At 37.6% G+C, this 284542-nt stretch overlaps 28 protein-coding genes, 2 long non-coding RNA genes and 1 pseudogene across 40 annotated transcripts; 12 read left to right on the top strand and 19 right to left on the bottom strand.

The window, feature by feature from the left end:
- Positions 1–9170: 9170 nt before the first annotated feature.
- On the top strand, positions 9171–10366 carry LOC121973615 (putative glucan endo-1,3-beta-glucosidase GVI). Its single transcript, XM_042525009.1, has 2 exons — positions 9171–9248; positions 9338–10366. The coding sequence occupies exons 1-2, from the start codon at positions 9182–9184 to the stop codon at positions 10288–10290; spliced, it is 1020 nt and encodes a 339-aa protein (XP_042380943.1). The 5' UTR covers positions 9171–9181; the 3' UTR covers positions 10291–10366.
- Positions 10367–10537: 171 nt separating this feature from the next.
- On the top strand, positions 10538–13160 carry LOC121973614 (immediate early response 3-interacting protein 1-like). Its single transcript, XM_042525008.1, has 2 exons — positions 10538–10678; positions 12823–13160. Exon 2 carries the CDS (start codon positions 12901–12903, stop codon positions 13135–13137), a length of 237 nt encoding a protein of 78 aa, XP_042380942.1. The 5' UTR covers positions 10538–10678; positions 12823–12900; the 3' UTR covers positions 13138–13160.
- A 335-nt stretch (positions 13161–13495) lies between these two features.
- On the bottom strand, positions 13496–17908 carry LOC121970881 (mitochondrial inner membrane protease subunit 1-like). The gene is made up of 5 exons (XM_042521883.1): positions 17727–17908; positions 15214–15386; positions 14240–14423; positions 13904–14010; positions 13496–13817 (listed from the first exon to the last, which is right to left on the bottom strand). Exons 1-5 carry the CDS (start codon positions 17796–17798, stop codon positions 13736–13738), a joined length of 618 nt encoding a protein of 205 aa, XP_042377817.1. The 5' UTR covers positions 17799–17908; the 3' UTR covers positions 13496–13735.
- Positions 17909–18433: 525 nt separating this feature from the next.
- LOC121972719 lies at positions 18434–19679 on the bottom strand. The gene is made up of 2 exons (XM_042524364.1): positions 19379–19679; positions 18434–19292 (listed from the first exon to the last, which is right to left on the bottom strand). The coding sequence occupies exons 1-2, from the start codon at positions 19677–19679 to the stop codon at positions 18526–18528; spliced, it is 1068 nt and encodes a 355-aa protein (XP_042380298.1). The 3' UTR covers positions 18434–18525.
- A 1748-nt stretch (positions 19680–21427) lies between these two features.
- Positions 21428–24988, top strand: LOC121973613. Its single transcript, XM_042525007.1, has 4 exons — positions 21428–21656; positions 23124–23235; positions 24447–24497; positions 24583–24988. Exons 1-4 carry the CDS (start codon positions 21520–21522, stop codon positions 24670–24672), a joined length of 390 nt encoding a protein of 129 aa, XP_042380941.1. The 5' UTR covers positions 21428–21519; the 3' UTR covers positions 24673–24988.
- Positions 24989–31697: 6709 nt separating this feature from the next.
- Positions 31698–33521, top strand: LOC121970880 (GATA transcription factor 8-like). 2 transcript variants are annotated; one of them, XM_042521882.1, is made up of 3 exons: positions 31698–31955; positions 32076–32288; positions 32392–33521. In XM_042521882.1, the coding sequence occupies exons 2-3, from the start codon at positions 32088–32090 to the stop codon at positions 33226–33228; spliced, it is 1038 nt and encodes a 345-aa protein (XP_042377816.1). In that variant the 5' UTR covers positions 31698–31955; positions 32076–32087; the 3' UTR covers positions 33229–33521. The 2 variants fall into 2 exon arrangements, with proteins under 2 accessions (XP_042377816.1, XP_042377814.1); XM_042521880.1 differs by having other exon boundaries at positions 31699–31959.
- A 13343-nt stretch (positions 33522–46864) lies between these two features.
- Positions 46865–54795, bottom strand: LOC121970879 (clathrin interactor EPSIN 3-like). Of its 2 annotated transcripts, none has more exons than XM_042521878.1 (15): positions 54480–54795; positions 53217–53320; positions 52471–52522; positions 52167–52246; positions 52011–52089; positions 51786–51869; positions 51530–51675; positions 51214–51456; positions 50773–50820; positions 50566–50661; positions 50244–50479; positions 49615–49802; positions 48013–49327; positions 47237–47772; positions 46865–47160 (listed from the first exon to the last, which is right to left on the bottom strand). In XM_042521878.1, exons 2-14 carry the CDS (start codon positions 53249–53251, stop codon positions 47237–47239), a joined length of 3138 nt encoding a protein of 1045 aa, XP_042377812.1. In that variant the 5' UTR covers positions 53252–53320; positions 54480–54795; the 3' UTR covers positions 46865–47160. The 2 variants fall into 2 exon arrangements, with proteins under 2 accessions (XP_042377812.1, XP_042377813.1); XM_042521879.1 differs by having other exon boundaries at positions 53217–53300.
- Positions 54796–56846: 2051 nt separating this feature from the next.
- LOC121970877 (ribonucleoprotein RB97D-like) lies at positions 56847–60237 on the bottom strand. Of its 3 annotated transcripts, none has more exons than XM_042521876.1 (3): positions 59894–60237; positions 57414–57596; positions 56847–57323 (listed from the first exon to the last, which is right to left on the bottom strand). In XM_042521876.1, the coding sequence occupies exons 1-3, from the start codon at positions 60156–60158 to the stop codon at positions 57253–57255; spliced, it is 519 nt and encodes a 172-aa protein (XP_042377810.1). In that variant the 5' UTR covers positions 60159–60237; the 3' UTR covers positions 56847–57252. The 3 variants fall into 3 exon arrangements, with proteins under 3 accessions (XP_042377810.1, XP_042377809.1, XP_042377811.1); XM_042521877.1 differs by having other exon boundaries at positions 57094–57319; XM_042521875.1 differs by having other exon boundaries at positions 56847–57596.
- An 892-nt stretch (positions 60238–61129) lies between these two features.
- On the bottom strand, positions 61130–63206 carry LOC121970876 (auxin-responsive protein IAA10-like). 2 transcript variants are annotated; one of them, XM_042521874.1, is made up of 5 exons: positions 62730–63206; positions 62035–62351; positions 61585–61687; positions 61314–61398; positions 61130–61224 (listed from the first exon to the last, which is right to left on the bottom strand). In XM_042521874.1, the coding sequence occupies exons 1-4, from the start codon at positions 63152–63154 to the stop codon at positions 61329–61331; spliced, it is 915 nt and encodes a 304-aa protein (XP_042377808.1). In that variant the 5' UTR covers positions 63155–63206; the 3' UTR covers positions 61130–61224; positions 61314–61328. The 2 variants fall into 2 exon arrangements, with proteins under 2 accessions (XP_042377808.1, XP_042377807.1); XM_042521873.1 differs by having other exon boundaries at positions 61337–61398.
- Positions 63207–77717: 14511 nt separating this feature from the next.
- LOC121970875 (probable protein S-acyltransferase 15) lies at positions 77718–82739 on the top strand. Its single transcript, XM_042521872.1, has 7 exons — positions 77718–78022; positions 79284–79376; positions 79466–79567; positions 79701–79769; positions 81944–82042; positions 82123–82218; positions 82303–82739. Exons 1-7 carry the CDS (start codon positions 77765–77767, stop codon positions 82420–82422), a joined length of 837 nt encoding a protein of 278 aa, XP_042377806.1. The 5' UTR covers positions 77718–77764; the 3' UTR covers positions 82423–82739.
- Positions 82740–84893: 2154 nt separating this feature from the next.
- On the top strand, positions 84894–85721 carry LOC121973612 (ethylene-responsive transcription factor 1B-like). The gene has a single exon (XM_042525006.1). The coding sequence runs from the start codon at positions 84944–84946 to the stop codon at positions 85556–85558; it is 615 nt and encodes a 204-aa protein (XP_042380940.1). The 5' UTR covers positions 84894–84943; the 3' UTR covers positions 85559–85721.
- A 6832-nt stretch (positions 85722–92553) lies between these two features.
- Positions 92554–95351, bottom strand: LOC121970874. Of its 2 annotated transcripts, none has more exons than XR_006109025.1 (3): positions 94761–95351; positions 93651–93797; positions 92554–92613 (listed from the first exon to the last, which is right to left on the bottom strand). It is a non-coding gene; the product is annotated as an uncharacterized LOC121970874 (long non-coding RNA). The 2 variants fall into 2 exon arrangements; XR_006109026.1 differs by having other exon boundaries at positions 92558–92613; positions 93648–93797.
- Positions 95352–110325: 14974 nt separating this feature from the next.
- On the top strand, positions 110326–113413 carry LOC121970873. The gene is made up of 5 exons (XM_042521871.1): positions 110326–110482; positions 112384–112498; positions 112599–112688; positions 112895–112993; positions 113074–113413. The coding sequence occupies exons 1-5, from the start codon at positions 110415–110417 to the stop codon at positions 113173–113175; spliced, it is 474 nt and encodes a 157-aa protein (XP_042377805.1). The 5' UTR covers positions 110326–110414; the 3' UTR covers positions 113176–113413.
- A 1705-nt stretch (positions 113414–115118) lies between these two features.
- On the bottom strand, positions 115119–128307 carry LOC121970872 (probable E3 ubiquitin-protein ligase RHB1A). 3 transcript variants are annotated; one of them, XM_042521867.1, is made up of 5 exons: positions 128156–128307; positions 126651–126811; positions 117437–117821; positions 116666–116775; positions 115119–115550 (listed from the first exon to the last, which is right to left on the bottom strand). In XM_042521867.1, exons 2-5 carry the CDS (start codon positions 126714–126716, stop codon positions 115509–115511), a joined length of 603 nt encoding a protein of 200 aa, XP_042377801.1. In that variant the 5' UTR covers positions 126717–126811; positions 128156–128307; the 3' UTR covers positions 115119–115508. The 3 variants fall into 3 exon arrangements, with proteins under 3 accessions (XP_042377801.1, XP_042377803.1, XP_042377802.1); XM_042521869.1 differs by having other exon boundaries at positions 126651–126719; positions 128156–128302; XM_042521868.1 differs by lacking the exon at positions 128156–128307 and adding an exon at positions 127548–128147.
- Positions 128308–131516: 3209 nt separating this feature from the next.
- LOC121970870 lies at positions 131517–135362 on the bottom strand. 2 transcript variants are annotated; one of them, XM_042521865.1, is made up of 5 exons: positions 135218–135362; positions 134898–135019; positions 133885–133971; positions 132715–132827; positions 131517–131714 (listed from the first exon to the last, which is right to left on the bottom strand). In XM_042521865.1, exons 2-5 carry the CDS (start codon positions 134935–134937, stop codon positions 131622–131624), a joined length of 333 nt encoding a protein of 110 aa, XP_042377799.1. In that variant the 5' UTR covers positions 134938–135019; positions 135218–135362; the 3' UTR covers positions 131517–131621. The 2 variants fall into 2 exon arrangements, with proteins under 2 accessions (XP_042377799.1, XP_042377800.1); XM_042521866.1 differs by lacking the exon at positions 134898–135019.
- Positions 135363–135553: 191 nt separating this feature from the next.
- LOC121973611 lies at positions 135554–141612 on the top strand. Its single transcript, XM_042525004.1, has 10 exons — positions 135554–135863; positions 136381–136615; positions 137003–137086; positions 137209–137378; positions 138686–138816; positions 138907–139084; positions 139201–139801; positions 140487–140599; positions 140699–140939; positions 141179–141612. Exons 1-10 carry the CDS (start codon positions 135724–135726, stop codon positions 141431–141433), a joined length of 2148 nt encoding a protein of 715 aa, XP_042380938.1. The 5' UTR covers positions 135554–135723; the 3' UTR covers positions 141434–141612.
- Positions 141613–142054: 442 nt separating this feature from the next.
- LOC121970869 lies at positions 142055–145978 on the bottom strand. Its single transcript, XM_042521864.1, has 7 exons — positions 145764–145978; positions 145452–145660; positions 143756–144489; positions 143473–143665; positions 143096–143160; positions 142807–143017; positions 142055–142716 (listed from the first exon to the last, which is right to left on the bottom strand). Exons 1-7 carry the CDS (start codon positions 145954–145956, stop codon positions 142357–142359), a joined length of 1965 nt encoding a protein of 654 aa, XP_042377798.1. The 5' UTR covers positions 145957–145978; the 3' UTR covers positions 142055–142356.
- Positions 145979–171904: 25926 nt separating this feature from the next.
- LOC121973610 lies at positions 171905–173005 on the top strand. The gene is made up of 3 exons (XR_006109682.1): positions 171905–171973; positions 172147–172273; positions 172977–173005. It is a non-coding gene; the product is annotated as an uncharacterized LOC121973610 (long non-coding RNA).
- Positions 173006–176573: 3568 nt separating this feature from the next.
- On the top strand, positions 176574–180653 carry LOC121970868 (transcription factor SRM1-like). The gene is made up of 3 exons (XM_042521863.1): positions 176574–176813; positions 177159–177638; positions 179834–180653. The coding sequence occupies exons 1-3, from the start codon at positions 176761–176763 to the stop codon at positions 180318–180320; spliced, it is 1020 nt and encodes a 339-aa protein (XP_042377797.1). The 5' UTR covers positions 176574–176760; the 3' UTR covers positions 180321–180653.
- Positions 180654–181403: 750 nt separating this feature from the next.
- LOC121970867 lies at positions 181404–191905 on the top strand (annotated as a pseudogene).
- On the bottom strand, positions 191786–192139 carry LOC121972718 (mediator of RNA polymerase II transcription subunit 32-like). Its single transcript, XM_042524363.1, has one exon. The coding sequence runs from the start codon at positions 192137–192139 to the stop codon at positions 191786–191788; it is 354 nt and encodes a 117-aa protein (XP_042380297.1).
- A 1725-nt stretch (positions 192140–193864) lies between these two features.
- Positions 193865–194953, bottom strand: LOC121972717 (gibberellin 2-beta-dioxygenase 8-like). Its single transcript, XM_042524362.1, has 2 exons — positions 194758–194953; positions 193865–194217 (listed from the first exon to the last, which is right to left on the bottom strand). The coding sequence occupies exons 1-2, from the start codon at positions 194951–194953 to the stop codon at positions 193865–193867; spliced, it is 549 nt and encodes a 182-aa protein (XP_042380296.1).
- Positions 194954–201703: 6750 nt separating this feature from the next.
- On the bottom strand, positions 201704–203183 carry LOC121970866 (DNA-binding protein MNB1B-like). The gene is made up of 8 exons (XM_042521862.1): positions 203028–203183; positions 202888–202945; positions 202669–202779; positions 202528–202585; positions 202383–202427; positions 202237–202317; positions 202033–202155; positions 201704–201945 (listed from the first exon to the last, which is right to left on the bottom strand). Exons 2-8 carry the CDS (start codon positions 202935–202937, stop codon positions 201925–201927), a joined length of 489 nt encoding a protein of 162 aa, XP_042377796.1. The 5' UTR covers positions 202938–202945; positions 203028–203183; the 3' UTR covers positions 201704–201924.
- A 2771-nt stretch (positions 203184–205954) lies between these two features.
- Positions 205955–212317, bottom strand: LOC121970865 (phosphatidylinositol transfer protein CSR1-like). Of its 2 annotated transcripts, none has more exons than XM_042521861.1 (6): positions 212090–212317; positions 209195–209347; positions 208204–208350; positions 207448–207600; positions 206288–206410; positions 205955–206187 (listed from the first exon to the last, which is right to left on the bottom strand). In XM_042521861.1, the coding sequence occupies exons 1-6, from the start codon at positions 212222–212224 to the stop codon at positions 206128–206130; spliced, it is 771 nt and encodes a 256-aa protein (XP_042377795.1). In that variant the 5' UTR covers positions 212225–212317; the 3' UTR covers positions 205955–206127. The 2 variants fall into 2 exon arrangements, with proteins under 2 accessions (XP_042377795.1, XP_042377794.1); XM_042521860.1 differs by having other exon boundaries at positions 205955–206212; positions 212090–212315.
- A 2166-nt stretch (positions 212318–214483) lies between these two features.
- Positions 214484–225357, top strand: LOC121970864 (la-related protein 1C-like). Its single transcript, XM_042521858.1, has 6 exons — positions 214484–214984; positions 215087–215645; positions 215731–215878; positions 215977–216067; positions 224385–224456; positions 224746–225357. The coding sequence occupies exons 1-6, from the start codon at positions 214715–214717 to the stop codon at positions 224944–224946; spliced, it is 1341 nt and encodes a 446-aa protein (XP_042377792.1). The 5' UTR covers positions 214484–214714; the 3' UTR covers positions 224947–225357.
- A 470-nt stretch (positions 225358–225827) lies between these two features.
- On the bottom strand, positions 225828–229069 carry LOC121970863 (proteasome subunit alpha type-7-like). Its single transcript, XM_042521857.1, has 3 exons — positions 228830–229069; positions 228317–228731; positions 225828–226189 (listed from the first exon to the last, which is right to left on the bottom strand). The coding sequence occupies exons 1-3, from the start codon at positions 229000–229002 to the stop codon at positions 226022–226024; spliced, it is 756 nt and encodes a 251-aa protein (XP_042377791.1). The 5' UTR covers positions 229003–229069; the 3' UTR covers positions 225828–226021.
- Positions 229070–229495: 426 nt separating this feature from the next.
- Positions 229496–234135, bottom strand: LOC121970862 (ER lumen protein-retaining receptor erd-2.2-like). The gene is made up of 6 exons (XM_042521856.1): positions 233801–234135; positions 233004–233203; positions 232096–232236; positions 231927–232007; positions 229895–230019; positions 229496–229810 (listed from the first exon to the last, which is right to left on the bottom strand). Exons 1-6 carry the CDS (start codon positions 234021–234023, stop codon positions 229762–229764), a joined length of 819 nt encoding a protein of 272 aa, XP_042377790.1. The 5' UTR covers positions 234024–234135; the 3' UTR covers positions 229496–229761.
- Positions 234136–234882: 747 nt separating this feature from the next.
- Positions 234883–244975, bottom strand: LOC121970860 (probable transcriptional regulator SLK2). Its single transcript, XM_042521855.1, has 10 exons — positions 244812–244975; positions 243492–244369; positions 243255–243386; positions 242322–242370; positions 240843–241057; positions 240681–240749; positions 239285–239385; positions 236577–236670; positions 236388–236457; positions 234883–235872 (listed from the first exon to the last, which is right to left on the bottom strand). Exons 2-10 carry the CDS (start codon positions 244206–244208, stop codon positions 235052–235054), a joined length of 2268 nt encoding a protein of 755 aa, XP_042377789.1. The 5' UTR covers positions 244209–244369; positions 244812–244975; the 3' UTR covers positions 234883–235051.
- A 13951-nt stretch (positions 244976–258926) lies between these two features.
- On the bottom strand, positions 258927–259940 carry LOC121970859 (histone H3.3-like). The gene is made up of 2 exons (XM_042521854.1): positions 259515–259940; positions 258927–259421 (listed from the first exon to the last, which is right to left on the bottom strand). Exons 1-2 carry the CDS (start codon positions 259584–259586, stop codon positions 259083–259085), a joined length of 411 nt encoding a protein of 136 aa, XP_042377788.1. The 5' UTR covers positions 259587–259940; the 3' UTR covers positions 258927–259082.
- A 197-nt stretch (positions 259941–260137) lies between these two features.
- Positions 260138–262790, bottom strand: LOC121970858 (arginine decarboxylase-like). Its single transcript, XM_042521853.1, has one exon. It carries the CDS (start codon positions 262464–262466, stop codon positions 260295–260297), a length of 2172 nt encoding a protein of 723 aa, XP_042377787.1. The 5' UTR covers positions 262467–262790; the 3' UTR covers positions 260138–260294.
- Positions 262791–275134: 12344 nt separating this feature from the next.
- LOC121973609 (protein FAR1-RELATED SEQUENCE 1-like) lies at positions 275135–276628 on the bottom strand. The gene is made up of 4 exons (XM_042525003.1): positions 275998–276628; positions 275831–275898; positions 275684–275751; positions 275135–275321 (listed from the first exon to the last, which is right to left on the bottom strand). The coding sequence occupies exons 1-3, from the start codon at positions 276603–276605 to the stop codon at positions 275732–275734; spliced, it is 696 nt and encodes a 231-aa protein (XP_042380937.1). The 5' UTR covers positions 276606–276628; the 3' UTR covers positions 275135–275321; positions 275684–275731.
- Positions 276629–284542: the final 7914 nt, after the last annotated feature.

Here is a 284542-nt window from a genome sequence, read left to right as displayed (position 1 = left end):
TCGCGAGCTTGTAGGGAGGTTTCCACGAGTTGTGTGCATCTAATTTTCTAGCTGAGAGTTCGAATTTACCCGACGATTGCTTGAAGGGAGTTTCCAAGAGCTTCTTTGCGCCTTGGCAGAGAGAAGGGTTTTTGAACAATGATTTGAGTTTGTGGATGTTTTACATTAAGCATTTTGACTCAATTGATAGATCCTAGTTTTAGTTTTGGTTTCTTAATCATAAGAACACTTCCTGAGTTGAATTGTTACCGTTTAGAATGCTGTAATTAGGATTTCCCTTTTGATCTTATGGTAGACTAGCAACCCCATTGTCGAGTAGTTTTAATTTTGCAATTAGGCTTATATTCCTGATCTAGTTGGCTGAGTAGAACACAAATCATAGTTTGGATTCATTAGTAGACTTTTGAATTGCTGAGATAAGTTGCTATCTTTCCGTTGGTAATTAGTGTTGGGGTTGCAAGGTTGCAAACATAGTCCCATATTGAAAACACATGGAAAAGATCATGGGTTTATAAGAGAAAGATATCTCCATTGGCATGAGGCCTTTTGGGGAGAGCCCAAGAGCAAAACCATGAGGGCTTAGGCCCAAAGTGGACAATATCATGCTATTGTGGAGATATCTAAATTCTTTTCGATCCTACAATTGGTATCAGAGCCCGGACTGCCAGAAGATTTAACCGCCGACTGTGCACAAAAGCTATGGTTTGATCGAACCATGTGAGTACATATTGACCTCGAACAAAGAAAGTGGGGGCTCCTATGTTCGGATCAAGAGGACCAGACACCAGGCAGGAAGTCCTAGTAGGTCGGATGGACTGAGGGGCAGGAAGTCCTAGTTGCGACTAGGCAAGGAAGTCCTAGTAGGTCGGGTAGACCGAGGGGCAGGAAGACCTGGTGGGTCAAGGATCGGACGTGGGAAGCCCATGGTCCTTTGTTTGAGGGGGGGATTGTTGGGGTTGCAAGGTTGCAAACATAGTCCCATATTGAAAACACATGGAAAAGATCATGGGTTTATAAGAGAAAGATATCTCCATTGGCATGAGGCCTTTTGGGGAGAGCCCAAGAGCAAAACCATGAGGGCTTATGCCCAAAGTGGACAATATCATGCTATTGTGGAGATATCTAAATTCTTTTCGATCCTACAATTAGCATTAGTTAAGTTTCAAGTAGAAATAATCTCATTCATCTTAAAATCTTTCTTGGTGACTGATTTCCTTTCATATATAGTTGCATTTCATTTTATACTCTAGAACTTTGATTTTAACTTAGGAATTTTCATTCTTTATTAATAAATAACCCAAAAAGAATTTAGCATCTAAATTATAAACACACTAGCTAGTTCACTTGGAAAAATACGACTTGGGACCTATGCTACATTTCTTTCCTTGATTTAATATGGGTTTTCAATATTAATTAATTTGGTGTACCACGTGACATGCAATATGGTCTACATCAAGGCGCCTTCTATGAGGCAGATTAGTCTTTTATTAGCTGATCTTTGTTCGCTTAGGTGATGCTCCGGTTAACCAAAATTGAGCTCACCTAAACCCAACAATGATTTTCTCCTTGAGCAGGCCTCCTCCTCAGCTTTTCATCCCTCGAACATCGTACACGTCCTTCTCATCCACCGGTGTACTCTTCCACAGCTCCTCATCCCTCTGATGCACCAAGCTCATCGACTCCTTTCTCGTGTAATCCTTCTCGTTCGCTGCGTCTTCCGCTCAATTTCTTGTGCTCCTAAGTTCCTGCACACTTAAACACAAGGCATCAAACACAACATGACCTAACTTAACTCGGTTGACTACATCAAAACTACCCCGGGTATTTACAATCTTCCCCTTTATGATGTGCATCAATCTGAGTTAAAAGTTAGGGATAAAAAAAATGCAATATTCTAATTAAGTGAATGAGAATTGAAAATAAACACTAATTATGCAGTGAACCTAATTATTTAGCAAATACAGAAATAAATTTTCAATTATCCCAACTCTCCCTTAACTTATAAATTGAAATAAATTTTCAATTTAACTCACCTAGTGCCTTGTCACATCCTGAAAGTCAATTATTGAAATAAATATTTAATTGATTTACTGTAAAGCATTTAACTAATGCTTTAAATTGCTTGTCAAAATTTCTGTTAGAAAAAATCTGATCATTAAAATTTATTTAAGTTATTTTTTTAACTTTAATCTAAATAATTTTTTGAATTTTATTTTAGAAAATTTTCTATGAACTAGTTATCAAAATGCAAATGTTTTAATTTAGCCTTAAATTCAACTTTTTGTGAACTTTTTTCTGCTCAACCGTTGTTATTTTTTAACCTTTCATATCTTTTGCTTTCCCTTAGACTTTAAATTTAGCTTTTCTAAAGTCATTTTAAAAGTACCCCATTTTTAATGTGAACAAAAGGGGAAGTAGTAAAGATTAAGTTTAGAGGGAGGGTAGTGAGTTAGTACATTTTTTTACTTTTAATAAAGGTTAGGTAGTTAGTACAAATTTTTTACTTGCAAATTTTTACAAGTAAAAATTTTAACTATTATTTTCCTAACTGCTATTTTTGAAATTTATCCTAACTTAACTTGGGTTTGATCACATCAAAAAGGGGGAGATTGTAAGTACCCTGTGATAGTTTTGATGTGATCAACCAAGTTAGGTTAGGTCCTGTTGTGGTTTAACTTTTGTGTCTAAGTGTGCAGAAACTTAGGAGCAAAGGAAGTCGGGCAAAAGATGCAGCTAGTGAGATGGATGGCACGGGAGAGAGCCAACGGGCTCGGTGCGTCCGAGGGGCGAGGTGCTGCGGAAGAGTACTCGGGCGAACGAGAAGGAGGCGCGTGGCGTTTCTGAGGGATGAGAAGCCAGAGCAGAAGTTTGCTCAAGAAGGTTAGAAGTTGGGTTCGGGTGAACTCTATTCCGGATGGCCGAGATCACTTAAGCGAGCGGAGCCAGAGCGGAAGACCTAGACCAATGCGATCTGAAACTGAGCGGAAGACCGAGACCGAAAATCAACAAAAAGTTGATTTTTCGGTCCGGGGCACCCCGACCAAGTCCGGGACGCCTGGACTTGTTCGGGGCGCCCGGACTTGGTCTAGGCGCTCAGACTCCGAGCGCCCGGAACCCTTCCTGACGCCCGGACCGGAAAATTTAGCCAAACTTGGTCTAGGCATTGTGACAAATATAAAGTTTTATCCCTCTAAAGGTGCCTGGAACCCTTCAGGCGCCCCGACCAGGGCTATAAATACAGCCCTAGTTCTAGAAGTTCGGAACAACATTTGTGATTGATTTCTTTTCAGCATGATTCTATAATTGAGTGCTTTAATTGCTGTAAAGAGGCTTCTCCACCTGAAGGAGAGTTTAGTGCGCTTTTATCTTCCTTGGATTAACAACCTCTCCGGTTGTAACCAAGTAAATCCGTTGTGCCTCTTATTTCTAGTTTCTTATATATTTTATGCAAGTGTTGATTCTTATTAAGGTGTAAAGTTCGAGAAAGGTTTGTTTTTCTTTACAGGTCTATTCAACCTTCTCTAGCCGACCGCCAAGGGTCCAACAAGTAGTATTAGAGCCAAGTTCATTTCAGGAGGACTAATCGCTGAATGAAGTACATGATATGATCAGACTAAGCATCAATCCACCTAAGTTCGAGAGTGAATTTACGAGTTGGAAGAAAAAGATGGAGGTATTTTTTAAAACATATTTTGAATTATTAATAATTATGAAATATGGTTTCGTAACTCCAAAAGATAAAGAAGAATATCAATGGATAAAGAAGCAGCAAGTCGACTTCGTGGCAAATGACAAAGCAGAGTTCCATCTGCTGAGTGTCTTACTGCCACAGGAAGTCAACCGGATCGGAGCTTATGAGTCAGCCAAGGAGCTCTGGGAGAAATTCCTGGAACTACACGAAGGGACGTCGGAGGCAAAACTATCGAGATGGGACCTGATCCGAAACCATATCAGCAACCTCTAGTTAGAAGAAGGCAAAATCGTCGCACACCTTCACTCAAGAATCAAGGAGCTCATCACCGGATTCACGAATCTCGGAGAAAAGATAACCAACCGAGATTCACTAAGATACACACTTAATGTATTTCCTAGAACTCCTGAATGGTCGACCTTAGTAGATGCGTATTTCATCTCTAAGGATTTAGAGGTAAGCACTTTGGAAAAACTTTTTTCAACTTTTAAAATTCATGAGTCAAGATGTGCAGGTCTAAAGAAGGAATCAAGGCAAAACATTACCTTAAAAGCTAAAACGGACGAAGCAGATTTTGAGACATCACTTGACGATGATGAAACGACGTTAATGGTAAGAAAATTTAAAAAATTATTTAAATCTAGTAAATTTAATCAAGTGTAGGGTAGAAGAAGGAAAATAAAGGTAAAGTGCTACCACTACAATGAAGAAGGGCACGTGAAAGATAACTGTCCAAAATTGAATAATAACGACATAAGAAAGGACAAGGAAAAGAACAAGAAGCCAGCTCAAACCGACAACAAACATAGAAATCTCAAAGCGGCGTGGGATGAAATGTCGTCCGAATCGGAGATAGAAGCCCTACCGGACTTGTGCTAGTGGCAAGTCATCAAGAAGATGAAAATGAAGCAAGCTCGTCCGAAATGAGCATTAAGAGAAGCGATGAAGGAAGAATGACATCGGAAGAAAGCAGCACTTCAAGGGGAGCTTCAGATTGTGACATCGACAAAGTAAATCAGGTACGATCTCTTTTTCCTGATAAGTTATTGCAGCTTATAAAACTATTATCAAAAAATTATTATAAGTTAGAAAAAGAAAATAAGGAGTTAAAATCAACCTTAGCTGTTTCTTGTCGATTAGAAGATTTCAACAAAATAAAAAAAAAAAAAAATTGAAAAAGGAAATAGAAAATTTGAAAAGTTGTGCATGCTCAACTTTTATTACTTCTAATTTTAGAAATTTTTCAGGACTTAAATGGTATCTTAAATATCATAAGGGTTAAATTATAAAAATATCACAGAAATATATTCCTAAAAAAAATTCTTGATTAATCCTGTAGGAAAGAATTTATTTTGTGTTCCAAAATCATATTTAGATTGATTATTTTTTTAACTAAGGGCTTCAGAGAAAAAATTAAATATTTAATTTCTTTAAACAACTTTGTCTAGAAAGTAGTTATTGTTCTAATAACCAAGAAGATCTAGTGTCTCACCACAGCCTGGAAACAAATTATTGAAATAAATGTTTAATTGACTTATTGTAAAGTATTTAAATAATAATTTAAATTTCTTGTCAAAATTTATGTTAGAAAAAGTCTGATAATTAAAATGTATTTAAGTTATTTTTTTAACTTTAATCTAAATAATATTTTGAAATTTTTTTTAGAAAATTTTCTAGGAACTATTTCTCAAAATGCAAATATTTTAATTTTGCCTAAAATTCAATTTTTTGTAAAAATTTTTCATGTTCAACCCTTGTTATTTTTTAACTTTTCATATTTTTTGTTTTCCCTTAGACTTTAAATTTAGTTTTTCCAAAGTCATTTTAAAAGTATCCCATTTTAATATGAACAAAAGGGGAGTAATAAAGATTAAGTCTAGGGAGAGGGTAGTGTAGTTAGTACAATTTTTTTTTACTTTTAGTAAAGGTTAGGTAGTTAGTACAAATTTTTTACTTGCGAATTTTTTTACAAGCAAAAATTATAACTATTATTTTCCTAACTTCTATTTTTGAAATTTACCCTAACTTAACTTGGGTTTGATCACATCAAAAAGGGAGAGATTATAAGTACCCTGTGATAGTTTTGATGTGATCAACCAAGTCAAGTTAGATCCTGTTGTGGTTTAACCCTTGTGTCTAAGTGTGCAGGAAGGAAGTTGGGCGAAATACGCTGCTAGCGAGAAGGACGACACGGGAGAGAGTTGACGGACTCGGTGCGTCTAAGGGACGAGGTGCTGTAGAAGAGTACGCAGGACGAATGAGAAGGAGACGCGTGACGTTTCTAACGGGCGAGAAGCCGGAGAGGAAGTTTGCTCGAGAAGGCCGGAAGTTGGATTCGAGTGAGCCCTATTCCGGATGGCCGAGATCACCTAAGCGAGCGAAACCGGAGCAGAAGACCCGGACCAATTCGAGCGGAAACGGAGCGGAAGACCGGGACCGAAAATCAACAAAAAGTTGATTTCTTTTTTGTCCAGGGCACTCGGAACCCTTCCGAGTGCTTGGACCGAAAAATTTAGTCAAACTCAATGTGGCGCATTGCGTTGCGATGAGGATAAAGTTTTATCCTCCTAGAGGTGCCTAGAACCCTTCTAAGCGCCCCAACCAGGACTATAAATATAGCCCTGGTCACAGAAGGTCAGAACAACACTTGTGATTGATTTCTTTTCAGTCTGGTTCTGTAATTGAGTATTTTAATTATTGTAAAGAGGCTTTTCGCCTGAAGGAGAGTTTAGTGCACTTTCATCTTCCTTGGATTAACAACCTCCCCGGTTGTAACCAAGTAAATCCGTTGTGCCTCTTATTTCTAGTTTCTTATTTATTTTATGCAAGTGTTGATTCTTATTAAGCTGTAAAGTTTGAGGAATGTTCATTTTTCTTTGCGGGGCTATTCACCCCCCTCTAGCCGGCCGCCAAGGGTCCAACACTGAGTCCGTTGGCTCATTTCCCGTGTCATCCTTTTCGTCTGCCGTGTCTTCCGCTCGACTTCTTGTGCTCCTAAATTTTTGCATGCTTAGACACGAGGTATTAAATACAAACAAGACTTAACTTAACTTAGTTGACCACATCAAAACTACCTCGAGGAACTTACAACAATGCCAAGTAACTCCCTGGTTGTCCCTGTAACCTCTCGTCCTTCATCTTCTCTCCTATACAGGCATCGACGGATCTCCTTGCGGTCTTCTTGTAGCCTAGCAATTGATGGTCAAGTCAACACCGCTACCAACTCATTGGTGATCCACCCATCGGCGTTCCCAGATAGGATCATCAACATACTGAATAAATAAAGAAACTTTCAAAATGGACAAATAAATTTAAAATGTAAAAATTTTAAATAATCAAATAAGCTTGAATTGAGAGTTTGTTAATGATTAACATTTAAAAAATTCAAACTTATGTCAAGCTTGAACCAAGCTTAAGCTTATAAAAAAAAAGGGGTCAAACTTAAATATTCATTTCAACGGATAAGTTCATTTTTATGCTGCTTGGCTTAATTTGTTTACTTTATTAAACAAGTTTGAACACCATAAAATTTAGCTCAACTTTGCTCATTTACAATCTTAATTTCAAAGACCTCTTCTATTGTGTGATCTTAGTTGCAAAACCAAGGTCCTCTCAGGACGGTTTAGTGGTAAGCGCATGAGATGTTGTCAACTTGAGATCTGGGGTTCAAATCTCGGCATAGCCGAGGTAAATATCTCCTTCATGCGCCAGTCACTATTCCAAGGATTATTAGTCACCTATGATTTATCTCCTCCGTATTGACCCTCGGACAGATTAGCGGGGACACTGGAAATAAGCACAGTCACTAGAATATGGCCCAAGAGAATATTAGAGCAACCTTGCTCTTTACAACAAAGAAAAAGAGTAACTAGAACACTAGAAAGATAAAATAAAATAAATATTGCTTCACTCTAGAGAATGTAGATGAACACAATAAAAAAATCCAAGCTCATCTCTAAAGCTTGAGAATTTGAAAGATTTAAAAGTCTTGACGATTCTAATTTTTTAAAGTTGTTTTGTGCACTTGATAGTCAAGTAAAGAATAATTTTTATATAGAAGTGACGAAAGAACTCTAAAGAAGTTCACATACCTAGCTCTAAAGTATGTAATCAAATTCAACATTTCAAATTGCACGGGTTAAATTTTGTATTACCTCTTATTTAATCAAGATTCTCCACTATATAATCATATAATGACCCGAACAAGTCATTAGCTCTACAATCTTGACAAAATCTTGGTAGGAGTCAACGTGTTTGACCCTTTGCATATGACATTTTAACGCGTCAACAAATATGAGAGTAGAAATTTTCAACTGTGAAACTTTCAGGTTTCTCCTTTTATTCAAACAAAAATTACTCACCACTCCATCAAGATTACTAAATTACATTTTGCTCCCCATCATTTTGACTATGCCATATCTTCTTTAAATATCCTTAATATCCTTGAACAATTATAGAGGGTATTAAAAATTAGAGGCGAATTGAATATTTGTCCAAAAAATAAATTGAAGATAATATGATCATGTCCGAAAGTGGGTGAGTGAAAAGTTAGGATATGACGATTTTACTGACCAGATATGGAATCTGCTCCGCTCGACAAAATAAATAACGTCAGTATCGAGCCAGGGAAGGGGTCCCCAGCGTCCTCCGACGCTCAAGTCAGTCACCGGAATATGGAGAAGAAGTGAAATAGTAGAATTATACACAAATAGTAAATCATGCGTACCTCTGTCGGTGATGGACTTCCCTTTATATAGAGCCCTGTTGGGCAATGCACATAATCCTCGAGGCATGGGCACGTTCTCCGATATATTCGTGACCACGTTCTCCAACATGTTCGGGGTCACGCCCTCCACTATGTCCTATGAAAGGATGTCGCGAGGACCACCGTCCTGCTACTTGGCCAAGCACATCAGTCGCTCAGCCAGGACAGCGCTCTGTCCACGGTCAGGTCTCGCTGCTTGGCCGAACGAGTAGCCGCTTAGCCAGAAGTCCTCCGCTCTGTCAACTTCAGTTGTCATTCCGTGTGGTGTCTGTGTAGTAATCTACACTTCCTCCGTTCGGACAAAATATTCAATCTCCCTCAGCGTCTTGTTAATATGACTTGCGCACTTGCCTATGGTATTCTCCCGAGTCGGGAAGATTGTCCGCTTGGACATGTCCCTCGCCGATCGAACTCTACCTGTCCTGACCGACCGTTGTATTTATCCTCAGTTCGATCCTTCGACACTTGAGCGTTGACCATCTTGACTTTGACCTCCACCTTGACAGTTGATCCCATGCCAGGTGGGCCTCCTCCTATCGCCGCATCATAATATATGGTAATTTGCAAAAACAGGCTTACAGTGGAAAATAGTTGAAATCTCCGGAAGTAAAGTGAAATTTTCACATTTTAAAGTTGGCGGGCAGTTGTACTGACTATGCCCTTTGTTTATAAATATCCAGTTCAATTCGGATGAATCCATCGAATCAATCGAAAGGGGCGTGGAAATGGCGAATTTGGTGGTGTTTTTTCTAATGATTTTTACGATTTTGATCAATTTCTGTTGTCGATCAGGTACGATGATTTTATTTTTCTTCTTTCCCCTGTTTTTGATCGCATAATTCGATCGACGAATGCGAAAACAGAGTTCGTGATTGTTGCAGAAGCACAGGCGGCCGCCGTCGGAGTAAACTACGGCTTGCTCGGAGACAATCTCCCCTCTACGGAGCAGGTGGTGGCTCTGTGCGCCTCCAGAGGCATCGGCAGGCTCCGCCTCTTCCACCCGGACGAAGCAGTGCTCGGTGCCCTCCGAGGCTCGGGCATCGAGGTCGTTCTCGGCACCTTCAACGAGGAGCTCCCCGGCCTGGCCTCCGATCCCTCCGCTGCCGAGAATTGGGTCGCGGCCAACGTTGTCCCCTTCGCCGGCTCCGTCCGCTTCCGCTACATCAACGCCGGGAACGAGGTGATCCCCGGTGACAACGCCGGGTACGTCCTCCCGGCCATACGAAACCTCGACGCCGCCCTGCGGGCCGCCGGGTTGCAAATCCCGGTCACCACAGCGGTGGCCACGATGGTGCTCGGCGTGTCGTACCCTCCGTCTCAGGGGGCTTTCTCGGAGGCCGCTGCCGGTGTGATGGCCCCGATTGCGGCGTTTCTCCGGTCGACATCGGCGCCGCTGCTGGTCAACGCGTACCCTTACTTCTCCTACGCCAGGAATGAGGTGGCGTTGGACTATGCGCTGTTCAAGGCGGCAGGTGCGCCGGTGATTGACGGCACACTGGTGTACGACAACCTATTCGACGCGATGGTCGACGCGGTGTACGCAGCACTAGAGAAGGTAGGGGCGCCGGAGGTGGGGGTGGTGGTGTCGGAGACAGGGTGGCCGTCGGGAGGCGAGGGGCTGGGGGCGACGGTGGAGAACGCCGCGGCGTACGTGAACAACGCGGTGGCGCACCTGGAGAAAGGCGGGGGGACGCCGAGGAGGCCGGGGACGGCGACGGAGGCGTACTTGTTCGCCATGTTCAACGAGAATCTGAAGCCGGCGGGAACAGAGCGCTACTTCGGGCTGTTCCAACCGGACATGACCGAGGTCTATCATGTCAATTTCCATCTTTGAAGGGGGAAAAAGAAAAAAAAGTTAATTAAAATTGTTATTATTTTTTACTGCTTTGGTTCCAAGTTGATGGATCTGGCCTAATAGCGTTTTATAGTGAGTTTAAGCAACAATCCATTTAGATTAACATTAAATCTAACGCTTAATGGTCGTTAATCATCTCTTACCCAAACTGGCCCTGACGTTTGACACGTAAGAAGGCCGAAAATGGAAAACAATTCATTATATTTTCAATTCGATAGGATGAGAAGTTCGAAGAAACAAACGACACCCTACCTCCTCTCTCTCTCTCGATCGACCGCAGGAGCGATTGGCGAACACTACAGAGAGGTGTGGATCGGCGAACACGGCTTTGTAATCTGAGAGCAGCAGTATTCGTCGTCGGCTGCGGGTAATAATCCTTCTTCTGTCATCTTCTTCGTCGCCGATTCCTGCTTTTGATCGAAATCTGATTTATACACTTTCAGAAGCCCATATTCGAGTTAATTTTAGCTTTTTATTCTCTTCGATTGCTGACTCTTGCCTGTTGATTATTATTGAAATCTGGTTTACACTGAAGAGATTTCCCAAATATGTTTGATCGGTCCGAAATTGGTATTATCGGCTTTCAAAATCGACCTCAAGAGTGTTCGACTGATAAAGCAATGTTTATTTACAAGAGATTCGTATCGTTCATTTCTCACTGCTTAATTTTGAGATGGAAATTTATCTTCTGCACTAATTAGATCGAGTTAGGTTTAGAGGTGTAAATGGGCTTGATCATCATGAGTTGGCCCAAATTCAAGCAGAGATTGGCCAGATCTGGCACAGTTGGCGGACCAGGTCGAATGTTTTTTATTTGTAAGTTAATTATAATTATCATCAACATTAAATATTTAATAAAAATATGACTTTTAATGTTAATGTCTTGATTAATAAAATTATCTAAAGTTTTTTCCCTGTTTTTTAAATATTTTTTATATAAGTTTCCCTTTTATTTGAATTTTAGTTATTTTATAAATTTAGATTTAAATTATTGAATATTTAAATTAATATATGAGCCTGTGGGGTCGAGCTAGGTTAACACAAGCAAAGTTCATCCCGGGTCTAGATTATTTAGGTGTGGCAAACTGCCCAACAGGCCATGCCGAGCAAGGCTCGTTTCAAGCTAGGTGATGTCAAGTCGAGCATTGAATAGAATAGAAATTGGTTCATTAGGCCTATGTCGTGCCTGATTCAAGCATGGCCCGTTGAGACATCTAGTTAGGTTTGATTGGTGTAGTCTTGACTTAGCAACCCAAAGCATGTTGGCCAACTCATTCGATGCCTCAATTGACTTTATTGGAGCAAAAGGTGAAGTCGTTACCTTAACTGCCCCTCCAGGGCCGCCCCACACTCTTTCGAAGGGGGTAAATTAGGGGGCATTTATCCTAGCACAAGGCCCTTTGCATGGGGAGGTAAGACAACCTCAATTGCCTTTATTGAATCTTCTATCAACACCACTTGCATTGCTTGCATATTTTGTTGATGGCAGACATGTTCAGTCCTTAAAGACACAGTCAGGCACCTTTTGTTGAAACAGTATCAATCTAATGGAATGGACAATTTGGTTCACACTTGAAAAAAAAAAAAAAAGAGAGTATCAGTGTATATCTTACCTTTGTGAATCGTATGTAGACTGCAACAAGTTTCTCTAAAATTGTGACTCTTGAAAAGCATTGCGAAACCCCCTTCTATACCTGTGTTGACACAAGACAAACAAGCAGGGATATGAAACATGAGTCCAATGAGGTAGACTTAGTTGTTTCTATGACTAATCAAAGTCGAAGAACAAAGGAGCAGAAGGGGAAGAAAATGAAAAGAAGTGGAGTATAATTCCCTTTGTTTTTGTGCTCCTAAGGAAGAAGGAAGGCGTAAGAGATCTCCTGATTGTCTATGAAGGTGAGAGCATTGGCTGCTTGGCAATGGAGGATGCCAGAGGTGGCTGGCTTGCAGACAAACAAGGGCTGAGAGAGATTCACAATCTGAATAAGTTCCATGTTAGACGTGATCCATACTCTGTTAGCTAATATCCAAGTTCGATTAACATAGCTCTAGACATTGTTCCTTTTAGTTGTAATTTAGTCCAATTGTCTATGAATTTCTTGGTTCTAGATTCAAACACTCACTTATAGTTGGAGGTACCAACTATCTTTCAGACAACAATTGTTTGCAAACACTCAAGATGATTTCGTTGTAGCCAACTCCAAATAGTTGGAAAGCTCTCCTTTCTGTTGCTAAGATTATTGTGCTATGTAACAATGACAGTTCCATCATATAATTATTCAGAATTATTCTTTTTGTCATAGCGCTAAGTGTGGGAAAAAAATTTAGATGCCATATCAGTGAGAAAAAGTTCGACTTGAATTCATGCTTTCATACTTTATTTTTTTATTCAGTATTATTTAGTGTTGTCCTTTGCTATTTTCAGCATTATTGTCATCCAGTTTGACTGAACCAATATGCGATATTCTAGCATAATCTACAGACTTTCATATGTGCATTCATTTTCAACAGATTTTCAATCCTCGAAGAAGCATTGCATTTGTCAGATAAGCCTTCTTTCTCATTGAGATTGCCCTTCAGTTTGCGGGGATGGGTTTGTGGACATTACTAGAGGGCTTTTTGCTTCTCGTGAATGCGCTGGCGATACTGAACGAGGACCGGTTTCTTGCCCCTAGAGGATGGAGCTTCAACGAGGTTACGGGTGGTGCGAGAGTGAAGTCATTGAGGGGACAACTTATAGGGCTCATATATGCTACACAATATTTGAGAGTTCCACTCATTGTCCTCAATACAATCACTATCCTTGTTAAGTTAGTCTCAGGTTAACATGAAGTAAAAGTTTCATTGCATCTTCTTATTGGAGATAAGTTGATTGTTCTAAAGTTTTAAAGAGTTGTTCTAAAATAAAACATAATATTTGCTTTATTATAAGTGATTTTTTTTATTTAAAAAAATCAGTAAAAGAGGATTTAAGAAAGATATATTTTTTCACACGAAATAATTTTGAAAATGAAATATATTAAATTTTCTCGGGCATTAAAAACTGACTGCGCAATTTTTTAGCTTACCGTTTCCTTGACACCATTCGCATTAAGCTTTTGAGCCAAGTGCTGTCCCTTAGCCTAAATATCATCAGCTTTTGAAGCATGAAATCCCACTACAATTCACTATAAATCCACAACTCTTGCCTTTCTAAATGTTTCACTGCAAAATAATTTAAATAAAAGCTCTTAAGGGTCCACAAATTGAAAGTGAAAATTTCTATTAGGTGCTATTACATCGAAAACAGTTTTCGATGAACAAATCATGAAATATGCATCAATCAACAAAACACCCAGTGACCTTTTATCCTTCTCATTAAAGAGAAGCATCACACTGATAACAATTTGGAAAACTGGGAATTATTTCGGATCTAGAGCATGATCTACGATTTCATCTTCTTCACCAACTCCTCGACGTCGAGCTCCACCGCCAAAACTGATGAATCTTGAGCCATTGCCATTTGACTTGAGTGGCAGAGAAAGTTAGAGATTATATCAGATAAAAATTTAAGAAAATAGCCAACAAATTAGTGCCTGATAAAATGACCAACCTGTTGTATACTGGACCATGATCCACAGCTGATCTTAGGGCATAAATTACTCGACCGGCAATGCAACCCATAGGAACTGGACCAAATAATCTACTGTCTTGAGCTTCCTGAAGGAAAATGCAATTAGTTAATAAGAGGCATCTGAAAAACAGAAGCAGAATCTGTTATTAAAAGTGAAAACAAAGAAATACTTGTGAAAAAAATAATCAGGGACCCAATGCTTGCATATTCTAAGATAATGTCATCTGGTGTGTAGAATATCAATGAATGAAATCAGGCAAGTATAATTACAATGTGAAGGTTTCATTAGTTTACTAGTTAAGATTCAAGAGATACCTTTGCCTTCAAGGATTCATTGTCAGCCAGCACCCAACATTGATCCTTCTTTAAAGTAAATGGTTCTTCTTTCTCGTTATTAGACACCATCTCATCACCTTCTATAGCAGCTACTCTTCTAAAAAAGTAGTCGTCATTCTTCAAAGGGTTCTTCATCATGACAACATCACCTACAAAAACTTGTCTGGATAAAAGATATGGAGAAAATATGTTATTTTACACTTTTGACTCAGTAGAAATATTTAAGCAAAGCTCTTATGAAGAACCAAGAGAACTATAACATGAAAGTTAAAAGATTGATTAGAACCATACAGCATTGCTGTTGAAATGAACCATACAACTTCATTTCAACTTTAACCCCTCTAGTTGATGATTCCGCATGATCTAGGCAGGAAAACCCGATTAGGCGATGCCATCAACTACATTAATTTGGAACAATTGTCTTTTTCGCATGGTTTTGTGTGGGCGGGTGGGAAGAGGTGTGTGCCCCAACCACTTGGCTTTCACAGATTCAATTTGTTTATAATTACTATCATTTATCGTCTACCAAAGTTATACTAAATTGCTTAATGTCACATAGTTGTGTTCTTTTAATGTTTTATAAGTATTTTTCATTAACTATCTGATATTTGAATTCATAAAGCATGATTGATCATACCAGTTTCATATATATTTTATTTCACACAATAATTATTCTTGTAGAAGACTACAAAAGTATCTCCCATTTCACTCACTGACTTTCTCACACTTAATTTAGAATAACATTCATACAATGGATTCACTAAGTTGATCATGAAAAGGCCTAATCAGTAAACAAATAGATTTGTTGAAAACATTAGAAAAAAGATATTTACAAGAAACTACAAACAATTTTTCATCATAGTAGAGATAGCATGCACTGATAAAGATGACTTAAACATAAAAAAAGAAAATGGAATGGACAATAGGATAAAGAGAGAATTTGGTTGAATTACGTTGGCTGTGGAAAAGGGATCTTTCTCACGAGAAGAGTTCCCCCATTTCCTGCCAAGGTAGGTGCCATTTCTTCTCCTTTATTCCAATGACAGAAGGTCAGTTTGCCATAGAGGAAATTTTTCCAAATAGCATTAGAAAATTGCTTTCTGTTTAACTGGCCTACACTGTAATTCTGCATCAACAAAATTATAAACAATTGAGACTATCTCTGTCATAAAATATGGATAACAGAAAGAAAAATAATCTTACTGGGAAGACACGCCAATATTAATAAAAACTAAAAAGGCAGATGGAATTATCAAATACCAACATTATGAATGGAGTACCACTTAATTACATGATGAATTACTAGAAGCTTGCAGAGCCAGGGCATTTCCAGGAGTATGTGTTAACACTTAGATGGTATTGATGATCAAGCTTTTGCTGAATAAACAATAACTTTGAACTGCATATCAACCTTGAGAATCAAGGAGGGCAAAACAGAAGGAACCAGTCTTTTCTCTTATCCTCCTCCCAATGCAGCATTCCTTCATGTTCCCTCATTTATATTACTAATTTTATTACCGTATTATCCTACCTCTATTATCATCTCTATAGGCTAAAATAAATTATACAGTGAAGCAGAAGCTTGTGTTCAGAAGACTAAGACCAAGCTAAGTTACTATGAACAGCCAAATAGCAACATAATTGCCAATCACAAGCAATCAGCTTCCTTCTTTTAGGAAGATTCTTGCAATCATCAAAAGTTAAGACGTTGGAATTCTATCACACAACTAAAAGCTGATGGTGGATTAGATATCTGACATCTTTTCTTTGTTCGTGATAGTATTTGTGCTAAAAGAATTTTATTATTGTTGAATGGAGATTCTAGTTCATCAGTGAAACTTCAAACAACCAAATATAATATATTCACACATGGAAGCAAATTAGTGTGTTAATTATTCTTCTTCTTGGAAAAATGTAATGAATAAGATTAATAACATTAGATTGGAGAAAACTCATCAAATCTGGGACTTTTACCAATATATTAATTAATCCTTGGATTCAAAATATTCCATCAATTGCTAGGATAAATTTTCTTAAGCTTATGAACCAATTTCTAATGATTTTTGTAGCAAAAAGGTGATTATACTCAACTCAAGTGCCCCTCATAGCCCGTCCCTAGGTTGTGTGAAGGGAGGTAAATCATCAAGTTAGCTATAAGCTGACCACCAAGTGGCTAGAGGGTGGGAGGAGATTGACCCCTTGCCCCATTGTAGTAAAGTTGTCACCCTCTAGCCAACTAGGCACCCCGTGGGGACAATTTCTAATGATTCTTGGAATTATGCAGTATTAGATTCATTATTTGGTCATGAACTTTCTCCAATATATATTTGTGTTCCACCTAATGGATATATACAGAAATGGACATGTCAACCTATTGGACATATCTCTTATAAGGGTGCTTATAGATTCAAAAAACACAATGCATTATATTAAATGTTGAATCTTGGAAGAGTTGGAAAATGATTTGGGATTACAGATAGCTGAAAAGATACTTTTCTATGGAAGATGCTCAGACAAAGGCTTCCGCCACTAGTTCTTGGATGCTGGAGGGGAATGATCAAAACAAACAATCTAAAGTAATCTTGTTGGCTGTCATTGTCAGTTACTTCTGGTAACTACGGTTTCATAGAAACAATGCTTTATATAAAAGTGGTCCTTATTCACCTAATCTAATGGAGCAGAGTTTTACCCTTTACTGAAGTCTATTTATGCGTGTGATTGATTCAAAAAATGGTGTTGTTCAATCATCTCCAATCATTCCTAAATTACAGACATCCTTTCATTCCAACCAATTATGGCTGGTTTGTTATGGATTGTTTCTTTCAAGCAACAAAGATACATGTGGTGGATTTATTTAGCCAGATTCAAATGACAAGATACTTGCTGCTGATTGTTCATGTTTGAAACGAATAGTTCTTTGCATGCAGAAACTTTAGCACTGCTAAATGGTTTGATACCAAAAAAAAAAAAGAATAAGGATGGACGAATGTCATTATCTACTTAGTCTGAATGACTTTAATTGAAATTTTGAAGGAAGTCGCTCTAATTCTCGGGAAGCTACTTTATTTGACTACTTAATATAAGTCCCTAGCTGCTATGCTGTCTGTTAAGCAAAATTGTTATGTCAGAAGAGATTGTAACTCAGCTACACAAGGGTTAGTGGCGAAAGCCAGTTTTGGATCATTGAGAAATATGATATTTTGTCCGATAATGTAAGCAATATTGTTCATGAATGAACAGATAGTCTATCCCAAAAACCAAAAAGAAAGCCACCCATGAACGTCAGAAGAGAAAGAAGGTATTTTGATCCCAAAACAAAATGATCCGACAAACACACCGGCGAAGAAGGAGAAGGATTCGATCGAGTAAGAAATTCAGCACCTAGCAAAGGCTGGATCTTGTTTCGAAAATTCAAGGAATCCGACGATCACGAAGAGAACCAGGAGCGACGATTTGGGAATCGTACCTTCCAAGTAAGGTTCACCGAATACTCCAATCTGTTGGCAGCGTAGCGTAACCACGTCGGGAGATAAACCATTCTTCGATCGGAATTTCAGCCAGCGAATGAACTTGCAGCGATCGCTCGTCTACCCCAAAGGAAACCCTAGAAAACCCCGTTCTTGCTTCGCGATCTATGTGGCTACTACTCAATGCCAATGAAAACAGGCAACGTGTCAAGAGGCTGACGTGGCAATAGATACGCCTTCTCTATAAAAATTTAAAACAATAATAAAAGAACAATTTAAAAAAAATAAAATCTTCAAATAAACTTCATTTTATAATATTAATTATATTCCTTTAAATTCATTTATATATTAATATAACTTTTATTCACTTTAAATTTGTTTTTTTCCTCCATTTTCATATTGGAAGCTTTTATCTATTCAAAAGCATTTTTTCTGCCTTATAAATTTTCTTTAAAAAATTTAAAATAAATATATCTTGATTTGAAAAAGTGTACGAATAAGTGAGAGCATACAAGTTTTATGTTTATTTACGAATTTAAAATAATTCAAAATTAAATAACATTTTCAATAACAATTATTATTTTAATTATATAACAATTTTAATGAAAATTAATCTTTTTAAATAATCATAGAAATTTACCATTTAGTTTCTTTTAATAATAAAAAGCTCTGATAAATAAAAAAATACTAAAATACTTTCGTCTTCATTAATTAATTGGAAATTAGCACAAGTTTCATCATGCATAATCATCTTAGGCCAAAATTAAAATTAAACATAATTGCTGGCTAGATTCCTTGCTAAGCCACGTCGACGGCGGGGTTCTCGTCGACGGCGCGGCTGCTGGCGGCGGGGTGGAAGAGGCACTTGGCGCAGCTGGTGGAGAGGAAGGACGGCAGTTGGTACTTGTCCTCTCCGCCCATCAGCGGCATCGCCACCCCCTTCTTCACCGGGCTCACGTAGCCCGGCCGGTACGTCTGCCCCAATACCCCCTCCACCGCCGCCGTCAGCCGCACGAACCGGAACTGCATCTCCAGATGCGCGAACGCGTCGCCAGCCGGCAGCCGGTAGCTGTGCTTCCGGTCGTCCTCCGCCGTTATCGGCACCACCTTCACGTCCACCTCCACCACCCCCGCCGCCGTCACCTTCACGCTGTTCCTCTCCGCCGTCCTCTCCACCACCACCTCCCGCTCCGCTGCTTCCTCCTCAGAGCCCGGCGGTCGGGGGCGCCACTCGTCGTCGCCTTCCTCGGGGACGAGCACCTCCTCGCCGTCCCACCGGACGGCGAGCGCGTCTACGCCGTCGTCCCACTCGCTGACGTGGCGCGCGGCGACGACGAGCCAGTGGGTGTCGAAGACGACGGCGAGGGCCTGCACCCACGTGAAGTCGCGGGCACGCCCCGCCGGCCGCCACCCGATGAAGTGGGCGTTGATCTGGAAATGCTCGTCGGAGACGAGCGCGAAGTCACCGCCCTTGGCGCCGTGGAAGTAGAACATCTGGCCGTCGCCGCCCACGAATCGGGGGTCGTAGCACACCGATCCGTATCCTCTGCAATTAGGAAGACGATCTGCAATCGCAATCCTTACACGATCAAAATTCATTATAAATATACATAAAAAAAATTCGATTTTGAGCTTGCAATCGGAGTGCTACTTCTGCAGGTGGTTTCGCAACGGCTACTGCAGTCGGCGAAGCAGGCCTTGAGGCGGCGGTTGCGGCGGGGCTTGCGGTGGGGGCACTCGTCGGGGCACTCGATGGTGCGGTAGCGGCAGCGGCCGCGGGCGAGGCAGAAGAACCGCTCCTGTCCGCTGTCCTCCCTCGGTTCGAGGACGGTGTAGTGAGTGGAGGCGGGGTCTAGGGCCCCCCGCCGCCCGTAATTGTTGTTCGCCACTGCCGACGAGACGGCGGCCGCCGTCGCGGCACACACGATGGCAATCCACAACCACAACGCCATGCTCTCTCTCTCTCTCTCTGTCTCTCTCTCTCTCTCTACTTCGCGTCAGTAGCTTTAGCTTACATATAGCAAGCGAGGGCGATAATAAAAATTATACAAATTAGCAGATTTCATTTCTGAAACTACAGGAGTCGAATTGTAAAGAACAAACTTCGAGGTACTAAACAAAAAAAAATCCCTACATAGCGAACCTATCGATGAAAGCGTCATGTGGGAACGGTTGACTTGATATTCAAGTCAGATCTTGGCTCGAGATCTAAGCGTTTGTTATTAAATATTTTAGCATTTCCTTGTTCTTTTATCATTTTAATTTCACTACTCTCTAGCTGGCCTTTGTTGGGACTTGCGCCAATGTTCACTCTACTTAAAATTTCGAAGCCCTATCACGTGCCGACCACTTATTATCACGTATCTATATATATAGTTTGCCCCGGGGACATGTTATCATAGATTACGGATTCGAATTTTGATAAAGTCTTAAAAAATAATAATTTCTGGTACTCATCGTCAACGACTTACATCTTTTAAATCGATATTTTTTATATCCTTTTAATATGTGACTTTCAATTCGACTTAATGAAAAAAACTTAGTTATTATTGTTATTATTTTCTTTTAATATAAGACTTTCACAAATAAAAAAAATACCATTACTCTTATAGTCTGAATTTTTATGTAAACATCAAATTATTTTTGACCTACTTTGAGTCTCTCGTTAAATATCCAATTACTTTTGACCTGCTCTGAATCTTTTTGCAAACATTCAGTCCCCCCGACCTGTTCAAGACCTTCCTACAAGAATTTGCATATGGTCACTCTTAACTTGCTCCAAGTGTCCTCGCGAGTATCCGATCACTTTGATCTGTTTGGGATCTTTCTGTAAGCATTCGATCATCCTGATTTACTCCGAACTTCTCTATGAACTTTCAGTAACCTTGACCTGCTCCGAGATTCTGTGTGAACATTCAGTTAACTTGACCTGCTCTGAGATTCTCTGTGAACATTCAGTTAACTTGACCTGCTCTCGATCTTCTCGTGAACATCTGGTCACTCTGACTTATTTCGGACCTCCCCACGAGCATTCAAACATCCTTGACCTACTCCAAGCCTTCCCGTGAGCATCCGATTACCCTGACATGCTCTGAATCTTCCTATGAGTATTCGATCACTCTGACATATTTCAGACCTCTCCACAAGCATCTAATTACCTTAATCTGTTCTGAGTCATCCCGTGAATATTCAGTCATCCTAACCTATTCCGGACCTTCCCGCGAGCATCCGGTCACTCTAATTTATTTTGGACCTTCTCACAAAGATCTAGTCACCCTAATTTATTTTGGACCTTCTCTTAACTTCATTTGAGACCATCTATCGGATTTAATCTGGACCATAATTCTAATATTATTTATTATATTCAAAATATATATATATATATATATATATAAAAGAGAGAGAGATAATACGAAATTATGTCTTATGTCAAGATATTTTATATAATTTTAAATTCATGATATTTTTAGTATCTTTTCACTATAACACTTAAATTGTATTCCAATAAAAATACATATTAAGTAAAGATGTGTGTGTGAGAGAGATAATACGAAATTATGTCTTATGTCAAGATATTTTATATAATTTTAAATTCATGATTTTTTTAGTATCTTTTCACTGTAACACTTAAATTGTATTCCAATAAAAATACATATTAAGTAAAGAAAAAAAATCGGGGAAGGAAAAATAAACAAAATCAAAATCCGGTCGCTTTGTCTATTCTCTGGCCTTCGCTTCTGCTTAAGTCACTCGACGTCGGCGACGTGCCTAAAGAGGCAGATCGAGAGCGTGATGAGGCAGCGCAGGGCGATCCTCGTCGGGTTCGCCGTCGCCCTCTTCTTCGGCGTCTCCGTCTACGCCCGTCTTTGGGCGATTGATCGCCGAGAAGACGATGCTTCTTCCTCCGTTGAAAACCTCGATTCTCTTCGGTAAGGAAACCTACTCCTCACTCGGTAGCTTCTCTTGTTTTTTTCTCTTCACTTGATCTTGATCTTGATCTTGATCTGGATGCCTCGAGCTTCAGGCTTATTTTCGACTTCCTCGCTTCCTTTTCAATTCCTAAGCTGCGGTTGTTAGGGTTCAATCGAATTACTTGTTTCCTGGAAGTGGCTGCATCCAGTTTGAGTCAATTTGTGTTCTCATGTGACAATGTTAACATAAATCATACTACATACATTTGGAGATGGTCATAGTGCAAACTCTTTGAATTTGCATTTCTCCTATCCCATTTCCATCCCTGCTTGCCAATTTAATGTAGGCAAATTTTTGTGTGCGCTTTAGTTCGAATGGCTTCAATAGGCCGGCAATTTATGAAGTGAATTTTAGCTTCGAAATACTGAGGAGCGATCAATTTATGGTTTTTTAAATGCCATCAAATCTGGAGCCTAAAGTTCACGATAAATTATAGGATAGCATTGGATGGATGGATCTTCGTCAATCCCAATTCTCCTCAATATCCATACATGGTTGTTGCTTTGGTATATTTGTTACAGCTGACGATCAATGCGCACTCCCAGAAAAGCAGTGTACATTGATTTTGAAAGGATATCCTACTCAGATCTAATACGAATCCGACACAGATGTGTCTTTGATGTGGTTATTTTTAAAAGTTTTTACTTGTAATCAATTGACATATTAGCAGTCCATGATTAGCTTCCAACATGGGTAGATGAACAATCAAAGTACACATTATATTGAGGTTTGTTTGCTACTTTTTCTACATTAATGGAAACATATCCTATCTCAGTGCCTCTCCCTCACTGTAGAACTGTTGGTGTTTGTTATCTAGGTGTATTCATTTATTTGCATAGTTGGATACTTGTCTTAATCCTCCTTTCAATGATTTCTTCTGAATCCTATCAGAAAGAAGAATGGTGGTAGGCTATTATTCTGTTCATAAATATCATTTTGTTACATGTAATTTACCTCACTATCAGTTCAACCTCCAAGTTGAATGATTGTCTGTCTGGGTATTTCCATTGTTATATATGATCGCTGTGTATTGACATTTTATTTTAATTTTTTTTAGTACTATTGTAGTACACCAACACACCCCTAGGCTTGATTTTCCTTTTTTTTCTTAGAATGTATGACTGAAACTCTTCATCAAGATTGAAATGATTGGGATTCATGAGATACGAATGGTTTGGCTACAAAAATTTGAATTATTATTTATTCTTTAATGTCCTTAAAGATATATTGTTTAATGTAGTTGGTACTCTATAATTTAGAATGTATCAAGACTCCATTGTTAACCAACCCCAAAAGTTGGGACTCATGGCTTATGTTGTTATTGCTATTATGCATTGCTCTTGTTTTGAGATCCTAAGAAAAAATGTGTGCTTAATTGATTCCTATGTTGCTTATTTGTCATTTGGTTTCATGGCCACTCTCAGGAGGCAATTTGAACGTGCTAATCTGGAAGCAATGGATGAATCTGCAGAATGGAGAATGAAATATGATGAAGAGGTTGAGAGGAATAGGCAGATTCAAGATGAGCTTCTAAAGGTATGTCTTATTTGACCTCTGGATCTTTCCTGACATCTTTTGATTTCTGAATTACATGAAATTCTGATAATTACACTACATTGTGCTAGTGAATAAATCATTCCAAGGTCAAATTTTCTTCCTATTGAGATAACATGGAAACAATTGAGAATAGTGTGATTCTAGCCTATTTTTCAAGTGATAACGTAGCTTTAGTTTATATCATAAGAATCCAGTAATTTGATAACCAGTCTAATGTAGAGGCTACAGAAATTTTGTTAAGCTTATCCTGTATTGATATTTGGATGCTAAGGTGGCTTAAGATAAATCACAATTTGGCAAACTTGTTCATCACAGAGTTTGTTAGTTCCTAATCCTACCACTTTGAATATTACTCACAATGAACGGGCCTTTCTTTTGATCATAACACCTAACAACATAAAATTGTAGTGAGTGATATTAACATGTAGAAAAAAATAAGCCAGATAGCCTTTCTTTTCATCATTTTATATACAGAAACTAACAATAAAAATCCTAGTGAGTGATATTAACATGGTGCAAGCTACAAAATGAACTTGGTAAGACCAATGAGTTAGGAATAATAGCCACCATAGGAAAAATGTTATATAAGTCTACCAGTTTTCTAGAATGCCAACATTTATCCATGAAGAGTTTGGAAGATTACAGCCGACTTCCTGTTATTTGCTATATGGGAACATTGGAGATCTTCAGTGCTGAAACCACTATATGACATTGTCATAATTCAGAGAGCTACAAATCTGCTGAAGTTCCATGAATATATTTGTGAAACCTCAAGGAAGCTCAATCCAGCATTGATTGGTTGACCATTTACTTGAACTTCTATGAAGGACCCATTCAATATGGTTATATTTTTAATGATTTTCCCTTCATATGTGAATGTGCATATTGGAGACTCGTCTATACTCCACATGTGGTTTGATGGGATCCCACGTAACATGTTAAAGTTGTTTATTGTTCCAAAAGCTGAGTTGTTTGAAAAGAAATTAATCTTGTTAATGTTTTTAGTAACATTAACTTGAGCTGGAATATTTTCATAATATGTGGATACCGTGTCAGCTAGTACCGCCTTGTTTCGTAGCATAATCATGAAATCAGGCTGTTCATGTTTCCCCTGTGTATGATTTTAAGATGATTATTTTATATTGTTTATACTGGCTTAATTAATAGTCTAACAAACTTATAATTCATAGGTTAAGACATCTCTGTCTGGTGCCATTAGGAGGTCTGAAACACTGCAAAAGGTATTGATGATCAACATAACCCTTTGACCTAGTCTGATCTCTGCTATCTTCTGCGCATATTGCTCAACTCTATGCCTTGTCACAGGAAAAAGTTAGTCTGCAGAAGCAGATCGAGTCAATGAAACAACAGAAGCTGCATTGCAACTGCAATCAATCAACAACCGAGCTCAGGTAAAGATATCTTATGATACACCTTAACTCCCCCAGTCTTGCCCTTGTATCGAATTAACACTTTTTTTTTTGTTTGTTTATGCTATTCCATTTTGCTGGATTATATAATTGATTTTGTCCAATCACACGGCGAACTCAGATAAATTTTATCCATTTCTACTTGCTAACCCAAATACTATTCATATGTTTAAGCTCATTTGTTTATAAAAATATTTATAACTAATGAATAAACTCTTGTCGAAGTTTTACATTTTGTTTCATATTTGTTGATTGTAAAATTTGAAGTTCAATATCAAGCTCCATGGAGAACTGTTATCTCATATGTTGGCCAAAATTTGGTTGAATGAATGAAATTTGTGCTATTTATTATTATTGAAATGTCGTTGGAACTTCAAAATTCCGAAGTACATACAAATTCATTTGTATCGTAATGAATAAACAAATTGCATTATGCTAAGTTTTTGAATGGACAAATTATTTGTTTCGTTTATGAACATATTGGTTAATTTATCTTAATAAGCCAAAAATACAGTAAAAATGCATATTATATTTATTAGAGTTTGCCTTTTTTAACTTTTTGTCATTTTATTTGCGACCACAAACATGAATATTGGACTTTTATCAAATGGCATCGCACTTTTAAGGGAGTAATGGTCTTTTAATATTGGGTGAAGTCCCTTGTGATTTACCTTTTTTTTTTTAGATCGCATGGGACAGTCCTGAAGGGGTCTCAGGATGTAGTTCAAATCTCCTGTCCCCAAATTTCTCTGTCCCCGTGTCTCCTGTCGATCGGACGGATCAGATTATATTTCATGACATCATGACATCTTTAAGATGTGTGCAGTATCTTCATGATGTGCAAGGCATCCTTGAGATGTAATCTGGTCCGTCCGGTCGGCAAGGAGACACAGGGATAAAGAAATTTGGGGACAGAGGATTTGAACTCCTCAGGATGAGGCTTGATAGAACTTAGAGAATTGATTCATGAATAGTGGAGACTTAAAATGACTTGTCCAAGGAATGATGTTGAACTATCACCCTCGAGCTATGATGCAATGGTAAAACACTTCCCGTATTAATTAGGCATTCACGAATTGATTTTCAGCTATGACGCACCGTGAAATTAATTTTCTCTAGTAAGAAGATAATCCTCCTTCTCGATTTATTTAATAGTTAGTGGTAAATTTTTGTGGGGTTAGGTTAATTTCCTTCGGGATTAAAAAAATGAACTATCACATCATCATTTCGGTAACTATCTTAAAGGTTGTAAGAACGTGATAAATTTCTGACTCGAGATGCGATTTGCTAGGATTAACGATAGCTTGGTTAATATATTATGGTGGATTACAATCTTCGAACAGATTTGGTCCTATTATTTTGCTCTTAATTCTCGAAGAAAATTAGGCGATTCTCAATTGGATTGAATCACTATCAGGTTAGTGCTCATTATTGTTTGGCTGATACCCAAATTGCAAATGCTAGCAACAAAGGAATATGATGGAAGGTAGGCAAAAGCCACTACTATAATCTGGCAATTAGTTGAATCACATGTAAATATATATTAAATTTATTTGATAGGCGAATTAGAAGGGAAGTTCGTCTTTCTCCGGAGTTAATCGGGTAAAGTTTGTATATCTGGATCGTTGAGAAGTTCCCACTAGAAAGAGAGATGAATTAAACTCATGGAATCTTCTAAATGTGTTGTTATAACTCGATTGCAACGCATTTATATTAGAACAGGGTTGTAATACTGATGAAAAATTAAAAAAGAATGCCCACACAAAAATGAAATGATATCACCATCTTAACATACCATTAAAAAGACAAAAACATAAGCTCCAAATAAATAGTGCCAAAGAAAGAATATACATATATGTAAGAGTAAGAGGTAATATTATTCATGTCAAATGGCTCAATATCATCATACGCTCATCCCAGTGTTCCTGTCAATCCGTCCTAGGATCAATACGGAGAAAGTAAATCACAGGTGACTATTAATCTTTTGAATAATGACTACCACATAAGGAATATAGTTATCTCAACTTTATCGAAATTCGAATTTCAGATCTCGTGATGATAATATTTCATGTACTAGTTACTGTCTTACGGGGATAGAATATATGTACATATTGTGCAAAAAAGGTGGATCCCGCCGTCCAGCGGCCCCCTAGGCCTGGCCCCACAGGGATCCTAGAGGAGGTAAATCAGCGGTGAATGCTGGCCCGGGTAAAGCGTGGTGTCTCCGGAATTTAACACAGTCGGCCCAGATTATTCATCCAGTGTGCGTCCGTGGACCTTCGACCCTACGACTTATTGTGCAAAGATGTCACGCCTTAACCGGTTGATCCAGCCCGCGGGGGCTGGAATATATGTACATATGCAACCACGTGTGGAGGTGTGCATAAAGTAAAATAAAAAAATAAGAAAGAAAAAAAAAATGTGAGAGAGACTACCCATAAAGCCAGTGGTGCATCTCCATCAGTGTAGTTAGATCTCCATCATTTTCACTGTCAATCAAGCTGCCAACTTAATAAGTTCACTAATTTGTTGGCAACTTGGTGACTAATTCAATTTCAACACCTTCACTAATTTTGTTTCGACCATCCATTTTCCCTCTAAACTTCCACAGTTGCATCGATCGATTCCTATCAATTTTAAACCTTGCTTTTCAACGAGATTCAATTCTTCAACTACATAGAAGAGACTTTGGTTTGAGCTATAAATTATACCATAAATGAGCAAAAAATGAAGGATGAAAATGACTAAATGATTTTCAAACTCAACCTAACTTAGTGTGACTGAGTGAGGTCACAAAATACCTACCTTTGTATTTTTCTTGGAATTATATTTGTTGAATACTATTTAAATCACATGAAAAAAAATGAAAAAGTGTGGGGAGGAATTTGAATAAAAAAACATAATTGGAAAGAAAAAAATAGGTAGAAGTTGTCAGCCTGAAATATTATTATATATACTTGTCAATTATCTAATATTTACCAAATCTTTTGTTTTTTTCAATCTACATGAAAAAAAGATGGACTAAATGAAAAGAAGCAATGATTTTGTTAGAATAACACTAGCATATTTTGATTATTTAAATTTTTACCCTTTAATAATTAATCAAAGGGTTAATTTAAAATTGTGGAATTCTCAGAAGGGTATTTAACTTTTAGATTTTAAAGAATCTATTTATTTTTTTATTTTACCATTTCCGTGAAGACTGTAGTGATTTTTATAATATAAGATTATAATGGTACTATGATAATTAATGGAAAGGATAAATTAAGAAATAAGAATGAACACATTCGAAAGTTAAATGTACTTTTTAAAGAACTCCCTAATGTTAAGTGCTACCTTCCTCGGTCAATTATGTTTAAAACTCTACGGCAAATTGGTAAGCTCGCATTAAAGTAATGCAAGTGTGCTCCCGAGGTATATTATAGAGAATTTTTTTTTTCATGTGGGATGATAATTTTAAGGATATTCTTTATTTAAATGGGTCTTTGTAAATATTTTTAAATTTATTTTGATTAATTAATTAAAAAATTTTATGAAACTAGATCGGATGATTATAAAAAAAAAACACAGCACGTGCTTTACTAATTCATTCCCACTTTACCTCCCCAATACCATTACTACCCCGCAAAATGCAATGTGCAACTGTACCGGGACCTACGGTAGTTAATCGACAACGAAGCGGGTAATGAAAGGCTACACTTTGTAAAATCACGTGGCCCGGGCAAAATAAAAAATGACATCCTTTATTATAATTTTTCATTATTTTTTTTTTAAATATCAAAACTTCGTACTTTTTATTAAAAAAATATATATTTATTCTCGTGTTTGTTGCTATGACCATAATTGATATATCGCGTTAAAATAAATCAATTTTTTTAATCTAATGCAATTGAAATTGCTATCAATATATTAAAAAAATATTATATATATACTTTTCCTCAAAGGGATAGAAAATAAAGGAAACGGAGTGAAATGGAAGGAATGGGGTGGTAGGAGTGGAATCCAAGTTAATTAATTGAATGAGGTGGTGGAGGAACCATTATCATTTCAATTCAAGGAACCCTAAACCACCATCGGTTGTGAAGTCGCTTTACCCCCCTTTTGTTTCTCCCTTTCCACTTCAAAACCCTAACTTATTCATTTTATTTCTTTTAGGTTAAGTTCATTTCAAAGCCATTCCAACTTGAAAATTTGTCTAAATATGACCCTACATAATTCTTAAATTTTCATATATTTTATTGAACTCTTTGTTTTGTCGATCATATTCTAAATCGAGCGAGATAAAAAGTATTAACGAATCATGTCTAACATTATATAGTCTCCTTCACATTGACCTCACACTTCAAAATTATTGAATTTAAATTATAATTCCTTTACTTAATTAAATCAAATTAAAGTAATCATCTTGTTCAAATTAAGCTACTTGATATCTATATTTTTATTTATTTATCTATTGATCAAATTTGCATATAAAGAAATATATTTCCTTTATAAGTCGATAATCTTCCTGATGTGTTTTCGTAACTAATACTTAGACTCTGATATCAATTATTATGATTGAAGAAATTTAGATATTTTTACAATTATATAATATTGTCCACTTTGAATTTAAGTTCTCATTATTTTATTTTTAAATTTTATTTAGAAAGTCTCATACCAATGGAGATATCTTCTTTTATAATCTTTCTCATGTCTTTACATGGACGGTCGAGAAGCTATATTGACTTGATAATTCATAGTCTTAAATTTATGAAAACTTTATTTTATATTTTTGAGGAAAAGAATGACTAAGACATCTAAAGATTATAAGCTAATTATTTCAAAATTTATATTATTCTAAAATTATTATCACTAAATCCAATCCAATGAATATCAAAATGTATACTATTATTTCTTAGTATGGTTTAATTTAATTAAGTTTAATATAAAGAAGTTGTGGAATAATGATCAATGTGAAATGTCTACTGGGCGAATTTTGCCTCTACCGGTATTCGGCACGCATAGGTTGTGCTTACACATGAGTTAACATGGTTTAGTGCAAATCCAAGGTCGCATAAAAATGAGTCTTTCCTCATATATTTGTTCATATCCTTAATGCATGTGAATCAATATAAACCAATCATCATGCCATGAAACTCTCAATATGGAACTAAAGTCTTATTCACAATGGAGTCTCTTTTCTCCATTCACTTATATTCAACAATTAATTCATCTAGACTTTTATTGGTTTCACTAGCTAGAATATTTAGATTTGTTTGGTTTAGTTCGAATTGGTTAGGTTTAATTAATTCATGTCCATCTCTAAGCTCGGTCCATTCTTATTGTTCATCGCCCCCTATCATTGTCATCCAATGCCCCAAAGGAGTTACGCGCCTTAGCCTTGGATCTTACTTTATCTTCCTTCGCCATCCATGCCATCTCAAGGTTCATTGACGAAAACATGCTCCTCAAAATGTAATTTGTTACGAAAGAAGTGAAACTAAAAAGTTTAAGGTTTTCTACTGATCTACCAAGTAAAAATTTAGGAAACTAGATATATTTTTGAGTGCATCCTTTAACTCTTTATTATGGACGATGCCCTCGATATTGTTAAAATACTTTCCTTAGTTATTGTTCTTCACTCACTCTTCAATGATATCGGTCGCTTAGCTTTGCTAGTTGGGCGAAGTGTAGCGTTGCACTTCTCGTAGCACTTGAAGCACTTGCACCCCTAATTTGATGTGTGTTGCCATAGGCCCATAACCACTCTCACAAAGATGAAATTCGATGCTGTTTACCTATGATCAAGACCTATTATTATTTTTATTATCGAACTAATCAACAATCTAAGTTCAATCTTTTACATGAGGAACTAGTGAGCGAGACGACACTATCCTTAGCCATAAAGGGCCAAAGATAAAAGTGTGCGAAGTGTCTTAGAGTTGGCACGAAATTAAGGCTCTTTGCATAGGCAACTCAGAATGGCCAAAATCAATTTTCAACGTTTTCTATTATTGTTCTAGTAGAGAAGAGAGGCGTCGGGCATGGGCATGGCGTGGTAGTAAGAGGCAAGACTCGTTCCCATACAATTTCTTTAAGTTTTAATTAGACAAGATTATTCTTTATTCAGAACGAACAAGAATAATAAAATGAAACCTATCAATTTTAAGTACAAGAAGAGGCGCATATATACCAGAAATCAGTGGCCGGTCACGTTCAGAATTAAATGAAAAATTAAATAGAACTTTTTTAAAAAAAAAATTGGATTGTTTTTTTTTAAAAAAAAAAAAGTGAAAAAAAAGAAGAAATTCACACCGACAGTGTGACTTCATCTGTAAATGAATGCTTTAATTGCCTAAAGATCTGCACAATGCGGCCTGAGTGGTGACCCACTCACCTATCTATCGATTTATTTATTTATTTATTTTTCTTCTTTTTCCTCAAATAAAATTAATTTACTCGATAGCTTCTCCTCCTTTACTTTGCTTTGCTTGGCCTCACGGCAAAGCCCCAAACGATTGAAAATAAAGCAACATCAAATACAAGAAAAGAAAAGAAAAACAAAAAAAAAAAAAAAAAAAAAAAATCTTATTTTCACTTAGAACCATATAGAAGTCCAATCTTATTTGGATGCTTATTAAATTTGATAATATAAACTAATTTATTTATTTTGATTTATTTAATTGGTTGATTAAGAAATATTATTTACAGATTTTGTTTACAAATATTGTTCATGAGCTTTGTATATAAATATAATATTATTCATGAATCAAATTATTTAAATTAATTCATTTAATTAATTTTATGTGTATTGAACGAATATAAAAAACTCTTATTAAATTAAACATCAAACTAATTCACAAAAATTTAATATAGTCAAATACTTGTATTAGAGAGTCCTAAAACAAACATAGCCGCGACTAGATCAAGGGAGGTTAGGGGAGGACAGTTTGGTTGCATTAGGGCTCACCAGCCCTGTGGGCCCCTTCGCAAGTTAGCTTGCGTTCCACCAACAAATAACAATGACTTGCCATGTGAGGTTGAGGTTGGGAGGTGAAGCTCTGCATAGCATAATGGTGGTGGTGGTGGTGGTGGTGGTGGTATAATGGTGGTGGTGTTGTGGAGCCATCACCGCTCTCACGTTTTCCTTCTCTTCCTCCCTTTTTAATCTCCTCTTTCTCCCCGCCGCGACTTTCCATTTCCCGTCTTCTCCGTGATCGAGCTTCTCTGTTTCTTGCTGCGCGCCTCCACTTCGTTTACGGTTCCACTCCGCCGGAAGAAGCTTCTCGGGTCGGTGAGGACGTCGACACTGTTGCACAATTTTATCTTATGCTTTTTTGTCATTTCAAAATTCGATCTTGATCTCTGCCGACGTTAATGGCGGGTGTTGACGGCGTGGTGTGTTTGCAGGGAGGGGAGGAGATGGAGGATGGGGTGGGCCACCTGTTCGACCACATCGAGGACTTGCTTGACTTCCCCGGCGACGAGGACGGGTTTGGGATGGTGCCGGAGCCGATTCTTCTACCTTCGCTGCCGGTTCGCGGCGCCGACGAGGTTTTAGGCGGAGAGGGAGGCAAGAAGGCTGACGGCGAGTTCAGCGTGGAGGAGGGCGAGCTCAATCCGGTAAAGTTTCGGTTTTGGCGGAGTATTTGATTTTATTCGGCGAAATTTGGGCGGAAATTTGTTGGGAATTGGGCTTTGATTTGAGAAATTGTTGTAATGTTAGTGCGATGAGCTTGACATCGAGCAGCTAGAATGGATGTCCAAATTCCTCGAAGATTCTGATTCGTTCTCGATCGGCCTTACGGCCGCCGGGGGAGGGGGCGCCGCCGCCGCCGAGAAAAGTGTCGGTGAGCGTTGTTGCTTTCGTACCTCGAGTCCGGTCTCTGTTCTCGAAGCGAACACAAATGGGGGCGGCGGCGTAAGCAGCGATTCCAGCATCACCACCTCGTCCTCTTCCTCCTCCTCGACCCCTGCTTGCTACTTCCTCGGCTGCAAGAAGGAGGAGAAGGCGGTTCCGCCGCCGCGTCTCAGCCCGCCGGAACCTCCGGCGGTCCCGGCCGTCCCCGGCCGCGCACGTAGCAAGCGCGCGCGCCCGGCCATCTTCTCGCCCCAAATCCTCGTCGTCATCCCCAGCCTCCCTCCGCCCGCCGACGCGGTCAACGCCGCCACATCAGACCCGGAGAGCTTCGGCGAATCCTCGTCCCCCGCGCCGCCACCGCCTCTCGAGAAAAAGAGCAAGAAGAAGAAGATGAACCCCTACGCCGACGAGTCGGACTCGCCGCCGCCGGTGCGGAAGTGCGCGCACTGCCAAATCCAGAAGACCCCCCAGTGGCGAGCGGGGCCGATGGGGCCCAAAACACTCTGCAACGCCTGCGGCGTCCGTTATAAGTCCGGCCGGCTTTTCCCGGAGTACCGCCCCGCCGCCAGCCCCACCTTCGTCCCCTCCGTCCACTCCAACTCCCACAAGAAGGTCGTAGAGATGCGCATCAAGGCCAACCAGAATGCCGCCGAAGTCGACGGGTGCGACCTCCTCGACTACATCCGGCGCCGGCGCGACTGAATACGACCGGCAATCCACCAAGAAACTCTCCCTCTTCCTCGCTCCAAGTTTGCTCTGTTTTCTCAATTCAATTTTTCATAAACCCCCTCCAAGTTTTGTACAGAGGAAGTTTGAATGGTTAACAAGAGGTAGCAGAACCCTAGACGATGACATTATGCATGGAGAGACAACTAGTTGCTATAATTGTTTTAGTTTAGAAGCAAGTAAAAGGAGGGGGAAACTTGTGGTTTGGTGTATTGAATTCTTTTTACAGTTATTTTTGGAGGAGTCATTTTTATTATTATTATTTTGAATTTTCGGAGTTCTTTATGAAAACAATTGCTATTCACTATTGCCATGATCGGAAAGAATCCTCCAAAGTTTGTATCTCTGCCATCAGGGACACATTTCTTGGCTTTATTAAAGTTGATTAATTGATAATTTTATCCTAAAAACATGAACATGTTGGATCGTCAAAGAAGGAGAGGGGTGAATCTTGTAGCTTTAATTTTTTATTATCATTTTTTTAAACACTTAAAGTATGCAACGAAATAAAGTTTTAAGACCTAGACGATTTCTATTTTAAAGTCCGCGATCGTCAATTGCTTTTATTGAACAATTCATTAAATGATAAATTAATATTACAAATAAGAGTACAATGTGCAAGTAAAAGTAAAGTATATCAACAACTATGAATCTAAGAAATAGTGTAGGTTATAGGAAGTCTCTCGGCGTCGTAGTAGTTGCAGCTTGCACGAGTAAAGAAAGAACGTAGTAGTAAATTGAAAAGTAGGAAGTTATGTCTAGATCAGAGCTCGAGGGCTTCTTTTATATGTTTCTTCCCATCGACTGATAAAAGGTTATGTCGACTGAACTGATTTATCGACTGATCACTCTATTTGTTGACTAATCCAAAGTTCCTTCCTTGTTTGCATTAATCTGATCCATTCGATAGTGGAAATCTTATTATTCCATCAACGAATCAAGATTAATCCTGTCCGAGAGTCGAGGCGGTGGGCGCTGGGGACGTGACACTCATGTTGACTAGATGTAGACTTCGAACGTTTGGGACCTACCACCATAAAGCGTCAGTGCCAAGCCAGGGAAGGGTTCTCCGACGTTGACCCTCCGACGCTCAAGTCAAATCTCCGACGGAAGTAGTAATGAAGCGAAGCGAAGAGAAACGAAAGTGGCGAAGAAACAGTAGCTACAGTAGAATAGAACATACCTCCGTCGAAGCTTGGGGTCCCTTATATAGGGCTCCCGGGAATGCGTGTGTACGCTTCTCGAGGTGTGCAAGTATCTCAAAGATTTCCCTGACAAGACATGCCAAGAAAGTGTCCCTGACACCATATCTCAACAGCCCGAGCATATCCTGACAAGACAGTGGAAGCTTCCGTCGTACGATTCTTTGCCTGACCACGCCGCCCACTATGCTGTTTGTCGGTGGCATGAGTCCCTAAGAAGATAGCGGCCGATCCTCATTTTGTCGGTTGCTGGACCGAGCAGGATGGTTGCTCGGCAAGCCTTCATTAGGCTACCTGCCGTTCTGCCCTTCGGTCGAGCGGTGTATTCGCTCGACCCACTCCCACTGTTCGCGCCGAGCGAGCTGCCCGCTTGGCCTATACTCTGCTGGTACATGGGTTCTCTAAGCGTCGGAAGCTCGGTTCGATGACCAAGCTATGATATTATTAGGTCAGGTCTTCCGATCGGGAAAGTGGGTTGCCCCGAGCGAACGATCGAGCAAGTGGGTTGCCCCGAGCCGACGATGGTATGAAGACATTGACTGCTTTGACTTTGACCTTCCATGTGGTCAGGACTTCTTGCGGGGCGGGGGCCCCACCTTATCACCGGATCACGTGTCTTCGCCGCAAGTCTAGTTGAAAGAGGCTACAAGTCCGACTGACTAGACAGTTGGGTCTGGAGATCGGCAGGCCGATCAACCATAATATTAATTAGCTTCAAGTGTCGGCCGACCCGAGAGCTGATCCTTGAGGTCGATCGGCGCTTCACGTGTTTGCACTTGGAGAATTCTTCATCCGCACCCCTAGGTCAAGAGCAGTTAAAGCTGGCGTCATCCAAATCTCCTCAGAATTCATGCAAATCACCTCATTAAAGCCGAGCACGCGCCCACGCATGATAATGATGCCCCTTAAATGCCGCCCTATGGGAGCGTGCCACGTGTCGCTGTCGCAGTCGACGCACGTTCGAGGTGACAACTACTGATGTGACGCTTGGCGGTTTGAATTCAATGGTCGGATTTGTGCTTCGGTCGCCAAGACCTAGATCCGATGGCTCCGGTCGGCCGAGTCCTATCTTTATAAAGTCGCGGCACCGCCTCCTTTTCACTTTGCGTCTTCTTCCTCGAGAGTTGCCGACAACTCTATGCCCAGTGCTCCGGCGACTCCCCGTCTTCTCCCGCGGTGACTCCTCCTTTCTGTAAGCCTCCTCGAACTTCCCTGTTGGTCTTTTGCAGTCCCATCCTTCTTGTCCCACGCCTCGGTTTGGCGTCTGCTGTGTTTTTCCGTCAACTCTTTTTTGTCGACGTCTCTGTCCTTCCCTCTTTTCCGACAATGGCCAGTTCGCCACCGGCGGACCCTGCTCACGGACTCTGGTATACCACAATGGAGACCAGGTTCAATGTCGGTGACGCTGCGAGCCTCGTAATGCCTTTGACATTCCTTTCGACCATGAAATAATTTTGGCCTCTCCATCCGATTGATTGAACGACCCGCCGGATGGCACAATCTGTCTGTTCAGAGACCCGTTTATAGTCGGCCTCCAGTTTCCCATCCACCCATTTATACTCGAAGTTTGCGATTACTTCCGTGTCCCCCTCCCACAGCTTGTCCCTAACTCCTTTTACCTTCTATGCGGTGTTGTCGTGCTGTTCCGGCTGCACGACATCCCCCTAACTCCTCGAGTCTTCCATTATTTTTATTATCCCAAGCAGTTCAAGCCTGGGACCTTCCTCTTTCAGTCTTGGATTGGCCTAGTATTTTTCTACAAAATGACTACTTCCAACAAACATTGGAAGGATCAGTATTTCTTCTATATGAGACTTCCCGAGCGGCCGGGCTTCTGGACAAAATGGCAGGTTAGACTACCCCCTCAGCCAGATCTGAAGAGATACAAGAGCAGACCGGATTATCTTCATGCCGTGAACATGCTATCTGGCCAAAGATATGAAATCCACAAGCTGCTATTGGAGGGTGTTTTGTATATCTTCGGGCTCAGTCTGATCGGCACGAGACTCCCGAGCAGCTTAGGTATGGCATTCCTCAGCTCTTTTCCTTTTTATCTAACTGATTTCATTTTTTCTTTTGCAGTTGACATCATGATGCGGGCACGAGCTACCGGTATGATGTAGCTTAAGGACATTGAGATTGAGGCAGTCGTTGTGAAAGAAATGGCGAGCTTTCGCCATCGGCTCGCACGAAGGTACGCTAGAGAGCGAGAGCGCGCTAGTTGTAGGTGAAGGCGCTGTTGATCGGACTACCTGCTTAGAATGGGCGAGTGACCTACGTCCTGGCGTGCCGCCCGCCGCTCGGACCGAAGGCTCGGATTCTGAGGGTGATAGCCTACCACTCAATAGGAGTAAGCTACGTCGAACAACCACACCGTCCCGTTCTGCCACTTCAGCAGTGTGGGTCCGGAGGAGGGGGTACCTCATCTCCCGTGGTCGTCTGTGAAACAGTAGAGGCCATTTCCTCCAACCAGACGCCCTCGCTTTCCGATCTGCCACCCAAGCCCATTGCGACAGAGCCGATCGCGTCCTTGCCTCTTTGTTGGAAGATTTTGCGGTCTGACATCCTCCTGGCTTCAGCCAGTCAGTCCTCTGGTCCCGCGGTGTCTGCTCAATCGAGCCCGAGCGGCCGCCGATCCGTGATGGCCATTCTTCACCTCCCAACGGAGGAGTACTTGGTGGCCGGTGATCAACCGCGAACTCCAGAACATCAGATACTCATCCGTGAGTCGCTCGCTAAGGTTTGGGAGGAGGCCAGAGCACGTGTCGCAACAATGCCTCCAGGGCTGCTCACCAATAGCCACTTGCAAATGTCCACCGAGGTATGTATACAATGATCAATTCATGGTTTTACCTCCGTTCGACATTTACATTCTTCAGTTCGACGGTAGTACTGGGTGGAGAGCGTGGCGATGTGCCAACGCCTGGCGCTTGTGGAGGATGAACTCAAGAAGCTCAAGATTTTTGGTGGAGCATCCTCATCCCAGGGGCCCTCGATTGCCGAACTGCAGGCCGAACTGGCCAATACCAATAAACTTCTGGAGGTTGAGCGGAAGACATCCACTAATCAGGCAATTATGCTGAGCCAGCTCGAGGCAAAGGTGAAGTTCTACGACCAGAAGATTGGGCTGGTCACAACAAGGAAGAACCGAGCCGTAGCTGACCTAGAGCTGAAGAATCAAGAGGCTCGGAATCTGGCCCAGAAGCTCAAGGATCTTGAGGAATGTATGGTTGCCGAATGGGAGAGCCGCTCGACTGAGGTAACTTCTCTTCGAGGGCAGCTGAAGCCACTTGAAGAAGCTTTGGACACCTCCCGCGCTGCTTTAAAGAAATATCAGGACAACGAGCCGAGCCGCTTTGAGGCAATGAAGTAGGAGTACCTCCGCTCAGAAAAATTCACGGACAAAGTTGTCCATCGTGTCGTTCAGTCTTTCGAACTAGTTGTTACCGGGACGGTCAATCAGTTGAAGGCGAACGGGCATCTCCCCGAGGCTCTAACGGACAGCGTCATCAACCGGCAGCAGTTGAACGACTCGATGCCCGACGAGGTTTTTGACTATCTTGAGTGAGGAGGGCTTTGTAAAAAATTATTTTGAAGTATGCATGTATACCCGCTGTTCGGCGGGGCTATCCTTTTGTGCAATGAACATTTACCTGTTCGGCGAAATTTTCCTATTCATGCCACTCCTTTTCTTTCGTCGGCTTTTGACCTTCCTAATTTGTGGTGATCATCCGTTTGTCTGGTCCCCTTTCGCTTCCAACGAAAGGTTTGGCTCTTGGGCTTTGGGTCACTGCTCGACCGTAGGTGGAGACCTGGTTTAACGTTGTCGCTCGACGATTTGATGAAGACTCAGGTTAAAGGTCGTCGTTCGATCGTCGGTGGAGACCTGGGTTTAACATCGCCACTCGACGATTTGATGAAGACTTGGGTTTAAGGTCGCCGCTCGACCGTCGGTGGAGACTTGGGTTTAACGTTGCCGCTCAACAATTTGATGAAGACTCGGGTTTACAGTCGCCGCTTGACCGTCGGTGGAGACCTGAGTTTAACATCGCCGCTCGACAATTTGATGAAGGATCGGGTTTAAGGTCACCGCTCAACCATCGGTGGAGATGTGGATTTAATGTCGTCGCTCGACGATTTGATGAAGGCTCGGGTTTAAGGTCGCCACTCGACCGTCGATGGAGACCTGGGTTTAATGTCGTCGTTCAACGATTTGATGAAGACTCACCATTCGACATGAATTTCGAGAATCTTTTGATTTCAGTCCTGTATTCACAGGGTGTAGGGGTATATAAAATACATTGATTACATCGACGCACTTCTCATCCGGATCGATATGGCTGGAGATGGTTCGCGCTCCATGGACATTTGAGTCATCGCCCGTCCTCATCCTCCAAGTAATAGGCGCCCGAGCTGAGCTTCTCCACGATCTTGAAGGGTACGACCCACGAAGCTTCCATCTTAGTGGCATCGTCGACCGACTTCACCTTCTTCTACACAAAGTCACCGACCTGGAATGACCTTGGGATCACTCTTCGATTGTAGGTCTGCTTCATCCTCTGCTGGTAGGCCATCAGCCGAGCGACGGCTTTAACACGTGCCTTGTCCACCAAATCTAGCTCCAGGAGCCTTCGCTCGACGTTGTTCTCGCTGTAGTGCTGTATCCGATCGGACTCGACTCCGACCTTTACAGGGATGACCGCTTCGCCGTCGTACACCAAGTGAAAGGGGGTTGCTCCCGTTCCTTCTTTGGGAGTCGTGTAGATTGCCCATAGCACGCTGGGGAGTTCGTCCACCCAGCTACCTCCTATATGGTCGAGCCGCGTGCATAGGATCCACAAGATCTCCCGATTGACGACTTCGGCCTGCCCATTACTATGAGGATATGCCACCGAGGTGAAGGCCTGCTTAATGTCATACCCTTCGCACCATGCTCTGAGCCCTTTACCCACGAATTGTCTTCCATTGTCCGAGACGAGCCGACGCAGGATGCCGAACCGACAGATGATATGCTGTCAGATAAACTTCTTGACCATCTATTTAGTTATTCTGGCTAGCGGCTCGGCTTCAACACATTTGGAGAAATAATTGACCGCGACAAGCAGAAACCTCCACTATCCTGTCGCCATTGGGAAGAGCCCCACGATGTCCATGCCCCACTGATCGAACGGGCAAGACACCGTAGACGCCTTCATCTCCTTGGCCGATCGATGCGAGAGGGTATGATTCTTATGGCAGGACAGGTAGGTGGCGACTGTCCGAGCGACCGCCCGGGTGTCCTTCGTATGATTTTTGATGTACCTCTTGCAATATATAGTTGGCGTCCTCTGCTCCGACGCAGTTAAGCAGAGGTCTGGAGAAAGCTTTTTTGTAGAGCTGATATCCGATGAAGGTGAACCGACCGACCCTCTTCTTTAGCAAACGGGCCTCCTCCCAATCGGATGGTGTGGTTCCCGATCGTAAAAATTTTATTATCGCCGTTCTCCAATCATTCGGGAAGGTGAGTCCCTCCATCCAATTGATGTGAGCCACCAGAGATACCTGCTCGATCGGTTGTGCGATGACAATCGACGAGAGCAAGCTGACCAATTTGGCCAATTCATCTGCAGCTTGATTCTCCGATCGGGGGATCTTTTGTATGATGACCTTCCGGAACTCGACCCTTAGCTTTTCGAAAGCTTCTGCATAGAGCTTGAGTCGCGTGTTACTTATCTCAAATGGCCCGGCCAGCTGCTGAGTGGCTAGTTGTGAATCCGAATGAATTTGGACTTTAATGGCTCCGACGTGCCGAGCGGCCTGTAGTCCGGCTATAAGCGCCTCGTACTCGTTTCGTTGTTGGTAGCCCGATAATTCAGCCGAACGGACAGCTGAATCCGCTTTTCCTGAGGGGGAGATCAGCAATATGTCGATCCCGCTTTCCTGCCGAGTGGATGGCCCATCTACATATATTAATTTTCTCCAAACAACCTCTAGTTGAGGATTTTGTACTTCTGTGACAAAATCCGTCAAGGACTGCGCTTTGATCGCTATTCGGGGCTAATACTGGATGTCGAACTCGCTGAGCTCTATTGTCCATTTGATCAACCGTCCGAAAGCCTCAGGATTGTTGAGGACCCTCCTCAGGGGGCTGTTGGTCATAACGATAATTGAGTGTACGAGTAAGTAAGGCCAGAGCCTCCGAGCGGCGAGTACCAATATGTAGGCCAACTTCTAAAGACCGGTGTAACGAGACTTAGCATCCTTCAATACATGGCTCAGAAAGTACATCGACTGCTCATCGCCGTTCTGCTTGACTAGTGTCGAGCCGACCGCATACTCAGTCGAAGACAAATAAATTTGAAGTGGCTCACCGACAATGGGTTTAGCAAGTACCGACAACGAGTTTAGGCATGCTTTAAGTTCCTCGAACGTCCGGTTGCACTCCTCGTCCCACTAAAACTTGGTAGCTCGGCGTAGGATCTTGAAGAAGGGCAAGCTTCAGTCGGACGACTTAGAAATGAACTGTGACAGGGTGGTTATCCGACCGGTGAGCCTTTGTGCTTCCTTCAAATTTTTTGGTGGTGACATATCATGTAGGGCTTTTACTTTATTGGGGTTCGCCTCAATGTCGTGCTCGATGATGATGTAGCCCTGGAAACACCCACTTGTTGCGCTGAACAGACACTTGTTGGGATTCAGCTTGATTCCGTGTGAACTGAGTGTCTGACAGGTCTCCTTGATATCTACACAGAGGTCAGTAGCTCGGAGGGACTTGATCAATATGTCATCGGCATATACCTCCATGTTGTGGCTGATCTGCCCCTAGAACACTTTATTCATCAGTCTCTGGTAGGTGTCTCCCACGTTCTTCAATCCGAATGGCATAACATTATAGCAGTAGGTTCCGTCGGTCGTGATGAAGCTGACCTTCTCTTGATCTTCTTGAGCGAGCGACACTTGATGGTACCCTTGGTATGCGTCCAACATGCATATCAGCTCGCACCCGGCAGTGGAGTCTACCATCTGATCGATCTTGGGCAGGGGATAAAAGTCTTTTGGGCACGCCTTGTTGAGGTCCCGGAAGTTGATGTAGAATCGCTACTTATTGTCCGGCTTGGAGACCAGCACCACGTTTGCGAGCCAGCTCGAGAACTAAACCTCCCGTATGTGACCGGCCTCCAGGAGCTTCTCTATTTCCGCCCGGATGATGAGATTTTATTTGGTGTTGAAATGTCTCTTTCTCTGCTTCACCAGCCGAGCGTCCGGTCGGACGTGGAGTTTGTGCTGCGCAACTCTTGGAGAGATCCCCGGAAGCTCGTGTGTCGACCACGTGAAGATATCATGGTTCTGCTGGAGACACGCGATCAGCTTGGCTTTTGGCTCGGCATCCAGATCGGCAGCTATGAAAGTAGTAGCTTTCGCTCGGCTTGAGTGGATCTGTACCTCTTCCTTCTCTTCATACACCAAAATAGGGGGCTTTTCAGTTATGATGCTTACCTCTAGCCGGGGTGTTTTCCGAGCGGACTTCGTCTCGATCTTGACCATCTCGACATAGCAACGCCGAGCGGCCAATTGATCACCCTTAACTTCTCCCACCCGGTCTTCCACCGGAAACTTGATCTTCTAGCAGTAGGTGGAGACTACTGCTCGGAACTCATTGAGGGTCGGTCGGCCCATGATGACGTTGTATGCCGAGGGAGCGTCCACCACGATAAAATTGGTGGTTATCCTCCTTCTGAGTGACTCATCTCCGAGCGATATGGCTAACCTCGTCTGGCCGATCAGTAGAACTTTGTTGCTAGTGAATCCATACAGCGGGGTTGTCATTGGCAGCAACTCGCCCCAATTTATTTGGAGCTGGTCAAACATCTTCTTGAAAATTATATTCATCGAGCTGCCTGTGTCAATGAAGATTTAGTGAATAGTATAATTAGCGATTACCGCTTAGATGATGAGAGTGTCGTCGTGAGGAACTTCAACTCCCTCTAGATCTCTAGGTCCGAAGCTGATCTCGGGCCCATTCACTTGCTCTCGGCTGTAGCCTACCGCGTGGATCTCCAGCCGTCGGGCGTATGATTTCCTGTCTCGGTTGGAATCTCCACTGGTCGGACTGCCGACGATGATGTTGATTTCGCCTCGCATAACGTATGTTCTCCTCCTCCCGAGAGGACGGTTTGCTTCGCTCGCGTGCGGCTCAGGTGGGGTCGACGCTTCTCCTATGGGGTTGTTGGGGGTGATCCCCTTGCGTCCTCTCGCCGCCCGACGTTTTGCTGCCCGTGTCGTTGGTCAGGGGAGGGAGACCGACGACGATAACTTCTGGGCGCCGGTTGGGCGACCGAATTGAATCCGTGACAATTGTTGGTGTTGTGAGTTGTTGACTGGTGTAAGGAATAGAACATAGGGGTCCATAACTTTTCTTTTGGTTTTGGACGCCCGGAGGCCACGTGCTGAACGACGTGTAGCCTTGCTTCTTGGTATGGTCGTGTCCCTTCAGCTCGGGGTCCTCGTGGCGGCTGATGGCTGACCAGCGGCCTTCGTTCAGTCGGCGCTGATGGTTCAGAAGGTGTTTCCTTTCTTCTTGCCGCCTGGGCCTCTTCCACATTTATGTATTCATTGGCCTTCTTCAGCATGTGGTCGTAGTCCCGAGGTGGCTTTCGGATGAGAGACCGGAAGAAATCTCCGTCCACGAGCCCTTGAGTGAATGCATTCATCATGGTCTCTGACGAGACCGATGGGATATCCATGGTTACCTGATTGAAGCGATGGATGTACGCTCGGAGGGACTCTCTGGAACCTTGCTTCATGGAGAACAAGCTGATGCTCGTCTTCTGGTAGCGTCTGCTGCTCGTGAAATGGTGTAAGAATGTCGCTCGGAACTCTTTGAAGCTCCTTATTGATCCATCCGGTAGCCTTTTGAACCACCGCTGAGTCGAATCGGAGAGTGTTGTGAGAAAGACTCGACACTTCACTCCATCTGTATATTGGTGAAAGGTGGCGACATTGTCAAACTTTCCCAAGTGGTCGTCCGGGTCGGTTGACCCGTTGTATTCCCCGATCGCCAAGGGAGTGTAGTGCCTTGGTAGCGGGTCTTGCAGTATCGCCTTGGAGAACTTCCGATTGATCCGCTCGGGAGACAAATCAGATCGGGGCACTTTTCCATTCCTTGCATCCCGAACGGGCGCTTCATCTGAAGAAGAGCCCCTCTCTTGATTGGCCTGAGCAATCTCTGAGAGCGTTTAAACAATGCCCGGTGGAATGGAATAGACGCGGGTGGGGCCTCTCCGTGAGTACTGGTCGGCATTTTATTTTGCCCCGATATGGAGTATTCCTCCGGTCGGTCTTCGTGTGCCGCTCGACCTCCCGAAGTTGAGGTCGCTTGTTGTGCTTGCCGATCGGCAAGCGCTTTCTGCTGCTGTTGTTGCTCGACTATCTTCGTAGCTCATGCCTGTATGAGCAGATCAAGCTCCTCCTGGGTGAGCGTCACAATATGCAATCGTCCAGCTTCTTCCATCTCCTCGGTCCGGATGCAAGTACGTTCCCACAGACGACGCCAAATTTGATCATGTCCGAGAGTCAAGGCGTTGGACGCTGGGGACGTGGCGCTCACGTTGACTGGATGTAGACTTCGAACGACTAGGACCTGCAACCACAAAACGTCAGTGTCAAGCCAGGGAGGGGTTTCCCGGCGTTGGCCCTCCGACGCTCAAGTCAGATCTCCAGCGGAAGAAGTAAAAAAGTGAAGCGAAGATAAACGAAAGTGGCGAAGAAACAGTAGCTAGAGTAGAACAGAACATACCTCCGTCGAATCTTGGGATCCCTTATATAGGGCTCCTGGGAATGCGTGTGCATGCTTCTCGAGACATGCACGTATCTCAAAGATTTCCCTGACAAGACGTGCCAGGAAAGTGTCCCTGACACCATACCTCAACAACCCGAGCATATCCTGACAAGACAGTGAAAACTTCCGTCGTACGATTCTTTGCTTGACCACGTCGCCCACTATGATGTCTGTCGGTGGCACGAGTCCCTAAGAAGATAGCGGTCGATCCTCGTTTTGTCGGTTGCTGGACCGAGTGGGATGGTCGCTCGACCAGCCTTCATTAGGCTACCTGCCGCTCTGCCCTTCGGCCGAGCGGTGTATTCGCTCGACCCACTCCCACTGTTCGCGCCGAGCGAGCTGCCCACTTGGCCTATGCTCTACTAGTACATGGGTTCTCTAAGCGCCGGAAGCTCGGTTCGATAACCGAGCTATGATATTATTAGGTCAGGTCTTTAGATCAGGCAAGTGGGTTGCCCCGAGCAGACGATCGGGCAAGTGGGTTGCCCCGAGCGGACGATGGTATGAGGGTGTTGACTGCCTTGACTTTGACCTTCCACGTGGTCAGGACTCCCTGTGGGGCGAGGGCCCCACCTTACCACCGGATTAAGGATCTTTCGGTCGACTGAACGTCGTTTTGCTATTTGTACTCTGATTCAAATCATATTTAATTCTGGAAATAAATTGATCATCGACTAATTACCTTTATCCGTCAACTGAACCTAAAATTCTTTTTGTATTCTAAATCAAATTTCACTGTTATGATTTTCCATGGATCCGTTGATTAAACACTTTGTTCTGTCGATGGAACAACTTTTTCTGTAAAACAGTGTTAGTAAATAAAAATAATATTTTCCCTGTAAAATAGAGTTAGAATATAAATTTACAAAGCAAGATTAATATAAATATAGTATGCATGAATGAAACAACAATGACTGTCTTGATCTCAACTTAGAAATCTCCGTCGATTTCTTCAGTCAGATCAGTACTTAAGGTTTGTTCCTAATAAGGCACAACCTCACTTCACTTCTTCCAGTAGTTTATCTCAACTTATCTATCAAATATCGGGTCCTCCAGACCTGTTATAACTTTTTCTACTTAGTGTCTAATCGCCCAATCTACTAAGACTTTTCTTGCAATACTAAATTAGCACAACGACAATAATAGTAATGCAAAATAATATTGGTAAAACTATACTTAAATTTATCAAAATCCACTGGTTCGATCAACTGCGTACGGTTTACTAGAAACCATTCGGTAACACATGCTTAGAATTCACTCCTTCAAAGCTTCTCATTACCTAAGGCTACCTCCTCCTACGATTTTCCATTGCTTGACTTCACTTACTAGGATTTTCACCACCTAACCTCACTCACTAGAGCCTAACTCCACTTAGACTTTTACTTAAAGTTCACTCCTCCAAAATCTAAGGTTATCAACCCATAGAAATTTTCTATTGCCAAGCATAGCGATGAATTTTAAATCTTACAAGGTTTTGATAACTTTGTCACCAATTCGTTATAAGCCCAAGTACAATTATATTTAGTAACCAATACAATCAATAGGTACTTAGGACTCCAGTTTGAAATATATTACACTTTTAAATTTTCGGATAATATAGGTTTATGTTTCGTCCGAAATGGATCTAGAGAATTCCAAACTACCTAAAATCAAAATCAAATATACTTTTGCAAGTCTCTTTAATATATCCATATCTTTATATTTAAATTTCATAATATAAATTGAGAATAATGAATTTTTAAATTTATAAATACTTGATAAAATTTATTATAAACTAGCCTAGGATAATATATTTACTGACTAATATATCCCTTGGTTTGAAAATATCAAATTTTTAAATTTCAAATAGTGCAGGTCTATATTGACTGGATTAGAAAATTTTGATTCACTTCGAACCAAAATCAATATATTCTTACGAGCCTCCTTAATATATCTATTCCTTCATATCAGAAATAGCTGGTGTAAAATAAAAAATTTGTAAATGAGTAAAAGGAGGGGTATAAAATGCGGATTATATTCTTGACGCAAACGAGTAGATTGCTGACATTGTCATCAAAGTTCACTTAGGCCATCTACAAACCCTACCATCATTGTTTGAAGAATCAAACCGATCGCCCAATCGTGTGTCCAAAAGAAGAAATAAAAAAGAAATGAAGAATCGAATCGGTTGTTAGGTAGAGCTTTAAAAACATTGTTCCATGTAGCAGCAACGACACGCAGCATTCTCGATTGTAGAAATTCACGAGTCACAATGAATTTATGTTTTAATATCGAGAAAGTCGGTTATCTAATTTAAGCATCTATGATCATGAATCTTCCTTTTTGACTTTAAAATTTTTAATGGTTAACGTTTTCAGAAGCCTAATTTCTGTTCCTCCATTATGGTGACTTCGACAATCATTATCAAACTGTGCAATTACAATTAAAGTGAGGACTTAATGGTTTAGTCTTAAATCGCGAACAAAAATTCTATGGAACGTTCATCCTCCATGAAGTAGTGTTCATTGTTCGTTCTGCCTTATTTTTCATCTTGTTCATCACATCCATACACATAAGGATGAAGCAAATTACTCAAGGAGAAATATGCAGTGAATAAATTCTCGGACACCAAATTCAAGAGTATGAAATCAGTATGGTTATACAAAAAAAACTTTTGGAGATGAGAAAGTATATGAATCTTTGTTTATTTTTCTTTCTATTTCAGCATGAATGCTGAAACAAATCTTTGGACAAAATGGGAAACAAATACACCTACAAATTGATGTAACAACCCAATTTATCACCGGATAGCTATAGGGAGAACCAACACTCCTAAAGGAAGATCGTTATAGAAATGTTGGCAAGAACACAACCATTGTCACATAGAAGCAGATTTGAAATATGATATACCTGAATCGACAAAAAAAAAATGCTTAAGCATTTGATATGCTGAACTGATGAAAAGCGTTTTGGAATGCGAACTTACTCATCTGTATGCACCCCCGTATGGTTGCTGAGAACCATAGTTGCCCATGCCGCCATTTATCGGGTTGTAGCCAAACCCAGGGGTACCACCTTGACCTGGAGGAAGGGTTCCCATCAGTGGTGGTCGTGCGGGCATACCTTGATTCATTCCAGGGTTCATTCCCATGCCCATAGGTTGACCCATGTTGCCTCCATATCCACCCATTCCCATTCGCATTCCCATGCCGGCACCACCACCCATTGGACTGATTCCCATGCCAAGACCACCACCCATCGGGCCAATTCCCATGCCAGGACCACCACCCATTGGGCCAATTCCCACGCCAGCACCACCCATCATGCCCATGCCCATCATGATATTTGGAGGGCCCGACATGACACCAGCACCGGCACGGCCAATGCCAGAGCCAGTGCCCATTGCCTTTCCCATGGTAATGGTAGATACTGGTGCTGCAGTAAGCTTCTTCTCTTCTCGTTTCTCTTTCCGATTCATAGAGTCGAAGTCAATACCAATGTCCGCATGAGGATTAGTTTTAGCTGAAAAAGATGTCATGAAATCAAAATTGAACCCAAAAATTCATACATCATGAGTTTATAGCTTTCTAACTCTTTAACATGTGAGATGGCAATTTTTAGCTGCACTGTATTAATTATTACATAAATTGTGCATTCATCAAATCTTATGCATTCTTAAAACCATATTATTCCACCAATCCTAAGAGAATTTCAGTAAAAAAAAAAGGCAAAAAAATAATAAAAGAAAAATTAGATACTTACGTCCAGATATGTCCAGATTAACTAAACCGCGACTCAGTGTGTCAGCCCAGACTCTCGATTTGGCCTCAAATTTCTCCTTGGATGGAGCATCTTTTACAGGGGGTACAACCAGTGCAAGGGCAAGATCCATGGTTGGTTGTGTCTGTTGGCCAGGCTGCAAAAATGTATTCTGTTGATTGGTCAGGTTATTTACTGGAGTAGTTGTCTGTGACGCAAACTGAGAGGGTATGCTTGAGTGAGACATTAGATTTCCCTGTGCATTTGTTGGGGCTGTGGGTGGACATTGTGAAAATATATTCAATTGGGTAGATTGATTGTTTACTGGAGTTATAAGGTGAGGTTCCAATGTGGTAAATGGGGTTGATTGTAATGCAAATGGAGCTGGCACTGACTGAGGTCGAGGATTTAGATTTTCTGTCCCATATGTTGGTGCAGCTGGTGGAATCTGTTGGCCATACTGTGAAAAGGTTTCCATCTGGGTAGTCTGATTGTTTACTGGAGTAATAGTATGAGCATCCAGTGTGGTAGATGGAGTCAACTGTGAGGCAAACGGAGCTGACTGAGGTTGAGAATCTGAATTTTGTTGTAGATGTGGTGTTACAGCAGGCGTAATCTGTAGGCCAAGTTGTGAAAGGTTATCCATCTGAGCAATGTGGTTATTTGATGGAGTACCAGGGTGAGCATTGAATGTGGGATATTGGGTTGCTTGTGATGCAGATGGAGCTGGTGTACCTGACTGAGGTTGAGGATTTACTTGTACATGCGTTAGCGGTACAGGTTGAAATCCCTGGGTAGGAACAGAGGCCTGCAAGCCTGTCAGCATAGCTGAAAAATCATTGCTTTGTTGGCTGACAGGAGCTTCTGGAGTGAAATTTGCTGGGCTAGCAAAAGAACCCAGTTGACCATCCAATGCAGGATTGTAAGAAAAGCCAAAGGAGTTTCCAGACTGATGTTGAAAATTTCCTTGTACATTTGTTGGTGCCACAGATCGAGATTCATGAATAGAAAGAGCAGCATCCTTGCCTGTCAGCGTAGCTGAAATATCATGGTTCAGTTGTGTTACAGAAGGGATCAAGATTCCAGCATTTGTGTGGGAACTTTGTTGACCATCTAATACAGGATTGTAAGAAATGCCAAAGGACAGATCAAAGTCAAAGCCTGTGGTTTCAGTTTTGGGAACTAAAGGGAGAGGATATTCAGAGCCCCCAGTGGAACTGGAAGAGTGGAAGTGTGTGCCTGTTGCAGTGTTCTGTTCTGGGTCGAAAGAATGTTGGGAAGCTACAAAGGGAGGATCCTCGAAAGGATTAGAACCAGGCTGCAGAAAATGTCAAAATGCAAGAAACATTAAGCGCAAAGCACAAAGCACAAAGCACAGATAAGATAATTAATGTACTAATAAGCAAAGCCAACAAAACACTTCAACAGAAGTTTTTACTGATAAGCTAATGGCTTTAGAAGTTCTAACTTGATGAGAAAGTTCTATTCAAAAAAACTTTGTATGATCATGTACACAATAATCCAAATAAACATTGCTCGTCACAGCATTTTTATACATTTAAAAGTATTAGTGGAATTATGCTACCAAATAGATATAAAACTAACCTGAGCAAACACATCAGCTGCTGATGACATCATTCCAAAATCAGGCCCAACACCTGAATTTGCAGGACAATCAACTTCAGCACCATTGTGAGTAGCACTTGATGAAGTCAAAGCTAGTGAATAAATATCTGATGCAGAGGAAGGTCCAAAAATGCCCATCTCCAGACTATCAGCAACAGGTGGATCAGCTTATTGAGAGACAACGCCAGGATCATCAGTCATTGTAAAATACAGTGATTTATAGAAATAAAAAAAACAGTAGAAACAGCATGAAGAGAAATCATTATCACTAGCTGAGATAGTCAATAATGGATTAATATCAATATGCTAAAATAACAATTTAGCATCATCGTGTCACTGTAATAACCCTTCCATATATGATGGTTGTACCAAGTATTAGAAGTAGCACTTGGGCAGTAGTGCCTGTACTAGTGGTGATTGAGGTGGATGATGTTCGAAACTCTCAAGGAAATGGAATTCAAGATGTAGGACAGGGGAAGTGGTGCTTGTGCTAGTGGTGATTGAGGTGGATGATGTTCCGGAAAAATAGAATACAATAAAAATAGTTGACTATAGAGATATGAATCTATATAGTGTGTGTCTGCAATAGAATTGCAATTTAGTGTTACCTGATACTGACGAATCACGAGGATCAAACTCATCAAAACCATTGTTCTCATCTTGGTTTGTTGAAAAAAATACATCATCTGGAGGATGGTCTAAACCTTGGTTCGTGCTTGCAGGAAATCTATCTATTGTAGCAAAAGGTACCGATACTTGGTCTGTACTTTCTGACAGGGAGTTTGATTTAGGTGCAGAAGGTGAAGAAACCTTTGGAGCAGCTGTTACAAGATCATCTCCATTTCTACAAATTAAACTTGTTTTTATCAAGGTTGGCTCATGCAGGTAACACTAAAGATATTATAATTGAATAATAGTATGCAAGTGAACCTGTCATCATGCACATAGATTTCAACATCTCTTGTGGCTTCTTCATAGCTTGGTGGTGCACCAACACTCGCATCAGAAAGCCTTTGGCCCAACTGCCTGATGATGTAACAGTAGTCAGGCAACAGCTTGTGCCAGTCCAGCAGATCTTAAAGACAAGAACGACACAACTATAATAGGTATTGACCCAGTAAACTTCCAATCACTCACCCTTGTTCCCGAGGATAATTATCGGCTCCACCACCACCACCACCACCACTAGTGTCAAAGAAATCATAATCAGCCATTATACCAAACATTTTTTAGACTCTCAAGGAATTTTATTTAATTAAAGGAAGGTGAATCAACTTTAAGTGATCAAGCTCGAAGTCCAGCAATAAGATTACTTCAGTGAACAAACAAGCAAAACAGGGTCTTACAACAGGAGTAACCATATAATAGCATCAAGGTTTGCATACCAGTAAATATATCACCAAATTATTGAGAATAAAATTTAACCAAAGAACATTCATGTAGAAATATTTTATATCGGTATCACCTCAATAAACTACAAAAATGACTAAAACCTCACAATCACTAGAAGAATCAGCAATGATACCTTTCCAAGGAAAATGAACCCAGTTATTAAATATGGTAGGGGAAGTGGCTTACCCAGATGAATATCGCTCAGCATTATCGTTATCATGTTCATCAGCGTACCCACTATTTCTCTCTCCTTCTCGACCATATTGGACCCCAGCTCCATTACCTCTATCATCACCTCTGTCTCTGTGTCCAACTTCTCTTTTGTTTCTGTTACCATATGGATCTTCATCTCTACTAGCATAGCGATTCTCATAGTAATCATCATTATTGTCACTGTATCTTCCAGGCCTACCAGCTGAACCTCGGTGCCTATGCAACAAAAGCAAGTGATTTTAGTAGGCAGCCAGGACATATCAAGAGGGTTACAAAAGAAGAATCATACATGTCCCGATTTGCAGAATTCTTTTGCCTAAATTCCTGGATTTTTTCCCTGTCATTGACTAGAGCTACAAGAATTTGTGATTTCCTTCTGATATTGCTTCCCTGATCTCGTCCGCTTGAGTCAATATATTGGAAATTCGATAAAGCCTAAAATACAAGTCAACACCAATTTAAAAAAAATTGAAAGTAATTTTAAGGATACAAGTAAAAGAAGGCACATTTTCACCAAACACAAAAGATGAAGGATAAATATTTACTGATATGTGATATGAATGCTCCTTAATATTGTCAATCACGTGTTCTGATCCATTTGCTACTAGGTACTCCAGAACCATCAATGCCTAAAGATCAATTAATGGAATAGAACATTAGCTAAACCCTTGTAAACATGATGCAGAGCTTGAAAGAATAAACTGAACACACAACAAATTGCAATGACATGTTTTTTTTACTTCAAACATGTTAACTAAAGGCTACAAAACCTTGTAAACATGACGCCAGTTTTTTCCGGTATCATTGATCCTCTTCCATATCACATTCATAATCCTTTGGTATTCATGGCTGTATAATATTGCTAAATAAATTAGATTCCAGAATGGAAATAGCTGGAAGAAAGGTTGTCAATGGTATGAGCTTACTAGTTTCTGGTTGCCTGAGCAATATCAGCAAGAAGAGATCCATGTGGTCCCCAGGATTCATTACTCGTTGCATCAAGAACCTGAAGCCAAGAAAACAAAGGAAAAAAACTTGAGCACGTATAAATCTTCAAGAACCAAAGAGCATATGAAGGTAAATATATATTTTATGGTGCATAGGAAGTTCATATATGAATTAGTATTACCTAAAATAATATAACATTGGTGCATATAATTTGAGTTACCAAAATGGATACAGACAATTAACGACCAAATATGAAATGTTGCGGGGTGTAGAATAATTTACCTTCTGCTCTATACCTGGAACCTTTCGAACTTTCTTGTTCACCTCTCTTTTCCTGTTAAAACATGAAAAGGGGTAACATCATATCCTGATGGGCAACCATAAAGTTTCTACAATGCCTTGCTACCAGTCATGTGTCTACCCTACACAAACCTAGGAAGTTAAATAAACAGGACTACATAGAGGTCCTTTATGGTACGACTATTGTTTTATCAAAAAGCCAATCCAATAGAATTTGCTATGCAAACCAATTTAAGGGGGAAGGTGGGTGTCTAAGGATCATCAAACAAGCCTTTCACCTAGTGTGCTATGGCTCTACATTCCATAAGAACAAAGCCCCTCTTGCACGAATTGAGTTGGTGCTCATGTATTTCAACTTTCAAGCATTCAATGTGGTGTGAAGCAGTACTTAATCAACACTTGTCACTAATGCTGAGATCTATTTATTTAATCAACGGCCTAATTAATACTCAATAATACATGACCCATAGTTTATCGCTTTAAGTGGCTATGGATCTACATTCTAAAAGAAGAATGTATCCCTTAAGGAGCATTTAGTTGATGCCATGTATTTCAACTGCTCAATGTGAAAGTACCTAATCAACACTAGACACTCCTAGTGAGGTCTATATCTCGGTCTCTAGTGGGTTGTTTGTTCACATACCTCTTTTTTTTTAACATAACATGACATACAAAAAAAAATCAATCCCAAAGTGAATATATGCTAATTCAAGAATAAGATAACTCACAAGTCACGAACAGTTTGATCAAAAGCTTTCTTCATGATCCTCACTAGGATGACCTTCTGGGAAGCACTTTGTGCAAGTGATGTTCTGAAATTCTAATAGTTATCCTAATGTTGCAACAACAAAAAATAACATGATCAAATAGAAGATTGAATAATACAAGACACAATGTTTGTAATTCACAGAATTCATCTGTATACAGGATCGTTCACAAGATTGTACACACTCAAAAAAAAAAAAAAAGATAAACAGTGAAGTTGGAGAAGCATTCTATTACCTTACTAAAGATCCAAACACATGCCTAAGAGATGCCATTTAATAAAGCAAACAAACATTATAGAAAGCAACTTTAACACTAACAAGCAACACATAATGATTGATTAACGATGAATCAAATTGACTAACTTAAGAAAAAAAGAAAGATATAATTCCCCCAAAAGCATTTATTTTCAAATAAAGCGGAAAACACAATTAATATTTACAAACTAAATTTGGTATCCAGCTCTTCAAACTGACTAAACCTGGAGGTGACTGGACTAGCCCCACAAAAGTTTTCCATCGGCCACTACAGTAAATCCGGAAACCTCTAAGTGGCCCGAAAAATTGCAGCCGGATTTTTTTGAATTAATCACGCTGGGAAAATGGAATTGACCCAGATGCTCCTGGTGCCACTATTGCCTTGCCACTTTTGATGTGCCCCGAGTGACATCTTCAATGCTAAATTGCTAATACATTTGACCATTTATCCAAAAAAAGCAGAGCACCAAGAAAAATTAGCACAAAAATAATCCATCCTTCAACTTATTTTTTAAGGAAACAAGCCCTTAATAACCCCTATAACAGAGGAAGGACATTTAGAGTAACCTATCAAGAACAGCCACAGTGGAAATTAAGAAGGCCGAGTTAGAAATTTAAGACTATCAAGATATTCCATAAGAATAAAAACAGTAAAAAAACTACATTCGATTCAAATAAACTATAGTAAATACTTGTAAAGTAAAATTCAGCATCGAAAGCTCCCGAACCCCGACAAATTGCTGATGAAGATGGAACCCACAGGATTACATTTGGAGGATACGGGAGATATTTTACAATCCACCGAATCAAGAATGGAAATCGAGATCAGGTGGTTCCAGATCCAACAACTAAATCCAACATCCAATCTTCAAATACGACGAACTCAATGCCGAAACAGAAATCGAAAAACACTACAGAATTTTCCTTTAAGAAAAACGTATAGTGGGAGAGAAAGGAAATTGAACGAACCCTAGGAAGCAAGGATCTGGGCGAGCCAGATCCAGCCGAGAGGCGAACGCAGCGTTCAAAGCGAAGGAGAGAACGCAGAATCGTATCCCCTGGAGAGTCCGCCGACGAGGTCGAACGCTTCTTCTCTCTATCTCACTTCCTCATCAATGGCGAATGCGATGAGGAGGAGGAGGACGAGGAGGAGGAGGCGGAGGCCCTGGTGGTGGCGGTGGCGAGGAATGAGAAAAAAAAATGAAAGAATAAGAAAGGAAGAGGCGACTACGTCGAAGGACAGACTGGAGAAGCGGAGGAGAAATTTGACCGACGCGTGCCAGCTGCCTCGTGTTTCGGGAGGGCTAAATGCTATTAGCGTCTCGCAGATTTTTCAGGGAAAAAAAAGACAATTTGATTCCGTGGGCCCCACCGTCCGGGTTTTGGATCTCCTGTGAAACATACGTCAAGGCACTGGAGTATCGGCGAACCAAATTTTATGTTCTTTTTTTAACAAAAATTTTGGTCCAAAATAACTAATTTAATAATGAACTAAGCCTGAATGCTATTTTATTTGAACAGGCGATCATCCACAAGCGTTAAGCTTTAGTGATTTCATATGATAATCCTTGGCCACCGGATGATATGGTTTCCTGAAATTACGTAAATGCCAGTGCGTCGGTTTAATTTCAACCGGTTTTCTGTTTGACAACCGAGAATGTAAAATATGACCATCAATTATATATATATTAGAAAAATATTTTCCTCTAAAAATTAATTATTTTGGGTGAAAAAAAATATTATTTGATGGTAATTAAATCGAATCCCAATTCCCACCGACGAAGCCCATGGGATATCACTAATTTAATAACGATCAGAAGTAATTAAATAATAGCACATTATTAGTAAAATTACTATTTCGACAATTTAAGTGCCACCTACCGATGGATGGTCACCTCGCAACGGCAAACGCAAGAGGGATGCCTCACCGTACACGTGTCCCCACACAAGAGAGCTGCTCCCCAACCATCGAGCAGCTCCCCGCCGTACACGTTTCCCCACACAATTGGCTCGAGTGATTTTTTTATGAATGGAAAATGAATTCAGATATAAGGGAGCGTTTGCTTTAGGGGAATGAAGTGGGGAATAAGAATGAGAATCATTGATTGTCATTGTTAATGTTTGGATTATTGGAATAGGAATATAAATAAGGGAATGAATCCTTGAAATTGGGTAATGACTCATTCCCATGTACCTCTCCTTCAATGAGTCATTATCCTATTTTCATCAATCAAAATATTTTCTTATTCCAAAAATACTCTTAACCTAAAACTAAAATTTTCTCCCTTAATATCAAATATCAAAATATATTTATTTATTTTTTCTTTCATATCACTTCTCTCTCCTTGTTCTCTCTCATCATATTTTCTCTCTCATCATTTTATCACACACTTTTTTCCTCCTTAATCTCTCCTATCACACTCTCTTTCTTCTTTTTTCTCATTACACTTTCTCTCTCATTATACTTTCTCTCTCCTCAATCTCTTCCATCACACTTTCTTCCTTTTTTTTTCTCATCATAAATTCTTTCTCTTCAATATCTCGCATCATACTCTTTTTTTTTTCTCATCACACTTTCACTCTTATCACACTTTCTCTCTCCTCAATCTCTCTTGTCACACTCCCTCATTTTTTTTCCCTCAGCACACTTTCTCTTTCATCATACTTTCTCTCTCCTCAATCTCTCCCATCACACTCACTGTTTTCTTTTTTTCATAATACTTTCTCTCTCATCATACTTTCTCTCTCACTATACTTTCACTCTCCTCAATCTCTCTCATCACACTCTCTCTCCTCTTTTTTCATTATATTTTCTCTTTTCATCCTCTCCCATCATACTTTCTCTCGCATCATATTTTCTCTCTCATCTTCTCTCATCATGCTCTCTCCTATCACACTCTCTTTTCTCATTTTCTCTCATCATACTTTCTTTCTCTTCATTCTTTCTCATCACACTTTCTCTCTCATCATACTTCCTCTCTCATCATTCTCTTTCATCATATTTTTCTCTCACATTCATCTTTCTCTCACATTTAATTTTTCTTTTATTTTCCTTTAAAGGTAAAAAAGGAAATTTTGATTTATTCCGATAGAAAATATGCAAGTAACCAAACATTGCTTTTAAGAGTGATATTCATACTCATATCCATTCTCATTCCACAATACAATGATTCCCATTCCGATTCCTATTCCTAGGAAAGAACCAAACACCCCCTAAATAATTTTGCATTTTTGTTTATTTTGGCTCTTCGCCATTGATACGAGTGAAATGTGAGCATAGTACATAAAAAAATGCGAGTTGAGTGATCTTATCGTCGTTACGAAAACACATATAACTCAGTAGAAAGAAATGCAATTAAATAAATCCTCAGTCATTACATCTTAAACAATAGTCGCAAGAATCTAAAAAATTTACATTCATAACATGCCTTGTCTACACAACCGAGATTAGATTAGTAGCCGATCAAACTCTAAAAATTTTCATAAATGCATTAAACAATGACAGATTACTTAAGAAAGTTAATAGAAGATGCTCAATCGTCGTCATCGTTGATGGTTTCTTTTAAAGAAGTTGCAAGGAATTCACTGAGGCTGGAATTGGAATCCAACTTATAGTTGTTCTTCCTCGATGTTGATTCTGGATGCCGATATCCTGGGCCAGAAATTGGCTCCAATATATCTCCGACAACCAGTTCTGTGTCTCGCCATGGGTCTTCGAGCATAGACTTCATGAAGTAACTCGCTATATCATCTCGTGTAAAGGCTGTGCCTCCACTTCGATTGAGCCACCACCATATCGTCCAGCCCTACTACCTAGTCCCAAATTGGAATGTGGTCTATTAGTTCGGTGGTTGCTTAATTGGCTTCCTCCTGGTCTGAAATGAGGACTCGAGGAAAAACTACCTGAAGGGCGTGCCGCGAAGCTGTGCCCAGAAGAATCACCAGATGCATTCCATGAACCTGGGCCAGTAATAGGGGGACTGTTGTGAGAAACTTGTGACGGCGTTCCATATGAGCCAGAATCGGATTGGTGAGGCATCTGATAGAAAGCAGGGCAACTGCTAGCCTCATATGTATTCTTTGTTCCTATAAGAACAAGCAAACATAAGAATGATTAACTTAATACAAAAGAAAAACTAAATTCAACCCTTTACGCAGAAGGAATGGAATGATATCAAAAGTCATTAAGAATAACAATGCAAGCAAACAGCGGATCTGAGTATTAAACAACTCAGTGGACACACATAGTAGGTGATTAGGTGTGCTCAACCGAAACAATCTGTTAGGCAGGGGACAAACTCTTCTGACTTACTTTCATTTTTTCACGAGGAGCGAACAAAATAGCTTTCATAGTTTACGCTTGAAAGTAAGAATGTGATCAAATCGATAAGATCTTAATGGATAGTAAGTAGAGTATAACTAAATTTTTTAATTAGAAATAACGGAATGACCAACCAACCTCTCAATTTGTGCTGTTTAATTAAACATTCAAAAAACATAACTAAATTAACTACGAAATTACAAGAAAGCTAGAGTAAGAAATTCAGAACACAGAAATTCTGTTAATAACACTTAAAGGGGGGAAAAAGAACTCTTGTACCAAATTCATCTGAACAACATATTGAGATCCTAGCTTTTACTTACTGAAAAAAGGGTTATTGTTATTTTTATTTTCAAAAACACAAAAAAAAAACCCATTAAAGCAATGTGTCAACTCCTGAACATAAAACAAGTACATTTCCAACAAATGCTCCTAGATAAGATGCCAAGGTGCCAGTTTCCTAGAGGGAAAGACTTGTTCATAAAATAAGACGTAATATGAGAACTTGATCATAATACAAGTAGTCCATTACCCATCAACTCATGTTTGGTCAAGATACTAAAATGCTAGAGTTTACTCCAAAAGTGGAGAAAAACAGTCATGCTAATCCTGATATAAGGAGCTCACTATTGTACCAAATGCATCTGGTCAAGATACTGAATTGCTAGACTTTTACTCATAGGAAGAGGACATGATTTCACCATCATCATCATCAAACTGTGTTAACACAGCTATTTGGGGTCAGATGCATTAATCTTATCCCTCCATTGCTATACAAGGTTATATTGTTAGTATATACAAACCAACTAAATCACTTTTATTACATTGAATAATATTTTCTTTACACTACTTACACTTTTCACTCTAATAGATTTCTAGACTTTTAAGTTTTAACTATAAAGATGTATATTCACTTTCAATCTATTTTCTCTCTTTTTTTATTTTCTATTGAAGCTACACCTAATTGCTCTAAAGAAATAGAAAGGAACCAACACAATTTGTGCAAGAGAAATTCTCCCTATACAAGTGTTTTTAAAAGGTACCATGCTTTAAAAGGCAGCCTAGGCATTTGCATAGGAGTTTTTGCTAATGGGTTACTTTGCCCTGTAGCTTGGAGGCAAAACTTTCAAAAATCAGCTTACATAGATCACCTACTTAGCAACCTAGGTGGCTCAAGTGTTCTACACGAGCAGTCCAGCAGGACTAAGGAAAAAAGTTTTTTTTTTTTTACAAGTTGTTAGTTTATTTATCATATTTCAATATTGTAGCATGATACTATATATATATATATATATATATATATACATACCTGAAGGTATTCTAATAGCAACCACTTAAAAGCACCCATCTAAATGCTCCCATATGGCCCCCTATATGAGTGTTGTTAAAATGCACCAAGGAACTGGACTAGGCATGCAGGTAAGAGGTCAGTCCTGCACAGCTAATGAACTTGTCATGGCAACCGTCTTACGTGAAAAGGGACCTAAGCGCCATAGAGCATCTTGTGCGTTTAACAACACCAACCTCTGCAATGTGGAAGACTAAGTTAAGGACAAAAGATGGTTCCAGTCTAAGGAGGAAGAAATTTGAGTAGAGAAGAAGAGACGAAGAAGGTTCTTTTTCAATACGGAAGCTATGAAACATGGACTCAAACATGATGTGTCCAAAACTAGAGAATAAAAGATGAGATGACAGGAGTACAGAAACGTCAAATGCTTGATGCACAATGGCGAACAGAATATGCAATTGCAAAATATTGTCTAATCGTGCATGGGACTGTGGTTCGAACGTCTACAGAATAAGAAGGAAGAAAGCATTCCTGAATTATGTCAAAAACACCTAGACAATTGGTCCAATTCATGTGTTGTGCGGAAGTTAATCTGAAGTTGGCATCTTTCCACCCCAAACAAACAAACAACAGCATAGTTATCCTTGCACTAGATTTCCCGGAATGGATCAACTCCACAGATTCAGAATATGAACCAAAAAAAAAAAAAATCTGATTTACATCCCATAAAAGAAGAGAGGAACACAAAGAAGAGGAATGGGATTAGGGATTTACCATAAGGAAAAGACGGCGGCAGTGGAGTTGGGCGTTGAGGGCAAAAGGGACCGAATCCTCCTGACGCGTCGGAGAATCTCATCCGCTTGGAGGCCGAGAAGGCCGACGTCGGGTCGGTGTAGAAGTTGAACCTGGAGGCCGGCGGCGAGGTCTGGAGCGGTGGATGATCGGCGAGCCGAGGCAGCGACGACAGATACTGCATCTGCCCGATCGAGGAGTGGGAAGGTTGTGTGGAATCGACTGCCCGAGAGGCCTCCAAGCGCATAGTCTGAAGCAAGTCCGATGAGCCCGGATGCCATCCAGCGCCGGGGGATGGATGGGCTTAAAAAAGCAGGTCCAGATTTTTGCTCGATCCGTTGCTACAAATTTGTACTTTTTATATGTGAATTTACTTTTTCTGTTTTAACCCCGCCAGTTTTATTTCGGTCTTTAATCTTTCTAAAATGAAGAACTACTTTCTAATTAGGTCCTCAATTTTTTCATACAACCCGAAAATTTTGAAATCGCTCAGAATTAGAAATTGGTGTGATTTGGATTTCACCGAATCAATGTGATTCGGTTTAAGTTGATCTGGCCACAAATCCCCCTAATCGATGAAGAGCAAATCCAAAATAGGATCCATAAAAAGAAAATAATCTACAAAAAAAAAAAAAAAAAAAAAAACTAGAATAGACCATCTATAATTACAATCGAATTGTGACCACAATCCAACCATATTTGATTACGATCACTCTCTGAATTCATCATCATTCTAAGTTATAATTTGAATCGGGATAGATAGTCAGAGGCCGCTCGGCGCCTCCAAAAACTGTGGATACCGCTCAGCGCCTCCAAAAACTGTGGATAAAGAGAGAGATCTGTTCTCAATTTTTTTCTAATCTCCATCATCCATCCACTTAAGTTTCTATGGAAGTAAACAAACAGATCGTTGATAAGAAAATCTATCCTCTCAGATAAACAAGATCCAAAGGAAGAAAAAAAGACCCGAGAACAAATGAGCAGGGCATGTAGTTATCATCCCCAAAATATGGAAATATTTACGTGCAATATGTAAATCGATAATACACTGATCATCCACAACAAAACTACACAGAATTCACAAAACACATAGTAATCTACCGAATCAACTACCTAGCAAAAGGGGCATTTTTTCGCTATCTGATTCTGAAGCGATAAAACAATGCCAATGATCCAAACTCGAGCAAACTTGGGTCAGTTGACTCTTCTGTTCTTTTCCCTCTATATGCTCCAGGGTCTACATTTCCTTCCTCTTCACAAAATGCCTCCATATGGTTTCAGGGCACACGAAGGATTTCTTCCTGTTGATCGTGCTGCAACAAGTTCGCCAGACAAATATTTGATTCAGGTCAAAACCGTTCTATAAACTTTTGGGAGAAAGACAACTATTCTTTCAACTGACCTATCGAATAAGAATTCACTTACAAAGGCCAGTTGCATCAGAGATCTTCATGATTCTAAGCCTCTTGGCAGTTTCGACAAACATTCTGTATTTCATGAAGTTAAACTGATGAGTGCAAGAAACGAATAAGGAAGAGTTAGTAGTAAAACTAAAGCTATGTATCAGAAACATAAGCTAAGAAATTTAGACTAATGGTCCTAAATACAAAGCAGAGCTAGGATAGCTAAACCGCAATCGATAGATGTAGGAATCATCAGGAAGGAAAGCCTACCCCCATGGAACATCTCCAACCAGCATCCAGTCCCCGTCTTTGTCTTCATAAGTGAGAGCAAACTCAGAAGAGATATCCATTAACTTCAAAGCCTTGGCCCCATCTAAATCAACACCAGCAACCAAATGAAAATTTCAACAAACACCCCAAACATTATTAGTAATCAGTAAAGATTGAAATGAAATTTAAAATGATAAACCACAGGTTATTGAAATAAAAGTATCAACTCTGGGTTCCTCTGCGATCTCAATTGAACAAGGCTTATTTCTATATGACATTAGCCTTTTATAAGCTATGAACTTGACAAAGAAAAACTATAGTTCAAAACACTGGAACTGATCCTTGCAATCAGAGTCAGGCGTGCTACTGGCTGGCTTCAACTCAATTGAACAGAGGGAAATATGTGAATAACTATGCAACACTATGCAACAACAACAATTCTACGCTTACCAAGTGCAGGTGGAAGGTTTGTAGTCATGGCGGGCTTCTGAAACATAAGTTCAAGTGAAACTGCAAGAGCTTCATAAGAATGATGGACATTGAGATCAACCTTCCTACCAATAGGATCACCATCCATTTTAACTTTAACAAACATTGAGCTTCTCATTCCCATTCTTCTCCTTCCTTGATCCTTTTGGCTCTGGTCCTTACTGGCGCTCATCTTGTTGCTAGCAACAGCAGTAGTTTCAGGGGTGTTGTCTTTGGATTGGCTAAAGAAGCTGTTCATCCTAAATGCCCTGATAGGTGGCCATCCCACCACCATCTGACTGCTCCAACATCAATTCATCGAATATCAGTGTCAGGTCGAAGAAAAGCAAACTCTTTGACAGGTTATCAATAACAACATAAGCTGAAAAGACGAGATAAAGATAGAATGCGTAGCTTTCATCGTTATTTCACTACGAAGTCCTTTACAAATAGTACACATTTCAAAAATCCAATTCTAACATTACTTTGTTAGTGACCAAGGTGTATTTTAACCGCCATTTAATGCATTATGCAATGAAGAACAAAAAAAGAACTACTTTTATGACCGAGACAGTGGAGTGATAATGGGAATAAAAAGGCGAAAGAATCTCGAGGAAGCAACAGACCTAAAGTGAAGAAAAATCAACTAAAAAGTGAGGAGAGAGCATGAGACTAACCTAGGAGGCTGAGGAGAACCACCGACAAGCGGCGAAGCTGACTCAGCCGCTCGCTTCGTTCCGGTTCCTCCGCTGCTCAGATTGGTGACGGATGACGATGAGACGGAGGAGGCGGAGGGGGACCTCGGGGGCGCAAGCGACGCCAGGGAAGGAAGGTCCTTCGCCGTCAGGATACGCAAACACGGCCCCCACGGCACCGGAGGCAGACTCGACTTCCTCGCCGCTCCCAGCGTCAACCCTAGCTCCAAACCCTCCTCGTCATCTCGATCATTCTCCACTTCCTCCCCGTCGGTCACTCCCGCCACGACCCCGTCCTCCACCGACAAATCCCGCTCGGCCGCCGCCGAAGCCGCCTTCGACGCCGAGGAACCCGACGCAAGCAACGCCACGCCTCCGCCGTAACGGCGACGACCCCCTTCCATCATCTCTGTCCCTCGTCGAAGACGGGAATGGTCGCTGCGACTTGCGGGGAGTTAACCGGACTCCATTTATGCAGAGGCGGGATACAACAACGGGTACACCCATCGATCCCCACCTCCACTTTTGTGGACCCCGCACACTTCCCACCGTGGTGCGACGTCGGGTCCAAAATCAAACCGTGCCAATGCGGCACCACACTGACCACTTTTTGTTATCTTTTCCTGACTCTGTAAACGATCCCACATCCTCATTCAACCACGAAACACCCTTATGAAACCACATTCCAGTGACTCTGCATGGAACACAACATAAATATCATGCTGACACCACAGCAAAACCTGTTTGGAACCATACAACCGACAGCAAAATCAGACGGCCTCATTGAATCGTTTCGTTGGACCACCTGAGCAATAGCAGAGCGGAAGGCTGCCCACTTTTGATTTATGATTAATTAGAAGGGGATTAGGAGCAGGTTTACGGGTTCATTAAGATTTAAGTGAATGTGAAAGGTTGTTGAGGGGGCCCTCTTGTGAATTAGAGGAGACAAGATTTGTGAAGAGGGAGATGCTGTCTGTGGTGTGAAGGAAAATCATGGCAGCGTTGCTGCCTCTGGCTAACTCGTTTGTTTGATTTGAATTCGGCAGTCCTGCAAATCCACGTCGTTTTTTTCACTTAAGTAGGCTTTTGGCAAATCAGTGATCTATCCGTTATTGAAGAATCGTATTCTTACGCGGAAGCGTCGCCTCCGAAATTACTCGCTGACGTGTCGCCATCGTTCCGGCGGAAGCTTCCACGTGTGCCCACGTGCGCGTGCGAGAGTTCGGTCGCGGGATGTGGGTGCGCGGGAAGACAAAAAACCAAAAAAAAAATACGTGGAGCCGGTCCTCCCTCCTACAGCAGTAACACGTGAGTCACTGGTGACCACGTGGGCAGACACTGCTCAACACCTGCATTCGCTGTCGGGGATAGATTTAGTATTGGGACCACTGTTTCGGGTCCCACAGTTGGGCGTACGTGCGCCCGGGCGAATTGTTGCGTGAAAATTATTATGCGACTGCATCCTCGAGCGTGGAAGGATTAAGGATCGTGAGAATTGTGGAAGGCTCGACCGGCTCGTGCCTGCGCTGATAACTGCACATGTGGAAAAATGTTCATCCTGCCCCGCTAAGGTAGGGATCGGAGGCATCATATTTGGATCCTAACATTTTATATGATAATAATATTTATATCAATTTTTTTTATCAAAAATATATAATTTAAAATAAATAATTATTTTATTAAATTTAGATATTTATTTTTCAATACGTCATATAATTTATCTATTTCTTTTCTTCTTATAATATCATTTTTTAAATTTAGAAAAATATTATTCATAAATATATAATTTAAACAATAAATAAAATAGATAAATATTTTTTTAACTATTCTATCTAATGTATAGTAAAATTTTTAATAGGATATATATAAGTAAGCAGGTGTTGATTAGTAATAAAAAATGATAAACAGCAATATTGAATGTGGATCCATATAAATTTTTTAATTATCATTTGGATAAATCAGGAAGCGTTTATTGCATGTGCCCTAGAAGCAGGGGTGAATCCATCGGGGGTGACATCGACAGTCGCCCCCCTTACCGACGGTACAATCCATAATATTATGAAATTTTATTGGTAGAGATAGAGGATACCGTCCCTTGTTCCGTGTAAAAATTGGTCGCACAGCTCAGATCACGATCGCCCCTCTATACTTAAATTTCTGGATCCGTCACTACCCAGAAGACAAGTATCCTCTCAATATGCACTCATTTAAAAGAAAAATCTATGTAAAGAAAAAAAATAGTAAAGAAAAAAAAATAACTTCAGTTAATCTCGTTGACTATATTTGAGGATGATTAATCAATGAAATTTTTCATCAGTTATTAGGATAAATCGAAAAATAGACATGATGACTAATTTGTAAGTCCAGTATTCCTTTTTCATATACATCGTATCTAAATTGTGAATATACTATTATGATACCATAGCCTGGGAAAAAAATCTATGTAAAGAGATCCAACTACGGGTGATGATCAGTAATAAATAGGTAACATGAAATCGGGAACGCCTCATTTAAAAAAAAAAATAAATCTACCGATGGTAATCAGTAATAAATATTAAATAATAATTAAGTAACACGAAATCTAAAATGACTGGTCTGACTTATGAACGTTCCCATCAACTAAAATGTTAAATAGATGATATTGAATTACTAGGAGTTCAAATTTTCTGTCCCTATATTTCTTTATCTCTGTATTTTTTTTATCGATCGGACGAATCAAATTATATTTTAAGGATATTTTACACATCACGAGGATATTGTATACATCTTAAGGATATCATGATGTCTTAAAATGTAATCTAATCTGTCTCATCGGTAGGGGACGTGGAGACAGAAAAATTTGAGAACAGAAGATTTGAACGGTTGAGCTCGAGACGACCGGTCAAAATAATGAACACAGAATGTAATAAAAAATATACTATGGTAAATTTTGTTCATTTAATTTAGTTAGTAATGGGGGAATAGCAAGCAATAAAAGGGCAAACGTTCGCGGAAAGGAGAAACCCTAGATCGGTTATCCACCCCTCTGCCTTCCTCGGTTAGATTTCAATCGGCATCTCTTCTTACTAGATCCTGTAAGTCGAGAGCCTGTGGATTTGTTGGGACGCGGCGGCGGCGGCAGCGAGGAGGGGAGGGAAGTCTGCCACCACGTCGTCGAAGGCATCTGTGGAAATGGAGAACGGGGCAGCGGCGGACAAACTTGCTGATGGAGTCCGATCGCTCCAGATTTCGGATCAGACCTCTCAAGAGATATCCATGTGAGTTATTCCATTGTACTTTCCTCCTTTGTTTGAAAAAGGCGATAGTTTTGTTTCATGAGGTATTAGGAAGTAGGCACGCTTGGGTTTTAACCAGGATCATTAGTCTTGTACTATCAAATCAATTCGAGCTTAGCTTTTCTATTCAGAAGTGGCAATGAGGAATTTCTATTCTTTATACAAAAAGGGATCTAGATGTCAAGGACTTTTCATATGGATTGTTAGGAACAGTTTTCTTATTAGTTATTAGGTAAAAGTTGTATATAATCGTGTAATTGCTTCTGGGCTCAGGTGTCGTCCTAGTTCTCCATCTACTGAAATGGAAGCCTTAATAAAAGAAAATCAAGAATTGAGATATCGGATCGCTGTATTAGAGTTCATAGAGCAGCAAATGCAAGAATTTACATCTCGACAGAGTCCACATTTTTCAACGCCGCATGGTTTTGACTCACAGGAAACTCAAAACCCAAACGCTACTGGTAAGTACCTCATAATAATAATAATAGTTCTTCTAAGGTGCGTTGACATTCAACTTAGTTTTTCTGTTTATCACTCGTAAAACATGAACACTAGTTTTGTTAATTTCGATACTATATGCATCTCTAATTGTATGAACAATGTAGTTATATTTTTCACCCATCAACATATATCCAAACTCTCATGAAGGTATATTTTTTTAAACATGTTAATTTGTGTTTATCAGTTTGTGCATTTTTCTGATAAATAGTTTTGGCTTTGTATATATATATATCTAGCTTAACTTTAGATTCATATATGAGCAAGATTATTTCAAAATAGAAAATATAGTGAAGTTTGAACCATATGTTTGTTTTTTATAATAACCTATCATATTGTACTTGTTGTAGGATAAGATGTGATGGTGATGAATGTACCAGTTTTTGAATATGATGGGATGTATTGGGTTTGAACTATGTGTGCTTGTTTTGTGATGGTAGTGATCTATGTTTTTGAACCATGTACGATGCTTTAGATATTACTTTATGATGGAAACATAAATGTTGTTTTGTTAATATAGTGAATGTTGAATGTAATGCGAATTATTTGTAACTGTTGAATGTTAATGTTTAATGTTGTTATTGAATGTATCGTTGAATATTTTATTGTAAACAAGATTGAAATCCCTCAATTAGGGGAGGTGCTGTAAAAATTTTAATTAAAATTAGCAATGGAGCTTTATGGAAAATTTATTTCCATCGCTAAATTCTAATTTAGCAGTGGAAATTTTTTTTTTTTTAATTTCGTCGCTAATATTAGCGACGGAATTTATTAGTGACAGAAATTAAATTTCGTTGCTATATTTAGCAACAGACTTTTAATGTCATCGCTAAATGATGATGGCGACCAAAAAGCTTGTGATCGAAATTTTCAATCGTTAATCGATCACTAAGTGCATTTAGTGACTGAAATTTTGGTCGCTAATTGCTATTTTCCTCGTAGTGTTAGAAATAAAAGTCTTTCGAAAAGTTTTTATAGTTATGAAAGTTGCAATTTGGTTGTTTTGCTGTTTGTTTATGTTTTGTAATTGTCATATAACTTTAATCTGAAGTTCTTAAGACATTTATAAATCATTTGGACCCTGAGCTGTATTCTTTGATGAGATGATATAATGTTAACCGTGGAGGTTTACACTCATGACTAACCGATAGTAGCTGCCAAAATTACTTCAAGGTTTTGACCACCTGTAAAAGGGGTTGTTGAGTCACCAGCCACTCACCTCCTTACATCTGTTCTTGTGTTTAGGCTCCAGCCCCATGGGCATAGCTAAATAAGTGGATAGAGGTTTGCCCTTTGAGGTTGAGGGGTTAAAGCTCAAGCTGGTGGAGTATAAATTTCTGTATTCTGTATAACTCACTCTCCCTCTCCACATGTCTTCTCAGTCACTGGGATTATCTCATTCATGTTGGTCTTGGGGTGAACTGACGGGGGCGCTGAAAGTGAGGGCTTTACCTTTTTGCCACTTGTGTCTGGGCTCCTGTCACTTAGGTTATCAAACAGGCCTCCCACATCAAAAGAAAAGTAATTGAGCTATTGGATGATTAGCACGGGGTTGAGGTGCAATGGAATGGGTATGTAAGGTGCGCTCCTTTTACATCTGCATGCAAGACTTCTGAATAGATTTGTAAAACGAGGATGGCACATTTCCCATTCCAAATTTACTTATGGTCTTGATGAGATACAACCACAAGTTGCTTAAGAAAAAAAAATAGCCCGGAGCAGGGTTGAGTTAGTGCAGGATAGAATTGCTACCATTAGGTAAGGATTTGAATTTTGGCAAAGCCGAGAAAAAAAATCCTCTTGGTACTGGCTAACTATAGTTTATCAATTTATCTCTTTACAGATGGCCATGGAATTGACCATGTGGAGTTGCTGGATGGCAGATTTCACTTTTTTTTCTACCATTGTTTACCATAAATAATAACTCTATTTTTGGTATTCATGTACGCTCTTCTGACTCTCCTAGCTAATTTCTACAAGATAAAGGTGGAGATCTGTAAATGCCATTTGGTTGTGTTGCACTTCTTCAGTAGGTAATTAGGACGTATGATTACTGTCACTGTGCATCATTTCTCATTGTGTTGTAGGATTCTGATTCTGATGCAGTCCAATATATGAAAAGGTTTTCATTTATGGTTGTTGTTTGTTTCCAGTTTCATGATTGGTTCTTTATTTAACTTTTTTGTTTTTTTTTTTCAGATATAAGTTTTATCTCTCATTTAGCTGTTCAATATGATGTTTAGCTAAATACCCTAACCATAGAAGTTGTAAATTTAATATCTATTTGAAGAGCAGATAAAAGCTTTTTATTTAATGTTTATGGAAGGAAAAATTCCTTAGTGGTCTGAGCAAGAGTAACATGATGCTGTGGATGTTTATAATATTCTGTGGAAAAACTCCTTAAACAGACAAAATTTGAAGATGCGTAAAATTCATGTGAATATGTAATATTTTTTGTCTTTGAAAATAAAAAAAATAATAATTAAGCTAAGAAAGTGGAATAATATCCATTGACCATAAATACAAAAAAAATCATTTATATTCCGGGGACTTTTGAACTGATCTGATCATTTTGCATCTCTAGAACATCTAGAGGCATGCAAAACCCTAGTTAAGGTCTAAGGAATTTAGATCTTAAATAATAGGGATTACTAATACTACTACACTAAATTCGTCAAAATCCCACCTAATTAAACCCCTTAATAATTAAAGGGCGCCAACAATATTCTTATAGAAGCTAAAGAATTAGTTAATTAGCTAAACTTATGCATACTCGATCGATACCAGCTAGCGAAACATGTAGTACTAGTCATGTGTTTGCCGATGCATCATCATCAAGATTCTCATGCATCAAATCACTAGATGATGACCGCAAAAATCCATGTGAATCTTGATGATGCAACTCCCACAAACACCAACTCGTGGCTCTTGAATCTAACATACTCATCCATGTCTTGCACAAGATTGAAACCCTAAATCTCATTGAAAGATGGGAAATTTTAAAATATATATGAAAAATACAAAATCCGGAGATAAATATGGGAAGGACATTGCTTAATTAGTTTTTCTTTCTTTCAAGGCACGAAAAGATAAAACATATGCACTTCATCATGACGATTAAAATGGGAGCAGGGTAGTCGTTCGGTTGGAAATCCGCTCCATCCATAATCAGGTCTTCTATGACATCCTGCCACTCCGTATCGAGCGTCGACTGTCTTATATATTGATCCCGTCCGGAAGCTGAGTCGGATGAAGGCGGATCTCAATGTACTGAACGTTGACGGAAAGTCGCTGCGGCATCCGATCTATCTGGCACTCTCCAGAAGGGTTCACACGGGCGGATGACAAAGGGTGATGACCAGGATGATGACACTAGGGCTTTGCGCACACTCAGACGAGCCCACGAGTCGTTAGAGACCGGAAATCAGGGGAAAAAATCCCCGGGTCAGACCATCCGATGCTCAAGTCAGGTACTTTTTCCTCAGAAGCACAGAGAAAGGACGAAAAGTAAAGACGAGTAAGAAATGACGAGTGAGCGTGCCTGCATAAGGGACAAAACATCCCTTTTTATACTGCAACGCATATTTCTGGGGTCTGGCGGGTGTCAGGGAATGTCGGCTGTTAGGCTTTATCTGACGGAGAATGACACGCAAGATCTTCTCATAGGCCGGCGACAGAACTAAAGGAGTAATGAGCCCTGACTGTTAGCATATTTCCTGACACTCTGATTATTCTCTAACAGACAGTTACGATTCCCTTGTTTGCTTGTCCTGTTGTGTCTGGCATCCTCCGCTTGTGATTGCTACGCTGGGTCTTTACACTTGCTAACCCGGTTCTGATATCTTGCTAACCCCGATCTGATATCTCCTCCAGATCTGTGCTTCTAACCTTGTCCTACGCATCTCCTATTGCAGACCCCCGACCGGTCTTGCCTCTTATTGGCATTACGTGTCGCGCCCTGTATACCTTTGTTCGGTTCTATTTATCTCTACTCCCAAGCTGTACGTCTGACTTCATCTAACCTGACCTGTATGCCTGCCTCCAACTTTGCTTATCTTGGACCATGAGGATATAAATCCTGACCCGTATCCTTGGCTAACACATCCCGACCTGTACGTTTTATCGATCCAAGTATCCTGAGCCATAAGATTATAAATCCTGACCTGTGTGCATCGGTATGCTTCCTCTAATCTTGAGTTCTGACCTATACTCTTTGATCCCTTTATCCCATGTCGTGAGGATGTAAGTCCCGACCTGTATCTTCAGTAAGCATACGCCAGGTCTATATACCGACCTGCTTCAGTCCTCTGTAATCCATGATTTGTACCTCCCGACCTGTAAGTCAGGTCTGTTAACCGACCTGCTTCTGTCTTCCATAATCCATTATTTGTACCTTCCGACCTGTAAGCCAAGTCTGTAAGCCTACCTGCTTCTGTCCTCCGTACTCCATGGTTTGTACATCCCGACATGTACGTCAGGTCTGTATTCCGACCTGCTTTTGTCTGCTGCTATCCATGGCTCGTACGTCCCGACTTGTACGTCAAATCTGTATTCCGACATGTTGTCTGTCTGCTGTTATCCATGACTTGTACATCCCGACCTGTATGCCAGGTCTATATTCAAACCTGCTTCTGTCTGCTGTTATCCATAACTTGTACGTTCTGACCTGTACGCCAGGTCTGTATTCCAACCTGCTTCTGTCTGCTGTTATCCATGGCTTGTACGTCCCGACCTGTACGCCAGGTCTGTATTCCGACCTGCTTCTGTCTGTTGTTATCCATGGCTCATACGTCCCGACCTATACGCCAGGTCTGTATTCCAACCTGCTTCTGTCTTCTGTTATCCATGGCTCGTATGTCCCGACCTGTACGACAGGTCTATATTGCGCCGGAGGCCCTTCCTTCCGCGTCTTTGCCTGACCTGTGAACCTAGTCCTTAGCTGTACCTGACCTGTGGGCCTTGCCCTTGACTGCTATCGAGGTTGGATCTTGTCCAACTTGCAATCCTATCCTTTGACTGCCCCGTCAGCTAAGACTCTGACCATGGCCACGCAAGCTTGACTTCTGACCATGGTCATGCAAGCTTGACTTCTGACCTCCACAGGGGCTAGACTTCTGACCATTCCATGGGCTTAACTTTTGGCCACGTCATCCGCCTGACCCCCTTCTCATGCACCGTATCATATATCATCCCGAATTTGAGTGGGGGTCAGCTCGGACCCATCTCCTGTCGGTTGGGACCTGACCGTCTGACTAGCCATTGTAATTGTCCTCCGTTCGGCCCTTTGACATTCAAACGTTGATTATCCTAACTTTGACCTCTATCTTGATAATTGATATCATGCCAAATAGACTTCCCTCCATCGCCGCCGCATCAGGAGGGAAGAGAGCTATTTAGACTTCGTATTCAACGAACAAATATTTGATTCGATATTCTTAGCTAACACTTACAAATATTCCTCAAAACGTACAAATATAGATTTGGTCACTATTTAGCTCGTGCTTTAAGTTGTGAGTTCTGACTACACTTAACACATCACCACGTAAATAATCTCTTAGGTATATATCATTACTTTGTCTATTTTTTATAAAATTAGTTTAAAATAATAAAATGTCTTCAAATATTTTTATTAATTTTTGTTATTAAAGAATCATTTTTTTATTAATTACTAAACAAAGCTCTCATGATCAGAAACATAAGAAATATTGTAGTGCTTTATTGTGCTTATAGATAGTGTTTTCAAAATCGGATTAAATCAATTGGTTCAACTAGTTAACTGAAAAGAAAAAGGCTATGTCGATCGAGTTAGATTAGCAAAAAAAAAAATCTTAACTAATTCAAAATCTGTAATTAGCAAAAATAAACTGTGAATTGACATTACATTACTAGAAAATTACGATTTAAGGGCCTACGGATCTCATAGTCCACCTTGAAACGACCATGTGTTTTTTTTCCTCCTATGTGTATTTTTTAAACACACATATATACATATACACCAAATTTTTACCTTGCACACCAATGTGAGCACCCCGCACGGGTATCCCTCACATGTTCGAGATGCCTCAATTCCCTCGGATGATCTGAGACGCTTCGATCAATTTATTTATTTATTTTTTTGAGTTCTCAGTTACGTCAATAAGATTTTATCTATAGGGTTTAAGAGTTGGGTTATAGTATTAAGTATAAAAAAAATTATCGAAATTTTTTTTTAGATGTGCAAGGTAAGGTGTGCAGAATATTATATATATATATATATATATGTCACGTTCGATGAATTGTCAGATCTGTAAGAAGAATCATGGTAGCATTCACGTGCTCACTTGTGTATCATCTCTCACTCTCTTTGTGACGCATGCTGGCTGCCTACTCGTCCTCCATATGAGGAACCGAAGCTGAGGTAACAATTAACATCACCTATGATCTCTATCCATACTGCTCATGTCTCAATATCATCATTGTCAATGCTCTGTCTTGAAGCCTCTATCAGCGAGCGTCTTCTCACCCTCCATGTTGTGTGTCTCTATCATGTGTCTGTAAGCCATCGATGACTCTAAATAATCTTTGTCAACCTCCTCCTGTGTCATGAGTCTAGGGTTGCTCGGTGCCATCTCCAAGTTCCATGAAGTCACTTTTAACAAGTGATCAGCTATCAATAGATTTGATATGTCTTTACCGCGAGCAATTTACTACGCATTAGATAGGTCTTTGTGGTAGACCTATGCACTTTATGGGCTTTTTGGCAAAGTTTCAGTTATAAACATATTTGATGTTGCTCATACCGTGAGCCATTTACTGTGAACTAGATAGACATTTATGGTTGGTCTATTCACCCTCTTGGCTTTTTGACAAAACTCCAACCATAAACAAATTTGATGTGTCTTTATCGCTAGCCATTTGCTACGTATTTGATAAATCATTCTAAGGTGGATATGTTCACCTAGATATCAAAACTATATATGTATATACACAGAGCTGATATGTTGCAAAACTCTATGTTTATGTTTATGCTTATGCTTATGCGCGACTTTTACTTAGTAGTGCCTCGTCATTTTTTTTTTATTAATTTTCTACCGTAGCACCACCTTGTTAAAAATTAAAAAAATCCTAAACCCTTCATCTCCCCTTTCCCTCTCATAAACCCAAACATTTCAAACCCCTTTGTCTCTTCTTTCCCTCTCGAAAACCTAAACGCTATGAATCCTCCTTCTAGCTCCCTCGCGTCGCCCTTCACTGCCTTCGCCGATAAACCCTTGGTACCGACTCGCCTCGCTTGCCTACGATTGTCATCTGCATGTACATGCCTATATTCTACTATCTACCTTTTAACTCTCTACACTTGCCTCGTCTTAGAATTTATTGTTTAGTACGTTGCAGTATCTACGGTTTGGTAGCTGCTACAATGTGGAAACCCTAAAATAAAAATGTTGTAGCTGTTACAACGTGCTTGTCAAACCACATTATAGCAGCTATGATTTAATAGCTGCTACAATATTTTGGTCACACTGCATTGTAATAACTATGATTTAGTAGCTCCTATAATGTGTTAGTCACACCGTGTTGTAATAGTTACGATTTGATAGCTGCTACAACATATTGGACACACCTCATTATGACAACTACGATTTGGTAGAATGTTGTAGCAACTACCAAATCATAGCAACTACAATTTTTGGATATTTGAAATAATATTTTAAAATTATTAAAGATAATTACATCATTTTATTTTATGGGAATTTATGAATTCAAATTAATTTCTTTTCTTTAGTTTAGTTAAATTTTTTTCTTAAGCACTATATTTAAAACCTAACTTAGTTAGTGTGTTTTCTACCAGAAAAACAAATACAAAAAAGAAAGTTAAAGAATAATTTTATCTGATATTTATGTTCTTCCATTTATTTGAAAAGGAATACAAAAAATAAAGTTAAAGTATGAAAATCTTTTTATTAACTAATCTAAATTTATTTTCACTTAATTTGAATAAATAAAACTTAAGTAAAAGATAAATAAATTTTTATTTCTGATTAGTCAAGTTACATACTTGTTGGTTAATTTAAATTTGATTCTAATTCTAATTGAATATTAATTTATCAAAATATGAATTTACCTTCCTATTGATCCGTGGGATTGGTACTAAGTAACAGATCTAATTTTGTTCTTAATTATAAAACATTATCTCCATAGATTGCATTAATTAGAGGATGATATATTTATTATAATGAGATAAGAATCAATTCCTGATAGACATATGTACTTGAAAAAAGAAATTCTTTAATTCTTAAGAACGCTAGTCGCTTGTATTCTTATTGTCAATAGAAAAAATTTTATTCGATTAGATCGATTATCTCATAGTTAATTGATTTGAAAAATTATATATCTTGACCATAAAAAAAATCCAATAGTTTACCTCTATTTTATATTGATTTGTATACAATAGTTTACATCTATTTTATATTGATTTGGATGGCCATAAGCACACCTTTAACTTATTGATTTTGAGCATTATGCTTTTAAACAATCTAACTCGTCCATATTATATCCAAAAAATTATTTTATTGAATAATTTGTAGACTAGCTTATGCCTTCCTCTGGTGAAATAAATCTCAGGTCAATCAGTTCCTGAGAATCGACTCCTGTCTATAACGCCAAAGATGACATGCGTCCACTGTCTACGCTATGCCTTAAGGGCGTAAACTAATTTACAAAAGATTTAGCAAAATGTTGAACTCCTACCAAGGGTTGGTTCCATAGTCGTATATTTGTAAGAGTAGCTCCTAGATATTTTTAAAATTAAAATTTTTGATCATTTTGATACCTGAAGCATAATACTGGTGGTATTCTTTTTTTGTATGATCTTGTCTGAATCAAGGAAGTTGGAAAATCGGGAATGGGGTGACCGCTGATGGGATGAAGACCTCGATCCTGTAAAACAAAATCAAAATTAGGGAAGGGATGCTTAGCATTGACCCTCTGACGTTTAAGTCAAAATCAGGAAAAGAATGAGCAATCCAAAAATAGAAAATCTTGTCTTCCTCATAACATACCCTTTTATACCTTTTTATATGATCATTCATCTTCCTTTTTTTAATGATATTAATTGTCAGAGGAAGACTTATTTATCTTGACTTCCATGCATTGATGATAAATATAGTGTTCGGTGTGTTCTCTTTTGCTTTCTTGTCTCCTCCTGTGTAATATCATTCTTTGCGTCGAACGAGTGGCCCGAGAGGCTCGTTTCCCTGCCGATCGGCCTATGATGCCCCGACCGACTGGGTGATGTCCGCTCGGCCACTCCTCTGTTGACCTGGATAATTGTAAGTCCAACGTTGACCGTCTTGACTTTGATCGTGATAACTGTAAGTTCGACGTTGACTGCTTTAACTTTGATTAATACCGTGTCAATTGACCTGTGACAGATGAGCCCTTCCTTATTACCACATCTAAGAAAGAAAACCCAAAATCATTTTATAAAACAACTTACACCTCGTAGGTAAGCATTATACGAAGAGGTGCACTTTATACTAAGATGCATTTTGATAAATTATTTAAAAAAACTTATTGTAAGAGATTAAAAGATAAATGATTGTACCTCATAGAAATAAAATTGAAAAAATACTTAATTTCAAGGATGGACCTAGAAGTTAGAGGTGGACTGAGTTTGGGATGTGGAAGGGTGAGTTAAGCATCAAATAAAATAACAAAGAGAAAAAGGAAAAAAAATAAGGAATATATCAATTCTTCTTGGCGTCAAATTGTAGGCTATAAAATGTTAGGAGTAAACCCGTTACAATTGGTCTCAGGAACTCTTTTTCACACTTCTGAATGTGTACCAGAGTCACAAGGACTTACAATCAAGTAGGTTTGAGTAGATAATCTCAAACTGTCGACTCTAGCGAGCTGAGCCACGTGTCGAGTAGGTGAGTCGCGGATACCGTGAGTTGTCGAGCGACGCCACGTTGCTGCTGAGCGTTGCTAACAGGATGTCGAGAGCTGCAATACGAACTCAAAGTGGATGCTGAGTCCAGCAGAGCGCTGTGTCCTTGAAATAGATTCGGTCCCTCCGCGGTGCTCGGAGGATTCAATGGACGTCTGTTTCCAGGATAAAATGACAGGATCACAAGCACAATCGAACACAACATAAAATATATAAGTTTTTTTAATTGGGCTAGAGTGAAGGACAACCCTCTTTAAATTCCTAGTTCATTAGAAATCAAGCAACCCTCATATTTTAACAATCTTTCATGAAAGTAGTGGAATTTGGCATCTATTTTTACTTGAATATTTTCATATTGCTTGTGTATGATTTTTATTGTTTTCCAAAAAAAAAATTATATTTGGGCTATTTAAACTCAATAGCAAATTTTCAAATAAATATTATATCAATCTTCATATTCTTGGAAAAAAAATTTACTGCATCTCAGTTTTATTTTATTTTTCCCTTAAAATAATCTTGATAACTATTACCTTTGATAGGGCTTACAATTCCTTACTAATTGGAGTTCTTTTGTTCTAACATTTGAATTTGTCATGTAGTTGATTGGTAGTATATCCATAAATCACATGGAATATCAATACTAAAAAGGATGCATGTTTCTATTTATGATTGTCGAGCTAAAATTATCATATCATATAGGCCAAAAGATGTTCAACTAAAAAGAGAGCGATCAATGGTTAACCTTTTTTTTCTATTAAATTAGCTCCAATAATTGTACTTTCTTTAGATGAGAGAAACAATGATAGTGAAAATAAGAGCATAAAGTTCAAAAATAAATCATTCTAAAAAGGCAAAAATTTCTAAAAAACCATAGAATTCTTCCATATAAATGGGGACAAAAGCAAAGTATGAAATTTATATCGCAAAAAGTCTACTATGCTTGTAAACTTTTAACTCTAGAAGTTCACTCTTCTGGTTAATTAACTCGATGATGATGTCATCGACATCTCATTTGAACTCGATTGTTAAGTATAATTATATTTTACTTAAATGGATGTAGGTTCCTAACCATCCCTATTAACATTCATGCTGGGCCTTATCCAGGCCCAAGCCCACTAACAGAGGATCAAAATGTTTTAAATGGATTGGACTCGACACGAGCCCAATCCATGACAGCCTAGTTCCAGTCATCTTTTCGGCCGTCCGTTCTGCATCAATAATCGTGCAGCTGAACAGTGCGGGAGAAAAGGGGACCTGATCTCTTCCATGCTCGTCATTCCTTTCCTCCTCTCTGTCAGATCCGGGAGAGGGCGATGGGGGGAGGAAAGGGAAAATTGGCCTCGTCGCCGGTTATCGCCGCGATCTCGCTCATCGGAGTCGTGTACTACATAACGGTGTTCGTCTTCGTTGACGATCTGCTCGGCCTCAGCACCTCGCCCGGTCGCCTCAACGCTTGCATCTTTAGTTGGCTCGCCTTCATGTGCCTGTTCTCCTTCTTCGTGGCCGTGCTCACCGATCCGGGAAGCGTTCCTCCTTCTTTCGCCCCCGAAACTGAAGACCCTCTGAAGTTTGTGAGTTATTATTCACCTTAATTCTTGTTTCTTTTATTTATTTATTTATTTGTTTATTTATTTATGAGGTAGAACTTGGACTCAGGACTCAGTCTCATGGTGTTTTAGCTGAGAGTTTGATGAAAACGATATGGTTGTGTTCGGAAGCCCTACTATATGTCTGTGGATGGCTTGATTATGACTAACGAGGCCATATGCATACTATTTGTCATATTGATTAGATTTGAGATTCACTGGATCCATTTGTTGTTTGGAGTGACTTTCTCGGATCTCTCTCTAGTAGCATTGCCACATTTGAATAACTTCTCCTTTGGGTTCTTCTACATCCTAAAGTATTTGTGGCGTATGCGCTGCTCAAGCTAGTAATGATGATCGTTAGAATCCTCGAGTTTAGAAATAAATGTATATTTGGTGTCGTTTTATTCTTCTGATTCAGTTTGTGATGAGGTGGACTGAAACAGATTGATTCTTGACTGCACTATATGAAGCCATTAATGCTACTGAATCTTTCAAACACCAATTTCATATACTAATTTATGGAGAACACCTGTCGGAAGCTTTTGTTTTCCTTATACTCAATTATCCATGATTCAATAGACATAAAATCTCATAACTCTTTTCTTGTTACATGGATCAGGAAATGTAAAGAATCATCTATTGCATTGCCCTTTTAGCTTTTATGCTTAACCGAACTAAAATAGGTTTCGCTGCCTAGTTAGTTTCAAATTAGTCACCCATGTTGAACTAACTAAAGTTGGAGGTTCACAGTTTACAAAGCAACCGAAATATTATAATTAATTGTAAGGCCTAAAGTATATAAGTATTATTGATGATTGATATGGCCTTACATGGGCTTAAAATCCATGTAGCTGACTACAAACGTTTGGAAACACAATTTGTTGTTCTTGTAATAGATGGTTTCTGAACTTACCATCAATGTATTTACTCTATTTTAAGATCTTTATATGTTAAAGTTTTCTCTTATTTTTCTTTTATGTATCCTTGCTACTGTTGTAAGCTACTCTAGGCAAGATATATGTAAATGAAATTAGAACTAGTTGCATGTATAGATGTTGATCCTCTACTTGAAATATCTTTTGCTATTAACCTATTTATTTCCCTTCTTAGATGGTATACTGTCATCCCTTATTTGCTTTGACATAGGAGCATGCTATTTTTGCAAGTCCATATCTATGTAGTTTTGATCATTGTGTTCTCGCTTCTCAGTTTTAAATATTTGTATTTGAATGGTTGTCAACAGGGGGAACCCTTGAAATATTGTGACAAATGTAGCACTTATAAACCACCACGAGCACATCACTGTCGAGTCTGCAGAAGGTGTGTGTTGAAAATGGTAGGTATGATACACCTTATGCTCATTAACAATGTTGAACTTTGTTTATTCTATACAAGCTACATTGTAACAATCTAAATTTGCTGCAGGATCATCATTGTGCATGGATAAGTAATTGTGTAGGATATGCAAACTATAAAGCCTTCATTTTATGTGTCTTTCACGCAGCCATGGCATCTATCTATTCCATGGTATTTTTTCTGCATTTACCCACCATATATAACTAACTCTGGCATGTGTCCTTATTCTTGTGCATTTTGACCTTTTGTATTTTATCTTTGTTCATGATCAAAAAGTAATAAACTGATTGATTTGATGTCTCAGGTGGTGTTTTTTATCAATACTCTTGAAGAGCATCACAATTTTGAGGGAGTCTATAATAAGATTTTCTATGTAAGTGCACAATTTAGTGCATTAGGTTTATTTCATGAAATGGGCTCTTGTTGATTTTATATCTTGTTTGGTAGGTATATTTTAAAGTGATTTAACCTGGCTTATGTGATACAACATGTTGTATCTGTTGATATCTGATATTGTTAATTTTTTTACAAGCCTAATGATTATTTTGTTAACATATTTAGATCATTTAACTTTCAGGATTGCTCCAAATGTGATTTTATTTATTATGTATCCAAGATCACTTCATTTTTCTCTGCATTATGGAATACCCTAAAGGTGCTACATCATCCTTTCTAATATTAGAATATCCATGTCTCTAGCCTACTGTTCATGAGCATTCATGTCAACTTTTCAAGATCAATTTGTCCCAAACTACTCCATAAAATACAGCGTGAAGGCATGAGAACAATGTAGTGTAGCCCATAAAATAGTTCCTCTTGTGGTATCTAGAAATTCGTAGTTTTCTTTTGCTGCTTTGTCAGTGAGCTAGGGAGCCTAAGTATACGTAGATATAGCCTGGCCTGAATGGATAATAAAATGAGATAGATTAAGATGGCATTATCATGCCGAAGGATGACCAATATTTTCCTTACCTAGACAATTAAGCTGATTATAATTGAAGGAATAAGAGATAGAAGGTGACCAAGACAACTATATTTGAGCTAATTAAAACGTTGCTATTGATTTATTGTAACCCATCCCAAATAGTTGAGAGCAACACTGCTTATGCTATAACAAAGTGAGCTTGAGCCACATGACTTCTTGTACAATTTTATTAGAATATATATCAGTCAAGTTACAACAACTGCTCTTTACCCATTAGAAGGACTCAAACCTTGACATTCTTAAAAGTAGGTGGTTCCAGAACAAGATGATTACTAATTCCCTAATAAATGTTAGGTGAGTGAAGATCAAATAATATAATAAAATCCATATGCAATTTTGGTCCATGAATGATACCTTGTAGTCATATTGCATGTAGGGGTGTCAAAATGAATTCGACCTGACGATCCAATCCGAGTCGATCCAAAAAAAATTAGGTTCGGATTGAGGGTTTTCTTGTTCAGGTCAAGCTTGGGTTGGAGGGTTTTCGGGTTGGAATTTTCAGGCCGGGTTCAGGTTGACCCGAGTTGATCCGAATTTAAGTTTTAGTGGAGTTTTTGGGATTAAATTAAATTTTATTTTAAAAATTAAGATGCTTTTATGTATATCAATATCAATGTTAGTATAATAATGATGAAATATTGAGATAAATGTGAAGAATTATAAGGAAAATAGCCACACAAAAAAGCCGTTTTAAATCGGGTTATTCGGGTTGGTCGGATTCGGATTTAGGGGTTTCGGGTTGTATTCGGATTTAGGTTGAGTTTGGGTTGAGAATTTTTATAATATTTTTTTCTAATCCGACATGAATCCGACTTGATCCATCTGAATTGACCCCCCTAATTTCATGGAAGATATATGTTATTGTCAAATAAAATAGGTAGTGAAATCTGCTAGGATTTTGTTCCCAACTCAGACTTCTGATTTTGGATTGTGGGCTAGAGGAGGTTAAGTTGGTAGGAGTTTGGTCGGGTTAGTGGAATTAATTCAGACAAGCTGTAGGTAATGTGTCTGAGGTGAACTAGGTTAGGTGCGGTTGATGTCTTTAGAATGAGGTGAGTCGGAATGGCCCACTGAGGCAAAGTGAGCTTCAAGGAAGTTGGTGGGGTTGAAACGGAAGGTGTTTGTGAACTGACCGAATGAGGTTGGAAGATATCTAATGTGGGAAGTTTATCATTTTGCTTAGAGAATTGTAGTCCTCCCCTGTTGGCAAGTCCCCTTTGATGGCTCCAACTCTTCTGGTGAGTCCACAACTGATGGTGGACGTAGCTTATCTTGATAATGACCTCAATTGACTTGGACACATGTCAAGCTCCTATTGGTCAGAACCAACGATCACAAATTGATCCCTATTCCTACTCTCAAAACAAATGTGGCACCATCCTGACCATGCATGTTTAATGCCCTATCAATAATCTTACCCATGCTAATACACAACATTGATTGGTCATTACACAGATAAAAATTCGAACTTGGTTTACCACAGCAAAGTGTACGAATTGTTCTCTCCTCCATTTCTAGCTCTTTCTTTTCATATTAATATTACTGACCAAAACAGATGACAGGTCCTCTTTGGTTCTCTTGTATCTTTGTTGAGCTTGGCTTTGAGCACCCTACTGGGCTGGCACATTTATCTGCTGACTCATAACATTACGACCATAGAGGTCAGTTGTACGTTTCAGCCTTCAGCGTCATGTATTCACTTTATGAAAATGACATATCCACCTATTTGGTTTTCAACCAGTACCGAATTGCGGTAAGAGCAATGTGGCTGGCTAAGAAAAGTGGCCAGAAGCATCATCATCGGTTCGATCTTGGTGTATATAAGAATCTTTCCATGGTACTACATCCCTTTCTTAACTTTGCGGATTATGTCATGAGTTTTCTCATTCAGTTGACTTTATTGATCGTAATTGTCTGGCAGATTCTTGGTCCAAATGTTCTGAAATGGCTTTGGCCTACGGCAACAGGCCATCTCAGAGACGGCACACAGTTTGCGATATCAAAAGCTGATGACCGACCTCCTGTTTCTCCCAACAGTTAAATCTAAACTGCTAGCAAGCAGCACCATCAATGGCCTTCATTCGCGTTGATAAAAGACGACAGAGGTCAGATATAAATTTCGATTGTATGTGCAGCAACAGCGGGTAGGGGTTTTCTCTATTGAAAATGTATTCTTTGTTTCAGAGAGAAAATATGGTGACATTAGTTTTAGATACCATTTGTTCCATGATGAACACGCTTTTGTAAATCATAGGAGAGTGAATACTTGAAGTTGTAATACACAAATCCTCCTGTTTCAGAGTAGCTCTGAACTTTTCCACACCTTAAAGAAATCTATTAATACTATGGAGTATTTAATTAGTGAAACTTAATTTCTAGTTAGTTGCTGAGCTACCCTCTTCTCTTCTTGCATTCTCTCATCCTACTCCTTTTTAATATTTCATTTCAGTGTGACTCTAATCCTCATCACCTTAGCACCTCTTAAACATGGTCATACTCCACCCTTGACCTTATTTTAGGTTTTTATTTTTTTTTATATTTCTTGTCGACGTGCTTCCCAAAAAAATTGTAGACAGGAGCTATTGGGAATGTAAATTTTGTATCTTGTGATGTTATATTTTGCGAATTGTTAAATATTGTGACTGTCCTGGATTTTGTTTGAATGTGAATTTGTTTTATTATACTTTGTATTTAAGTGTTTAGGTATCCCCTCGAGATAATTTTATATGCAAATAGGAAATGTTTTTGGGGTACTTTGATGGCTTTATTAATTAAGTGTAGTTTTATTGTATGCATCAGATGCTTACACTCTTTGTCAGTTCCCTATTGCCTGCTTTCAGACAACAGAAAAATCCAAATAGAATGACACATTCAAATTGCATGCAAATATATAACTTAATTAACTTAATCAATCACATGTAAACCTAAAAAAGGTAAATAATCACATGCACCTCCATAATTTTCTATTAATTATATTATCTCCTCCTAGTAAAGGAAGAACAACACGAAGAGATCCAAACAGAATGATATCAGACAGCAATAGCATTTTCCAATTAGTTTAAATAATTAATTACATACATATCCAACTTATTAACTTAAAAAACTTGCGTTAATCTAACATCATTTTTCAAAAGAGAATTAATGATTGTTACTCGTAATTAATAATTTAGGAGGAATTATTTTCTAGCTGATATTTTTTAGGGCGCAATCAATCTTATTCTGCTATTCAGCAGCCATGCATCACAAGTAATTAAGACGCAGTGTCCCTTAAATTTGGTCAGGTCTTCAATGCAAATATCATATATCTAACATTAATATGTATGTTATCAAACATATTAATAATATTGATGGATAGTTTCTTTGTTAATATATTAATGCAAATATCATAAATCAAATTCTATCAATTTTTCAGTTGACACAACTTACTAATTATGAGGGTGATTGATTCAATCTCATAAAAATTTATTCGTTAATTTATCGAAATAGAAATTCAATCCTTATATCTCAAAAACTAAGAAAGTATCCAATCATTGCACCACATCATTCATTGTTCCATATGTTATACGATTTATTTATTGATTTATCTTCATTATCGTCCTTTGTCTTTGTTGGTTTTCCTTACCTCTTTAGTTTTCTTTTCTTCCTTGGTAATAACTCGACATAACATTTTTTTTTTTTCATTTGATGATCTTTCTAACATCACCCGATCTCATGGAATTGTTTCACATTCTAATTACAAGATCATTACGTGCATCTCTCCTTCCTAGCTATGCTTTCGTCTACTTGACATTCTTTTAACATTTCTTTTGGCATCCATTATTAATACTTTCTTTTAAGATCGTTAAACCAACTAATTCACATACATTTCATTTTAGAATTTTTATAAAAACTAAGACACTTTACTTTTTTATACCCATCTTATTTATTTTTTATTTTATATTCTATCTTGCTCCTATTAGTGTTTTTACTAGTTTTATTCATTAAATCCTTACCATCAAAAATTAAAATTTTAAAATTAACTTGAAAGATATTTTGTGGGCGTATTTTTTTAAAAAAAAATATAATTCTATCAGCATCATAGTGTCGGTCCCATGAATATAAAAGAAAATATATGTAAATATACAGACGTAAAACGTATGATAAAATAAATTTTAGATTGTTGGTTTCTAAAAATCAATCTCTATACTAGAGATATCATACTCATAGTGGGATAATTTTTTCTTTTTTTTTTAAAGTTTCTCTGTCGCATGCCTTACCTCCAAGGGCAAGTCGGCCATCCAAATATCCAATACATCCCGACAGCATCCAACCCCTCCTGGAAAACTTTTCACGCGTGACGTCATCGTATATTGTCGTATCTAGCCGCCGTACGTCACGCAATCCAGATTGAGAGTCCGGTGGGTCCCTTTCTGTTTTTGTCGTTCATTCCAACTTCCACCCGTTTACTTTTCGAGTGGCTTGAGATTTTGATTCCCTCCCTGCTATAAACATTCTCCCCTCCTCCCATTTTCGTCGACCCAATCGAAGCCGCTCCCATAAATTACCTATAAATAGATCGACCGATGAACGTCGAGTTCTTGTCCGGATCCTCCGGATCTTTCTCCTGCGGCGCCGCCTCCCAGCTCCCCTTCGACTCCAACGACTCCGGCGGCACGGCCCTCCTCGACGCGCTCCCCGAGGCCGCGTCGGCCGTCGTAGAGGCGGAGTCGGGGCGGCACCGCCCGCCCTCCGCCGGCGGGTACCGGGGAGTGCGGCGGCGGCCGTGGGGGAAGTTCGCGGCGGAGATCCGGGACTCGTCGCGGAACGGCGCGCGGGTGTGGCTGGGGACGTTCGACACCGCGGAGGCGGCCGCGATGGCCTACGACCAGGCGGCGCTGTCGATGCGGGGGCGGCTGGCGGTGCTCAACTTCCCCATGGAGCGGGTGCAGGAGTCGCTCAGGCAGCTGGACTGCTGGCGCAGGAGCGCCGCCGCATCCGTCGACGATGGCTCCTTCGTCATGGCCCTGAAGAAGAAGCACCTAATCAGGCGGCGGAGGCCGTCGCCGGCGATCCGGAAGAGCAAGGCCTCGACCGCCCAGAGCGCCATCCAGCACGTGCTGGAGCTCGAGGATCTCGGAGCCGATTACTTGGAAGAGCTACTTAGGGTTTCAGAGCTCCCAAACCTTCTTAGTAACTAATAAAAATCATCTTTCTTCTTTCTTATTTCTTCTTTCTTCTTCATTTAGTTGGAAATATCATTAACAGAGAAGTTAATTTTTTCTTCTCTGGACACAAAAAGGCATCGATCGATCTAACTATATGATGTGGGGTCTGAAAACGATATATTTTGCATTATTTTAATTTTTTTTGTCCCACTTATATATATATATATATATTATCATATTCATTTGCTAGTCAATAATTAGTGTAGGGTTGCATCTGATGCCCTAATTAAGGCTGCCTGCGGTCTCTGCTCGTATGTAATGTATGTGTTTGACCTAGCTAACAACTCTAAATTAATTAAGATTATTTTCAATCATCAGATGTGATTGGAAATAACTGGTCGTTACGCCTCGTCGATCGTCTCATAATGAACCGTGGGTCCGTGGGTGCTTACCTTGTTGAATGCGCTTTTGTCACTGCATTGTGCCCTGCCCTCAAGGGGTATCTCAATGATTAACTGATTCATTAGTGACAATGAGGAGTAGCATAGGGGATGGGAGGGCGTGACCGCCGCGAGATTTTTTTTTTAAAAATTAATATCATACCTCGCTATCACTTTAACCTACTGATTCATTATCGTGGTTTGTCATCGCGAAATTGAAATTGATCCTATATTTGAAAAGTCTTAGATCTAAGTTATCTATTAATATTATTTTTATGAGAATGGGTACGTTGGTTTAAATCAGAATTGATTTAGAATTATTTTGGTCAAGTTATAATCAAATTAAATTTAAAATTTAAACTGATTTAATCGATTTAAAATGAATTAAAATATTTTTGAAAAATCTTTTATGTATTTTTCCCCCTCCCTATGAACAACCACACGTGCTTTTTCCTATTCATCTTTTTTATTTTTTACCTTTCTCTTTCTTACCATTTTCTTCATTTCCTTCGCTCCTCCATTGATAGTGAGTAAATCTGAAACTTTTTCCTCTCATTTTTTCAAGCGTAAGAGTTCTTTTTCGTTTTTTTTTCTCTAACAATCAAGAAATATAATATCAGTTGTTGTCCTCTTCCAGCAATAAAATTAAAACAATCGTAGGTTTTATCATTTTTTTCTTTTTGTATTTTCTAGTGTGGCACCGCAAATAGTCTTGTTTTATCCTATCTTACTCTCTTTGTGTCGTTGTTGAGCTATTAAAAACTAGCCAAAGTTAATTATTAATGAATAAGGTAAAGTTCTTTTGTTCCTTCCTATATTCTATTCTATATTTTTATCAGAAGTAACGGTTTTCATTTTAATTTTTTTAGCAACTTTACAAGTAGCACTTTTTTTCCCTTTGTCAAACAACAATAAGAACAAAAAGAGGCGTAATATTTCTTTTTTTTTTTCATGTTTCATTAATTGAAATATATATAGTTGTAAAATATAAATTTTATTAGGTGACTAATTAGTATGATTATTTAGATTAGAATGAATGTCTCATATATATATATATATATATATATAAATACTAAATATTATGAAGAAGTAAGATTATATATAATTTGTTAATTTTAAATCATAGATAAACTTAGAGAATTGGTGAATCATTATTTCAACTAGAACTAATGAGTAAATATTTTATGTTATATTATTTTTTTAAATTTATTGAGTTCGTCGCCTAGGTTGTACTCGTGATAATCATCATTAAAAGATTAAACTCAAACGGGTGTGGCAACTGGCAACTAATTTGAAAGGGTGCATTGACTAGACCCGATGAATGCATCAAATAACTCAAGGAATGTGTCAACTCGTCTAATATCAAGTTACTACTTAACTGATAATATTTAGGAGAAAAGTTTGTCCTCTAATCAAAGTTTCTAAATTATTATTTTCCTTATATATTGTTCAATCTATCATTAAAATATACTCGGTCAATTAAATCCTTAATCATCTGCTATCTTTTCATTATCTTCCATCTAGGCCTCCATCTCCATTTCTATTTAATTAGGAAATCTATATTCCTGGTCCCGTGGAGATTAAATCCCATCTCCACTTTCTATTATCGAAAATAAATTTAGAATGATTGTCATCCTCGCTTCTCATTTAATACTTATCAAATTAATAAGGGAATCCTCGTCCCCGTCCCTATTCCTATCTCCCATCGGTGTCGTTTCAAGGCAAATTCAGAGATAAAGATAGTATCCTTATTTACATCCCCGTTCAAATACGGGGTGATCCTGTCCGAAAGTCGAAAAGACAGAAAACTAGGAATGTGACGCTCACGTTGATCTCCTGTGGACTCCGCGCGGATCTGTAACACAGACTATGTCAGTATCGAATCAGGGAAGATCGAGGTTCCCGACATTAGCCCTCTGACACTCAAGTCAGTCACCCACGATGAGGAATGAAGCGGGGTAACAAGAAAACTGTAGCGCAAACAGTGAATATCGCATACCTTCGCTGATGCTTGGACCTCCCCTTTATATAGAGTTTCGATAGCGCGTGTGCATGCTTTCCAAGGCAAGCACGCTTCTCAAAACTTTTCCTGAAAAGATTTGCTAGTAAAATGTCCCTGAAGCAATATCTTAACGGGCCAAGAATATTTCTGAAGTGACAGTAGAAGTTTCCGTCGTACGATTTTCTGGCAGCTCATGCTCAGTGTCGGCGGCACCAACTCCCAAAAGGATATCACTGGATATCAGAAGTGTACTGCTAGGCCGAGCGAGTTGGCCGTTCGGCCGGAATTTTGCCACACTGGTACCCCGTCTGGTCGGCCAGACCCTTGTTGCCCCTTCGTGTGTGTCTGCTTGGTTGCAAGTCTACTTTGTTATTGTAGAAGTTGATATCGGGTCGAGCGAGGTATCCATTCTGCATATTGAACTCTACTGTTTGGTCGAGCGGGGTAGCTGCTCAACTCAGCTTCTGCACATTGTCTCCGAACGTCGATTGTTTCCTGTTGCCAGGCCGAGCAGGGTAGTCGCTCGGCTAGGCTTCTGCACATTGTCTCCCTTGAGCGTCGGCTATTTGATTGCTTCCCGTGTCGAAAGCAATGTCGGGTCGGAACCTTCCCCCGGTCGGGACAAACTTCGCTCAACCGGCCGATGTCATCTACGCGTTGACCACCTTAACTTTAATCTCTACTATAACAACATGATGAGACCTTTCATCATCATCACATCACGGGGATTTAAAAAATCTCTAAACCTGAATCGATATCCGAAAATAGTCCTGGAACTAGTCCCCATTCTAAGTTTTCCTTAAGGAGCTCTAAATTTATGGGTGAAATTGATGTTCCTATTTTCTAGGCATACATTTGCCCTTCAAAAATTTATTTTTTAAAAATAATTTTTTATTTATATTTGTATTAATATTAGGAATAAAAAATTATTATATCTGAAAATTTGACCATAAATAGATTCGCAAATCACATGGCATCATCCGGTGCCATAAAAAGTTGACTTTTGATTTTAAATTAACAAGCTGAAATCAACAGAGACGATCATCCGGTGCCATATATAATCTTTGGTGGAAAATATATATTTGGAGGAATTATTTACAAAAGTCCTCCTTCAACAAAATGTTTATTGATCAACAAGGTCAACATTTTGAAATGTCAAGGGGTAATTAATTTAAGAATGTTCCAGTCTATCTTCGTAGTTTTAAGTGGACTTTCGGATCAAGTCAACTCAGAGAGTAATTAGTTAAAATTATAGATATGTAATTAACTGGCAAACAAATAAGTATCTAATTTTGACTTTAAAAAGGCAAATGTTTGATTTTAGAAAGTCAAATGTTTGACTCAAGAATGGAAAATGGAATTCAAATCCATTTTTAAATTGTCTTCATCTTCCATGAACAGACTTTGACTTTGTTGAGATGATCCTTTTCTTTAAAATATCTGAATCAAAAGGTAAATGTCATGAAGACTTAAAAACAAATGAAGTAGAAGAATAGTTGGATTGACAAAAAAAAAAAACATTTTTTTTATCATAATGTGGAATTATTTATTTGTTTATTTTTAAAAAATAATAAACACCAAATTCAATTAAATGAGTGTCATGTTTTTTACAATATTATTATAATGTCCTAGGAGATGCTAATAGGTTATATAACTATTTTATAATTAGATGACACAGAGGAAGTAAATCATCAATCATGGATGACTATTAACCATTAGTGTAAATGGTCAAGGAATGAGGAAGAACATACTTGGACATGCTAAGTATTAACCCTAAAACCTCATATGACAATACTTCATACCTTAATCATCGCACCATCTAAGGGTACATGATATTAAGATTTATTATTTAACTAAAAGTGTGTAATAGCTACCTATGATGTGAAAAATCATCAATTTTATTTTAATTAAACTAAACCATAGATTGTGCACTCTAAGGTGGCGTTTGATTTAGGGGTTTAGGAATGAGGGAATGAATTTATTTCCAGACCTTGTGTTTGGTTGATGGGAATGAAATTAAGATTTTGGAATGAAACCTAAAAACTTGAGTATAGATGTAACCCACCCCCTCCCTTGGATTTTGATGGAATAGGAATGTGAATTCAGTTTTAGATAAAAATATCTTTACTATATTTGTTCAATTTTTCTTTCATTTCACATTCTCTGTCCTTGTTCTCTCTCATCATATTTTCTCTCTCCTTATTATATCATCACACTCTCTCTCTCAACATACTTCCTCTCTCCTCATTTTCTCTCATCACACATTCTCTACTATTTTATCTCTATATTCTCTCCCATCACACATTCTCTCTCCTTATTTTTCTCTATTCATTCTCTTCCATCACACTTTCTTTCATTATACACTTTCTCCTCATTTTTTCATCACACTTTCTCTCTCCTCAATTTCTCTTTAGCATTCTCTCCTCATTTTCTCTCATCACACTATCTCTCTCTTTAGTCTACATTCTCCCTCCTCATTTTCTTTAATCACACTTTCTCTCTCATCATACTTTCACTCTCCTCAATCTCTCATTTTCTCTCATCACACTTCCTCTCTCTTCATTTTTCCCATCACTCTTTCTCTCTCATCACACTTTTTCTCTTCTCAATTTTTTATTTTCTCTCATCATACTTTCTCTCTTTATTTTTTCCCAGCACTTTTTCTCTCTCATCACACTTTCTCTCTCATCATTCTCTCTCATCATATGTTTCTCTTATATTCAACTTTCTCTCTCATCTAATTTTTTCTCTTATTTTCCTATAAGGGCAAAAAAGAAAATTTAGGTTCATTCCGATTGAAAATATTCAACTAACCAAACATTATTTTTAAGAATGATACCCAAGTATATTTTTATTCTTATTCCATAATATTATAATACTCATTCTCATTCCGATTTCTAGAAGAGAACTAAACAACACCTAATTAATCTTAAATAAATTATAGCAACTATAGAATAATTTATATACATTATCGTATCTATTAGTAGTTATTATAATAATATTGGAATAGGTATTCTTGGAATAAAATATCTGATAGGATGTCATTTTTATTTTTTAGTTTTATATTTTTTTCAAAACAAATGTTGTCCTTTTGACAATTTATATAAGTCAGGATGCTCTTTTCATTTTTGCTAAAAAAATATTTATTTTATTTTCCATCCACGTATGTTTGAGAAAGTGGTCAATTCACTTAAAACAGTTTGTTATGTTAAGAAATAAAAGTTCAACTTCTGTATTAGAATATATTCCCATTTCTTTCACTTTGACTTTACATCAAATTTATAAGAAAAGAAATGAAATGTCTTTTGAATATAAATGGAGGAGGTTGGAAGCTAGTTAGATTTAAATTAATTTCATTCAAAAGGTTGACTAATAAATAGAGTTATACTCAAATTAGCCGGTTGATTTAATTAATCAACTTTTTCGTTTTTTAAGATATTAATGTTGGGTCACAACAATGCAAATAAAATCTCAAGTTTAAAATAATAGAAAAAAATCATAGACTTATGAAAGAAAAGATAATTTCATTAGTATTAGATTTTTTTTGATAAAGTTAAAAAAAAAATTGTAAATCTAAAATGGATAATATCATATCATTATAGATATATATGTGAATTCTTTTTTGATATAAGAATTGATATAAGAATTTGAATCATGTCTGCATCCAGACAATAGACGGAGAAATCCAAATTATTGGACTGATGGATAAGAAAGACCTAATAAATTGATTGGATTAAGGGGCAAGAAAATTATAGTGGATCATGGATCAGATAATATTTAAAATGGTAGAATTTAAAAATAAAATTATGATGATTTAAATCTAGAATGGATAATATCATATCATATATATTGATTCTAATAATTAAATAAGTTATAAATACTAATTCTATACTTAACATTTTTTTTCCTATAGTGAGAGGGAGAAAAATGATGATTAGGAGAAAAATTAATATTTTATGTGTACAAGAGACAAAATGGACAGGTGAGAAGACAAAGATGATAGAGACACTACAAGAAAAAACTAATAGACAACGCTTTTAAAGCGTTGTCTTTGTGCCTGAAAAAGCGTTGTTAAAGGCACTGTTGTTAAAAGTCTGCTCAATGACAACGCTTTTAAAGCGTTGTCGTTTGTAGCAAAGACAACGCTTTTACAACGCTTTAAAAGCGTTGTGTATTTTTTTACAAAAACATCATTATTACAACGCTTTAAAAGCGTTGTTGTTTTTGGCAAAGACAACACTTACGCAACGCTTTAAAAGCGTTGTCTTTTTTTAAAAAAAATTAAAAAAATCTATTTACAAAATCATTTTTTTATATTTACAAAACTATTAATTTTCTTTTACCATGTCCAAATTCGAATTTGACATATAAAATAACATTAATTAGCTCAACTAATGATTTCAAACTCGTACCAAACAATAGAATTCAACTACAAAGTATTAGTATTTACAGGAGAATTCAACTATACACAAAGACTGAATATTTCTGTTTCAAAGTAGATAGTGACATTCAAATTTAAAACAAAAAAAGCACAAAATAGCTAGCTGGCCTCGAAGACAACGATCTGCATGCTTACTTCTACTAGATATATTGATCAAAATGGATTGACGGCTTGAGACTGGGACAAAACACCTACCACTGTGTATCTGTCACAGAAAACAATACCATCAGTATTATGCAAAAGAAATTTTGGGTGGTAATAGCTGAAAATAAAGGTCACAGTTCACATCATACAATAATTTTTAAGAAAAAAGAATTAATTAGCATAAAATAACGGGGAATAGAGCAAATGAAAAATACATGTGCTACTTTGTTTCCGCCATGGAAATATAGCAAAAAGAATAGCATAATTGGAGATGCTAGGGAAACCACTGTGAGACGTAAATACATAATTAGAGATGCAGTGCAAAAAGAACAGCATATATTTCATTTAAGTTCTTACACATGAACTAAAGTCGAAATCAACATATGTTCTGATTTCTTTGGTTTGCAGAACTTATAGCTTTATCAAACACAATTTGACTTAAAATTTTCCAATAGCAAATGCAGTTTTCCGATGTACTAAACTATACATATAAAATATAGCTTTGATTCTAGAGTGCAAAGAAAGGATTTAAAAATTCAACATGTCAACATGAAGGTAGCAAAAAACCATTTTTGAACCAATAAATATGGTATTTTCTACAAGATATTATCATGTTTACTGCTACAGCCAATAGTTAGATATGGTTGGTAAGATTTTGACTCTGTATCATAGCCATCCAAAATATAAAAGCAGTGTCGTTAATTTTCATCATGATTATGGTATTGTCTATGGTTAATAAGTAAAGTTATGAATGTAGTACTAATATTTGGATTCGTATTTCATTGAAAACCATTTCTTATCCAACTCACTATCTCCTTTTCCATCAAATCACTAGAAGGAAGTTGATTAACATGCAATTCGGACCGCAGCCCTGAACAAATCGAAAATCTTAATTATTACTTGAAACTCATGATTCTTTTGCACAAAACAACATCCATATGCTTGATAAGATGTCGTTCTTCCTTCTTTACACATCAGTACAACAACCATTTTTGAACCAGTAAACATGGTATTTTTGAACCAGTAAACATGTTAACCATAGTAAATCATATGAAATATGATATTATTACCACCTAGATACTATTAAATACTCACAACCTTCAGAATTGCCATAGTAGCCCTTTTCAATCTTCAAAATATAAGGTCACCAATGGCGGAAATGACTTGTGCCGATCCTAAGCCATCTGCGGATGCGTGGTTGAACCTTAGACCAATGAGGAACCCACCACATGTGAACTTAGTAACCTGTTGTTTTAATGCAAGCACCAAAGTTACTTAGGAGCAGATAACCGCAACATTGCAACATCCAATTGATCCTATTATTCTCTATGATGACGCAGAAGTCATGCTTAAAGCTAAGAGAGCTAGTTACACAAATGGTAATCTCCATGATTGAGGCATAAATAAATTAATGTAAGCATGGTCTGATTTCTTTTCTAGCATCAATGTGGATTCTTGTTGAAGAAGATAAGCATAAATTGGAGACAAGAACAAGACATGAGTTTCAACTACTCGAGTCTGCAATGCTAGTTGGAAATACTCTAGCTCTTGTTCTGGCAAAGAGAATGTCTGAATTTGAATGCAGAAACTAAGTTGATTTAGAGCTAACGTTATTTTTTTCTCTTTTCTAAAAATAAAATTCCAAAACAGGATATATTTACGAGTAAATCTTGATGATATATTAGAGAAGTTGGATGATTTGGATAATCTCTCAATTAAGACTACAAGGTTGAACTTAGATGGTTCGTTCAACAAAACTAATGGTTCATTGAGGAAGAAAAGAACAAGCTAGTCATCAAACCAGCTGGGTTCCACTGTTCTTGTCATTTCTTCAAAAACCTTACTGTTGCAGTTTCAATGTTTCAGCGGTGGATAACCACTGTTTCAGCAGATTATCATTAAGGATAAACAATGTAACTTAGATTGAAATTTAGGATGAGTTATGAACTTTGACCCGATCGAAGTCCTTCTTGCTTCCAGATCTAGAACTAAAGATCCAGGGGTTTGAATCTTTCTAGCAATATATCGATTTGAGAAGCAAACTAGTAACAGATCTGGAGCATTCAAGTGAATCAAACAAAGATTTCAGGTTATTCAATTTCTATTCCGCTTGATCTAGCAAGAATGAAGCCGCGGGTTTGTACAGTCCTAAATTGCGTTGGCTCTCTGTTTTTTTTTTTCAATTCTAAATATAGTAAAATTGCTTACCTGAATCATCATCAAGGTATTGGCAGGATTGGTCTCGAGTTCGGTGAAGGGTAGGATGTCGTTTTGCTCGAGCATCATGGGGCGCTCCAGATAGTTGACGTCGGCGAGGCTGCAGTTGGCGAAGGTGGCCACGAACCAGACGCCCTCCCCGGTGCACTCGATCCGGGGCTCGCAGCCTTCCATCTACACGATCCGGCCGCCGATCGGGTAGTACAGGACTAGTGCCCGGGCCAGCGCCTCGCAGATGACCTCGGCGGGGTTCTGGCCGTGCTTGTAAATGTGGAGGGAGTCGACGAGGCCGCGGTGGGTCGGGTATAGTCCGATCCAGTCGAGCGTCAGCGATCCCGGAGGCGTCGGCTCCGTCGGCCGGACGTAGCCCTCAGAAGTACCTTCGTGACGGTGAAGGTCATGTGCTCCGCCGTGGGCTCTCCGACCTCGGCCTTCCCCACGACCGTGATGGAGAAAGCCCCCTCGCAACCTCCTCCCTTAGCATCGAGAAGAATCCTTGCTTCTTCTCCCCGCGACCGTGATTAGGGCATGCGTGAGAGGGGTTCGGGAAGATAGGCATGAGATGAGGAGTTGTGAGAGGGGTTAGGGAAGATAAGGAGGAGTTGTGAGAGTAAAACCTAAGAGTACTTGATCCAACGGTTTGTATTATCCCAGATTTAGATGAGGGTTTAACAATACACAACGCTTTTTAAAAATCGTTGCCGTAGACACTAAAAAAATACTAATAGACAACGCTTTTCAAAAAGCGTTGTGTTTGACCCATAAAAATCACTAATAGACAACAGTTTTTAAAAAAGCGTTGTCTATTAGTAATAAAATAAAAAGATAGACAATGCTTTTCACTAAAAACGTTGTTAAAAAGAAAAAGACAACACTTTTTTAAAAAAACGTTGTCTTTTAAGTGTTGTAAAATCCCAATTTTCTTGTAGTGAGAACTCGGGTTTTAAGTTATGGTACACAGGAAAGAGTAAAACAAGAAATGGAGTGGGTATTATTGTAGATAGTTTGTTAAAGGATGAAGTTGTAGGAGTAATTAGAAAAGGGGATAGAATTATAACCCTTAAGATAATAGTGGCGAAAGAAACTATGAACATAATTAGCGTATATGCACCACAAGTAGGATTAGATGAAGCTACCAAATTAAGGTTTTGGGAGGACTTAGATGAAATATTACAAAATATTCCACCAAATGAAAGGATTTTAATAGGAGGTGATCTAAATGGGCATGTCGGAGTAAAAAATGAGGAATATGAGAGAGTACATGGGAGTTATGGGTTTGGAACGAGGAATGAGGAAGGGAAAACTATATTAGATTTTCTAATAGCATATGACCTTATATTAGCTAATACGTTTTTTAAGAAAAGAGAAGAACACTTAGTCACATTCAAAAGCGGGAATAATAGATCGCAAATTGACTTTCTTATGGTTAGGAAGAAGGATAGAAAGATTTGTAAAGATTGCAAAGTCATCCCTGGAGAAAGCTTAACTACCCAACATAGGGTAGTAGTGTTGGATATACGCCTCAAACATAGTATCAATAGAAAGAAAATATATACAATTCCTAGAATTAAGTGGTGGAAGTTAAAGGATGAGAAACAACATATATTTAAAGATAAGGTAGAAGTACAAGCATTAGGTGAAATATACGATGACTCTAATACAACATGAGATAAGATGGTATCAAAGTTGAAAATAGTAGCTAAGAGTGTCCTCGGTGAGTCAAAGGGGCATGCACCGCTAAGTAAAGAATCTTGGTGGTGGAATGAGAAAGTACAAGAGAAAGTGAAAGAAAAATGAATAGCTTATAAGGAATTATATATTTGTAAGAACGAGGAAAATTTAAAAAAATATACAATAGCCAAGAAAGAAGCTAAGAAAGTAGTGAGTGAAGCAAAAAATGAAACTTTTGAACGGTTATATCAAAAATTGGATACAAAAGAAGGGGAAAAAGACATCTATAGAATAGCTAAAGGGAGAGAAAGAAAAACAAGAGATCTTAGTCAAATAAAATGTATTAAAGATGAATGTAATAGGGTATTAGTAAGCGATGGAGAAATAAAAGAGCGGTGGAAGAGGTATTTTCATCAACTTTTTAATGAAGGTTTAGGAGACCAACTTAACTTAGGTAATTTAATTAGGTCAAATGAGCATCAAAATTTTAATTTTTATCGTAGAATTCAAACTTTAGAAGTAAAACAAGCTTTAAATGAGATGCACAATGGAAAATCCGTTGGACCAGATGATATTCCGATAGAGGTATGGAAGTGCTTAGGGAAACAAGGTATTGAATGACTTACAAAATTATTTAACATGATATTGAAAACGAAAAAAATGCCTGATCAATGGAGGATAAGTACTCTAGTTCCCTTATATAAGAATAAGGGAGACGTACAAAATTGTGCAAACAATAGGGGTATTAAACTAATGAGTCATACTATGAAACTTTGGGAAAAAGTAATAGAAAAAAGATTAAGGAAGGAGACCATAGTGACAGAAAATCAATTTGGGTTCATGCCTGGAAGGTCGACAAGAGAAGCTATACATCTTCTTAGACAATTAATTGAAAAATATCGGGAGCAAAAACAAGATCTACACATGGTATTCATTGACTTAGAAAAGACATATGATAGAGTCCCAAGAGAAATTATATGGAGAATTTTAGAAAAGAGAGGTGTTAGCGTAACATATATTGAACTAATTAAGGATATGTATGAGGATGTAACGACCAGAGTAAAGACTTCAGGTGGAGTAATTGAATCATTTTCAATAAAGATAGGGTTACATCAAGGATCAGCTCTAAGTCCCTATCTTTTTACATTAATTATGGATGAACTCATTGCACACATTCAAGACACAGTACCGTGGTGCATGTTGTTTGCAGATGATATTATTTTGGTAGATGAGACACGTGAAGGAGTAAATGCTAAGCTAGAATCTTGGAGGGAAACACTAGAAGGGAAAAGTTTTAAGCTTAGTAGATTAAAGACGGAATATATGGAATTTAAGTTTAGCAATATTAGAAGTAATGAAACAATTGTTAAGATAGGAGAGGACGAGTTGCCTGGAACCGAGAGATTTAAATATTTAGGATCATTTTTACAAAATGATGGAGGGATTGAGAGAGATGTCTTACATAGAATACAAGCAGGATGGGTGAAATGGAGGGGAGCGTCGAGTGTTTTATGTGACCGTAAAGTACCTCTTAAACTTAAAGGTAAGTTCTATAAAACCGCAGTTAGACCTGCTATGTTATATGGAGTTGAATGTATGACTCGAGCACATGAGCAGAAGATGAGAGTTGCAGAGATGAGGATGTTAAGGTGGATGTGTGGACATACGAGGATGGACAAAATAAGAAATGAGAGCATTAGAGAGAAAGTAGGAGTTGCATCTATTGAGGAAAAACTCAGAGAGACACGTTTAAGATGGTATGGACATGTACTTAGACGACCAATAAATGCTCCAGTCAGGCGATGTGAAACTATGATAAACATGCATATAAAACGAGGAAGAGGAAGACCAAAAAAGACTTGGTTAGCAACAATAAAATAAGATAAAATTTATTTAAATATAGATGATGATATAATAGGAGATAAGCTCAATGACGTAAAAGGATTCATACAGCCGACCCCACCTAGTGGGAAAAGGCTTAGTTGTTGTTGTTGTTGTTGTATAGTGAGAGGGAGGTCCTTCTCGTTTATATATATATATATATATATATATATATATATATATATTAAATAGTGAAGAGATATATAAGGATTTTAACTTGTTGGAAATATGAATGAAATAAAGAGGTGGAGACGAAGAGACTTTATTGTGTATGAGTTTAGTCCTATATTAGAAGTCTCATGACTTTATTGTTGGTTTGAATTATGACACATGTATTGATGTTGTAAATATATGCATGGGAGAGACTCTCTCGCGTGAGTGCGCAGAGGTGGGCAAAAATCTAGGGTTCGGATTGTACTGAACCAAGGTTGACTCGTGTGTGAGCACGACCTGCGCATGTCAAATGCTGGACCGGTCGAGATAAAATTTATCCAAAAGAATGAACCAACATATTGCCACTTGAATCTCTTTTTGCTACATGCTCAAGAGTGTAACGGAAGCATTAATGTGAAATTAATGATGATTCTGTAACATATCGATATTAATGGCAGCATTAAACTCATTAATGGTGAGTTTATAATGTCTCAGTATTAATGACGACATTAAACACATTAATAATGATTTCATAATGTCTCGGCATTAATGAAGACATTAAACTCATTAATGACGACATTAAACACAACATTAAATGATCATAATTTGATCATTTATTGCAGGCAAGGTGAGAGCTCCTATATAAGGAGGCTGGATCTTGAGCAAAGAGAGACGCGTAAGAGAAGCGAAAGTGAAACCAAGAGAATTTCTCCACCTTCGTTCCCCGACTCTTCTCTCAGTCATGCATCCGCTTAGCTGAATTACTCGTGATAGCACTCAAGTGCATTCTCAGTTAACCATGAACGCAACCAAGCACTGGTTGTTCGAAGCACAGCCGGTGCTTGGTTGCGTTCATGGTTTTACCGTTGTATCCTGGGAAAGAGACGGCCCAAGGAAACCTCGAAGCACAACCGGAGGTGGAGCGAATCTGTTTTAAGGAAACTGCGATCATCGCAGGCCTCGATCCCTTCGCGCGTTTGGCCGCTTCACCTGTCGACTGCTTCGCCCGCTCAGACTTTGCTGCTCGAACTCGGTGCTCTGTCTGCACTCAACAATTAGCAGAAACCAGCCCCTGCTGGGAGACTAAGATTATCAGCTCAGGTCATCTCGACATATAAGTTAGAATTGATTTTGTGTAATTTCAATTCAGTTAATTTCCCAATATCTCCGGTAACAGATTGTCCAACAATCTTGAAACAAACTCGATTATGTTGAGATGGTCACAGAATAGAATGTTGAGGTGTAACAGACTTAACATATGCAACCCCCTGCGTCTCGATTGGAACTGTGCCAATCAGTCATGGGGAAAAACCAAAAAAGTTTAGTGGACTGAACTTCAAGAGGTGGTAGCAGAAGATGCTCTTTTACCTGACCACGCTTAATCTGATTCGGTTCTTGAACGAGGACCCTCCCAAGCGTGCTGAGGATGTTGATGCGCAAACCATCAGTGTAGTGGAGGCATGGACTCATTCTGAGTTCCTTTGCCAAAACTACATCCTCAACTACCTTGTCGACTCATTGTACGTTGTGTAGAGCATGAAGAGAACGCTAAGGAACTGTAGGAGTCCTTGGTAGGGCTGCAAACAAATCGAGCTGGCTCGCGAGCTTTTCGAGCCGGCTCGAAAAATATTCGATTCGTATTCAAATTTATCGAATTCGAGCCGAACTCGAACATGTTCGAACTTTTTTTCGAGCCGAACTCGAGCCCAAATTATATTATTCGAACTGTTCGCGAGCCGCTCGCGAGTCTTAATATTTATTAATATAAGTTAAATATATATTAAATAAATAAATTTTGAGTCTTTCGAACCTATTTTCGAGCAATAATTTGAATAGTTCGCGAGCATATTCGAATATTTTGAGCCGAACTCGAATCCGAGCTCTAATTCGAACTGAACTCGAATCAGATATTTTAAATTTTTCGAGCTTCGAATCGAGCTCAAACTCGAATATACCTATTTCGAGCCGAATTCGAGCTTTACATTTTTCTATATATTCGGCTCGATTCGATTCGTTTGCACCCCTAGTCCCTGGACAAGAAGTACAAGACGAAGGATGCAGGGGTCAAGAAGTTCATCGTGGGCCGATTCTTGGATTACAAGATGATTGACTCCAAGATGATGATCATCAAAGTCTAGGAGCTTCAGGTGATCTTGCACGAGATCCACTCATAAGGGATAGTTCTGAGTGAAACTTTCCAGGTGGCTGCTATCATTGAGAAGTTGTCTCTCGGCTGAAAGGACTTTAAGAGCTACCTGAAGCATAAGTGGAAGAAGACGAATGTGGAGGAACTCATTGTTAGACTTCGTATCGAAGAAGACAACAAGAGTTCAGAGAGAAAACTGTTCTCTCAGGCTACTGTGAAAGCCAATGTGGTCGAGCATGGTCAAAGCTTGAAACGGAAGAACCCTAAGTCTTCCAAGATGGGACCCAGAGGAGGCATCAGCAAGAAGAAGTTCTCTGGGAAGTGCTTCAATTGTGACAAAGTAAGTCCTAAATCTTTGGAGTGCAGGAAGCCGAAGAAAAAGCAAGAGGCCAACCTGAACGAGGGACCAGAAATGGACGACCTCTGTGCAGTGGTCTTAGAACTGAACCTAGTCGGTTCAAACCTGCAGTAATGGTGGATCGATACTGGAGCCACTATACATGTGTGCTACAACAATAAGCAGCTCCACAACTTCGAAGAAGTCACTGGAGACAAACTGTTCATGAAAAACTCAACAACCTCAGACATCATGGGCCAAGGAAAGGTGGTGATGAAGATGACCTCGGGCAATGACCTTACTCTGAACAATGTGTTGTATATTCCGAAGATTTGGAAGAATCTAGTGTTCGGATTACTGTTAAGCAAGCATTTCTTTCGCATTATTTTTGAGTCGGATAGAGTTATATTGTCTAAGAATGGAATGTTTGTAGGAAGGAGTTATGTATCTGATGGGCTATTCAAGCTCAATGTAATGGTCATTAGGCCCAAGATAAATAAAAATAAAAGCTCTTCTACTTATATGCTTGAGTCTTCGTGTTTGTGGCATGGTAGACTATGACATGTTAACTACGATGTGTTGTGTAGATTAATAAATATGCAAAGCATACCTACATTCCACCTTGACCTAAAATACAAGTGTGAGATTTGTGTTGAAGCAAAAATGACAAGATTATCCTTTCAACATATTGAAAGAAGTAACGAACCATTCGGGCTAATCCACACTGGCGTATGCGACCTCAAAGGTACACACCAACATGCGGTGGGAATAAGTACTTCATCACTTTTATAAATGATAACACAAAATACTGTTATGTGTATCTTCTCAAAAGTAAGGATGAAGGTATAGGAAAATTTGCTTTCTATAAAAATGAGGTTGAAATTAAAACCAGCTTAATAGAAAGATTAAGGTGGTTCGAAGTGATCGAGGAGGTGAATATGTATCACCGTTTGCTGAGTTATGTGCTGAACATGGGATCAGACATGAAACAACAAATCCTTATACTCCTCAGCAAAATGATGTTGCTAAGCGGAAGAATCGAACTCTAAAGAAGATGATGAATGATCTTCTATTGAATTCTGGATTGCCAGAGTTCATGTGGGGGGGGCAGCTGTGTTAACAGCTAATTACCTTTTAAATAAGGTGTCCCATAAGAAAATAAATAAGAGTCATTACGAGTTGTGAAATGGAAGACAACCGTCTTATAAATATTTATGAATATGAGAGTGTCTTGCCAAAGTTTTGGTGTCTGATCCAAAATGGAGTAAGATAGGACCTAAGATTGTCGATTGTGTATTTATTGGATATGCACAGAATAGCAGTGCTTATCGATTTGTTGTGTATGAATTACAAATATCGGAGATACACAAGAACTCGATAATAGAATCGAGAAATGTCACATTCTTCGAACATGTGTTTCTGTATAAGACTCGAGAGGATGCTAGCTCCTCAAAGCAGACATATGAAACATAAGGCGAAGATGATGATGAGGAACCAGTGGAGGTTGAGCTTAGACGCAGCAAAAGAGCTCCGGTAGAAAAATCCTATTGATCAGATTTTATCACTTTCATATTGGAAAGTGAGCCCTGAAGTTACTCAGAAGCTGTAGGCTCTTCTGATGGACCTCACTAGCGAGAGACAATTGCATCTGAGCTAGACTCTATATTGCAAAATCACATTTGGGAACTTGTGGATCTTCCTCCGGGAAGTAAACCACTAGGTTGCAAGTGGATCTTCAAGAATAAAATGAAATCAGATGACACAATTGATAAGTATAAAGCCAGATTGATAATCAAATGATACCGACAACAAGAAGACCTTGATTATTTTGGTACATATTCTCCGGTATTGAGAATAACTTCCATTAGAGTATTGTTGGCTATTGCCACTCTATGGAATCTTGAAATACATCAGATGGATGTAAATACTGTCTTTCTAAATGGGGATTTAGAAAAAAGAAATCTACATGGAGTAACCTGAGGGGTTTTCTATGCCAGGATAGAAAAACTGTTAGGATATATACTAAAAGCCTAGCTTTTGTATAAACATTTATAAGAATCACATTGGTCAAATGTCTATATTTATGCTAAGTGTAGTTGCCCATTTAATTTATATTGTAGATAATATGGTGAGAGGAGACACACAGAAGATCATGTTATCATTTCCTTATAAATTATAAACAGTTGCTCACGACCAAGATGGAATGGGACAAACCATTAGAGTGGTTGTAGTGTAATTAGATATTAGTTTATCTTGACTAATAAATTACACTAGTACACTATAAGTGTATTGAGCATGACCAATTGAAGTAGTATATTTTTATACTGACTATATAAAAGAACAATACCTCTGTTATTATGGAAGTGTGTACTCTTAATCATGGTATAATAACAAGCACATATACACGACGTCTGAGATAAGAAGAAGAATACAATAGAAGATCAAGAGGTCTATAAGCTACGAAAGGAATAACTAGTTATAAGTTTCCGCATCATAACTAGTGCATCCTTTTTGTATAGATCTTGTAAAACCAAACACAAGAGGTTATCGGTTTTAATTATCATTTTTGTTATCGATTTTATTTTTCGATTTCATGTTTCGATAATGTGTTTCTATTGAGGTCTCTATAGTTAAACCTAGTTTACTGTGAGAAGTTTAAATATTCGATTTCTTCGAAAGGCTTTGTCTATGCAGTGGTAAATGATTCCATACCCAAGAAGGCCTAGTACCTCGCCACGTTTGACCTGGAAGCCAATCCTTGAAATAGATATTTGATCAACTTCTGGAATATGATTTAACTTAGGAAGATCACATCGGTTGAACTTGAAGTAAGAATGTTAAGTTTCGTTCCTAATTCAAGTTTAACTTCTAAAGGGAAAACTTGGATTAATAATGTTAAGCATCGTTTGCAATCTAAATTTAACTTTAGTAGAACACATGGGTAGCTAGGATAGTTCTATGCTTGTACAAATTTTTGTACAGGGGAACTAGGACGGTATTCCCAGTAGCAACCAACAAAAACAAGGTATGCAGATTGGTAAAGTCATTATATGGTTTGAAACAAACACCAAAATAGTGACATAAAAAATTTGATAATGCCATAAAGGAATGTGGATTCAAGATTAATGAATGTGATAAATGTGTCTACATGAAAGTCACAGAAAGTGACTATGTCATCTTGTGCCTATATATAGATGACATATTTATCTTTGGGAGTAATGATAAGATAATCAAATCCACTAAAGATATGTTGAACTAAGATTTGACATGAAAGACATGAGCCTAGCTGATGTGATTCTAGGAATCAAAATTTTTTAGAATAACAGAAGGGTTTGTTCTTAGTCAGTACCATTATATGGATAAAATTTTGAGAAATTTACTAAGGGTGATACTGTGTTGGCACGAACGCTAATAGATACGAGTCAACATCTATCAAAAAATCGAGGTGACAGGATCTCTCAGCTAGAGTACTCTCGAGTGATTGGAAGTCTGATGTACCTGATGAGTTGTACGCGGCCAGACTTGGCCTACGCAGTAAGTAAATTGAGTAGATACACGAGTAATCCCAGTGTTGAGCACTGGAAAGGGATAACAAGAGTACTGAGGTACTTAAGGTATACTTGTGAATATGGTCTGCACTATATGAGATATCCTGCTATGATCAAAGGATACAACGATGCAAGTTGGATATCTGACATAAAAGACTCTAAGTCTCTAAGTATTCACTCTGGGAGGTGCAACCATTTCTTAGAAATCTTCTAAGCAAACTTTAATAACCAGATCCACGATGGAATATGAGTTTGTAGCTCTTGACAAATGTGGTGAAGATGTTGAATGACTATGACAATTCTTAGAAGATATTTCATGATGGTCGAAACTTATGCCAGCAATTTGCATACACTACAACAGTCAATCAGTAATTGGTCGGGCATAGAGCCATCTATATAATAGTAAATCTAGACATATACGTCGTAGACATAATATCATTAGATAACTACTTTCAACGGGAGTTATCACTGTTGACTATGTGAGGTTAAAGGATAACCTAACGGATCCGCTAACTAAAGGGTTAAATCGAGAGTTAGTTGCAAGCTCATCACGAGGAATGAGCTTGATGCCGTTGTCAGCGATCAGTATAAAGGACACCCAACCTATGTTGATTGGAGATCCCAAAAACTAGATTCAAAGGGACAACTAATCTGCACTGACTAGACACACTGTGGGGGATAACCCAATGAATCAGTGAAGGATGGAGGTTAAACACACGCCTTTTAATGATCCAAGAAGAGTAATATGTAACACCCCACCCTCCTCACTACTAGTCTGCGAGGGCGGAGAGCTACTAGACTACTAACTTTACTAAACTATCCTTGTTCACATATTGATAGTAATTCCTAAAACTCTCGGAGAACTCAAAACATACAATTAACTAGCAGCGGAAGACTAAATGACTCATCTAATACATTCTTAATAAATGACAATCTTAATAAATTCTTATGCTAGGTCCCAAGGCTTCTATAGTCCAGGCATCACACATCCATCCGCACCTTCTTGTCGCCTTCCTTTGCTATAACTTTTCCTTTCCTTTATCTACAGTAAGAGGAAATGTAACTATAAGCAAAATTACTTAGTAAGCGCTATCTAACTCACAAAACTCGAATATGCATGTGAATAAAATAAATCTAAAACTGATTTGTGAAGTTTTGAAAACTATTTTCATAATAGATAAAAATAATAATCAAACTGCTGATGGACCCGGCAACTGTACTTGCTATGCGCGCATCCCTAACTAGACCCGAGATAGCTGGTCCTGAATCTAGTAGGGTTTACTAGGTTATCTAAACCTAGGGACGACTATGGGAGCCCAACCCAAGGACAACTAAGAGTCTAGCATAGTGTCACTGATAAAAGTAAAATACTTGTTATCTTTTAATACTTCTAATATATATGCCTCGACATTTTAACAAGCACCTTGTGTGACAAAATCCTTAAAGTCTTGACTTTGGGATCTATTTAAGGCCTTGGCCTTTTTCTTTTTTTTCTTTATCTTTCTTATACTTGTTAATACCTCTAATAAAAGAATGCTTCTTTAAAAACTGAAATATTTAAACAAATTCTAACTTTGAAATGCATAAACAAAAATCTGCATACTATGCTAATCAAAATTCTGCATACTATGCTAATCAAGATTCTATATTCTATGCTACACTATTTCTACATACTATGCAAACATAAATTTTGCACTATAATACTTAACCAAACTGCACTATAATCTTTTTCTTTAAAAACTGCACTATAAGTTTTACCAAAAATCTGCACTACAAGTTCCACAAAAAATCTGCACTATAAATTCCACCAAAAATCTGCACTACAAGTTTCACCAAAAATCTGCGCTATAAATTCCACCAAAAATCTGCACTACAAATTCCACAAAAAATTTGCACTATAAACTTAATTAAAAATCTGCACTATAAGCTTAATTAAAATCTGCACTATAAGCTTACATAAAAATCTGCACTATAAGCTTAATTAAAATCTGCACTATAGGTTTAATTAAAATCTGCACTATAAGCTTAAATAAAAATCTGCACTATAAGCTTAATTAAAATCTGCACTATAGGCTTAATAAAATCTGCACTATAAGCTTAAATAAAAATCTGCACTATAGGTTTAATTAAAATCTGCACTATAAGCTTAATTAAAATCTGCTCTATAAGCTTAATTAAAATCTGCGCTATAAGCTTACATAAAAAATCTGCATATGAGCTTAATTAAAATCTGCACTATAAGCTTAATTAAAATATTCACTATAAGCTTAAGTAAAAATCTGCACCTATAAACTTAATTAAAATCTGCACTATAGGCTTAATTAAAATCTGCACCTATAAGCTTAATTAAAATATGCACTATAATCTTAATTAAAATCTGCACTATAGGCTTAATTAAAATCTGCACTATAAGCTTACATAAAAATCTGCATATGAGCTTAATTAAAAATCTGTACTATAAGCGCTCCTCATGCTTCGAATTCAAGAAGAACAAAGGTCCGAAACTACTCCTACTGCAGGTGAAAAGCACTTACCTTTGCGTTCTTGGGCTTACAACCAGAAAGAAAACTTCTAGGGTTTGCGGGAATTGCAAGCTTTGACCCCCCCTTCGTGCTCACGGTTTCCCCTTGAGAGGATCACAACCATGTGAAGATCTCGCGGAAATCTCCCTTGGCCGGCCGCCGGAGTGGAATCCTAGATCCCCCCTTTTTTTTTCCTTCGCCCAAACAGGAGAAGTTGTGCCATCGAGAGAGAAAAGGAGAGGAGAGGTTTAGGTTTTGGAAAATAATCCCTAAGTTCTCCCTTTTTATAACTTAATATTTCTGTTAACTATCTTAAATAAATTCGCTATCTTTTCTAACAGACAAATCCGACATCAATTTATTCCTTTTATAATCCAATATTCTGTTAACTATCTTAAATAAATTCGCTACCTTTTCTAAATGGAAAAATCTGTTTACACACCTGGTCAGTCGGGTTTTGACCGAGTCAAAGGTCATGGGTTCAATTCTCGACTTGGACATTTTTTTTCGAAACTTCCTTCGTTTAGTAAAAATACCAAATGACCTCCAAAAATTACATAAAAATACTCTAAAAATCCCTAGAATATTTCTATAGCATTTTTAAATATTTTTAAATTACTTTTAGGACTCTAATTGAGGAAATTTGGGGCATTACATAATATGGAATACTCTTGAGAGATCACTTGTGTGAGGAAGAAGTGAGGCCGCTTCGAAGAGAATTGGAGGCACAATTCTTATAACTTCTCACAGAACCAGGTGTGTTCATGGCCAAGAACGAAAACACTCATGAGAACTAAGTTGTATCAAGGAGAGTCTTGGGTGAGATATGTCAATGCTTACACAGACGACAGAACAGTTCAAGGGCATCACGTCTACTGTCAGTCAGTAAACAAACAGATCTTCACAAAGGAAGGTTCAAAAGGCAAAACCGACCTATCTTATATTTGACTCAACTGTTGAATGCTATCATATATCCTGTTTTCCATTCATGTGGGCAATTGTTGGAAATGTGAATGGAATAAACAGATGGAAACAAAGAGACTCTATTGTGCATGAGTTTAGTCCTACATTAGAAGTCTCTTACTTTATTATTGATTTAAATTATGACACATGCATTAATGTTGTAAATATATGCATGGGGAGAGAATCTCTTACGCGTGAGTGCGCAGGGGTGGGTGCAAATTCAGGGTCCGGATTGTACTGAACCAAGGTTGACTCGTGTGCGAGCACGACCTGCGCATATCAAATGCCAGACCGATCGAGACAAAATTTATCCAAAAGAATGAACTAACATATTACCACTTGAATATCTTTTTGCTACATACTCAAGAGTGTAACGGAAGTATTAATGTGAAGTTAATGATGATTCTGTAACGTCTCGACATTAATGGCAGCATTAAACTCATTAATGGTGATTTCGTAACATCTCAGGATTAATGGCGACATTAAGCCCATTAATAATGATTTCGTAACGTCTCGACATTAATGAAGATATTAAACCCATTAATGACGACATTAAATCCAATATTAAATGATCATAATTTGATCATTTATTGCAGGTAAGGTGAGAGCTTCTATATAAGAAGGTTGGATCTTGAGCAAAAAGAGACGCGTAAGAGAAGCAAAAGCGAAAGTCAAAGCAAGAGAATTCCTCCAAATTCGTTCCCCGATTCTTCTCTCAGTTGTGCATCTGCTCGGCTGAACTACTCGTGATAGCCCTCAAGTGACATTCTCAGTTCGTCACAAACAATCAATGTTTGGTTGCGTTCATGATTTTACTGTTGTATCCTGGTAAACAGACGATCCGAGTAAATCACGAAGCACAATCGGAGGTTGAGCTTGACATCAGTTGTTATTAGAGGTGTGAATGTCAATTCAGATATATAAGATAAGTTTGGATTAGATTTAAATAAGGGTATTATAAAAAATTATCAATCGAATCCGAGTCAAATTCGAAACCAACCTAAAAATTATAAAATAATCAGCCCTGATACTATTTGATTTTTTACTATACAATATTACTCTTTTATTCTTTAATAAAATAATTAATTAAAAATTTTAAACATGTAATAATAATATTTTAATTTAAACACATAATGATAAACGTACCTAGTCTAAATTATATGATGATTATATTTTATAAATTCAAATATTTAAATTTAAGAGTTTAATTATATAAAGTATACGCTAAAACTCTAATCCTAAATAATCCAAGTCAACTCGAACTCAATCCGTGTCCAAAAAAAATTCTGAGTCTATTTCAAATTCAACCTGATTTGATCCTAATCTAAAAATTTTCAATCCAAATCTATCTTTTTTATATCTATTCAGATCGGATTAATAATTCGGGATTATTTTTTGACACCTCTACTTCTCAAAGTTCAGATATATGTAATGCAAGTACAAGGTGCTTGACCTAAGCCAAGTTGGCTTATGCCTAATTGGCTAAGCGTATATGGCACTAAATATATATAAAAAAATAAAAATATGAATAAAACATATTTAGTTGAGTAAAAAGAATATTTTTTTTAATCTATTACTAAAAATTATTAAGCATGGGTAGCTTAATGATGCTTTCACTGAGAGAATTCCAATCGATCTAATATGAGAGAAATAATATAATGAAAATCAAATAAATCTTTGTGTACATCTTTATACAAGAAACTCATTTTTTTTTATATAAATTACAATTTTAAATGCATCTTTAAGACTTCCAAAACACACTCTGATAGATAAAAGATTAGAAAAATAATTTACAGAGGAAAATTTTTTTTAAAAAAATCAAGAATAAATATATAAAATGATGGACCTATATAAAAATGAAAATGATATATCATGAATTTATGTATTTATCCTTAGTTTCTTCTTAAGATTTTTTTCCTCTATCATTTTACTCACATGATTATTAAATATTACCATACAAAATTATACTTAAAATTATTTTAACAAATCTTAAAAGATTGATTTGACTATAGGCCCGTTATCGGTTATTGGGCTTTAGAACGGATTTATTTCATCCATTGGATAGTGGGATTGATATTAACGGGGCGGATCCACCAAGTAATGCCTGAATCCATAAGCGTGTATTGACGCCGGCGCCGTGCCGGCATCTACTGGCCGTTAGATCGTGGGATCACGTGTGGGGACTACCGGAACCGTATCCGACGGCTGGCTTCCTGCTACTTTAACTAAACGGCAATATGGACCATTGGATGGGTCCAGTGGCAATACTGTGATTCTGTTCCATTGCTCGTGGCACCCTCGTCCTCCTGCTGTGAATAAAGCCGAACCGAGAAGAGGTGGATCTTTCTCTCTCGTCGGCCATCTTCTCCTCCATCTCCGAGCCGGCGATCCGATCTCTGAGACGCCGACGCCGCCGCCGCCGCTATGGGGTTCGTTTCTTTTGCGGGGAGAGTCCTCTTTGCATCAGTCTTCCTCCTCTCCGTCTACCAGGAGTAAGCCTCATCCTCGCATCTCCCTGCCCTCTTTTTCGACTTCAGATCTGCTCGTTTTTGTTGCTTAGGGTACTCCTTATCCTGTCCGGAGATTTAGGTTTCGCTGTATTTCATGCTAAATCACGATTCTTTTCGTCTGGGTAAGAGTTCCGTCGTGAGGTTTCCCCCCAACTTCGTTACGATCTGTTAAACAAGGAAGTTCGTTAGCCCCGGATCCGGTTTTAGTCGTCTTTGGAAACAAGTTCCCCCTTTTATGCTAATCACATGCCTCCTTGTTTTTTAGAAGAACTTTGGTGCTGTTCGATCGTACATTAGGCAGTATAAATTTTGCATCTTTAAGCACGTCGTCACTCACCATCAAATATGTTTCAGGGGAGAAAGAAAGTGACACATTGCGCTTCACATAATGTATTTGGGCAGAATCATATCTATGCGTATAGTTTTTTCTTGTTTGAGATTGTAGTTGTATATCTAGATGTTGTTATCTTTGATCTTCGAATCAGTTGAGGTAACTGGGGGAATATTTTCAGCCTTTATATGTGAGTCAGACGGTGATTGATATTAAAAATTTTGTGTGATATGCAACTGATTTTCTGTGTGCCATTTATTTATTCATATGCAAAGTTAAACATTAAAATTGTGATTGCGGCCATTGCAAGTGGTGTTTAGGTTTGCTAATGCTGCATTGCAACAAATGGCATGGAGCTCATTTACATCTAGAAGTCATTGCGACCTCTTAGTTTTAGGGAATCTGAACCTTTGGGAAATAAAACATTTTTTTTCTAAAGCAATTTCTCTCCATCAAGTTTGTTTTTACTGTTCAAGTGATGATTAGGAAATTGAACCTCTTAAGGTTATTTTAATGATTATATGTTCGGTGTTAGAGCATTGTAATGTTGTACTTGTATGCTAACAACTTTATTTTTTAAAGTTATTTTAGAAATCGGGCAAGTGCTTGCTGTTTTGGCAGTGTGTGTTACCTTTCATATATTTGCTCCTTCCAGTTTGGTACATGTTTAAAAAGAGATCAACAAACATATCCATGAAACTAGTGTTTGATCCGCAAAAAGAGAATCACTTGATTGTCAAATCTATGCTAGTTTGTGAACCTATATAGCTAGAACTAGGAGTCCAGTAGATTATTTGTATTTGGCGTTTTGATGTATGCTGGATGGAATTAATATCTAATTCTTATATACATCAAGGAAATATTTTGTTCTTTGTATAATTACATAGGAATAAAGCTCAGATATGTTGCCATGTGACGGGCGTGCCGTAGGTACTTGCACTTGTGTAGCAATGTTCACTCCAAGTTTCTACATGACCTACCTACAGATATTTTTCTATTATCTTGTTGGAAGGGTGCTGTTTTATTTGTAGTGGATAACTTTAGAGATGATTTTCTCCGTTGGTTCTTTTACATGCCACTCTGTTGAAAAATGGTAATTAAACTTCTATAGAAGGCTTTCAAGCAAATAATTACTGTTAATACTTCGAGTGTTGGTTTCGTCATATTTATAGTATGTAGTATTTCATCATAATAAGATTTAGTATTGGTCTATTAGGAGCATAATAAAATGGTTTATTCTGGCATTGAATATGTATACAATAACACCTGCTGAACTGTTAAACTAAAATGTCAAAAACATGTGTTTGAAATGCTTAGATATCATCTCTGTCTGTCCACATCTTGGTTTGAAAAGCAACTTGACAAAATGAAAATAGAAACTTAGCTCTAGGCATCAGCCCATCCACAAAAGTGTAATTTAGTTGGTGTACCTTCTGCTAAGTCTAATGTTTTTATGGTAAGAAGTTAAAATTTCTGTTGTAGTATATGGTATTTTTTGAGATAGCAGGACACCGAAATAAGGTATGTGCTGATATTAGCTTTCTGTTTTCAGGTTTATTGAGTTTGGAGTTGATGGTGGACCAGCAGCAAAGCTTCTTGCTCCAAAGTACAATACTTTTGTAAATCATATCACCTCACACCTAGGATTAAAAGTCCCTGAAGTTGATGTGAGAATACTCTCTTTTTTTCGCCATGCTGACTCTGTATTTTAGCAATCAAACCATAATAAATACTAGTTAAATTGATTTTTTTTTCTCTCACTTTCAGATGAAGCATATAGTTTCTGCAGCCATAGCCCTGAAAGGGCTAGGTGGGCTTCTATTCATCTTTAGCAGTTCCTTTGGAGCGTATCTTCTGGTAAGTGATATTGTTCTCGGTTCGTATTTCCCGTTAGACTTCAGTTCTTGTTCCTCAATGCAAGCATAAAGGCTAAACTGCTAGTGAGGGTTCTTACTTTAGTTCTTGGATTGGCTTCGTGCACTTCATTAACTGCCCAGAGCAATTAGCTTTAATTGGATTTGAGATGATGTCACTTAAAAATGGTCCCGCTTTCTTCCTTGCAGCTGCTTTACTTGACTTTTGCGACACCCATCTTGTTCGATTTCTACAACTATGATATTCAAAGGCCAGAATTCGTAGAACTTTTTTCCAAGTTCACACAGGTTGTTTACTAGTCTCTCTCCCGCCAACTTTGTCAATCAGTTTGGTCTCACGTTTACTAAAATTACATCTTTTACTGCAGAATTTAGCCCTATTTGGTGCGTTGCTCTTCTTCCTAGGTATGAAGAACTCGATTACAAAGAGGCATTCCAAGAGGAAGGCTCCAAAAACAAAGGCAGCTTAAAGGTGGAGAAAACCAGATGGGTGTGGCAAAATAGTAGTGCATTAGGAATTTGAATGCCTTTGTAAAAGATTTTTCCTAGATTCATTCCAAGAACATCATTTTGTAGTTCTAAAAACTCTTTGTTGCCTTTTGTTTTCTTGAATTCAGTCATCTGAGTTGTCTAATTTGATATCATGGATTGTTTTATTATACACTATTTATTTGATCTCGATCAAGATATTGCAAGTTTAAGTTGGAATTTGCTTATTTTTGATTACTCATCAAAACTTTTGGAGTGAGGTGATATCGTATATCTTAAATGGTTCAATAGCGTCGGTCCTATAGTAAGATATAGGTAGATAAATATCAGTCCTATAGTAAGATATAGGTAAATAAATTATGAAGATATGTTATTCTAGTCCAGCGGGTATATGGAGGTCAATCACTCCATTAGGTTAGGTATTTTGCATTAGTTAAAAATTAATCTCAAGATTTATTACAGTAATTATCTATACAGATATTAATTGTGCCAGGCCCCCGTAGGGTTACTCATCAAAACGTTTGATGCTTCATTGATTGTTCTAAATGATTTAGAGGCTTCTGTGTATTTTGGATATTGTGGTTAGTGTTAAAAATTCGTCTGAATTTCAATTCTGCTGCATTGGTGGGATTTTAAATCCTATTTGACATTATTAAAAACCGATAATTTTTTTTAAGATTTTAAATCCTATTTAGTATATTTAAAAATGGATAATTATTTTTATCGGGATAAGCTAAATCTTTATTATTCAAAGAATAAACAGTGTTATTAGTATATAAAAAGAGGTTAAAATTTTATGTCAAACAGTTTGGAATCAATAATAAAAAAAGTTTTCCCAAATCTTAAATTGATTTTGCTTATAGTATTAAAATTACCAATAAGAAGTCTTAATTTTATTTATTTATCTATTGTAAAGTTTATATCGATTCATTATTGTTGCTGTTTCTTACTGCTCTGTCAATTACCCAAAACGGGTTTAGTCATATTTCAGACAGTATGTGACGAACCTGGAAATAAGCACAGTAGTATTTGTGTAAAAAAAATTGCTACCAAATAGAGATTGCCAATTTGAATAAATCGAATTGAAAAAAAAATTATAAAAAATTTCAACCCAAATACGATCTAAAATCCCTAAATCTGACTCAAATAACTCGATTAAAAATAATTATTTAATTATATTTTTTATAATTCTTCATTTTTATCTCACTACTCCATTATTATCATACTGATATTGAAATACATAACATATCTTAATTTTTTTAAAATAAAATTTAATTTAATTTCAAAAAATTTACTAAAACCTAAATTCAAATCAATCTGGGTCAACAAATCTTCTACTTGAAAAACCTCTAACTTGAATCTAAAAACCCCCCATCCGAACCTAATTTTTTTTCGGATAGTTAGCGTCAAGTCGTCGGATTCATTTTTGACACTCCTACTACCAAATACCCCAATTAATTGACGGGGTAAAAGATGGGAGGTGATGTTCCAATAGTAGCTGAAGTATGGATTATTTAGCCTAATAAATCAATGAGTAAGTTCTGTCTAGAGTACTGAATCTTTATAATATCCTTTATAACTATGCCCATGGTGATTGAGTTTTAAAACTTACCACAGGCAGTGACGAGAAGCAGAAGCCATCCACTGGAAGTTGGTTGCTTGCCGGGAGTATTCAGCGAAGTAAACTGCGTGTCAAGGATTTGAAGGCTTTCAGTCTCAGATCCTTTCAGATGCATAGTAATTTCTATCCAATGTTCTTTTCAAAATATGGCATTCACAGTCGAGACACTTTGAGCAGGCATTGACCTTTTTTGATAAACAAGTCAGCACCAGCTAGACTCTGATACATTCAACTGCTATAAGAAATGTTTTTTTTAAGTACAATTGAGACAACATCAGATACCAACAATGAGACGACATGACAAGTACAAATGCAATGACTGATATCAGATATTTATAGGGGGGTATCTAGAGAGTATATAGATACAGACTATGAGACTCAAGATAAAGGGGAATTGCAGGTCACAAACCAACATGGAACTATCCTGGTTTAACTCAAATTTACATCGACTGACAGAAAAAAACATTTGAGGGAACGAACAGGATTTACATGATAATAGATTGAAAGAGATTTCATTACCTTGTGTGTGTGTGTGTTTAAATTTTTCTTTTTTTTTTTTTTGAATTTCAGTGTCTATTCGATACTCCATCAGGCGATTTCAGATGAATTTGGCAATATCATGTGCATTTTTTGACCCGAAACTCGAAATTCTTTCAGTTGCTTGAGAATTTACTCAACTGGTTAAAAGTTCTGCTAGGGAGATACCATACCGTACACGTTGTCAATAATCATTATCTGCAAAGAAACAATAGAGTTAGAATCAATTTCTTGATCCATATGCATGTGAAAGAATAACATAGGCATCAAACTTAGAAGATAGCTTGTAGGAGGAAATGAGGATCGAATGAAATAATAACTTAAAAACGATTCATTTCATTCTTTTTTAGCTAGCATTAATGGAATAGTTTGATAATGAGATGATTCAAACGATGTTTGGCTATCCATAATGGTTGTTCCTGCTAAGTCTGTCTGATTCTAAGAATCGAACAGGCTCATCTAGTTTGCTTGGTTCACCCAGTATACCCAGTTCTCACATTCTCACTAGATCCATCTGGCCCACTTCATCCGCGTTGTCTATTTAGCCTTCTTGCACAATGCAACTCTCTCAGATTGTCAGAGTAAGATAGTTTACACAATCCATTTGGCTCACTTGGCACTCACAATTTGTCTAGCTTATACAATTTGATTAGCTTGTCTAGCCAGTCCAATCCACCAAGCTCGTATGATTAATCTGGTGTGTTATGCTTGTCTAACCCATAGCCCATCCCCATCCCATATGTTTGGCAAGTTCAACTCATCTAATCCACTGGGCTTGCATAACCTATCTGGTTTCTTGGCTTATTAGGCCTGTGCCACTCTTATGGTTTGCCTGATTCACTTTATCCATTCAGCTCATCCAATCACTCAATGCAACTGAACTTTCCAACCAGCCTAATTCTTACAGCTTCACCACCTGTTAGGTCTGCCAACCCATTTGACTTGCCCAGTTCATACATACAGTGAATTTGCTTAACTTGTTTGGTTCAATGAGCCTGTCCAATTCAGCAAATCTTGTTGAGTCCTCCATCCACCTATTAAATTATCCAATGGATGGAATGATAAATTTCATTATATTTAGTAAAAGCGGAATGGATTACTATAGAATAGAAGGAATTGAATGGATCACATTCTTTAAATGATCATTCCACATTAAGTTGTCCATCTAGAAATTGGAACGAAAATATGTAGCATTCCTATTTTATATTATTTCACCCTACCAAACATGGCCTTGAAAACAGTTGGTGACAATACCAGACATAAACAAATTCCTCTGGCTTATTAGGCATAATTGAATCATTTCAACTGAGTACCTGGTCACAAATTGCACAGGTATCACTTCTCTCCATCCACTCCAGGATACAGGACAGATGGAAATGGTGCTCGCATTTAGTTAGAATACGAGGATTCTCTGTATCATAATCTATCAAAGAAAAAAAAAAGATTAAGAATTAATCAGACTGCGAAATCCAAGTGTCATAGAAAGCATAGGCGTGCTTTATAGAAGGAATATTTTCAGGTTAGAGACAAACTGAACGTTTAAAGGATCAAATATGATTTCTTCATCCTAGGAAACTTGCATAAGCGTTCAAATAAATCAACGTAATAGCTATGTCAAAATAAATTTATTCTCAAAATAAACACATGCGGGAAATCTTGAATAACACAACACTATCAAGAATAGTGGACAAAGCAATATATAGTAAACAAACAGATCTAGAGCAAATCAACACCTGAGTTTTGGTGAGAGATTGCAAATGTCATGAACCAGGCAGGATACCAAGGGAATGGGTATTGATCATGCTATGATTATGAAATTATACTCTTGTACCATTTTTCTCTAATGGAGAAGGATCGAAGCGGAAAAGTGAGGATGCAAGATAGCTTATATTCGTGTTGCTCAAGAAGTAGAATAACAAGAAGTGTTAGCAAACTAACCCAAGTATGATGCTAAAACAGATTCACTGATTGTTGTCAGAATTAAAAGTAGTAAAATTGTACAAAACAGTCAATGCCCTAATCTCATGAGACACTATATGCATATAATGGAAAAATTAGTTCACTTCAACCAAGGACAACACTACCTTCGAGACAAATAGGACAAGCATCCTCCTCTTCTGGAGAGGTGATAAGCTTACTGATCTCGTCTTCACTAATTTTAGGAGACTTCTGCTCACAGTCGGGTTTATTATTGCAGCCTGAAGTTACAAAATTATCATTTTTCTCTACTGTTGTCTGAGAACTCAGTGTTTCATTTTCATCTACTTTAGTGCCACAATTTGCAACATCTCCAGGCAATGTTGGTAAGTTCTCTAAACCCACATCATAGGGCAAAGGTGCAGGTGGTGCTTGGTAAGTGTCAGGTGTTGATGTGGCCAGATTATCATTGAGTACTCTGGAAGGGACTAAAGGCAATGCACCGTGGTTGGTCACTGACAGTGGTTCATTCTCTTCCAAGTTTCGAGGATGCTGTAATGTGTGCCAAGAAGATTTAATATATAATTTTACTGAAATGCAACTTTTCTGATAAAAGATATTGTGGGAGGAACTATGAAGCATATTACACTGGGGATATACACAAGTAAATAACAAACCTGAGTTGAAAACATTAAAAAAGACCAGTTGCTTAAAGCAATATAGAACAAAAGAAAGTACTTAAAATGCATAAATTAAAAATAACTAAGAAAGAAAGGAGCCTAGTGGACAACTTTAACTTACGAAACAATTAATGCAGCAAAGGTTTAAGGAGCAAGGATTCCCCCAATCACCACAATATAAAAAATAAGATTAAGGAAGAAGATAGGTTGGGATCTACCAAGCTGATGCAGTCACAATTACTCAAAGGCTCAAAGGCTGACAAATCTAATCGCCCTGTGCATGCTATATCTTTCATGAAGAGAAAATGGTTAAGTATGAGTCATTTTGAAGTTCAATACAGAGTTGCACTAGATTGGGAGCTTATGTTTTTGACACTTGGTTGCCAAAAGTCACTACCTTGTCTTAGAAGTTGTTTGAGTAGAAGTTACATTTGGATCCATCTTATACCACTAGTAGTCGATATCGTACGAGGAATAAAGCTTCATATGAACATAAGCTATACAAGATGGATGTCACTATCCCCAAGATATTTTTCTAGCCATCAAGAATTGTAATCATCAGATGCTATTTGTTGGTGCAATATCCCTCAGGTCAAGGTTGACCTGGGTAACCAAGCTGAGTCTTGGTTTGGGTTTAGATGTTTGACAATAAGATATTGATTGAAGAAGAGTCAAGTAGGTCAAGGTTGACTGGATACTTGACTGGGAAGTCCTAACTGGGATGTTAGGCAAAATGAAAGTCCTGGTGAGTAAAGCCAGGCAGAAGAAAAGTCCTGGTGAGTGAAGCCAGGCAGAAGGAAGTCCTAGTGAGTGAAGCTAGGCAGATGGAAATCCTGGTGAGTGAAGCCAGGTGAAAGTCCTAGTGAGTGAAGCTAGGCAGATGGAAAACCCTGGTGAGTGAAGCCAGGTGAAAGTCCTAGTGAGTGAAGCTAGGTGAAAGTCCTGGTGAGTGAAGCCAGGCAAGGGAAAATCCAGATGGATCAAGGATGATCGGACATCTGGTGTTGGGAAGTCCAAGTAGGTCAAAGGATTGACTGGATACTTGGCATGAAAGAAAAGTCCAAGTAGGTCAAAGGGATTGACCGGATACTTGGCACAGAGAAAAGTCCAAGTGGGTCAAAGGGATTGACCGGACACTTGGTAAGGGAGTCCTAGCAGGTCAAGGAGTGACTAGATGCTAGGCATGACATACCAACAGTCGAGGTTGACCGGATGTTGGTTGGAGGTTTAGGACTTGGTTTTGGACAAAACCAGCTTTGGATCGATCGATGGATCGATCCAGCTCGGATCGATCGGTGGATCGATCCGCACCGCCCCAATGACGAGCCCGGATCGATCCGTGGATCGATCCGAGGTCCCAATCGATCGATGGATCGATTGGGACGCTGTTTATTTGATCGATCCGTGGATCGATCGGCAGCGTGTTCAGAAACTCGGATCGATCCATGGATCGATCCAAAGCCTCCCGATCGATGGGAACATTCGAATCGATCGGGATCCGACCGTTGGCGTCGTTTATAGCTGTTGGCGTTTGCTTCGTGAAGAACTTCTCCGATTCACTCCAGCTCTCGCCAACTCCTCCACAAAGCTCGGATCGCGATTCTTGAAGGATCTTGGAAGCTCTCCAAGTCAAGAGGCGGATCAAAGCCAAGAAGAGAAGCTAGGGTTAGGGTTTTGTACTCATTGTAAGCTTGTAAGCTTGTATTTCTTGTATCCTTTCCCTCTCTTCTTGTATTGAGTATTGTAGGGCTTCTCCGCCCTTGGTAGTTACCACAAAGGAGAGTTTTATTTAGTGGAGGGTGTGTGTGTTGGTGTGGATCCTTGGATTAGTCACCTCTTGTGAGGTGGATACCAAGTAAAACCAACCGTGTTAGCGTTGTGTGTTTGTTTCTGTATTTTCCGCTGCACATCTTTGAAGGAACAAGCAACGCCGAGCACCGAGCGAACGCGACGAGCTATTCACCCCCCCCCCTCTAGCTACTTTTGGTCCTAACAAGTGGTATCAGAGCGAGGCCGCTCTTCACCGGAATCATCGCCGGAAGGGTCAAGCATAACAAGAAAAGCTAGAGGGTGAAGAAGTTGGAGCAAATTCTTCAAGTTCAAGATTTTATCAAGCTCAACTTCAAGATGCAATTCCAAGATGGACTTGGATTTGACACAAGGGTGGCTCCACCATATTCATCTACAAGCTTCGATTCTTGGAAATCAAGAATCGAAAATTTTCTTATGATGGAGATAGAGCAATGGTTTGCTCTCATGGAAGGTTTTGAAGCTCCCACAAATTCCAAGGGCAAAGTACTCAAAAGGAGCAAGTGGAGCAAAGACCAAATCCAAAGATGTGAGGCCAATGACAAAGTGACCAAGCTTTTGGTCAATTTATTGCCAAGCAACATCTTGGAACAAATTGGAGAGTTTGAAGATGCCAAGGAGCTCTGGAGCAAATTGGCAAGAATTCATGAGATCCCCTCCACTGTATCAAATCAAGGAGAATCCAAAGAGGGCGACTCATTGGATCAAGACCAAGAAGAGGAAATCCAAGAAGCTTCATCATCAAAGGAATGCACCGAAAGGAACAAGGAGGGAGCATACTCCTTGTTTCACATTCAAAATGATGAAGCCTCCACCTCTAGGATTGAGGGGGAGCAATTCGTGGTGACGCCGGATCAAGAAGAAGGAGAAGCTTCTACATCCGGGTCAAGTGAAGAAGAAGAAGATTGTGCCACCTCCGAAATTCAAGAAATATCAAATGGAGGAGCAAGTGCCATCCCTATACAAGAAGGTATAAATGTTTCAATTAAAAATAAAAATCATATAATATGTTTTGAGTGTAGGGAAAGTGGGCACTACAAGAGCAAATGCCCTAAATTGGCCAAGAAGAAGGGCTAAGTGGCACAAAAGGGCAAGGAGAAGCTCAAGGAGACCATCCCCGGAACAAAGAAGAGCAAGGAGCACATCGTGTGCTTCTCTTGCAATCTAAAGGGGCATTACCGAAGTCAATGCCCTAAGGGGAAGAAGGTGGTCAAGGCTCAAGGGGGCACTAGTCAAGGGGGAGCCTCCAAGGTAAAAAGGAAGGTAACTTTCATTGAGCCTATTCCCTTGCAAAATGGTAAAAAGCATGCTAGGTCAAATTTTTATCATTTTAATGCGATTTACCATAAGAATAGGAAGCATGAGGGCTTTAAGGAAAAGCATGTGGCCCTACATGCCAAAACTACTATCCCTAAGGCTAGGAATGTAGGTAAAAACCTAGGCGATAACTCTAAGGATGTAAGATACAAGCCTAGAAACAAAAATGCTCATGGATCAAATGAAAAACCAAAAACTAAGGACTTAGTGATAGAAAATCAAGTCTTGAGATCAAGGCTTGATAAAATGAAAAAGACCCTAAAAAGGATGGAAAATATCCTATTAGGGCAAAATGAGCATAACCTAGGTTTAGGGGTACAAAAGCCATCCAATGGCCATAAAGGTTTGGGATACAAACCAAAGGCTAAGAAGGATGTGCCCTCTTACCATAGAGTTCCATATAGTTATGGAACAAACCCTAGGTCTAGTGGTCAAGCCAAAAATACTAGGGAAGTCATCCCTAAGAGTATTTTTGCAATAAATGTGACTAAGACTTCTAAGAAGTCTAAGAAAGTCACAAACAAGGTCACAAGGGAGGTTATCCCTAGAGTTGACCTAGAAAATGTGACCAAGGCCTCTAAGAAGCCCAACAAGGTCACTAAGAAGGTATCTAGGGAAGTTATCCCTAGTGAATACCTAGAGCATCCAAGGAGCACCAATAGGTGTTGGGTTCCTAGGAGCATCTTCTCTATTCCATAGATGGGTTAGAGAGTGTCAACTCCGATTAGAAGGGTAGTTAACCCAACTTTGAGGAAATTGACACTCAAGGAGCATTTTCAAGGTTTTAGTTAACCTTTGAAAATGAAATGGACCTTTTGATTACTCCTTGAAAGAGTAAATGTGCCAAATTGGAGAAGTATTGATTTTATTTTAAAGTGGCACAAATTTGAGAAAACACAAGAACTACCAAGTTGGGATTTTGGTATATTCTTAGGAAATTAAAGGCAAACTAAGCCTTAATTTAAAAGTGCTACTCTTGAGGAAATTAGAAATGCCAATCTAGGTTTTGGCATTCTCTTGAAGCACTTTAGGGCAATCTAGGTTTAAGGTGTAAGTTTAGCTAAGACTTTAAGGATACTTAGATAGTTAATCTAGGTATATTTTATTTATGCTAAATCTTGCCATGATTGTTTGCCCATCATATGCCATGACATCATGTCTAGTTTTTGCATTCATGTTTTATTATGGAAAATCCAAAAATACCATGTCATGACATTCATACATCATGTAGTAATAGGATATTTTTTTTAAAGTTATTTTATTTTGATGTATGCCATAACATAATCATGCATTAAGTTTAATTCCTTGTAATTAAGGACAAATGGCATTTAACGACACTTATTGACAAGTGACATCCTAGGTGGATGTCTAACATTTCTAAAATGCCTAGATAAATATGCATGATCCCTAGATTAGGGCAAAAACCAAAATCTACATCTCACAAAGACTATAAGGTGACTTGTATGTGTTTTAGTGCATATTATATACAAGTGAGATGTTAGGATGATGAACAAAGCTCAAGATGTTGATTTAGTGCATTCCTTTGAGTTTTAAATTCATCAAAACACATAGTTATGTGTTTTCCCATCATTGGGAAAGCTAATGTACAAGTCATGTGCATTATGCCCAAGGAACATGATGGGATATTGGTTTTGAAAATGTTTTAAAATGTTTTGGAAAACCTTGGTGAAGGCTATCTTTTGATAGTAATCACCATTGAATAGTTAGACACAAACTTGAAGAAAACACTAAAGTTTTTGCAAGTTTTCAAGTTTGTGTCAATCTTTGAAAATATGATGTATTTTCATAGAAAGCTATTTTTCCATGATTAAGTATGCCTAAATTATGTCTACACGAAATTTCATAATTTTTGGATTTTTGTAGAATTTTCTAGGGGTTTCAAGTTGACTGAAATGGAATTTCAGCAGCTATCGAGCTCCGATCGATCCATGGATCGATTGAGTTCCATGAATCGATCCATGGATCGATTCAAACGGCAATTCCCGCGAGCAGAAGCTCGATCAGCCGATCGATCCAGGGAGTCTGAATCGATCCGTGGATCGATTCAGAAAGGTTCAATCGATTGGAACCCAACTCCAATCGATCCAAGTTGCTGATTTTGGCTGGGAAGGCCTGATTTCAGCATCTTTGAACCTCTTTGAGTCTAGGTAACCATTCCAAACCCTTAAATACATTTGTATACATATGAAAGGGTGTTTTCATGTTGAAAACAAGGATGGATTGGTTAACGAAGACTAAGTAGAAGTTTAGGTTGAGGTTGTTTCAAATTTTGAATATTTGAACCTCAAAATTTCTAAATTTGGGTTTCCTAATGGTTTAGGGATTCCAAGTCATTGTTGGTGCAATGACAGAAGTTACCACCATGTCTTTAGGGGGAGGGACTCTTTAAAGACATGAAAATTATTTTTCATGAACCTTGGAAGGTGGTTAACCTTCTGTTGTGAACTTGCTCAAGGTTGAGCATTTAAACTTGAAATGGGGAGAAATGGGGAGTGGATATCCTCATTATTTCAAGTGGACACTCATGTGGTAGATAATGCTCAAGGTTGGGTAGTTGTCTACATTGAGGGAGAAGTTAAGGATAAATGAAGGGTATGGGACCTTCATTATCGTGTTGATCACAACGAGTGATGTTGTGAACAACGATGAGCAACTCTTCGGGAGAGTCTTCAACAAATGGATTTGTTGAAGTGTGCCCAGAATTGAAGCATAGGTTGATGTGTGTCCAACGATGGGTTGATGTGTGCCAAAGGGGAGAATGTATGGTTAAGCTTAGTCTTTCATTACCTATGGGAAGGTCATGGGGAGAATGAAAGGACTCGTGAAAGGGAGTAAGTTAGGCTTTCATTACCTAGAGGAGTTTGCCCTCTTGGGGAGAATGAAGAGCTTAATTTATGCTTCATTACCTAGTGGCATGAAGAAGGAGGCTATGGGATTAGCCTAACTTACATATGGGATTGTAAGTGTTATTGTGGTATTGTCAAACATCAAAATGGGAGATTGTTGGTGCAACCTCAGGTCAAGGTTGACTGGGTAACCAAGTCGAGTCTTGGTTTGAGTTTAGATGTTCGACAATAAGATATTGATTGAAGAAGAGTCAAGTAGGTCGAGGTTGATTGGATACTTGATGGGAAGTCCTAACGGGATGTTAGGCAAAATGAAAGTCCCGGTGAGTGAAGCCAGGAAGAAAAGTCCCGTGAGTGAAGCCGAGCAGTGGGAAAATGGAAATCCGGTGAGTGAAGCCGGTGAAAGTCCCAGTGAGTGAAGCTAGGCGGATGGAAAACCCGGTGAGTGAAGCCGGTGAAAGTCCCAGTGAGTGAAGCTAGGTGAAAGTCCCGTGAGTGAAGCCGGGCAAAATCCAGATGGATCGAGGATGATCGGACATCCGGTGTTGGGAAGTCCAAGTAGGTCAAGGATTGCTGGATACTTGGCGTGAAAGAAAAGTCCAAGTAGGTCAAGGATTGACCGGATACTCACGGAAAGAAAAGTCCAGTGGGTCAAAGGATTGACCGGACACTTGGTAAGGAGTCCTAGCAGGTCGAGGGAGTGACTAGATGCTAGGCATGATACCAACAGTCAAGGTTGACCGGATGTTGGTTCGAGGTTTAGGACTTGGTTTCGGACAAAACCAGCAGCTGGATCAGCCCTGGATCGATCAGCTCTGATCGATCCAGGAATCCGCACTGTCCGCAAGGAAGAGCTTGGATCGATCCGTGGATCGATCCGAGGTCCCAATCGATCGATGGATCGATTGGGACGCGCCTGCTGATAAGCGCCGGATCGATCCGTGGATCGATCCAGCGTGTTTCTAGCAGAGCTCGGATCGATCCATGGATCGATCCAAAGCCTCCCGATCGATTGGGAACATTCGAATCGATCGGGATCCGACCGCTGGCGCTTATAGCTGTTGGCGTGCGATTCCTTCGAAGAACTTCTCCGATTCACTCCAGCTCTCGCCAACTCCTCCACAGCTCTCATCGCCGGTTCTTGAAGGATCTTGGAAGCTCTCCAAGTCAAGAGGCGGATCAAAGCCAAGAAGAGAAGCTAGGGTTAGGGTTTTGTACTCATTGTAAGCTTGTAAGCTTGTATTTCTTGTATCCTTTCCCTCTCTTCTTGTATTGAGTATTGTAGGGCTTCTCCGCCCTTGGTAGTTACCACAAAGGAGAGTTTTATTCAGTGGAGGGTGTGTGTGTTGGTGTGGATCCTTGGATTAGTCACCTCTTGTGAGGTGGATACCAAGTAAAACCAACCGTGTTAGCGTTGTGTGTTTGTTTCTGTATTTTCCGCTGCACATCTTTGAAGGAACAAGCAACGCCGAGCCCCGAGCGAACGCGACGAGCTATTCCCCCCCCCCCCCCCCCCCTCTAGCTACTTTTTGTCCTAACACTATTTACATTTGCATTGCTTTATAGTTTCTAGTTCAAGTCTCCTCAAATATTCTCAGCCACCTCATTTCTATCCCTCATAAAATTTTTGTTCACATGTTCCCATGTTACGATCAGATGCACCTATACTTGTGAAAGAAGAAAAAAAACACACAGAAAAGACGTAAAGCTGAACAAGCATCTGATAATGGGCCCACTCCATGAATTAGAGCAAAACTTGTCCATGGTTCATGCAATAGAAAAATGCTTCCCTTTGTGGATTAAGAAGAGCCCTTAGTATGCGCCCCCATGGGTTGGCGCAGATGGTTCATAAAGTGGTGTTGCCCAGATAAGTCTAAGGTAAATTCCTAATGAGTGCGGAAGCTCTGCGGGCTACCTCACCCCCGCAAGCACTACTTTTGCTCGGGGAAGCCCCCGTGATTTACCTGCCTGTATCTAGCCGAGGGTCGATGATACTGGGCCACTTGGGGTGAGCGTTATCACCTTTTTCCACATAAGAAGAGCCCTTAGGATGGGAATTGGAATTCACCAATTTCCAATTTTCAATGTCAAGATCAAAGATCTAAAAAAGAACATTAGCAACACAAGGATGCGATTAGAAAAAAAACAAAATGGTGAAAACCAGATTAAGTTACAAATTTCAAAAATCTTAGGTCTGAGTTGTGTGGTTTTTTTTGGGGAAACTATTTTGTGCATCCTTTAATTAGGATATGGAGGAAAAGTGGCTAGCCTTCCAAGAGAATTCTAACTTAGAAGCTCTAGTAGCAACCCACATCCCAACTCCTAGATGACCAACCTATATAGAAAATCAAGCTTTTTGTGCTTAGTTATCTTACAACAAAAAGCCACGGTGGCCTCTTTGTGTGGTATCCAAGGCTGTTGGAACCAAACTGATGTTTGTATTAAAAATTGCTAACAGCTCATGAAGATCAAAGTGAAGAAACTTATGGTTGACGTTAGATAAGGAAAATAAAAAAGAAATCCAACAAAATCAATCAAACATCGTTGATAAAATTTGATAAGAAAATGTACAAAATACAGATCATCAAAATGCAAACATATACAGATATCAATATGCAAAAGACCCATTCAATATGTAATGGACAAAATAAACTTTTCTTCCATAAATATTGAAAATAAAAACAATCCAAAAGAAAAATTCTACTCACATAGTAGTACGCAGGTGAGCTATCTGATTCAGCACTTCTTGATGAACAGCAACAGCAACCACCCATTACCTATTTAATTGTTTGTCTAAATCAAAACTCAAAAGTAGAGTCCAACTCAAAGTTACAGAACATTGATACATAATATCCTTTGAAGCTTGAATCTGAAACAAGAAGCATAAAGTGCTGTTAGATTGCAGGTGAATACAGATACAATTTAGTAATATGTATTCCTAAAATTAAAGTTTTTCATCAAACATACATCCAGGAGGAGGTTAGGTCAACTAAATTAACAATAGGAATCAGTCCATGTAGTTATGTACACAATAAATAATAAAGCGATTGAACTGCTTCATTGCAGATGCAATTGCTCTACCGGCTCCATAAATAACCAAATGAGTCTTGATGGTTCTCTTCCAGGTCTCAACTAGAAGTTCCACAAACCTCCTTAGGGCAATGCTGAGCAAACAAAAATTCTAAGGTATTGATGCAAATTAATATTTGGCTTTTGTGAAATTGGCTTTTGTGCTACATTAGGTACCAGTGCTGAGTGTATAACAACAAGGTGATAGCTCAATGGTCTACTAAATCCAAAAGAAATTACCATGTCAACCAATATAGAAAGACAAGAAACAAACAACCAGGCATCAAACAGTTTTAAGAGAATCTTCTTTCCATTAGCTAACAAACTAAGGACTATAACAAACAAACCTCAAATAGGTCCCATCATTGTCCTAGCTCAAATGCATGGAAGCAAAGATATATTTGCATTATTATATACTTCTTCCTTTGAGCTTGATTCTTCAAATAATATGTATTCTCTACATGTGCTATATTTCTAGCACAGTAGAGTATTACAAATACTAGCCATAAAATTTTAAAAGTAGAATATATCCATACCTTAGATGATCCAATTCTATTTATCTTTTGATGCAACAGCACAACTTCCCTCAAGGGTCAAGATGTTGGAGATGTTTGGAAACCTAGCAACTAAATCATGAGACTGAAATCTCAGGCCTTCTCAATTGAAACCAAGATTATGAACCGCATCCCAAACTACGATCAATAACCACAACCAAACCTCACGGGACTTTCCTAAGACACTGCATAAACATCATAGACTACATGCTCCAGCTGACTCAGTCTCAGTTTATTCTGCAGGCGATACATCCACAAAGATTTTATCTCACTGAATTCCTCACTCGCGCATGATTGTGATGGATATTAATTTTACGCCAACCCACTCAAACATCAGCCAGCTCCAAAACTCCAACTTAAAAAAAAAAAAAAAAAAACTAAGGCAAGTCGAAGTCACGAGCTCCTCTCCGAATCATGGACAAGGAGAAAGACAACCGAAGAGATATAAACTCCGAATCAAAGCAACCCTCGAAACGCCCAAATCCGACCAGAACATGCAACCACCCGTATCGATCGCGAACACCGAACCACGGCCAGGTAGTATACGAAACGGCGGTAGGAGCGGAATTCAAATTCAGGGGGTGATTTACCGAGAAGTGCTTGAGGAATCCCAATCTTTATCAGTGGAGAAATCCGGCGAGGGTTTCTCAGGCCACCGACAGCGGCCGCAGCGAAGCGAGAGGGACAAAAACAGAGGGAGAAGGCAGCGGAGGTCTTTATTATTCCTTTTAATATACTACTGTCCATCAATAGCTGGGCAAATCATTAACGAGACAATTATTCGCTAGTGCCGTAAAAAACTCACCCTTCGTCCGGTGGTTATTATGCTAAAGGATATTTAGATATTCACTGTTCAAGTCAGAATTTGTAAGAAATTTTTTTCAATTGGGACCTACAATTAAAGGGTGTTGGGTTTTTGAATTATCTGTTATGAGTGCTTCTCAATTTACCTTGATAACTAATGAGAAAAACTTTCATTAGGCTGATCGGTCACGCAACTTTTATGAGGCAGGTCGATCATTCCAAACTCGACGTTATACATTTCGTAAAAAACTCACCCTTCCTTTCACTAGGCTAGATTTACTATCCAAGGTTGAATCATCTCATTCATAAATAAAATTTCATGGACCCATCTGTTATACATATAGGGCCCATGCCCTTTCACAACCCGTCCTAAAGTTTATAAAAAAGCACTAAATATTTTGAATTTTAAATTCTAAATTTTAAAATTTTAAATCCTAAATCTTAAATCCTTTATTTATCCTAGTATACCCACTAAATAATTAGTCAAGCGCTTTTTATTATGGGATGAGTATTTTGAAAATGCAAATTTTAGACCGTTATCCAACTCGAAGTATATAAAAGTTTTTAGGCAAAAACTCAAAGGAGCGTTTTTTCTTAATCATCAAGTGGCGTTTATTTTTTTTTTTTAAATGAAAAGAGTATCTCACGAGTCACGATCGGTTTTGATTTGTTTGATAGACCAATTTTAAATTTAAACCCTGAATTAATTGGGGTGGACTAGATCAGTTTAACAGCATTAATATTATTGTAACAATAATTTTATAGCTGTTAAAATTTACATTGTCATAATAACATATTTAATATGTTCATCTAATATTCACTTTTATAACTGTTAATGTTTCGTAGTTGCTATAATTTTTGGTTCATTAAAAAATTATAACTATTATAACTACGAAAATAATTATAAAATCATAATTACTATAATATTTATGAACAACTATGGATAATACTGATTTGTCCTATTCACGCAACTACATTGAATAATTTAGAATTTAATACATGTATAAGAGATAATTATATTGAATAATATATTTGAGGATAATTATATCATTTTATAGGAGGAGAAGAAAGTGGAACCTACTTTTGATAAAAATAAAAATAAAAATAAAAAAAGAAATTATTTTTTATTTTTACCCAAAGTTTTTCTAATATTTAATTTATTTGAAATATAAATTTTATTTTATTTTTCATCTAAATGTTTTTAATATTTCAAGTGTCCAAACCTACCTTTCTCCTACTTCACCTACCAAGTAAATTTAAAATAACCATTAAAATATTCATCTTTATTGGATTCCAATTCTCCTTTTTATTTTCCCCCTTAAGCAACGGTCAGGGTAATATAACCAATATATTAAATTTATAATATAATATAGTGTAATTAATATTATATTATTATGTTGTATAAAAAAGTTGTATATAGAACCGTTAGACAGGTAAACTCATGGTAGATAGGTCGACCCATGACGGATCAATTATTTCACGAGATGGAGAGGAGAGTCGGGAGTTGGTCTATCATCCAAGATGATTTATGGGTTAGGCGGACTAACCCATCGGCTCATCAAAAATTTAAAAACAAATTAATAAAAATTTAATATATTCAACATTTTACTTCGAAAATATTCCATCAATTAAATATATCCAAAAATAAATATTTTAAATGTAGATGGATATTGTTTGATAAAAAAAATACTATTTTTATTTTAAAATTATAACAAAAAAAGGATAATAAATTGATATAAAACTTAGTTACATATGTTACTTAACCCATGGGTCAACCCAAGCCCGTCACAAGCCGACCCGCATGGGTCGCGGGTCTAGCGGATTGGCCCATGGTGGCCGGTTTGAGTTGATAAAATTATAACTCAATCTGTTTAAATTATTTGACGGGGCTGACTAATCCGATCGGCCCAATCCAAATTGACGACTCTAGTTATATACTATGCATGCAATATTTGACTTATATTCTTTTATTTGGTATCCATTATTATTTATAAGAAATGTAATTCATATTATTATAAAATGATAAAAAATATCTTGTGACCTTTGTTGACGATGACAATTGACATTGGCCACCGGCGAGAGCCATTGACAATAACGTCATTGGCGACCAGTTGGTACCGAAAATAGATTAAGGATATATTTAATATTTAAATTTTAATTAAATATTGAACTTATAATTGGATTACATATTATTGATTTATAACTCATATTATAAAATTTTATTATTTTTTATAATTCAAATTACATTATATTTTTAAAACGGTACCAAACAAACTTAATAATATTATAATATCATTTTAATGAGAAGGTTGATTACTCCTCATCAAACATATCTTACTGCGGCACGACGCCCATAGGCACAAAGGAGCATAAAAGTCTTAGAGGTTGATTTAGTGGTCAAATTAGTGGATTTAATCGATTAAATAGTTGATAATTAACTATTGCAAATTCACAAGCTTAATCCATAAGCTTCAATACAATCGCGTGTGAATGTGGGAGAGACAAATTAGACAAACTAATGGATACGTGGACTTGACTGTGACTTCTTGTTTTATTACTCAGCCACTCAGGTTTCTTGTTAGATGGGATTTGGCTGAAAATTGTACTGGCAATCCTGTGACTAATTGTTTTAGAATTTCCATGAGATGATTCATTGTTGTCTCTTTCAATCATTTTCAGATGGAAACTTGGAAAGGAACCGGAGGACCTTCTCAGCAGAGTGTGCCAACTTCTGCTGATGACATGGAGAGAACCTCAATCTTCAGTGGTAGATTGCAGTCATACTAAAAGTTGTTCAGATGCAAAGGAAGAAGAATATGGCTGCTTTGGCAGTTGAAGATTCATCGTCGTGCACTGAACAGAGCCCGAGTGAAAATGATTGAAGTCGTTAATGGCAGTGGCAAAGAAAAGCTAAAGCAGCAGTGGAAATGACTCAATCCAGATTGGCAAATGAAGTGTGTTGTTGTTCCCAGGGAAGTTAACTCGATCATTGATTAACAAGCGTAAGGAGGGGCAAGAACTAGATATAACAGGATATTTATGTAAATTTTTGAGCAATCACTGTTTTTTTAGTACCAGATCACTTTTTTTCCAACGCAAAGTTTAATCTTTGTATGTTAAAAAAAAAAAAAAAGACTCGGAACACACTCACCGAACAGGGTATCTATAATACAAGCTGTAATCTTGTAGGTTCATAATGTTTCAAAAATTAACTGAAAATAAGACCAGTCATCAACTAGTTGAGACAAAATCTTATAACCCTTTCTTTCGACGCTTGGTAGGTTTTGTCGTCCGCTTGCTCTGGCCAACCTCCGGGGGAGTTTTTCTTTTGATAAATTGCTGCTCCTAAAGAAATCAGCGATGAAATAAAATGCAAAAGATTATTCACCTTCGGGTTCATGGAATCATTTGTTTCAAACAATTGATAGGAAAAAAAAGGATAAAGAGTTAGTATTTAATGCATGGAAGTGGTTCAATTTCTAATCTTGTAAAAAATCTATCAAAGACAGTAATTCTCAACCAGACATTTTTTTCCTCAAATATTTTTGATGCACCGGCAAGTATCACTATTTATTATTGCGATGTTGAATGTTAGTGCACAAAGCTCTTTCCATGCGGGGTTCCAGGAAAGGATCCATTGTACGCAGCCTTACCCTACTTTTTGCAAGAGACTGTTTTCAAAATTTGAACCCGTGATCTTTTAGGTCACAAAGCAACAACTTTAGCGTTGCGCCAAGCCTCCATTTCAAGGTTATGCAAGAGAATGAAAGAATAATAACAAATAAGAACAGGGGAAAGAAAAACCTGACAACTAACCAAAGCACTAGATTCAGCCAGGAATCTAAGGTGTGGGCATATATCCCAGACTAAAGTAGAGACTAAGAAGAAACACTAACAAGTCATGAGAGAGCCATCCATTTGAAAGTGAAATTTACAACTATGCAATAAATCTTTTAAGGAATTGAAATAATGGAATGTGCCAAATAATTAGTCATCAATTCAACAGAAGTCAAAATATTCGCGTGTGTAAGCATAGAATGTTTCAGCAAAGATGATAGTTCACATGGAGTTGATTCTATGTTTTTTATGTTCTCAAATACCGTATATTCTGAGAGGTGTTCCGCTTCTAAAGGACTTTGTAAGAAAGTAGCTTAATCTACAGGCAACTTGCAAAAATTATTGGCATTAGAACTAGACTCAACCAAGATTGTCAATGAAGTCATTCCTATGATGTATGACATAGTAATTACAATTATTACAAATCCAATTATAAATTCATTTATTAAAGTCTTAATAAACATGAATAGCACACAGTTCAATGGAGAGTTCAAGTAAAAGTACAGACCTCTTCCCATCTTCTTTGATGCTGTTGAAGTTTCTGACAGTAGGCCAAACATTCCGAGTGGTAAGCAGCAGCCAGTTCTTTTATCAAAGCCTTCCTTTTGATGATGCCAATCACTGTAAAAAAAAATGTAAAATCATAAAGATTGATTTTCGGTTTCTTAAGGCAATCAATTACTATGAGAAAAGCATGGTCGAAAATGGTTATGGTAGAGTAATAGTTCTTTCGCAACAGATGAAGAATGCTAAAAGCAGTGTGTAGCACATACAGTTGAAGAAAGCATTATTCCCATTTAAGACCAACCAATTGGTTCGACCTTTATAGGAATAGGAACAACAACCATTTATGCCTACCAATTATTCCATAATCAGGGGATGCTTTTCTGCAACACAAAAGTTTCCTTATATAAACTTGAAATATGAGATGGCACCAAACCGAAATTCATAGAATAACATCAAAAGCTCTTCCAAAGTTTCAGAATATGTTGATAAATAGACAAGCAGATAAGTGGGTTCTCTAGTTATTTATTGCAATGTTAACAATTTAAATAATCTTAAATCAGAAGTAACTCACTGTGCCTCTTAAATGAAAAAAGAGGTTGTTTCAATCAATGGATGTAGAGACCTATAAATGCTATCTGAACAACCTCAGATTCCCTTAATCTCTAAATATTTCTATGCAAAGTATTTGCAGCATACATGCTCATTTAATCCAAATTTTGCATTCTAGTTTCAACCCAAATAAGATGAAAACCATGAAAGATGATTGTTGAGATTTGGATCACTTCCTTTAAGAAGAATTACAAAGATAAATTGACATTCCAGTAGACATATTACTTGGAACTCCCAGTTCCTCTAAGCCTACATAAGAAACAAAATCATAAAAAAGTGACACCATAAATAAGAACCACTAGGTCATACATAAACTTTCAAAGGACGATATTAAACCAATGCCCATAACTAACACTTGATAGCTACTATAGAAAGTTCAATCATCAGCTGTTTGGTCCAGTGGTAAGCAAGTTAGATCAGAAGCACTTTTTGCCAAAAGTCAAAGTTCAAATCCATAAAATTATACACTATTGGAAGGGTTTAACTTATAATAATACCATATAGAAAAGCAAGAAATTGCTAGAGATCTGATTCAAAACTGATGGACATAAAAATAACTTACTTTTGCTGGGGTCAAAGTCAGGTTCATCTTTCAATGGGGAAGGCTGCTCAGCTTGGTCTGTCACATCCATTAGCAATGTTGTAAAGACTGCATGCAACAACAGAAACTTATGAGGATGCATACTAATACTATATCCATATTGCAATTTGAATAGGTGAACTTAAGCACTCTGATAATCACTTATAAATTCATGAACCTAATTTGTATTGTCTACCGAACAAAAGCATAGATGATTGGAAACATGTTTTCCATTGCTAATCAAGTGTAATTACAACATTACTATTTACACATCGAAGAACATTGATTGAGAAACTATCATATAAAACATTTCAATAAATATTTACATATAAAGGCACCTATACACACACCCACACACAATAAGGAGGAAAAATAAAAATAATATAAATATTTAAAAAAACAAAAGCATACTGATTCAAGAATGAAAAATCTAAGAGTGGAAATAAGTGCTGCTCCATTAACAAAGAAGGCAGACAATAAATGTGAGGTGTCACAATAGGTCCTATAGGTCAAGAAGCCAAAATGCAATGGAATTATAAAGTTTTCTCTAAGCTGAATAGGGATTTAGGATATTTTCAAAGAATAAGATAATGGCAATCCTGTAAGTGAACTCGGTTGTGTGAAGCAAGATTAGATTATTTTAACTTTTTAGCTAGTATATTTAAGCTTTTGACTGGATATGTTTGTAATGTCAAACATAAAACTTTAATCGAATTATGTATTTCTTTGAGCTGTGTAATACATTGCTTATAAATCATCCCACAGTGCGTTACTTAGTTCATCAAAAAACAATAGTATAAGACTGAAACAATTATTACATGACCCCATGAAACATGAAAATATGTCAGATTTCTGCTTAATAAAATTCTTGTTTGTGGACTCCAAATTCAACTTATACATAAGTTGGCCTGAAACTATTGCAGTTTTTCAAGGCAAATCAATAAACCTAATGTCTGAAGCTTAAACTTTGAACCCATCCTAAACTCAGTTATTACCTATGAAACTCCACCCAAACAGACTGAATACCGTCAGCATCCGACCAATAAAAAGAGGTCAGGCAGATAAAGACATCTTGAGACACATGGCTGTCCTATTCCCAAGTGTTAGATCTGCAAACCTGCGCAGACCAATTTGTTACACAACTCTCTTAATCAAACTACGCAATAGTTTGCAAATGTATTTGATATTCCCCACTTAATTGCCACACAACTGTTCTACAAGCTACCTAAGTGAAACTATCGACATTGAATCTTCACTTCAAAATGATCGGCATAAATAAGCAATTTAGCGATTGCAACATAGTGTTTGCAAATACCTCGTTTGATCACTGCGGTTCGTCCCTGCCTAGGCTGGAACAGACGGACGGTGGCTGAAGCCGCGGCGTCGGATCAGAGAGGAGGGATGGGCGTCGTCTAGGTTTCCAGTGGAAGAAGCCCACGAACGCCGATGGGGCTAGAAAGAAAGTAAGGTATTTCTGAAGAAAATAAATTAATTTTATAAAATAAATTAAATGCATTTTTGGATAAATAAAAAAAAAAGCAAAGCGAGAAATATTGTAGTTTGCTAATTTAGAAAGTCGAGGGTTCCCTTTGGGTATTTCCGAAATTAATTTAGTATTTATTATTTATTTCCCGTCGGCGAAGATGGCGGTTGCCCGCTCATTTCAATTCTTCGCCGTGAACGGAATGAACGTGTATCAACAATTCGCGGAGGAACACAGGATTGGATTGCATTGGATCGGCCTTTCTTTGCTTCGATTTCCACCGCCGGAGCGAGACGGCGACGAAGAAGGAGACGACGATAGGCGCGACCACCCCCCAAATGGGTTTTCTCGAGGAAAACTTCCTCGGAGGCGACGAGAAGAAGGCTGCCGAGATGGGGAGCCAGAACCACCCCGCAGTTCCCTGTCCCATACCCAACGTCTCCCTCATCGCTGATTCCGTCGTCCGTCGTTGCTCTAGGTTATTCCATTTCCCTTTTTTTCCCCCTTCTTTTCTCTGGGTGAAAAGGGTTTTGTCAAACTGCCGATTGAAGTTGTGTTAGCTATTTGACGCGATGTTGTAGTTCATAGGCTCTTTGATTGCAAGATTGTTCGTTGACCTTTCTCGATAGCAAAATGGTTCCCTTTTTCTTTGATTCTCGTACATAATATTATCCAAGGATGTAAACTCGGATTTCTAAAGATATCTTTTTTCTGAAGAACAATGTACTTGTATTGTTGTTCCAAACAATGATTGGCCAATAAAGCCTATAATTAGCCCCCATCCTTTTACCAATGTGCATATTTGTTGGCCTGAGGTCTTTCTGTAGGGAGAACCATATTTTTATCTGCTAAGACTTCAGCAATGTTAACTTTAATGAATCTCGAATGATATTAAACTTTTTCTTATACACAGCTTGCTCCTTCTGCTACTGTCCAATGTGAACCCTCACTCTTTTATACTTCAATCAACCATGTAAGCCTTTGAATTGATCCAGGATTCTTATGCTATCAATGGAGCAACTGCACCAATCTTTTGAGGCTGAGCTACCAGAAAATTTGAGGTTACCAGCAGATTATGCTAGGAACCTTGTGGAGTACTGCTCATACAAAGCTCTTCGTAGGCAAACTCAGCGCCAGGACTATTTGGCTGATAAGGAGTTTTCACTTTTAACATTTGATATGATGCTTGCTTGGGAAGTACCTGATAAGGATACTGAGTCCTTACTAAAAGTGAGACACTCAACAACTTTCTATAACAGGAATTTGCAGGAATTTTTCAAATTTATTTTATGTGGTTTTTCTGCTTCTATATGTTATTGTGTAGTTTTCATATATGTATCTCTTTTTTGACTTGGATTTTAAATCATCACGTGTACTCTAAAATTTATCTAGTGAACTTCTACTCCATAGCTCTTATGCTGATAATTGTCAAAAGAAATCTCTTTCTTTTTTCCCCAACTATCTTTACACCACTTTTGTCTGCGGTCTAATTTTCTTCAATACAGAATTTTCCCAAATGTTACCCTTATTCATGTCTGAGTTGTGACATAAAGTCATGGCAATTGAGATCTACTTTTTTTCTTTTTTTTTGAAGAGTATTTCCTTTCATTGTAACAGGAAAAAGTTCTCTCAAATAATTCAGAATCTGATGATGATGATGGATCATTATTTTATGCAAGTAGAACGAGAATAGCTAGCCAGGTTGTCATTCTTACTAGCTACCCACCCTTTTCTATCCTTCAACATTCAACGACGACTTCAGATCATTTTTGACAGAATACTTTGTGTGCATGAAACTAATCATTATTTCATGCCTCTGTTAGATTAATAGTAAGAAGACTGTTGGACTAGAAGCTTTTGCCCGAATTGCTCCTGCTTGTGCTGCTGTTGCAGATCCAATGACTGTTCACAATCTCTTTGATGCACTTACTAGCTGCTCAGGTGGTCAACTCCATTTTCTTATATATGACAAGTACCTCAAGAGTCTATACAAGTATGGAATTTGATATCTTTTTTGAACTTGCTAATTTTGTTGATTAGTGTGTTTTTCATAAGAACTTATCTAGGGTTTTGTTCATCATGTTTTACTAGTGTTAGTTTTGATTTATGAAATTCCATTATCTTAGTCTTCCAATCTAAATTTAAGAGCATTATTTTTACAAGGTTATCTAAATTTAAAATATCTATATCATCATTTTAAATCTAGCTTGGTTTTTCTTATTGTTGGACAAAAAACAATCTGTCAAAGTTACTATTAATGGTATTGAGAACTTTGATATGTGAACATTGAACTTTATCTAAAAAATATAGTATACTTAAGAAAGCCTTATATCCGTGAATAGTTTGGCCTAGTTCTAATTGATGATTAAAATGAGAAATGAACTTTCAGGTGTTTTATGCATGCCCAAAATAGATCAGTCATATGACCTATAAGGGATGGAGCAATTATGGTTTAATAAGGTGACGATAACTGCTTCATCCCTTATTTGGTGAACTGCGAATTATGTAATTTGTGCCTAAGCATTACCACAGAAGCATTGTTGGGAGAAGGAAGAAGCAAGGAGGATTGGAAGCTGGAGATAGAGCAGAGAAAAGGTTGTGGATTGCTGTTGGATAATACACTTCCTTGTGGATGAACCACAATTTATAGGTGCAAAATCCTGGTAGCTCATTAACTCTGTAATTAAATTGAATAATGGCCATTAACTTGATTTAATGGCTAATGACCATTAATCATTAATCGTCTTTCAGGATAAAAAATGGCAATACATAGGTTAGACTACATAAGCATTTTTTGCCTCGACCATATTCAACGCGCGCAAGTCACACTTACACATGAGTCACTTGGTTTTAGTACAAATTGGGCTTTGGATTTACACCCCCATGCGCGATAGACACCATCTTATCCGATAATAATCACAATGGTGTGATTCAATATAAGCCAGCTTTGTTGCCATAAATTTTCCAATGTGAGACTATTCCTCATATACATTAGACCCAATTTCATCCATTTTCATTCACATTTCCTTTGTTCCATATTTCCAAACTTAATCGTGCTATATTTCCTACATGATGATTGTTTTATAGGTGGACCCCTCCTACAAACTATATTGTTTTTTTCTATTAACTATTTCTGGAAAAAATGCTGAAACTACATTAAAAAAATCTGGTGTTGACTGCTTTTGTTCATGCACTACTGCATTGGCTTTTGGAACAAATCAAAATATTGAAAACTAATCAGGATAGAATTTCATGTCTTTGGTTTCATGATATTACATTTTTGTCATCTGTATATTGCAGACTACTCCAATCGACAAAGAGGAAGTCACATCAGCCTCAGAAATACAAGTTCAATCTTATTGATGGGGAAATCATATTAGATACTGATGCTAAATCTGTTGTGCAACAAAATGGGACTTCCAAAAAGCCTGGTTAAGCACCTTTTTCATGGTATTTTTTTTTTCATTTAGACATTGAGTATTTATCAACGTAAAAGCCTCAGAAGGATATTTCCATGGCAGGACGGCTGACACTCACCAGCCATGCTCTATATTTTGAAGCTTCAGGGGTTGCTTCATATGACAAAGCTGTCATTTATGACCTGTCCAAGGACTTAAGTCAGGTAGTCAAGTGCGAGTTATCTGGACCATGGGGTGCTCGCCTCTTTGATAAGGCCATTATGTACAAGTCCGATTCTGTGTAAGCAAACAATTATCAAACCTAGTTTTGGCTTCATCATCCTTCATTGGTAGGAAATTATAGTGTTCTTCATAATTGCTTGAAATTGTTTTGCACTATTGTTCTTTCTTTTGCAGTGCACAGCCCATTTTTTTAGAGTTCTCTCGGTTCAGTGACCACTCCTACAGAGACTACTGGTTTGTAGTCATTCAGGAAGTTCTTAATGCTCACAAATTTATAAGGAAGTATAAACTCAAAAGGTTTCAAACGGCAGAAGCTCTTGCTAAGGCTGTTTTAGGTATCTTTAGATATCGTGCTGTGAAAAAAGCTTTTCAGTGCACACCCTCACACTTTAAGAGTATACTTGCTTTTAACTTGGCTGAAAAACTTCCAAAAGGTGACAAGATTTTGGAAGCCTTGCATAGTCACTTGGAACTCATGCAGATGGAATTTCAGAACCATGCTGGGATCCTGACTATATCAGAGGAGATGCCATTAGTTGGTCCATTATCTGATTCATTATATGCACTTACCAGGATGGGTTTTTTGTTACTGAAGAAGGACGATAATCCAGACGAAAATGACATTTTGGTTGGTAATGTCCATGTTGGTCAGACATGTCCACTCCAAACTGCTGTTAAAAAATCATTTTGTTACTCCTATAGGGCTGAGGCAGCAGATGCGACATTCGATCAGGTCAAAGTGGTAGACATTAATACAAATTTAGCTGTGATTCAGGTATGATTGTGTAATTCCTTGCTCTCTATTTTGTTTTAGGGAAACCAGTAGCAGAAAATGACTCCTCGATTTCCTTTTTTATGTATAGCATAAAGAATTCTGCTATGGAGTCTGAGAAAGTGTGTTACTTCAGTTTTTACTTCTTGTCAGTTGGAGTTTCTTAGTGAGAGTTTATTCCTTTTTTTTTTTCTTTTTTTTTTTGAATTCGGAAACTGAAAAATAAAAACATCTGAAACTTTGACTGTTTCCGATAAAGGAATCATGCAGAACATATTGTGAATACTGATTGTCGACTTGACTATGTCGTCTTTTTACTGCTCAACCTCCAGTGCATATATCTTTGATACTCACTTAGAGCACACCCTGTTAAAACTTTTTGGGATGTTGTCATGTTTAATTAATTTAATAGTTTATGGTTTTAAATAAGTTGCGACCAAGTGTTAGGAATCTCTTCTAGTTCTTTTGTGCAAAATGGTTTTCCATGTTTCCTCCAGGGTAGCTGACGATGTTAATGTTGCCATATTGGACAACTATTTAACATTTCCATGTGTCTTTCAGAAAAACTCACCAATAACAAAAGTTGAATCCTTTAACATTCTTGAACTTTTTATGATGAAGTTATTTATGATCTATGGAAATAGGTTTTGGAAAGTTGAAAAATCAACGATATCTTTATGTATCACAGGCTATGCTTTTTCCTTTATCTGAGATGGGCAAGCTACTCAGGTTTTTGGCTTCATGGGAGGAACCTTTCAAATCAAGAATGTTTTTGTTTTCTATCTTATATCTCCTTTACAGGTAGTCTTTATAGTCCTTAATCAAGAGTGTTCATTTAGCTTTCCCTTGTTTCACATGACTATGATTCTTGATTGATGATTCTAGTTTGTGGTCTCCTAGGGGTTGGATCCGGTATATCATACCGTGCATTTTCTTCTCCATCTCGGTTTGCATGTTCTGGCATAAGCATCATAACAATGGAAAGCCCGTCGAAGTGTTCCAAGTTTCACTTCCTCCAAGTAGGGGCACAGTTGAGCTGCTGTCGATGTTGCAAGATGGTGTTTCTCAACTTCAAACAAATGTCCAAATAGGAACAATTTCTCTTCTCAAACTTAGAGCTCTTTTTTTAGCAATTCCACAGGTTTGTTTCTTACCTTGTATCAGTCTTCTGCTTGCACTTTTCATTTTATTCTCTAGAGAACATGTTCAAAATTTTTACCTGTGTTTAACTTCTCTTACATTTAGATTAGTTTGTGGATCTGTTTAATCCCTTATTTGATCTCGTTTATATGGTAATTTTGCACTGTTAAACTTTACAAATCGTCAAAAAGCACAATCTAGGGAATTTAGTCTTTGTCTGATTCAGCATTTTGATTTCAGACAACCACCAAATTTGCTTCTACCTTGATGATCATGGCAGTAGCATTCTCCCTGGTGCCTTTCAGACACCTACTGCTACTGGTGCTGCTTGAGGTTTACACAAGAAACATGCCACTGAGGAAAGCCAGCAGCGAGAAGCTGGTAAGGAGGATTAAGGAATGGTGGAATCGCATTCCTGCTGCTCCTATTCGGATCACAAACCCGCCTGGTAGAGCACGGTATTTCAACATTTTATCGCGAACCATTCAACCTTAAAAGTTCTCATGTAAATGCTCACTTCAGTGGTGCTTTCTTTACTCTGGAGCCTATACTTTTTGACCGTTTTCTTATGTCTGTTAACATTTTTTTTTTATAATTGTGTAAAGCTAAGAGAAATGTCAATACCTATTCTGAGAAAATGTTTCAAGAACTGAATGAAAAATTAGTCCCTTGTTTTTGCCATTCCCAAATTGTTATCTTTATTGGTATCCTCAGAATTAGTAAATCCTTCTTCCATCATGCTGCCAATTAGAATACCTAATGTATCGACCATTCCCATTAATCTAGAGAATTGTTTAGAAGTTCCTTGTAAGATCATCTTGCATTTGCTCTTTATGTTACTCCAGAGACACATAAATCACAAAGATTAAAAAATATATATAAAGTTAAATAATTTATCTGTTGTTGAACTAAAAATTATGGGACCATTCAAGCGTAACCAACAACAAAGAAAATAACATCTGTCCAAAAATATTGTCCAAGTAAAACAGACAATATTCAAACACTTTGCATTGTGGATAATAACTAATAAGCAACCCAGCAATGGCACAGGCAAGCAAAGCAAACTGAGAGGGCATATATATATATATATATATAAAATAAAAGATATAATGATAATAACAATGACTAAAAGCAGAATGCAGTCAAATTTATGTCGTGTGCAGTTTTTTTAACATATACATCTGTGGAGTTTTTCAGTGTTTTGGAGAGGTGATTGGAAATGCTGCACACTAGTGATACAATCCATGATAAAGCCAAATGAATCACAAAGAATAAGTGAAAACCTGATCTTCAAACCCTTCACTAACCTAAATAGCACCTGGCATTTCCAAGAGATACTAAAAACAAAAAACATTGTGAACTTCAATCCTTTCAAATCGATTCTGCCTCAGTTTTGATCTGGTTTCATGTGCAACTACCTAGAACCTCCTCCTCTCAGACCAAGCATTTTGCTGCCACATGATCGCTTGCCTGACTGCATCGGCTTTCTTGTCATTCAGCTGTTGGAGCTCCCCTGGAGCGAAAGATGGAGGTAATTTGCATGGCTCTAAAACATGCGTTGATTTCTCCATCGACTCCAACATGAATTTCTTGACATTTTCATGTGCAGGGCAGGCCATGGATTCCAAGCATATCTCTGTGGCTTTCTCTGGTATGGTAGGCTTGTACTTTAAAAGCTTGGCATATTCAGTCAGCACATGCAACATGTAATCATAAACATAATCCATCGTCACTTCTTCTTCAAAGAATTTGAAGCTTGCATTTCCCAAAGCTTGTGCCTATTAATGCCAATGACAGTTAGGAACCCATATTGGCAAGCGATTTATTAAATTCATTTGTGTGCCAGACATTGGGTATTTTGTTCATACCTCCTTATGGTGCTTATTGCCCCAGTCAACTGCGAATTTGATAGATCTACACATATCGTTCACTGGTGTAGGCCAGTAATGATGTCCTGGCATGAGACCTCTTTGGAAAACCTCATACCATGGAGTGTCGATAAACAGTGTGGGTGAATCACATGCCATTACGTACTTCTGGCTCACTGACCATGCAAGACCATCTACATAAATCCTATATCTGCTCACCAAAATGATTCCCAAGTAAGATATTTGGTTTTCAAGATTGAATATACATTAGAAATCAGAAGCAATTTACCTATAGTTGCATTGTTTAGCAAGATTTGAGCTCTGGTACCCTTGCTTTTCCTCACGACTCCAATCCTTAGAAATAGTAACATGTTTTTCAGAGATGAAAGACAAGGATCACATAACATGAAATTTAGACTATGACAAATATATTTTCCAATGCATGCCTGCTGCACCAAATATCTGTTTCTCTCTAGTGTAAAGGATTTCTGATAGAAGCCCTGCAAATGCTTAATCTACTTACTAAGATAAAGTAGATTTGCACATATTTTCTTTCAATGCAATACATTTCTGGAGGTGTGAATCTAAAGGGATTGTAGCAATGTAAGAACATGCAACAACTTAGTAGTCAAACTCAAATCCGAAATGAGCTAATTCAAGCCATACCTGAGTATAGATCCGAGCATTCCAGTCCCGCTCCTCAGTAACATTACACTTCAGAAGTTCCTGCCTATTGGAACCCATTGTTGGATTACCCTTCCAAAAGGCGTATGGCTCCCTATCTACCCACTTCATCTCTTCATTTGCTTGTTTCATCTCCTCCATCAGAGGCGCCCATGGCTTTATATTGGTCTCAGGCCTTCCAACATTGACATAACCACTTAGACATTGGAAACTAAACAATAACTGGCAATGCAACAAAATACCAAGAGGAGAATCAAGTCATTACCAACCCCAGAAGGACCAGTCGGGGAAGAGAATATCAGATGTCTGATCATCTTTGCAATAGTGGAAGACTGGTGGCAGAGTAGAAGGGCTATACTGGGCAGACCTGACAGATGGTTGGTCCACACAATTGAACATGAGATCCAGATCAGGTACGCGCCCAGGATATCGGTTAATAAGCTGGATGATACCCCAGAGGGTGAACACATTCCGAGTCATTGAATGTCCAAAGTATTCCTCAACATAAACTCGGCCATCAAGCACCACCAAACGGAAGGTTGCTAAACTTTTGGCACTTTCAACCAATTCCTTTGTTATTCCATCAGATTTCCAAGGACGCAGGTCCTCATGAATCCATCGGAAGTATTCAGGACAAGTCGGGGATTCTTGGGAAGTTGTAAGGGAGAGAGCAGAAGCTAGACCAGAAGATCTTTGGCAGATGGGTGCTTCTTGGGTTGGGCAGTTCAATGTAATGGGGATTGCTTGTGCTTTGGAAGGTTGTGTCGTACTAGTAGGAATCGATTCTCCTTCAAATGGTTGTGTAGTAGCAGGATTTGATTCTACTTCGGAGGGTTTTGTAACAATGGCAGCTGATTGTGTTTCAGATGTTTGTGTCGTAGTAGAAGGATTTGATTGTGCTTCGAAGGTTTCCTTAATAGTCATTGGAACTGATTGTGCTTCAGAGCTCTGTGCTGTAAGAGTTTGTGAATCAACTTGTTGTTCACTCCAACTGAAGTTCTGCAAAGTTGGGGAGAAATTTAATCTATTTATGTACCAAATATGTCTTGATTTACAGACACAATAATAAAAAGGCAGTGCGATAGTCATTACAAATACATTGGCACACATCAGAAAAAAAAAAAACCTGAAAACAAAATATGTTTAGCTGCAAAATCATTTTATGGAATGTTTCATCTATATGGCATACTATGATTATTTTCATTCTCTAGAATCCAGATTGTGTTGGATTTTCTTTTCCATGTTTACTTAAAGGGATGAAAGGAAAGTTCTATGAAAACCATGTCATCACCAGTAAACACAGAAAGTAGTTTGCCACGGCCTTAATGACTTCAACCTACTGTGACGCTGACATATAAAATGTGATAAAGATGAGGCCAAATTTGTTCATGTAATCCTTTCAATCCTTTTCAAATGAATACAGGCATTGTTTAGCAGGTCAAAGGGGTAAAAATTAGGCAGGATGTCCATATTCAAATAGTGCAATCTTCTTTTGCAGTTGCGTAAATGGATTCCATAAATGTTATAAGCTATGAGAAGTGAAGTAAGGCGATCAAGTTGTTCATTTTCTCTAAAAATTAATGTATAGTTGAATTTGGCATGAAAAGCCACACACAAAATGGAGTAAATTATGCTACAATGAACGCCAACGATAAGAGTGTCAAGCTCTAGCTAAAATTGAATAAACAAAGATCCACTCGGTTATCCTTTGCCAAATATAGCATTTTCAGGATGCTCGACTCAATTCACTGTAAGCGATTGCAATCAAATGAAATCGTTCTCGTTAAGAAAAGTTGAAGATTTATGTAATGGAACTGAAAATTAGCTTAGAAACAAGTGAAGGATTAAAAAGGGGCGGCGTTTTCGCTACATAGAGAAAACTACAACAGAAACAAGTAAATCCTCGAAAGAATCCAAACAAAGAAGCTTCAGATCGAGATCCAAGGCGGGGGGAGGCTCACCGTGCCGTTGGAGTAGAAGAAGACGAGCACAAATAGCGCAACCAAGACGGCGACGATCATCCTGATGGGGGAATGTTTCGAGCCGGTGCTGCCGCTCTTCCCCCTAGTCTCCGACGAATCATTTCGCCTCTCCTCGGATCTGTTCCACAGCCGCCCCAATCTCGCCCTCGTCGCCATTTTTCGCCGCGACCCGACCCGACCTTTAGCAACTAAAGCAGAATAGCAAGGAAAGCGCGGTTTTGCAGAATCAGTAAGGAGGAATCGATCGCGGAGGTGGATGTGGAGAAGAGGACGAGGTTACGGCGCTACTACCGTATTGTGCTCCTTCGATTCGTGCGTGGGTTGGACATTGAGACTGTAGTTGAATCGAGAGATCGAGAGAGAAGAAAGGAAGGAAGGAAGGGAGGAAGGAGTCGTCGCAGTAGCAGATGGTCGAAGTCAATATCGAGGCTTTCAAGTGGGCAATATAATTCCTTGTGTTTGGCATCAAACTGACCAACTCCATGTTCTTTCCAAGGAAACGCAGATCGGTCGGACATGGCTTCGTAACATGTTCTTAGTGTAGTTTTTTTTTTTAAAAAAAATTATTATTATTTTTAATCGACAGATATTCAGTTGACCGGTCCGGTCTGTTAATAGTTTTATTTGAGGATTAAATACTCTCAGGCCGCTCTCGATGTATAATTTACCTTCTTTTATGTTGTTACGGGCGGATGAAGAACACTCGCTGAACGAAATCATCTATTGCATTATTGATATATTGTCTGTTTCGTCTCTTCGTAGGTGTGTGGTTCTGTTTAATTAATCTCTTTTAAATTCTTCGCTCAAATATGAACTTTGTATGATTATCAATTTTTTTAGTTAAAAGTTATCAATAAATTTAGACTTATTTGAAATTAGAATAAATGTATATGTTTGGCATCCTCATTCTCATGAGTATAACCAAACATTTATTTCATATGATTTTTTTTTAAAAAATAATTTTAAAAATATAGTTTGGAAATATATCCTTAAAATGGTTTTTTATTATTATTACTAAGCATTCCATTCCGCTGCGTGTAATATAATAATTAAACAACCTTATTCAATACTGATCCGGCGGTAAGAATAAGGGACCCACAGATGAGGTCCCGTCCGAGCGGAACCAGAGATTACCCAGCCAAAGGTTTGAGTTTCCGACGCCAAAGCAGGAGAACCGGAGCCGAGTGGCCGAGCGGAGGTGCCCGCTCGGCCGAAGACAGAATGGCCGAGCGGAGGTCTCCGCTCGGCCGGAATCGTGGCGAGGGAACAGTGGTTAGCCGAGCGGCCTATTCGCTCGGCTCGGGATATGGTATGTCAGCAAAGGCATGATGATTAGACTGTACGCAAGATGGCACTATTAAAGGCCCCACCATCACGTCACGGAAAGGTTGATACAGTAGCAGTATGGTCTTATGGATGCCCTTCTGACAGGATAGACAATTTGCAACGGTCCGGGCGGCATCCTTTTGAAGTGTTGGCCAAAAATACCCAGCTAGCAAAATCTTCCTGGTTAACGACCGTCCGCCTGGATGCCCACCGCACGAACCTTGGTGCACTTCTCGAAGGATGTACTCGGCATCTTTCCAGCTGACGCATTTTAGGAGCGGACGGGAGAAGACCTTCTTGTAGAGTTGATCTCCTACGAGGGTGAACCGACTAGCCCTTCTCTTCAGCAAATGAGCTTCTTCCCGGTCGGAGGGGGTAGCTCCCGAGCGCAAAAACTCCACAATAGTTGTCCTCCAGTCGCTCGGGTATGTGATGCCCTCCATCCGATCGACATGTGCTACTAAAGATACTTGCTCGAGCGGCTTCTGATAGCCGACCGGGGATAACGCGCTTGCCAGCTTGGCCAATTCATCCGCCACTTGATTCTCCGCCCGGAGGATCTTCTGAATAATCACCTCCCTAAAGTTGAGCTTAAGTTTTTCAATAGCCTCCACGTAGAGCTTGAGCCTTGTACTATTTATCTCGAACATCCCCGAGATTTGCTGAGCAGCCAACTGGGAATCTGAATAGAGGATGACCCGGACGGCTCCAACATGCCGAGCGGCCTGCAATCCAGCAATAAGGGCTTCATATTCTGCATCGTTGTTGGTCGCTCGGTAATCTAGCCGGACGGAGAGCTGCATCCGCTCTCCTTGTGGGGACAACAAAACTATGCCAATTCCGCTCCCGTGTCTAGTGGACGATCCATCCACGAACACTTTCCACACAGCTTCGGGTTCCGGGTCCTGCACCTCTGTCACAAAATCGGCTAAGGCTTGTGCCTTGATAGCCGAGCGGGGCTGATATTGGATATCAAATTCGCTTAGCTCGGTTGTCCATTTGATGAGCCGTCCGGAAGCTTCTGGATTTAAAAGCACTCGTCCCAACGGGCTATTGGTCTTGACGATAATCGTGTGCGCCAGGAAATAAGGACGAAGTCTCCGAGCGGCAAGGATCAGAGCAAAGGCCAACTTCTCGAGTCCGGTGTAGCGGGTTTCAACATTTTTCAAGATATGACTAAGGAAATATACAGGTTGCTCCTCACCTCCCGACCGGACTAACGCTGATCCCACAGCCTGCTTGGTCGAGGATAAATAAATGTGTAACGGTTCGCCGACAGCTGGCTTGGCCAGCACAGGTAGCGAATTTAAGTACGTCTTCAGTTCTTCAAAGGCCCGATCGCAGTCTTCATTCCATTGGAACTTTGCAGCTTTACGGAGGATTTTGAAGAACGGAAGGCTCCGGTCGGCAGTCTTGGAGATGAAGCGTGATAGCGCTGTAATCCGACCGGTCAGCCTCTGTACTTCCCTTGTGTTTCTGGGCGGTGGCATGTCCTGAAGAGCCTTCACCTTGCTAGGATTAGCTTCAATACCCCGTTCGGTCACAATATAGCCCAAGAAACGTCCTCCTTTGGCGCCGAACAAACACTTATGAGGATTTAGCTTGACCCTATATTTTCTGAGTGTACGGAAGGTTTCTTCCATATCTTTGCATAAAGTGGCCGTTCGGAAGGATTTGATGAGGATGTCATCTACATAGACCTCCAGGTTGTGTCCGATTTGCTCGCGGAAGACCCTATTCATCAATCTTTGATATGTTGCTCCGGCATTCTTCAGCCCGAACGGCATCACCGTATAGCAATACGTCCCGTCCGGTGTAACGAAGCTAACTTTTTCCTGATCCTCCGGGGCTAGCGGCACTTGATGATAGCCTTGGTAGGCGTCCAGCATACATATAAGCTTGCATCCGACTGTAGAATCTACGAGCTGGTCAATTCGGGGCAGAGGGTAGAAATCCTTCGGGCAAGCTTTGTTCAGGTCTCTGAAGTCGATACACACCCTCCATTTGTTGCCCGGCTTGGAGACGAGCACCACATTTGCTAACCAGCTTGGGAATTGAACCTGCCGTATGTGGCCGGCCTCTAAGAGTCTTTCTACCTCCGCTCGAATGATAATATTCTGCTCGACGCTGAAATCTCTTCTCCTTTGTTTTACTGGCCGAGCGTCCGGCCGGACGTGAAGCTTATGTTGGGCTATGCTGGGGGAGACACCGGGCAGCTCATGCGTCGACCAAGCGAAGACGTCATGATTCATCTGGAGGCATTTGACCACTTCTTCTTTCTGTCCGTCCTCCAGGTCGGCGGCAATAAAGGTTGTAGCCTTCGATCGGCTCGGATGGATCTGAACCTCCTCCTTTTCATCATAAATTAAAGCAGGAGGTTTCTCGGTTATGGCGTGTACCTCGATCCGTGGAGCCTTTCGCGCGGCGCTGGATTCGGCTCGGACCATTTCTACATAGCATTTCCGAGCGGCCAACTGATCTCCTCGTACTTCACCGATTTTGTCCTCGACCGGGAATTTGATCTTCTGGTAGAACGTCGACACAACAGCTCGGAATTCGCTTAACGCCGGTTGCCCCAGTATCACGTTGTAGGATGAAGGGGAGTCGACCACCACAAAGTATGTTGTCCTCGTTCTCCGGAGCGGTTCTTCCCCTAGGGAGATAGCCAGTCTTACCTGTCCGACCGGGAGAACCTCGTTGCCCGTAAACCCGTAGAGGGGGGTTGTCATAGGCAGCAGCTCAGCTTGATCGATTTGTAGTTGATCAAAGGTCTTTCTGAAGATGATGTTGACCGAGCTGCCAGTATCAATGAAGATACGGTGGATGGTGTAGTTGGCTATCACCGCTTTGATGATAAGGGCATCATCATGCGGCACTTCAACTCCCTCAAGATCCTTGGGCCCGAAACTGATCTCGGGCCCGCTCGCCTTTTCTTGGCTGCAACCCACCTCATGGATTCTGAGCTGCCGGGCGCTTGCCTTTCTTGCCCTGTGTGAATCTCCTCCGGTCGGCCCACCCGCAATAATATTGATTTCTCCCCGGGAGGTGTTGTTTCTGTTCTCCTCTTCCCGAGCGGACTGCCTAGGTCGCTCATTGGACCGAGAACGATCTTCATGCCTTGGAGGGAAGCGCTGTTCGGGAGATCTCCTATATGTTCGCCGACCGACTCTTGATGCCGCTGCTGGCGGTCGGGCGAAGGCGGTCGACGCGGGCCACCCCGTCGTACAGGATGGGTGATAGAAGGCAGGCCCCGATAGTCGCGGGTGTTGTGGGAGTCAGTATTATGGAAAGAGCAAAACATTGGGGTCCATACCCTCTTTTTCTTCATCTTTGACCGCTCGGCCGCTACCTCTTGGACCACCGGGGACTTCGCATGATGTGCCCGGGATGCCTCAACTCTTGGTCCTCTTGGTGGCTGATGGGCAGCGGGCTGCTTCCGTTCGGCATGGGCCGGACGTTCGGCATGAGTTCCCTTCCGTCGGGCAGCCTCCGCCTCTTCCACGTTTATATACTCATTCGCCCGGTGTAGCATGTGGTCGTAGTCTCTGGGCGGTTTGCGAATGAGCGCGCGGAAGAAGTCCCCTTCCACGAGGCCTTGCGTGAAGGCGTTTACCATTGTCTCCGAGGTGGCTGTGGGGATGTCCACCGCTACCTGATTAAATCGTTGTATATACGCCCGGAGAGATTCTCTTGGTTCTTGTTTGATGGTGAACAGGCTGACGCTTGTCCTTTGATAACGTCGGCTGCTCGCAAAGTGATGAAGAAATGCCGTTCGGAACTCCTGGAAACTAGTGATAGAGCCGTCCGGCAACCTCCGAAACCACCTATGTGCAGATTCCGATAGAGTGGTGAGAAATACCCGGCACTTTACGCCATCGGAGTACTGATGCAAGGTGGCGATGCTGTCGAACTTCCCCAAGTGGTCGTCGGGGTCGGTCGTCCCATTGTAAGCTCCGATCGGCGGTGGTGTATAGTATTTTGGTAACGGATCCCGATGTATGGCTTCAGAGAACTGTCGGTGAACCTGCTCGGGTGGTGCGTTCGCTCGGGGAGCTTTGCCCTTCCTATGATCCCGAACGGGAGGCTCATCAGATGAAGATCCTTGCTCCCCGTGAGCGGGCGCGATTTCTGGGGGAGTACGGAAGAGTGCCTGAGGGAACCCTCCTGTTGAAACATATTCCGGGCGGTCTGCTTGCGCCGCCCGGCCTGCTGAAGCCGAGGTTTGCTGTTGCGCTCGCTCAGCCTGTGCTTTCTCCTTTCGCCGCGCCACTATCTTGGCTGCCCTCGCCTCGACTATAGCGTCCAACTCTTCTTGTGAGAGTACCACGGTATGTAGTCTTCCAGCCTCGTCCATTGCCTCTGCTCGGATGCAGGTGCGTTCCCACAGACGGCGCCAAATTGATCCTGTCCGAACCAGGAGTCAACGGACGCTGGGGATGTGGCGCTCCCTGCTGGATCCTCGAATGCTCTGGCGAACCTGCAACAAAACCGAGCCGGAGGGGGTTCCCCGGCGACGACCCTCCGACGCTCAAGTCAGGCGAAGGAATAAGAAAGTGGCTTCGAAAATGTAGACTTGCGTACCTCCGGTTGAAGAAGTGGAGGCCTTATATAGACCTCTCGAAGGAGCCTGGGCACACCAATCGAAGCAATCACCTGCTTTCGACCATGCCTAGGTGTGGGCCTGTCAGAAGGGCTTCCATAAGACCATACTGCTACTGTATCAACCTTTCCGTGACGTGATGGTGGGGCCTTTAATAGTGCCATCTTGCGTACAGTCTAATCATCATGCCTTTGCTGACATACCATATCCCGAGCCGAGCGAATAGGCCGCTCGGCTAACCACTGTTCCCTCGCCACGATTCCGGCCGAGCGGAGACCTCCGCTCGGCCATTCTGTCCTCGGCCGAGCGGGCACCTCCGCTTGGCCACTCGGCTCCGGTTCTCCTGCTTTGGCGTCGGAAACCCAAACCTTTGGCTGGGTAATCTCTGGTTCCGCTCGGACGGGACCCCATCTGTGGATCCCCCATTCTTACCGCCGGATCACTGCAAATTGTCTATCCTGTCAGAAGTATCACAGCATGTCCCACCGACCGACAGAGGAGATGAAAGCATCAACTGTGGCCTGCCCGTTCGACCAATGGGGGATGGACATCGTGGGACCCTTCCCCATGGCTACCGGGCAGCGGAAGTTCTTATTGGTGGCGGTCGACTACTTCTCAAAATGGGTAGAAGCTGAGCCACTTGCAAAAATATCCGAGCAGATGGTTAAAAAGTTCATATGGCAAAATATCATCTGCCGCTTTGGCATCCCAAGACGACTCGTCTCCGACAACGGACGTCAATTCACTGGGAAGCTACTCGGGAAGTGGTGCGAAAGTTATGACATCGAGCAGCACTTCACATCGGTGGCATACCCTCAAAGTAACGGTCAAGCCGAAGTAACCAACCGAGAGATTCTCAGAATTTTACGGGCTCGGCTCGACCATGAAGGAGGCAGCTGGGTAGACGAGCTGCCGGGCGTCCTATGGGCTCTCCGCACGACACCAAAGGAGGGAACGAGCGTCACTCCATTTCACTTGGTATATGGAGGCGAAGCAGTCATCCCGATTGAAGTTGGGGTGGAGTCCGTTCGGGTACAAAATTATGATGAAAATAACGCCGAACGGAGGAACATGGAGCTAGACTTCGTCGAAGAGGAAAGAGCTAAAGCGTCCGTCTGGCTGATGGCGCATCGCAACATATGAAACAGAACTACAACCGTGTGATCCCGAGCCTTTCAAGTAGGCGACCTAGTTTGGAAGAAAGTCAAGCGATGTCGGCAAGTTGGAAGCTCCTGGGCAGGACCCTTTGAAGTGGTCGAGAAGCTCTCGGGCGCTTATTACCTCAAGGATGTGGAAGGTCGGATCTGGATCGGCCATGGAGTGCAAATCACCTTCACCATATAGAGTCGGTGAGAGGTGCACTTTGCTCTATTTTGTGTAAATTCAAAATAGTTGTCCTTTTATCGCAAGAAACAAATTATTCCCAAGGCATTCTGTGTTCATAGCCGAATGGTTAGTTCTCCGAAGGCCTCGTGCCGCTCGGCCGGAGGTAAATTATCGGAGCCAAGCGCTCGACGACGAAGGCCCCGAGCTGCTCAGCCGGGGGTATATTGTACGAGCCAAAGGCTCAATTCCGAAGACCCTGTGCCGTTCGGCCAGGTAAACGTTGTACAAATTAGGCTTAAAAGCCCGACGAGCTCCGTCGTTAAAGATCGAGAGCCGCGCCGACCGGCTATAAATATCCGCGCCGACGAGCTCTGTCGTTAAAGATCGAGAGCCGCGCCGACCGGCTATAAATATCCGCGCCGACGAGCTCCGTCGTTAAAGATCGAGAGCCGCGCCGACCGGCTATAAATATCCGCGCCGACGAGCTCCGTCGTTAAAGATCGAGAGCCGCGCCGACCGGCTATAAATACCGACGAGCTCCGTCGTTAAAGATCGAGAGCCGCGCCGACCGGCTATAAATATCCGCGCCGTCGAGCTCCGACGTTAAAGATCGAGAGACGGTCCGGCGTCTATAAACCCTCCGGCCGGGAAACCGGGAGACGAAGAAGACCGACGAGCTCCGTCGTTAAAGATCGAGAGCCGCGCCGACCGGCTATAAATATCCGCGCCGACGAGCTCCGTCGTTAAAGATCGAGAGCCGCGCCGACCGGCTATAAATATCCGCGCCGACGAGCTCCGTCGTTAAAGATCGAGAGCCGCGCCGACCGGCTATAAATATCCGCGCCGACGAGCTCCGTCGTTAAAGATCGAGAGCCGCGCCGACCGGCTATAAATATCCGCGCCGACGAGCTCCGTCGTTAAAAATTGAGTCGGTCCGGCGACTATAAATACCCCGGGCGGACAAACGAATATCAGAGGATTAAGTATTAAAACATTTAGGCCCGCTCGGGCGTTGGTCCTTCGATACTTGGCGTTTGTTGACTTCACACAGGCTAGATATGTGCAGACCGAGTAGGACCTCCCGCTCGGACTTTGATTAATGGGTTAAGCCGATCGGCCGCGTAACGGAGAACACTTAAAGCATGACTTACTCTGAGCATAAACGTTAAGCAAACAGAAGAATATTATGGATAATGATCAGGAAGACGCAAGCAGAGACATAATTGCATTAAAGGGAAAGCATGCCGAACGGCAAGTACAAAAGGTTGCGCTGGGCGTAAGAAACGTAAAAACAAGATAGAGACGAGGAACACTCTTCACTCGGGGTCTTCGAAGTTGAAGAAACCGTCCGGAATGTCGTCTATCATGGCCGCCAGATCGGAGGCAGGAATGTGCATTCCCGCAGGGAGGTGGCCACCCTTCTTCAAGTAGGCCATAGTGACCTTAACGGCCTCGGCAAAGGTTGAAGAGACGCTGCCGCCAAATTTCGTGCCAAACCTCTCCGAGCGGAGGTAATCTTGATGTGCAGCGGCCAGACGACTCGGCTCCCCTTCCTTGTACTTTCTGAGCGCCGCCCGGGAGGCAATTAGTGAATCTTGGAGAACTTTCTGGTCCACCTCCGCTTTAGTGCGTTCAGCTGAGCGCCCATCCCGTTCGGCAGTTAATTGGGCTTCCAGGTCCTTAGATTGCTGATCTAGGGCTCGGACTTCAACTTTCATCTTGTCCAGATCAGTGATCACCCGCCTCTTCCGGCTACTGGCGCGCTTCACGTCTGCGTCGCGTTTCTTCACCAAGCCTTCAAGTCGAGCCACCTCTGTAGCCAGGTCGGCGGCCTTCTTCTGTTCGGCCTCGCGGGCTTGTTTCTCCCGCTCGGCCGATGGACCCCCCGAGACTTGGAGTTTTTCCATGAGATCCTCCAGCTCGGCCAGCCGATGGCTAGTGGCGATTTGCTCCGCCCAATGCTGTAAGTGAAATAATAAAATCAGGAACCAAACAATAGCATGACGCAGGAAGAAAAATGAACCTACCTGAGTGGCCTGCTGCATGTGGTTATCGCCGAGCTGCTTGGGCGTCATGAGGGCTACCCGAATCTGGGCGTCCTCGAAAAGTTTGGCGAGCGGACCCGTCAAGGTTATTTCATGAACAGGGCTTGATGGCCGATCGACAGACAATAAATATTCCTCCGATGGGAATCGAAGGGTAGTCTTGATGGTCGGGTGGCCGGCCGGTACTTCCTCAGCCGCAGTCGCCAGGCCCGACGACTCCCCTATGGTTGAAGTTTCGCCCAACCGTCGTAAGTGATGACGAGTCCGTGGAGGAGAGCCAGAGGGCTGGGCGGTGGGCGAGGCCACGGGGGTCCCGATCTGCGACGGCGTGCGATCTGGAGAAGCGATCTCAATCGGCGCCTGTGGTTCGCCCTCTGGGGTCGGCGGAAGGCTGGAGTCCCTTCGACGTTTCCGCCGAACTTCCAGTAGTGAATCCCCGGCCTGGGGGACTCCCAGCTCGGCTGGAGCAGAGGAAATAGGATCCGCCTCAACCTCCATTGAAGCGGATTGGGTAACTTCTATTTCAGGGGCGGACTGCGTCCCCCCCTCTCCTGCATCTGCCGGGCGACTGGGGATGAGACCCCGTTCGGCGAGTTCTTTTTTGGTAGCCGCCTCAATTTCCACGGCCTTCAATTTCAGATGATCGGTATCCTTGGAGCGCCACATGACTTCAGCTGCAGTGGAAGAAATTAAAATCAGTTAGACAAAAAAGGCGAAGGGAGTAAGGAGTCCTTACCCATGCGGTAGGGGAGATTGGCCCGAACGGGAGATAATCCAAAAATGTACAACACCCCCTTGAGAAGCAACTGGTCGATTTTGTACCGCTGACCGGACAAGCAATTTGCCGCAAGAAGGTAGGCCGGATTGCTTCTGAATTTGCCGAGCTCCGGCTGGGTCGGCACAGCGGTCTGCCATTTGGTTCGGAATGCGGGCCGCTCGGGAAGACGTATATAGAAGAAGAACTCCTTCCAGTGCTTGTTGGAGGTCGGCATGTTCTCAAAAAATTTGAAGCCTATTCTACTTTGGAAAATAAAAGTACCCAACTCGGATTGTTTGGGGTAGAAGAAGTAGTGAAATATTTTGGGGTCAAGTGGGATACTGTGCAGCCTAAAGAGGACGACCATCCCGCTCAGTAGCCTAAAGGAATTCGGCACAAGTTGGCCGAGCGGGATGCGGAAATAATTACAAACTTCCAAAATAAATGGATGGGTAGGAAATCTAAGGCCGCCCTGGAATTGGTCCAGAAAAAAAACAAATAGTACTGATCGGCAGGTTATGGGGCCGATCGGTCGGGCCGGCTACAACTATTTCATGGTCGTTCGGGATCCCATAGGTCCTAACAATGCGCCGGGCGCGCTCCTCATCGAACCTACTCTCCATATTCATATACCACGGACCGTGAACCTCAGTAGCGGGTGCAGAAGTGCTCGCCATGACTAAAGAAGGGAGGGAAGCCTAGCAATACTCGGAAACAAGGGGACGAGAGAAGAGAAGAAGCTTACTGAGGGAAGATCAAAGGAAAGAATCCCCAGGAACTCGAAAACCGTCGGAAAGCAAGCACTGGGAGTCGTCGGAGTAAGCTAGAGGCAGGCAGCTTCGACAGGGGACGCGCGATGAGCCAGAGAGTGCGGCGTGAAGGCCAGAACGAGGCTCGTCGGTCGGATGCAGGGCACAAGAGACGAGGTCATCATCTAGCCGCCCATTTCAAAACAAAGGGCGTCCCATCGTACGGAGCGCCACCGCCACTAGAGACGAGCCACGTGGCGCTCGTCACCAAGCGCAATTAACGCGCCCATACCGCGCATGCTTCGGAAAAAGACTTGGCGATTTTCAAGAGGATTTAGACAAGCAAACATCCACGTTGAGGCCAAGACATACAGAGCCGAGCTAACATGGCATAAGGAAGCTCAAGGGCTATAACCAGAAGATATCGCAATGAGCTTTCATATTATTGATGTGGCATTTTAGGACTTGAAGGGAACTTGATCCGGTGGTAAGAATGGGGACCCACAGATGGGGTCCCGTCCGAGCGGAACCAGAGATTACCCAGCCGAAGCCAAAGCAGAAGAACCGGAGCCGAGTGGCGAGCGGCCGAGCGGAGGTGCCCGCTCGGACAGAATGGCCGAGCGGAGGTCTCCGCTCGGCCGGAATCGTGGCGAGGGAACAGTTAGTAATTCGCTCGGCTCGGGATATGGTATGTCAGCAAAGGCATGATGATTAGACTGTACGCAAGATGACACTATTAAAGGCCCCACCATCACGTCACGGAAAGGTTGATACAGTAGCAGTATGGTCTTATGGATGCCCTTCTGACAGGCCCACACCTAGGCATGGTCGAAAGCAGGTGATTGCTTCGATTGGTGTGCCCAGGCTCCTTCGAGAGGTCTATATAAGGCCTCCACTTCTTCAACCGGAGGTACGCAACTCTACATTTTCGAAGCCACTTTCTTATTCCTTCGCCTGACTTGAGCGTCGGAGGGCCGTCGCCGGGGAACCCCCTCCGGCTCGGTTTTGTTGCAGGTTCGCCGGAGCATTCGAGGATCCAGCAGGGAGCGCCACATCCCCAGCGTCCGTTGACTCCTGGTTCGGACAGGATCAAATACTAATATCATTTATTTTATAAAAATTTTAATATGAAAATAATATAAAAATCAGGTTATTAATTATACCTAAGTTATATACTTATATGTAGCGACAATATATCACCTAAAAAACTAATGAGATGTCGAGATAGATAGATGCGACAATAATTTTTCTCGAAGAATCGATGAAATATAGATGGATTGATATGTTATGATATAAAAATGATAACAAACAAAAAACTATAGCAAAAATTAGAGAGGAAGAGAGAATGATGAAGAACTGATGAGAATTGAGGAGGAAAGAAGATGAGATGTAGATAGTAAAAATTAGGCTTCTATGATTTGAGAAGTATAAGAAGTTTAAATTACTAATAAATCTTGAAATTATTTTCAGTATAAAAAAAATATTAACATAAATAATTTTTGACTTCATCAAATCAATTAAGAGTTGTTATTAAATGATCCAGATTCTTAATAATTAGGGGTGTAAATGAGCCAAGCCGCTCGTGAGCTATTCGAAGCTCGATTCGATAAAAGCTCGTTTGAGCTCGTTTAATGAGGCTCGTTAAGATAAACAAACCAAGCTCAAGTTTCACAATATTCGGCTCGTTAGCTCGTGAATATGTTCATTAAGCTCATAAATCAACATTTAAATAAAAAAATAATAGTTTTGATATTGAATTTATAGATTTTACACTATATTTATGAAAAACATAGACAAATATATTAAATTTATTTATTAGAATAAAATTATAAATTTTAACAAGAATATTATAATTTTTTAAAATATATAATTTAGTTTTTAATGAATATTTAAATTTATAATTTATATTTATTAAGCTCATTTAGGCTCGATAAAAAGCTCGAATAAGCTCGTGAGTCATGAATATATTCGTTAAATAAAACTCGAGCTCGGCTCGATTATAAACGAGTTAAACTCAAACATCCAAGAGTTCAGCTCGGCTCGACTCGATTACACCCCTATTTAATAGTAAGATTAGTCCATTTGGGGCATAGATTATGTATAATATTAATTTAACTAATCTTTTTTAAAATCTTCACTCTTAATCATTTAAAAAAAATACTATGTATAGTTTTAGCACAAAGGCACAGATAGGGCTGTAAATAAGTCTAGTCGTGTCGAACTAAGATTTAGGATGTTCAAATTTATTTAATAAGATAATCAAGCCGAGCCGAGCTTAAAATGAACTAAACTTTTGAAATGATTGTTCAAACTCGACTTACTTTATTTTTTTATAAGTTTGATCTTATTTGAAACTTGACTTGAGCTTGGTTCGTTTAGATGTTATCAAACTCTCAATTCAAAAAAAAATAATAATAATCCCAGTTAGCCTATCAAACTCTTAATTCAAGCTTGATTCGTTTAGATATTATTGAACTCTCAATTTAAGTTTATTTGATTATTTGAAATGTTTACTTGTTTGATTAGTTATTAATCTTAATAATTCAAACTTATTTATTTAATTTATTTTATTATTTATTTAGCATATTGATAAGAATTTTATTAATAAATATTAGTAAAATATTATTCACGAATGGTTCATAAATATTAATAAGCTGAACATTAATAAGCTCTTACCAATAAACATAAATAAACACATATATATTCATAAATATTATTTACATGGTCCATAAACATTATTTACTAATGTTTTTCATGAACATTAATAAGCTGAACACATATGTATTCAAAATTTTTTATTTAGTTTAATGAGCTGTTCAAATTTATATATTTAATAAATATAAATAAGCTTCTACCAAATCGAATACTAAATTTATTCATAAATATTTGATTCATTTATAACCCTAGGGCACTGTTATATATATGTTTACCATATTAGCATAATAACATCACTTATGAATTTTTGAAACTCTTTCACTTTGATAATATTCAATTTTTTTACAAATTTAAATTTTATATAATCATAATTGAGTATCAAAATTCATTAATAAACTTAATAATCTAAACTTTTTTAAAAATAATAATAATTTAATAAACAAAAAGTATGAAATAATGTGGGGCATTAAACACAAGAATTCCGGCTAGTTTAATACGGCTAGAAAAATAGATTTTTGAGACAAAAATTTCAAGACGGTAATAAAATTAATCTCAAATACTAAGTTTACTTAAGATAGTAATAATAGATGTCTTAAGATTTTACATGGAAACATTAAATTTAAGATAGCATTAAGATTTTGTCTCAAATTCAACTAAATAAGATATCTAATAAAGATGGTTAAAAATATAATTATATAAAACATTCAAATAAGAGGGTAAAAAAAATTGTTAAAAATTATCTTGAATATGGTTCGTCAGAACGGTTGTGATAATTGTCACGGACTCTATTGTTCCAGTTCCAATATCATTTTATAGAATGGCCGTGGCACGGGGATTGTATTATATATATATATATATATATATATATATATATATATATATATATATATATATATATATATATATATATATATATAACATAGGAAAATACATTTACAAATTTAACCTAATGAAAATTTTTAATTTATAATTTAAGAATTATAAAAATAAAATTTATTAAAATGCATAAGTTCTTCATTTTTTTACCATTTTTGCTCTATTATTAATCATATCATATGACCGATATGATTAAGCAATGTTTCTAACCTAGTTATAATAATTATGTTTATAAATTTTTTTGTAACAAACTGTTCATATATCTCCTATAAATTATATTGGAGAATATTAATGTCCCTCTAACATATAAGTCTATATATCTTAAATCTGTTGGCGACAAATGGAAAAAGTGGAATAATCGAATTAAAATTGATAATTTTAATGGAAAGATGCATGACTCATTGTTAACCAATGTTCCTAATCGTGTTGAACTTGAGCAATAGAGGATTCTCATCAAGTACTAGAGTACATCAAGTAATTTCTTGTCTCAAATAACATTGTTTATGATTTTTTTATTATTGGCATTATAACCTATTCAAAAAATCTCTATTTTTGTGTTTTAAGGAAATTTTAAAGAAAAATGCACTCAATAGAGAACTTACGAAGTCAATACATAGGACCGGAAGGACTTCGATGCATAACTTCAAAATAAAAGTATGTATAATTATAATATACTATATTTTTCTAGTAACATATGTATAAGGATTTGTCATTTTTATATAGTTGGCAATTCATGAAAAGTCAACTGATCCCTTAACAACATAAATTGAGGCTCATTACAAAAATAGAATTCCAACTGATACCGAAGCTGCAAATTTAATAGTAAATACATTCATTTACAATTCTTAGATTGTTAAGACATTATCATTCTGTTTACTTGTGAAGGATCTATATTTATTGATGTTAATAAATATCTAGGTCAAATGCAAGAAAAGTTATCAACGGTACTTGTTGAGGATCAAACACCTAAGTTGAGATATAAGGTTTTCAATAGTTTCATAGGAAATGAAAGTCATGATTATGTTCGTACTATGGGTTTAGGTCCTAGTCCTTTCGACATGCATACTCACCCCTTGTTATTCAATGAACATTCAAATGAGTTAATAAAAATGGTTATGGAGAAAGTTGTAGCAGAGTGTATGAAAGTAATGACACCTAGTCTAAATCAAATAAAATTCCAAATAGATGCACTTCAATCAAAGTTAGAGAAGCATGAATCCCCATTGACTCATCTTCATATGGAATCTAGTGAATTTAGTAATCAAAAGGTATCTTTACTTTATTTAAATAACTGATTTTTATAATGAATTTTGATATTTTTATGATACGTACACTATTTTTTATTTAGGTTACAGATAATATTATTTCACATGTACAAGAATTGGGTAACCAACAGGTACATTGATAGTTGTTTCATAAGATTTTTTTTTGCTTTATTAACAAATTTTGGTGACATAGTAGTGTACATATTTTTTTAAGTTGTAAATAAATCTATTTTACAGGTACAACAACTTGAAAGACATAAAGATATTGAGAAACACATGAATCATCATTTTTTATTATGAGATGAAAAGGTTTGTTTAACTTGGGGTTGTTTATGTTATATATGTTGAGTTTTAATTCAAAATATTCCCATTGTTTTTAGTCCCACATTGCTAAGCCAAGAAACTTAGAAGGCTTTATATATGGAAGTCTTCCATGCTAGCTTAGTCAAGTTAAGGAGGACCTACACACATGCGCGGGCCAAGCCCAAATCAGGTGGTTTCAGGGGGTTCGAGCTAGAAATCCATAAATCGAGCGCGACGCACGCGATTATCGCGCGCAGGGGGTGCAAATCCCCAGCTCGTGGGCCTCGGGCGGCCCCGTTTGTTTTTGCCAGTCCGGTTTAGTTTTGTCCGCGCGAGGAAAGCAAAGCAGCGCGTGAGGAAGCGAAGCATCGCGATTCTGTCCACGAGAAAACGACGCACCCGCGCGTGAGAAAGCAAAGCGACGTACGCTTTGGTTCGTACACTGCTTCGAAGTGTATAAATACACTTCCTCTGCTCCTTCTCAATTCACTCCAAAAAAGCAAAGCATTCCTCTGCTCTCTGCTTTCTTCTTCTTCTTCTTCTTCTTCTTCTTCTTCTTCTTCTTTCCAAGTTCTGAGGCTTGATTCTGCGATTTGAGGTTGAGTCCAAGTGCGGCGTTCGTCTTGGAGTGCACCTACGAACGGCGTGAGCGGTTGTCGGATCTTGGGAGAATTTTGCCAGAGAGCCTCTGCACCGTGGGCGAAAATCAATTCTCTAAAGACAGTCGGCACGCCCGACGCTTCGACCGGAGATACACAAATTCCTAACCTTACTCTATTACTGTTTATTGCATGCTCGTCATTTATTGGTGCAATTATTACTGTATTAGTGTAATCAATTTTACTACAATTTTAGAGAATTGATTGTAGCATCAATAAACATGATGAACGATAGGATGACTGGGTCTGATGAGGCTAGCGCCCGACCCAAACGATTTTTCGGGCAAAACTTCAGATGTTGGCAACAACGGATGAAATTTTGGCTTACTACGTTAGGGCTATTCTCCATTATAGAAACATACCCTCCTTCGCCTAATGAAGAGGAACCTGCCCGTAGTGCTACCTTAGAGAGGTTTAAGTAGACCTGTTCAACCGGTCGGTTAACCGGTTTACCGGTTTATCGGTTCCGGTTAATTCCGGTTTATCATGGTTTATGTAAAACCGGTTAACCGACCGGTATTCTTACCGGTTCTACCGATTTCGGTTGAATCGGTTGTGGTCGGTTAACCGGTTCCAACCGAAAACCGGTAAAGATTATTGAGTTTGATAAGTTGCGAAACAAGACCGCACGCAGAATGCGAGTGCGAGGTGGCCGACGTGGCTAGAAGGATCCAAAAAACCAGAGTGCTGCGGTTGGGAGTGCCTGATTTTGATCCTGATAAATCAACGATTACCAAATTGTGAAGAATACGAACATTTTGGTATCCCCGCGAAAGCAATTAATTAAGTAGAAGGTCAACTTTGCAAATCAGCACTCACAAGTCACGACTGTGTTTCAATAATAAATATGGATGTTCTGAAAATAAAATAAAAAATTTAAAAATAAATCTATAGTTTCTGTCTCTTTCTATATTTATATGAAAGGGCTTTATTTTTGAGCTTGGCTTGCGGTCTTGTTTCACCGAAATATGTGATCATAAATGACAGTGGTTCATTTTGTGCGACTTTAACTAAAATTTAATTAAATTTTCTTATAAAAAAAATTAGTCGGTTGCCGGTTTTACCGGTTTATCGGTTAAACCGATAAAAAAAATCTCAAACCGGAAACCGACCGGTTAACCGGTTAAAACCGGTTAACCGGTTAACCGGTAAACCGGAACTGGTAAGCTACCGGTTCTGGTCCGATTTTCGGTTTCTCGGTTTTTTTGCACAGCCCTAGGTTTAAGCAAAGGGATTATCTCTGCCATGGGAGAATCTTGCCTGCTCTCTCAGACGCACTATTTGATATGTACTGCTCAACCTCTTCAGCTAAAGAGCTGTGGAAATCTTTCGATAAAAAATACAACTCCGAAGATTCTGGTTTAGAAAAGTACACTGTGGCAAAATTCCTAAACTTCAAAATGGTTGAAGACAAATATGTGATTGAGCAGACACATGAATTCAAGTCCAAATTCATGGTCTTGCTGAAGGAGATATGTCATTACCTGAAAAATTTCAGGTCTTGTCTATCATCGAAAAATTACCTCCGAGTTGGGAAGATTTTGGCATGACTCTTAAACATCGGAGAGGTAAAATCTCTCTAGAAGATTTGATGATTGCCTTAAATATCGAAGAAGAACATCGGAAGCAACATAAAAATGATGATACAAGAATGCCTATGGATTTTATTCCAAAGGCAAATGTAGTAGTCTCATCTGACAAAAAGAAATTCAAAAATCAGAAAATGAAGAACAAGTTGAAACCCAACTCAAAGGTTCAAAAGAAAATTGGAACCAAACCTAAGCCTTGTTGGGCATGTGGACAGGTTGGACATTATGCCAAATTCTGCCATAAGCGAAAGGACAAGGAGAAAAACCAAAGCAATACGTCCAACATCAAGGCACAAGCAAATGTCATGACTGCTAGTGACGACACCAGCAATAAGTTTGTTACCTTCAAACCCGAACTAAACTTGATCTATCAACCCAATGAATGGTTAGTTGATACAGGTGCTAATGTGCACTGTTGTGCTGATCGCTCTGCCTTCCTTACTTATCAGGTAATTGAAGGCACTTCCGTGACCATGGGAAACCATTCTGCAGCCAGCGTGTTCGGGATATGACAAGTTGACATGAGGTTCACCTCTGGAAAAGTCCTGTCACTGCATGAGGTGCATCATGTTCCAGCGGTCCGTCGGAATTTGACTAGCGGATCAAAGTTAGTCCGTGCTGGTTATGAGTTGAACTTTAAATGTAATAAAGTTGTAATATTACATTTAGGAACCTTTATTGGAAAATGTTACCTTAATGAAGGTTTATTTAAACTCAATGTAGAAAATGCTACTTTAAATAAATCTACTGATATTGCTTATAACATTGAGTCTTATGATATATGGCATGACAGATTAGGACATGTCAATTTTAATACCGTTAAAAGGATGATGAACCTTGACATGATTCCTAAGTATGCTATAAATGATAAGAAAAAATGTGAAGTTTGTGTGCAATATAAACAAACCCGAAAACCCTTCAAATCAGTTGATAGAAATTCTGATATTTTAGAATTGATCCATACTGATTGTTGTGAGTTTAACGGTGTAATAACGAGAGATCATAAAAGGTATTTCATCACCTTCATTGATGATCACTCTCGTTATTGTTATGTTTATTTGCTGAAAATTAAGGATGAAGCTTTAGATAAATTTATGGTTTTTAAATCTGAAGCTGAGAATCAAAAAAACAAATCTATTAAGAGGTTAAGGTCTGATAGGGGTGGAGAGTTTACTTCGAACCTGTTTCAAAAATTTTGTCAAGATACAGGTATAATTCACGAGGTAACTGCTCCATATAGTCCTCAATCCAACGGTATAGCAGAACGGAAAAATTGAACCCTTGAAGATATGATTAATTCCATGTTAGGCAGTTCCGGGTTACCCAACTTCATGTGGGGGGAGGCTTTATACACTGCATGTCATGTGTTAAATAGAGTCCCCATGAAGTCAAGGGAGAAAACCCCATACAAGCTTTGGAAAGGCCGGAAGACAAGTTTGAAATACCTTAAAGTGTGGGGGTGCCTTGCAAAGGTACTAGTACCTGAACACAGAAGGAAAAAGCTTGGTCCAAAGACCGTAGATGGTATCTTCTTGGGTTATGCTCAAAATAGTATTGCATATATGTTTCTGATTATTAAATCTGGAATAGATGCAAATACTATTGTAGAACTTTGTGATGTTACATTTTTTGAGGATATATTTCCTATGAAGACGAGAACACCTCAATCTATATCTGGTAACCCAACTAGAGATATATCTGCTTCCGTAGAGACCCCATTATCCGTAGAAAGTACACCCTCCTCAAGTCACTCTAGACTAGATGAATCTAGAGAGTGTACAGAATTGAGAAGGAGCAAGAGACAACGTGTGTCTACGGATTTAGGCCAGGACTTTATCACCTATAATATAGAAGGTGACCCTGTGACATATCGAGATGCTATGGCTTCTCCTGAAGCTAAGCACTGGAAAGAGGCCATTAAAAGTGAAATGGACTCTATTATCTCTAATGCCACTTAGGAGTTGGTAGATTTACCTCCTGGGTGTAACACTATAGGATGTAAATGGGTGTTTAAAAGAAAACTAAAACCTGATGGGTCAGTAGATAAATTCAAAGCCCGCCTAGTTGCTAAGGGATTTAAACAGAAAGAAACGATTGACTATTTTAACACTTATTCTCCTATTACTAAAATTACTACAATCCGAGTGTTGATAGCATTGGCATCCATATATCATCTTGAGGTTCATCAAATGGATGTCAAAACGGCATTCCTTAATGGAGATCTTGAAGAAGAGATATATATGGATCAGCCTAAGGGACATGTAGTTTCTGGAAATGAGAATAAAGTCTGTAGGTTAGTTAAATCTCTTTATGGTTTGAAGCAAGCCCCAAAGCAGTGGCACGAAAAATTTGATAGAGCTATGCTATCGTTTGGCTTTGAAATGAATGACTCTGATAAATGTGTGTATGCTAAAATGAAAGGTGATAATTGTATTATCTTATGTTTATATGTAGATGATATTCTGCTGTTTGGATCTAACCTTTCTATTATTAATAAGACTAAGACCCTCTTAAGTGGTAAGTTTGATATGAAGGATATGGGTTGTGCTGACATGATTTTAGGGCTGAAGTTGACTCGATCAACTGATGGAATAACAATTTCTCAGTCACTCTACATTGAGAGAGTATTAGAGAAATATGGCTATAGCCAAGTTAAATCTGTAGTCACACCATATGATCCTTCAAAAACTCTCCACAAGAATAAGAGTGGTGTGGCAGTATCTCAATTAAGATATTCACAAATAATAGGTAGTCTAATGTATTTAGCAAATTGTTCTAGACCTGATATTTCTTTTGCTATATTGAAATTGAGCAGGTTTACTAGCTGTCCGGACAGAACGCATTGGGATGCATTAGACAGAGTACTCAGATATCTAAAAGGCACTATATCCTTGGGCTTGTGGTATGGGAGATTCCCTGTAGTCCTGGAGGGATATAGTGATGCTAGTCGGATAGCGGATACTGCTGAGTGTAAAGGCGTTACTGGTTATGTCTTTACACTTGGAGACGGTGCAGTTGCTTGGAGGTCTGTTAAACAGACGATTATAATCCGTTCTACATCTGAGGCAGAATTGTGTGCTTTGGATACCACAGTAACTGAAGCTGATTGGCTGAAGGGTCTTCTTTCTGAAATTCCCTTGATGATGAAGCCAATACCTTCTATTTCAGTACACTGTGATAATCAAACAACAATAGCTCAGATTAGAAGCTCCAAGTATAACCAGAAACAGAAGAGACATGTACGAATACGATTAAAGTCTATTCGTGAGTTAGTGTCTCTTGGAGTGGTGTCATTGGACTTTGTAAGTTCAAAGGACAATATTACTGATCCACTCACTAAAGGGTTTGATTCTGAGAAAATCAAGAGATCCAATAAAGGAATGGGACTAAGGCCTGTCCTGGATTCATCTATAGCAGCAACCCAACATATCTGATTGGAGATCCCAAGAAGTAGGTTCAATGTGGTATAAACAAGCTATAAGGATGAATCGTAAGGATCAAATTGATTGAGATGTAATCTCATAGTCTCTTCCCTGGATAGATGTTTGACTGCTAGTAAGGATGAGCTTAGGAGCTCTTAATGAGTTCAAGGTCTTAATGACAGGATGCTTGCAGTACATCCTTGGAGAACTCACCTATGTAAGTATAACTGTGGGGCCGCAGTGTGGGGGGTCTAGGCAACTCTCCTTAGCACTTATGAAACAAGATTCGGTGGCATGGCCGTAATGCACCAACCCAGAAGGATTCAACCGTCGTCAGTGATGAGTTGTTACCAATTGATCTTCACATATAAAAGGTTTAAGATCAAAACTCAGTTCTCTTCAAACCTATGTGAATAAGATTGGTATACTTAGGTGAAAATTCAAACCGGAAGGTATTTTCACTGAAAGCTCATTGCAACCAAGTCTCAGAACATATCTTTATTTTTCGATCAAAATAATTTGAATTAGTGGGGGATTGTTGAGTTTTAATTCAAAATATTCCCATTGTTTTTAGTCCCACATTGCTAAGCTAAGAAGCTTAGAAGGCTTTATATATGGAAGTCTTCCATGCTAGATTAGTCAAGTTAAGGAGGACATACACGCATACGCGGGCCAAGCCCAAATCAGGTGGTTTCAGGGGGTTCGAGCCGGAAATCCATAAACCGGGCACGACGCACGCGATTATCGCGCGCAGGGGGGGTGCAAATCCCCAGCTCGTGGGCCTCGCGCTTACGAGCGGCCCGGTTCGTTTTTGCCAGTCCGGTTTAGTTCACCCGATTCGTTTGTGCCTCTAGTCCGGTTTGGTTCTATCCGCGTGAGAAAGCAAAGCGATGTACGCTTTGGTGCGTACATCGCTTCGAAGTGTATAAATACACTTCCTCTGCTCCTTCTCAATTCACTCCAAAAAAGCAAAGCATTCCTCTGCTCTCTGCTTTCTTCTTCTTCTTCTTCTTCTACTTCTTTCCAAGTTCTAAGGCTTGGTTCTGCGATCTGAGGTTGAGTCCGAGTGCGGCGTTCGTCTTGGAGTGCACCTACGAACAGCGCGAGCGGTTGTCGGATCTTGGGAGGATTTTGCCAGAGAGCCTCTGCACCGTGGGCGACAATCAATTCTCTAAAGACAGTCGGCACACCCGACGCTTCGACCTGAGATACACAAATTCCTAACCTTACTCTATTACTGTTTATTGCATGCTCGTCATTTATTGGTGCAATTATTACTGTATTAGTGTAATCAATTTTACTACAATATATACATATAGTTGTAAGATAGAGGATTATATGTTGGATGATGAGACTTCTTATTGAAAAGTTATATTTATTGATTTTTTTGAACTATATATATTATAAATTATCTTTACATCTAATTAGAGTTTTTTTTTTAATGTTCAGGATTTTGATGAAAAAGGATTATAGAACTTATCTTTAAATCATGAGGAGTTGCTTAGACTTTCTTGTGTAACTTTTACGGGAATAGTATTTTTTTTCTTATCAAATTAATGATGCATATGTAGATATTTCTATTATTGGATGAATGTTTAATGATTGTAGAATTTTATATTATGTATATCACTTTTAATTATAAAAAGATTTTTCCTTTTATTTTGAAATGACAATTCAATAAATCTTATCTAGATTAATTTGTATAGTAAATATTTTTTAAGATTATTAATTTTTGTCATAATTATTATATCTAACAAGTTAAAACATTGGGAACTGTAATTTACTGTCTTCACTTCTATTTGAGACAGTATATTACCATTTCAATTTAGTTTCTCTAGTTTTTTCATAGGATAAGACACACTACAAGAAAAATGTCATTCAACAACACTCAAACAACAACAGTTTTATACCAAACCGTTGTCTTTTTATCTTTTAACAACGGTTTTAACAAAAACTGTTGTCTTTTAGTAATTTTTTTGGCCTATGACAACGGTTTTTAAAAACTGTTGTCAATTTATGTTTTTTTGAGGATACGACAACGGTTTTTAAAGGGAACGACAACAGTTTTTAAAAACTGTTGTCTATGTGCACTTTTTTGGGATTACGACAACAGTTTTTAAAAACCGTTGTCTATTAAGTGTTGTTGAATGTGATTATTTTTTCTTTCGCCACTTTTTCTCCTTCGTCATTTGTCTGTTTTACGCTTTGTTTTTTTTCTGTCTCTTTCCCAAAACCCTACTCTCGCCGCCTCCTCCTCACCGCCCTCTTCGCCGCCTCCCTCTTCGCCGCCTCCCTCCTCACCGCCTTCTTCGCCGCCTCCCTCCTCACCGCCCTCTTCGTCGCCTCAACTTTCGGCCTCGCCACCTCCTCCTCGCGGCCTCTACTTTCAGCCATCTTCACCGCCTCCTCCTCGTCGCCTCGACTTTCAGCCAGTTCCAACACAAGAAGGAAGAAGAAGGAAGGAGGAGGAGGAAGATGGAAATCCCTCTCCTGATTGTCTCACTGATCTTTCTCTGCTTCTTTTCCTCTGCTCTCTCATCTTCTGTGGTCACCTATTTACCTGGATTCCAAGGCCCCCTTCCCTACATGACCAAGGGAAGCTTGGTCTACGATCGGCGGCGGTGAATCATGTTTCGGCGTCTCCTGTTGCAGCATCCCCGCCGTGGCGTCGCCACTGGCTTCCTCTCTCTCACTGCCTTCACTCTCGGTTCCTCCGACGGCCCCTCCCTCCCCACAAGTAACCCTCCTTTCTTCCTTTTCCCTTCACCTCCTTTCTCAATATTTTCTCTTCTTTCTCACGCATGTGCTCCCCTTCGTAAAAGATGTTGCCATTTCGATATGCGATCCGTTTCGGCAATTTCTGTCTTCTACTTCGTCGATTTTCTCGCAAGATTTCACGCTTCCATTCTCAGTCTTTTCTCCAGGTTTAAACCTAACCTATCGTCCTTAAAGTTTTCTTTCATCGATTTGGAGTTGCATAATCTTTTAATCTGATTCGTAGAGTTTTTTGCACGGCATTTTCCAACCGCGTGCCCTCTTCCACCTCCGGATTCAAGTAAGGACGTGGCATGCTGCAGTGGATGCCTCAAAAGGAACTCTATTGTCAAAGCGGCCACGGCAGCTGGTCCTGCCGTGGTGAATATATGTCTTACTGAAGGTGAAAGGACTTTATTGTGTCTTCAGATTTCCTCAATATGTGGATTTTTTTAGGTGTATTCGTTTGAACGATGAGCTTTTTCCAATACTTCTTTTCAGATGTATATGGTCCTATGCCTATAATGGGTATAGGGTCTGGCACTATCATTGATCCTGATGGGACGATCTTGACCTGTGCACATTGCATAGCAGACTTTTCTAGTAGGCAAGTGATCTCAAAAGGCAAAGTGAGTATGCAAACCTACAACTTAGTTATTCATCTTGATGAAGAAATGCGCTTAGAACTGGATGAGGACTGAGAATTTGAATTTGCAAGTTATATCCAGTTGGACTTGGTTACAAATACTATCTGGGTGAAGTTACAAGCAATTAGATTTCATCATGTAGACTAATAAAGATTGTGACTCATGTCTTAGTCCACCTTTGTAGGGCGGAAATTGTAGAAGATTGCAAGATGCATATCGGTCTTTTTGAAGTTTCCTTGGTTAGCTTGCTGTCATACAAGTTTGAAAGATGTTCTCCTAACTCAGTCTGGTTCATATCTGACTATGCTAAGTTTGCTTGAGATGATGAGATGTAATAGTCCTGGACCATATCTTTAAGTTTCCTGGACCATATAAGGGAAGCTTGGTCTACCATCCTTATTCCTGGACCAAGGTAACTTCTTCTTCTTGATCAGTAATTGAGGAAGCAATATGATACATGCTTTTTTCCTGTCTGCGTGAAAACATTCGTGCAGGTAGCCAACATTATCTTTGTAGATTCCCCGTTGGGTTCTGGATTCTCATACTCAAGAAAATATGAAGGGTATGATGCCAACGATACTTTTTGGTCCGAACAGGCTTCTAAGTTTCTTTTACAGGTGGGAAAGATCATATATATTCCTGATGTAATTACTGTAAGTGCCTTAAATATGAAATCTTTCACTTTTGCAGTGGCTTGTTGAGCACCCACAGTTCATCTCCAATCCCCTCTACATTGCTGGGGATTCATATGCTGAAAAAATTGTATCAAACACTTAATCATTCGCTAGACTTTTTGAATTGTTTTTTTGCAATCACCTTGAGAACAATAAGTTAACTGGTGATCTATCATTTTTGGATGGCCTATCAAATTTACAAGAACTGTATGTCCTTTCTTGCCATTATATTGTCATTTAACGAACATCAATGTTTGCCCAAATTTGTTCTCTTTTAACGTTTGGCTTTGTCTAGCACCAACTCCAGCATGAAGTAACTATTGAGCTTGCAGGTACGTGCAGAACAATATGCTGTCCGGAACAGTACATGGTCATCTTCTTGGCAAAAATATAGTTTTCACGTGGGTATTTCTTATTAGATTGTGTTGAATATCTCTTTAAGTCCTACTTTCCAATGAAATTACAATTATCAAACTTGGGTATGCTATTTTGAGGCGTATCCCCAAGAAACTTAGACTATTTTCAAGAGAAGGTAGGTACGACTCAATACAACTGACTAACTTTTGTCTGAAACATGTATATGAATTAAAGATATTGTTTTTTCATTTGCAGATGATCTTCCACCTCCCCAACCATTCCAAGAGTTAAGTGCTTCTTTTAGAGGATTTGGCATTGAAACAACACATAGATATTGGTTATCTGAAATCAACGATGCCACATAAAACTTTGCTAAAAAAGTTGGTTCTGGGGGCTATGGGACTATGTATTATGGAAAGTTGAAAAACGGAAAAGAAATTGCCGTCAAAGTTCAAACCAATGATTCTTGTCAGGGAAACAGACAGTTCTCAAGTGAGGTAGCCGTTTACATAGCTTTGGGTAAAAGGGTTACTCTTAATTACTTAGATGATTGCTTAGCCAAACCAAAAAGATATGCTTAAGGTTCTTCATAAAGTGTGTTTATGGTAGCTTGCTGAAGGATTACACTAAGTTATTATTGCACCAGTTTGACCAATAAAATTTGTTCCAGGTTTCTCTACTTTCAAGAATACATCACAGAAATCTGGTTGAATTTCTCGGTTACTGCCAGCAAGAAGGCAAAAGCATTCTTGTATATGAGTTTATGCATAATGGAGCACTGAAAGAGCATCTTCATGGTAAGCATCATTTTGTTATGTTTCATATTTATCTAAGTTAAGAGTAATTAGTTGGTTCTGGGTATTCGCAGGCTCCTTGTCTCAGGAAAGTCCCATCAGTTGGATAAACAAATTTAACTCTTTGTATAAATCCTTTCACACTTGATACGCATATTGGTGTAATAAGCAAACTTAACGCTTTGTATAAACATGTCAAAGGTCCAGTAGCTCTTGACATATTACAACCTCTAATGTTGGTGATAAAAATATATACTGGAGACTAGCTAGACTTGTTGTTTAATTGGATTAAAATCATGTGATTTTTATTTTCACAGGAAGTAAAAGGGTGTTATATACTTAGCCAGTTTTGGTACTTTAATCACAGGAATTGCACAAGTAGAGAAGATTTGATCCAACAAAACAATATACTTTGGCATATATATGTGTGATATATTGTTATGAGTACTATTTAGTTTTGTAAAGTTTGGTGATGTTTGGATGTTGATGTTTGGTACTTTAATGATGTTTGGATTGTAGGTTCTTGATCAATGATATTTTGTAGATAACTTGAACTGAAAGTGAATTATGCAGTAATTTTAATTTGTGCCTAGAAAGAAGTATTGTTATCATATTCAATTGTGTACAGCGTCTTTGTCATTATCATCTTTATGCCATTTACTCCTGGGAAATGACTTAACTTGCAATCATATGCTATTTACCTCAGGGAAAAGATAATGATCCCGTACCCAGAAAGGAGAAGAAAAGAGAAGCTAGGAGGGAGGAGAAACCAGAAAAGGCTGCAGTTATTGATATGGTGTTTAGAAGATGCACAGGCTGTTTAGAAGATGCACAGGTAGAGAAGACTTGATCCAACAAAATAAGATATTTTGGATTTTATATATATGTGTGATATATTGTTATGGGTACTATTTTGTTTTGTAAACTTTTGTGATGTTTGAATGTTGATGTTTTGTACTTTAATGATGTTTGGATGATGATGTTTGGTACTTTAATGAAATTTGCATTGTAAATATTGATTATGTTTGGATTGTAGGTTTTTTATCAATGAAATTTGCACTAGATGATTTGCACTGGATGAAATTTGCACTGGATGATGATGTTTTTTATAAACTGTTGAGTAGGAAAAGATTAATAAATTTTTTATTTATTGTCAACATGTTGTATATTGTACCCAAAGACATCAGTTTAAATATGTCAAACTGTTGTCAATGGCGTTAAAAGACAACAGTGAAAAATCATTGTCAAACTGATGTTAATTAACATTGTTCGCTAAAAAGACAACGGTTTTTAACCGTTGTCAAACCGATGTCATTGGCAAAAAAGACAACGGTTTTTAGCCGTTGTCGTAGACAGTTCAAAACTGTTGTTGAAGAGCCTAGGCATACGCTCAAAGACAACGGTGAAAAACTGTTGTCTTTGAAGGAAAAGACAACAGTTTTTCACCGTTGTAAAAAATGTTGTCTTTGCCTTCAAAAACAACGGTTAAAAACTGTTGTCGTTGGCCACCCCTTTTAACAACACAGCCTTTAACAACAGTTCAAAATGGCCTACGACAACGGTTTAAAACCGTTGTTGTTTGTCTTTTTTCTTGTAGTGACATAACATTTGAGACAAAAAAAATAACTGTCTTAAATACTTTTGAGACGATTGAACAACCGTCTCATCATAGTCTTAAATAGCATTTGAGACAGTACAACTATCTCAATATTTTTTTGAGACCCTTGCATTGGAGACGAGTGCATTACTGTCTCAAAGACATTTTGAGACATTAATTTTATAATTTAAGACATATTTTGTTGTGTCTCAAAAGTCTAGTTTTCTAATAGTGAATGCGAATGAATTTACTGATTTAGATATGGAGTTGGCATTTTTATCAATTCTAAATTATTATTTTATTGGGATTAACTAAATAAGCGTTATATAAGACATCAAAAATTGGTATAATACATTAAGGAACCATTTAATCAAATGAATTGCTAGAGGTAATTATCACGGTACAATTTAAGTGTAGGCAAAATGATATATTAAAATCGAGACTGATTTGTCCATCGTAAACTCAACAATCCAGATCGCATTTTATTTGAGCTTTCGTCAGGGGAACCTGATCCATCTATTTTGAATTCAAAAATCTATAATGTCTCCCCTGCTATGCAACGGCAGAGCTCTCATATGATCTCTTCTGTATTCATAGTACAATTTTTTATTTGGACTTACTTTGAGATATTTTTCAACTATGAGATAACAAACATTAAATATTGGATCTAAATTTAATTTGATGATCAATAGAAAATTTTTAAGAAATCAAATCAATCATTTTTGGTATTAATCAATCCGAAGGATTGAATATATGATATTAAAAAAAATTGATCCGTCCACCTAAGATCCAACAAACTAGATTATGTTCTTTCCCATGTGCACTAATTGAATTATGTCATATCACTTATAAAGAGGTTTCTCAAGCTCTTTACAAGGTTTGTTCGATCTGGCCCCTAGGTACTATCCTGACTCTTTTTTATTTATACGGGTATATCACATAAGGTTTTATCTTAATATTTAAGAGTTAGGTTATGATATGAACTATAAAAATAATTTAGATGCTCATGAGATGTATAAGATAAGAGATCTGGCAAAATTATATTGTTGCCTAATTTTTTTTATTTTATACTATAATTCTAAATACTAAGACAAAATCTTAAATGGTATACTCATAACAATTTTTTTTTTAAAAAAAAAAAGACATACAAAAGAGGATTGGGGCAGTGACTGTAGGTGCAAAATCGAATGAACCCTTTACAACAACACAAGCAACTTTTAAAATTTTTAAAATAAATAAATAAATTTATATTATAAAATCCAATAACTAACCAAACTATTTTAAATATAAAAATTTAAAACAATCAAAACATAAAAGTTTAAAATAATCAAATAAATCTAAATTGAGAATTTGGTATTATTTAAACAAATCAAGATCAAACTAAGTTTGAATCCTGCTTATAAAAAGCATACCAAGTTAAACTTACATTTCAACAACCTAATTTATTTTAGGTTTAACTTGATTTAACTTCATTTTTTTTATCAAATAAACTTGAACTCCATAAAACTTAGCACACCTTGATTCACTTACGCCCTAGTCAGTGCTACACATCTCCCTATACCTCACTCTTTAGATAATCTCATTTAGTTTTATTGACTTTCTCTGGGATAATCGGTCTGGTCCCATGAAAATTTTTCACCGATCATCAGGATAAATCGGGAAGTACACGTGACAGCCAGCCCAGAATCCCAGCATCTTTTGATCACACCTCTTATTTGGAATAAAAATTCCTATAACTACGTCGTAGCTAAGGTTTGAACCGTGAATATTCAGATGACAATTTAGATATTCTACCACGACATCATACCTCGAGACACTACACATCTCCCTCGTAGGATATGAACATGAGTTAAATTGAATCGATTAAACTATAACAACATAAAAGATTCATGCTCTTTCCTTTCTAAGATAATTTTATATTCTTTCAGTTTCTATTCTAAGTGTTTTATTATCTATAAATTATTTTTAAAAATCAATATTCTAAAATTATTTATTAAAAATATAAATTTTAATTTTTTTCCCAATCATTTTCCAATTTTATTGTATAGAACTTACTCGAATTATTTTCCAAAGTTTTATTGATGTCAAAAATTTTCCAACGTTACAACTTCTGTGCCAACGAAGTTAAATTTTATTATCCTAAAAAATTATATTTAAGTTAATTAGGAATCAAATAACATAATCCATATAAATCTAAAAAGTATTCAATAATGTTAATAAATTAACAAGAGCAATATTTACTATCTAGAATTGCACACTGTTTAAATAAGGAATTATATAAAATTTAATTAAATACTTTCTAATTAATTTAGTTTATTAAATACATTTTATTAATTGATTAACTTTTTAGGGGGAAAAAACGTATTTTGATGATTTCCCTTTTTTGATTCATAAAAATACTTGTTTTATTTTTAGTTTAAAATGATTTAACTAATCTAAATTAAAACCTTTCTTTATTTGTTATATTTTACATGTTGTCCCGTGTGTGTTGACTTTGAAATATGGTCAACGAACAGAGAACACGAAAATCGATAATAAGGAGCCCGCCTGAATTCTTATGGCTAAGATGGCAAAGAATCATTTTCGTGATCTTTCAAGATTTTCCATTTTTACTGCGGTAAAATGTCAACGGTAAGATTTACTCCCGTACAATTTTCTTTTTCTTTTTCTTTTTCTTCCTTGGATTGTGCTGGAAAGTCCTTATCCACTGGGAGAGGCCACACCGGAGCTGTTGGACGTGTGACATTGTCCCTCCCTTGATGGGTGGATGCTCGGGTGGACCTTCCTTTTCCTCCATTGGCGACATTGTTGCATTCATTTCTTACCGGTTGATGTCGAGCTGCTTGGACTCTTTTGCTTGGGAGCTTCCGATTCAGAAAGCAACAAGTACTGAATGATTGGAGTAACAATCTCTGTAAAGATTTCCGCTCCCGATTGGATCAGTAGGTAAAAGTTTCGATTTTTACTGCAAAGTTCGCTCCTTGGATCGATCCCTAGGGTTTCGGCGACCGCGAGCATAAAAGAAATAGGTTTTCGAGCCCATTGACGTCGTCCACAAGGTTGCATCGACCTGGTCGTTACTCTGGTTTCTCCACTTCGTTTCGTTCTCCAAAACCCCAATTTTTTTTTTCTTGATTGCAGAAAACCCTAATTTGTTGCCTAGTGCTGGTTGTTTTCTTCCTGGTCTTGTTTTAACCTAGTTCCACCTACCTTTGATTCCTCCCCGTAAATACTCCATCCCTGCAGTTTACTCAGATATCTATAAACCCTAGGTCTTTGTTTGCTGTTCAGAAAGCCGTCAGATCTGAAATCGAAGCAAAAAATCCCACCTTGTTCGCCGGAGTCGAACGATTCGAGGGCACCCCCCTTTCTTCCCCATTTGGTTTCCCGATTTAGCTCCATGGTGATGGAAGTGGAAAGTTGTGGCTCGTCCTGGACTAGAGAGCAGGAGAAGGCATTCGAGAATGCGTTAGCAACCCATCCAGAGGATTGCAGTGATCGGTGGGAGAAAATCGCAGCTGATGTGCCTGGGAAAACTGTTGAAGATGTAAAGAGCCACTATGACCTTCTAGTAGAGGATGTCAATAGCATCGAGTCCGGCAGAGTCCCTCTACCTTCCTACCCGTCTTCATCGGACTGCGGTGACCATGCCACTGACACTGGCGGCAGCGGCAAGAAGGGTGGGAACGGCGATGGCAGTCACAGCGGGAAAGCATCTCGGGCAGAACAAGAGCGCAGAAAGGGAATAGCTTGGACTGAAGATGAGCACAGGTTAACTCACTCAATTCGTTCCGTCTTTGTACTTGTCCAGTTAATTTTTTCTGATTCTCAATTGAATACCACTCGACTATTAAGCTCTGACTTCTCTGCAAATTTAACTTGCGACATACTCTGAGGATATCTGAATTGTGTTAGTTTGCTACCTGAAATCTCTAGTTATTTGGTGTTCTTGGGCTACAATGGAATTTTCGATTGCTTCTGCATCATAACCAACTGTGACTTATCAGTGTCACTTAGATCTGTCTGGTTCACTTAAGACTTACGGTAAGACGGTGCTACGACACTTCTTAGTTATTGTTTGGTACGATAAAGATAAGGGTAAGCATTAGAAAATCTTGCTTTCCTGAGTGCTTACAAGGTGGATTGTTGGTTTTTTAAATGTCCGTGTTGAAATGAAACCTTAGGTGTAGATCCTTATTGTCTTGGTTGTAATAGTCCTACGGAGCCTAAGTTTTGAAATGTTTCCTTGTTTATTTCTTTCGAAAATTTCAAGTTAAATTATTCTTTTTCCATATCAAAATCCTACTTAGAAATTAGTGGTGCGAGCGAAAATAGTTGAGGGATAGTAGATGGTTGCCTCTTATTTAGTTGGTACTGCTGCAAACTTCCTTGTTTACTATTTTGAGCAATCTTTCACTTTATCAAATATCGTATCTGCTATGAGTTTCATTGGTGTAATGTGAACCAGTTTAAAACCCACACTGTCGGTCATTTCTTAGTGTTTAGATTGTCTTGCTTGACTTGCAATAATTTAATTTACAACACATATTTATAAAATTTCTTCACACCAAGAAATAGGGCTATAAATGAACTGAACATTCATGAACAAGCCTGGCGTTCGGCCTGGTAAGAGTTTGTTTATGTTCGTTCAATATACAGAAGATCAATTAAATAAACAAGTTCAAACAACTCGTTTAACTAAACGAACAAGCTTGAACACATATGTGTTCAGCTCGTTAACGTTCGTGAACCATGTTCGTGAATATGTTCGTGGGCAATGTTCGTGAATAATGTTCGTGAATAACATTCGTGAACAATATTCATGAACCATTCATGTTCATCAATAATTTTTTTTTCAACTTGCTAAATAAATTTTAAAAAAAATCAAAATGAACAAATAGATTTGTATTATCAAGTTCAATAACTAATCAAACAAGCTTAAAATTTAAAAGTTTTAAACAATCAAACAAGCTTGAATTTAGAGTTCGATAACATCTAAACGAACCAAGCTTAAGCTAAGCTCAAATCAAGCTCAAGCTCATAAAAAATAAACCAAGTCAAGCTTAAACATTTATTTTAACAGTTTGATTCATTTTAGGCTCAGCTTGGCTTGGTTACCTTATCAAACAAGTTTGAACAGCGCAAAGCTTGGCTCGGCTTAGCTTGTTTATAGCCCTACCAAGAAACTTGGGATCTTATTGCTTTATCCGGTCATCCGCGGCTGAGTTCATATCTGAAACATAACTTGTTACAATTATCAACTTTACGTCACTAGAAGTGCTAGCCAAGTACTTTGCAAATATGATGATGATTACGTACATCCTGTATTATGTTCATTTATCGACTTTATCTTAGCTAGAAATGCTAGCCAAGTACTTTGCGAACATGATCAAACACACAAATGCTGCATATCGTCTTGGTAATTTAACTGTGTGTTTATATCTTCAAAATTCTACAAACTTCTGTAACATGAATCTGCAGTTATGACTGACCATTACGAGTGGAACTGTGTTTTGTTTAACCATTTCACGGGAATTGTTCATGAATATCTATCGATCTTGGGGATTGGTTATCAAGATGTAAACGAATAGTTTACTACTTGTCAAATTAGATCAGAATAAAAGAATGAACCATAGTAGGCCACATTCTTGTAACTTGTGATATTAACTCACAGAATATGAGTTATGTCCCAGAGGCTGGTACGATATCGAACTGTTTTTGTGATAACGCAATTAAGAGGTTATAGTGAAAGTATCGATTTTCATACACGGTATTTACATGGCAAATGCACAACCATCACGAAGGTAGGTTTTTTGTAGATATCAAACTACTAACTCCTTGTACAGGTTTTTTTTTCTGATATTCTTGTAATGTACGGTTGATTAGTTGCTTTCGTGCTCGTCGTTAGATGTTTCACTGTTTCATTGCCCGTTCTTTTCGAGTTCTAACTTTTGAATCAACTACAGATTATTTCTCCTCGGACTTGAAAAATACGGGAAAGGTGATTGGAGGAGCATTTCTCGCAACTTTGTGATATCAAGAACACCAACACAAGTTGCAAGCCATGCGCAGAAATACTTTATTCGGCTCAACTCAATGAACAAAGAGCGTAGAAGGACCAGCATTCATGACATTACGAATGTCGGCGGCGATGGAGATGTATCAGCTCCTCAAGGTCCGATCACCGGTCAGGTTAGCGGGTCGGTTACAAGTACAACGAAGCCCATCAAACAATCTTCTCAGCCATCAGGTGTGAATATGTTTGGAGCAACGATCGGGCAGCCAGTGGCCGGCCCTCTTGGTCCAGCAGTAGGCACTCCAGTTAGTCTTCCTGGAGCACCTCACTTTGCATACGGCGTTCGAGCCCCAGTTTCTGGAGGCGCAGCGCCCGGTGGCCCGGTGAACAGGCCCCCGATGAAAAATCCAATGCCTCCAACATCGGCTAATAGATAGTAGTTGTAGCTTGCCAGGTTGCTTGCAATGCATCTCCATCGATTGTTTCAAAAATAAGTGGATAGACTGCAACGGCATCGTTTCTGAATTTCTAGTAGTTGCCGGAGAGTCCAAAGGTGCTTAATTACTGATTGCTTCTTCTCGCCGGCATTGAAACATAAGCATCGATCCATGTAGTCGATGTATCCAAAGCTTGTAACTCTTGTATTCTTCTTGTTACTTGTATGGTGACCCTCTCTCATCTGTTGTAGAACACAAGTGCAAAATTGAGATGTTAATGTTATTGCAGCACTTCACATGCAGTTTCTCAAGTAAGCATCAGAGTTTGAATCACAATGATGATGAATATTTTGAAAGTCGGCCTTTTAATGTGCATAAGTTTTGTTTTAGATTTCCTGGATAGACAAATTAGGAGAAAACATCTTCTAACTTCATGATTAGTCGGATGATTAGTCGGATTAAATGTGGGGTCCTAATGAAGGATTCATTGTATGCAGTCTTATTTATTTTTTTACAAGAAATTATTTTCAGGATTTAAATCCGTGATCTTTTGGTCATATGATAATAATTTTATCGTTGAGCCAAACTCTCATTCAAAACTAGGATAAAAGATAAGAAAATGAATTTAAATCATTTATAAAAGAGAATTCTTGGTAAATGAAAGAAAATACTAATATCATGTATAAATTACTTACATATTTTTTTTAAAAAAAAATAATATATTGCCCTAGAATTAATTTGAAAAGCTGTTATTGAAAATTTTAAAAAAAATTAAGCTCGCGGAGAACATAACACTTTTAAGAAAAAAAATATCCTATATTAAAAAAAATCTATTTTCCTTCAAATTATCATTGATTTAGCACTCGATTACTATAATAAATATTTTTAGTCAAAACTACTTCATTTCAACTGAATTAATCAAAATTAATAGCAATTTAGTTAAAATTAATTAGATTTTTTCGCCTTATAGTAATGTTAGAAAAGTTTTGATAGGCAATTTTAATAAGTTAAACTAGTGTTAACCAGCAATATTTAGTTAATGTTGGGACAGTTTTATCAGCATTAAAATAATTTAATTGGGCGGTAACCATTTTTTTTTTTAATGAGGCGTCGACGCGGAGCTCTTTTTCCGACGGCGGCTCTTCACTTCCTCGGCTACCGCCGCCTCTTACGATCCCGAATCGTCCTCCTCTTCCTCCTCCGAACTCGTCTCCTCTGTAAACTCCGCCATTCGATCGAGTCCGAGCCCGAGCGGCTCGTTTCCCTATTCGAATCCGCCGCTTACCATCCCTCCTTCTCGGCGGCCGCCAAATCTGCAGATTCTCGATCCAGAACTCGTTCGTTGCCGCCGCCGCCGCCTTGACCTCATCGAGCACATCCTCGAGGGCGCCAAGTTCGACTCCAACATCCCCAAGTCGAAGGCTTATTGATCCGGCTTCTCAACCTATCCTCCGGTGCCGGAATGATCGATCACACCGTGCGCATTTTCGAGGCGATGCCCAGCCTCGGCTGCCGGCGATCTGAGCCTTCGATCTGCACTCTCTTGTCATCTTTTCTGAAGAACGGTCACGTCGACCGCTCTGTCGAAGAGTACAGCAGTGCCCCAGGCATTACAATATCCTCCTCAAAGTTCAATGTTCTAGCAACACGGTGGGCGAAGCATTTACTTCGCTTGATGAAATGCCTGAAAAAGGACTTGAGCCCGACATTATCTGATATAACATTGTTTTGGATGGCTATTTTAAGAAGGGAGGCGATTCTGGATTGGATAAATTTGTCAAGGAGATTGCAGGAAGAAATTTAGCCCAAATGTGGGCACTTATAATTGTAGGATTGTAACTCTTGGAGCAACAGGCAAGAGTTTCCAGGATCAAGCATTGTTGAATGTGATGCAACCAAATGGAGTCTATCCAAACAGATTCAGCTTCAATACCTTGATTGTTGGGTTTTGCAAAGAACGATATGTAGATTCTACTATGGAGGTATAGGAGAACATGAAGGGTATCAAAGCCTGCTAGTAGTGGCAAGCCACCTGATTTCAACACATACGCCACTCTACTGAAGTGTTTGATCGAGAAAGAAGAGTTTCAGAAGGCTGTGGGGATTTGCAACCAGTGCTTGAACAAGAAATGGGCACCTCCATTTGATACTGTAAAAGGATTGATTGATGGATTGGTGAAGAGTTCTCAGTTAGATGAGGCAAAGGAAATTATTGCAAGTGTGAGAAGAGGGATAATCAAAGGTGATGCTAAAGATGCTCGGAAGAAATTTGAAGAAGGATTTGCCTCATGCATGATGTGTGTTGAGTTTATGGATGTTTGCAAGTAATATAATATTCATTGTAGCAAGTAATATAATATTCATGAAGTTAGTGATAGTAGATAGTGGAGCACCCAAATAATATGGTTGTTTCAAAGTCCCCTCATTTGGTTGCTGCACTTGTTTGTGGTGCCTGAAATGATATCAAGAATAGTGTTACATGTTATATAACTCATGTTGCAGAGTGTTTTACACTCTGGATACTGCATGAAATAGCTACAAATCTTCAGGTGTAACTGCTTGTAGTTTATGTATTTGCAGGTTCACTGTAGATTCAATGTGGTTCCTGATTTGAGGATGATTGCATGGAACAAGATCGCTTCCTGAACACAAAATGCTGCACGCTTATCATTTTGGTAGTACACTCCAGTTTTGTTGCTGCTTTAGTTTGTTTTTATTTTACTTATCATAAGCTTTTCCGTGATTTATCAATTTTAATATGTTGCTAATACTGAGTATACTGAACAGAACCATTCGAATCCATGATTTTTTTTGGGGGGTTATGACATCTAATATATTAGATTAGATTAGATTGTGCAACCTGTTGTCAAATGCTGCGAAATAGGCATCTAATTTATTGCTAATAGTGTGACACATTATTGTTTCAATGTAATTCTACAAATGCTAAACCTTTACATTTTGTGTAACATGACTGTCTCTTCCAATTAGGATTCTGCAACCTGTTGTCACATAATTTTGAAAAACATCCAACATTTCTCAAAGTTAGAACTTTATTTACTTGAGGCTTGAGTTATGGCAATGATGTATTGGTTGAAGTAGCACTAGGGAATCAACGCCATCTTTTTCAGTACCATATTTTAAGTTTAGGCAAGGTATTAATTTATGTTGGGCGTTACACTTGGGAGACGAAAGGGTTCGTCCCTTTCGCTGCTGCAAATGCATGTGTGCTGCAAACGCCAAGGAGACGAAGGGGCGTCCTTTCCCCTTTGTCTTCCTCAACCTTCCTATAAAAGGAGCGTCCAAGTGGAGATCAAAGGAGAGGTGAGCAGAAGCTTCACGAAGGTGATCAGAGAGCAATCGTGATTAGAGGTGTGCGAGCAAAGGGAGAGCATCTAGAGGCTGGGATTTGGCTCGTGAACCTTGAAGCGCTTTCCGGCAGCTCCATGATCGTGCTTCCGACAACGGTAATCTCGACCGGCGTCTTCGACTGCGGTTCTTCGGGAGATCACTGTGAGTGATTATGTTTTACTTCGTTTTAGTTTTCATGCTCTCAAATTACCAACAATGGTATCAGAGCATGCATGGTTTTGAAAGCATGGAAATCAACGCGAAAAAGCTCGCGTTTTTCTTCTTCTGTCATGAAGAAGAAGATGAATAGTACATACTATTCATCAATTGAATCGATTCAATTGAATTGAATCGATTGAATTTTCGTTTCAATAGATTCAAAAATCGCGAACAGTGCTTTTTGACGAAGCACAATGAAAAAAAAACGCGCACTCATTGAATCGATTCTTCAATTGATTGAAGAGAAAATAAATGGAATGAACAGTGTCGTTTTGACGAAGCTATATTTTTATTGATTGATTTCTGAATCGATTAATCAATCAATTCGATTCAATTGAATCGATTCAATGAAGTTTTTAATCGATTCAGAAAAGCTGTGGTGAACAGTGCTTTTACGAAAAAAGAAAACTTGTTTGTTGCATGCATGAACAATAGTTTAAAGATTAATAAATCGATTAAAAAAAAAAGGAAGGCACAGTGCATGCCTTCACGTATATAAATTTAATTAAATATTTTTATTAATTAATTAAATACATATAGAAATGTATTATTAATTAATAAATAAATATTTAATTAATTTATGGTTCAATCTATTGAAAATGGAACCATACCAACTTGTCCGATCAAACCCAGGTCTGGTTTAAATTATTAATTGATTTAAGCAGACCAATTTGATTCAATGATATCTAAAGCTGGTTCAAATTATTTGTTGGTTTAACCAGTTCGATTTATTATTGAATCAATTGGGGTGAGTTTGATTACAGAAGTTGGGCCGATTAAATATGACCAGATTAGTTCTGTTGTGTCAGATTTAATTAAAAATATTAGATTTGTTCTAATGGGTCAGACTTAATCCAATGGGCAATTGGACAAATCAAACGGACCTAAGTTTGATCAATAAGTCTGAGGTTGACTCAAATGGGCTTAAATAATAACAGAACATAGGTCCAATTAGATTAGTTGTAATGTGGACAATAGACTAAGTTTAACATCCGGACGCCTGATTGACCGGTCTAATGGGCCAGTCGACTTAAACTCCTGAAAATCGAGAAGATTTATTTTTCTTGATTTATAATGATGATATGTCTGTATAAATTGAATTAAACTGGTTTTGTACTGGTTAGTCGGTTTTGTACTGACTTATTTAAATTCAATTTTTCAGATGGCACGGACGATTACCACATTGACTCGTCGCGAAGTGCGGCGAAACCAACTCCGAGAGGAGATTCAGGAGATAGAGTATAAATCTGCTTATGGAGTCGACGGACATGTTAGACGGGTGGATAGACTATTTTGGAAACTTAAGCAAGAAGAGTTTCCAATCCTGGACAGTTATAGGATCTGGGCATTGATGCATTCATTGCCAGAATATCTTAGGATAATAGCAGACTATGTATGGGGGCGTCATGAAGGACGAGTCACATATTCAGTACTATGTGAGGAACTACTTCACCATATGGGTGAAGAAGAGCCTGAAGAGTCTGAAGAGGACCAGGAAATGCTCGAGGAAGATTCAGAAATGGATCTGATGGAGAATCCTGAAGTTGCCCCATCTGAAATTATCCCAAATGAGTCCACGTTAATAGGGATAATGTTGGCTGCCATCCTAGTGTTTGTCCTAGTGGGAGCAGTGCTGGCTTATCTAGTTTACTAGTGTTCTGTTTACTGTTGTTATGTACGTACAGTGTTAGCTCATCTAGTTTTTGAGTCATGTAATAATTTCTGTCGTTTTGTATAAACAGAATTATATAATGAAAAGTTATGTTATACGTTAACAAACTTGGAAATGATTAGTTCATTTCATGACATGATTAGTTCATGTGAATATGATTTGTTCATATATCCATATGATTAGTTCATATGAAAACTGATTAGTTCATTTTAATAATGATTCGTTCATTAGATAGGATATGTGTAATATGATTGATCAGTGTTGATTAGATTAGAACATACAAATGATGAGTGGAACCAATGTTATCGCTTGATTTTGTAAACTAACTTTAATTTACACTAAGTCAATAAATAATTACAGATATATGAATTGCACTAAAATAATAAATAATGTGTTTATTTATGTAGATCATGGCAACTAAAAACATCATAGCTGAACTCAATAAGGGTGAGAAATTATATGGGGATAACTACAAAATCTGGCACCTCAAGATACAATACGTTATTGAGGAATAAGAAGTTCTAGAGTCTGTAAATCAAATCATGGAGGAACCGATTGATGGTTCTACAGCACAACACAAACGTAACCTTAATGCTTATAAGGCATGGAAAAGGAAGGACTCCATTGCTAAGGGTATATTGATTAGTTCAATGATGGATGACCTAGTATTTGAGTACGAGCCATTACCATCTGCTCATGCTATCTGGGTAGCCCTTAGAGAGAAGTACAGTGGAGTCAGTCTGAGTAAGCTCCGTCAGCTAACTATCAAGTTTGATAGCTATAAAAAGCGCTCAAATGTTACCATGACCCAACATATCAGGGAGATGGATAACATGATTCGAGAGCTTAAGACTGTTGGTTATGTGTTGACCGATGAATAACAGGTTCAGACAGTTATTTGTTCCCTTCCTGATTCTTGGAAAACGATAAAACAGAATCTGACCCATAGTGAGAGTATCAAGACTTTCACTGTCTCACACCATGTGGAACTTGAGGCGGAGAGGATTGAATCTGCAAGGATTTCTGGTCAAGCTTTTGTAGCTGAAGGTTCTGGTTCCAAGAATAAGAACAAATGGTTCAGGAAAGGAAAGGGAAAAGGAAAGGAGGCTAGTGCTGTTGCTGTTAAAAACCAAATCAAGAAGAAAGGAAAGAGATATGGACAAAAACCTAGGAGCAAGTTGACTTGCTTCAATTGTGGCAAAAAGGGTCATTTTACTCGGGAGTGTGCTGAGCCTAAAATGGTAGATCCATTTTTGTCTTCTTTCCACGAGCAATATGTTGCAAGTACAGTGTTGTTAGCTCATTCGTATCCTTTGTGGATTGTAGATTCAGGAGCAACGAACCACGTAGCACGTGATCGAGCTACATATGTGGAGTACCGTCGGATACCAGCTGGCAACAAATGGATATATGTAGGAAACAATGCAAGAATTGAAGTCAAAGGAATTGACACTTGCAAGCTCAACCTATGTGGTGGTCTGGTGGAGGCACCTTGTTTCTACATGATGTCTTGTACGCTCCTGAGATTTGACGGAATCTGGTTTTCGTTATTTAGTCTTCTTGATTTAGGTTACAATGTAAATTTTTATAGCCGTTGTGTGGAACTTCGAATTAACTCTGTGTTAATTGGGCATGGTTTTGTAACAAATGGTTTTATGGTTCTTGATGTAGAACCAAATAATAATGATGGTTGTTTTTCAAACATTGCTCTTACTAGTAATGCTGATGTTAGTGATGAAATTTGGCATGCTAGATTAGGACATATAGGACAAGAACGAATGAATAGATTAGCTAAGGAGGGTCTCTTAGGCACTCATGCTAAGATTAATTTGTCTATATATGAGCATTGTCTTGCTGGAAAGACGACTAAGAAACCATTTGGTAAGGCTATTAAGGCTGAATCACCATTGCAATTAATTCATTCGGATATTTGTGGTCCGATGAATATGAAGGCTAGAAATGGGAGTTCTTATTTCATTACATTTATTGATGACTTCACACGTTTTGGTCATGTGTATTTGATTTCTCACAAATCTGAAGCATTGGATTGCTTTATTCGTTACTTGAACGAAGTTGAGAATCAATTGGAACGTAAGGTTAAAACCTTGCACACTGACCGTGGAGGTGAATATTTGTCTGATCAGTTCAAGACAATGTGTAATGAGAAAGGGATTATTAGATAGCTAGCTATCCCTGGAACTCCATAACAAAATGGGGTCGCTGAAAGAAGAAATAGGACTCTTCTTGAAATGGTTGGGTCTATAATAGCGCAGGCTAATTTGCCAATCTCCTATTGGGGAGATGCATTATTAGTTGCGGCCTATATACTTGACAAAGTGCCTTCAAAGTCAGTTCCATCTACCCCACATGAACGTTGGACAGGCAGAAAGCCGAATTTAAGTAATCTGAGACCTTGGGGGTCAGTTGCCTATGTTCATGATAAGACTCACGAATATGGAAAATTATGACCCAGAGGTAAGAAGTATATCTTTATAAGGTACTCTGAGACTTCTAAGGGTTATGTTTTTATTGGTGAGCGACAAGATGGAATCATCTTTGAAATAGAGTCAAGAGATGCTACTTTTCTAGAAACTGTGTTCCCAACACGAGATGAAGTTGATAAGACAATTCCTCTATATGAGATAGAGGAGGAGGATAATGGAGATGCCTGAATCTAGTCAACTGAGTGGGAGTAATTTGTCACTGAATGAGTCAGTTTCTCAACAGTCTAACCTTCGAATAAGTAGTCGTCAGATTATTCCTCGGAGAAGGTTTGATATTGAGAATGATGCATTGATGGTTCTCCCAGTTGATGATGAGGAACCTCGAACAGTTGAGGAAGCTTTGAGAAGCTCAGTTAAAAAAGAATAGAAAGTTGCAATGGATGAAGAAATGGAGTCAATGGAAAAAAATCAAGTTTGGAATTTAGTCGATCTTCCTCTGGGCCGAAGGGCTATTGGGAATAAGTGGATTCTCAAAATAAAGAGGAAAACAGATGGATCGATTAATCGATACAAAGCTCGATTGGTTGCAAAAGGATATACCCAAAATGGAGGATATTAACTTTGAAGAGACATTCTCCCCAGTTGTGAAGTTTGTGTCAATATGTGTCATCCTAGCTATAGTAGCACAATATGACATGGAATTACATCAGATGGATGTAAAAACGGCTTTCCTTAATGGTAATCTTGACGAAGAAATCTATATGGTACAACCAGAAGGTTATGTTACTGAAGGCCAAGAGAAAAGAGTATGTAGACTTCGGAAGTCTATATATGGGCTAAAGCAAGCGTCAAGACAATGGAACATAAGATTTAATGAAGTAATATTGTCTTATGGTTTCGAAATTGTCAATGAGGATCATTGTGTTTACCTAAGAAAGGAAAAAGGAAAGTTTGTCATTTTATCATTATTTGTTGATGATATGCTAATAGCGGGAAGCGACATAAAGTGTGTGATAGAAGTCAAAAGTTAGCTTTCATCACAATTTGACATAATAGATATGGGAGAAGCAGAGTACATCTTAAGAGTGAAGATCGTTAGAGACCGATCAAAGAGGCTTTTGGGTTTATCTCAAGAAGTTTATATCACTAAGATGCTGCAACACTTCAATATGTCAGATTGCAACGTTGAACAGACGCCTATAGCGAAAGGTACTGTCTTGAGCAAAAGTATGTATTCCAAGACTCCTGAGGAAATAGCCGAAATGAAAAAGAAACCATATGCTAGTGCTATTGGTAGTTTGATGTACATTATTTTATGTACTCGTCCCGATATAAGTTATGCTGTTGGCTTAGTTAGTCATTTCCAGTCAAACCTAGGATCGAGACACTGGAAAGCGGTGAAGAGTATATTCAAATATCTTAAAGGAACAACTGATTATTGCCTCTGTTTCCAAGGATCAGATATGAGCTTAAGTGGCTACTCAGATGCAGATTGGGCAGTGGACCTTGATGACAGAAAATCCACATCTGCCTATGTCTTCTTGCTGAATGATGGCGCCATCTCATGGAACAACAAGAAGCAGGCTTGTGTAGCCTTGTCGACAATGGAAGCTGAGTATGTGACTTGTGCAGCGGCTGTGCAAGAGGTTGTCTGGCTAAGAAGGTTCCTAAAGTATCTGAGAATTGCTGAGGACAGTGGGAGTCCTGTTACAGTCAAGCTGCAATAGCTTTTTTCAAGGATCCCAAATATCACAACAAAGGCAAGCATATAGAAATTAAATATAATTTTGTAAGGGATATTGTTGACAAGAAAAAGGTGATTCTTGAGTACATCCCTACACGAAATATGCTTGCTGATCCTTTTACTAAGTCATTGACTAAAGAGTCATTTCATGGGCATATGAAGTCTTTGGGACTTCGAAGAATGTAACAATTGTAAAAATATTTTGATAAATGAAAAATGTCATGATCTATTCAGTGTATATGTCTTGGTTACATTCGAATAAAAGTCTCGATAAACATGTTGGCAGATTGGGATTGGTCCACTCACATGGACAATCATCTCTATTTGTTAAGTATAAATAGAGGTAAGACCGTTGCTTATAGGACAGCTTATGTAGCTGTGAATAGAGACATACCCATAAGTTAAGGCCGCCTTGATATTTGTGTCAAGATGAGATCATTTGTGTAATGATTGGAGTAAATGCACCCACCATTTACCGAATCTGCTTGAGGCCAGATAAGAATTCATATGTTGAATTCAGGATTAGACTTTGGGAATGTCTAGATCGAAATCTGTATGATGTTAAATTTTGGAAAAAACATGCGCTCTTTTTGGTAAAGAGAATAACATCGTAGCATGTGATTCATACCACATGTGCTATGGCGACAAGAAGGGTAGTAGGAGAATGGATCCCTGCTTTTCTACTATGTGAGACCCTTGAGATTATAAGTTAATCTCAATTTTACCCTAAGTGACTATTTAGCTGTTTACTTGAAATTCTGATCAGTGTCTGCTACTTTAGCATGTTCCCTATTGGTTATGGATTATTCGGTCTATGGAACATAACTAGAAAAGCAACTGATTAGAATGAATAGATTCTAGTTAAAAAGGAAGATTAAGATTGATTTACATCTGTGACATTTATTCACTGATACCGGTGTTCGGTACATAAAATGTAATTGTGAATAATTTGTTTGATTGGAGATATTGAACATGCTCTTGAGATATGGTCAATATAAGGGATTAGAGATGTTCATAATGATGTAAATAATTTAATCTGGGGTAAAAGCAAGTCATTTATGTCTTTGATTCGTTTTATGGACATTTATGTCTTTGATTCGTTCTATGGAACAGCTAAGTAAGGTGTGACAATTTTCTTAGCAATTGAATGCTCATTGTGTTTGCTGTCGCACGAACCATTTTCCCTAATGTATGGAATGGATGTTCTTATTTGGTCTTTGTGACTAAATTTTGCTCTGGTCTTCGTGACTTGATCCTCATAAAGTCCATGTGACTTATTTTGTCTTTGTGACTAATTTGCTTTAGTCTTCGTGACTTGATCCTCATAAAGTCTATGTGACTTATTTGGTCTGTGTGACTAATTTGCTTTGGTCTTTGTGACATGATCACCTTGTAGTCTATGTGACTGACATGGTCTATGTGACCATATAACCTTATGGATTGACTTGGACGAGTGGGAGATGTTGGGCGTTACACTTGGGAGACGAAAGGGTTCATCCCTTTCGCTGCTGCAAACGCATGTGTGCTGCAAACGCCAAGGAGACAAAGGGGCGTCCTTTCCCCTTCGTCTTCCTCAGCCTTCCTATAAAAGGAGCGTCCAAGTGGAGATCAAAGTAGAGGTGAGCAGAAGTTTCACGAAGGTGATCAGAGAGCAATCATGATTAGAGGTGTGCGAGCAAAGGGAGAGCATCCAGAGGCTGGGATTTGGCTTGTAAACCTTGAAGCGCTTTCCGGCAGCTCCGTGATCGTACTTCCGACAACGGCAATCTCTTCATCAACCGGCGTCTTCGGTTGCGGTTCTTCGGGAGATCATTGTGAGTGATTATGTTTTACTTCGTTTTAATTATCATGCTCTTAAATTACCAACAATTTATACTTCTTAAAGTTCTGTAAAGGTAAACCAAGTGCGTAGTTTCAGTATTAAGATTTTTTAACGATCAAGTTGCTGTTCATAGCAAATCCCACATACATACTTTATTTGGCACCTAGCATAGCTTCTCATGTAATTGCCCAACTGATCAGTGGAAGCAGGTGTAGCTCAATCCACCTTGTGAACCGGCAGCGGTCCCTGTTGGAGATTCCCAGTGAGAGAGCTAACAGTGTGGATCACCTGTTCCAAGCGGGGAATGCTAATGTGTGGTAACGGCAGTTCCACCGGTCCCCCTGGTGCCATCCCGGAGGCCATGTCCATCACATGATCGGCTGTGATTCTCCTCCTTGCCAACTCCACCTTGCCCTCTGCCTTGTCACATGAGGCCATGAACATCTGCCATCTCTGCTTGAATTTCTCAAGTGCTGTCCCTGACCGACCGCCAGACTGCTCAACCACCTCCATAGCTGCTGCTACAAGCTCCTCGTACTCCCTGCTCATTGCTTCAATGGTGGTGTCCATGACACAAGTGTAGCAGGTGGCTTCCTTGATATATTCTCTTTATAGGAGTGGGTATGCATTACAAACTGTATCTTCAATGATTCTTTAGAAGCTCACGCAACTTTCTCAGGTTAACTTGCGCAATGGAAGAAAAGTTTACTGAAGTCTACTCAATAACTGCATTGGCTTCGATTGGTGGAGGCCAGTGAGATTGTTTCAGGTAGGCTTGTGAACTTGTGATCGACTTAGCCAAGGATTGAACAGTGTTTCTAAAACCAAACTGGATCATCCAGTTGAATTGGGACCGACGATCAAGTTGATCGTAGAAATGACAAAGCAATCGTGGTTCAACTGGAGTTACCAAATGGTCCAATCCCCCTGCCCAGATTTGGAATATCTGGCTCTGCTGATTGCCTTCCATGGGATGTTTATTTGCCAAGTGTTGCTTTCGTGCAACAAACAACACGTTAGGTTGAAAGGGAGAAGCTTTTATCTATCTATGGAAACGTAGGAAAGTGAAGCTGTTTTATGCTTCTTATGGAGGCACACTTATTAATATTAATTATTAAAATATTTTCGGAACCAAAACTAAGAGTGACTCAACTTGAGTTTGGTTGATTCTGGAGTTTTAGATCACCATCAAAATATTGACATTAATAAAAAACTGCTTATTGTAACCAAAGTAAGTTAGTATATAATAAATCAGAAATTCATAATTAAAATATTACAATACCTATCCTACTCAATACAATTTAATTTTAAACCCAAAGATATAAAATATAATTCAGTAGAGACTGCAAAATTAGAACCATATGATTTTTAACTTTTTAATGATACTCTTTCAGTACTTCAATACTATTAACAAGTTGCATAATTCATGTGTTGTATGAGAAATATGTAAAAATAAAATTAAAAATAATTAATATTTGTAAAATTTTCAAAATTTTAAATATTTACTGATTGCAAAGAAGCTACTAGTGAGGTTAAAATCAACAGTTTGTCTCTGCATTCCACTAATATTTAACAAAAAATAATAGGATGAGTTTGTCTCTGCCGTTTGTTTTACTTAGTGATTACTGTGCATTTAAGAAAGATTCAACATTGTTTGCTTCCATTTCACTTCAACTTTATACAAAGCTATGCATCAATGCACTATTAGATGTTTGCTAAATGGAAAAGCACTTCTCAGATGCCTGCAATGAAACCTGAACATTTTATGAAGCACTTTTATTCTTGTCAGTATTTGGCATCATCTCAGATTTCTTCCAACATCTAAAGGCTACTCGAGATACAAACTATAAGCAGAACACCGGAAGACCCACTTTATTTCCAGTTCTGTTTATGTCCTCCTTCACCTGTTTCATGAAGTCTCAAGTGAACTGCTTGTAGAAGGAAGGCTCACTGCAGCTCTCTATGATGGAATCCATTGGCGGGCAAAGGAAATAGGCAAGTGAGTATCTATCCGCCTCTGCATTGCTCATTACCTTGTGCTCTACACTCTTGTAGAAATCATTGCTTCATGCCTGGAACAAAACAGATTAATAATCTACATAAAGCTAAAGGGTCGATTCTCATCAATATCAGTTAGGGAAAAGAAAGGCTTTTGTTCTGTGGGTTAAATTATATGCATTCGTGGATGAAACTACTACTTAATTCATGTCATGGCCATGGCTTGCAGAGCCCTGCAGCAATTATGGACTGTGCAGTTCCCCATCACTTCAGAAAAGTCACCTCAAAGATTGTCAATCAGTGAAGTGATTTGAAAGTTGAAAGTGCTACCTGAAAGAGATCGCCAATGTTGACTATAAGAGCATCTTGGTTAGGCTTGACAGCATTCCAAGTGGAATCCTTCCTCAATTCGAGGCCTCCAACCTGATCTTGACTGAGGATGGTGAGAAAGGCACTGTCTGTATGAAGCATTAGACCAAAGGTACCTTGTGAATGGGGGCACAAAAGATAATGGTTTAGGCTAAAATAGCTTGTGCTCATACTGCATTTCTCGGTGATAAAATCCCCTGAAAACTCCAAGTGCTCAGCTCTAACTCTTGCAAGCAGGTGAGCAAGCTCTGTCATTGCACTTCCTAACTTTTTCATTCTCCCTGAAATAAGTTATTTGCTGTTACTTTAACTGTATTTAAGTATTATGATTTGTCATTGTTTGATCATATTGATCATAAACAGTTTGTTTGCCGTTTATTTTATTGACAATTACTCTAACTTCCTAAGAAGAAGTCTTGCAAGTAATTGTTACCATGACTCAGATTATGTTGTCTCATATATCAAAGAAACCATGAAAATGTCTAACATAGACAATGGACAAGGAAATGAAAAGATGAAAATAATGTTTCTGGTTGCATAGGTTGTTGATGTGCATTTTAGACAGTTATATGGATGCAAATTGAGAGGGAAAGAATACCCAAGAGACCTGAACTTCAAGCTGCACCAGTCTTGCTCTTTAATAATCTTGCGAGAGGCACATGAAAGTTTTCCATCCGTGACAGTTGAGTGAGAGATGTTGCTCTGGGGTTTCCCCAACTGTAGGTGCCTTGTAGAATCTTGGAGCTCTTCTCATGGGAGCCAGGCGAACAGCTGTCGCTGCGCTTCCCTCATCACCTCAAGTAGCTCGGAGCTGATCCCACAGCTCACCACCATAAAGAAGCCCCATTGAGTTGCTGCCCTTGTGACGGCTGAAGCACAATGCTGCAGTGCTTTTTCATCAGTTGTCATCCTCAGCGTGCTTATGTCAATCAACGGCAGCTCACACTCTTCCGTGACTTGCAAGCATTGCAGGTTGGAGGTGTTGAGAATCATACAAGGCTTTGGGGTATGGATCATGGTTAATTTTCCTAGTTTCAAACTAACACTATATTCACTTAGTGATGAAGGTTAGAAATGATTAGAGCCGTCAATTTAGGTTGAGCCCATCAGATTAGCCCGTCCCTCCAAACAACTTAAACGGATTAGATCGAAATTTATCAACCCATTTAAAGGTGGGTCCAAGCGGGCCGATCCACCTGGGTTCGCGACCCACACAGGTCGGCCCGCAGCGGGCTTGGGTTAGCCCGTGAGTTGAGGAAACAAAAAAATTATAGACAAGTTACCTTGAAATTGTAATTTATGAGGCATAACAAATTAAATTGTCTATGAATTAGGGAAAATCATGGAAAAAAAGTTCAAGTTGGTAACTAATTTAACAAATATGAATTATAGAATGAGTGAACATTTAGAATAGAAAGTTAAAATAATTTTTCATCTTCTAGAACCAACTCGCCTATAAAATTGGATAATCAGTATAACTAGATTTCCAAATCTAGTGGTAGAGATTCAAGAGTAACTTAAAAAAAAATGCAAGGGAAAATAAATTTCTCAATTCAACATATTTGGTTAGATTTAGATTAACTAAATTTTAATTTTTTTCTATATATATATTTTTTTTGCAGGCTCGTGGGTTGACTCGCCTGACGACAACCTACCTTGAGTTGGGTTGGGGATTTTCCAACCTGCCAAGATGACGGGTTAGCCTGCCTCATCACGGGCCAGCCTGCCTCGCCACGAGTCCCCCGTCTGATAACTCTAGAAATGAAGATGGATGTTCTTCTTCAAGATGATAACCCTCCTTCCCAGACCCCCGCAAGCTGGCCCCACGACCAACACGAAGGAGATAAATCACGGTAACTGTTGAGGCAAGTGGATGGCGGGGCCGAATGTTTCCACCATAGGTGCAGGGGTATTATTCCTTGCTAGCCCTGTGAATCTTCTTCAAGAGAGAGACATCTGAGGGAGGATAGAGAGATGCAAAGAAAATTGATATGCCAAATTGGGATATCAAAATATGCTTCATTTGCTTTAGTATGGTTGTAGGAATTGGGATTGTGACAATTTAAAAGGGTGGATGAATTTGGATTGCCATTATCGATATGAGATGAATTGGGATAACGTGTGGAGGATGAAATATCTTTTTATTACAAGTCTTGTGTGATTGTTAAGCAAGTAATTTATTGGAGAAATGGCCTCAAAAACTTGAGTCATATCTATTTGGAAAGATGGAGGAAAAAGGCGAGTTAATGGGGATTTGGAATTTGAGGGGAGGTATTTGCTTTCTCACCAATGCACCAAATTCTGCACTTTCCCTAAAACATAAGGCAGTGTATCTAAGCATATTTTGTTAAAGGGTACAGTTCGATTTGATTTAATTGAAAAGATGTATTTGTGAAGAGTTTGGGATTAGTATGAGACTTCTTAAGAAATCTAATCTGGGAGTAGAAGTTTATTAGAACTGCTTTGCAAATGGTCTACACATTTTGGCAAGAAACATGTGTCATTGCTTTGGCAGCTTCTAAGATTTTGAGTTGTGTGGAACCATTGTTAAACTAGTAATGGCTATAATAACTCCATAAGCTAATACTTACAAAAAAAAAAATACTTGCATAATGTTTATTTAGGTAGAAAAGTGAAATGGGATTAAGGATCAAACTGCTCAACCTTAGTCGAGTCATCCACAAATAAGGAAAGTGTGTGGCTGCTTCTTTGCAATTTCATGTTTTTTCGTGATACAGCTCTAGTTAATGATGAGTAATACCTTAGATTTCTGGCTCTCCTAACTCTTATTTGACAGCTTCTTTCATTGTCAAATACTTTTCTGTCAACCTGCCTAAGTTCTAATACGTTTGTTATGCTCATATCATTCTTCTAGGGATGTCATTCTCTGTTTTTCGTTGTAGTTTTTTGTATGTACTCTTTACAAATATGGTTGTATGCTTCGATCCTGCTTTGTATGTTTTCAATCTTGTAGTTCTCTTTACAAGATGGTTGTACGTGGCCCACTGATTGAATTTTTCTGCAAACAGTTGGCACTATCTTCTTCTGGCGCTTGCGAGGTATGTTTGCCATTTCGGATGTTGAGTCTTCGAGTTTTGTTTCCTATTCAAGTCTTTGGCCCTTTCTTTTCATTGTTTGCCTTCCCCTTAATATTGTTGGTGGGGCAAATACTCAAATTCCTCATAATAGATTCGTGTGAGATTGTGAATCTGATTTTGAAAAGGAGTCCTAAAGCTGCACGACATTAATCTTTGTTGAGGTCTTATCTCTCATTTCATTTAGGTAAAATTGAAAGTTTTTTGGATTGTTCGTCTCGCTGGCCATTAACTTTCAGTAACATTGAGGACCTTTCAGAATACGCTTGATGGTTTACTGTGCAGTTAAAAATTTATATAGGCACTGGGCTCATGGTTCACTTGATCTTGTTGTTCCAGCTGATATGTTGAATAAATATTGAAATAACCTGATAATTTCTTTTCAATTGTTTACGTGGTTAATCCACCTAAAAATGCTTTCATGATGCTCTCACTTCTCTAGACTTTGTTTATCCATATAGACAGAGACATTTCATCAAGCAGCATGCGATCCCAAAGTTTATCCATAGAGACATTTCATCGAACACCCGCAGGTCGCGACCCGGATTGAGCGAAGCAGTTCCCTTTTTCTTCTTCGTCGTCAAGGGTGGGAGGGAGGCGGGCGCCTGGAGCGGAGGTAATCTTCTAGCGCCTCGATCTGCTCCCTCGAAGGCGGCTGGTCGTTGTTCTTGATGGATCTGTGCACGTCGTATGTGGTGGCTCCCAACACCAGCAGACTGCAACGAGTACAAATCAAACGAAGGGAGGAGAAGAAGAAAAATTGATTTGGTGAATTTGAGGCTGACCTGCAAGCAAACATCACCAACTGCCTCGGGAAGATGTGTCTTCCAAACAGCTTCATCGGTTTGTTTGTTTGTTTCTGGTGGCGCCGCTTCAGTGGTAGCTAACTTTTAAATTGTCTTGAAATTTAATTTCAGGTTCGCACCGGCTCAGTTGATAATGTAATAATCAGGAAGTCAAAATTCGGTAAAGGATTTCATTATTTCTATGGTCCCGTCTACGTACTTACCAATTTAGATTTCTGTTCAACTCCTTTGCCGGCGTCACGATTTGAAATTTAATTTCTAGAAGAAAAAAATTAAGAAAAGGAGAAAAAGATGCCCAACTTATATAAATGCATTCTTTTTCAAAAGAAAAATCAAAATTATCCACTATTAAATATTATATTTTTAAAATATCTCTTATTTTAACATTATTATAATAATTACAGTCAGTTGATACGTTTAATGTGCTAGTGGTGCAACCGTCTCAAGTTGCTCTTGAACGACTCGTCCTCGGGATCATGCTACGATGGTAAAATATTTAAATTATCATCCAAATATTTATGAATCGAGTTTTAGATATGACGTATTTATAAAAATTTTCTTTTCCAATGAAGAACGCAACTAAAAGATACTGGACTCTTGGACTGTTCACCGCGAACGCTTCTCGATTTATTCTAATGATTGGTGAGAAACTTCCGTAGGACTGGACCGATCACCCCAGACTCGACGTTACCTAACCTGATCCGTGGTTTGAAGTCAGTCAAACTTAAACCGGCTTCATTTGAAGTCGAATCGAGTTTGAGCTTAATTATTATTAGTTCAATGATTTATTGAGCCAAACAAATCAATAATAATATATATTTTTATAATAAATAATATATAATATATAAATTTATTTACTAAAAATATTTTAATAAAATGAGATATCTATAATTAAAAATCAAACTCAAGCTTAACTCTACAAGATTGAACGAATTCGAACTTGAGTTGGTATAAATCGAACTGAGCTTGGGGCATAGGCTCATTTACAGCTTGGAACATAGATGTAATATTTACCATTTAAAGTTTACAATTTAATTTTACTAAAGAAAAATACACTTTTTTTTAATGTTATAATAACTACCGATAGGTGATTGCAAATAAATCTAAAATTTTAAAATCTTATATTTTAAATTTTGAACATTAAGTTAATTAAAATTATTTTAAAATAATTATAAAACTACTTAAATAACAAGTATAGTTACTATAATAGCACAGTAAAAAAAATAATACTTAAGGGTTATTTGGTTAAATGATGGGAATGACTATAGGTATGAGTTTAATAATAAGGTGAAATGAGAATAGGAATTAAAATGAAATTCATCAAGTTATATGGGTTTGGTGATTCTCATAAATCTAGTAATCATTCTCAAACCCACTATTCAAATACTATTTTTTACTATCATTCCATTCTCTCATTCCCAAACCCATCAACCAAACATCCCCTTAGTAATTAATGTCAATAGTAATTAGTAATAATTACAAGGGTAGTATTAAATGGCCAGAATCTGACCAACTAGAATGCATATATGCATGTATATACATGGATATTTTAGTAATATTAGATGTGTATATTAATTACATGCATACACATATATGTATTATCATTGAGGGATACATATTTAGAGTTTAGGGATACATATTTCTAGTTAGTCAGATTTTAACCAATAAAATTTACTGTAATTACAAATAGCTACTTTAATTCCGTCGAAATAAGAAATATTACGATAAAACATTTAAAGAGGTGACCTTTGACTCTCTCTTTTAATAACGTCTTTTACTTTTTGTAAAACATAAAAATTAAACATCTAAGTCTTTTGATTTAATTTTTTCATATCTTTAAGATTTTTACCTTATGAAATGTTTATTTTACTCTTTTATAATTTATAAAAAAACTTTAGAAAAATATTGGCTGATAAAGTAGAGTGTATTATATTTATAATAAATATTATGAATTTCATTTTATAGATAAAATATAAAGCTGGACTGTCCAAATTTGTAAAATACAATATAAAAATCTATTAAAAGGACGTGTCGTGCAGCATTTATAAATTTCTTTACAAAAAAAAACAGAATTATTAGATAATCTAAATATTAATTTCCCTATTACTTGAATTCAAATAGTGATTTTATTTTAAAACTTTTTTTAAGAAAAAAACTCAAAACAAGAGAAATTAGCATTTGATAATTTTTCGGAAAAGAAATAATTGAAAAATATTTTACGAACCAAAAATCAAATTACATGGAATGAAATTAGGGAATAATTATTTTTGTGAAGTAATGTATATTTCATCTCTATTTAATTATTTTGTGAAGTAACGTAATATTTAAGTACGTATACAAACGCCACCATGTTTCGGCTAAAGCTGCCCATATACCTAACAAGTCACGATTCGACCTAAGTACCGCTAAAAATTTTTTTAGGTCACGCTGCCAGAATTACATTTCAATAATTCTAAATTTTAATCAAAATAGCTTCTATATTTAATTTTATAAAGAGCCCTCTCCTATGCCATATCTTTGGTTATGCCCTATCTATTTGGAGAGAACAGATTAAAACATTTTCAAAATATTTTTCATTCATTCAAAAATCTAGCCGAATAAATTTTACCGAATCTCACAAATTGGGATAAATGACAAGAATCATTTCCCTGACAAAACAACCCTTCGTCCAGAAGGTCAAACCCACTGAATCATTTTCTCACCGAATTTTAGGTGAGAATTTCAAATTGCCTTTTGCGTGATCACGAGAGAATCAGTTACGCTGGCAGCACAAAACGAACGTCTTCATTTAAACACTGGTTGCATGTGAGTGAGTTCAAGGAGTGAGATAAACTCTTTTTCTTTTTTTTTTTTTTGGCCTGGGAAAACTACCCACCTGAACTTGGTTTTATGAAGTTCGGCAGGTTTCTGATCAACCAAGAATTCAACAAATGTCATGCCTTAAAATAAGCCCTAGCAGATCACTCACATAAATGGAGGTAAATCAGAACCAACTCATTCAAATTATAAAACTAACTGGTTAGCTCAACAAGTTTCATGGAGGTGGAGTAGCACTGCTGATGGAAGAAGTTGGGTGAACTATGTGGCACTGCTGGTGGAAGAATTGGGATGTGAACTCTGTGACAACCAGTTGGTGTACTGCAAATAGAAAGTTAAGGGAAATCAAGGCATGGAATCTTTCTGTACTAAAGTCTCTAAATCTTGATGAAGATGCCATTACTTGGTTCAGACCTCTTCAATTCAGTAAGTTTCTTCGCTTGTCACAGCAACAGAAAGACTTAGTAAATGTCGAAGGTATGAATCATTGGATCGTCAAGTTTAGACTAGACTACGACCACAGCAAGACCGTTAACAGAATTAATTGGCGTGCCCTTATCAACATTCTCAAATTCCATGGCTAGACAGAATCCATTGTGTTTACATGCTCTATTGTAGATATAATCAGTGACCCTCTGGGAAACGGAATCCATTGTCACCATTGCTCTTTTATTATAATTCCTTGCCTCGAAGGAATTTCATTTAAAGTTGGCACAGCTCTGCCACTGAGGGCATCTTTATGGGCATGGACAGAAGCTTATGACAATGCAATTTTGTAAAAGCTAAACAATCAGAGAGAGATGCTCAATAACAAAGTCATTCTAGCTACAATCTCACAGTCGCATGACTGGATTTAGACTACCTGGAGAACATGGAATGATAAACTTTTTGATAATTAGAGTTCAGGGAGCCTGAACCAATCTGTGAATAGAGAACTCTTGCAGAAGGTTAGGCAAAGCCATGGGCATGAAACACCACATGGATGTAACAATCTAATAGAGCAATAGATGAGAAATGAAACACACTATCATAGAAGACCACACAGATGATAACAGACAAGAGCAAAGATCAAGTTGGCACTACATTAGATCAAGTTAGACAAAAGTTAAGTACATTATGTTAGTTGAGAAAAGCCGTGACATGGCCTTTCCCATTAGAAAAGAGAATGATAGTTTCTTCTGGTCACCAAATAGAAACTCCAACAAAGTAGAGGGGAAACAGAAAGAAGAAATAGAGATACCGAGATTCAAGAGTTTTTGCTGCAACTCCCTCATTCATCATCATCCTCATCCTGTTCATCATTGTTTAACAAGAATTAGTAACAAAATTAATATGCAAAATACAATTTTTTTGTGTGATAGCTTAATACGTTTCTGACCTCATCTTCTTCATCGTCCTCATCATCATCATCATCATTCACCTCAGATTTGGACTTGTCGGACTCCTCGTCATCTTCTGCCGCTGCTGCTGCAGCAGCAGCAGAACGACTTCCTCCTCCGGCCTATGAATCAATCAAAGGCAAAGGATTAAATGATTCGATAATGGAATTTTTCAACGAAAAATGAAGACTTTCGATCAATACCTGACCCTTATTGTAGGCAGCCATAGTTTTGGTGTAATCGGCTTTGAGCTTTGCTGCCTTGGCTACATATGGGGCTTTCTCCTGCAAAGACAGTTTGTAAAAGGGCATTCTATCGAACTGGTAAAGCAAGCGTAGCGATAAATTACTTCTTCCGACAAGGATTTCCACTTATCTCCTCCAGCTTTCCCAACCTATTTGGATGAGATTGATGCGTTTATACGGTGGTGAAAAACCAAAAAGGTAATACTTTTTTAGAGCAGAAGAATCTGTGTGAGAGGAAAAGAATCTAACCGCTGCGACCGATTTGTTATTAGGGTTCTTTTCCTTGAATATCTTCCGGAATTCCTCCCTGCCAAACCGATCAACGAGTAAATAACTACGCGCAAAGAATAGCAAAACAAACCGATCAAACGAGAAAAAAAAAAACCTTACATGAAGACGAAGAACGCACTCTGGGGCCTCTTAGGTTTGTTAGGATCCTTGTCGGCCTTCGACTTCCTCGGCTTTTTAGCCACCCTTTCAGATCCCTTTTTCACCGAAAGCCTTCAGGGCAAAAAAATAGTGTTACATAACCCAAAATCCAACCTTTCCAACACCGATCGATCTATTAAAAACACACATAAAATGAAAAAAAAAAAAATCAGTTCTTACTTGGCATCAGCCTTCTTGGGAGCGTCGGTCTTGGATTTCCCCCTCTTCATGGCGAGATCTGCAGCAAAAACAATCGGATCTGCCCAGGAAAAAAAACTACAAAACTACACAGATCCTGAAAACAAAAAACAAAATCTTACCACGAGATTAGGCTCCTGCGACGTTGGAGAGAAGGAGACGAGCCGATTGATGGGAGGCGAGGGCGGAAGCGAAGGGGATAAGAAGAGGAGGCGTGGAAGAAGAGGCAAAAATTGGAATCCGACGGCTCGAGATCGGGAGGCGCGAAGAGAAGGGGTTGCAGCCGAAGATTTTGTAGTTCGACACGTCAGCGATCCGTGGGATCGTTGCTCATTGGCTATCCGCTTGTGCTTTTCCCCATCTCCTGTTCCCCGGATTCGCTGCACCGCTCTGGCTTCGCAATATTTTAAACAGCCAATTGGAAAGCTGCTTTCCCGCTCCACTGACCTGGTCCTCAAAATTGATTTTAAATTTATTTATTCTTGTCAAGTTTATTTAGTAAATTTTTTATTAGACTTATCTAAGTTTATGTCTTTTTTTTATTTTGTATCAATAATTTAATTAAAATGTAAAATTTATAAATAAAATATACATTGTATTATATATTTTTAATATATTATTATTATTATAGATCTTCTGAAATTATAAAAAATATAGGCATTTTTAAATAAAAATAAAAATTCAATGTTAAAAGTGTTAAATATGTATGAATAATATAAATAGGATAAATGGTTAGAATCTTGTCAGTCGAAATCTAAATATAAAATTTTTATTATTACATATAATTTTAATTAATATATGTCAATAAAAAATGAATGTAAAAGGATTTCTTGACTATTTAGCATTGTCATGTAAATATATGAAATTACGTGTCTTATTTTAATTAATCGAGTTGGAAATTATAGTGTTAATACTAAGTTAATCCAAACAAAGTATTCTTGTGTATTGGAGTTGCCTTGAGTATCCTAATGAAAATATTTAGAGAAAAATATTTCTCAAAACATCTCTCCTCGTAATTAATCTTTAATATAATAGGATATTTAAAAGATATTAAAAGTCACCTGACATAAATTTATATTCAATATTTTCTCTCTTGCAAAATTAGATTTTATATTCAATATTTTCATTTTTAGTGGTATGCGATCGCCCACTATAAAGTGGGCAACGATTTTTTTATTTTTGTTTTTTAAATAATTATTTGGAAAAAAATAAAAAATGAACGCTGCCATATTTTTGTTATTTTAAAAAAAATAAATCAGTTTTTATTTTTAAAAAAAATCAATTAGGAAAATACAATGAACATTGGAAAAATGAAGGTGGTCAACTTTCATTTTTGGAACAGGCAATTTCATTTTTTTTTCATATATATATATATATATATATATATATATAAAATATCTATTCTCCATTTTTCGCATTAAACTCACCATTTATTTTAAAATATTCTCGAATATAAAAAATATTCTTGAAGACAAGTTATACAATATCAGATCCCGATGAAATATTATTTATAATGATAATATATAATCAACTTAGAGTGATTGAATTCGTACAAGATTTAGGATCGCAGAGAATATGATACTATCACAACTAACCATGATTCAACCACTAAATTTATTGAATACATTCGAAAAATTTGAAATTATGTGATATTTAGATGCATCATCAATTTCGTCATGATTTGATTCAACAGATTTGAAAAATATGTCATCTAATTAATTTATCTATGAAATATTTAGTTATTTTAATTTTGAATTTGTGAAATATTTGTATTCATAAATGGTATTATTTTTTTAAAATTTGTACTTCTATATTGTAATATTTCTGTTTAAATAAAAAATAATATTAAAATAATTATATTAAATCATTATTAAAAATATATAGATAAATATTAAATAAAAATATTTATGGATAAATGACAGATGAAACATATTAAATTGAAGAATTAAAAAAATATAATTAATTTTATTTAAATATATAATTAAATGTAAATTAATAAAATGATCATGGTACCATAAATATTTTGTTGATGAGATATTTGATTGTAGAATTTGAGATATTTAAGTGATGTTTGATAGATATCTATAAATATTTGTGGAGATTACATATATTTTAAAAAAATATTTAGTATTATTATGAATGCTTTAATTACAATCAATCTAAATTTTCCACTTATTTTGCATTTTGTACTCTTTTAACATTTGCTCGAATATTTTCTCTTTGTTTGTATTTCATCTGTTCACATTGAAGCTTCATCTTTAACATTTGCTCGAATATTTTCTCTTTATTTGTATTTCATCTTTTCACATTGAAGCTTCATCGATTGAATTGGTCATTCATAAATTTCTTCGGATACTCCAACTCTATCAGTTGTTTGATGCAACTCCATCCTGGGGTTATAATTCCGTGATAAAATATTTCAAATTGTTATCCAAATATTCATAATTCAATCCTCAAGTATGATTTATTTATAGAAATTTTATCTTAAAATAGATCGTGTAATTAAAAGATACTTGACTTCTGTATTATCCGTTACATGCTTCCAAATTTACCTTGATAGTAGATGAAAAAATTTCATGAGATCAATAGAAAAATTTCATGAGACCGACATCCTAGGACTACACTAACTGAATTTATCTTTTGTTTTTTTCTTTGATACAACTACAGAACAACAAGATCACAACGACCCAACTCGCAACTTCGAAACAAAGACCCTAACCGCCAGACAAGAAATTCAATTACCACGGGATGCGTCTGGCTTCGAGTCATGCCCGATACGCGTATGATCTATTAGCACAAAAGTGAAAGTACTTTTGACCTTGAAATGAGAAGGAGATCTAGCAACTGATAAACTAGGCAGAGATTACCTTGAAACCATGATGGATTAAAAACTCTGAAAAACATTTCGACAATCTAGTTCAATAGATGAATTCAATAATAATTCGGGATGTTCTCCTAATTTTCAATTTGAATTGGGAATTGATCTTGTTTTCAACTTGGATAATACTTTACCTTGTGGACCGCATGAACCGCATTAAGTCGTACTTCATGGAAATAAAGGACATAATGATTTGAATAGTCTGATCTCCAATAACACAAATATGACTTGACGATAATCAAGAATCGTGACAGATTCAAAGAAACAGCTGAAGGTTTCGAGGTTGGAAGATGTCGACCAAAAATTTCCCGGGTCTTTGGAATGCAATAGAACTCAACCTTTCATCATAATTCAATCAAGGAAGTCGGGTGGAACTGTTGATTCTGTGAAGTACTCCTTTCTGACTGTCTCCATGTCGCAGAACCGAGCCTTGCAGAAGTTAAACAAGGATATACATGTAAAACAATGCGTAGAAGAACAGGAAATAGTGCCCTTATTACTCACCAATGAGGCATATGACTTCAATAAAGGTTTCATGAGCTGCCAAACAGGTCGAAACACCAAAGGAGCATTAACGAAGAGAACCTGCCCTAGCCGTTTCGGATAGTAATAATAGAACACATCAATCTGTTGAAAAAGATAACGAGTGAAAACATCGATCTTGTTGCATATGTTATAACCAGGACAAAGTTCTAAGCTTTCGTAAACAATTTGGAAAATTTTCAATCTTTAGACAATTCTCCATCTGCGAGCTGGATAATGCAAGAAAGCATGTGTAGACTAAGTTGATGGCTGCAACAACTGTAGCTATAATTAATAGTTTGCTAATGGAAAAAGTTCAATATGTTTAAGAAAAATCATATTGGTGTTGTCATAACTAAGAACAAGAAAATGAGTGAATTAACTTATTAACAATTTGCCTTGCAATATTGTCGAAGCAAAATTCCTGACAATAGCTTCTCATCAATTGCCATTGCAGGTATGGATGCCAATGTGGAGTAGAGCTGACAATGTTGAAAACACTTCACTTGTCTAATTGACATGCAAGAATCTTTAAGATTTATCTAAAGTATATATGTGATATGTCTTTTAGCGAAAAGAAACAAAATTCTTTAATTCATGCATAAGCTCTGAAGACTTTCTAACAAGCTTCCGAGAAAGAAAATCATCTCCTTACTGTAACTTTATAAGGATTCTATTAATGTAGATCTTGATTACATAGATGGAAAGAAATGAGGAAAAATAATGGATCCAATTTGCATCCTCTGGTGACACTCCACCCATAACCACATAGTCCACAATTACATCATGTTTTAACTGAATTGAATCTCCATCCTTTTGGTCTTCCTCACAAGTAAACAAAGAAAGAAACACTTCAAAATAATTTTATATCCTTTATGGTGGAAAAATTTAACCACATCCATCCTCAATACTACCATCTTTTTTGTAGCTTCTATTCGTCCTGTTTTGTATTTCACAAGTAAACAAGGACTTAAAGTAGCAAAAGCGTGGTGCAAAAGTCACGTAGATTTTGCAGTTTTTCTGAATCATAGAAAAATATGTTCTTAATGAAAGTAGTACTCCTAAATGTGCCAATAAAACAATTAGTCAAATGCTCAGAACTTGCAATGGGAGAAGTGCTACTGGTAGCTAGCAGAAAGTACCAGAAACTTCAAAAATTTGATATCTGTGTTTTCTATTCGAAAGCCTCTTAGATCAATAATGCCCAGAATTTGTTCAACTCCAGGAGGAAGTTTGCTTAATGCATTCTCAATCATATGGACACAGAGTCTCTCATCCTCAATGAATTCCTGTTTCTGTTCACAAATTATATGGTGCATCAGAAATAATACTAACAGAAAACGAAGCTCTTAATAGAAAGAAAGGAACCAACACCACAGAGCTGTTATAGTAACTGATTCACATCAAGAGTTCAAAATAAAATCAATAACAAAGTTATCATTGTGTGCATTCTTAGTGAAGTTGAGAATCTTCTGCAAAAGAAAAGAAACAGATTAACAAAGGGAAGCCATCAATAGAAGAGAATCAGACTACCAACAACTAGAAAATTTCTTTAACACTATGATTTCAACATAGAACCAGATAATTCAGTAAGGGAATTCATCCTCTCGCTTCTTACAGTCTAGTAGACAAGCAAAATCAAGCAGCATGGTAAAAAAAAAAAAGGAAATTTGTTAATTTTAATTCAGGCGATATGAAAGGTCAGATTCACCCAATTTTAACTTAAAAACTGGTCCATTATTTTGTATAATAAAAAGAATGATTATAGCATCAACAAAAAAACTACAAGGGCACAAGTAGTTCATCAAACGTAATATTATGAGTTTATGACAATGAGAATACAGCTTGTTGTTCCTGAAAAAAAGAAGATAGAAATCATAGTTTACACTATTACCTACCCCAGGAAAATGTTTCCGTGCAACTACCACAAATACGGGTCTGCCCTTATTGTCAGGGAAGTCATGCACATAAGCCTTGTCAGTTGCATATAACTCCTGAACCGATTCCTGACACAAATTCGATACACCAAAATCCTCACGCCATTTCTGGATCAAGAGAGAAAATTTCAATGCATGTCAAAGCATGAAATAGCTTCAACATATAAAAGACAATTTAGAACTTAAGTAAAACTTGTAGTGATATGAAATAGCTACACAAGTATATATGTTGCGGACAGAAGGCAACTTGATGTAAAGAGGATCCAATATATTTCTAAGCCATAAAGACCTTTAAACAAATACAGACAAACCTTCACCGTAGCATGATTAAAGTGAATTGTTATTCTTTTCGACATCAGAACATGCAAAGGTGCTACATATTTTACTCAAGCACATACCATTCTAAAATTTAACTTAATAGTTTATAAACTGAGAAGTTAGGAATTTGAAGGATAAAAGGAATCAATCTACTTACAACATCAAGGTTCTAAATTATGCAAGAGCTCATTTATGTTTTCTAAATGATAAGCAAATAAGCTGGGTATATTGTACAGATTAAGTAAATGACAAGCTCGAAGAGAAGATGGGTAAGATTGTCCTGTGAGACAAGTTGTGAAGAGTTCATAAATGGGAAGCTGCAATACATATATAAGCTCATTTTAATACAATCTATACACATGTCATTGTTAAGGACCCATTTGTAAAGCAAAACCTAGAATATATATTATAGATATTCGTTATACTGTGTGATTGTCCAATTGCATGTCTTGCATAACTGCATTGCCCTCTTTTAACAAGCTCTTGAACATGATCGCAAATGAACTTTTAACAAATAGTATAAGTACTGGTCTCCATATAGATGCATCACTGGAGAGATACCAATTAAACATGCCATAAAAGATACAGAGAACATTAATGTTTAAAAGAAGAATTAGAGGTGACTGAAGATTACAATAGCCTTAGACAATTTCATGGCAGCCTCTTCAACAGAAAACCTTCGATCCTTCAAAAACCAAAGGAGCATTTCTTCATCGTCTCTACCATTCTTTCCAATTGGGAGATTAGCATGCTCTCTTTGAAGTTTTTCCTTGACTTCCAACACAAGCTGAAGATTCAGAATATATAGAAAAACATAGGTTTATAAGCACAAGCTGAAGATTCAGGATATATAAAATAACATGGGTTTATAGGAATGTTCAGATCTAAAATAAAATACGAAATGGAGGACAAAAAACATAGTAAATTAACCGCCTCATGCAATTATCACTTCTCAGGAAACAACATTGTATTATTTGCAGAATTACTTTAACTTATGACTAAAGTTATAAACATAATATTCACAAATATTGTGCCATGGAAAACACCAGATGCAGTTTCTTTCAAGACTGCAACTTTCCATCAATCCTACATGTCAAGCAATTTTTATCTCAGAAAAATTACCCTGTTTCATCTCTATTCTCTTCTAACCAATTTTACTAGTTGTCGAGGTTATTAGGATAGAATAGTAAAAGAATCTGCCATTTTCATCAGATTGCTAGGATTTGCAAAATCAGAATGAGCATGAAAATAAAAAATAAGAGATATAATGAAATTAGTTCATATGTGAGATTACAACATATGTTCTAAAATATTAAGAATCTAACATACAAATAATGTCATATTTATCAATATAAATTAGTAAATAATAAAATAAAATTATAATATTAAATATTCAATGTTATAGGTTTAATTAGGTCTCCTACTATGTTTGAATTAGTTTTTAGTTGAAGGAAAGGACAACTTTAGGAACGTTGTTGATTGAAAAAATATCAGTGCATCCTCTCTTATCCACAATAACCTCAACAATGAACGAGAGAAAGATGTGTGAGTTATAAAGTTCCAATGAGTGAAGGCAAGGAGCTTCAATGAGTGGTCCTTGATCTCTTGGTAAATCTTGAAGTTTCGCAAGGATAAGTAATTTAAAATAGGGTTGGCAATTTAGGTTGGCAGGTTGACAGGTTGGAACATCGAAACCCGAACTTGACCAAATTAATATTTCGAATCAAATTGTTCAACCCGAACTTGACCAATTTATCTATATTTGACCTGAACCTGACCTGAAATGACCCATAACCCAAATCCAACCCAAACTCGACCTGACCCGAAATTACCCATTTATAAAACATGTTCATCTTAATTTGAACTCAACCCGAACCCGACGTGAAAAGATCCATCTTATAAAAATATGCTTATTTTAACCTGAACTCAACCAGAATCTGACTCAACCCTGACCGAAAATATTTATAAACGAGTTCGTGAGTTGTAATTGGGTCATTTCAGGTTGACCCAAACCCGACCCGTTTATTAATCATGTCATTCAGGTTGACCCGAACCCGACCTGTTTATTAATCGTGTCATTCAGGTCGATCCGAATCCGACCTGAATCCAATAAGACCTGACCCTAATATGATTTTTTCATGTCCGGGTAATATTTTCGTGTCGGATCAGAAATTCTCACCCCTAATTTAATAGAACTATGAATGATGTTTGAGTTCTCTAAGAATTAAGGGGACGATTAAATTGGTCAAGTTTTTTAAACACATAACAATTTGACCAAATTCTAACTTGATTTCATTGATTTCGAAACTCAATTTGACCAAATTCCAATAGATTTCATCAATTCTCTCATATAAAGCTCTGAACTCGTGTATAAATACAGACGGCATTCTAGTACACAAGATCATATGATTTGATGGTTTGTTCAATTACAATTCCAGGCCTTCAATCTCAAATGAGGAAATAAAAGACAACCATGCCGTGAATTTCAATGCCTAGAATCATTGAACTCGAGTCATCTACACAATTTCAAATAAACTGTTCAGAGGCACTCAAAACTCTATCAGCGTATCCACGTACTGGTATGCATACCAAAACATCTGGCAAAAGGAAGCTGTGTTTATTGGCACCAACATGAACCAATCCTTGTGAAAATAGAACTAAGAATGGTAGAAAGAAGAATGCTAAAGTAGAATCATCTGTGCCCTTTTATTTAACTATCACAATGCTAGCATTCTAAACAAAACAGTCTTCGGGTCCAAAACAATCCCTCAAAACTCCAGGAAAAAACACTATTTAATGCTGCAAGCACCTACAATGTAAGTAGCTCTAAGTTTAGCATCTACACAATGAATCATCAAAACTCCAGATCATTTTAAGTGCAATGCAACCAAAAGGCAATCAAATAACTTCTCTTCCTATGATGGACCAGTTATCTTCTACCTAGCTCATCTGTAGTAGTGATTTGTGTTCAGTGTTCTATGCCAGACCGATCCAAGAAGATAGAAGGTAGCATGCTATGAAATCAACTCTAGATAATGCTGGAGCATAGTTTCTAATGTACAAGAATTCATGCCCCCGAGGCAATGGTGTAATGGTTAGACTCTCCAACAGATAACCAAGAGATCTATGGTCCGAGTCTTAGCTGCAGCGCACTAAAAGGGATTTTCCCAATTTAGATACCAAGTGCCAACTAAATAAAATAATGTACAAGAATTCACAAACAATAAAAATAGCTGGATGACGACTTCCAAGCTTAAAGGCCAAAATTTCTAGATGGATCTTGATTTCTTGAAGCGAAAGAGCAAGAGGAAGGATAGACTATAACATGTCTGATAGGAGAAGGGAACCCAGATGCGGAAGATCGAAGACCGGGAAGGATAGCCAATAGAACTACTTCCACGAAGATGAGCAGAAGAATCAATAGAAATTCGAGAAAGCAACTGGCAGTGCAGAAGCGAAGGAACTCACTTCGTGAGAAATAATGTTAGGGAAGCCATGCTGCTTGGAACTAGAGCATAAAGTAGAATACCTTGTTGGTATCGAGGGCAGCGGGAGCCTGGTTGTCGCCGGAGCACCTCAAGCGCCTACTGCCAGGCGAGGAAGAGGATGAGTAAGAAGGAAAGGGAAGGCGAAAAGTGCAGCGGAAAGGATGAAGAGCCATCATCCGCCACACTTCTCGCGAATCACAGCTCCTTTTTTCCTCCTTCCTCCGAGAAAAAACAATCCAAGATAACCCGACATGAAGATGGTTGATTAAAATCAAAGCTCGTACTTTTCTTCGTTATCTAGTCAAATCTGGCGTTTGTGACGGAGATAGAAAGGGCCCATCAAGCTTGACTCGCGCAGGACGCAACCACCAAGCTGCTGCAGCGTCCCTTTCGTTCGCGAACCGCACCGCCCTCTGCGAGATATCTCCGGGCAAAATCAAGCCCTCCGCCGTCCCCATCGCCGATCTCGACCGCCGTCACGGCGACGGCTAGTTTGGCGGACAAGGCAAACCGAGGATCATGTTTTCAAAATCCGGCCAAACGAATCGGTCATCAAAACGGCTAAACCGAGAATTAGATCAGTATTTGGCTTAGTACTTGCCAGTATGTAGGAGTCTAACTTAATCACTTATTCATATAAAATCATCTCTTTGATAATTCAGTTATTCGAGCTGTTCGACTAATTTAAAAGGGCGACAGTCTTTAGATAGTCTAAGTAAACTTAACTTAAGTATTATTTATTAAGATTAGTCATGACACACCTGTTATAAGACCCCGAGTTAAGGGTTAAGGTTGAGTCCATTAGTATGGAATAAAATTATTATCATAAGTAAAGATTTAAATTTAAAGTCAAAGATAAAATATTTTCTCTGTATCGATCAATTATAATTTTTTAATTTACTTCCTCACATATAATTGTGAAATCACTGAATAACGAATTCTAACTTTTACTATCATATACTTATAAAAATAAATATTACACTAACATACTACACTTGATTAGTCAAAAGGCTGTCAAGGACATGTCTTCTAATGTTACTAACTTAAAATATTTATAGAATTTTCTCTCAATCTTAAAATATGAGAATAAAGAAATTGATGATAATATATATTTTTTATATAAAAAATGAAAAAACATATTAATAAGTCATAGAATTTTGTTATGTGAAAAGAAAAAAAAAATATCAACAATTTATTTTAAAGTTCATAAAAATAGTTAGTAAATGTCCATATTCATTTTATTATTTAAATATATTTATGTTTTTTATAAACTCAATTATCTTATACTCTTAGATTTAGTTAATTATATTAGTCTAAAAACCTTCATCATCGGTTCACATCATCAATCAAATGTCTTCATCTATTTTCTAAAATTTATGATTTAGAAATATTTTGATAAATATTCTCTCTAAAATTTTCAATTAATCTTGGACTATTTTTTATGATCATTTTTTAATTTATCTGATAGATAATAGAAAATTTTTATAGAATAAAATCCATTGTTATTTTGTTTAATATTTTTTTATAAAGAAAATTGATTGTTTTTCTTTGTTGGGTTAATCTATTTTGTCCGACTTCCCAAATTAATTAAATAAAGAGAATTTCTTTAAAAAAAACTAAATCAAAAGACATCTCATCAATTTTTTTTTATCCTAATATACTAGGATGAGATGCTAGACCATAAGAACATGTAAAAGTTATTAGATAAGCGTCTAAAAATTATTAATAACTTTTACAAATTACAGTAACTATTTAATATTTATATAAAATAATTGTTTTTCAAATGATCTTAATAGATTTAAAAATGTTTAGATGAAGTTTAAAATATTTTGATTAAATTGGTAAAATATATTTTGATATTTTAGGTTTATGATTTAAAATCTTAGTAAAATTATAATAGGTTTCAAATAGTTGTATTGCTTAAGATGATAATAGATCAAATTTAGGATAGATTTTATATCTTCTATTTTTATACCCAACTAAGAATTAACTATCTATCCATATACTTATACCCATTATAAAATTAAATATCTTCTATACTAATATTTGTTCATCTCAAAACATATTAAAATTAACATTTTATATATATATATATATATATATAATTAAAAATAGATTAATCATCTATAGCTTTAGTTCGGATCCTCTGTCCCGAAGCTTGTTTCTAATATTAACAAAAATAATTAATATTTTTTTTTAAAAAATAATATATATATTATTTAATTAGATATTCAGTAGAATATTAGATATGACTAGTACTTCCATACTAGTATGGAGATATCAGATTCTTGAGGAAATTATATATATTAAAGAGTCAAATTAGAATAAATGAAATTCTTAGGGCTTTAAAATAAGAACCCGAAAAATTGAAAATAGCAAAAGGGTGAAAACAAAAAAGAGGTTACCTTTAAATACTGTCGGGTGCGAATTTTCTCCAGGCGTGCCCTAAACCAGGGGAGGAGAAGGGCAGGGAAGAGCGCACGCGGCGGAGTTCTTTCCGCCGCTTCGTCTCTCGTCCAACATTCCAAATCTTTGGAAATTTCCTCATTTTGACCATTTTTGTGACTTGTAGATCTTTTATTCTTTGTAGATTCAAATTTTCCGCTCTCCTATTCTTGGAGATCCCCGATTCTCGCAGAGGCGGCACAACCCTGAGTGACTCGGTTATGTCTCCCATTGACTCCTCGTCGTCCCCGGCCTCCCGCCAGTTCGCAGCTCAACCGCCGCTGCAGGATGGCGAAGATCGCGCTTGCGGTGCAAATTTGACCGGAAAGAAGCCGGCCTGGAATGTCCAGATGAATGGGGCGAGGAATGGTGCAAGCGTGATCAGTGACGGTTCCTGGCCTGCTCTATCCCAGTCCGCTACAGGGATCTTCAAATCTTCGCTATCGGACGCCACCAAGCCGATCCAGGATCAATTGATCTCTGCGCCCTTAGTAAGTCTTTTGAAAATTTCGTTGTTAGTTTATTCTATTACGTAAAATGTGTCATCTTGATGTTTCCTGCGCGTTGATTTCTTTGTCTACGTGTGATTTTAGGGTTCTGTTATGACGGCATCTCAGCCAGTACCATATTTTCCCCTCCATGAGCCTAGTTCTAGCCCAAGCTTGCTGAAGCCCGATGCAAAACTTAACTCGGTGAATACGGGTGATTGTGTCTGTAGCACTGGTGTGCCAGCCATTGTTACACCTGAGCCACCTCAACTGGCTGCTTTGGAGCAGAGGACTAAAATTTGTTTAGATGTAGTTTCAGACTCTTCTCCCAAGAACCCCCCTAAGGGGAAAAACAACTGGGATAGGAATCTGGGCGGCAGCTTTGCACCACAGAACCGTAACACTACTGATCACTACGGTAGGTATAATGGAATCAGGAGGACACAAAATGGTGGTCGGGTTTCCCACCAGGGAGGCTATGGGAAACGACAGGACCACAAATTGGGACGTTATGAAAGGAATTTACCCCCACATGCAAATGTGCTACTACCTCCACCGCCTGGTTACTTCAGACATTTCATTCGGGCACCTCAACCTGCCATGGCACCTTTTTTTCACATGCCAGTGCAGGTTCGCCCTCTTGTAGATCCCATGGGCTACCCCGGTAAGTAAAACTTGTGGACAAATATTATGACTTCCAGTGGATCACATAAGTTTCTAGATTTTGATCCTTGCGGTTTTCTTTTCAGAAGCTCCTATGTATTTTTTCCCACCACCTCCACCGCCTGAGAAACTGAGAAATGTCCCTTTCGTCCGTCATCAAGCACCATCTACAATAGTCAGGCCGGTGGATAACTTGCAACTTATGATACTGAAACAAATCGAGTACTATTTCAGGTGATTGTGTTATTCTCAAGGCTTTAAACTTGCCATATAAGTCCTAATAAAAGTTTCCTTTTAGTAGTTCATTCCATATGCCTGTGTTGTTTGTGCAGTACTGAAAATTTATGCAAAGACTTTTTTCTGAAAACTAGCATGGATAACCAGGGATGGGTTCCTGTCTCCTTGATAGCAGGCTTTAATCGAGTGAGTATCATTTTTTTGTTATCTTGTTCTTGCTTGCTCACTTAGCGCAGTACAATATGTTTCCATGTGCTTCAGAATAATTTTGATCTAATCCAGGTTAACATGCCGTAAAAATTGTTTGTGCTTTTCTCTGTAATTTTTTTTCTTGCAGTATGTTTATCTTTAATTATGTTTGTGTTATAGTTTTATGGCTCTATTTGATGAAAGTTAGGTTTTAGTGTTGATTGGCTTATCCTGATACTATACCATATCTATTTTTAATGCCAGTATATGAAATTTGGTATTTTTTATGGACTTCTTTTCGTAGTTGTTATATGATCTTTATCCCTCACAATGGCACATGCATTGTTGAATCAGAACTAGCATCTAAGGCCCAAACCTGATTCATATATTAACTAGTATGAGGTTTTGCAAGAAGTGTCGGAATGATTTTTTGTTATGGTTAGCCTGGTAAATCTCAAATTCTTTCTGTTATGCTTTCTTATTAGTTAGCGTTTCTCCTGAATCTTAGCGTTATGGGCTATAAGCTTCGTTCAGCATTTTCGTTATTCACACAGCTATTGTATTTGTTTTAATCCATTTTTTTATTGATCTAACCCTCATGGTGTTGTGGAATATAAATTATAACTTCATTTTGGATTGACCCAAATTTTCAAATCAGATTAGAGAGGGTAGAATTGGTAGTATGACAAAGTTCAGTTTGTTTTTCCAATCTCAAGGTTAGTTTTCAACATACAATTGATTGCACTGGTGATGATGTGAAACCAACAAACTCAGCTGGATGCATCTTCCATTTTTATTTCAGTGTATAACCTTGTATACTTTGTCTTCCTTAACTGGTACTAATTAAACATCCACAACAAGTTTATCTTTTACGTTGATCATTATGAAGCTGTGATTACCTTCCTTGTAGGCTTTATCTTCCTTAATTGTTAACATTAACTCAGTTGCAAATCAAATAATTTAACTTTCCCCTTTAACCATCATTGTCTATCAACCTGTGTTAGTTCCAACTAATAGGAATTAGGTCCTTGGGTCTTATCCTTTTTATTAAACTCTTATGCCTATTCAATTGTAATATCCAAATCAATTATTCCTGAGCAGTGAAGGCTCCTCATATCACTTGCAGGTGACAATCTATCCTTGTAACATATAAAATTATGATCAATGCTCATAGATATAGACACTTTTAATGCTAGTTGTCAAGGTTTAATGCAACCGTCAACCTTTTCGTTTGTGTTGAGACCAACATTGGTGATTTTATCTTTCCTTTGATTATGAATCTTAAATCTGGAAGACTTTGAGATCCGAACATGTCTTTGCCTCATGTTTCTCATTTAGTTATGTCAAAATCTCCATATCAATATTTTCCAATTTCAAGTCTTTTGCCCATGCTAAAACGTTTTGTATACTCTCTGGATCTTCTAATTGTGTGTGTGTGGGTTTTTTTATTTTTTTTTTATTTTTGAGAATATAGGTTCTATTTCTCATTCTTGAAAATCTTTCTTTATCAAAGAGGAGATTTTCCCCGTTTGAAATTCATTGATAATGAAATGGTAAAGTGCAGATAACTGTATACCTTAATCAAGACATACTAACGGATTAGTGATTTGCAAAGCATGCAATCAAGTTTCAGTTATAAGATACATTGTTATGGGACTAATATATATTTTTTGGAGAACCAAATGCACCAAAATCATACGATAGCAATATTGGTATTATACTTTCAATCTATCATGTTCTCTTCTTATCATCAACATAGCTTTTTGATTTTCAAGTATTAGACATCTTCTAGCTAATTAGCACATTACCTTTGGTCTGAAGTGTAATAATAGAAAACACTGGGGAGGGGAGTGAATACTATCTAACGTAACCTTTTGGTTTTTATCTTCTGTGTGGTAGAAAGGGCCAGGAAATATAAACTACACTTCATTTTGGATTGACCAAAATTTCCAAATTCGATTAGAGGGTAGACTTGTTAGCATGACAAAGTTGAACTTTTCCAATCATAAGGTTAATTTTCAACATACAATTGATTGAACCTAGATGTTCTAAAACCAACAAGCTTGATTCGATAAATCTTCCATTGTTTACTTAGAAGTGTATAATTTTGTGGATTTTGTCTTCACTGTTAATAACTATACATCTGCAACAACTTTATCTTTCACCTTGATCATCGTAAGGCTATTGTTGTCTTCTTTTTAGGCCTTATCTTCCTTTATTGTTAACAATTGCTCAATTCTAACTAGCTTAACTTTCGTTTTAGATCATCATCATCTATCAACCTGTGTTTGTTCCAACTATTTGTAATTTAGTCTCTGGGTCTTATCCTTTTATCAAATTCTGTCTATATCAACAGTAATATCTATCCTTACAGGCAGTGACCTATCCTTATAACAAATACAGTTAAGATTCATTATCATAGATTCGACACTTATACTGCTGGCTGTCAAGGTCTAATGCAACTGTCAACTTTTTTCATTTGTACTTGAGACTAACATTGGTGATTTCATCTTTCCGTTGATTATGAATCTTAAATCTGGAGGAGCCTGGAGATCCAAGAATGTCGGTGCTCTAACATTTTCATTTTGTTCTATCAAAAATTCTTCATACTAATATTTTCCAGTTTCAATTCTTTTTATCCTTGTAAAGTTTTCTATTCTCTCTTGATCTTCTAACTTGTGCTCTTGTTTTTGAGTATAGAGGGTAGATTTTTTGTCCTTTTATCTTTATTTTATCAAAGATGAGAGTTTCCCTGCTTGAAATTTGTTGAGGATGGAATGGTAAAATACAGAGAACCATATACCTTTATCTGGACATTATAGAGGATTATTGATTTGGAAAATGATCAATCAAGTTTCAGGTATAAGGTACAGCATTATGATGCTATTATATCATTTATGGAGAACCAAATGAACCAAGATCATAGGATACCAATCTACTTTCGATGTGTGAGGGATGACAATGAAGTGGGTAGATTATGGATAGAATTCTTAATCTCCATCCGTGCCTCACTTCTCTGTGGGTCAAATTTGGGTGGGGCAACAAATATAAGATAAAATATATATCATTATCATAAAATTTATATATTATAAGCTATATTTTATACCTGGTGAGGCGGATTACAAAAATCCAATCCCGGGCTCGCCCCATCCCACATAATCACCTATCCCCTTCCAATTTATTTATTCGGGTAGTGTGTACAAATGTCATCGTGAGACATGTTGTGTTCTCTTCTTACCAACATCTCTCTTTAATTTTCAAGTTCCAGACATCTTCTAGTCGATAGTCCTTTATCTTTGGTATGTGGTATAATACTAAAAAGCATGGGGGAGGATAGTGAAGGCTATCAAATGTAACCATTTGGATTAGTCTTATTTGTAGGAGAAAGCACTGGGGTGGAGAGTGAAGTTGATCTAATATAACCATTTGGCTTGAAATTTGTCCCATCCATCCATAACAAGTCTAATTCTGCACTCTCATCACACCCTTGCCGCTGCCACTGAAGACACGCACCCGCATGATCTGCAATCATTTGAGATCCCTAAGCAAATCAGTGGCCTGTGTTTCTGATTTTGAACTGTTAGGGCGCGTTTGGTTTAGGGTGATTGTTGATAACCTTGTTTGGTTTAGGTTATGATCAATTCCCGAGTAATGCAGCTTATCGCTACATCAACAAAACGTTATCGAATGGGCTATAACCCTGGAATCCGATTACCTTGGCAACCTAAGGTTTTCGGTGATTCTGGAGGTTAATGATTTTTTTTTTTTGGTCAAAATTATCCTTTATTTTGTTTTTGATGCCGATGACTCATGGGTTATTCTCCAACGGCTCGTAAGGCGAGCAACGACAAGTGGCAAGCAGCAAGCAACGGGGTGAGGCGAAGCGAGCGGCAACGGCAAGACGAAGTGTGGGTGAGAGGGAGAAGATGACACAATAATCGGATGAGTGATCTTAGGTTTTTTAATTAAAATTTTTCTTAATTGATTCAATCAAATCCTAACTTAAATAGGTAGTTTAAATAGACTTTCTCAAACCTTAATTGAATTATCCTATTAAAATATATATAAATTTATTTTAAAATTTAAAATTTTAAAAATTATAAATAAATTATATTTATTTATTATATATATTATCAATTTATTATTATCATTAATATTATTAATTTAATTTATTCTAAAAAAATAATTAAATATAAAAAATATTTAGGATTGAACCAAAGGTAATACCGTAAATGTTAAACTATATTATACACTAAAACTTCCAAACAAACAAGTTTTTATTGCATTACCTAAGATTGAACCAAACAATATTCGGTTATGTTTTATTCTCCATAATCTTAGGTGGTGTTTGGTTAAATGATGGGAATGATTATGGGCATGACTTTGATAGTAAGGTGTAATGGGAATGAGAATGGAAATAAAACCCATCTAGTTATATGGGTTTGGTTGATTCCCATAAATCTAGAAATCATTCACAAATTATCATTCCCAACCCCACAATCCAAACCCAATCTTTTACTATCATTCCATTCCCTCATTCCCAAACCCATCAACCAAACACCCTCTTAGTTATGTGTAGAGCTGTGCAAAAAAACCGGAAAACCGAAAACCGGACCGGAACCGGTAGCTTACCGGTTCCGGTTTAACGGCTTACCGGTTTTAACCGGTTCTGGTTAACCGGTTTTTACCGGTTTATCAGTTGGTTCCCGGTTTAGAATTTTTTTTTATTGGTAAACCAGTAAAATCGGGAACCGATCAGTTTTCTTTGGAGAGCCCAATAACCCACTTGAATGCTTCGGCCTACTTTCATGTAAAGATGAACAAAGCAAAAGCATTTGGAATAAACCTTAAAGCTCCCAGTTGAAGATGAGTTCTATTATATTGCTCTGATAGTGTCTCCACCAGCTTGCATATGCCACTACTTCATGGTTACCTGGTTAGCTTTTTTAATGAAAAATGTTAAACTTTGTAGATTAATACTCCAACCTCTTTTAAGGAAGAAAATTGTTAAATTTAATTAATACATGTACTCCGCCAAACGTAACAAACTAGTGGTAGATGGCTAACTTTCCTGTGCTACCATTAACATAACAGTGCTATTGAAAAGTAAATCCAGGGAGCGACGATATCTTTATATGATCTTCCGTTTGTCTATAGCATATAATACAACAGAGTGTTTGTGGCAAATTCATGAAAGATTTCTATGATGACAGGAAGGAGAAATTAAGTTAACAAAACAAAGATATGAAGAAGTTAACTCTTATCTTCTTCCCTGATGGCTATTGAAGCGTCATACACAGTTCACGAGAAGAATTTCTAGCTTCTGAATCTAAATTCTTTGCTAGTGCAACAAAATAACCAATTACCACAGCAGCTGGAACCGGTTCTCGGTTGGAACTGGTTAACCGGCCGGAACCGGTTCAACCGGAACCGGTAGAACCGGAAAGGATACCGGTTGGTTAACCGGTTCTACATAAAATGTGGTAAACTGAACCGATAAACCGGTAAATCCGTTAACCGACCGGTTGAACATGCCTAGTTATGTGATTACCTGATAATCACATAACTAAGGTTATGCATGATAACTTGAACCAAACGCACCCTTAAAATTTTCACAGTGGCTAGTATGAATTCCAGGTCATGATTAGGAAGTTTCTCAGTTACTTGTACTTAAAAATAGCTCTCTAAAGTATACCTTATTTTTTATTGATCATTACTAAAATAGAAAAAACATGTATGATCATAAATCGATGAATTCCGAACAAGTGTCATATTAATCTTGGTTGGAACAACTAGATTTGGAATACGGTGAAACTGGAACAGCGCTGCTCTCTTTGCTTGTGTTAATTACTAGGGCTGAGCTTTCGGGTGAAAGAACTGACCGAACCGAACAAACCGAAACCACATAAATAAAAAAATTTCAAACAAACCAAACTGACCAAATTTTTCAACAAAACCTGAAAAAGTTGAACCTATATAACATCGGTTAATTCAGTTTTCGACTGAATTAACCGAACTTCAACAATCAAACAAAAAAAAAATCGGTATTACTTGCTTGCAAGAGGCCAATCGCCGTTCTCGCATAGCTCCTCAGCTGTCATCAATTCTTGAACTCTAGAAATCAAGCCAGCTAACACAATTCCAGCAATTCTAGAACCTTAGATGAAGAAATAAAACAAATGCTTCAATCGAGGAATAGTGAAGTGCGGAGAAAACGAAAATTGAAGTAATCCGCATGAGCTACCTTCAGATCTCGACAAACGGGGAGATCAATCCGCAAAGCAAGGGATATCAAGAGTTAATTCGGAGAAGTGTGCTTGGAGGAAGGAAGGGGAAGAGATCGGGAGACATCAGTGAGGTAGCAATCCTCCACATAGACGGTGGTAATGGTGAATCGAAGAGAGACTGTTGTTGCTGGTCGCTCGCTTGTTGCAGCCTGCGTGAGGACAAGAGGACTCAGAGGCGATGGTCTCATTTGCGGCAAGAGCTACAAGAGGGGAGGGAGGGCTTCATAGTGTTGTCGGTCAGTTGCTCGCTCGTTGGTTACGGCCTGCATGAGGACAAGGGGACTTAGAGAGTTGCTGGCGATGGTCTCATCAGTGGCGAGACCCACAAGAAGGGAGGAGGTAAGAGTGTTGGGAGGAGAGGCGAGAGTGGGAGTCATGAGAGGAGGTTGACAAGATGAGTGGGATTCCCACAAGGGAGGAGGTAAGAGTGTTGGGAGGAGAGGTGAGAGTGGGAGTCACGAGGGGAGGTTGACAAGACGAGTGGGATTGGAAATTAAGGATTTTAATTTTTAAACTCCCATCTTGATTTGGTTTAATCAATTTTAGATTTTTAAAACCAAAATCGAAGCGATATTTTATTTTAAAAAAAAAGAACTTCTGAATTAACTGTACCAAATTTTTAGTTTCGGTCAGTTTGGTCGGTTAATTCAGTTTAACTGATCTTTTACTCACCCCTAATTATTACTATGGAATTAACTGCACCATTTTACCATTTTTTTTATATTTGTCTGAAATAGGTTTATTGAGGTAATATATTAGAATCATATTTCATTGAAGTCTAAAGGTTCTTATGAGTCCTGCATCACCATTTCTCAAGTTTGCTGCTAGTTAAAGCTGGTACAGTTTTGTTATAACTACTTTGCTGAGAGGTGGACCATGCTAAAGCCATGCTGGATGACATCCGCTGGTGGTACCAATCAATTAGAGCAAATCGATATGTCTGAGTTGTATATTGTTCCCAATGAAGTATGAAAAGTCTCATGGTTTGCATTGCCCTTGCTTTATGCCTCATCTCATGTAAGAAATCTCACCTTTAGGAAATCATTCTAGCATATGTGTCACAACTCCACGTCTTAATCTGTACCATGCATTGTTGCCCCACCCGCTGCAAAAATATGTTTCATCTGTGGCTCTGTGCTAACCACTACAGAACCTTGTTTTTAAGCGTGAATAAAGTCTTATTGCAAACTTGAAATACAATAATCTTCTAGTTCTTTAATGCTGCATGTAATTGGAAACTCCTTTGTTGTTTGTTGCATCTATAGATTTCAAGCCAATTAATGGAAGTGTTCTCATATTAATTTGGCTAGTTTTACAGTTCTATGTAGAGAATTAAGGTGGGAAACCACTTTTACAGAATCATCTCAATAACACATTTTAGATGTTACAAAGAAGCAACATAATGGATTTTACTGTAAAAATAAATCATTTTAGTTAATTTCATATGATAGTGTTGATACATTCGTTCGAGCTGTATATCTCATTTTCATATGGCAAGGTTTTTCAGGGACATGATTTTGATTCTTGACATATGTATATATTCTAACCATATTGGGTAAGGTTCAAGGCTGTCACTTCATGCAGTAGTCATGTGTATCTACATTTCTGTTATTGAAATTCTATTCCCTAGTAATATCTTCCTGATCTTCTTTTGCGGCAATTTCCAGATTTCCGATCTATTATATGGACATTTTGGACATGTCAACTGTTATGTTGACCCTGCTATCGCCACATAGAAAATAATATTCTGTGTCTTTCTCTATGTAGCTGCATCTTTTGTATCTTAGAATTAAGTGTATCCTTTTCTCAACTTGATAAGAATGATAGAGGTAGCATAGTAGTGCTCTATATTGTCTGGAGGATTGATCCAGCTTATGCATTAACATGGTAGATCAGGCCTTGCTAATGTTTGATTACACTATTCTCTTTGTTTTATCTTGGCAAAAACTTCCGATTATGTCATCTTTTTTAAGCTTTACATTCCATTTCTAATTGTTGGGTTTTTTTTGTTCTTTCATCGCTTGCAGGTTAAGAAATTAACCAATAACATCTCATATATATTGGATGCACTCCGAAATTCAACCATTTTGGAAGTACAGGTATTAATTGTGCTCTGTGCATTGGCTTTTAGCTTCCGTTGGATACGTTGACATTCATAGCTTACATTAATCACAACGAATATGAAAATAGTTTACAGTTATGGATTAGTTTCTTACTCTTCATTTGTAAAAGGTTTCACCTACTACTTTACTGTTTTTTTTATGTTGCTTTGCACCTGATGAATGATCATCAAGTTGACTCTGTCCCAACTATTTAAAGTCACTTAATTTGAATGAATTTATAAGATAATTAAACACTGAGTCTCTTTCTTGTCATCTTCTTGTTCAGGGTGATAAAATAAGACGACGCAAGGATTGGATGAACTGGATTCTTCCTTCAATATCCAAGCGATATGGCATTGTTCCAGGGCCCCAGTCTTTAGCCACGTCGGATGATGGTTCTCTTGATACTCTTGTCCAAAATCTTGGCTTGGAGGATGGTGCTGCAAGCCAAACCATATATAATGGGACACTTGAAAAAGTCCATTAGTCCCCAGACCAGAGTTCCTTGGAACGTGTTGCATCACACTACTGGATCAAAGCACAGAGACAATTTTAAGATTTCCAAAATACAAATAATGAAATCATGAGGTGGCTAAGTTGCCACGCCCCTATCATGTTCCTTATTTTGGCTTGGTTTTGCTAATGATTTTGTTGAGCGATACTCTATCTCGATTTGCTGGTGGACTGACAAATTATCCACATCCTTGTTGGTGAATACCTTCATGGCAATAATGACTCGTGTGGTAAGCCACTCACCCCTGGATGAGTGTGGCAATGTCATCTGCCACAACTGTTATCATTTTCTGTTGCCCGGTAACTCGGTTTATTGCTAGTTGCTGTTTGATGATTGTTAAATAATTTAAACTATTTTTGACTATCTATTTTAAACTTTGTTTCATACGTGGGTGAAAAGTTAGTTCAACGTGTGATCCAGGCATTGAGTAGTGAATTTGTTTTGCTGATTTTGATATCTAATTTTTTTTTGTATTTGTTAAATTTTTAATTCAAGTTTGTCTTTGATACAGAATAGATCAAACACCAGATTTTGGTACCAAAATCTCCCGAATGGTTTGTCCTATAGTACGCGTAGACAGCAAATTTACGTAGGTCTTGAAGATAATTTAGCAAGAAATCAGAAAAAAAAACCAAAACTCTCCAAGTAATGATTTATACTAGATCCAGATTTGAAAAAAAAAAATTTATTTTGTATGCAAGCATTTTAAAAAAATAAAAAATAAAAAAATCTCGTCCTTGAGTTAATTGAACCAAAGAACGATCAGCTGCATTGGGCAACCGAAGCATAGTACAAACTTTTAATAAATAACAAACTCTATAAATTAGTGTTACTACTTTACTAGAAGATTCAACTAAGAACAACGTGGACTAACTCTGCTTGTAATTCTCTGTAACTAACAACCCACAAACATGCGATTAGAGGTTCACTTAGAATTATAGAAAAGTAAAATGAGCTCCTGCAGAACATAGCAGCCCATAAATAAACAGTTTCAGGTCAAGGTATTAAATTAAGAGAAGCAACTGACTAAAGCAGAAGCTGGCGTAAACTAGACTAGGCTATCTTTAGAAGGGGGCTTCTTTGCAGCCTCCGCTGCCGCTTTCTCGGCCTCAATCTCAGCGACGATAGCATCAATCTCGGCTTCTTCAAGTTGACGAAGACCCTGTTCTTTTGTCATCACTGCAATCTCGATGTTCTTTCCTCCACTCTCAACAACCTGATTAATACAAAGGAATTCATGCTTCAATCAGATTGTGTTGATGAGTATGGTTGCAAGAGTGAAGGGAATGAAAAGTTGTTCAACAGATATAAATGAAATGTAGAGATGACACAACCAATCATCGATAGATGACAAAAAAAAGATGCAAATAAACTCTGGAAACCAAACTGTTTAGTGAATCTGTGAAAGATCTCACTTTTCTAGGTTAAGTTTCACCAATAATAAGTACAATTACAGTCATACACACTTTAAGGAGGATAGATGGAGTTACGTTTTTGAGCAAATAATGAGAACATGGAAGATGTTGTTTGTTCAAGATCACAATGTATAACATCCAAAGCCTACCCTATATATATATATATATATATATTAAAAAAACCTACTGGTATATAGAGAGGCAAACCTGGTGAAGATGGAGAGATGTATTACCAACAGTGGCAACATAGAAAAGAATGATATGCCCAACGTAAAGGTTCAAATCTTTCGACTTGAATTATCACACTGGATTCACAAATATGCTTGTTATAATGCTAGGCCTACAAAGTAGTATCATTTTTCAATGTTATTTTAGCTTTTCTTTGTTGTCCTGTCAATGATCATGCTAATTGTGTTCCCCATAATTTTCACTAACTCTCTACCATGTCAAATATTAACAACAATTACATCTTTGCAATCCTATGAATAAAGTCTTGAGTTTGCCATTCAGCATTCAAATACTAGTGCTCATCAACAAATCATTCAGCATTCAACATTGCACATCTAAAATTCTGCGCATAAATATCAAGAAAATGGTTTGCAAATATGATTTGTATGCCTTGTGAATATGGCCTTACAAGGATGGAAAGTATGGCGAGGAGCCGACCCAAGCTGAAAACATATCATGTGACTGCGGTGAAAAGGATGTTGATTCATCTCAACGCATCATATGATAATCTAAGTAAACTGTCATAATCACCAACTCTTAAAATGAAGCATGTTTATCCATTAGTAATTAACAGCCCTAAAAATCTTCTTACTTTCTCTCTCAAATAACTGCTCCACATGGAATAATTTAGTATCATCTTCCCAACTGATGCGATGATAAAGGGGGGCCCACCAAGTGCAGGTCAAAGGCAGAGAAAACAATCAACGTGGAGGTCAAAGTCAAAGCAATCAACACTAAGGAACCAACGGGCTCACTAAAAGTGGGTTGAGCGGAGGTCGACTTCAATTGCCGATCGGGCTTGAAGGGTCCGATCGAGCAGGAAGCTCATCGAAGTAGATCGCTTGTCAGAATAGGGTCATATAGAAAGAGCATCAAATGGCACACAACTAATCGAGCGAGTGCAGGCCGACTGAAGATCGTGTCCGATCAGGCAATAAACAACCTGCCGAACCGAGGTACTACGAAGAAAGTAGCTCAAGCCGATTGGGCGAGGGTCATGGCTGAGCGGCTACCCCGCTCGGCCACACAGTGGGCCCCTCCCATATCTCTGGATATCCCTTTGGGAGGTAATGCCGCTAACAACAAGGTATGGTCAACAGACAAATCGTACGACGAAAACTTCTACGGTCATGTCAAAGATTTGCATGACCCGTTAAGCTATGGTGTCCGACACTTTTTTGACATGTCCTTTCATAGGACGGTTCGAAAAATATGCCCGCGCCTTGAGAAGTGTGCATGCTGTCTATTGTACCACTATATAAAGGGGATCCATACACCAACGGAGGTATGTGCTATTCACTATTCACACTTGTGCTTTCACTATTGCTACGTTGCTCCGCCTTCATCTACTGTTCCGGTGACTGACTTGAGCGTCGGAAGGTTAACGCCGGAGACCCTTTCTCTGGCCCGGAACTGATGTTTCTTGTGTTGCAGATCGAAGCAGTGTTTTAGCGAGGTCAATAGAGGAGCAGCAGGAGCCACGTCCCCAGCCAGCCTTCTTCACGATTTTCGGACAGTATCACCAACTATTTAAAATATTTCCAGCATCCAGTGCCATAATGGACTGTATTTGTTTGGATATATATACGAATTGCCATAAGATTTTAAGTCATGGGATCGTCAGACTTGATTTTCTCTCGTAGGATCAAAAGAAAAATCAACAATAAACGAATAATAATAAAGGGAAGAAAGAAACTTACTTCAAGCAGTGCCCTAATGGCTAGCTTCACAGTCTCTTGCCCAGAGGTCTCCTTGTAGTTCTTCTCCAGAAACTCCCGCATCGAATTGGAATTTCTCCCAGTGGCGTTGGCCTTCCAGGCAGAAAATGTCCCCGAGGGATCAGTCTGGTACAGGGCAGGGACGCCAGTGTCCGGATCAAATCCAACGATGAGTGCGGAAAGCCCAAAGGGGCGCACGCCTCCGCTCTGGGTGTACTTCTGCTGCAGGCCGGCGATGTAGCGGGTGATGTACTCGACCGTGACGGGATCCTCCACTGTGAGTCGGTGGCTCTGACACTCGATTCGGGCGCGGTTGATGAGCACGCGGGCGTCGGCTTTCAGACCCGCGCACGCCAGCGCGATGTGCGTGTCCAGGCTCACGATCTTACGCACCGATCTGGAAAAGGAAAAATGCAGGAAGCAAGCGGATCGTTAAAAAAAAAAAACCCCGACGAAATGTGATCCCGCAGAAACCCTAATGAATGGAGAAAATACCGGGAGTCCTGGAGCTTGGGGGTTGATTTCTTCTCGACGCCGAGGACGATGGCGTCGGTGCCGCGGACGCCGACAGCGGCGTTGCCCTTGCGGACCGCCTCGAGGGCATACTCGACCTGGAAGAGATGGCCGTCGGGGGAGAAGACGGTGATGGCACGGTCGTAGCGAGCCATTGAATTCGATCGCCGATAGAATCGTGCCGTTCGTTCCAATAAGGAAGTCAAAAGGGTTTGGTGGAGGAAGAAGATGGCGAGGAAGTTGGGCCGGTTCGGTATGGTCGGCCCATATATTCCCTGCTGAGTTTATTTGAAAGAAAACTCCACCAACACATAAGGAAGATATTTATCTCAGTTTTATCGAGATTCGAACTCGACTATGATGCTACATAATATTCGTATAATCTTTCAAATATTTATGGTTTAATTCTGAACTACAAGGTATTATAAGGTATTTTTCTTAATGGGACGATAAATCTAAAATATTAAATTGCTGAGTCACCCAATACGAGAACTTCCGAATTTATCCTGATGATAATTAGACCGAACTGATTATTCCCAAAGATTATTACACTTCGGAGAGACCTCAAATATGAATTTCACAACAACATAGATAAAGAGTTCTGAGTTTTCAAAATTGACAAGTTTAAGACTGATGCAATTTTATTAATTACCATCGCAGCTAACTAGTTGATCAGCATATTTACCAACTCAGGTTCAAATACATCATCAAGAACGATGCCATCTTCTGAAATATCGTTACAATATGTTTATTAATTAGGATCGCAGCTTCAGCTAGCTACAGCTTCAACAAGTTAGCTTTAATCTGGGTAAACATTGAACTATATTTGCTTCATAACTTACAAGAACTTAAAAATGTCAGCAACATCAAGATGCACAAAGAAAATGAAATTAAGACGGTAAGTTTTGTATGGATCACACAACACCAGATGGAAGTCGGAGCACCAGCTGACCGCCAAAAATACTGCAGGTAGGAACGAAAAGGATGATTCAGAAACTGAAATTAAATTGCATACATGGATTATCGGATTAAGTTGCATCGAAGTACCTCTTCACGTAGTAGTAGCAGAAGTCAGCAAGGATGAAAGTTTGAATGATTTCGGAGAGGAGGACCATTGGCGGCCATAAACCATAACCCAAAGCAGTCAATAAGCGCCCTCGGGTATCAAGAACCTGCGAAATCATTTCAGAAGTAGAAGTGATGATATAGCAGTTTTTATTTCTCTTCAAATGATTTAGTTGTCTACCATCTAGTTGCTATTTATCAACTAGCATATAGTCCCTCTCAATTCTGAATTTGGGATAACTCCCTATATATATAGTACATTATAATTTTTTGATTTTTTCGCTATTCACTACGAGGAGTCCACACCAAATTAAACGTGACAAGATTATGCCCCCTCCCATTTCAAGTTACGGGGTTGAATTTCAGAAAGAAAAAAAACTAGAAAATTCCAAATATGAAAAGCTTTAGCATTCAAATATGGTAGTACAGGACTGTAGGTTAAATTACACAAGAGCACATCTTCACTTCTAAAAGAAAGCAGAATTTTAAAACTGTTTATTTGATTGGAAAGAGAGGAAAGCAAGGACGGTGGGAGAGAAGGGAAGAAACAAAAAGGACAAAAATTAAAAGGGCGCCCCAAATTTTATAAATCATCAAAAGGATGCCTTTTTTCAAAAAAAATCAAAAGGGCCCCCTTCAATGTTGTAGAAGTTATCGGATAGTTGCTACAATGTGCAAATGTGTAGAAGCTACCGGCCACCGGGTAGCTGCTACAATGTGTAGAAACTACCGAGTAGCTGCTACAACATGTTTAGAGTGTGTTTAGGGTTTAGGATTTAAGGTTTACAACATGCAGAAGCTACCTAGTAACTACTACAGAAGTTACCTAGTAGCTGCTACAATGTATAGAAGTTACCCAATAGCTGTTGTAACGTGTTTAGAGTGGGTTTAGGGTCTATGAGCACTATTATATCAAAATATTATCTATGAACTTGGTCAAAATTATTTAAACTTCATCAAAATTATTTTAAAATGGTTGTAGAAGCTATTATGTAGTTGTTACAACCCTAAACTCTCCCTAAACACGTTATAGCAGGGTAGCTTCTATACGTTGTAGTAACTACTCGATAGCTTTTACAAGGTGTAAACTCTAACCTTAAACCCTAAACTCACCCTAAACACGTTGTAGCAACTACTATGTAGCTTCTACAAATTGTAACAACTATCGGTAGCTACTACAACAGTGTTGGATCAAAGGGGTATTTTGAAATAAAATCATTGAAGGATCGTCCATTTTGATTTTTTTTTTTTTTTTTTGTAAAAAACAAAGGGCGCCCATTTGATGCTTCTCTTAATTTGGGCCGCCCTTATGATTTTTGCCCAAAAAGAAATAATAAAAAGTTGTTTACTTGGATGGGAGGGGAATAGAGCTGGGGAGGAACTGAAAAGTTTCCATCTCTACTCTTCTTCAACCTTTCCTCTGTCCAATTTGAGAGGCAACGGTGGTACACATCTAATAGTGGCCTGATGATGGTTTGATGGTAATGGAGTTTGAAAACAAGCCTTAACTGGTGGACAACGAATACTAGTCTTTTATCATTTCCCCCCTCCACTCCTTTTCTTCTCTTAATGCTTACCCTGTACCAAATCCTGGAATAGAGCACTGTATAATTACCTAGTCTGTCTAAAGCAGAGTATCACGACCTCCCATTTCTATTCATTTTTAAGATTATATAACTAACAGACTTTGATTGAATAGTTGAAGAACAAAGATAAATTTGACAAAAGAGGTATCTGATTAACTAGGAATTTGAAGGTACAAAACATAGTTAAATTAACAGTTCTACATGGAGTTCAAGTACCATTTAGTATAGGATATCAGAAACTTAATTGATCTTCTTTCATGGAAAAGGGCAGAAGAGAAGGGAAAAAAAAAAATTCAAACTTCAGTAATTATGTAATCCAATGGACTTGGAAACTAAGAGTTTTCCTTGATGCCTATGTACCATAATCTCTTTGATCATGAACAGAAAATGCAATACGAATAGCAAAAATTTTCTTCAATGAACCAAACCTGAAGGACCCAGTGAGCACAACTCAGAAATCTTGCAACACCAAGAGCAAAAACATAGTGAGCTGTGAATGGCTCTACAATCTGAAGGCATATTTAAAAATATTAAAAGAAAATTTCACTTCAAAAATTCAGTCACAAGGTTCTCAGACATCAAGTTGTACAATTGTACCTTAGTATTCTGCATTGAACGTAGCTGAGGTAATACTGAAACAGCTTCCAAATAAACACAAAATGCCCAAGAAATCCTATTGACTATATTATGTGAGGTAGAAGGATGGACTGCAAGGGCTAACAAAGCACAAGGCACCACCTAGAATCATATATAAATCAATCAATTTATAACTTAAAGAATGAAAACACCCTACGGCTAGCCAAGAGTAGAATGTTCATAGAAATCTTTAAGTCAGAAGATTTCTCTCGTTATACCAAACAAGAATTGATGTCCTTCAAAAGCCTGAAATATTCCATATAACGATCCTCAATGATTTAGTGTATCATTGCAAGCTCCTTATATATTACAGAGATTATTGATGTTATTTAATCTCAAGGATCAACTATAACAACACAAATGAGCAAATATCATAACTAATGGCATGCCTGAAGATACGTAAGATGATTGTAGCACTAAAGAATATCAAGAACCAAAATGGCTTTAAAAAATAAATGGAATAAGGTGTCAATTTCCTTTAACATAATTGTTTTGACCGTAAATATTATAACCAATGGCATGCCTGAAGATATATAAGATGATTGTAGCACTAAAGAATATCAAGAACCAAAATGGCTTTAAAAACATAAATGGAATAAGGTGTAAATTTCCTTAAACATAATTTTTTTTGACCGTATTATAGTGCACCGCCTCTCATGAAGGAAAGAAGAAAGTTCATATCCAACGATTTCATTACGAAGAAAAAGCAACTGAATGGTAAATTGGTTCATCAATTTGTTATGTTAGTTATCACATGTACAGACTACTTTCCATGACAGTATTTAACGATGATTGTGAACTAATAAAACTAATATGTAAAAGAGGACTCAATATGTTCAGATTCTCTGGAAACTTGTGAAGTATCTTACCACATAATATATTGGAAAGTTGTCCTTATCTTCCATGTAGCTTGACTTTAATTTAAATCGAATCATGTATACAACCCAAAGAGTACTAGCAAGCGTGGCAGTATCTAACAATGTGTGTATATCATATTCCATGACCAAGCTGCAATACAGTCTCACAGCTAGAAACAAAGCAGTTAAATCCTGTGACTTCAGTGAAAGACCTGAAACATTTCAGAAAATATAAATGGAAGAAAATCAAATCAAGGACGCAAGTGCATCTTGTGTAATTGCGGCAAGTAAAATTGAATCTCAAGCCATTAAATAAAGTTAAAGCTATTAAGCCCAAATGAAACATTCTAGAGAAAGAAATAGTTAAGAGAGTCAAACTAGATAGGCACTGAAAAAAGCCTGTGAGATAAACTACTTAGGAACTAAAATTTAAAAAGTTTAAAATTTTATTTTTCTGTAAGAATATAAGGAAGATCCAAATTATGTTGTAATCAAATCCTAACAGATTCTCAACTGAAACCACGATCTAACACCAGCATACAAGTTATTTCAGAAGAATGGGAAAAAAATTCCTTCTGTAGCATTGAGTGTATTCTTTGTTTGCATATCACAACTATTCAAGCAGCCTTATTAATCGTTTAATGCGGTAGGAGGGGGAAAAAAACAAGAACGAAGTAGGGAAAAAAACTAATTTTTAATTAAAACTAGTGAAATAAAGTCTGGTTTCCTGCATCAGCTACAGATTGAACCAACACAAAAGCGAATAACAAAAAGAGAGGAAGAGGGATAGAGAGAAAGAAAGCGGGCACCGGCACAGGTCCTCTCCTTGGTGAGCTTGTAGATTAGAACAGAAATACCAAAAGCATGTACAGCCTCGGCCGCGACGAACAGGTTATCGTGGTCGTGGACGATGAAACGAAGGAAGACGAGCGCCGCCATGCCAGCCACCACGGACAAGAACGCCTTCACCTTGGGCGGCTGCCGCTTCAGCCATGTCGCCAACGCGTAGATCGGTCGCTTCCCCCCGCTCATTCCGACGCCGCCGCCCTCGCTGGGATCGCAGATCGCTTGCTCTTGCCGTGCTCGAAGAAAAGGGGAACGTAAAACTCGCTCCTTCCCTGCCGTATCCTAAATTTGCTTTAAATTTATTAAAAAAACAAAATAAATAATTAAAGAAATGCCTTCTTCTTCTACCAGATAGCGTACGCTGTTCTGCGTCCCATTTTGATCCAAAACGACCGAAACTGATTCGGATTCTGGAGGTTAAGAAGGAAACTGACCCAATAATAATAATAATAATAATAATTTCTATTACGCATTGAATGAAATGAATGCCCCCTAAATTTCTCAATGGAATTTGTTTCTATATATATCTGGAATATATTCATAGATGAATCGGATGGTATTTATATGAGTATTTATTTTAATAAATTTTAAGAATAATTTTTAGTAAATATAAAATATCTTATTCGACATTTAATCTCTTCATATAAAAAGATTGTTGTATTAAAGTAAAATATCCTTCCTAATTTATTTGTATGTATCTTTATCTTAAGAGAGCAGTATTGAGACATTTGGGATGAATGATATCATCTTTAAGGGATGATGATCCTTTGTAGCGAAATCATTCTCGCATAAAAGTGCACGGTGATATTCTTCATCCCTGATCTTGTTGAGATACCAAAGACATACGATTGCTAATATCGATCACCAAAATGATAATCTTCTGTTACTAAAAACAGCACTAAATTCATCTGCAATTTCCAATATGACCAAAGAAGAAAATATGGGTTCAGTGATGAATAATATTTCACCAAAAGAGAAGATATCTTTCCAAATTGGATTTAAAAGGAATACTTGCAGGAGACCTAACATGATAATATGCCAAAACTAAGGGGAAAACACACTAAATTTTCTGCATATATTGGTAAACATAGTCATTTGCTCAAATCTACGGTAGTATATGTAGATATCGAATTGCACTTCAGAATTGTCGTCATGTTTTTCAGTTACATGTTTTTCAGTTATTCACAACTTCCACATTCCGACCATAACTAGCCTCACCAAGAATCCCCATCAAACATGTCATCGGACAAGAATTCTTGAGCAATATTTTCGAGCTCTGGCAGATCCAAATTCTCAGGTAAGTCTGATCTTGAGTTAGTATTACTGCTGCTGATCGAAGGGTTGTTGGCGGAGGTAGTGGATTTGAAACTGTTGCTTGCGCTTTGCCCTGCCACCAGGTTATTGTTATTAGGAAGGTTGTTATTTGGCATGTTTTGCAGCTCTATTCCATTTCGGAATGAAGTGCCGCCACCTACAATTAAGTTTCCAGATGTGTGATTAGCAGTTGTATTTGGAGAACTGAACGGCTGCAGTTCTGTTCCCTTGTTCCTCAATTCTTGAAGCATCTTCTGAAGCATGTGCTGTGGTATGTGCTGGTTTATCTGCGAGGTCTGTGAATCATTATTCTGCACTATGTAACTTTCAAATGGAGGTGGCTGTTGGCCGGGTAACTTATTCATGGAGGTGTTTGTCAGAGAAGATGAGCCAGAACCCTGAATCGAGACTGGCTGTGTGTGTTTAGAATCTCTTGGAGAACTCAAAGCTTCCTGATAGAGCACATTTTGCTTTAAATTAGACGGATTCCTCAGCGAGCTCTGGTAGTTGTTCAACGCATGAATGTTCTGCTGGCTGTTGGTTATAACTTGGCTAGCTGTGAGATTTTTATTTATGTAACCGCTTAGGCCTGGATGGTTGCCTACAACCTTGTCCAGAGATGGTTCACCTGTCAAACAATGAGAACTCATTGACTCCTCTGGCTCCACCTTCAGTTTCTGGAGCTTTGCAGCAGCATGTCTTGGATAGTTCTTCAAACACTCTTAAAGAACAAAGAAAAACATCAGCTATATAAACTGTAATGGTAGCAACTATTTCTAATCCTTGTTAGAGAATTACACATTACTACATTAGTCAGAATGTTCAAAATCATTCAATGGTATCTTTATTTGTCAGAGTTGCTGTATTTTGGAGGTGACGTTTAAACCACAGAACAATTGTACAGCGCAAGTGATCCCGAATTTGCTAAATTATCATGTTTTAACTTAAATTCATGAACATCAGATATATATGCACAAAGCATGTCACAGTTATATAACAGAAGAATGTAACTAAATGCTTCTGTAGTGTCAGATTTTCGATGTTGGCTTAATTTTCATCATATGGTTCAGATGTTTGAATACTGACTGACATAACATGGGATGAATGTGTCACTACGTAATACTAATCATGCTCAAGAATTAGTATCTGGTCAAGCAATTAGAACGTAATATAAAAGATCAATGGATAAGAATAACAATTCGGTATGTTGCTAACTAAATCAGGAGAACACCATACCAATCGCCCCAACTTTCTGCTCCTGGCTAAAATCAATTAGGTCTTTCATGCTACAAACAACTTCAGCTATCTGAAAAAGTAAATAAGCAATCAACATTTACAAAGACAAGCAACATAGAGTTTCTTCTATTAACAAGCAGCATAAAGTTTATTCTATATAACTAATAGAGAAAACATTGAATCATTTACCTGCAAGCACCTGACAAATCTTTTCGAGAAACCCAAGTCATTTACTGATTGTAAATCCAAATTTCTTGCTAGCTGTCTGCCTGCTGCTGCAAACCTAAGAAAATCACAAAGAAATACCCACGAATGTCAGGGGAACAAACAGAAGAATGATGATACATTTTTATCATGCAAACAAAAACTACATACATCAAGCAATTTAAAAATTAATTTCCTTCGTGAGCTTTATTTATGTATTAGCATAGACCTAAATTTGCTATTACCAAGCTTCTGTTGTGTGTTTAATATGTTCATTCGTCTTCTCATATCCATGAAAGTTTTACCACAGCGTTTGAGAAACCACAACAACATATATTCAGGCCCATGTTAAAAGTGTCCATAATCTACATAGGCCATATTAAAAGTGTTCATAATCTACATAGATTACTATGAAACAATATCCTCAGAATTTACCTCAGTGGAACACATTGTCATCTAGAAATTTTACTGATTAAGCCTTCATAAATGATAAATCACAAATATGATAACAAGATTAATAAAAGATGCATGTCAAAAGTGTCATATTCTAAATGCAGCGTAGCAGCCAGACAAGATGGTTTGCCAAGAAAGCTTCATGAGAAAATAACTTGATCCTATGGGGATATATGACATTAGCAACTCAACCCAGCCAAAGGCACCTGAATTGGGGTTGACAAAATGACAGGACATGACGTTCTGACCTTTCAAGAATAATATGTCAGCTAGAATGATTCTGTATGCACAGCCTAATGGCTTCTTTAGCCACATTGGATATGAATTAAAAACTGTAAACAAAAATTTTTTGGCTGACTGTTGATGTTTTGCCCCTCTCTCATTCTTTATCAGTACCCCTCCTCACATTTATATAAATATCATGTTTGGCTTAAACTACCTGAACCTATTAGCCAGTCACAATCTCTTCAATTGTTTCTGGATTCAGGCTATGTTTTGATTCAGTAGGTAATGGTTTCAAATGCAACAAATGGTGTATGGCAGTCACAGCATGTGCCTAAAATTTGAGTTTTACAGCAAGAATGAGAGGATTGACTGATATAAGACCTGTTTGACAGATTTGTCAAGCGTAAGGTAGTATACTGACAGGGAACACAGGGTATTGCACACAAATAAAAAACAGGGGGCCATCAGCAAGTAATTTACCACAATCAATTCATTAATTTCCAAAAGAATTCAAGACAGAGAGTATTCAAACAAAAAAAAGGAAAAAAGAAATAGAAGGAGCCAAACAAGTACAAGGAATGTATCAGCACCTAGCATCTTAATATTATTAAACTGAATAATCTCAACTCCCAATCTTAGGAAAAGAGTAAAACTCTAACATACAAAAAGAGAAAACAGATATTTAGATGTGATTGATTACAGCTTATAATTTTATAGATCAACATGAGAGATAATAGGTGATCAAGTGGAAACTGGTTGATGCACAACACAAAGTTGCAGAGGTCAGCAAACAAGGTGCGCAAGGTAATTTCACTCTGCCAAGGGAGCAAGCAGCAAGAGTAACAATCCTGACCTTAGATGAGTTATGCAGAGTTTTGCAGTAGAGTGGTGGCTTTTTCAACGTGTTGGCATGTATATGTATCATCTGCCTAATTGAGTAAGTTCCAACCAAGTGTATTTGACTTGGTGATTCCCGATCTTTTTGCAAGATGCAAACCAACCCTAAGCTAAATTGATAAACATGCAAACTTCTTATTCTATAGAAGTCAGCATAAATATATTGTGGGGTTCATAGTGTATCAAAAGATTAGTGGTCACTTGCTAACAATTGATAATATATCAGTTTGACATCTACATAACTGAAATTGTTTTGAGTGACAATGGATGCAGACAAAACGTCTACATTAGTTCTTGTTTTGTGATTCTCTCAAATAACTGGTGATAGAGATGTATTGCATCACTCAAAACTGAATGGTACCACAATCTTATAAGAAAGCAATAGAAACAATACGATAGAATATATGATGGCGATGACTAGCAAAGAAACAAACCAAGTGTATGCAAAACCTAAGTTCTCATGCTCATGACTCACACAAGCACATGACTGGAATCAACAGAATAAAAATGGAAAGAAAAGAAAGCATGTTGTTCTCAAGTGACAAGGGAGAGCTTAGCTAACATCATGTAAGATCAAAGATCATCAAGATCATAATCTCCAACCACAATTACAGACATGATGTATAATGATCAATCATGCTAGAACACCGATTCCTCCAATGCATATAGACCTCTTCATTGTGCTGTCCAATCCCATTGAGGATCAAATTTGTTATGCTAATGTAAATGTCAAATAAATAGATCATGACAGTTTGATGCACACCTGCAGCAAGCCTACATTTGATTGGAGTGCATCACATCATATCAGTAGATTAAATTGCTTACTTTCAGTAGTTTTAGCCTTGTTTTCGCTTGCATTAATCCAATTTTTGGTTAAAACTACTGTGTCAATAAGGTTCAAACCCAATTAGAGCAGTTCAGTCTAGTACCAGTGTCTATACATATCCAGGCCTGAAACCATGAATAATACAATCACTAGACAATTTGTTCTAATATAGAGGTTTCTGAACATCAATCATAGATATCATTATTTGAATATCCATTTAATGCTGGCTGATCAAACACAGAATTATAGCACCAGGCTCAGAACTTTTTCATGCATAATTAGTTTGACTTACATATTGCAGCTGGACTGCAAATCTTGATGTGAAATTCCAGCGCTGCTATTTTCAGTCAAAGCTGTTCGATATTTTTGAGCAACTTGCAGAACTTGGTTAACCTGAACAAATTTTTTAAATAGTAAAGAACATGATCAAACTCCAAGACCAAGTATTCGGAAATGTAGACATCCAATAAGTAATATAACTTTAAAAAATTAAGACAATTAATGTACTCAAGAACATTAGATTTTTTTATGCAAGTTATATTTAATTTTTTTTTTCTTACATGCTAGAGATCACTTTTGCATGGCCTCTCAAATACTAGGTTTTCATGTATAACCAGAATAAACAAGGGAATATCAGATCATAAATAAATAATAGTGAGCAATTTGACAAGAGTTACATAAAAACCAAATCAAAGCAAATAAGATTAGCTAGTAACCATCAGAACATGCCCACAAAATAAGAGAGCGACCACTGATTCTAACATTCATGATGTTGAAGGAGCAAAAGTAGCACAAGCAGTTCATGGCAAATGCCCAACGATAATAGTGGAAGATCATCAGATGAAAAGTCAGACAGCAGATGTAGAAAGGAGGTAAACATGCAGTTGGGTTTCATTTGCTGGTGGTCAAACTGTTGAAGAACAAACGGATGAGAAGAAGCAGTTTGGCAGTGATTATGCTATTTATAGAAAGGGCCAACAAGCAATTAAAAGTCAAGCCTAACGTATTTCATCAGATCAAAGACCAAAATATTGTAGAAGGGATGGAAATATAAAAACAGCCCATCATCATTATAGCTAAATCATATGGCAATAATATTGACAGTATTATGCTCTATAAATTTGTGGGAAGTCCTGACTCGGCCCTTTACAGCTCCTAGTCCTAGCTACTATGCCATGACATTGCCAATCAGTTAATAAATATATTAATTAATAAATATCATGAAATTAGTACATGAAAGCAAATTGGAGGAGAGTTTCTACTAAAATCAATCATGAATGCAAAATGAGTCTCCTTTCATTGTGGCCTATTAACATGAGAAGAAAGTAGGGAAACGAGAAATTGGAAGAAGATAAAGTTGGTTATATAGATCATGTTCCTGCTTACTTGGAAAGAAAAAAGGGAGGAAGAATAGAGAAGATAATCATACAATTGTTCTCCTGTTTCTGTCTTACTCTCAAAATAAGTAACATGAAGTGTTTTGAATGAATGTTCACCCATCAGAATTTGCTGACTGATAGGGAGAAAGAGAAAGAGAAACAGAGAGATTTTTCTTTTCTCTTTTTCAATTTTTTCCTCTTCTAAATATTATCCATTTTCCCCTGCCAGGCTAACACTAAATATTATCCATTTTCTCTAAACATATTTAGATTCTTCCTGAAAGAAATTATCGCAAATAAACGAAATACCTGAGATGCTACCAATCTACGAGAAACAAATTCTTCATGTTTTCGTGCACAAAATTCCCAGGATAAAATCTGAAGGATAAACAGAGTATAATTACAAAGTGAAAGGTGAGAGATCTAATCTAAATGAAATAGGCACACTCCCAAATCCATTTAATACAAAACCTTCAGTTCTGGTGTAAATATTATCCGCAATTGTCCCTCATGAACAGTTCGTAGATGTTCAAAAATACTTTCATGAACAGCTCTTTCATACTTCAATACCATTATTCCTGAAGACAGCCGGCACTCATGTGGCATGTCGAGAAATAGATTTTCATCCACAACACCATGATCAAATTTAATTTGAAAAAGACGGGGCAATACTTCAAAAGTGGCCTCTGTTAAAAACATAAAACATATATTTATAAGTAACTTAGCAAACCAGAATATTTAGACTTGGAAAAATATTTTAAATATTTTTTTAAAAATAGAGATTGACATCCTATTTAAAAATCTATACAGAAATATATCAAATAGAGAACATATGTACAAAAAGACAACTTGAAATAGCTTGCTCACACATTTTCTAAGAATGAACTCCGAATAAGTCAATTTGTTGAGAACAAGGACCAAAAGTAAGAATGAACTTGCCCTCAGGCATAGCCGAGCTGGTCACTACGTGGTGGATTTAAAAAATGGGCAAGGGTCGATTCCCGCGAAGCCGGCGGAAATACCCATCCACGTAGTGACCTGCTCAGTTTTTACCTCTCTACAAATGACTATGGAGCTGGTCGTGTGGGGGAACCCGGGGTCAACGTATGACCTTTTGCAAAAAAGAGTGAGAATGAACTTCAAATAAGTCAACTTGCATACACTAACAAAGACCAAGAGCAAGTCTAGGAATTACATTTGCATTGTTTAACTGATTTGACATATGAACTAAGAAAATAATGGATATAACATAAAAGGATAAGGTACCTCATAAAGAATAAAGGTGAACACATGTATGCCAAAAAAATCATGGGATCAATCTAGTAGGATATGCCATAAAAGAAAATGTTACTTTGCATTCCACTTTAGAATCAATACTTTACTAAGCCCTCAAGGAACTTATCGCAAGGCAGAACACAAAATTTTTAGATAGTTGGGCCAGGCAAAAATGCATACAAATGTGCGTTCACGATACTCAAGTAATAGTCAAACAGAAGCTATGATTGTAAATTCCAAATACAATAGTATCACTGTTGTGCAATGACAGCAAAAACATACATTCCCGCTTGATAGTTAGAGAATAAAAACTTGACAGAAACCAATCAAAACCTTATTCGACTTAAAAGAGTATTAGGTCTAGTCAATCTTCTTGAGTTTAAAGGAGTTGATCTTGCCAAATTTTTGATATAACACCTGTTGTGTACAGAGCAAATTGCATTCATTTCAGCAGAAGTCCTTTTTTTCTGAATCCAAACATTGGAAATATACAATTTCATTTCCTCTCACTGACCAAAATATCCCTCATTTCACTTCTTTTATTTGAGAAATAATGGAACAATTAAATTGAATATGAATTTCAATGACAAAATGATATATAATAGATAAGTCATAAATGTACTTAATAAAGAAAATTATCCCATATAATAAAGTCAACAGAGGACGACTACTAACCAAATCCTTTTCCACATTTGGAACCACAAACATCACATTGCCATCCATCCTGCAAAAGCCAAATATGCGCAAGCAATATTTATTAATCATTAAAAATAAGATATATATGTTAATTAGGCAATAATATTTCTTAAGGAGCTCAACAAAGTCTCTCAATGACTTCGTCGAAGAGAAATTGCTTTTTCAAGAGATGAAAATTCATCAGGAAAAGAAGAATTAAAAATCCTGGCAATGTATAATCAACAACTACAATGTACAACATTTTTTAACAGAAAAACACTAGATTTCCATTTGGGAGCCGCTTCCCAACTGCAAGCCCAGAGGCTACAGGTGGGATTTTCTCACATGGTCGATGTACAATAATTGGTTAGAGCAGTGGTTGGAGTATCTTAAATGGTCAGCTATGACTGCTCTTAGTGATCAGGTTACCATCCAGGAGATCTTTGACACGTATGAGGTTAAGATGCATAAATAACCATGAGAAGAGGATATATCAAAATAGTAGATTCCAGTGTATACATCAGATTGAGTTTATACTACCAAGGCAGCCTCTAGACTCCCAAATTGTAACATTGAATCTCAGGTGATAATAATTTTGTTCTCATAGAATAGAGGGTAAAGGGTGACTTTCACAATGTATGGATTTATAGAAAGCAAAATTGAAATTACTGTCCCTGGGCTTCATTGAAAGTCATTAATATGTAAGCTTACAATCCCAACCTAGATATTAAATTATTGAAATTGCTCAAATCATGCTGCAATACTGATATGGTTTCAAATATGCATGAGAAAGAAGCAGTGAAATTGTCAACTCCCTAATAAGCACTATGCATAGGGTAATTGTAATGCAATACAATTCACAGATATTAAATGGTAACTGATGCATCAAACAGAATGCATTGAGATGAAATATCAAACATAAAAAATGCTTACCACAGCCAACTGCGGGAAAATACCAAGTGTGTGGTTGCCTATATTATCAAACAAGGATAAACACCACCTTTTCCTAGCTCGTGGTGCAAAGTACTCGGTCACAAATTTCCTCCAGTACAATATAGAGTTATCCTACAAAAGGATTCATTCTTAGGACACTTCATAGTATGCTAAAAACTTGTGCAAGGTTAGACATAGTGAGCATAACACAATGTGCATGTGAAATAATGAACTCACTGCTGGTCGATGTCGCAGATGGTACAAGTATTGCATAAGCCTGCGAAAACATATCCCATTATTAAAAGGAAGAGGCTGTTTGACAGAATTATTTGGGTGAAGATTAGGCTGCATAAGATGATGCAGCTGTTGTGGTTGCTGAAGAGCGATAGGGGGCCTTTGCATCTGAGAAAGAGAGTGAATCATCTGCTGCTGCTGCCGCTGGCGCTGCATTAATCGCTGCTCTTGGAAAATGGCTTGCAGCTGCTGGTTTTGTAGGCCTTGCGGTGGCTGCATGGTCTCATTTCTCTGCAAAAGCTGTTGGATTATCTGCTGCTGCAGGGCATCATCATCCATTCCATCAAGCCGTGCTCTCTTTTGTGCGTTCATTGAAGCAGTGGGCTCTCGTTTCACAAGCTGAGATGTCGCTGTAGACAGACCCTGCCTCTGCACCTGTTCTTGAAGAGAGCTCTGCTGCATTATGGAGCACCCGTCCATCACGGAAGAACCCGATATGTTGGAGGAGAAAGACATGGGAGAGGCAGGGAGCCGCATATATGACTCGTTATTGAAGCTTGTGCTTCTTTGCAACTGAGAAACGCCAGAGAGTGCTGAGTTGGCATCCGTGACGAGGGAGCTTGCACCAACACTGGGACCAGAGGTGTTTCCCGTGCTGTTGAGTATTTGGTTAATATCACTAGAAGCTGGTCCAAGACCAGAGCAGCGGTTTGCCGACATAGAGCTCCCAGTGCCTAGGTCGTGACTACCATCACCTTCGAAGAAAAGACCAGCAACGCCAGAAGATTGTAACTGGCCTCTACCGTTAGCAGCAACTCACGAAGGAGGCTACTAGCGGTATGAATCCTGACGCCTATACAGCAATCCCTGTCTTAAGCAGCCTAAAAGAAAATAATCAATAAGTACTTGCCGGAGATCAATAGAGGGGAAAAGATGCGTTTTTTTATCAGTGAATTGCATCCTAAACTATCAAGAAACTAAACAAAGAGTTAAAATCAAATATTACTAACCGTAATTGCAACATACAGGTAAAAAAAAATGCAGCCTACTCATATAAAAGTAAAATCACAGACGACGACAGAATAGGAAAAAAAACCTAATTTTTGTATGGGCGGTCGATCGAGATCGACAAACGAAGCATAGAATCCAGCAATATTTCAGAAAGATCCTACCACTAAATTCCCACTGCCCTCGATGAAATGCAACACGCGTATTTCAAATAAGACTGCAGCAAAAGAAAGGAAGCCCTTCCGAGCGAAAAAATCAAGGCGAAGAAGGAAAACTATGCTTTAAAAACAGATCTAGACGGAGGGAGAAATAGACCAAATCAATGTGCTGAGCTTCCTGAAACCCTTCGGATCGCGGACTGAATCGAACGATGGGAAAATTTTAGGAGAGCGGAGGGATCGCAGGGAGAAGAGAGCAAGCGGCGTTTTCCCAGCTCCCTCTCGCCCCCTTTTCTGGCGGCGCCGAAGGATGGCGGTGGGCCGGGCCGCGACCGCCTCGGCCTAAATCATTAACGGGATTCTCATTCTAGTCTCTGTTTCCGCATGAACCACGTCGCACATTTACGACCGTCCATCTCCAAATCAACCCAATCTTACTAGAGGATCACGGACGACACGTAGCGCTCGAACCAAATTTTATGTTTTTCAAATTTTAATAAAATAACGTGCGAGTCTAAAACTAATTTACTTCCTTTTTTAGTTTTAGCTTAATTTGAATTTAATTCATTTAGATTTTATCAATTTTTATTTTTGATTCGAGTTTATTTTATTATTTAAAACTTTACTTTTAAAACTTGTTTGGTTAATGGGTGATATTATAACTTATTTATAAAATCAATTTTTTTAATTTTATTATGAATGCTTTTGCAAATAATTTACAATTTTTGTAAATCCCTATTAATGAATTAACCACAAATATGTGTTAAATTTTATTTATTTATTTATTTTAGTAAATTATTTAAAGTTATCCCTTGTGTTACCACCGGCCTTGAAAGAATTAATTAATTATATGTTTAGTAGCTTTTCTATAATATTTAAATCTCACCTGCTAAAACAAAATATAATAAATTTTCAACTAAAGTTACTTACCGTTACTTAAACATCCGTATTAATTTAAACGTAATATATACAGTTTTTTCAAAAATATAAGATCCATATATAACATATTCATTATATTAACACCTTCGTTTTTAATGACATAATTGAATTAATACCTAAATAGTGGACTCGCATCAATAGATAAGGTTCAAATAACTCTCTCACGAGTTGTTCGTATTTAATTTATCTTTCTTCAGCGTACCATAAAACCGATGATGAAAAATAGTTGAGGGGATGTTATCACATTTTATAAGAATTATATTAGCATTTATCTTTTATTAACAAACTCATATTTATTTTAATATTAATTCATCTTTATTTTTTAATTTATAAATGTATTATATGTTGAATATAAGTAAATGGAGAAAAAGTAGAAGAGAAAAGAGGTTTCATTGTGAATGATTTTTAGTCTCACATTGGGAGTTTCATGGTATGATGGTTGATTTATATTGATTCACATGCATTGAGAATGTGAACAAATATATGGGGAGAGGGGCTCTCTCTCACATGTGAGTACGCAGGAGGGTGCAAATCCAAGGCCTGGATTTTACTGAACCATGTTGACTTGTGTGCGGACACGACCTGCGCATTAAATGTTAAACCTTTTGCTACTGTAACGGATGCAATAAGACGTTTTACTGCTCGGCTAGCATCCAAGATCTTCTGAATCGTAATCTTTGGTCTGTTTTTAGATTAAGAGTTACTAATAGGTGGGATCATATGAGTCCATAAGATTCTACCTATGAATAAAATGATTCATTCTTTGAATCGCACTTAATTTGCAATATCTAGAGGATCCGGCCTTCCGCTTTCCACAATGCATCGCACTAGCCGTTCATATGTGAATATTTGATTAACTGTAATAAAAATATTTTACCGTTGCACTGAGCAACTTATACCTAAAATAATGCAAAAGATAAAATCCATGACTCTCACGGTCTCTCACTGTCCCATAACATTAGGAAGAAGTAAATAAGTACCAAGTAAGTTCCTACACTACAAAAAAACAATAATTTAGGGACGAAAGTTTGGGACGAAAAATTTTCGTCCCAAAATAGCAACAATTTTGGCGACAAACACAAAATTTGATCCAAATTAGAAACGAAATCTGCAACAAAATATTTTCGTCGCAAATTCCCAACGAACATTATTTTCGTTGCAAAATTCGTCCCAGATTCTGGGACAAATCCAGGATTCGTCCCAAATTCTGGAACGAATCTAGAATTCGTCCCAGATTCTGTGACGAATCCAGGGTTCGTTCCAGAATCGAAATATATTTCAGAAAAAAATGAAAAAAATGGGTCAAAATCTGGGACGAATCTTGGATTCGTCCCAGATTTTGGGACGAATCCTAGATTCGTCCCAGATTTTGGGACAAATCCAGGATTCGTCCCAGATTTAAAAAAATTAAAAAATAATAGAAAAATCATTCGGAAGGCATAAATATGGACCTAATGATCTCGGAATTTCATGAAACAAGTTTCTATGAATTCCTAATTTTCTCATGATCATAAAATATCCTAAATTTGAAATTTAATCTAATAAATTAAGTGTGGTGATTTTTTAACATGAATATGACCTAATTTGTAATAAAAAATTCACCGCACTCAATATAATATGTTAAAATTATGGATGAAGATATTTTTAAGATTATAAGAAAATTAGGAACCTATAGAAACTTATTTCATGAAATTCCGAGATCGTTAGGTCCATATTTAGTGAAACATAGATAGTTTAGTATTAATTAAGTATGTTAGCGTTTAACACATGCTTGAATATGTGTTTAAAACTAAAAATATAGATCTACAAATGTCAGAATTTCATGAAACAAGAGTCTATAAGTTTCTTATTTTCCCTTATTCATAAATATATCCTCTTCCTTAATTTTAAAATAATATATTGTGTTTCGTGTTTTTTTACCTGAATTAGGTCAAATTCGAGTTAAAAAATCACCATGCTAAATATATGAGATTAAAAGTACGGATGAGGGTATTTTTAAGATCATGAGAAAATTAGGAACCCAAAGAAACTTGTTTCATGAAATTCCGAGATCGTTAGGTCCATATTTAGGCCTTCCGAATGATTTTTCTTTTAATTTTTATTTTTCTTAAATTTGGGACGAATCCTGGATTCGTCCCAAAATTTGGGACGAATCCAGGAATTCGTCCCAAACTTTGGGACGAATTTCTGGATTCGTCCCAGATTTTGGGACGAATCTGGAATTCGTCCCAAATTTAAAAAAATAAAAAATAAAAGAAAATTTATTTGGAAGGCCTATATATGGACCTAACGATCTCGGAATTTCATGAAACAAGTTTCTATGGGTTTCTAATTTTCTCATGATCTTAAAAATATCCTCATCCAAAATTTTAACCTCATATATTTAGTATGGTGATTTTTTAACCCGAATTTGACCAAATTCATAATAAAAAATTCACCGCATTTAATATATTATGTTAAAATTATGGATAAAGATATTTTTAAGATCACGAGAAAATTAGAAATCCATAGAAACTTGTTTCATGAAATTCCGAGATCGTTAGGTCCATATTTAGGCCTTCCAAATAAATTTTCTTTTATATTTTATTTTTCTTAAATTTGGGACGAATCCTGGATTCGTCCCAAAATCTGGGACGAATCATGGATTCGTCCCAAAATCTGGGACGAATCCAGAAATTCGTCCCAAAATCTGGGACAAATTTCTGGATTCGTCCCAGATTTAAAAAAAATAAAAAATAATAGAAAAATCATTCTGAAGGCCTAAAAATGTACCTAATGATCTCAGAATTTCATGAAACAAGTTTCTATGGATTCCTAATTTTCTCATGATCATTAAAATATCCTAAATCTGAATTTTAACCTAATAAATTAAGTGTGGTGATTTTTTAACATGAATATGACCTAATTTGTAATAAAAAATTCACCGCACTCAATATAATATGTTAATATTATGGATGAATATATTTTTAAGATTATAAGAAAATTAGGAACCTATAGAAACTTATTTCATGAAATTCCAAGATCGTTAGGTCCATATTTAGTGAAACATAGATAGTTTAGTATTAATTAAGTATGTTAGCGTTTAACACATGCTTGAATATGTGTTTAAAACTAAAAATATAGATCTACAAATGTCAGAATTTCATGAAACAAGAGTCTATAAGTTTCTTATTTTCCCTTATTCATAAATATATCCTCTTCCTTAATTTTAAAATAATATATTGTGTTTCGTGTTTTTTTACCTGAATTAGGTCAAATTCGGGTTAAAAAATCACCACGCTAAATATATGAGATTAAAAGTACGGATGAGGGTATTTTTAAGATCATGAGAAAATTAGGAACCCAAAAAAACTTGTTTCATGAAATTCCGAGATCGTTAGGTCCATATATAGGCCTTCCGAATGATTTTTCTTTTAATTTTTATTTTTCTTAAATTTGGGACGAATCCTGGATTCGTCCCAAAATTTGGGACGAATCCAGGAATTCGTCCCAATATTTGGGACGAATTTCTGGATTCGTCCCAGATTTTGGGACGAATCTGGAATTCGTCCCAAATTTAAAAAAATAAAAAATAAAAGAAAATTTATTTGGAAGGCCTATATATGGACCTAACGATCTCGGAATTTCATGAAACAAGTTTCTATGAGTTCCTAATTTTCTCATGATCTTAAAAATATCCTCATCCAAAATTTTAACCTCATATATTTAGTATGGTGATTTTTTAACCCGAATTTGACCAAATTCATAATAAAAAATTCACCGCATTTAATATATTATGTTAAAATTATGGATAAAGATATTTTTAAGATCACGAGAAAATTAGAAATCCATAGAAACTTGTTTCATGAAATTCCGAGATCGTTAGGTCCATATTTAGGCCTTCCAAATAAATTTTCTTTTATATTTTATTTTTCTTAAATTTGGGACGAATCCTGGATTCGTCCCAGATTTAAAAAAAATAAAAAATAATAGAAAAATCATTCTGAAGGCCTAAATATGTACCTAATGATCTCGGAATTTCATGAAACAAGTTTCTATGGATTCCTAATTTTCTCATGATCATAAAAATATCCTAAATCTGAATTTTAACCTAATAAATTAAGTGTGGTGATTTTTTAACATGAATATGACCTAATTTGTAATAAAAAATTCACCGCACTCAATATAATATGTTAAAATTATGGATGAAGATATTTTTAAGATTATAAGAAAATTAGGAACCTATAGAAACTTATTTCATGAAATTCCGAGATCGTTAGGTCCATATTTAGTGAAACATAGATAGTTTAGTATTAATTAAGTATGTTAGCGTTTAACGCATGTTTGAATATGTGTTTAAAACTAAAAATATAGATCTACAAATGTCAGAATTTCATGAAACAAGAGTCTATAAGTTTCTTATTTTCCCTTATTCATAAATATATCCTCTTCCTTAATTTTAAAATAATATATTGTGTTTCATGTTTTTTTACCTGAATTAGGTCAAATTCGGGTTAAAAAATCACCACACTAAATATATGAGATTAAAATTACAGATGAGGGTATTTTTAAGATCATAAGAAAATTAGTACCCAAATTCTGACGAATCCTGGATTCGTTCCAGAATGATTTTTTTTTTATTTTCAAATTTGGAAATGATTTTTCCAAATTTTGGGACAAATCCGGAATTCGTCCCAAAGGGACAAATCCAGGAATTCGTCCCAAATTTAAAAAAATAAAAAATAAAAGAAAATTTATTTGGAAGGCCTAAATATGGACCTAACGATATCGGAATTTCATGAAACAAGTTTCTATGGGTTCCTAATTTTCTCATTATCTTAAAAATATCCTCATCCATAATTTTAACCTCATATATTTAGTATGGTGATTTTATAACCCGAATTTGACCTAATTCATAAAAAAAAAATTTGCCGCATTTAATATAGTATGTTAAAATTATGGATGAAGATATTTTTAAGATCACGAGAAAATTAGAAATCCATAGAAACTTATTTCACGGAAATCCGATATCTCTAAGTTCATATTTAGTGTTTCCAAATCATTTTTTAATTTTTTTAAAATTTTTTTATATTTTGGGACGAATTTTGGAATTCGTCCCAAATTTAGGGTCGAATTCTGGAATTCGTCCCAGATTTGGGGACGAATTCCTAGATTCGTCCCAAAATCTATTTTTTAATTTATATGTTAACCCAAAATCTCCTCCCACCCATCTGCCCCTTCACTCATCCCTTCACTGCAACTCTTGCGGCGGCTGATTCCTTCCCGATCGGCTGCGGCACAGGTAACCCTCTCCCTTCTCCCTTCTCCCTTCTCCCCTCTTCCCTCTCCTTTCTCCCACATCTGCCCACTTCTTCTCGCGAGGCCGCGGCTGGCCGCGCGTGGCCTCGCCTGGCCGCGCGTGGCCGCGCGTGGCCTCGCCTGGCCGCGCGTGGCCTCGCCTGGCCGCGAGTGGCCTCGCCTGGCCGCAGTTGGCTGCGAGTCGCCGTTGCTAGCACTGATGTCGCAAGATTTGGAATGGTGGAGTACTGATCTGTGAAATTTAGGGCTTCATTCTTGTTTGTTAACAAAGAAAAGCACTGCAACTCTTGATCACTTAGATGTCAATGACCAATGTTCTGTGAAATAGGGTTTAGGGCTGTTTTTGGATAAAGATTTGTAGTTCTTCTTGTATATAGATGTACAGTTTAGGGGTGTGGAAGTAATAAAATCTCAACTACACTAGGGCAAAATTTTGATACTAGGGTTTCGAATCCTAAATGTATGGGGAGCTCCAGTATACCATATGTATAAATTTACCTTTGATTTTCTGTGTACTGATCCTCTTTATCATTACAAATACTTGTAGGATAGTTTTTAGATTGGAATTAATTAATGGAGGGACAAATTACAATAGAGTTGACATGTTTTTTTTTCTTTGATACAAAATTCAAAGGGTGCTCATTATTATTATTATTGTTAAAAAGATTTTCTTTTAAAGAAAAAAACATAAGCGACCCTATTCTATTTTTTATCTCAAAAATATCCTTATCAAAATATTTTATTTTTCATCTAAAAAATGTCAATTCTGATCCACAATTGCTCTAATATAGAGAGTAATTTTGTTTTTTTCCAAATTTTGTTCCATTAAAATATTATTATTTCAATTTAATTACAATTGCTTCAACTCTATTAAAATTGTTAGAATAATACTATAATAATTGATAATGTTGCTTGTGCAGGTTTCAATTTGGCATGATCTCAGTGTAGTTGAAGACAACTGTATTTGTTCACGTCTTTTCGGTATTTCTAAGTTCATTAATATGCATTTAATGATCTGTATATAAAGTTAGCTTTAAATAATTATTTTATAGTTGATTAATTGTATTTCTTCTTTTTGATAAGCTTTTCTTTGTTGTTTTGTTCAATGATAAGATTTATTTCTGTTAATAATGTTTAACTAAATAGCTGAATTCAAGTAAAATGCAGAATGAGCGAAGTTGGATGTATAACAAGAATTCAAGTATAATGCAGAATGAGGAAGAGGAGGAGGAGGAGGAGGAGGAGGAGGAGGAGGATGATAATCATAATGATGACTTTAATTTTTGACGATGGGTAAGTTTTGTTAGCTTATTTAAAGAAATTTCCCATAATTATGTATGATGATTATTTGTCTCATGTTTACTGTTTTACACATTAATCAATGGCTTGTTAACTTTTCTAATTTTTATTTTAATTAATATTGTCAATTTGTTTTTAACAGGGTTGGTGAGGCGAACTAAAGGTCCGAGAAAAAAAGTAAGTATTAAGTAACATGTTAAACTTTTAATTTTATTTATTTATTTATTTATTTTCTAATTGCTTTTAATTTATTGAAATTTATTACTACTGCTTTATTAGTTCAAATTGCAAATTATGATTAGAGTTTACCTAACAACCAAGTAACCATGATTACTAAAACACTTGTATCACAAAAAAATTAAGTTTAATTAGTTTGTGTTTTCTTCATTTGAGCTATTTTCATATGTTAGGAAATTTTAAGAATATCTTTCATGCTCTCCATGTGATCACATGGACATAGAATATTTGTAGCTATTGATTGATATGGTGAAATAAGTATTATTATAACAATTTGATGTGCCATTTATATTAGGTTGTATCATATTTACGATGTTTTTACTTAGCTTCAAGATACTTCTTATAATTTTATGACATGGATGGTTCATATCGTTGGTAAATAGGACATTTATTTGAATGTTTAAGGAATTTCACAGTTATGTCTTGTTTCCAATCTTTCTTGTTACATGGGCATTTCGTATTATATTTATAATCTTTCTTGTTATACATGATATGGTTTATTTATTTGTTGTTATGTAGGCAAAGGAGATTTGAAGGGGTGCAAAGCTTTTTGGCAGACGAAGATGACTTGATGTATTTTTAGTTTATTTACCTCCTTGGATGGATGATGGACTTATATAACATTTGATTGTTGAACTTTATAATATTTTCTAGAAGCTTGAACAAGATAGATCTTGTAAAATTTGTTGAGATCTTTATATTTGTTGAATTATGAGTTGATCGAGTTCAATTATTACTCTTGTATGTGAAATTAAGATGTGTTGAATGTATATAAATGCTATTTGAATTTGGTGTTTATGTATCTATGGATTGAATTGCAAAAAGAAATTTAATCTGGAAAAAAAATTTAGTATTAGGGACGAATTTGGCGACGAAAACGATTTGTTCCCACTCTATCGTAATTGTATCGAATCCAGAATTTGGGACGAATATGTGGATTCGTCCCAGAATTTGGGACGAATTCTGGGACGAAAATTTATTTATTAATTAAATTAGTATTTTTGTCCCCAAATTTGTCGCAAATGCTTAAAATTTTGCAACAAATTTATTATTCGTTGCAAAATTAGGGACAAATTTGGCAACAAAAAAAATTTGTCACCGAATTCGTCCCCAAATTCGTTGCAATATTAAGGACAAACTTAGCAACAAAAAATAATTTGTCACTGAATTCGTCCCCAATTTTGTTGCAAAAATAGGGACAAATTTGGCAACAAAAAATTATTTCCTCCGAACTGAATTCATCCCCAAATTCGTTGCTAAGTTTGCAACAACAAAATTATTCGTTCATTTTTTGCGACAAATTTGGGGACGAAAATTTTATTCGTTGCCAATTTTGTCCCCAAATTCGTTGCTGAATTTGCAACAAATCATAATTCGTTCCAAAAGTTGGCATCAAACATTTTGGGACGAAAAAATTTTCGTCCCTGATTTCGTCCCAAAAAATTTTGCAACGAATTTTTTTGTAAAATTCGTCCCAAAATTCGTCCAAAAATGCCTTATTTTTTGTAGTGCTACATGAAAGGATATTTTTTACCGATTTCATTGAGATTCAATTTTTACTCCATGCTATAAATTTATCATATAATTACCAACTCAGCTATACCCTCGGATGATTTATACCTAAAATATATGGCAAAAGTAATTATGCTCATCCCTAATAAACTGAGTATAACTAGTCCAAAAATCAAGATGACTTAAATCTAAAATTTCTACAAAAGATAACGCTATAAAAAAAATACCGATATAGGGACGATTTTTTTTTTACTTTTAAAAGCGGCTTTCAACCACTCCTACATTTTTACCAACGGTTTGAAAACCGCTCCTCTTGTCACCGTCCCTATATCCTATCAATGCGGTTTTCATAACAGTTGATAAAAATTTAAAAACCGCTCTTATTATACTTTATAGGTACGGTTTGAAACCGATCTTACACGTTATACATATAACAACGATTTCAAACCACTTCTATAACTATATATTCAGGTGTGGTTCAAACCGCTCTCTTAACCGGGTCAATTGCTCAAGTGTCCGTTGACCCTATTTTTATTTTTATTTTCTTTTAAAGTTGGAAAAGAAATTAGTTGTTATTGGGATTCGAACCTAGGTCTCCTAAATTATAACCTAATATCCTATTAACTAAACTACAACTATTAATATTTTTATGTATTAGTTAATTATTTAATAACTAGTCAATAGTTTCTTTTGTTATATTGTTATTCTTAGTAATTATGAGAAGATTAAGAGACATATTTATTCATTTATTTATTAATTTATAATTGCTTACTGATAGATAATTTTATATGTTAGTTAATTATTAAATAATTAATTAATATGTTTCTTTTACTATATATTTATTTTTAATAAGTCCAATAATGTCGGGTTTAGTAAACGATTTTAATTACCTATGGAATATGAGACTAAGATGATCTATGAAAATGACTTTGGTTATAGTTGATGCTAAAAATGGAAAGGAAAATATTTAGGTTTGCTTTATTTGTTATTATAGGCTAATAAAAGTAAAAATTTAAGAGAAAAAAATAATAAGGTTAATATGTTTTAAAAATAATGATTTTTTATAAATAATAATAATATTCCGATCATAAATAATCTAATATTATTTTTTAATGTTAGAATAAATATTTTTTAATAAATGTCATTATAAAATATTTATAAAAAAATATCAAATTTATATTCTAGTAGTACGAATTAGAGGATGGATAAAATTGAATAAAAAAAGAGAAAGGTTTTTCAAAGTGAGATTTAGGATTTTGGAGTTGAATAGAGTAAGAAGAAAAGTTTTTGACGTGATATTTAAGTTCGAAGTTGAATAAAAAAAGAGCAAAGATTTTTGATATGAGATTTAGAATTTCGGAGATATATAGAGGAAGATGAAGGTGTGGAGGTTGCGTGGGATGCCGGAAATGAAAGTTATGTGTTGGGAAAAAATATTAAGGAAACAAAAATAAGAAAAATATATATATAATTAAGAAAAGAAAGAAAATTGGTATATATAAAATTAGGAATTTTCTTTTAACAAAAATAAAAACTAGAAAAGAATAAAAACTGACATAAATGAAATTAAGATTTTATAAGAATAATTTATTTGACTAAAAAATATTTATATTAAATAAATAAATTTAAATTTGAGATGTACAAAATAAAATTACATTAAGTAAATTGTATACTTTAATTGTTATTTTTTTTAAAAAAAATATTGATCAATTTTAACTTATAAGAGTGGTTTATAGAATAACTGCTAAAAGTGTACTGTTTGATAACTGTTATTAGAAATTAGAGCAATAGAAACAGTTAGTAGCAGCGTTTAACATAAAATCGCAGTTAAATGTCCCTAATATCAGTAGTTTCAAGATTGCTTTTAATAGTTGAATCATTAAGAGTGGTTTCAGTAGCGGTTTATTCAAAACGGTGTTAGAACTATTCAACAAGAGCGGTTGCAAAATCGTTCTAAAAAAGGTAAGGCATTATAAATGATTTAGTTCAAACTGATTCTATTGTTTGATTTTCAAAAGCGGTGTTAAAATCGCTCCTAGACGGGTATTTTTTTTTGTAGTGTAATAAGAAGGCCGCGGGTACTCGACACAATTGACCTCATTGTCATTTATAAAAAGACAAATAAGAAAACCGAATAAGCAATCATATTTGATGGTATTTCCTATTTTTAACTAAAATCAATTATGAAAGTGACTAATCCGATCTTATGAAAGTTTTCCACTATTCATCAGAATAAATTGAGAAGCACTAATAGAGACTCATCTATATCATTCTTATATTCACTTTTCACTTTAAAAAAAAAATCTCTACGGAACACCACAGTTGAGATTTAAATCTTACATTTCATGATTATCCATTGAAAAAGCTAGCTATCACACCATTACCACAAGAGCAAACTTATAACTAAAATATGATTAGTGTAGCTAGCCCTGGGGTGACCAGTTTGAGCACACGGAATTTTTCCGTTGCTATCAGGGTAAATCGGAAAATGCTCGTAGCGGACAGCTAAGAAACTCAGCATCCTTTGGTTGCACCTACATCTTATTTGAAGAAAAAATTTCTGTAAATTTGCTATAGTTTAGGATAAAAATAATAAACCCAGCTAGTCATGGGGTGACCGGTCCGACCCCATAAAATTCTCCCACTGGCTACCAGAGTAAATCGAGAAGTGATCGCACGGACATGCCAAAAGTCAAGCATCCTTTAATTGCACTTCTCATTTGATGGAAACATTACTACAAATTTATCATAACTAGGGATCAATTCATAAGTTCCTAAATGATAACCTAGATAACCTGACGTTGCACCATAACTCCAAAGGCCAACTTGCTGATAACTAAAATGTGACAATATTTCATGCCGCAACCACTGCACGTTAATGATAATTAAAATATGACAAAAGGCAATTTGCTAGCCCTTTGTCCCCCCAATCCGTTTTTATACGGAGATAAATCATGGATGACTACTAGTCATTAGTGCAAATGGTCAAAGCATTGGGGAGGGCATGCTCGGACGCATCGAGTTTCGACCCCAAGACCTCATGTGGAAATACCCCATGCTTCAATCACCACACCACCCCGAGGAAACGTTATTGTTAACTAAAATGCAACAAAAGGCGATTCGTTCGGGCCCAGCACTTTGTCAATCCGTCCCTAAACAAATACGGAAGAGTTAAATGACGAATGACTACTGGCCATCAGTGCAAGTGGCCAAACTATGAGGAAGACATGCTTGAATGTACCAAATTTCAACCTTAAAATCATATATGATAACATCCTATATTTTAATCATCACACCACTATGAGGAAAATAAATCTACTATAAATGATCAACGAGTAAATTAATTTGTAATTATCTAAACAAATGGGGTATCTACAAAATAATGTTTTTAATACAAAACATATATGTTTAATTAATAATAAATTATGGATAAGAAATAGAATACTGTCTATATAAACATTTCTCTTAAAAAAAATATAGGATTCACTTCTATATATTTAGCGTAACTGTATATAATTTTCAAATATATGTATTTTTAATATTAACATTTATTATTTATGAATTCTAGCATCCACTTAATTATTTTAAAATTATATTATATTAAATAAATATATTTTAAAATATTAAAATTATTATTATTAGTTTAATAATAGTCGTCAACTAAGCTTATAAATTATTTATTTGCTATTTAATTTAATTTGAATTAAATAAAAATTAAATTATAAATAAATAAAATAATATAAAATAGAAAACCAAACAGTTGGATTAAATTATTATCGTTTAAAAATTATAAATAATAATATTATTAAAAAATACGCTTAATAATTTATTATTTACCTATTTTATATAATTTTGAATTTTAAAATTTATAATTTTTAATAAAAAATACACTTATGGGGTGGGCCAGGGCCAAGGCTAGGGCTGGCCCACCCCATCAATTCAAGATTATGTTCACGTGAATGAGTATATTTGGTTCGGGATTATTTTGATAATATTAATTATCATCTAAAGTTATTAATGAAAGATCTATTTAGTTCAGATAATCAACCATTCCCAAATAATAATATGTTAGCAAAAAGGACATGACATTAACTCGGAATCAAATAAACTTCGGAAAAATAAGATTTTTCTTTATTTCAAAATTAATAAAAATATTTAATCAAAAAATCTCTTGAAATTTTTTATAACGAAGATTTAAACTAAAAAAAACCGTTAACGAAAGAAAACACGTAAAGTAAAAAACAAAAAAAAACGTAAACTAACACCCCAAAAAAACCTTAACCAAATAAAGAAAAATGAAAAAACGTAAACATTAAAAAACCAAGAAAAACCCCTTAAACAAAAAAAACACGTAAATTTTTTTAAAAAGCCGTACAAAATAGAGAAAAGAGTAAACTAAATCATACAGTTTAAAAAGAAAAAAAATAATGTGCATAATTAGTTTTAAAACGAGGATAATATAATAAAATAATAAATCAGATTATACATTAAAATGTTTGATTTTTTTTATTACATTATCTAAATTAAACTAAAATTATATTTTATTTTTCATCACTTTAGTTAATTAAAATAATCAAAAATTATGTATGATAATTTTAACTAAATATATTCTAATAAAAAAAATATAATCTCAATTACTTTACTATCCCTAATCATTCCGACTTTACATAAAATTTTCACAAATCACTATAATAAATCAGAAAAAGCTTTTAAATACGTCATAATATGAGATCAAATTGTGAACATCTAAACGACAATTTAAATAACACAAGGGTTGATCTTCTAATAACACAAAATAGGTAGGTGCACACATGATAACTAAAATTGAAAAATAAAACATTTTCCAAAAGCTTTTAATAAATAATGTATATAACCAATTTTTTACTTTTAATCCATCGATCTCAAATTAATTTATTCCTTTATATTAGTTTAATTAAATATATTAATAGATAATTGAAATCAAAGAAGCTAAGTCTTGAATTTCGAATTAGTTAAGGATTTAATTAGACTGATAATTGCAAAACTCAGTATACGCATTTACAAATAAGGAATATCGCAATTGCTTGAGTTTCGAAAGAAGCATTATTTTGATCCCGCAAGTAATCAATCAGGATCATCAACAAAAAGGATTGCAGCATCGAAATCAGGCGCGTTCGCCGCGGATCCGGCGAGCTAACTGGATATCCTTGGGCATGATGGTGACTCTCTTGGCGTGGATCGCACAAAGATTGGTGTCTTCGAAGAGTCCTACTAGGTAGGCCTCCGCGGCCTCCTGAAGCGCCAGCACGGCGTGACTCTGGAACCGGAGATCGGTCTTGAAGTCCTGCGCGATCTCCCGCACCAGCCGCTGGAACGGCAGCTTCCGGATAAGCAGGTCCGTGCTCTTCTGGTACTTGCGGATCTCGCGAAGCGCCACTGTGCCGGGACGGTACCGGTGGGGCTTCTTCACGCCGCCTGTGGTCGGCGCCGATTTCCTGGCCGCCTGCGGCAGATCAACATAGGGACGGCGAACTCGTAAAAAAAAAAAGGAAGAAATAAAACGAATAATCAATCGACTGAGGTTTAGAATACGAACCTTGGTGGCGAGCTGCTTCCGGGGAGCTTTGCCGCCGGTTGATTTGCGGGCTGTTTGCTTGGTACGAGCCATGGCAAAGGATCTGAAGGATTTGAACGAGAGGCAAAAAGCGGGATACAATTTGAGGTTTGAATAAGGAGCGTATTTATTGGACTGGGGAACGGTTCGATCCGTGTGGAGTTGGATCGGACAGTCTTGGATTGGTTAGGGAAGCACACGATCTGCGTGCTTTACTCTGATTGGATGATGCGCTTTGGAGAAGATCGCTTACGTCATAAATCTTTTTTACATTTCGTATTATATTTCGACGGTCTCGATTAGTGGAAGCTGGATCGAACGGTTTAGGAGGGAGAAGGACAGTCGAGTTTGGGTGTCTTGCAAACTACGGCTTTTAGGCTGAGCCGATTTCTGTGACACGGTTCACACGGGCCATAAAAGTATAATTTGTCTAAATAAAAGTATCTTTTAATCTTTATCAATTTATCTTTAAAATCAGTTTATATTTTTTTTATCTTATCAATTTTGTAAAAGATATTTTACGAGAACATTCAACCGACCATGGAGGAAAATTCCAAGTGGATAGCAAAAAAAAAAAAAAAAAAAAAAAAAAAAAAAAAAAAACAAAAAAAAAAAAGGAAAGAAGAAAAAAAAAACAAGGTGGGCAACAAAAGGAAGGAAACGGACCTGCCTCAACGGTCAGATCGCATCACCATCGCCTACGAAATTTGAAGTATCCATTTCGTGACCGACCAAGGATCTGCAATGTCGTGACCGCGCAATTCACATGCTCAAGCAGCGCATGAACTCCCAATCTTCGTCTTCTTCCCCATCCCTGCCTCCGCCGCCGGCCTCCGAGTCGCTGGTCATGGCGTCCGTGGCCTCGCCGTCGCTGCCGGGAGCTGCTGCACGTGCAGCGGTGCGGGAGACCAGGTACGGCATGGAGTGGAAAGCGTGGGCGAGGGCACAGGAGAGAGCGTCCCCGGACCCGGCGGCGCATTCCTCGGCTCGGTGCTTGAGGGCGTCGAACATCATCGCAGGCTCATGCTGCAGCGCCCGGAGGACGTCGGCGCACGACTGGCCGGGAACAGCTAGCGTCACCGCGAAGCAGTGCGGCCCGTCGGCGTGCGACACCCGCACGACGCTCGGCCCCCCGAATAGGTTGTGCAACCCCCCCAGCGCCTCCTGGTAAGCCCCGCCAAGAAACATCCCCAGGTAGTATCCGCCTTCCTCGCCGGTGATTCCTCCGAGCTCGTGCAGTGGGAGGCTCGACTGTCCGCCGATGAACCTGTCGACCTTGCCGTCGCTGTCGCATGTCAGATCCGAGAGAATACCTTTGACCTCAGGTCGCTGATCGAGATGGTGAATTGGGATGATGGGGAAAAGCTGCCCGATGGCCCAGAAATCGGGCAATGAGGTGAACAGAGAGAGGTTAACATGGTAGGTCTTCACCGAATCAGCAACCCCCATTTCCTTCGACACAAGGTCGCACAGGGCATCGACAGCCGCAAGGTGCTCCAGCCCGAGAATGCCCTCCTTGAATTGGTCGACGCACCTCCACTTCAACCGGTCGGCATAAAGAGCACAGGTCTCGTACTCACAGCGGAACGCAGCGGCCATCAAATTACGGTAGTCTGAACGAACATCGTCTGCAAGCTCATCGAGAAAGTAGGCCAGATTTGGGGCCATGGACGACAATGCCTCAGCTTTGCTGGTGCTGGATGAAATCGCTTCGAAGATAAGAACCGAGTGGTGTGACACGAGAGCCCGGCCGCTCTCGCTGCAGATGATGGGATGGCGTATGTGCTTCCGGTCACAGGCGAGCATCACGGATCGAACCACAGCGTCGGCGTACTCGTCGAGGCTGTAGCTCACTGACATATCCGTTCCGCTTGAGTGAGAGCCATCGTAATCAATGCCCAGGCCACCGCCGATGTCAATCACTCTCATCGAGGCCCCAAGCCTTGAGAGTTCACAATATATTTGGGCGGCCTCGCTGACGCCGTCAGAAAGGAGGGCCGTCGACGGAATCTGCGAGCCAATGTGGAAATGCAAGAGTTGAAGGCAATCGAGCATGTCAAGTCGCTGGAGCTTGTGCGCAACAGAGAGGATCTGGGCGGTGGTCAGACCGAACTTGCCATTTTCACCAGAGGTAGATCCGAAATGGCCGGAATGTTTGGTTCTGAGCTTCGCACGAAGACCAATCACCGGCCGGACACCGAGTCTCAGGCTAGTCTCCACCACGGCGTCGAGCTCCTCCTCTTGTTCCAGGACGATCACTGTGTTGAGATCCATGCTACGAGCAATTAGGGCAAGGACTATGTATTCCTCGTCTTTATACCCGTTGCAGATGAGGAAAGCTTCAGGGCTTCCCTTGGAGAGACAGTTCATGGCGAGAAGAAGCTCCGCTTTTGACCCGGCCTCAAGGCCGAACCCAAAGGGCGCCCCAAATTCGACGATGTCCTCCACGATGTAGCGATCCTGGTTGCACTTCACCGGGTAGACCCCCTGGTAGGGAGAGCCGTAGCCATTGGATTGGATGGCAAACTCGAAGGCGGAGTGGAGGGACTCGAGCCGGTGCCTGAGGACGTCAGGAAAGCGGACGAGAAGCGGGAGGCGGAGGCCTAGACCGCCGTCGAACTTGGGGTCGGAGGCTTTCTTCACCACCTTCATCAGATCAATCTCCTGGTGAGGGAGAGTGGAAGCGCCGTAAGGCCGGACGGCGATGTCGCCGGCGGCGTTGATGCAGAAGTACGGCACGCCCCAACTATCGATCCGGTATAGCACGGCGGAGAGGTCAGGGGACCACGGAACGGGGCGGCCGTCGGCGGCGTCGTCTACTGGCGTTGTCGGAGCGCCTCCAGGGAATATCCCTGGTGCGGGAAGGGCGCCGTCCCACGCTATGCCATAGCTAGGGGGCGAGACAGCAGCATCTACGCAAGCGAGGGCCGGCATCCCTTCCCGATCGCCGACGGGGGCTTTAAAAGCCGCCGAGGCCGGAGCCCCGGCCTCCCCCTCAAGTGAAACAGGAAGAGACTTCGATGAAGAAGGGAAGCCCCGGCGCGCTAACGGAGGGCAGGGCAACCACCACGCCGGACGCTCAGAAGAAAGTAGGACGAAGAAATCACCGAAAGGCAATTAACCTACGCCGATGGACCTCCGGCTAAGTAGAGGCCCGGCGATCCCAAGGAGGAATGGCGGAGGCGAACAGATCCCTAGAGGAACAAGCGGCGGGAGCGTTATAAATAGCGAGTGGCGGAGAGGCGGAGTCGGAACCTGACGAGATTGGAAAGCGGGGGAGGAGGAGTTTATATAGCGAGATCGAGGGATATATAACGGTATGTTTCAAAACAGTGGCATAGAGGAAGGCGGCGAGCTTAGTGCCGTTTTATTAGATTTTATAGGACGAGCGCTGAATATATCGTTTCTATTCTGTCCTCATGAGGATCTGAGATTACCCGCAGCCGATCTCGGCGTGGTTCGAGAGGGCCCCACGGAGATTTAAATCAGGATCGTCCAATCAGAGGCGGAGCGCAGTCTTCTAGGCAGAAGGGCGGCGTGTACGTTTAGTGGGTGACGATGAGAGATGTTTTATCTGGATGCGGAGGCGTAGAAAGAGGATCTCAACTGACGGCCTCGATCGTGCCACGTTTCGAATTTTAAGGCATACGATGCGTCCCTTAATTAATTTTTTAAATAATAATTATTATTAGTAATAGTGTGTGGGTCATCGTACGTAATATAATACATTGAAATCATATTTATCTTTTATAATAAAATTATATTAATTAAAGTATTTTAATATTTTTTGAAAATCTAAATTGTTTAGATCTTTGAAATTTAAATTATATGGATTTTCGAGTATCACCTTACGACTTTTCTATGGAAAAAATTAATTTAATTTAATATTATATTTATCATAGTAAAAAAACTAAAATATATATATATATATTTTAATATTGTTGGTCTAAAATATTTATAAAAACTTCTTTAATCATAATGTTGTCAATTCTAATATTTGGAACTAACTATATTTTTTTATATAAAACAATTAGAAAAAATTAACGATGAGAAAAATTCATAATAAAATGTCGCAGCTGAGTCTCGAACTCTAGATCACTGATTGTTTTGCTTATGGAATTACTAATAAATATTAGAATTATTTTTAGTGTGAATAGAAGAAAAGATATTAATGTAAATTTATTCTAGGTTTCATCAAAGTTAGTGAGTAAAAGACGAGATTTTTAATAAAATAGTAAAATACTAATAATTATTTTGTTGACGTTAATTTACCTTCTAAATAAAAATCTAATATATACACATTTGACAAGAATATACAAGTATTTACTATTCTATAAAATTAGAAAAAAAATATTAGTAATTTAACTAAAAATATCGAATTACCATATATTAATCATATATCTATATATAAATAAAAACTATTTTTAGTGTTTATTTAGAAAGCTGAGAGAGTTATGAATGTTATTCAAAATTAATTGCTAATTAAAAATTAATATTCAAATGTCAAAATTATTAATTATTAAAATAATAATAATTGATGATTTTAGTACATGACAATCAAAGTTGTTAATTATTTAAAAAATAAATATTAATTTATTCTCATTCATAATTAGTCAATTAATTAATTAATCAATTGATTTAAAAATTAAATGGTAGACTCCGCTTTCTAAAGTTATTTAGGAAAACTTTTGATAAATTCAAAATAAGATAATATAAATTTTGAATATTTAATAAATAGAATAAATGGAAGAACATGAGAAATTAAATAGATTGATTGAGTGATGCATTTAGGGTGCGTTTAATTTAAATTATCATATATAATTTTGATTATGTGATTATCAAATTATGATTATGGAGAATAAAATATAATCAAATGGTGTTTGGTTCAAAAATAATGTATTAAAAATTTATTTATTTGAAAGTTTTAATGAATAATCTATTTTAATATTTTACTATATTACCCTCAATTATAAAATCAATCATATATTATTATTATTATTTAACTCTACGTTTTTTTTACTTTTTCTTTTTCACATTTTCTTTATTTTTATGTATGTTTTATTTTATTTCTTTTCCTTTTTTTTTATGTTTTTTTTATTTTTTTTATTTTTAATTTGTTACAAATTTTTATTTTTTAATTTTTTAATTTTTTAAAATTTGTTGAAGTTTTTATTTTTTACAATTTTTTAAGTTTTTTTTATTTTCATTACGTTTTTTTTTCTTTTCTATTTTTTTTTATGTTTTTCTATTTTTTAACTTTTTTTTACGTTTTTTATGTTTTAAAATTTTATTTTTTTTACATTTTTATTATTTTTTAAAAAAATACCTTTTTCTAGTTTTTATTTTTTTGTATTTTTCTATTTTTATTATATATATATATATATTTATCTCTTTTTCTTTTTCAAAGTTTTTTTTAATGTTTGTATTTTTTATTTTTTTCTTTAAATTTTTTTTAATCACATTTTTCTCTTATCTGAGAGTATTTTAAATAAAAAAAATTTATTAACCCCGGAATCAAGAAAAACTAGTGGTGCGTTTGGTTTATCCCATTTTTATTTTATGAAAAACGTACATTTTTCGTTTTTCAGAAAATGACTTTTACGCGTTTTTTATTTTCTTAGAAAACGCTCTCTCATTTTTTAAAAAATGAACGTGGAAAATACAAATCAAACACGTTTTCCATTTTCTCATAAAATGAAAATAGAAAACAGCGTAGAAAATACAAATCAAACGCCCCCTCTGTTTTTCCTAGGTTTTCGATTTCGGGTTGCATACTTCTTTTACTAACATGTCGAACATGAAACATTACTTAATAATAATCGATTACCTAAATAAATAAGATTTTTTTGATAATTTTAAATAAATAATCAAAATGATTATGAATAACTTTCACCCAAACACATCCTTAGATTTGATTAGTCGGGAGGCAAATCATAGCGTTATCATCATCATCTATCACGTTTAAAATTCGAATCTAACTATATTTATTTATTTAAAAATATGATATTTTCGATATAGTCGACTTTAAACTCTTTCCCTTGTTTTGGTTAACGTTAAAAGGCCATATTATTTTTTAAAAAATAAAAAAGATGTTTTATTCTATATTTTATTCAATAAATACTTTAATTCTAATTTTCCCATAACTTCTGGGCTAATGTTATAGCAATTTTAGTTATAATGGAAAAAGTAAAATATAAAGAAGAAAAAAAAATTGTTTTATTAAATATAAAAAAATATTCAAATTCATAGCAACGACTAAATAATTTTTTATGAAAAAAAAATAAGATAAAACTTCGAATCTCGATAAAATTAAAAAAAAATTCTCTACTGATTAACTATAATTTTCTGATTATCTTTATAAAGTCGACAATAAGACCTTATAGCAAATTCCATCTTTGCTACCCGAATTATGCTTCATTGATGACGTCATTACCTTCACTCCCAAGAAATTAGGTTTAAATTTTGCCGTGTTTTTCCCCCAATTTAAGGATTCATGCAATCCACCATATTCAAGTGACAATATTTGACTTTTTCATTGAATGAAAAAAAAATCAAGGGAGAATATCTAATATGCAAACAACAAAAAGGAAAAAGGATATTTTTCTTTGGCCACCGATGAAAAAGCAAGACTTTTCATATAGCACGTTGAGCATAAGTCTCTACTGTTGACTGTTGACTTGACTAAAACAACGTCCGCACATTGGCCTGCCCTAGTTGCGTGCAAGTTTTTTCGCTTTCCATTGGATGCAGGCAAAAAAGAACGATTTTATTTTATTTTTATTATTTTTATTGAATTAAATTTTTATAATATTTCAGTGTTTTACATATTTAGGGTTTAAATATTTAAGCATGCTTAATTATTTTTAAAAAGTTTTTTATTAATAAAAATTTATGGTCATTAATCATGTCCGAGTACTGAGTCGATGGACGTTGGGGATGTGACACTCTTGTTGACTGGTCGAAGACTCCAAAGACGTAAGCCTCCTGTTGACGTGGACCTACGAACACAACACTGAACCGGGGAGAGGTTCCCCGGTGATGACCCTCCGACGCTCAAGTAAGATCTCTGACGAAAAAAGAGTAGAGCAAAGAAGAAACAAGAACTGTACTACAGTGAAGAAGTGAGCATACCTCCATCGAAATCTGGGGGTTCTTATATAGGGCTCCCCAGAGAGGCATGCACGCTCCTCAAAGCCTACCTGGAATGAATGTGTTAGAAAAGCATGTCAGACGCCGTACCTTAATAGTACGAGCATATCTCTGACGCGACAGTGGAAGTTTCCACCGTACGATTTTCTGTCTGACCATGCCGCCGACCATGCCTCTTGTAGGGATGTAAATGAACCAAACGGTTCGCGAGCTATTCGGAGCTCGATTCGGTAAAAAACTCGTTCGAGTTCGTTCGTTTATCTTATCGAGCCGAGCTCGAGCTCGATTTCGAGCTCGACAGTTTTATCGAGCCAAGCTCGAGGTTAAGGATATTCGGCTCGTGAGCTCGCGAACATGTTCGTTTGCGAGCCAAAAAAACGAGCCTTAAAACGAGCCAAAAAACGTGCTCTAAAACGAGTCTTAAAATGAGCAAAAAAACGAGCTCTAAAACGAGCCAAAAACGAGCTCTAAACGAGTCCGAAAACGAGTCCGAGCTCGCTTAACGAGTTAGGCTCGTTAACTATGATAATCGAGCTAGTAACGAGCCGAGCTCGAACTGTTCGTGAGCCTGATAATTCTAAAACGAGCCGCTCGAGCCTTGTGATAAAAGCTCGATTCGAGCTCGAGCTCGAATATAACTTAAACGAGTCGAGCTCGAGCCTGATACTGTTCGGCTCGGTTCGACTCGTTTACATCCCTAGCCTCTTGTCAGCGGCACTGGCTCCTAGGAAGATATCGCCAACTACTCCCCTTGTCCTTTAACGGGCCGAGCGGAGGAACGGTTTTGCTAGTGCCTTCCCCGGGTCGAGCGGAGGAACTGCTCGGCTAACGCCCTCCAGGCGACACCAAGGTCGGACGGATTTGGATGCCCGCTCGGCCGGTGATTTGATGTCCGAATCCACCATGTCGAGCAAGTGAGCCTTAACTGCAGGGTTGATGCCGTGTCTTAATGTTAGGCGAGCGACCGTGTCTTCGTCTCTTCCCGCTTTACCTTATGAGCGTCGAAAATTCGGTGTCATGCTGAGCTGTCAATTATATCGGTCAGCTATTCTTTCTGTTGATCAGGAAGGTAATTTGCCCGATCGGACGTCTGCCAGGTGTTGACCATTTTGACCTCCTATCGGATGGGCTCCACCTTACCACCGGATCAATCATAATGTATTTTTTCAAATGTCAACTTTCGTTATCTATTTCTCAGTGTTTTATAAAATTTATAGGATTTAAAAAAATAGTTTTTGTATTGATATGCAAAACTAATAATTATTCGTTAGGATAACAATTATCCAAAAGATATATATATATATATATATAGATATATATATATATATATATATATATAGTAAAACTAAAGTAATTTAAGATAATTGAAGTTTCTAATAGAATGTAAAATGTGTGTAACTTATTATTAATACTAGTATGATCGTGCACACGCGTTGCGTATGTAATATAATAATATATAAATTATTTAGGCCCCAGCAATAAACTACTGTAATGAGCTTCCCTATAAAAAAAATTATTTTAATTTAATATTATACTTATCTTAGTAAAAGAAACTAAGAAAAGTATATTTTTTAATATCGTCGGATTAAAATATTTATAGAAGCTTCTTTGATTATAGTGTTATCAATTCTAAGATGTGGGACTAAAGAGAACTTTATTTTTTTATATAAAACAACCAGAGAAAAATTCATAATAATACGTCATAACTGAGTCTCGAACTCTAGATCACTGATTGTTTCGCTTGTGAAATTACTAATAAAACTTGAAATTATTTTTAGTGTGAATAGAAAAAAGTACAGTAACGTAAATTCATTTTAAGCTTCATCAAAGTTAGTTAGTAAAGGGAGAAAATTTTTAATAAAATAGTAAGATTATTTAACAGATGCATTAATAATAATAATAATAATAACAAATGCATAATTGATATATTGAAATAAAGATGTTATACATATATTGGTCCTTTCTTTGTCTATAAATACAAAGCATAATAATATTTATAATGAAAATGAATTATGTCCTTTTTAAAAAAGAAAAGAAGAGAGAAATCAATATTGCAATGATTTCTTTATTAAAATATATAGATTTCACGATTTATTCGATTTTGTTCCGAAAGTGAGATGCCTTGTATTAAGATTAAGAGGATATTTTTCAAAGTTAAGACTCATTTCTACCATTTTGTATACATACATATAACTTTCATGTAATTTTATTGATTTCTATATATTTTTTTACACCTAGTATCATAGTGAAATCTATATATTTTCATATGAATTTATTATGCTGGATTATAAATTAATATATATGTATTAATGGCATGGAACACTTTTTACTATTAAGTATGTTGAATAAAAATTCATTTATCAAATGTAAATTAGTTTTTTATTATCATTAGTATCTTTAATAATGCATGATATAATAAAGTTATGCACTGATTTATTATAGTTTATTAATTAGATTAATGAGTGTAATATATATATATATATATATATATATATATATATATATAAATTAATTAAAAATTTTTTTTACAATTTTATTTATAGGGTTCAGCTTTGGGTATAGTGTTAAAGCTATTTTTTTTTTTTAGATTTTACCTATAGGGTTTAAGTTTACTAATTAGTTATAGTGTTTGGTTTAAAAAAAATTAAAATAAAATTAATTTAAGTATTTATTGAATATTGTAATGTGTTTAGGGGATATATTAATGTATTAGAAATTTATATAAGGAAATGTGAAATTTTTTAAATTCAAAAAATAAAAAAATAAAAAAAAAAAAACACTGATATTGTGCGCGACGCGCACAGTCGCGCACAATATTAATACTCATGAGGATTGATATGCTGGCGCGCCTGCACAGTGTGTAACTGTGCGCGCGCAGCATATCAATCGCGCGTTTTTTTTTTTATTAGTTTTTAAATAAAAAAATAATTTAAAATTTTCACATTTCTTTATATAAATTTCTAATACATTAATATATCCCCTTAACATATTACAATATTCAATAAATACTTAAAATAATTTTATTTTAATTTTTTTTTAAAACTAAATACTATAATCTAATTGGAAAGCCTAAACCGCAGAGGTAAAATCTAAAAAAAAAAATAACTTTAACACTATAACCAAAACCTGAACCATAGAAATAAACTCTTAAAATAGTTTAGGGTCATCAAAGTGAATTGTCATGCATAAAATAATCATATATTTAACATATTTATAAAATACCTATTAAAAAATAATAAATAATAAGATATTCATTGATCATTAAAATTATGGATTTTCTCAAAGAAAAAATAATTTTTTATGATTAGTAACATAAATAAAGAAAATTAAACTTCATGGATCGAATATTTTTTGTTTATCAAATGTATTTGATTAAATGTTTTAATTTCATAGTAGGTTAGAAAGCATTTAATTTTTGATAATATACTGTAATATTAGCCCAAAAGTATATTATAATATATTTTTATGTTTTATTTGAATTAGTAAGTCAGACGTGTTTGCTAGAGCTTCTACTAAGCGTTTTATTAAATTCTAATTATATGGAAATACTTTTAAATATTTGTGAATGTCAAAATTTACTTCAACAATTTTTACTCAAAAGTTAATAGTAAGTGATCCGATGATAAGGACGGAGAATCTTTATTGGCGGAGGGTCAAACGATACGTGGAGACCAACGGTCAAGGAAGTCAACCCTAAGGTCATGTTGAACAGACAGAGGTCATGCCGAGCGGACATCCGACCAAGGGTCTCCCGGACCGGACGAAAGACAGTCCGACCAAGGGTCGGGTTTCAGACGCTCAAGTAGAGTCTATGGGCCGAGCGGAATGCTCGGCCGAGCCGCATGACAATAAGGCACAATTCCATCCGAGCACAGAAGCAGGGCTTCATCGCCCAGGCCAAGGTAGGCGCATTCCCGGAAACCAAGAGCGCTGAGCGGCGGGTCCGCTCGGCCCGAAAGCAGGTGAAAACGCTAGGAGACAAAAAGGACAGCTGGTAGCTTCATCCTCGAGACACCTGCCGCCGACAAACAGCATGGTCGGCGGCCGGAGCAGACAGAGTATCGTATGGTGGAAGTTTCCACCGTCACATCAGGGAGATGCTCGGACGATTACGGAATGACGTCAGACTTGCTTTTCTGACACAACCCTACTAAGGTATATTTGGGGAAGCGTGCACGCATCGAGCGTGCCCGCGCCTCCCCGGGGTCCTATATAAGGACCCCCAGACTTCGACGAAGGTATGCAATCTTGATCACTGTAGCCACAGTAACGTTACTCTACTTCTTCGTTGCCTGACTTGAGCGTCGGAGGGTCGTCGCCGGGAAACTTCTCCCGGCTCGGTTTCTTTGTAGGTCCGCTGGAGATCCACATCACCAGTCGAAGGCAGCAGAGAGTGCTACGTCCCTAGCGTTCGTCGACTCAGTGCTCAGACAGGATCAGTAAGAATTTGACATTTTTTCTCGCTTATGTTTTTTTGTTTATGGTATAAAATTAAAAATTGATATTTATATCCTTAATAAATGTATCATTTTATTTAATTATCATCACACTTTTGACCTAATTTCTCTCACTTCCCAAATCATTTATCAAATTTCATTCATATTTTATTATAAGTATTTATTTTTTAAATAGTATTTTATATTTTATATTTTATATAATTTACATTTCCAGAAATATATATATATATATATATATATATATATATATATATATATATATATATACAGGGATGCTCTGCTGCGGACTAAATCCTGCGAACCGCTGCGGACTGCCCTCGTGGCACAGTCCGCGTCACAACCATTAACAGCTCCTCTTTCTTCCTCTTCCTCACTTCTCGCCACGATTTTCTGCAGTGCCCTAGCTCCTCTTTCTTCCTCTCCCTCCCGACGTCGCCGCATCTTCCTCTTCCTCCCGACTTCCTCACCCCCTCGCCCAGTCCCTGCAGAAAATCGCCAACCTGTGCCCTAGCGCCTCTTCCTCCAGACCTGTGCCCTAGCGCCTCTTTCCATTCCCTGTGCCCTAGCGCCTCTTCCTCCCAATGCTGTTGAGACCCGCCGCAGAGACCCCCCCAGAAGCCCTCCTCTTCCTCCCAACGCTGCCGAGACCCGCCGCAGAGACCCCCGCAGAAGCCCTCCTCTTCCCTCCCTGCAGAAAACCGTGTCGATCTGAAGTGCAGAATCGCAGCAAGCCGTCCTCACTAGCTTCCGTATCCCTTCATTGCCGGTAAAAGCTTATTTTTATAAATTGAGTTATCATTCTTTGAAATTAATGCCTTCAAATTCATATGGGCTAGTGATTATTTATTCGGAGTGTTTAGCGTTTTTAGGTTTGTAGAGGAATATATTTTCTTGTGGATCGTATTTTGGATTTGAATCTTAAATGCTAGATAACAGTTGGAGTGTCAGATAATTCTTTTTGTTAGGGTCTATGGAAGTTTTTTTTATGTTCATCATTAAAATAAAATGGAAAGTATTTATGGAAGTCCATTGAAATGTATTGTAGTTGAGATTTTAATTTTAAATTCTTTAATTATTCGTTATAGTGTTTAATCATTGTCTCACTTATAAAGGTTGTTTTATTGTTAGGGGTGTAATCGAATAATCCAAGATGAATTATAAGAGGCTTGAGCTCGGGCTCGGTTCATTATCTTTAAGTTTGAGCTTGATTCTAGTTTGATTCAAAATTGGTTCAACGCAGCAGAATTATTTATACTTTGTTGCAGTAGAAAAAAGTTATTTGAAAATTGGTTATCTGTTTTTTCAAAAAAAAATTAGTGTGTGGGAATTGAGCCATGCCATGTTTTTAACAAAAACCCCCAAATCTTGTTGTGGTTGAAATATCTTTAAATTAATGAATTTGTTGTTTTTGTTGTAAAGTTTAAAACACGATTTGAATCTTTGTTTTGCTTCTGTGTTATACTGTCATCTATTGTCAATTATGTATACTGTCAATTATGTTTTTCCTATCGGTTATGCAGGAAAATTGCAAAACAACGTTTCCTTTTATCAACGAATGGTAAATCATTTTATTTTAAGTTCTAATATTTTATTTATAAAAAATTCTGAATATTGTTTTTATGTAGGGGAAAACGTATGTTGTATTTGTTGGATATAATCCGGGTATTTATGAAACGTGGATAGAAGCATCAAGTCAAGTTATTGGTTTTAAAGGCGCCATACATCAATCATACAAAAGTAGATTGGAGGCACAACAAGCTTTTCAAGTGCACTTGGACAAACAACTTTTGAGCTCTGAAAAAAAACCTAAGTTGAAGGATACATTAAAAAAAAATAGAGCAGCTTTCCAATTCCTAGTTGTTGTTATTGTTGGTGTTATGTTTTATTTTTTTTTAATCTGAGTTCAAGTTGAACAATGTTGTTGCAAGTGGTGTATCAAATTTAAAACATATGTTATGTTATCTTAATATGTTGTGAAACCTATGTTGTTGTTGTATGCTTCAGATACTTGCTCTCTTTTGCAATCTAGAATCATTATGCTTACTATTTCTTCTTATTGTAAATTGTATTCTTCATTTCAAAATTGTTGTTGGTGGTGGAGAGCATCCTCCAAATGTTTTTTTTATGAGCTATTTTGCAGTCCCTCCAGATGCTTCTTTACTTTTGGTGCATTTGATTATATGTTTCAGCAGCATTATAATTGTCCAATAGAGATTTGGAAGAAATAATCAGGCAATACAAGCACACCTAACTTGCATTTCAAAACCATATATGTAACAAATAAATTCGTCTCCGAGTGGATTGAATGTCAATTTAGCACAGTTGTATTCTGATCAGGATTCTTCTGATGAACAACTGATATTACTCCAATGATAGTGTATATCATGTGATTACAAGAAACAATATCTATTCTGAAAAAATATAAATAAAGTTACAGAGGATGCCGAGCAAAGATTCTTGAACCAGATTCTTGAACTCCTAGAAATGCATCTTATATAATTGAAGCTGCAGCAAAGATTCTTGAACCAGATTTTCACAGCACTACCATGGGTGGATTTCATTCTTTCAGGATGCCTTTGAAATCGCTAAAGGACAGTGAATCCAATGGGATCATAGAAACACGTAGGAATATATCAAAACAGATAGAATCATCTGGTCAGAGAGGGCTTTGTCAGAGAGGGCTCGGTAGCTCGTTCTGTAACGCCCGAAAATTCTCAAAACTATATTAGAATTATGCTACGATTTTTCTGGAATTTTTAGATATTTTTCCGGAATTTTCCGAGTAGCTAGAGTATTTAGTTTATCATGTTTAGAACGTTAGTATTTACATGCTAGAGTATTTTTCATGTATCTAGAGCTTGTGTATGTGATTTTTGGCACGAATCAGTGCTGGAAATCAGAAATTATGATTTCGTTTCAGACTATCAGAACCTGGATCGGTCAGCAGACCGATCCAGTGCCCTTCCTTCTCCTGGATCGGTCAGCCGACCGATCCAGATGGATACAGTAGCCTACTGTATCTCCCTGGATCGGTCAGCCGACCGACCCAGCATCGAACAGAAGGCATCCCAGCGTCTCCAGGTGCCTGGATCGGTCTGCAGACCGATCCAGACACACCTGGATCGGTCCGCAGACCGATCCAGCAGGGCACCGAATCACGGCAAGTTTGATCGATCCGTGGATCGTAGCCTGATCGGTCCACAGACCGATCAAGCGATTCCCGGACCGAGCAGATCGTTTGATCGATCCGTGGATCGTAGCCTGATCGGTCCACAGACCGATCAAGCGATTCCCGGACCGATCATGATCTGCTGAGCTCTCGGTTTGCTGAAGCTTCTGCTAATTCTTTTTCTTCCTCTTGAGCTTTGCTGAGCCGCATCCGAAGTTCCTAACACGGTGATCCTACATCTCTCAGAGGACGAACCTTAAAAAGTTCAAAGAGCCTGAAAGATGATACAGGTCCTCAGTGGAATGGAAGTTCAAATGAGTCCCAGTCTTCTGAGATCAATAGGAAGATTACTCTTTTGATCAATTCATTCAATATATATTCCTTCAGAACCTTTTGCTCTGTAGTCTGTAGCTACTTAATTACCACTTTTTACAATATAGTGAATCATTAAGTAGACAAATTCAAACAATATACTGAATCATTAAGTGGACACTGACATAAATTAACATCAAATTAATAATGTTGCAGAATAATACTGTAACTTCAAATATTGTAGGGCAAAATTTTAAATCCAATGTAAACATGACAGTCTGAAGCTACAAGTTTCAGAATATGAGAATATAAAACTAACAGTCTGAAGATACAAGCTCCACGCAAACATGACATGGAAGTAAAGATGCAATGGAAAATAAAACAAGATCAAGCTCATCGCTTCTTAGAGACATCAATAGTTTTCCCCCTCCTTCTAGTAGTTTTTGTGTGCTGACCGCGAACTCGGAGGCCCAGTAGTGTCAAAGTCGTTTATGATTTTTGCAAAAAAAAAAAAAAATGAGGCCCTTGTATAATAATAGAAAAATGCTAAACTTTACTTCTTTGGAGACTACTAAACCTATGAATTGGTTTCAGACCATAAGATGGATAGTTTAAGAGTGTCTTCCCTTAGCTCAAGACTTATAAAGGAGGAATGGAGCATTAATTTCTGTAGTTCTGTACGAAGTGAGGCCTGCAACCAGTCTAGAAATTGGCATGCAACCAATCTGGAAATTATGACAATGAGCAAAAGTTGAGAAAATTGGTACAGAACTTGGCATGCAACCAATCCATCAGTTTTCATTTTCTTTATCCGTGATTATCTAGTTATCTATAGCAAGCTATTCTTGCCAATCATGATTTGCAAGAAAATTCTCTCTGTTGATGATCATGAATCATACTTGAATGATAGTGATCACCTCTCAGTGCAAAACCCATATAATTAGAGATTACATCTATCCGCTGGAGTATACATCTTATCTTATGGCAAACCAAATCCATTTTGTGTTGAAGATTGCTGAATTCATTTTGAGCAAACAAGAATACAAAAAAGTTTTTAATCATACCGTTGCTTCAAATACAGCCATAGTACAATGAATCATTACTGTATCATCCTAGTGCATGTTGTTAGAACCTGCAACAATAAATACAATTATTAACTTTATTTTCTCAATGAACCACTATAATTTAACATATTAAAATTTTAATAGTACCTGCTATAGATGTCAAATCTGGTTCATACGTGTCGTCAACAATATTATGATTAGTATCTTCAGTCGATCTGATAATTGACACATTGTCATATTTACAAAATGTAATGACATAAATGTATGTTTGCAAGTCAAATTACAATAAAAATGCATCATTAATCAACACATACCCCCCTTGTTGCAAATTTGGACAATTGCGCTTGTCATGTGACACTCCTCGATGTCCGCATCCATGACATAGCCTGGAATTTGAGGTTGATTTCTCCTTTGATGATTTCAATCTTTTCCCACATCCCTTTGTTCTTACTGAAGAAGGATCAATAATGCCAAGACCCTCATCCATAGATTTGTTCTTTTGACTTTTATCATTGCATGTTCTACTAATATTCATCTCTTGAATTTTGTTATAGATAGAATCGAATTGTTCATCCAAAAAGGTTGTCCCCTCAGTAGTCAAAGATGCATCATCAATTAATATTGAAGCTTTATAAGATAACCTCGAGTGTCTCGACATCAAACACCTTTCTGGATCTGGATCATTAGTGTAATTTTGCTCCCCCAAAGCATATATTGCTCCAATTTTTGCATCTCGTGTCCATCGTTTGAGTATATATGTATCAGGCAAATGAAACACTTGGTTGATACGAAAAAAAGCTAGCATATGTCTGCATGGAATGCCCTCAAACTCAAATTTCTTGCAACTACACGATATGTAGTCTCTTTGTTTGTCATGCGTGAGCACTCTTGGTTTCGATGAAGAAGAACTTTGAAATTTCATCACATGGTAAACCACTGAGTCAACTCCTGTAAATGTTTGTTGCACATAATAACCATGGCTCTCGCTGATAAGCCATTTCTTTTTTGTGTACAATTTAACCATTTGAGTTTCCATTGGCCAATTTGTCTTAATTTTCGGATGCTCATTCATGTCAATATGATCAGCAACTAACTCATTGTGTCTTTGATGTCTCAGTGCTCTATTAAAACGGGTGATAAAATCCATTAGTGAGTTCTTATTTGAGACATATCTCTTGAAAAATGCATGTGAGCCTTCAGATCTTTAACTACTTGACATTCCAGCACAAAATAAATGGCTAAAATATACTGGCACCCATTTGTGTCGTAATTCATACATCAACGATAACCAATCATTATTCTCTAAGTTAGCACACTTGATAGCTTCTTCCCATGACTTTTCAAAATCATCAGGTGTTGTCGAATTTGCAATGACATTCTTTAAGCTTTGATAATGATTTTGAAAAGTCAAAGGGTTTAATTTTTCTGAAAATTTGTTCAGTATGTGCCATAAGCAATATCGATGTACTGTGTGAGGGAAAACTTGTGCAATTACTTTTGTCATAGCAGGATCCTGATCAGTGATGATAACACTTGGTGGGCCTTTAGGCATGACTTCTATGAACTTTTTAAGCAACCAAACAAAAGAATCAACTTTCTCATCACTTAGAAACCCACAACCAAATATAATTGTCTGATGATGATGGTTAACTCCTACAAAAGGTGCCAAAATCAAGCCATATTTGTTGGTGTTATATGTTGTATCAAATACAACTACATCACCAAATACATTATATGCCCGCCTGGATATATGATCAGCCCAAAAACACCTACTAAATCTATTATCTGAATCAGTCTCATAATCAAAGAAAAAAGCAGAATTCTTCTCTTGCTCAGATGTAAACAACTCGATCAGTGTTTCAGCATCAATACCCTTTTGCTCATCTCTTAGATTTTTCTCAAAATTTCTAATATCTTTTTCTGTACAGCCTACTCTCTCAGGTCCTCCATACTCTATCTCCAATATTCGCATTTGTTGACAAGTTGGTACATTGGCCTCTGAAAATTGTTTCGTCAATGTTTTCTTTGCTGCTGAAACATTACGATGTGACCGTAGCAAATGCACCTTGGATGGAGTAGAAAGTGGATGATTATGGGTTTCTATAAAGTGACTAACAACCCAATTAGGCCCAGTTTGTTTCTTCACAAATGTAATATTTGATTTACAACCAGTTCTAACTGCACCACGTGCTCTTTCTTTTGTCGGTTGATCAACTTTTGTATGTTTATTCCACCGCATTAGATCTGTATGTCCTTCTTTAAAGCATACAATTTGTTTCCACGTTAATTCATTTGTGATCTTATTTTTCTTGCTCGTGTGCATCCTTGAACTAAACCCAGCTTCTCGTGCATATTGATTATAGAATGAATATGCCTCCTCTAGTGATGAGAATTCCATTCCAATTTTTGGCTTTCGATTATCTGAGACTTGGGGAATATATTCCTGATCATCAACTCGATTTTCTTCCATTTCTGGACACCCTCACATTATAATTGACAATAGGTAATTAGATAAACAAATAAAAAATACAAATTATTGCAGATAATGTAAAACAGAAACAAAAACAAAAACACTATGTAAACAATAAAACTATTGTAACAATATGATGACATTTGCAACATAAATAAAAATAAATTGGATTGTAAATAATATTGTAAACAATATGATGAAATTTGCAACAGAAATATAAACAAATTTGATCGTAAGTTAATTTTTAAAACTAGCTCCAACAATAGGCATTCATCATAATCTTGCAAATTATCATAAAATAAGAGAGGGAATTTTAGCATACTGATAGCTAAAGAACTCTATCAATTAACAACAATTTATAAAAAAACTGATAGCTAAAAATCTAGATGTGAAACTAGTAGGATTTTCTCTGGTGCACTTGTACCCTTAAGGTTGCTTTACTTGTCAACTTTTTCCAGAGTTCCTATGGAATTCATAAACTCAGATTGGGAATCATTGGGCCACTTTTCTTCAACTTGATGTTATTATTCTATTTTTCCATGCAACTTGATGTTATTATTCTATCATTGGGCCACTTTTCTTCAATCATCATAACTTTTCTCCTTCTCTTAAAACTGGTAATTGTTTCATCTCAAATTTAATTACCATATTGATGTAATGTTCAGTTTTGATTCTAGTCATAAGATCTTAACCAGAAAATAAGATATGAAAAAACAATGAAGAAATCCCAAGAAGAAATCTCCATTCTTCTTATCCTTACAAACAATAAAAATGTTGGTCGAGTATCTCATATCTGCATACTAAGCATCTCTTCATAATCCCAAGAAGAAATCTTTTATTCTACCGGTATAATATAGAATCATAAATCAATTTATAAAAATAAGCTTTTACCGGCAATGAAGGAATACAGAAGCTAGTGAGGACGACTTGCTGCGATTCTGCACTTCAGATCGACACGATTTTCTGCAGGGAGGGAGGCTGCGGCGGGTCTCGACAGCGTTGGCAGGAAGAGGCGCTAGGGCACAGGGAGGAAGAAAGAGGCGCTAGGGCACAGGTCTGGAGGAAGAGGCGCTAGGGAACAAGGAGGGTGCGGCGGCCTGTGAGAGGTTCCACTCCTTGCTGCGATTCTGCACTTCAGATCGAAGCGGTTTTAAGCAGGTCGGTGGGAAGAGGCGTTAGGGCACAGGTTGGCGATTTTCTGCAGGGACTGGGCGAGGGGGTGAGGAAGTCGGGAGGAAGAGGAAGATGCGGCGGCGTCGGGAGGAAGAGGAAGAAAGAGGAGCTAGGGCACTACAGAAAATCGTGGCGAGAAGTGAGGAAGAGGAAGAAAGAGGAGTTGTTAATGGTTGTGACGTGGACTGTGCCACGAGGGCAGTCCGCAGCGGTTCGCAGGATTTATTTTTTAAATAGTATTTTATATTTTATATAATTTACATTTCCAGAAATATATATATATATATATATATATATATATATATATATATATTTGTGCATTTTGTCAATTTTTTTATATTTTTATATTTTATTAATTTTATGTATTTTCAAACATTCATGTTATAAAAAATAATTTTGATACAATATTCAAAATATAATAATAATTATATAAACACATTATTGACTGTGCATTAAAATTATATTTAGATAATTAAAAAAGATTAATTTATATATTTTAAGGATATTAGTGTCATTTAAATAAAAATTAAACTCGAAGCAATTATTTATTGAACACTCAAATTTTATCTTGTATTAACTTTGGACTTCTATTTACAAACATTCCATACTTTAGCTTCTTACTAAGTTCAAAATAATCTTTATAAGAAACACTTTTAAATAAACAAAATCTCTCCCAAATACTCCCTTATTTACAACAATTCCCTTGATTCGCAAGCTTCTTCTGTTATTGAGTTTAATGGTTTGAACTTCTCGATCTTGACTTGGCACTATTAAAAGAAAAGTCCACTGCTATTACTTATTCAAATAGTTAGAAAGAAAAGTTCAAATATAAAGTATGGGAATGATCTAATACATAAAGCCTTATGTTTATGCGAACAACATTAAGACTATCATTTTTATAAATAGAAAATGCAAAGAAATATTTGAAGTTTATGGAAGAATGTTTTTTTGTTAGGCTTTATCTTTATGCGAACAACATTAAGACTATCATTTTCATAAATAGAAAATGCAAAAAAATATTTGAAGTTTATGGAAGAATATTTTTGTCATGCTGATAAGTCACTTGCGGTTACATTAACGCCATGACTCATGACCATTAGGTTTGATGGGTCACGTAATATGCAAGAGCATACCATTGAGATTAGGGGTATCAAAAAATGAACTCGACTTGACGACCCGACTTGACGATTTGACCTGAATCGTCCGAAAAAGATCAAGTTCAGGTTGGGGGTTTAGAAGTTTGGGTCGGGTTCGGGTTAGTCGGTTTTCGGATTAGAAATTTTCGGGTTAGTTTGGGTTGACTCGGATTGACCCAAATTTAGGTTTTAGTGAGTTTTTAAGGTTAAATTAAATTTTATTTTAAAAATTATGATGTATTTATATATATCAATTTTAATGTTAATATGATAATGATGACGTGTGGAGATAAAAATAAAGAATTATAGGAGAAACAACAACAAAAAAGGTCATTTTTAATCGGGGTTATTTAGGTTATTTAGGTCGGGTTCGGATTTAACATTTAAGTTTAAGAGTTTCATGTTCAGGTCATATTCGAGTTCGGGTTGAAATTTTTTATAACTTTTTTTAACCCGACCTGATGAGAGCAGATGCAATCCAGAGGATGTACCGCTATATTGATTGGTTGATTTGAATGAACCCCACTTTTTAAATAGATAATATCCATCCAAATCAACCAGTCACCTTTTATAGCCCATCCTCTGGTCCGTAAAGTGTGGACCAGAGGATCCCGCCTACAACTCCATGCACCCGAATTAATATCCCTAATTGAGATGACTAATATTACAACAAAATTTAAAACTTTCTCATTGCCTCTTGAATTTGATGTTTTTCAAATTAATTATAATATTATTTAAGAAAAGTGGAATGTTAATGAATTGATATGCAAACTTATTTAAGAGGAAAACAGACTTAATAATTTGGGAAGTGATTCTATCAACTTTACTATTCAAGGAGCTGGTAAAGTAGTAAAAGCAAAAGCCAAAAGTTTTAGTACCTTCAACTAACTTGAAGGTTTTTCAATTGAAGAAAAAGATCATCTGGTGTGTGTAAACTTAAAACCTCAACATATGGACTTAAACATGCTTTAAGACAATGGTATATTAAGTTTAATAATATCATTATATCTTTTGGTTTTGAAGAAAATGTTGTTGATCATTGCATATACCGAAAGATCGATGGGATCAAAATTATTTTTGAGTCCTATATGTCGATGATATTTTACTTGCTACTATTGATTTAGACAAGTTGCATAAGACGAATACTCTGTCTTTAAGAATTTTGAAATGAAAGATATGAGTGAGACATTCTATGTGATCGAAATTGAATATTCCGTGATAGTTCATAAAGACTGTTGAATTGTCTGAAAAAACTTGTATTAAAAGAACTTCAGAGAGATTTAATATGAAAAAATGTTCTGCTATAATTTATCTAATTCAAAAAAAGAATAAATTTGGTCTTATGTAATGTCTAAAGAATGATATAGAACGAAAACAAATGGATCCAATTCCATATATATGTTTATATTGTAGGAAGTCTAATGCATGTCTAGTCTTATGATATATAGAAAGAAACATGTTATATAATGTACAATCGGTATAATCGACATTTAGTGTTCTATTATTCTAAGGTGATTATGATGTTTTAAAAGGATGAATTTTTTTATGCTTAAAGGTATAATGCATCCTACTAAATGCTTTATGTTTAATTTATCCAATTTTAAGCCAAATGAGAGAATGTTAGATAATAATTATTATATAATATATATACAGAGTGTTGATACACTATGGACGTTTCACCGTGCGCTCGTTAGGGGTGATCACGGATCGGGTTGGTTCGGTTATTGGGGTAAAAAACTATCCGGTCCTACTAGATCAGATAATGCAAAATTGGGACATACATCCGGCCCTATATCCGACGGTTCTTATGTTTCAGATATTCGATGGGTTATCAGTTATTTGGATATCCGACCCTATATCCAATGAAATATAAAATATAAATATAAATATAACAAAAAAAAAATAATTTTTTTTAAAATGATAATAGACATTACTCATTACACGTTATAGCAGCTAATCGGAAATAACTATTACAACGTGTAGCAGCTTATCGGCAGTAGTTACTACAACGTGTAACAGCTTATCAACATTAGTTGTTACAAGTAGGGGTGATCGGATCGGGTTGGTTCGGTTATTGGGAAAAAACACTATCCGGCCCTACTAGATCAGATAATGCAATATTAGGACCCTACATCCGGGCCTATATCCGGCGGATCATTTTTTTTCGGTTCGGTTCGGGTCGGTATAAGCGGGTTGGTCGGTTTGGCGGATTGACTGCTCACCCCTAGCGCTCGTGCACACCCACCGATCTAGGCGCCTGAATTAAATCCAGGCACACCTACATTCCAATTTTTTTATACAACATTTTTTTTTTAAAAAATAACATTACTCCTCAAAATAACATTATACTCTGTGAAATCTATTTTTTTTTCTTGAGCACTATAATTCAAAAGGGAAACCTAAATCCTGGAGAAAAAATTTTGTTGGCTTAAATTCAGTATAACTCAACTCCTAAATCATAAAATCTTAAATGCTAAATACATATAATATACCCCGTGAACATTTAAAATATTTAATTTTGAACACTATCATTTAAGAGGGAAGCTAACCCTAAACCCTAGAGAAAATTTTTTTTATTGGTTTAAATTTATGATAACCCAACTCCTAAATTTTAAAATTTTAATACTAAATATATATAATATACCCCAAAAAATAAACAAAAAAAAATTTCTACTTGAATCCAGACGTCATAGATTGTGTATATATATATATATATATATATATATATATATATAACTTCATGCAATTGAAGTTACTAATGAAATATGAAATGTAACTTATCTAAATGATTATTATTATTATTTTTATTTTAACAGATATCAATAATAATAATAATAATAATAATAAATAATAATAATAATAACCGATTGATGGATGCAAAAAAATGAAGATATTATATATATATATTGATACTCTATAAATACAAAGCACAATAATATCCATCAAAATAAATTAAGTGTTTTCATAAAGAATGAAAGATGAAAGAAATCAATATATGTAAAATAATTACATAAAACCATTCACAACATATTCTCTATCCAAAATATAAAATTTATAATATAAGAATTATTTTATTAAATTTTGACATCAATATTTCACGGTACATTAACTTTCATATAATTTACCATACCTTTATTATTTTTATTATTTTTTCTGTCTCCTCTATATTTTTTTTATTATTATCTATGAAATGACAAATGTGAAAGCATAAAGTTAAAATTAGAGGAAATAATATTTTAATATTTAGGGAATGAATTTTATTTTTAAAATTTAAAAAAGTACTATTTAGAAAATATAAATTTAAAAAATGAATAGGGTAGTTGATGTAAATTTGTTTTTTATATAAAATTTAAGGTAAAATTTTTGTTTAGGCAATCTAATGTGCATGCTGTTCACTGTATGTATAATATGTAAATTTTGAGATCAATTTCATAAACTAAATATAATAATAATTTAAATTAACAGGGCAATCCAGGATAAGGGGCTTCAAAAGTTTCTCGATTGATCTCAAGTATTATAGAATTAATCCCTACTTTACGTGCTCTTCTCAAAAACAAAATTTGTTAGAAATTATTGTTGTTTGTCTTGCATGAATAGCTGACTTTGTTGGCTTTTCCTCCAATTTGATGATGGATGAACGCAAATATGTGATTTTTTAACTTATGGATATAAATATCTAGCAGCTGTTATTCTAAATTTGAAGGTGAATTTTTTCCACCAGGGAAAAAGCAATGCAGGAATAGAAGTGTAATTTTATTTTTTAAAATTATTTTTGTTGAGAGGATGTTTTAGTTGTTTGCATATTTAGGATTCGAATATTTGCATACTGTTTAATTGATTTTAGAAAATTTTTTATTAATAAGAATTTAGTACTGTTTCATCCCAAACGAGTGTGGTTATATATTTCCTGATATTCTAGAAAATTAACCGGATTTAGAGAATCATTCTTAATATTTGTGCATGAATTAATGAATCCGATAAGTATTCATTGTCACTTGATGATAAATCCTGATCGTAACAGTAGATTTTATTGATTTAATTCGAATGGCAAATATATAAGATTTCCCTTTAAAATTTTAA

This window comes from Zingiber officinale, chromosome 4A, assembly GCF_018446385.1.
Source record: "Zingiber officinale cultivar Zhangliang chromosome 4A, Zo_v1.1, whole genome shotgun sequence".
Lineage (NCBI taxonomy): Eukaryota > Viridiplantae > Streptophyta > Magnoliopsida > Zingiberales > Zingiberaceae > Zingiber > Zingiber officinale.
The sequence above is the reverse complement of the archived record's forward strand: the minus strand, read 5'-3'. Positions and strand labels throughout refer to the sequence as shown.

Coding starts and splice junctions, on each gene's coding strand:
- LOC121970865 (XM_042521860.1), bottom strand. CDS start 212,224: ATGATGGCTCTTCATCCTTTCCGCTGCACTTTTCGCCTTCCCTTTCCT. Junction 209,348..212,089: donor CTGCCCTCGATACCAACAAG/GTATTCTACTTT, acceptor CTGAATCTTCAG/CTTGTGTTGGAAGTCAAGGA. Junction 207,601..208,203: donor CACGGAAACATTTTCCTGGG/GTAGGTAATAGT, acceptor ATTTGTGAACAG/AAACAGGAATTCATTGAGGA.
- LOC121970875 (XM_042521872.1), top strand. CDS start 77,765: ATGGGGGGAGGAAAGGGAAAATTGGCCTCGTCGCCGGTTATCGCCGCG. Junction 78,023..79,283: donor CTGAAGACCCTCTGAAGTTT/GTGAGTTATTAT, acceptor GGTTGTCAACAG/GGGGAACCCTTGAAATATTG. Junction 82,219..82,302: donor TATATAAGAATCTTTCCATG/GTACTACATCCC, acceptor ATTGTCTGGCAG/ATTCTTGGTCCAAATGTTCT.
- LOC121970866 (XM_042521862.1), bottom strand. CDS start 202,937: ATGAAGAGGGGGAAATCCAAGACCGACGCTCCCAAGAAGGCTGATGCC. Junction 202,318..202,382: donor GGAAATCCTTGTCGGAAGAA/GTAATTTATCGC, acceptor CTGTCTTTGCAG/GAGAAAGCCCCATATGTAGC. Junction 202,156..202,236: donor CTGCCTACAATAAGGGTCAG/GTATTGATCGAA, acceptor ATTGATTCATAG/GCCGGAGGAGGAAGTCGTTC.
- LOC121973614 (XM_042525008.1), top strand. CDS start 12,901: ATGGGTTTGTGGACATTACTAGAGGGCTTTTTGCTTCTCGTGAATGCG.
- LOC121970863 (XM_042521857.1), bottom strand. CDS start 229,002: ATGGCTCGCTACGACCGTGCCATCACCGTCTTCTCCCCCGACGGCCAT. Junction 228,732..228,829: donor CCCAAGCTCCAGGACTCCCG/GTATTTTCTCCA, acceptor TTCCTTTTCCAG/ATCGGTGCGTAAGATCGTGA. Junction 226,190..228,316: donor CCATTAGGGCACTGCTTGAA/GTAAGTTTCTTT, acceptor TGTATTAATCAG/GTTGTTGAGAGTGGAGGAAA.
- LOC121970872 (XM_042521867.1), bottom strand. CDS start 126,716: ATGGGTGGTTGCTGTTGCTGTTCATCAAGAAGTGCTGAATCAGATAGC. Junction 116,776..117,436: donor TTGTCCTATTTGTCTCGAAG/GTAGTGTTGTCC, acceptor TTTCTTTGATAG/ATTATGATACAGAGAATCCT. Junction 115,551..116,665: donor CCTGTGCAATTTGTGACCAG/GTACTCAGTTGA, acceptor GTTTCTTTGCAG/ATAATGATTATTGACAACGT.
- LOC121970868 (XM_042521863.1), top strand. CDS start 176,761: ATGATTGGAGTAACAATCTCTGTAAAGATTTCCGCTCCCGATTGGATC. Junction 176,814..177,158: donor GCTCCCGATTGGATCAGTAG/GTAAAAGTTTCG, acceptor TTTGCTGTTCAG/AAAGCCGTCAGATCTGAAAT. Junction 177,639..179,833: donor TGGACTGAAGATGAGCACAG/GTTAACTCACTC, acceptor AATCAACTACAG/ATTATTTCTCCTCGGACTTG.
- LOC121970870 (XM_042521865.1), bottom strand. CDS start 134,937: ATGCTGACGGTATTCAGTCTGTTTGGGTGGAGTTTCATAG. Junction 132,828..133,884: donor TGACTTTGACCCCAGCAAAA/GTAAGTTATTTT, acceptor TTTTTTTTACAG/TGATTGGCATCATCAAAAGG. Junction 131,715..132,714: donor ATCAAAGAAGATGGGAAGAG/GTCTGTACTTTT, acceptor TGATTTCTTTAG/GAGCAGCAATTTATCAAAAG.
- LOC121973609 (XM_042525003.1), bottom strand. CDS start 276,605: ATGAAATTTCAAAGTTCTTCTTCATCGAAACCAAGAGTGCTCACGCAT. Junction 275,899..275,997: donor CCAAATTTGCAACAAGGGGG/GTATGTGTTGAT, acceptor GTCAATTATCAG/ATCGACTGAAGATACTAATC. Junction 275,752..275,830: donor AGATTTGACATCTATAGCAG/GTACTATTAAAA, acceptor TTATTGTTGCAG/GTTCTAACAACATGCACTAG.
- LOC121970859 (XM_042521854.1), bottom strand. CDS start 259,586: ATGGCTCGTACCAAGCAAACAGCCCGCAAATCAACCGGCGGCAAAGCT. Junction 259,422..259,514: donor GGAAGCAGCTCGCCACCAAG/GTTCGTATTCTA, acceptor GATCTGCCGCAG/GCGGCCAGGAAATCGGCGCC.
- LOC121970881 (XM_042521883.1), bottom strand. CDS start 17,798: ATGGTTTATCTCCCGACGTGGTTACGCTACGCTGCCAACAGATTGGAG. Junction 15,387..17,726: donor CGGTGAACCTTACTTGGAAG/GTACGATTCCCA, acceptor TTGTTGATGCAG/AATTACAGTGTAGGCCAGTT. Junction 14,424..15,213: donor ATCCCTTTTCCACAGCCAAC/GTAATTCAACCA, acceptor TCTTTTATCCAG/ACAAGTTTTTGTAGGTGATG.
- LOC121973611 (XM_042525004.1), top strand. CDS start 135,724: ATGGGTTTTCTCGAGGAAAACTTCCTCGGAGGCGACGAGAAGAAGGCT. Junction 137,087..137,208: donor GAACGAGAATAGCTAGCCAG/GTTGTCATTCTT, acceptor TGCCTCTGTTAG/ATTAATAGTAAGAAGACTGT. Junction 140,940..141,178: donor TTTTTTTAGCAATTCCACAG/GTTTGTTTCTTA, acceptor TTTTGATTTCAG/ACAACCACCAAATTTGCTTC.
- LOC121970877 (XM_042521875.1), bottom strand. CDS start 60,158: ATGCGCTTGGAGGCCTCTCGGGCAGTCGATTCCACACAACCTTCCCAC. Junction 57,597..59,893: donor GCCGCCGTCTTTTCCTTATG/GTAAATCCCTAA, acceptor TTGTTCTTATAG/GAACAAAGAATACATATGAG.
- LOC121970879 (XM_042521878.1), bottom strand. CDS start 53,251: ATGAAGAAAGCTTTTGATCAAACTGTTCGTGACTT. Junction 50,662..50,772: donor AATTATCCTCGGGAACAAGG/GTGAGTGATTGG, acceptor TTACATCATCAG/GCAGTTGGGCCAAAGGCTTT. Junction 50,480..50,565: donor ATCTATGTGCATGATGACAG/GTTCACTTGCAT, acceptor TTTAATTTGTAG/AAATGGAGATGATCTTGTAA.
- LOC121972719 (XM_042524364.1), bottom strand. CDS start 19,679: ATGGCGTTGTGGTTGTGGATTGCCATCGTGTGTGCCGCGACGGCGGCC. Junction 19,293..19,378: donor TTGCGAAACCACCTGCAGAA/GTAGCACTCCGA, acceptor TTGCGATTGCAG/ATCGTCTTCCTAATTGCAGA.
- LOC121970858 (XM_042521853.1), bottom strand. CDS start 262,466: ATGCCGGCCCTCGCTTGCGTAGATGCTGCTGTCTCGCCCCCTAGCTAT.
- LOC121970869 (XM_042521864.1), bottom strand. CDS start 145,956: ATGGAGTTGGTCAGTTTGATGCCAAACACAAGGAATTATATTGCCCAC. Junction 144,490..145,451: donor TCTTCTACTCCAACGGCACG/GTGAGCCTCCCC, acceptor CCAACTTTGCAG/AACTTCAGTTGGAGTGAACA. Junction 142,717..142,806: donor GCAATAAGCACCATAAGGAG/GTATGAACAAAA, acceptor TGGCATTAATAG/GCACAAGCTTTGGGAAATGC.
- LOC121972718 (XM_042524363.1), bottom strand. CDS start 192,139: ATGGACACCACCATTGAAGCAATGAGCAGGGAGTACGAGGAGCTTGTA.
- LOC121970873 (XM_042521871.1), top strand. CDS start 110,415: ATGGGGTTCGTTTCTTTTGCGGGGAGAGTCCTCTTTGCATCAGTCTTC. Junction 112,689..112,894: donor CCTTTGGAGCGTATCTTCTG/GTAAGTGATATT, acceptor TCTTCCTTGCAG/CTGCTTTACTTGACTTTTGC. Junction 112,994..113,073: donor TTTTTTCCAAGTTCACACAG/GTTGTTTACTAG, acceptor CTTTTACTGCAG/AATTTAGCCCTATTTGGTGC.
- LOC121973613 (XM_042525007.1), top strand. CDS start 21,520: ATGAGGCAGCGCAGGGCGATCCTCGTCGGGTTCGCCGTCGCCCTCTTC. Junction 21,657..23,123: donor GAAAACCTCGATTCTCTTCG/GTAAGGAAACCT, acceptor GGCCACTCTCAG/GAGGCAATTTGAACGTGCTA. Junction 24,498..24,582: donor GGTCTGAAACACTGCAAAAG/GTATTGATGATC, acceptor GCCTTGTCACAG/GAAAAAGTTAGTCTGCAGAA.
- LOC121970860 (XM_042521855.1), bottom strand. CDS start 244,208: ATGTCGGCAAACCGCTGCTCTGGTCTTGGACCAGCTTCTAGTGATATT. Junction 239,386..240,680: donor GTAGATTGGTAGCATCTCAG/GTATTTCGTTTA, acceptor AAATTTGTTCAG/GTTAACCAAGTTCTGCAAGT. Junction 236,458..236,576: donor GATTTGTCAGGTGCTTGCAG/GTAAATGATTCA, acceptor TTACTTTTTCAG/ATAGCTGAAGTTGTTTGTAG.
- LOC121970862 (XM_042521856.1), bottom strand. CDS start 234,023: ATGAGCGGGGGGAAGCGACCGATCTACGCGTTGGCGACATGGCTGAAG. Junction 232,237..233,003: donor ACTTTCCAATATATTATGTG/GTAAGATACTTC, acceptor ATATGATTCTAG/GTGGTGCCTTGTGCTTTGTT. Junction 229,811..229,894: donor TGCTACTACTACGTGAAGAG/GTACTTCGATGC, acceptor TCCTACCTGCAG/TATTTTTGGCGGTCAGCTGG.
- LOC121972717 (XM_042524362.1), bottom strand. CDS start 194,953: ATGATCCATACCCCAAAGCCTTGTATGATTCTCAACACCTCCAACCTG. Junction 194,218..194,757: donor CTTCTTTATGGTGGTGAGCT/GTGGGATCAGCT, acceptor AACTTATTTCAG/GGAGAATGAAAAAGTTAGGA.
- LOC121973612 (XM_042525006.1), top strand. CDS start 84,944: ATGAACGTCGAGTTCTTGTCCGGATCCTCCGGATCTTTCTCCTGCGGC.
- LOC121970876 (XM_042521873.1), bottom strand. CDS start 63,154: ATGATGGAAGGGGGTCGTCGCCGTTACGGCGGAGGCGTGGCGTTGCTT. Junction 61,399..61,584: donor GTTGGAGATGTTCCATGGGG/GTAGGCTTTCCT, acceptor CATGAAATACAG/AATGTTTGTCGAAACTGCCA. Junction 61,225..61,336: donor CTCTGATGCAACTGGCCTTT/GTAAGTGAATTC, acceptor AACTTGTTGCAG/CACGATCAACAGGAAGAAAT.
- LOC121970864 (XM_042521858.1), top strand. CDS start 214,715: ATGTCTCCCATTGACTCCTCGTCGTCCCCGGCCTCCCGCCAGTTCGCA. Junction 214,985..215,086: donor AATTGATCTCTGCGCCCTTA/GTAAGTCTTTTG, acceptor GTGTGATTTTAG/GGTTCTGTTATGACGGCATC. Junction 224,457..224,745: donor CAACCATTTTGGAAGTACAG/GTATTAATTGTG, acceptor CTTCTTGTTCAG/GGTGATAAAATAAGACGACG.
- LOC121973615 (XM_042525009.1), top strand. CDS start 9,182: ATGGCGAATTTGGTGGTGTTTTTTCTAATGATTTTTACGATTTTGATC. Junction 9,249..9,337: donor CAATTTCTGTTGTCGATCAG/GTACGATGATTT, acceptor TGATTGTTGCAG/AAGCACAGGCGGCCGCCGTC.
- LOC121970880 (XM_042521882.1), top strand. CDS start 32,088: ATGGAGGATGGGGTGGGCCACCTGTTCGACCACATCGAGGACTTGCTT. Junction 32,289..32,391: donor AGGAGGGCGAGCTCAATCCG/GTAAAGTTTCGG, acceptor TTGTAATGTTAG/TGCGATGAGCTTGACATCGA.